Source organism: Pan troglodytes, chromosome X (assembly GCF_028858775.2).
Source record: "Pan troglodytes isolate AG18354 chromosome X, NHGRI_mPanTro3-v2.0_pri, whole genome shotgun sequence".
Taxonomy (NCBI): domain Eukaryota; kingdom Metazoa; phylum Chordata; class Mammalia; order Primates; family Hominidae; genus Pan; species Pan troglodytes.
Window position 1 is genome coordinate 25,031,574 of NC_072421.2, and position 288,358 is coordinate 25,319,931.

Here is a 288,358-nt window from a genome sequence, read left to right on the forward strand (position 1 = left end):
ATTGAGGGAATGGGACACTGAAGAGTTATGGGAAGGGAAACAGAAGAAAAGAGAACTCTTCAGGTACAGTAGGATGATACTGGTCAGATGGAGGCAGCGTGAAGGTAAGTGGTCTCTGGAGAAAGAAGTGCTAAAACAAAAGCAGACACTGCCCAGCTCAGAATTGTCTATAGAATGAGCCTGGATCTTTGAGACCCTAATTGGGCTTTGGTGTTTATGGAAGTGGATAGCATGCGTTTATAGAACATGATCAGTATACTCTGACTGTACTATTTGGGAAAGGGGTCCATAGTTCCATAAAATTGAATTAATAATAATCCTGGGCTCAGGATACATAGGTACATGCTTGGCCCTGTTTTTAAATGAATACATGCATACATAAATATGTGCAGCCATGATCCCAACACCCAGTCCAAGAGTTAGCGCATTTGATGAAGCTGTCTGACAATAACAAGTTTGGAGGAAGAGGATATGGATTAACAAAAGCTCTTATTTATCCGTGGAAGTAGGAGTTGGTTTAATCAGTTTGCATTCTCTTAATAGAGTTAGACAGTCTCATACCTTTTGATCTGAAACCATTCCACTTCTAGGTCTACAAACTTGTCCCCAAATAATGTTCACAGCAGCACTGTTTGCTGTTTATAGTAGCAAAAAATAGATAGATATATAGACAAGAAAGGAAGGAAGGAGGAAAGGAAAGAAGAAGGAGGAAAGAAAGGAAGGGAGGGAGGGAGGGAGGAAGGGAAAGGGGGAGGGGAGAGGAGGGGAAGAAGCAACCCAACGGAAAAAGAAACTAGAAACAACCTAAATGTCTCGATGGCTACAAATGTAACAGAAAATGAATCTTTGCAATCTAATACTTAGGGCAAAAGCTGGTTCCGGAAGTCTTCTTATAGCACAGTATTCTTCTTAGGAAATTTTAAACCACTGAAATGAAATCATATAAGCATACACACATATGTGTATGATAAAATTATTTTTCGTAAAAGCCAGAGAATGACCAAATTTAGGGCAGTGCCCTCAGCAGGCCAGAGGTGCTAGGGAATTGCTTTCCCTCCCCAGGAGCAACCCTCAGCCACTGACCAATGGGAATTGGTGTATGAATATCCCAGGTCCCTTGCCTCTCGGGTGAAATAAGTCTGAGATATGTGTCTATGCTGTCTCCATGAGATCCCAGTGGAATGAAGCTCAAGCTACCAATCATAACTTGCATGATTACATGCAAGCCTTGACTGGCTGGCTCCCCTACTCCCCTGGAGGTACTTTCTGGCATCATCTCTCAAATAAGCAACTTGCACATAGTCTGCTTTGGGGGAAAAAAACCAAACTAATCTTAGATCTCAGATCATAATGGTGATACTGTCAGCTTGACACACAGAACTTTATAAATATTAATGGAAGAGCCAGTTTAAAGCCTTTAACATAGATGCTCACCTAGGTTCTTTCACCGATAATTCAGTATTATATGTCATCCAGATGTTGGCTGGGGTCCCTCATGCCCTGAGGGACCGAGATGAAAGTGTCCCATCCTGCCCTCATTCATTCATCTGCCTTTCCCCCACCCTACCCTCAAATCAACAGTGTGTTCTCTTAGACACCTCTGCTACCTGGCTGTTTGTTTCACATAGCTTCTGGGCTCTTCTTAGAGCACCCTCCCCACTCTTTTTCCTCCAGTCTTTACTTCTCCCCTCTCCCTTCCAGGATCATGCCAGGCTCCAAATTCTTCTTTCCACAACTCCAATCCCAAACTTATATATCCAAATCCATCAAGATACTCTGTGAGAAAAAGAAATTATAGGACTAGGCTGGGCATGGTAGCTGATGCCTGTAATCCCAGCATTTTGGGAGGCCGAGGCAGGCAGGTTGCTTGAGCACAGGAGTTTGAGACCAGCCTGGGCAACATGTTGAAGCCCCATGTCTACAAAAAATACAAAAATTAGCCAGACATGGTGGCACACATCTGTAGTCTCAGCTACTTGGGAGGCTGAGGTGGGTAGATGGCTTGAGCTCGGGAGTTTGAGGCTGCAGCGAGCCATGGTTGCACCACTGCACTCCAGCCTGGGCGAAACAGCGAGACCCTATCTCAAAAAAAAAAAAAAAATTACAGGACTAGCTAGCAAAGTTTTCTTCCTGCTACATCTAAAACTATAGACAAATACAGGAATCTTTCTTTCTTGAATGGGAAAAGTCTAGATGTTCAACAGTACCCACTCAAAAACTCTAAGTTATGGTTATATAAAAAGGCTACATCACTCATCACCAGTCATGTGTTTGTTAACTTGGCCTCAAGGACTAAGGAAGTGTAGTTTTATTTTTTCAGTGAAGCTTATCTGTGTGAAGCAATTTCATTTTTCGAGAACACATCTCCTCCCATTCTTTTTTGTCATCACTTCCTCTGCTTGTATAGATCTTCAAATCATGGCCGAGAAAAAAGCCTTGGTGTTTTAGTCCATTTAGTGTTGCTATTAAGGAATACCTGAGGCTGGGTGATTTATGAAGAAAACAGGTTTATTTGGCTCTGCAGGCTGTACAAGAAGCATGGTGCCAGCATCTGCTCCTGGTGAGAGCCTCAGGCTGCTTCCACTTATGTCAGAAGGGGAAGGGGAGCCAGGGTATGCAGAAATCACATGGCGAGAGAGGAAGCAATAGAGAGGGGAGGGAGATGCCAGAGTCTTTTTCACAACGAGCTCTGGCAGGAATTAATAAAGTGAGAACTCACCCACCCTCCCACACCCCCGAACCAGGGAGGACATTAATCTAATCATGAGGGATCCACCCTGATATGGTTTGGCTCTATGTCCCCACCCAAATCTTATCTTGTAGCTCCCATAATTCCCATGTGTTGTGGGAGGGACCCGGTGGGAGATAATTGAATCATGAGGGTGGGTCTTTCCTGTGCTGTTCTCATGATAGTGAATAAGTCTCAAGAGATCTGATGGTTTTAAAAACGGGAGTTTCCCTGCACAGCTCTCTCTGCCTGCCACCAACCATGTAAGACGTGACTTGCTCCTCCTTGCCTTCTGCCATGATTGCGAGGCCACCCCAGCCATGTGGAACTGTAAGTCCATTAAACCCCTTTCTTTTGTAAATTTCCCAGTCTCAGGTATATCTTTATTAGCAGCATGAAAATGGACTAATACACACCCCTATAACCCAAACATGTCCCACCAGATCCCATCTCCAACACTGTGTATCAAATTTCAACATGAGATTTGGAGGGGACAAACATTCAAACTATAGCACTTGCCAACTGAATAACGCCCTGAACAAGAATCCAGTATTGAATTTATTGGCTCTACCACACTTCAGTGGCTGACCTTAGGCAGCTTACTTAACTTTTTAGGCCTCAGTTTTCTTCATCTGTAAATGATATGAGGATTAAAAGAGGTAACTGCACCTAACACAGCCCTGGCACAAAGAAGTCCAGAAGCTAATGCTAGTTACCTTTCCAAATAAACAGAAGTATAAAGGGCACTCTGCAATATACCTAGCACAGCACTGTCCAGTAGAAATCCAATATGAGCCACAAATGTGAGCCACTGAGGTAATTTTACATTTTCTAGAAGGCACACTTTTAAAAGGGTAAAAAGAAATCGATAAATAGATAAAATCAATTTTAACAATATGTTATATTTAATCAATATATCCAAAAGTTTATTGTATTAGTCCATTCTCACACTGCTGATAAAGACCCGAGACTGGGTAATTTATAAAGAAAAAGAAGTTTAATGGACTCACAGTTCCACATGGCTGGGGCAGCCTCACAATCATGGCAGAAGGTGAAAGGCACATCTTAAATGGCAGCAGACAAAGAGAAAAATGAGTCAAGTGAAAGGGGAAATCCCTTATAAAATCATCAGATCTCATGAGACTTATTTATTACCACAACAACAGTATGGGAGAAACCGCTTCCATGATTCAATTGTCTCCCATGGGGTCCCTCCCACAACATGTGGGAATTAAGGGAGCTACATTTTTTTTTTTTTTTTTTTTTGAGACGGAGTCTCACTCTGTCACCCAGGCTGGAGTGCGATGCCGTGATCTCGGCTCACTGCAATCTCTGCCTCTTAGGTTCAAGCGATTCTCCTGCCTCAGCCTCCTGAGTAGCTGGGATTACAGGCACGCACCACTACACCTGGCTAATTTTTTTTTGTATTTTTAATAGAGACAGGGTTTCATGTTGGTCAGGCTTGTCTCGAATTCCTGACCTCGTGATTCACCCGCCTTGGCCTCCCAAAGTACTGGGATTATAGGCGTGAGCCACTGCGCCCGGCTGGGAGCTACAATTTAAGATAAGATTTGGATGGGGACACAGCCAAACCATATCAGTTATCATTTCAACATGTAATCATTATAAAAATTAGTAATGTAGCCAGACACAATGGCTCATGCCTGTAATCCCAGCTACTTGGGAGGCTGATGCTGGAGAATAGCTTGAGTCCAGGAATTTGAGGCAGGCCTGGGTAACATAGCAAGACCCTCATCTCTAAAAAATTATTGATGAGATAGTTTACATCCTTTTTCATACCAAGTCTGAAATCTGGTGTGAATTTTATACATATGACATGTCTCAATTTGGACTAGCCACATTTCAACGCCATGTAGCTAGTGGTACTCTGTTGGGCAGAGCAATTCTAGCACTTCTCATGAGGATGAATCTCTACAGATTTGAAATCTGGCCTATTCTATTCTATGGCACACTTCAAATTGTGGGAAGCATTTGGCCCCAGTTCTGTTCCTTTAATATCACTAATACTATAGTCATTTTATGCATCAGATGATACAAGGTACAAATTATTCTTGAATAGGAATCCCTAAATTCCTTGTGAAGAATGGCTGTTTTTCTCTTTCTTTCTTTCTTTTTTTTTTTTTGAGACGGAGTCTTGCTCTGTTGCCCAGGCTGGAGTGCTGTGGCATGATCTCGGCTCACTGCAACCTCCACCTCCTGGGTTCAAGCGATTCTCCTGGCTCAGCCTCCCTAGTACCTGGGATTACAGGCACGCAACACCGCCTGGCTAGTTTTTGTATTTTTAGTAGAAATGAGGTTTCACCATGTTGGCCAGGCTGGCCTAGCTTCAAGTGATCCTCTCGCCTTGACCTCCCAAAGTGCTGGGATTACAGGCATGAGCCACCGCGCCTGGCCTGTTTTTCTTTTTCTCAAAACTTTAATACCTCCAGAAAAATGAGATCAAGTGGAGGGGCCAAGGTGAAAACAGCTGGGGCTGACAATAAGACCCTGGTGGCCTAGGGAAGAGGTCCTCCTGGTAGCTACACAACCCTCCCTGATGGAAATCACAGCAATTTGGAGGCTGGTGGTGGTTGTGATGGTTGGGGGTGGGAGTAAGGGCTGTACTTTGGCAAACAGCTTGGATGAAAGAAGGCTTTACTAAATGCTGATGGAAGAAATGCCAAGTTTTCTAGATAATAGGTGGCACCTCAGATGTCAGAGTCCTCTGCAAATAATGGTTCATGCTCTGTTAATTATGGGACTAAGTAAATATTAATAGAAACAGATAAGATCATGTTTTGGATAAAAACAGAAGAGCAGTGGATTCTGACAAGTACAACTAACCTTCATCTTTTGGGGTGAAGGAGAACTGAATAAAGTCATTCATGTTACCTATCCTTGGTTCAGATTTTTAGAACACATTGCCACCCAGGGATTCTAAGGATTTTCTCAATGTCAAATCAAACCATGATATCACTCAAGGCATTCATTAGTGGTGGTTGTTTTGTTGGCATTTTGCTGTATTTCCTTCTGTACCTTTCGATAAAAAAGGTTTAGGTGATCTCTTCCTAGCTAAGCTCAGTTTATTTATTTATTTATTTATTTATTTATTTATTTATTTAGAGACAGGATCTCACTCTGTCACCCAGACTGGGGTGCAGTGGCGTGATCTTGTCTCACTGTAGCCTCGATCTCCTGAGCTCAATCCATCCTCCTACCTCAGCTTCCCAAGTAGCTGGGACTATAGGTGTAAGTCGCCAGGCCTGGCTGATTTTTTTGTTTTTGTTTTTTGTAGGGATGGGGTTTTGTCACGTTGCCTAGGCTGGTCATGAACTCCTGGGCTCAAGTGATCCGCTCGCCTCCGCCTTCCAAAGTGCTGGGATTACAGGCATGAGCCACTGAGCCCTGCCTGAAGCTCAGATTTAATACATAATTTAGTATCTTCCTTTTTCCCTCTTATTATAATGTTTGTATTTTCCGTGTTCTCATACAGACTTCATACAAAGAACCTTTAAAGACAGTATAATGGTTCATTGTATGTGTGCCATGATTTATTTAACCATCCTCTGTTATTGTTTCCCTTCTGGGTATTATGGGATCTGATTTTGTTCATAACCCTTGGGCACAAGAAACATTATCTTTCTTTATTTTAAAAAATCAAATTAAATCTGGGTTTGCATTCCCACGTGCAGAGCTGGCAAGATGCCCAACAGCAGCCATTACTGGGGGGCTTGTCCCCATGTGTATATACAGGATACCTGAACTATGCTTGGCATGAAAGTTAGGATACTTTTTTAGTTTTTATTTTGAGATGGGGTCTTGCTCTGTCTCTTAGGCTGGAGTACAGTGGCGAGATCACAGCTCACTGCAGCCTCAACCTCTCCGGCTCAGATGATCCTCCCCACTCGGCCTCCTCAGTAGTAGGTGGGTGCCACCATGCCCAGCTAATTTTTGTATTTTTAGTAGAGATGGGGTTTTGCCATGTTGCCCAGGCTGGTCTCGAACTCCTGGGCTCAAGCGATCCACTTGCCTTGGCCTCCCAAAGTGTTGGGATTACAGGCGTGAGCCACTGCTCCCAGCCCTGTGATAGTTTTGACTCTAGTAATATCAATCTGCTTAAGGTGGCCTAAACCATAAAAATGTACTGGCCCATGTAACTGGAAGTTCAGAGAAGGTTTCAGGTTGGATTGATTTAGTGCCCTGACAACGTTATTGAAGACCCAGTTTCTTCCCATTTCTGCTCTGCTTTCTGCAAAGTCAGCTTCACTCTGGCCACAAAATGGTTGTCTACTGCACTCCAGGTACTACATGCTTCCTTGATTGCACCCAGAGATGGGAATGAGGTAGGAAGAGAGAAGAAGAAAAGTGAGAGGTTGAGAGAGATGCTTCTAGAAGCTTCCTGAGAATAGCAGCAAGTTTCTTTCACAGAAGCTCCCAGGAAATGTCTCCTCCTATATCATTGGCCTAAATTGGGTCAAGTATCTATCCTTGAACCAGGAGCCATGACCAGCAATCAGAATTAAGCTCATTAGTTTGTAGATTGACCCATATATATCATGACTACAGCTGAGGTGGGCTATTTTCTTCCCAAGGCACAAATGAACTGCCTGGGGGAGTGAACAAAAGTGGGAGTAGTTACCAATAGAAGAAGGAATGGATTTTATAGAGGTAACCAAAATATCTCCTATATTTTCCAACTTCTGTTTTCAGTCGTAGAAACCAAAGCACCCCATTGCACATAAGCAGCTAATGATATCGTCAAGGCATAGCAGCCCAAAACCCAGAGCCAAAGACTCCACTGTCTTTTAGGCTGGGGAAGATAAGTGACTCCTTTCTTCTGCACCTCCAAGAGCAGCAAAATCAAAACACAGATTTAATTTCTCAATAAATTATCCTGTCACATCATCCCTGTACTTAAAATCTTTTCTGGCCAGGCGTGGTGGCTCATGCCTGTAATCCCAGCGCTTTAGGAGGCCGAGGCGGATGGATCACCTGAGATCAGGAGTTCAAGACCAGCCTGGCCAACATGGTGAAAACCCATCTCTACTAAAAATACAAAAAAAAAAAGAAAAAGAAAAAAAGAAAAAAATTAGCCAGGCACAGTGGCATGCGCCTGTAATCCCAGCTATTTGGGAGGCTGAGGCAGGAGAATCGCTTGAACCTGGGAGGTGGAGGTTGCGGTGAACCGAGATCGCACCACTGCACTCCAGCCTGGGCGACAGAGCGAGACTCCGTCTCAAACAAACAAACAAACAAACAAACTAACAAACAAAAAATTCTTTTCTGACCTCTTTTGGAGGAATATAAAGGCTGAAACCCCTTAATTAGAAACAAAAGGACCAGGATAAACAGGGCTTCAAGAGGATTTGTGCCATCTAAAAGAGTTTGCTGAAAAAAGCCTACCCCATAAGTACATACAGCTATTATACATCCATAAGAATTAAAAATAAGAATTAAAAAATTCAAAAATCTAGAATCTAGACACGGGAGAAAAGAGCTACTCCTTCAAGTCATACACATATTTGATTAAAGATGTACATTTAGTAAAGCTTTATTAAGTAACCCTTGATCCACCAGTTCACTTATTTTCACCATCTCACTTCCCACTCTTAAAATCGAAAGGTGCCTGGCAAATTTTGGAATCAACCAAGACATCCTTCAGTAGGTGAATTAATAATAAACTGTGATAAAACCAACATGGTGAAATATTATTTAGCCCTAAAAAGAAATGAACTATCAAGCCATGAAAAGACACTGAGAAACTTTAAATGCATATGGTGATGTGAAAGAAGCCAGTCTGAAAAAGCCACATCCTGCAGGATTCCAACTATATGACATTCTGGAAAAGGCAAAATTAGAGACAGTGAAAAGATCAGTGGTTTCCAGGGGTCAGAAGAAAGGGAGGGTTGAATAGGCAGAACAGAGAGGAGTTTTAGGACAGCGAAACTATTCTGTTTGATACTATAGTGGTGGATACTTGTCATTATACATTTGTCCAAACCCACAAAATGTACAACAGTAAGAGTGAATCCTAATGTAAACTATGGACTTTGGATGATAATGATGTGTTAATATGGGTCCCTTGATTGTAATAAATGTACCAGTCTGGTAGGGGATGTTGATGGTGGAAGAGGATGTGTGTCTCAGGGGGATATGTGGGAATTCCCTGTGTTTTCCATTGAATTTTGCTGCGAACCTAAAAATTCTTTAAAAATAAAGTCTATTTTGTTTTAAAAAGGCAGGCTGGTATTATGAAAGAACATCGAATTGAGAGCCAGGAGACCTGGATTCAAACCCAGACTGCCATTTACAAGTTGTATAAACTTAAATTATTTTAACCTTTCTGTGTCTTAGCTCACTCACCTGTAAAATGAGGATAATATTCATCCATCATATTCACTGTGAAGAGACAACATAAGTGCTTTCACATAGCACACAATAGGTGCTCAAAAAAACATTAACTGAGAAGAGAGAAGGAGGAAGAAAATACAAGGAGAGCAGGATAATATACCCCTGTCAAATGGTGACAGAGGTATTTTGTAACAAGATCCACTAGTTAGAGAGATAGATCTTTTTTTCTCATCTATTCCACTCTACTTTGGATTTTGGCTGTATCATATTATGATTTAATAAAGTGTCCATTATTATTTAAATTACTCAGAAAACTACCTTTGCCTAGTTCTAGTGTTCTATAGCAGCTTTTAGAAGGAATGCGATTTGGGATAGGTTTGGTTGTTATTTTTGTTGATTTTTATGTATTTAATACATGTTTGTTGTGAACCTGAACAGTGACTGTTAGTTATGCTGGGCACTGGGGATGCAGCAGTGAGTACACCAGACTTGGTCCCAGCCCTGCCAAGGCTTAAGTCTAGTGTAGAAGACAGGCATTGATCAAACTATAACAAAGCGTTTGGAGAGTTACAGTGGGAAGTAGAGAGAATCGAGAAAACATATGGCAAGGAGAAGGAATTGACTTTATGGTCAGGGAAGGCCTCCCTTTATGTTTAAGTGATGATTACACTGAGATCTGAGGCATTAGCTGGAAGGAATAGAGAGTTAGGTTAGAGTGGGTTAGGGGAGGACAGTGATTTTCACACTGAGGTGCATCAGAATTACCCTCAGGTGGCCGGGCGCGGTGCCTCATGCCTGTAATCCTAGCATTTTGGGAGGTGGAGGTGGGCAGATTGCCCGAGCTCAGGAGTTCGAGACCAGCCTGGGCAACACGGCGAAACCCTGTGTCTACTAAAAATACAAAAAATTAGCTAGGCGTGGTGGTGCACACCTGTAATCCCAGCTACTCAGGAGGCTGAGGCACGAGAATTGCTTGAACCTGGGAGGCAGAGGTTGCAATGAGCTGAGATCATGCCACTGCACTCCAGCCTGGGTGACAGAGTGAGTCTGTCTCAAAAAAAAAAAAAAAAAAGAATTACCTGGAGGGCTTGCATATTAGTTAACTGTTGCTGTGTAACGAATTATCCAGAAACTTAGCAGCTGGAAACCACAAACACTTATTACAACAAACTGAGGATTTCTGGGGGTGAGGAGTCCAGGAGCTGCTTAGTTGAGTGGTTCTGACTCAGGGTCTCTCTCAAGGTTACAATGAGGTGTCTCTCAAGGTTACAATGAGGTGTCAATCAAGGTGTTGGCTAGAGCTTTGTCATCTCAAGGCTCCACAAGGGGAGTATCATAGGAGAGAGAGAGACAGAGACAGAAAGAGAGAGAGGTGGGGGGAGGGAGAGAGGTAGGGAGGCAGGGAGCATTAGTATAGTACATTTGCTATAATTCAGGAACCAATATTGATACATTATTATTAAACAAATTTGGGCCAAAGTCTATACTTTATTCAGAATTTCTTAGTTTTACCTAATATCCCTTTGTCCATTTGTTTTAGAATATTTTATTCCTTTTAGCTAGAATGATTGCCTATATTGACTTTATTTTTTAAATTCCTTTTTTTTTTTTTTTGAGACAGAGTCTCACTCTGTCGCCTAGGCTGGAGTGCAATAGCGCGATCTTGGCTCACTGCAACCTCCGCCTCCAGGGTTCAAGCGATTCTTCTGCCTCAGCCTCCCAAGTACCTGGGATTACAGGCACCCACCATCACGCCTGGCTAATTTTTTTATTTTTAGTACAGACAGGGTTTCACCATGTTGGCCAGGCTGGTCTTGAACTCCTGACCTCAGGTGATCCGCCTGCCTCAGCGTCCCAAAATGTTGGGATTACAGGCATGAGCCACCGCGCCCGGCCTATTTTTTAAATTTCTAGTTATATTTTTAAATGAGAAATAATAATTGTACATATTCATGAGGTTATACAGTGATCAGATCAGGGTAATTAGCATATTCATCATCTCAAACATTTACCATTTCCTTGTGTTGGGAACTTCAATATTCTCCTTCTAACTATTTGAAACTATATAATACATTGTTTTTAACTATAGTCACCCTACAGTGCTATAGAACACTAGAACTTATTCCTCTTGTATAGCTATAATTTTGTATCCTTTAACAAATCTCTCCCTATCCTAATATCCTTTAAAAATTTTTTAATTGACACATAATAATTGTACTTATTTATGGGGTATATAGTGACATTTTGATACATACAATGTAGAGTGGTCAAATCAGGATGATTAGCATATCCATCACCTCAAACATTTATCATTACTAATATCCTTTTTTTCTGTTCCAGAATCCCAACCAGGATAGTACATTATATTTAGTTGTAATATCTCCTTAGGCTCTTCTTGGCTAAGTGACAGTTTCTCAGGCTTTCCTTGTTTTGAATGCCCTTGATAGTTTTGAGGAGTACTGGTCAGGCATTTTGTAGGACCCCAGTCTCTGAAGTGAGATCTCATCACTTCTGGCCACACTCTTCTTTGTTAGAAGCATGAGCTAAGTCTAACCCACATTCAAGTGGAAAGGAATTAAGCTCCATCTCTTGAGGAATATCAAAGAATTTGTGGCCATATCTTTAAGACCTTTATTGCTTGCTAAAACGCAGATCTGCTTCAGTAGGGCTGCAGTGAGGCCCAAGAGTTTGCATTTCTTTTCTTTTTCTTTCTTTTTTCTTTTTTTAAGACGGAGTTTCGCTCTTGTTGCCCAGCCTGGAGTGCAATGGTGCAATCTCGGCTCACTGCAACCTCCACCTCCCAGGTTCAAGCAATTCTCCTGCCTCAGCCTCCCGAGTAGCTGGGATTACAGGCATGTGTCACTATGCCCTGCTAATTTTGTATTTTTAGTAGAGATGGGGTTTCTCCATTTTGGTCAGGCTGGTCTCCAACTCCCGACCTCAGGTGATCCACCCGCCTCAGCCTCCCAAAGTGCTGGGATTACAGGCAAGAGCTACCGCACCTGGCCTAATCTTTTTTTTTTTTTTGAGACAGAGTCTTGCTCTGTGGCCCAGGCTGGAGTGCAATGGCGCAATCTCAGCTCACTGCAACCCCCGCCTCCCAGGTTCAAGTGATTCTCCTGCCTCAGCCTCCCGAGTAGCTGGAATTACAGGTGTGCGCCACTACGCCCAGCTAATTTTTGTATTTTTAGTAGAGACGGGGTTTCACCATGTTAGCCAGGCTGGTCTCGATCTCCTGACCTCATGATCCACCCACCTCAGACTCCCAAAGTGCTGGGATTACACGCGTGAGCCACCGCGCCCGGCCTCTTTTTTTTTTTTTTTTTTTTTGAGACTGGGTCTCACTTTGTCACCCAGGCTGGTGTGCTGTGGTGCAGTCTTGGCTCACTGCAGCCTCCGCTTCCTGAGCTCAAGCTATCCGCCCATCTCAGCCCCCCAAGTAACTGGGACTATAGGAGCGCACCACCTTGCCCTGCTAATATTTTTGTATTTTTAGTAGAGACGGAGTTTTGCCATGTTGCCCAGGCTGGTCTCCAACTCCTGAGCTCAAGCAACCTGCCCGACTCTGCCTCCCAAAGTGCTAGGATTAGACGCCCCAGGATTTTGCATTTCTAACAAGTTCTCAGGTGATGCTGCTGCTGCAGGTCCAGGGATTTCACTTTTGAAAGCCACTGGGAGTGGGGTCTGCACTAGACCTTGGTGTGTACAAGGAGTTGAAAAAAGTTCATCAAGATCTATTTATCAACACACTGGTGTCACTTCTGGCCTCTGCAAGTTATCATGAAAGTATTAGGTAAAAATATATGCATTGCTGTACACAAGAGGTACAGTACCTTGTATTTATATTACATATGGTTTATTTCATTTGACTGTCACAAATGCCAGGGAGATAAATCAGGTATCTTAATCTGACATAAAAATAAGCGTGACGCAGACAGGCTAGGTGACCTTAGCCTTGTCTAAGCACATTTTACATTATATCGGGCTCTTTCATATTGTTCCCAACTTCTAGGACTTTGTCACCTTTTGGAAAAGCAGAAATAAAATTAGGCACATGAAAGTTTAAATAATCAAATCAACAGAATGGATTTTAAGTAGCATTTTGTGCAGTGGAAAAGGAAGAAGTGAAACAAGCGATTTGCAAGCTCAGAAAGATCAGCGCTTTGTTGCTTAGGCTGAGAAAATCTCCCTCTCCAGAAACATCCAGCTTCTTCCTGCTCACTGACAGCTGCCACCAATTATCGCTCCACTTCCAGGTAGCACCTGAAAGTCACTTTAGGAACCACAGGCCACTGGTCTTCTCTTTGTCTGCCCATGCACACTAACTGGATTACTTAGCTCTTCTGGTAAAGCTCCTGGTTAAATAAGTTGTTAGTATGTCTTTTTTAATGCTTTGATTTAATTTGAATGGAAAAGACATGGTAGTCTACATACTTCTACCAAGATGAAGATGACCAAGATGTTCTTGAAAATCCAAAAGTCTAGAAGACCACTGGATGTCTTTTTTTTTGAGAAGGAGTCTTGCTCTGTCGCCCAGGCTGGAGTGCAGTGGCACGATCTCGGCTCACTGCAAGCTCCGCCTCCCAGGTTCATGCCATTCTCCTGCCCCAGCCTCCTGAGTAGCTGGGGCTACAGGGGCCCGCCACCACGCCCGGCTAATTTTTCGTACTTTTAGTAGAGCTGGGGTTTCACCATGTTAGCCAGGATGGTCTCGATTTCCTGACCTCGTGATCCGCCCGCCTCGGCCTCCCAAAGTGCTGGGATTACAGGCGTGAGCCACCGCACCTGGCCGAGGTCTTTTACTGTGTATGTTACTTTTCTTTACATTCAGAGTAGAGATGCAACTATTTTATTAAGCAAAGAATTGGCTGCATAAACGTCCACTGATGGCACAAAAGCTAAATAGTTACCCACCAATAATCTCATTCAGTGAGAAAACTAGTCCAATCAGAGACCCAAGGAGTGGCTTCCAGTCACATTTGTACCTTTCCTTAAAGAACATTCTTCCTGTCCTTTTAATTACATATGTTTATGTTTACATATTGCCAAAAAAAAAAAAAGCCAAGGTTTGGTGGAAATGGCTAAAGCAAGCTGTACTTTATTCACTCATAATAGGAAATAACAATTTCATATACTGAGCCCTGAGTTCAAGTTCACTTTTTTTTTTTTAAGAGGGGGGTCTGGGTATGTTGCCTAGGCAGATCTTGAACTTTTGGGCTCACGTGATCCTCCCACCTCCGCCTGCAGGGTCGTTGGGACTATAGGTGCATGTCACCATGCCAGGCTCTCAAGTTCACTTGAGATAAAGAATACCCAACACTGTGTAAGCATAGACTCCTGTCCAAAAGTGGTGGTGAAGCGTGAAGGGGGCTGTCCTATGGTGGTGGTGTAGAGAAGGGGTATGAAAGAAAGTGCCAGTGACCTTACATTTGATCCTTTCCAATGGTAGTAGTGGGGTGTGGGGGTATGAAACAGAGTCAGTGACCTTGCAATTATCCTGTCCACTGGCATTGGGGAGGTAGGGGGTGTTATTGACCCTTGACCTCACAATGGATCCCGTCCAACGGTGGTGGTGGGGGGACATGAAATGCAATCAGTGACTTAATCTTGTGCGGGAAGGAGGGGAAAGGAACAACGAAAAAGAGAATCAGAGACCTAACAATCCAGTCCAAAGGTGTTCCAAAGGTGTTCTCTTGGGAGTCAGGCAGGGAGGTGGGGGTGGGGTTGGTCCACGAAACAGAGTCAGTCTAGTTAGGCTGTAAAATCTAAGTGTCAAGATGCAGCGAACTGCAAGTCCTCCTCCCGGAAAAGGCGCCTGCGGTTGAGAAGGGTCTTGAGCAGCGCGGAGGATCGGATTCCGGGCTCCTGGCCTCTTCCCGGTCCGCGGGCACCTCGGCTACCTTTCGGCAGCGGAGAACCCAGCCAGAGGCGGAGCTGAGAGCGGCTGCACTTGCTGGGCTGGGCTGAGTCCCACGAGCCAGGGAGGGGGTCTCTGGCGCCGCGCCCGGACAAAACACAAACGCCACAGAGGCAGCGGCGGCCAATCAGTGGAGGGCGCGCGCGGCCGCGTGCCCCTCGCGCTCCTCGCCTCCCCTCGCGCGCCGCGTACGTGCAGCAACCGACTCCGCCCAGCGAGGCGGAGCCTAGGGAAGCCGCGGGCGGCCCGCCGCGGTCCTGGAGCTGCTGCTGCTGCTGCGGCGGCTGCACCGGCGGCGCCGAGGCCGAGATCGAGGCCGGGGTGCGTGCTTCGCAAACGTGCCCTATCCGTGCGGCTTGGCTGCGCCAGCCCTTGCGGCCACCTGGGCGTCTAGGCGGGTCTGTGCGCCGCCCCGGCGAGGATGCGGCTGTTCCGGTGGCTGCTGAAGCAGCCGGTGCCCAAGCAGATCGAGCGCTACTCGCGCTTTTCGCCGTCGCCGCTCTCCATCAAACAATTCCTGGACTTCGGTGAGTACGGGGCCAAGGGTCCCCATGGGCCCGGGGCCGCCGCCATTCGGGCTGCCACCCCGGATCTCCGCAGCTTCGGGGTAAAGTCTGTGGGAACCGCAGGCGGGGCTAGGGGATATCCGGGGGGCTCTCCTGGGGCTCGGATTTCGGGGCGCGGAGGGGCAGGGCCTGGCCCCCTCGCACCCAGCCTGGGACTTACCCGGAGACACAGAAACGGCGTCTCATTGCAGGACCCTCATCGCAGGCGAGACTCCCCAAACCTGCCGTCGTTAGCTTCAAATCTGCTTGACACAAACCTCACAGCCCTTAAAACTTCAGAATGAGATGTGGGTGGCTTTTTAATGTTTTTATTTTTAGAATTTTTTTTTTTTTGGTTGGGTAAGAACTGTTTAGAAATACCTTGAGGTTGAATAAATTATGCAACGGCATTTTGTTCCTTTTCTGCTCTAAGGTGTTGCTGTGTGGCTGGAGTGGCAGGACTCGAACTGTTGTCTTCATCAGGTTATGTTAAATCAGTTAGAGGCCTGGCCTGCAGACGCCTTAGATGCTTGGGAAGAGCGGACGCCTGGGTTCCTAGCATCAGAGCAGGGTCTAATACAACTCTGGCTTTAGTGCCAGCACCTTTCGTTTCTCTTCTCCATTGGTGTCCCACCCACATTCTCCCTGTCCGGTGGGCTGGTGGGCGGCTTTCACGGATTGAGGTGGGACCAAAGAAGATTCGGGTTCCCAGCCTGCCTCAGGCCTAGCTGAGATGGGAATAGATTCCACCACCTTCTGTTAACTGAATCTTGTTTCCCCAGAAAACGAAGGAGCTGGTTGTGAAACACCTAAAAGTAAAACGCATGCATTGAGGTATCAGAATGGAACTCAGCATCCCTGGAGGAAAATCAAATCCAGTAGCAAAGATGTTCTAAGCTCTCCAGGGGAAATCGTAGGGTGTCTGTTCATTTAATGAATTTTATGTAAATGTCAAGGGTGTCAGTGATAGTGTCAGTTGGGCATAAAAACTAAAGCGCAGAGTAGGTAGAACATTTGAGGAAGACCTGATATGCAAAAAGTGATGTCCATACTTTTTTTTTTTAAAAAAAAGCTAGGATAGGAAGAGAGGAATAGGTTAAAGTTGAGACCAAATTAAAATTTTAGAAGCCAATTTGCCAGAGAATGATGATGAAAGTCAAAGTTCAATGACACGTTGATCTCTGCATCTTAAAACTTCACTCCCAAAAGCTATTGGTAGTTTTACTTACTATCTCGAGAATTGTAGAGGTTTGAGGCAGTTTCTGACTTTAGAGTTTAGAAAATGTTGCTATTGCTATAAATATAGGCAAGTTTTCCATCTTTATGGTTTAGGGAAGATTCTGAAGGTATCAGCCTTTCATTAGTGTAAACTGAAACAGGATAATTCACAATAAAAGGAACAAAGGGAATCCAGAAACTCCCAGTTCTTTCCACCCTCAAAGTTTAAGTGATAGCTCCAATAGCCAGCCAAAATTTTGGTTAGTTGATTTCCATAGCAGCTAGTGTCTACCCGTGTTAATAGGTATTTTGGTAAGGATGTTATGTGAGTAGGAAAACCACAGTGGAGGATAGTGTTATCATGGAAAACCTGTGAGGCCAGTATCTGGAAACAAATGTTCTAATTCTGGCTCTGCCACTAGCTCAGAATGTGGCCTTGACTAAGTGACCAAACCTCACTTGGGGTTCATTTTCTTCATTAATAAAATGAGTAGATTGTATCAGGCGATCTTTAAAAGCACAGCTCACCACTATACGATTGTGATTTCAAAGGAAGAGGCATGAACTTTCTAAAAGAAAACTACCAAATCTTTTGATAGATATTTCCTATAAAAGTCTTCTGACCTATTTTGGGAGGGGTGGAGGGATTTACTAAGGTCATGAGAGAAGCATAATAATTTAAGGTTTTCCTTATAAGGAAGCGCACAGAAGTGCTAGATATAGTTGTAGTGGAATTTGCTAGAAGTGACAAGGCTAGTTTGTAACACCCAGAGATGAATCAGGTGCTAATCAGCCTATCTTTAATGACAGGACAACTAAAAGACGGGAGTTGTTGCAAAAAGGCCATCTCTACTTCTACTTTTCTCTTAGTTCTGTCTCTTGATAGCAGTTCTATTTTGGCAATTGATGTGGGAGTTGGAGAATTCAGAATGGGTGTGGGATATTTTTAAGGTGAGGAGAGAGGAGGAGTGAAGAGGCTTCATGCCCCTGTATGATTAGAGAAAACTGCAGGAGAGGGCCAACTCAGACACTTAAAGCACCAGGTAGTGGGCAGTGGATAAGTGAATGAAGCCAACGAGTTGAGGACCGTGATAAATTCCTGGTATATAGCTAGCTCCAAAGGGGCAGCTGATTGGCACCAATTCCGTATATTTCAAGAGAACTTTGGCATAAACAAAATAGATGGATGGATCAAGTTGGCCCACAGGCTGCTAGTTTATGAACTTGATGCCTTTCTCCATGGGTACTTTACAAATGGGACGTACATTTTGACTAGAGTAACTAGACAGGGACCAGAGAAAGGAGATACACAGGATATACACAATTTGTTACAACCTTGGTAAATAGGCTTTCTTATGTGGATGTACTGCACATCAGTAAATAAGGAGATTATTTGCTATGTTCAAAAGTGGAGGCTAAAACTTGTTGTTACTTCAGAAGCTGTGCTTTTATTTTAAAGCAGGGGTTCCTGAGCCTCAGCACTCTTGCCATTTCAGGCCAGGTAATTTTGGTAGGAGCTGTCTTGTGCACTGTGGGAAGTTGAGCTACATCCCTGGCCTCTACCCACTAGATGCCATGAGCACCTCCCACTCCAAGTCGTGACAACCAAACATGTCTCCAGTCATTGCCAAATGTCCCCTGGGGGAGCAAAATGTCCCCTGGACTTCTGTTGAATCACTGCTTGGAAGTGTTTACTTGAGTGGTTTTCAGGCCAGGGCCTCATACTCAATTTTTGTTGTAAATGGTCTGGGGGTGCTGGGGGTGGAGAGCGGAGCACTGGTATTTTTAGGAGATCCCCCTGTCATTCTAAAGCATATCCAGGGTTAAGCACCATTAATCAGATGATCTTCTGTCTGATCTGCTGGCCCCCTTTCATCTATGTGCAGTATTTTTCTCTATGCTTTTTAAAATAATGAAAGTTTCTTGAACTCCATCTTGACTTGAAATATAGCCTGCCACACAGTTAGCAAATATAGCAAGAATAACAAGTGTTCTAAATGGATTTTTAATTTATTATGGCAATAGTACATTCCAAAGGGTGGCATTTTTTAAAATGAGATTTTTCTTTTGGGCCTAAGATTACAGTCACATGGTTCCAAATTCAGAGGGTTCAAAAGGACACAGAAAAGCCTGCTTCCCACTTGTGCCCACTGGCCTCCCCTTTTTTCGCACAAATGGCAGTTTATAGCTTTGTCTGTTCCTTGTTTTTTGAGCTTAATACCTTAGAGACAGACTTTTGTATATCTGTACCTGCAGAACTTTGTTTTTCTTTTTTATGGCTTCTGAGAATTTGGTTATATGAATGTACCAGAATTTATTAGCAACTTTCCCTATTGATGGCTACAATTAATAGGTTGTTTCTAGACTTTGCTATGGCAACCTGCCCTCCAGTGAATTATTATATGCATTGTCATTTCATGCATGTCCGCGTGTATCTGTAGGACAGATTCCTAAACGTGAGATTGCTACATCAGCAGGTATGTGCATTTGTAATTTTGACGAACATTGTCAAATTGCTTTCCATAAAGGTTGTTTGTTTTCCCCCTCGCTAGAAGTTTCTGAGAGTACCTATTTTCCTATGCCTTCACCACATTGTTGTCAAACTTTTGATAGGTAAAAAAAAAAAATGATATATCTAGATAGAATTTTTTTCTCCTTGAGTAAAGATGTCTTTATTTTAGTTTTTTATTGTGGAAATTAAAAAAAAAAAAAACTTAGCTGGGTGCCTGTAATTCCAGTGCTTTGAGAGGCCAAGACAGAGGATGGCTTGAGACCAGGAGTTTGAGGCCAGCCCTGGGCAACATAGTGAGATCCTGTCTCTAAAAAAAATAATAATAATAAATAAATAAGATTAGCCAGGAGTGGTGGTATCGCACACCTGGGGTCTTAGCTACTCAGGAGGCTGAGACAGGAGGATGGCTTGAGCCCAGATTGAAGCTGCAGTGAGCTGTGTTTCTGCCACTGCACTCCAGCCTGGGGGATGTACATGTATAGGTAAATACATATATAAATTTTATTGTGTATAATTAAGGTATACAACATGATGTTATGGGATACATATAGTTAAAAGGTTACTACAGTGAAATTAACATATCTATCATCTCACATAGTTACCCTTTTTTATTTTTGTGGCAAGGTCAGCTAAAATCTACTCATTTAGCATGAATCCCATATACAGTACAATTTTATTATCTATTATATATTCTTCATGTTGTGCATTAGATCTCTAGACCTTAAACATTTACAGAAGTAGAGAGAATAGAATGATGAACTCCTGGGTTTGTTTTATTGATATCCATTTGCTATTTGTCTGTAGATGTTGTATGTGTGGTCTGTTAGATTTTCTGATCAAAGTCATGCTTGTTTCAAAAAGATAAATTTTTGTTTTCAAAAAGATAAATTTTTTTCTTTTCCTATGCTAAGACTAATTTATCTTTTGAATTATCTGTTTTTTAAAGATTTGGTAGAACTTCATATGAAAGTGTTTAAGCCTGTATGTTTTGGGGAGTTTTGCTCTCTGATAGCTTTCTCTATTCTGTGTTATTGATCTCTGTAGATTTTCTGTCTCTTCTAGAGTCCATTTTGATATATTTTTCTTGAAAATTATCCTACTTGGCTAGGCGCGATGGCTCATGCCTGTAATCCCAGCACTTTGGGAGGCCAAGGCAGGTGGATCACATGGGGTCGGGAGTTTGAGACCAGCCTGGCCAACATGGTGAAACCTCGTCTCTACTAAAAATACAAAAATTAGCTGGGCATAGTGGTGGGTGCCTGTAATCCCAGCTACTGGGGAGGCTGAGGCAGGAGAATTGCTTGAACCCAGGAGGCGGAGGTTGCAGTGAGCCAAGATCATGCCCTTGTACTCCAGCCTGGGTGACAAGAGTGAAACGGCATCTCAAAAAAAAAAAAAAAAAAGAAAAGAAAAAAAGAAAATTATCCTACTCATTGAGGTTTTTAAGTCAGTTTGGATAGCTGAGATAGTTGTCACTGAACAGTCTTAATTTTCCCTGTGACATTTGTCCCCCCCCTTCTTCTTGAGTAGGTTAGTTGATGATTTATTGGGTTGGATTTATTAGTTTTATGACTTTTGTTATCTAGTTTATTGTCTGATTTGACTTTAATAATTCCTTCTGGTCTCAGGTTTATTTTGTTCTTTTAAAAATTAGGTGCTTTCTGTTCTCACTCATAAGTGGGAGTTGAACAATGAGAACACATGGACACGGGAAGGGGAACATCACACACCAGGGCCTGTCGGGAGGTTGGGGGGCTAGGGGAGAGATAGCATTAGGAGAAATACCTAATGTAGATGACAAGTTGATGGGTGCAGCAAACCACCATGGCACGTGTATACCTATGTAACAAACCTGCACGTTCTGCACATGTACCCCAGAACTTAAAGTATAATAAAAAAAATTAAATGCTTTCTTCTTTGTCTTGTTTATTTCAGTGTTTAAGGTTAGTTATTCCTCTGAGCACTGCTTTAGCAGCTGATGTGTGTATTTGGTCTTTTTTCTCTTAGCTCTTCTGTGTCTTCAGGTTTTTATTTTCCTATGAATGAAGAGTTGTTTGGAGGAGTTAAAAATTTCCAGTGAAGGTGCATTCTGCATTTTAATTTTATTTATGTCTAGTTTTGTTGCACTGTGATTACAGAATGTTGTCTGAATTATTCTCTAATTTATTGATGTTAACTTTGAAGCTCATTATATGGTTGTTTTCTGTGAATGTTCCTTGGGCAGCGAAAAGAAGGTTATACTCTCTTCTCAGGTTGCAGAGTGTGATATGTCAGCTCTGCAATATTATGTTATTTAGGTTTTGTGTAACTTTACTTTTTTTATCCACCTCATTTGTCATGGATCAAACACAAGAGAAGTTAAAGTCTCCTAATAATGATTCTCTTTCTCCATATAGCTCCTATTGTTTTTGCTTTATGACTATCAGTGTTATGTTTGATGCTTATTAACTCACGTCCTCATTGTGAGATATACCCGTTAGCATTAGAGTGCTGCCCTTTTACTAGTTGAAGGCTTTTTGGCCTGGATTCGTCCTTATTTGACATTGAGATCTAGTTCCCTATTTTCTTGTTTACATTTCCTGGGATAGCATTGCCATCCTTTTATTTTCAGTTTTTCTGAATTACTTCGCTCTAAATATGTCTCTAAATGTAGTGTAAAGTTGGGTTTTGCTTTGTGAATCAATCTTTTTCATGTGGTAAGTTTAACCTATTTATACTTACTGATATGATAGATCTGTCATCTGTAATGATAAGCATTTGTAATTTTCTGTTGCTTTCTGTTTTTAATACCTCAGTTTTCCTATGTTATATATTTGCTTTGTTTTGCCATATTTATTTTAATAAATAACTAGGCTTGAATTTTTGGTTCTAGTGGTTATCTTTATAGTTATTACTTTATTTCTATAGACCTTTGTCCCATATGGGTCACCACTTGTCAGCCACGAGACCTTTGAGCACTTGAAATGTGGCTAGTGTGGCCGAAAAACTGAATTGACTTAATTTAAATTTAAAATGGATACTTGATGCAGTTAATTTTTACATCTGTGTAGAATAACTTGGATATGGAATCCACTTTATCACCTGTAAATTTTAGGAAATCTCTTTATAGGTCAATTATTTCTGATAGAAATTTAGCCTCTGAATTGAGATGTGCTTTCAGTATAAAATACACACTGGATTTCAAAGACTTAATATAAAAATAGTAAAATATCAGTACATCTTATATTGATTGCATGTTGAAATGGTAATATTTTAGATATGTTGGGTTAAATGGAATAGTATCAAAAACTTTATTTCTTTTTTATGTTAATGTGGCTACTAGGAAATTTTAAATTATATATATGGCTTACATATTTCTTTCTTCTTTTTTTTTTTTTTTGTGAGACGGAGTTTTTGCTCATGTTGCCCAGGCTGGAGTGCAATGGTGCGATCTGGGCTCACCGCAACCTCCGCCTCCCAGGTTCAAGTGATTCTCCTGCCTCAGCCTCCCAAGTAGCTGGGATTACAGGCATGCGCCTACATGCCCAGCTAATTTTGTATTTTTAGTAGAGATGGGGTTTCTCCATGTTGGTCAGGCTGGTCTTGAACTCTCGACCTCAGGTGACCCGCCCACCTCAGCCTCCCAAAGTGCTAGGATTACAGGCATGAGCCACAGCCCCTGGCCTGGCTCACATATTTATATTGGACAGTGTGGCTTCAGATAATATATGTTAATTCCTTATTGGGAGCAATGAAAACATCACATTTTAATGTTCAGAATAAACATTTATTGGCTGGGTGCAGTGGCTCACGCCTGTAATCCCAGCACTTTGGGAGGCCGAGGTGGGTGGATCACGAGGTCAAGAGATTGAGACCATCCTGGCCAACATGGTGAAACCCCGTCTCTACTAAAAATACAAAAATTAGCCAGGCATGGTGGTGGGCGCCTATAGTCCCAGGTACTCGGGAGGCTGAGGCAGGAGAATTACTTGAACCTGGGAAGTGGAGGTTGCAGTGGGCCAAGATTGCACCACTGCACTCCAGCCTGGCTAGAGTGAGACTCCGTCTCAAAAAACAAAACAAACAAACAAAAAAACCCCAAAAAAACCAGCCACACATTTGTTGAATTTATTTATTTATTTATTTATTTATTTACTTATTTGAGACAGAGTCTCACTCTGTCACCTAGGTCAAAGTGCAACGGCTTGGTCTTGGCTCACTGCAACCTCTGCCTCCCGGGTTCAGGTGATTCTCCTGCCTCAGCCTCCCGAGTAGCTGGGATTACAGGTGTCTGCCACCACGCCTGGCTTATTTTTGTATTTTTAGTAGAGACGGGGTTTTGCCCTATTGCCCAGGCTGGTCTCGAACTCCTGACCTTAGGTGATCTACCCGCCTCTGCCTCCCAAAGTGCTGGGATTACAGGCATGAGTCACCGTGCCTGGCCTGAATTTATTTCCTTAAATATAACTTTCACATGTCTTGTTCCATATTTTTTTCTATAAACCTCTCTGGATTTTTGGATCAATGTATTGTTTTTGACTGGTAGTTAATGTTATGGTGGCTCCTTGTTATATTTGCACAAATTTGAGTTCTCTTTCCCTTAAGCAGTTGTGATAAATTAAAAATTCTCTTAATTATATAAGAAAAGGAGAACTTGGACTATTATGGCATAAAGATAGAACCTTCTGAATGTTGAATGAGTTGGTAGGAAATGATTCACATTTTCTTTTGGACTTGCTTTTCATCTTTCAGTCTCGCCCTGTCGGCTTCTGGTTCCCATATTAACCACTTTTCTCCCCTCCCTGCAGACTGACCTCCCATTTGTTTGATTTTCCAGTTACTTTTGCACAGCCACACTTGCATTAAAGAGATTTTGCTCCTGCCTCCTTTTCTTAGATTTTATCCTCAATTGTCTCTTTCCAAAGGGCAGGCGCTCACCTCTTTTTTGTAACCTCTTACAGCTTCCTCAGCTCAGCTTGCTCTGCACAGAGCAGGTGCTCCATAAATGGCAATTACTGATGGCATGCCTGACTCCATATCGAGGTTATTAAACATTATGCCACTTTCATTTAGTCAGTTATATAAGTTTATTTTATTTATTTATTTATTTTATTTATTTATTTATTTATTTATTTATTTATTTTGAGACGGAGTCTCACTCTGTCGCCCAGGCTAGAGTGCAGTGGCACCATCTCGGCTCACTGCAACCTCCGCCTCCCAGGTTCAAGCAGTTCTCGTGCCTCAGCCTCCCGAGTACCTGGGATTACAGGCATGCGCCACCACGCCCGGCTAATTTTTGTATTTTTAGCAGAGACGGGGTTTCACCGTCTTGGCCAGGCTGGTCTCGAACTCCTGACTTCAGGTGATCCACCCACCTCTGCCTCCCAAAGTGTTGGGATTACAGACGTGAGCCACTGTGCCCAGCCAAGTTTAAACTTCCATAGTGTCCCCATGTGTAAATATAGCATCTCTCAAAACCACCAGAAAGCAGATTGCTGATAGCCCTGCCGTCTTTTCACAAAACTAAATATTTTGATTTCTGTCATAATCACACCGGCTCTGTGAACCTCAGAGCCTTTAGCTCTTAGAAGGTAGTGGCCAGTTTCCGCATTCTTACTATTCTTAAAGTTTAAGGGCCCAGCCATCTTCTTTTCCTTTAGAACATATTTTAAGATACTTTGGAGATACTTTGGTTCCAAATGACTCCCTTTCACAAAGTCTTGGCTTTTTAAGTCATTTTGCTCCTTGAAGCCTGATCACCACTGGGGACAACAGTGATTGCGTTCTTGGGGAAAATGGAAAGGTTTTTAAAAAAATTATGTTAGGAAAAGGGAAAAACAATCTCGTTCTGCTTCCGAGTGTGTTTATTTTGTACCTTTACATATGTAAATGACAGATTTTTTTTTTTTTTTTCCTGTAAGCAGTAGTTTTTCTGCTACAAGGTGTCACCAAGAATTAGACCAACCTGTTTGGAGAAAGGGATCAACTATTCAGAATTAAAGGGGAAGAGAAAAATTTAGTTGAAGGTAAAGATATCTAACTTGGCTTATTGCATCTTGACCAGTTTTTAAATTTAAAGAAAGAATTGGTCCAGGCACTGTGGCTAATCCCAGCATTTTGAGAGGCTGAGGCAGGAGGATTGCTTGAGTCCAGGAGTTTGAGACCAGCTCGGGCAACACAGTGAGACCCCTGTCTCTACAAAAAAATTAAAAAATTATCCAGGCATAGTGGTGCACCCCTGTGGTCCCGGCTACATGGGAAGCTGAGATGGGAGGATCGCTTGAGCCTGGGAAGTTGAGGCTGCAGTGAGCTGGGATCGCGTCACTGCACTGCAGCCTGGACAATAGAGCAAGACCATGTCTCAATAAAAGAAGGAGGGAGGGAAGTAGAAAGGGAAGGAAAGAAGGGAGGAAAGGTAGGAGACGGAAGGAGGAAAGGAAGGAAAGAAGGGAGGAAGTGAGGGCTTTTTGGGCCTTTAAGATCTGATAAGGCTGCATTTTAACATGGCGTGGTTTATCTGGCTCTGGGGCAGCTCTCAGGCACCAAAGTCATAGCTTTGGCCTCACTGTCTTTGTAGCACTTATGTTTTGTGTGCTTTTGAAAGTGGAGACAGCTGCAGTTACTGATCTATTGATGGTTGGGTGGTTTCCTCCCATTAAGCTTTTGGAAAATTGATCAGACTGTTGGCAAGGTTTGGGAAACCTTGGTTTTGTTACTGGATGGAATCTGAAAATATCACTGCTTTTTCTTTTCCTGTATATGTATAGGCATTCCATTATTTTACTTCCATGGTAATCTGATTTTAGAGTTGGGCAAATCCTTTTATTTTAGGAATACCCTGGTCTAAGAATGTCAACCTATAGCCTGAGGGCTGGCCACCTGTTTTTTTTTTTCTAATTAATAGACTGTTTTTTAAAAAGAGTACAGTTCGTCCTCCATATCTGTGGGTTCCACATCCATGGATTCAATCAACTTCAGATAGAAAATATTCAGAAAAAAAATTCCACAAATTTCCAAAAAGCAAAATTTGAATTTGCCTCACCTTGAATACTATGTTGAATCCATGTAAATGAAATGATGTGTAGGCCTTGTAACTAGTCTAGAGATAATTTAAAGTATATGGAAGGATGTGCATAGGTCATATGCAAATACTCTAGGCCATTTTATGTAAGAGACTTGAGTATCCATGGATTTTGATATCCAAGGGTGTCCAGGAACCAATCCCCCACAGATACTGAGAGGCAGTTTTAGGTTTACGGCAAAATTGAGCGGAAGTACAGAGTGCCCACAGAACCCCTCCCCACCGCCAAACACAGTCTCTGCCGCCATCAGTATCCTGCACCAGTGTGGGACATTTGTTATAATTGATGAACCAGCATTGACCCATCATTATCACCTAAAGTCCATAGTTTACATTAGGGCTCATTCTTTGTGTTGCACACTGCGGGTTTTGACAACTCCTGTTTTTGTAAATAAAGTTTTACTGGAACACAGCCATGCTCATTCATCACATATTGTTTGTGGCTTTTGTCCATCCACAACAGCAGAAATTGAGTATTGACAGAGACTATATGGCCCACAAAGCCAAAAATGTTTACTATCTGGTCCTGTACAGAAAGTTTCTTGTTCCCTGTTCTAAGACAAATCAGTTCCCTCTTTAAAGAACTGAGCAGTGATTGGTCTTAATTTCCATTTAAGTGGTAAAGCTCTGTTTCTCCTGTATGCTAGTAACAATAAAGTTTGACTATCTGGAGTGTGACTTTTGGGGTAGTGAAGGCTTTTCCAGGTAATCGGGTGGTTTACCTATAGGATATCTGCCTCAGAGTGGAATTACCATATGAAGGCTGTTGACAGTTTATAGGTTTAATTTATCCAGGGCTGTCAGCAAAGTTTATCTGTATCAGTTTCTCCGTAGCCCTGCCAAAATGAGGTTTTATGATTTTAATCGCATCATAGGTAACATAGGAATGAAAAGTGCTTTTTCCTCTGCTTGGGTTTTTTGTCTGCTTTTTGTTCTGTGTAAAGTGCCATTGGCCATTTTGTAACCAGAATCTGAAGTTTTTATCATTTGCATAAATTCCTGTGTATATTTGGCATAGTAAGCTCTTGTGCTGTGTAAATATCGTTTCCTTTGGCAAAGTAATTATCAAAGTATAAAACTGAAGACATTTGGAAAGAATTGCTATATTACCTGTAATATGGGTAATTCATCTGTTTTTTTGTGATAGCCCTTCCTGCTTTTGCCCATATATTTACATGTGTTAACACTGTATGTTGGTTTCCTTTTTATCTAGTGCACAGTCTGAGTTTTCATATGCTCAGTGTTACCTATATCATTTACGGTGCTTTTATCATGGTCAGATTTGTCACCTATAGCAGAGTTTGTAAGTAGTTATTAAATCTCTCTGGAATCTATTGCCATTTTCTGATGAGCCTTTGTAGCTAACTCATTTTTACCCTGTTCTGCTGTCAAGTTGCCCAACAATTATTAAGACCTCAAGTTTTTCTCTTGAAACTTGGCTGTTTCTCTTTTATCTTGGCCGTTTCTCTTTGATCATATGCTAAGCTCTCAGAGTAGTTCGTATTTGTGGATTCTAGTCAACATGGCAACTTTTCTGATTTTAACTAAATATCACATTTTAACTTTGTAATTTATGTTGAAATTTGGTGAGGGCAGTTCCTTATTTATTACTTTACATTTTAAATAATTCTGCTTTTCTTGTGTACTAATTCTTCTTGATAAATTAGTCATTGTGCACCTTGAATAGCATATCATCAAAAGTGTGCTAAGGGAACTGTGGGTGGGTTACGTGGTGTTCTAGGGTTTACATCTTTGCCATGTACTTGGCATTGAAACTGGCATTGAGGCCGGGCATGGTGGCTCACGCCTGTAATCTCAGCACTTTGGGAGGCCAAGGTGGGTGAATCACTTGAGGTCAGGAGTTCGAGACCAGCCTGGCCAACATGGTGAAACCCCATATCTACTAAAAAAAAATACAATACAATACAAAAAATCAGCTGGGAGTGGTGGCTAATATCTGTAGTCCCAGCTACTCAGGAGGCTGAGGCAGGAGAATCGTTTGAACCTGGGAGGTGGAGGTTGCAGTGAGCCGAGATCGTGCCACTGCACTCCAGCCTGGGTGATAGAATGAGACTCTGTCACAAACAAACAAACAAAGGAAAAACTAGCACTGAAGTATCTTCAGTTAGCCTATTTCGCTTTTATGGCAGGAAGGCTAGTTTACGCTATACTTGCCTTCATGGGAGAGCTGGGTTTGATTGTGACCCATGGTGGATGTCCTTCATATCCCTCAAGGAGAACCCCGTTCCTGGTCATTGTCTCATCTTAACTCTGAGATTAAACCTTTTGCCATAATGAATGGCAGAAAAATTGTAGTAAACTATTACATTTGCACAGGTCAGCATTTATATTCCTTCTAATTGAATACTTAGGGTTCTAACTCAGTGGTATGTTATTTCCCTAAGGGTCACCTAAACAGTTGTGATTTTATTTTCATTCTTGGACTTGATCTATGATTCTCCTTAACCATTTGAGTTGTACCAGTGTTGCTTTCTCTCTTACCAGGGCATGGAGGTCAGTATATAATAGTCTCACTGTTGGGAAGAAATTATCATCTCTCTAACATTTTCCCACACCATGAAGTTAAATATTTTGCCATGTGTTGCTGGCCAGAAAACAGTAGGGCCTTTTGAAATTTGTAACTTACATATATTTTCCCACAATTGTTACATTTTCATAGACCAGAGAACACTCAGGCTTCTATCTGAACCTTTTCTTGGATCTGTCCTAGTAGGGTATAATGTTTCCTTAAGCTTGCTAGCAGATATTTCTTAATACCAGCCTGTGGATTTTGTATAACTTTGGTTAATTTCTCCTCCTGATTCTGCTGTTAAATAGAAAGCAAAGTGGTTATTGCTGTATTACTATTCCTGCATTGGTCATGTGATGTGCTCATGTGAGCACTTTATTTGTAATAGACTCTTCTGGGAGGAAGCTGCTTGTCTCAGGGAGTCTCCTGTTCTCTAGAAATTGCCCTTCATGGCCAGGGTACTGCTTCTTTTGTTAGAGCTCCTTACATATTCTCTACCGTGTTATCTCTGGCCTACATACTCCTATTCCTGTTTCTTTGACCTGAGCTTGACTTCAGTGAAGCTATTGGAGAAGGAAATTAAAATGGACTCTTGGCTGGGCACGGTGACTCACACCTATAATCCCAACACTTTGGGAGGCCGAGGCAGGCAGATCACCTGAGACCAGCAGTTTGAGACCAGTCTGGCAAACATGGTGAAACCCCATCTCTAATAAAATACAAAAAAAAATTAGCCAGGCGGTGGCACATGCCTGTAATCCCAGCAACTTAGGAGGCTGAGGCAGGAGAATCGCTTGAACCCGGGAGGCAGAGGTTGCAGTGAACCGAGGTCGCGCCACTGCACTCCAGCTTGGGCGATGGAGTGGGACTCCGTCTCAAAACAAACAAACAAACAAAAAAGGACTTTATATGGCACCTGAAAAAGATTCAATAGATTCGACTAGCACTTACTGAGTACTTACCAACTAAAACAGGATATCATCTAATTCTCACAACAGCCATGCCCATTTTACCAATTAGGAAACTGAAGTTCTGAGCGGGTAAGAAGATGACTCACACGTATAATAGGTAGTAGAGCCACATGTCTGCCCGCCTGATCGTCTTACCACCTCTTTATAGCAGAGAAAGTAGGTGAGGGATTGGGCGCAGTGTGTGAGCAAAACAAACTGGAGGAAAGGACCATCGAGTGCATTGTCACCGCCTCCCAAGCATTACCACATCCTGAAGCACAGCCGTTTCCTTCTCGAGTTTGTTTAGTTTTTATCTTCCCCATTTAAGATCATCTGAAAGTGAAAGGGAAAAAAAGAGCTGACACTGAAAAGTCTCTTACAGAGTACAAAGATGTTTGTGATCAGTTTCCCAAGAGGCTGAAATAAAACTCAAAGGTGAAAATAAAGACAACAGTACATGGGTAAATAAAAAATTGGGGATGCTTAATAGCCATTGTCTGGGCTTGAGGAGTTCTTTGATTTGTTTACCCTCATTGAATTTTCTATGATTAGATGCTAGTCCATGGTTCTCAGTCCTGGCTGCTCATGAGAATTGTCTGGGGAGCGCCTGAAATGAGTGACACCTGCTCCCTACATAAACCAATTAAATCAATTGCTGCGGGTAGGAGTCTAGGTGCTGGTGCTTTTGGGTTACCCAGGCGATTGTGTAATAATATTCTTCCAGAGTTAAAACCACAGTGTTAGAGCTGGTGAAATTTTTGCCCAAGAGCTATGAACCACTTTAGGGGATAGAGTCTGTGAGTGAGATGCCAAAGGTTAACACCGAAGTCATTCTGGAGTCCATCAGCATTAGTTGAAAGTTCTGGATTTGGAATGAAATGGAAACTAAGAAGCATTGGGAAATTGCCAAGGCATATTCATTGCCTTTGAGGAGCTCATAGATAAATGAGAAGCTGGGACAAATACATAAATTTACGTATGCTAGCCAGAAGGATGAATCATATAATTTTGTGGTATCTTTTTGCTGCTGTCCCTACCTCGCCCTTAAAGGTTTTTGAAATAAGGGTGGTTTCTGGGAACAGGTAAGGTGTTAACCCAATTGTCCTTTATCCAAAATGTTGTTGGAGGCTTTCTGGATGGAGATCACAAAGAGAAGAACAAAATGTAAATGTGCATACTCTTTTTCTTTTTCTTTTTTTTTTTTTTTGACAAAGTCTTGCTCTGTCGCCCAGGCTGGAGTGGAGTGGCGCGATCTCGGCTCACTGCAAGCTCCTCCTTCCGGGTTCACGCCATTCTCCTGCCTCAGCCTCCCCAGTAGCTGGGACTGCAGGCGCCCGCCACTGCACCTGGCTAATTTTTTGTATTTTTAGTAGAGACAGGGTTTCACCGTGGTCTCGATCTCCTGACCTCGTGATCTGCCCGCCTCGGTCTCCCAAAGTGCTGGGATTACAGGCGTGAGCCACCGCGCCTGGCCCCTTTTTCTTGACTTCCACTTTTTTTCCTTGGCTGTTTACTCCTAGCACTGCTCTCCAGAGTTTTCTTAGAATTTATATTAGTAGGCAAGGTTAGTGTATGATAAATAACTGTATAGAGAGACAAACAAAAATCTTATCCTCTTAGACTAATTCAGTGGGAACTTGAGCTTAGAGACTGATGTGGTTTGGCTCTGTGTCTCCACCCAAATCTCATGTTGAGTTATGGTCTTCAGTGTTGGTGGTGGGGCCTGGTGGGAGGTGATTGGATCATGGGGGCAGATTTCCCCCTTGCTGTTCTCATGATAGCGAGTGAGTTCTCATGAGATCTGGTTGTTTAAAAGTGTGTAGCACTTCTCCCTTCGCTTTCTCTCTCTCCTGCCACCATGTGAAGATGTGCTTGCTTCCCCTTCGCCTCTGCCATGATTGTAAGTTTCCTGAGGCCTCCCGAGCCATGTGGACTGTGAGTCAATTAAACCTCTTTCCTTCATAAATTACTCAGTCTCAGGTAGTTCTTTCTAGCCACATGAGAACAAACTAATACAGAGATCATCTGTAATCTTCCCAATTTTACACATGAGAAAGTAGAAGCCCCAAGTAAGGAAGAGACTATGCCAGTCATCAGCTAGTTTTTGGTATAACATCTTGGCCACCTCTTCCAAAGGGAACCAGAAATTATTCTTTTTATGAGGCCAAGGGAACTTACATTTGTGTGCCACTCTCTGCTAAACACAATAGTGGTTAGCTGTAATTCTCACAGCGTCCACATTAAGTGTTTCCATTTCTTGGATGAAGAGTCTAAAGCTTAGATAGTTTAAGTCTCTTACCTAAGCAAAGTTAGGGGCAAAGCCATGGTTAAAATTCAGGTAGAGTGAGGTTTGTTTGTTTGTTTGTTTGTTTATTTTTTGGAGACAGAGTGTTCCTCTGTCGTCCAGGCTGGAGTGCATGGTGTGATCTTGGCTCACTGCAACCTCCACCTCCAGGTTCAAGTGATTCTCCTGCCTTAGCCTCCCAAGTATCTGGGATAACAGGCACCCATCACCACGCCTGGCTAATTTTTTGTATTTTTAGTAGAAATGGGGTTTCACCATGTTGTCCAAGCTGGTCTCGAACTCCTGACCTCAAGTAATCTGCCCACCTTGGCCTCTCAAAGTGCTGGGATTACAAGCAAGATTGAGCTTTTAAACCTATGCTCTTTTCAGTTTAACATAGTATACCATTGTCCCCAGTGCAATTCTTTATAGCAAATATAGTCTCTATTAGCAATGCTGAGGTTTTGTCTAAATTTATTCTGTTACACAATCAGGAAATGGTATAATCTAATGCTTATCTAGTTTTATTATTTCAGAACTATCAGATTGATACCTACTCCACTTACTTACAATGAAATAATTCTGCTTCTGAAAACCACTATTTGTTAGTCTGCATTATCATCTCTGGGAATATGAGAAGCAGTATATACAGACTTGTACTCCAGTCTTAATTTCTGATGCCTACCAGCAGTGTGAGCCTGGGCAAATCACTTAATCCCACTACACTTCAGTGTCCTTATCTACAAAATAGAAATGCTAGTGGCTAATCATAGGATGGTTGCATTGATGAGATTGAGAACGTATGGCACAGTGCATAACACATGGTAGGTGCTTGGTAGATGTTGGTTATGAATTTACTATGAGAAGTTAGTGACACAGCATTTCCTGGATGAAGTCAGCTTTCTGCTAAGAATAAAAGCTGGGTAGGGAGCTCTTAACCTTGAATGTTAATTATCTTCAAGTTTATTGGCTGAAGGCCTCAGCTGTACAAAACTGATCATTTTCCAAGAAACATAGCACTTTCAGCTCTTTTGTGCTTTGAGAGTGACTTGCTTTGGATTCCCTTTGATCACTGTGATGGCTAACTAAATGATTTGCCTCAGTTAACCTCAAATATGAGTACAGTGTAACCATTAGCTATTCCTGCTTCCATGACAACAGGGCATCCTGTAACTCACCAATTTACCGTTAGGACTAGATTCTAAACTCCCTTCTGGAATTAGGTTGATATGGATGCATGGCGGCTTTGGCTGCATAGTGCTCGTTACTCACATGCTCTAGCTCGTCACAGCTTTATCTGTGACATCTGTTCTGAACACATCATGTCTCTTCCACTCTCTGGCCTGACACACCATATTGACTGTTACTGCCACTGTATTGTCTTCCTACCTGCCTTTTGGCTCTTCTCATGATTTTAAGGATTGAATACCCTTAAACAAATATATAGAATGAAGTTGGCCTGTAAGAGGGATTTACTGTTACCTGCAAATGTTATCTTGAACCCCTGAATTTTATTTGCTATCTTAAGTTTGTAACTAAACTTACTGGGTGTTTTAATTTTCAGTTGCGATCCGAGGTTTTTGTGTGTGTGTGTATGTGACACAGGCTCTCACTCTGTCACCTAGGCTGGAGTGCAGTGGCGCAATCTTGGCTCCCTGCAGCCTTGACCTCCTGGGCTCAAGCGATCCTTGCACCTCTCAGCCTCCGAGTACCTGGGACTACAGGTGCACACTGCCACATCCGGCTAATTTGTATATTTTTTGTAGAGATGGGGTTTCACCGTATGGCCCAGGCTGGTCTCGAACTCCTGAGCTCAAGTGATCCTCCCGCCCCGGCCTACCACTGGGATTACAGGTGTGAGCCACCGCACCCAGCCAGGAAATTTTTTGTTGTTGTTGAGGCAAAGTCTCACTGTGTCGCCCAGGCTGGAGTGCAGTGGCATGATCTCGGCTCACTGCAACCTCCACCTCCCAGGTTCAAGCGATTTTCATGCCTCAGCCTCCCAAGTAGCTGGGACTACAGGCACGTGCCACCATACCTGGCTAATTTGTTTGTATTTTTAGTAGAGATGGGGTTTCGCCGTGTTGCAGCCACCATGCCCAGCCAGGAAATATTTATTGAATACCTACAATGTACCAGGTATTGTACTAATGGACTCTTCAATCTTTGGAGGAATCATGATACAGGACATAGAACTCATAGAACTCAGTGACTGAGGCAGTGGCAGAGGGCATTGCCCAAGCACAGGGCACAACTTCTGGGCCCACAGAGAAATCCATTCACAGCTTGCTTTGGCTTTGTTATACAGAGCAGCAGTTTTCTCACTAGTCTGTGCAGATATATGTTTCAAAAGAGCAAACAAACAGGATTTCTAAAGAGAGAGGATCAAGGGACTACTACCTTAATTAAGAACTCTATCCCAATCACCTTCGTACCCCCTTTTCCTATCAGAAGAACAAAAATCATTACATGAAGGGTACCACGGGTGTCAGACCCCATTAGGAAGCTCTGCATATAGTGGCATATTTTGTATGAGATTTTTGTATTTTTTTAAAGAATAGAATAGTTCTAGTTATAGGAAGATTTTTATGAGTTACTTTGCCGTATTTGCTTTATTTTTCCCTCTCCATCCATCCCTATTCCTCTCTCTCTCTCTCTCTCTCTCACATACACATGCTTTATGCTTTTTTGCTGAACCATTTGAGAATAAATTGCAGACATCATGCCTCTTTACCCCTAGATACTTAAGTATGTATGTCCTCAGCTTAAGGGTATTCTCCTAATAACCATGATACAGTTATTACCCTTGGGGAATTTATCATTGATATAAAAATAAAATGGAACATCTAAATTTCCCTTAATGGGGCCAGGCGCTATGGCTCACACCTGTAATCCCAGCACTTTGAGAGGCTCAGGCTGGTGGATCACCTGAGATCAGCAGTTCGAGACCAGCCTGGCCAACATGGTGAAACCCTGTGTCTACTAAAAATACAAAAATTAGCCAGGCGCGGTGGTGCACATCTGTAATCCCAGCTACTCAGGAGGCTGAAATAGGAGAATCTCTTGAACCTGGGAGGCGGAGGTTGCAGTGAGCTGGGATAGTGCCTCTGCACTCCAGCCTGGGCGACAGAGCAAGACTCCATCTCAAAAAAGTAAAACAAAAAAATAAATAAATAAATTTCTTGTAATGGCTGCCAGTTCCTATATTGGACAGTTCTCAGGTCTAGAACACTCTCAGAAGGCACTGTAGCAGAGGAGGGTGCTGAGCATAGTGCAGCAGAGCCCGGGGTGGGGGGATAGGGGACTCCTACCTCAGCAACGCAGCAGACCAGTAGTGGGCAGGAGTGGCAGGAAGGCTGGCTGGGTGCCAACAGGAGAATGAACTAAAAGTCTGCAGACAGAAGGGCCACCCTCTGTTCTGACCTCTAGAACATTAACAGCAGGCAGTTATCCCTATCGGCAAGGTAAAGGACAAAAGGGGGTTCTTCTCTAAAGACACTGATGGAACTATTTCAGGAGAATCAGGGAAGCTGGTGTGGTATTAGCGCCCACTGAAAAGCCCCAGTGTAATCAGGAATTCAGGGAGCTCTCTCCGCCAAGAGCCCCACAGGGCTCCCAGTCTTTAGCCTGCTTCCTTCCCAAACCTGACTGAACAACCAAAGATCACCACACGTCTGAGGGAAGCCTACAGCGAGAAAGAGACTAACAAAGACAGAAAAATGGACATTAACCGCCGAAAGAGACAAAATCTGACTGGCCATAAAAGAGTGCTTTAAAATATAATTTAGCAATAAATCATCTACAACCCCCCATTAACATCCCAGAGAAGATCGCATTTTCCAAAGATGGCCATGAGGATACTTTTCTACAGTGTGACCTTGGCACCCCTCTGTCAGGAGCAGGAGTCGAAATTTCCTTCTGGAGTCTGGGCAGGCCCTGGCTACTTAGCCTAATTGATTGTGGCAGACTAGGCCAGCTGTGTGACTTCTGAGCCTGGGTCATAAAAGGCCATGCGGCTGCTGTCTTTTCACTGAAGTGGTGGAAGGATCCAACTAGCCCGAAGCTGCCGTGATGTGAGGGAGCCCAGGAAGAGGCCACCCCAAGCTGCTCAGATGGGCAGTCCTAGTTGTGCAGTTGTCTGTCCCAAGCATCAGACTTAGGAGTGAAGGGGCCCTCGGATGTTTCCAGACCCAAGATCTAGTCACCCTGCAGCCTTCGGGTTTTCCCAGCTAAAGCCCAGATAAGCCATCCCTTCTGCGTGCTGTCTAAATTCCTGACTCACAGCATCTGTGAGTATCATAATATGGACTTTGGACTGAAAGAAGTCATGTAATATCTAGATGTTTTGGGGCACTGAATTTGATAGGGAATAAAGTGTGCGTGAAATCCCCAGTATTTGGCTCTTTGTCTCTGAAGTTCTGACTCACTCTTTTTGTTTTTGTTTTTTTGAAATGGGGTGTCACTCTGTCACCTGGGCTGGAGTGCAGTGGCACAATCACAGCTCACTGCAGCCTCCACCTCCCGGCTCAAGCGATCCTCCTGCCTCAGTCTCCCAAGTAGCTGGAACTATAGTCACGCACCACCATGCCCAGCTGATTTTTTATTTTTTTGTGGAGACTGGGTCTCCCTATGTTGCCTGGGCTGGTCTTGAACTCTTGGACTCAAGCAGTCCTCTTGCCTCAGCCTCCCAAAGTGCTGGGATTACAGGCATAATTGGCTCACTGTTATTAATAACCAAAACATGGTCTGGCCTAGAGTGGAGGCAGCCCCAAGTTTGGCAGATTCCAAATCTGCAGCCTATTTTGATCCTTCTTAAATTCAGAAATAAATGTTCTTGAACAAAGGAAAACTCTTAAGCTCTTAAGGCAGTGAGAAACTGTTCATGAAACAAAACAAACATTTTAAAAGTAGAAACTAAGTTTTTAAAAAAGTGATTCTTTGAAGGACATTCACAATCATTTGATAGGTCTCCATTCACGTGTCAGATTGTTTCTTCTGAAGGACTATTCAATTAATCATTGTTTAACCCTAGTAAATCAAAAAATTAATGACTTATTCTAAAATTCAGTGTTTTCAACAGATTGAAATCTTATAACTACAACTAGAGAAAAGAAGTTGAAGAGCTCACCTGCACACATGGACATAAACATGGGGACAACAGACACTGTAAACTACTAGACGGGGGGGGAAGTGGGCGCGGGTTGAAAAACTACCTATTGGGTACCGTGCACACTGCCTAGGTGCAACATACACATGGAACAAACCTGCGCATGTACCCCCTGTATCTGAAATAAAAGTTGAAAAAATTTTTTAAAAAGCTTAAAATAATATGTTCTCAGTTATATTTTACCAATTTAAACATGGCTAATGGGAAAAGTACATTGCCAACTCAGACATTTAGTTGGTGATATTAATCGAAAGCATTTAGTTGATGATATTAATAAAAATTATCAGAATGAGCTGGATCATTCTATTGGGGTTTTTTGGTGCCTTGCGGGTAATTTTTCCATGTATTGCTCTTTATCTCATTATTGCCACTCCCAAACCACCCCCCAACCCCCACCAACTGCTAAAGCTGAACAATGGACAAAGAAAGCCTTCAAGTAATCCAGACAGAGGAGACTCTACATTTTAGGAGGCATGGTCTCTGTTGATTGAAGACAGTACAAAATATGTCCTCAGCCTCTGCTTTAATTAAAAGGTACTTACTATCAATCACTTGAACCTAGGAGGCAGAGGTGGCAGTGAGCCAAGATTGTGCCATTGCACTCCAGCCTGGGCAACAAGAGCAAAACTCCATCTCAAAAAAAAAAAAAAAAAGACACTTATTATCAGGTGACTTGATTAATTGAAGAAATAATTATTTTTTCTGCCGCCTGTAAATTAGTCAAAAAGAGGATTAAAACGAAGCCAGGGTTATCAGCCGCTATGGAAACCAGGTATAAAGAAATATGTCTGTGAGCTCCTGCTCTCAGGTGGCTAGCTAAACGCTCTTGGCTACCTCCTGGTCCCACAATAGGGAAGGCTCCCTGCATTACATTGAAAGTCATTTATATTTCTGTGTCTATTCACCCTAGGTCTTGGTGAATGTGAAGCTATATGGAACCTTTCTAGACAAAGCAAATCATACCTTTTGCAAATATAGTAATTGTCTCCAGCTTCCCAATAAAAGGACAAAGTATAAAAAACAAACAGAGGCCAGGCGCAGTGGCTCACGCCTGTAATCCTAGAACTTTGGGAAGCTGAGGCAGGCGGATCATCTGAGGTCAGGAGTTAAAGACCAACCTGGCCAACGTGGTGAAACCCCGTCTCTACTAAAAATACAAAAATTAGCCGGGTGTGGTGGTGCATGCCTGTAATCCCAGCTACTCAGGAGGCTGAGGCAGGAGAATCGCTTGAACTCAGGAGGTGGAGGTTGCCGCCACTTGGTGAGCCAAGATTGCGCCACTGCACTCCAGCCTGGGCAACAGAGAGAGACTGTGTCTCAAAAACAAACAAACAAACCAGAAACAAAAGAGAATGAAAGGATGTCAAACTTAGGAGAAAAACAGAAGAAATGCACATGAGTGTATTTGAGTCTAATGACCTGTTTGCATCCACTAAGTCAGAGTTTTCCAAGCCCCCTCACCTGCTCCCTTTGTCATCTTTGAACTGATACCAGGGAAAAACTTAATTGGTAAATTTGAATAAGATGAAGTATATTGAGAAATGCAGAATAAAAATAGAAAGTCAAAATTAAGGAATGTAGAGAAGCCAAGTAAGTAGGGAAAAAATGAAGTCAAATAATTGGAAAGCAGAACTGGAAAATACACAATATACCAGAAGACTTATCAAAACAGAACCCTCTGGCGAGGACATTCATTTAGAACCAAAATGTTTTTCTTGGTAAGTTTATTATTTAAAAAAAAATGATTGTTAGAACCTTTTCATTTAAACTGAGTATCCGGCATTAATACATAGGAAAGATACTTTCAATGTACGTGAAGAAAGCACAGAAAGATTATAAAAATCAGGCATTTCATACTTATTTTTAGGCTAACTAATTAACTAAAAAAGACTTATCCTCCTATTTAAGCTGATATATAATTAAGGTGTCTGAGTACAAAGAATTTGTCCCTAAACCTAATGTAGAATGTAAGAGACAAAACCTGAAATTTTCCAACTACTCTTTTTAAAAAATACGAACTTCTGGACTGAGTGTGGTGGCTCATGCCTGTCATCCCAGCACTTTGGGAGGCTGAGGCGGGCAGGTCACTTAAGGTCAGGAGTTGGAGACCAGCTAGTCCAACATGGTGAAACCTCATCTCTACTAAAAATACAAAAATTAGCTGGGCGTGGTGATGGGCACCTGTAATCCCAGCTACTCAGGAGGCTGAGGCAGGAGAATCGTTTGAACCCAGGAGGCGTAGGTTGCAGTGAGCCGAGATCACACCACTGCACTTCAGCCTGGGCAACAGAGCGGGACTCTGTCTCAAAAAAAAAAAGAAAAAAAGAAAAAAAAAATCAACAACAAAGAAAAAAACAAACTTCTGAAAGCATTATCTATTATTTGAAAAAATCATTGAGAAGCTACCATAGGCGAGGCACTATAATATGTGCTATGGGGGATAGAGAGACAGATAAAAGTTTCTTTCCACATGAGTTTTATAACAGGCTGATAATCCAAGGAAGCTTGAAGAAAATGCTTCCTGAAATTTGGTTCTCTTAGACCATGCCTAGTAGTTGAGTTTTAACTATTGCAGAATCATCAGATGAGCCCAGGGAATGGGTTCTCAGGGCTGACCAAGCAGTAACTGACAGTTCGATTGTGTATCCCATGGCCTCAGACTATTCTGTTTGAGCATCATCAGCGTCATTAGTGATTGCTATTTAATTAGCCCCTCTTCTAAGTTTTAAGAATATGTGACTGTTAAATATTGTGGTTTATTAAGTTTTTATTTATAGAGATGGGGGTCTTGCCACATTGCCCAGGCTGGTCTTGAACTCCTGGCCTCACATGATCTTCCCATCTCAGCCTCCCAAGTAGCTAGGATTACGGGCGTGAGCCACTGCCTCTGGTTTAAATGTTAAGCACATGTTAACCCTCACCAAATCTCTGTGAAGTGGATACTGCTCTTTTTTTATAGGTGGTTACAATGAAGTTTAGAAGTGTAAAGAAACTTACCCCTGCTCATGAAGCTTGTGAATGCTCTAGTCAAGATTCAAACCCCAATCGAACTTCAGCACCTGACCTTTGTCATCAACGCCCCGCAGGACCATAGGCTTTTCTCTGAATCCTGAACTCAAAAAACTCTGAAAATTGAATTTCTTTTTCATATATTTGCTGCCACAACTCATTTTGTAGCAAAACCAGACCTGAACTGACTCGATTCCATAGTCTTTATCCTACTTACTGGAAATGTTCACGTATTTCACTGCAGCTATGTTGTGGCTCTCTAATACTCTGTATTGTACAATGTATGGTATAGACTCCTTTTTACCTTCCTAAAATTGAAAAACCTTTAAATTCTGAAACCATCTAGATCTGCAACTTCTAGAGAAGAGATGAGAAGCTGACTATGGCCACCTCACACCTGCCAGCCAGCTCTCACTGCTCACAACATGCTCGTATCCTGTGACTCCTAACAGGCTGCCAACTTGGAAATTTAAACATGTATACTTTCATTACCCTCAAAAACTCATAATTGTGAAAAAATTATTAGTTCATACTGATACTCCCAGTTTCAGTTTAACACCAGAATTCTTCTACTTCTTCCCTATTCCAGAACTTCCTTTTTCCTCTTAAAGAAAAAAAAAACTGGCTAGACATGGTTGGTGGCTCACACCTGTAATCCCAACAGTTTGGGAGGCCGAGGTGGGCGGATCACCTGAGGTCAGGAGTTCAAGACCAGCCTGGCCAACATGGTGAAACCCTATCTCTTTGTAAAAATACAAAAATTAGCCGGGCATGGTGGTGGATGCCTTTAATCCCAGCTACTCCAGAGACTGAGGCAGGGAGAATTGCTTGAACTCGGGAGGTGGAGGTTGGGTGACAGAGCGAGACCCTGTCTCAAAAAAAAAAAAAGAAAAAAGAAAAAAAATTATCTGATACTTGTTAAAGATGGTAGGGAAGGCTTTATTCAAGAGGGACCACTACAGTGGGAGTTTTGCAATAGTGGGGAGAGATCAGGTTGAACTCCTAATGCAACAAGGACAAGTGGAAATTTATAGCCAAGGAGCAGGGTGTGGGTCAATGGGTGGAAAGTTACTAAGAGGAAAAATCCAGGTTGGAGGGGATTCTTGTTGAAGGCAGGCCAGGATGATAAGATATCGAGGGTAGGGGGATCAGACACCAAGGGTAGGGGATTTTCACTAAAATGACTTAGCAGGATTTTTGCTGAGACTGGACTAAGCAGGTCAAGATAGAACCCAAAGTCGAGGCCTAGTCAGAAAGAGGACTCAGAGCCAGGCACGGTGGCTCATGCCTGTAATCCCAGCACTTTGGGAGGCTGAGACGGGAGGATCGCTTGAGCCCAGGAGTTCGAGACCAGCCTGGGCAACATGGCGAAACCCCCTCTTTACTAAAAATACAAAAATTAGCCAGCTGTCCCACCTACCTGGGAGGCTGAGGTGGCAGGATCACTTGAGCCCAGGAGGTTGAGGCTGTAGTAAACTGTGATTGTACCACTGCACTGCAGCCTGGGTGACAGAGTGAGACCCTGTCTCCAAAAACAAGCAAACCCAGAAGAACCTGTTTCAAGTTTGGTCAAAGGAGAAAGTCTTTGTCATCCCACAGTGAGAACATCAATGTTTCTTTTGTGATTTAAAGATAATTTCCTTTCTGTTTAGCCAGGATGCAAAGTATTTTTCCTGGCATGTGAAAAGCTAGACTTTTATTTTAACTTAGATAATAGGGAATTCATTTTATAATGAGATTCACTGTGATAAATATCAGCAATTTTATTGCATTTAAAATTAAAATTATATTCATCCAGAACCTTTTAGGAATAATATACAGATGCTCCTTGACTTACAGTGGGGTTACATCCTGATGAATCCATCATAAGTCAAAAATATTGTAACTCAAAAATGCACTTGGCCAGGCACAGTGGCTCATGCCTGTAATGCCAGCACTTTGGGAGGCCAAGGTGGGTGGATCACTTGAGGTCAGGAGTTCGAGACCAGCCTGGCCAACATGATGAAACCCTATCTCTACTGAAAACACAAAAATTAGCCAAGCATTGTGACGGGCGCCTGTAATCCCAGCTACTCGGGAGGCTGAGGCATGAGAGCCGCTTGAACCTGGGGGGTGGAGGTTGCAGTAAGCGGAGATCATGCCACTGCACTCCAGCCTGGGTGACAGTGAGATTCTGTCTCAAAACAAAAAAAGCACTTAATAATTAGATAAACCCATCATAAAGTGAGAAGATTAAACAATCAAAAAATCATAAGTTGAACTGTTTTAAGTTGAGGACTGTCTCTATATTATTTGAAGCAAAATGACCAGAGCTGGCTGGGTGCGGTGGCTCACGCCTGTAATCCCAGCACTTTGGGAGGCCGAGGCGGGTGGATCACGAGTCAGGAGATGGAGACCATCCTGGCTAACACAGTGAAACCCCGTCTCTACTAAAAATACGAAAAATTAGCCAGGCGTGGTGGTGGGTGCCTGTAGTCCCAGCTACTTGGGAGGCCGAGGCAGGAGAATCACTTGAACCCAGGAGGCGGAGGTTGCAGTGAGTCGAGATCATGCCATTGCACTCCAGCCTGGGTGACAGAGCAACACTCCGTCAAAAAAAAAAAAAAAAATGACCAGAGTCATTTAAAATGTTAATTGCCTAAGGCCAAATGAATGTGTATAGAATAGATGTTGGAAGGTCATTGTGGGGGCATTACACCCCTTCTCCTCTTACTTGAAGTGGGTATTTGGGGATTGAGGTACTTATCACAGTGAAAGTATGAAGGAGAAAAGTGAATCATCATTTAGTTAAAAGATTTACCAAAGGCCTTCAATATACTCACTTAGGATGAGGGAAATGAGGGATGGATTATTTCAGACTTTCATCTTTTATTGTAACTTTTTTGAGAATGGAGAAGGGGGTCAGGGATGAGTGGGGAAGAAAGGTTCTGCAGATTACTTTCTAGATTAGGTTCTTTTTTTCAAATTTTATTTGGTAGGGAGAGCAAATGAATAAACCAGAATATGACTGGAAGTGTTAGAAAATTGGATTCACTTCTGAATCTCTGACTTGCTGCCTTCATGACGTACAGAAGAATAAGGAGAGTTTGGAAGAGAAAATTGTTAAATGGCTCTGCTCGTCTCTCTCTGGGCCTGGCCATGATGTTGCCCATTTCTGTGCAGCCTCCAGGGAATATGGAGCAGCAAAGAGGCCTAGGCAGGGCGAGGGAGATGGGATGGACCCCTCAATACCACGGAGACCGGAAGGACCAGTGTTTGTCCAACACTTGCTCCGTGTCAGCCTCCATGCACAGTATCACATTTAGTCCTTACACAAACTAGTTTTATCCCCATTTTACAGATTAAGGCAGCTGAGACTCAGAAGTGAAGAAGCTTACCAAAGGTTTCACAACCTGCAAATGGAGGAGTTGGGGCTGGAGAACATTTCTGTCTCCAAAGCTCATGCCTTTTCTATCAGGCCCTCCACTCCCAGCCACCATGGAGTTTCCAGCAGGGCTGGGGGTTGCAGGCCAGGCTGATGCTAGAACTCTTCCTGCCACATGACAGCAGGGGAAAGAGCTCAGGTTTCCTCTTTTAAGTGGCCAGGTATGTTTCCTCTCATGGCGTCTTGTTTATGTAAATTTTATGCACAGCTAACTCAGGGAAGCCTCCAGAAGGCACTGACCTCCTTCCTTATGGTCAACCCACATCTTACCCTCTCCGATGTGGCATGGTAGATCACTCTGCCTCTGAGTATACCCAAGAGATAGTTTCTCTGGCATGTTTCTCTGGCACATGCCAACCCTGTGTCTCAGTCAGAGCCCCTCCTCTGGAAGCACAGGGTCTCTGGGGTCTGTGGCTACTTCCCAGAGGGGCAGAGCTATGGTCCCTGAAGAAACACACTGGAGGAAAATCTTAGGAAACAGTTGGCACACACAGTAGGTAAATAATTGTGAGATGAATGGATCCGTTGCCTCCTGGAAAGCCCTATGAATGGGAGTGGATTTACACGTTCTGTTACCTTTGTACTTGGCAGTTTTCCCATGGTGTTTATTTGAAAACAAGTTCAGATTATATCCCAGGTCACTTTTGTATTGCCGCTGGTAACACTAGGAACGTTTTTGTCTTAAGAAAAAAAACTGCTTTCAAAGTTGCCTCTTGTAATGAATGTTCTTTTTCTCTGCTAATTAACTTATTTTCTTGAACTTGCTATTTCAAAGGATAAAAATTCAACTAGAGACTGCAGGATTATTTAATTTTCTCTTTCCAACCAGTAGTAACCGTGCTACCGTGGGAGCACTTTATTTCTCCATCTGTTAGACTATAAAATCATGGAACATTTTTCATGTCTTAATAGGGAGAGATAATGCATGTGAGAAAACTTCATATATGTTTCTACGAAAGGAACTTCCTGTGCGGCTGGCTAACACAATGAGAGAAGTTAATCTTCTGCCGGATAATTTACTTAACCGCCCTTCAGTGGGATTGGTTCAGAGTTGGTAAGTAAACAATGTGGCTTAAAATGGATCTTCCCACAATGCTGTGAACATTTGGCAGCGAGACCATTCTCTGTAAAAGTGCACATACTGCCCGTCTAGGAATGAGTCATTTGGGATAGCTGGGTTTTCCATGCAATTAAAAGTTGTTTTGTTTTGTTTTTTTTTTTTTCTTTTAGAGCTGTTCGTTTTAAAGTTGTTTTAATGAAAATGCTTGTAAGTTATACTAGACACTTTCCTGAGTTTTTCTTGTGTGTGGTGGGATTGCAGTTCTTCTGACAGGATATTTGCTGCTTTTATCAAGTCTTAACCTTACTCCTTTCGTTTTCCTTGTAAAGACATTCCTTGAAGTCAGTACTTCTTGTAGAACAAATTAAGTTATTTAAAGGGGAACCTCAGATTGGAAAAATATCAGTTCCCTGCTTTGCTTCATTTGCTCCATGAAAAGTAGGAAAAATTTTGACAGAGTGTAACATAAACTTAAATCAGTTATAGCTCTGATGCTTAAAGCATATGTCATTTAACTGAAGAAGTTGAATTTGTGACACAAAGTCCTGGGCCACCCGTGCTTCTGACTGAGTGGCTAGACATTGAGTTTCCATGCCCCTTTTCTCAGATTTGATAATTTGCTAGAACGGCTCACAGAACTCAGGAAGATACTTCACCTATGTTTATAGGTTTATTAGAAAGGGTACAATTCAGGAACAGCCACATGGGAGAGATGCATAGGGCAAGGTATGGGGGGCCACATGGAGCTTCCATGCCCACTCTGGGCACACCACCCTCCCAGTACCCCCATATGTTCACCAACCTGGAGACTCTCTGATGGTCGTTCAAGGGTTTTGATAGAGCTCAATCTCCAGCCCTCTCCCCTCCCCAGAGGTTGAGGGTAGAGCTGAAAGTTGCAGTCCTCGAATCACTTGGCCTTTCTGGTGACCAGCCCCATCCTGAGGCTATTTAGAGGTCCCGTCCTAAGTCACCACATTAGCATAAACTCAGGTGTGGTCAAAGGCGGCTCCTTATGGATAGCAGAAGACAATCCTATCATTCAGGTAGTTCCAAGGGTTTTGGGAGCTCTGTCCAGGAAGCAGGGACAAAGACCAAATGTACTTAAATGTGTTATATTATTCCGGCAAAATATAGGCTTGAACAAATTGCTATGTCAACTCTATTGTTTGGTTTTTGTCTTTTAACTGTTCCTTTTCCGTATCCATTCCAAACAAATGCATGCCATTTCTTCCTTCTTGTTTCTTAAACATTCTATTTTGAAATACTTTCCTACTTAACAGAAGGGTTGTAAAACTGGTAGAAAGAATTCCAGTATACCTTCACGTAGATTCACTAATTGTTAACATTGTTAACATTTGGCAACGTTCTACCATTGTCATTCATATTCTCTCTCTCTGTCTCACTCTCTGCATACACACACACACACACACACACACGTGCGCGCACACATATATATATCTATGTCTATATATGGTACACACACCCATATATGGTACACATACACGATGTCTACATCATGCCCCTTTGCCCTAAATACTTTAGCATGTATTTCATTGGAACAGGTCTCAGAAAACCACAATGTGATCATCAAATTTGGGAAATTTAACATTGATACAGTAGTGTCTTCTAATATGTAGAACTTGTTCTCACTTTACTACCAATTGTCCTGATACTACCCCCATCTTTTTTTTTTTTTTTTTTTTTTTTTTTTTTTGCAGTTTCTCCTCCTGATTTAGGAATCCACTTCAGGATCATGCTTTGTGTTTCACTGCCATTTTTTCCTTTTAAAAGCGAATCTTATGCATAATGGGCTGTGAACCCCACCACCATCCCCTTGGTCACAGTGTGTCCTCCTTGCTCTCTTGACTGTCAGGCTGGGAACCTCAAAATAATCTTTTTTTTTTTTTTTTTGAGACAGAGTCTCTCTCTGTTGCCGAGGCTGGAGTGCAGTGGCGGGATCTCAGCTCACTGCAAGCTCCGCTTCCTGGGTTCATGCCATTCTCCTGCCTCAGCCTCCCAAGTAGCTGGGACTACAGGCGCCCGCCACCATGCCCTGCTAATTTTTGTATTTTTAGTAAAGACGGGGTTTCACTGTGTTAGCCAGGTTGGTCTCGATCTCCTGACCTTTTGATCCCTCTGCCTCGGCCTCTCAAAGTGCTGGGATTACAGGTGTGAGCCACCGCACCCGGCCCAGAATAATCTTTGGCTCCCTGCTATTTATGACTTTCTCCAACTGTCCCCTTTGGAAAGGACAGGATGCCTACCTAGCTTGCTTGCATGTGGCAGGGCGGAGGGCATCACTGGGGCTGGCTGGCTTTGACCTCTTGGCGTTTTGACCCAATGATTTTAACAATATCTAATCCATAGCCTTATATGCCCAGAGACTTTTATTTATTTATTTTATTTATTTTTTTGAGATGGAGTCTTGCTCAGTCGCCCAGGCTGGAATGCAGTGGCACAACCTCGGCTCACTGCAACTTCTGCCTCCTGGGTTCAAGCGATTCTCCTGCCTCAGCCTCCCGAGTAGCTAGGACTACAGGCATGTGCCACCACGCCCAGCTAATTTTTTGTATTTTTAGTAGAGACGGGGTTTCGCTATGTTGGCCAGGCTGGTCTCGAACTCCTGGCCTCAAGTAATCCACTCGCCTCAGCCTCCCAAAGTGCTGGGATTACAGGCGTGAGCTAACACGCCCAGCCCCCAGAGACTTTTAAAAAGTATGTCCATCAATGAACATTCATTAGTGTCAAATGCATTGTCCAAAGTTCACATGAAGCTGATGAATCAAGTGGCATTCTCATTGGAGTATTTATATGTGTAACAGTCATTTTTAGTTACTAGAGTGTCCTCATCCTCTATCCAAAGGTGTAGATAATAGGATTAGTGGCAATTAAAGCTTAGAAATAATTAGAATAAAGGGATAATTCTTTCAGGACATGTTAAAACCCCAAATAGAGATCAAATATCTCTAATTGGAATATCTGAATCCCCACCAGATCCAACAGATCCTGGCTGGATATAGCTGCTGCACTAATGGGCCTCTCTGGATCTCATTTTTCTGTGTTCTCCAGATTTTAATGTTGGACAGACTGTTTCTTATACTGGCCCTGATTGAGATATGGAGCTATTCTTAATCCAGAAGCTGTTTCTGAGGGTTTAATTGGCCTTCTTTCTCCCCCATTAAGTACTGATGAAATTAACTCAGAAGGACCCTTCTTCACTTCTAGTTTCTAAGTTCTTGACAGGCACTTCAGTGTCACACATGTGTTTCTTAAAATGTATTAAGTACATTTTTGGTAATCAAACTATAGACTTGGTATATAAGTTAGGATATGTCTGTTTGTAAGTAGAGAAAATGCAACCGAACCTGGCTCATGTCACTAGAAGGTCCAGCCGTAGGGTGAGCTTTTGGTGTTGGTTTGATTCAGAGATTCATGAAGCTATCGAGGTCCTGCTTTCGATGGTGCTGGCTTCATTTTCAGACTGGATTCCCCCCTGGTGGCAGAAAAGCTGCAGCAGTTCCAGGCTTCCAATCCACACAGCACTGCACAAAAGCAGAGCAGGTTGATTTCTCTGCCAAAGTCCTCTAGCGAGTCTTTTCTGTCATTTTACTGGCCTGAATTGAGACAGTATGTCCATTCCTGAGCCATTCCCTGTGTTCAGGGGAATGCACACAGTGATAGGCTTAGACCTAAACTATTGGGCTAATGAATAATTAGTGACAAAAGAAATAGAATTGCCCAGAGAAAAATGGGACCACCCAGGATCTTTGGAGGCACTGGCTTCCCTGATGCACTTAAGCCACATGGGGGATGCGGATGGGATGGAGACCTGAGTGAAATTTTGGAGTGTTCTTAGGAAGAGGGAGAGGAGGGGTGGATGCTGGGCAGGCAACTAACATAGTAACTCTTCTTTTTCTTTTTTTTTTTCCTTTTAGGTATATGCAGAGTTTTCTTGAACTTTTAGAATATGAAAATAAGAGCCCTGAGGATCCACAGGTCTTGGATAAGTAAGTATGGTACCACTTAGCTGAAAGTAAAAATATCTAGGTAAGAAAGATTTTGGTAAATGTAATTCAAGTCATTAAGACTCAAGGAGTATGAATGTGGACAAAAGCGTTCATTTTCTTAATGAGTAGTGACTCAACATTGAGTTTTTTTTTAAATTCGAGCTAAGAATGTAACACAATACAAAAGTAATAATGACACTTTCAGTTTTGCTTTTATGATCTAATACTTAATACCTTTACCCAAGGTGAACTGGGCAGTCGCAGTAAATGTTCCATCTAGTGGTAGTTTTAAGAATGCAGTGGCCTTTTTATATACATGAATTTATCTACTCAATCCTTTACAATTAAAAAAAAATTTCAATAGGATATTACATTTGAGCTCAAAAACTGTAGTGGTTTTATTTTGGAGAGGCATAAAAGTATGTTTTTTTATATAGCAACCTGAATTCTATTGCTTCCTTTATGCACAGACTGGCAAATTATCATGCTGATGAGATATTTCTGTTTTTCATTTTTATTTATCCCAGGAACACTAACTCTAGCTGTGAGTATGTTTTCCCCTCCAAGAGAAATTAAATATCCCTTTCACATTAATTTCTTCCTGTTTCATGTATATGTAAGTGGATGCATATGGTAGGCCTGTTGTGCTGAGAAATTTCTAAGTATAAACTAGTCCACATAGTTATGAGACTGAACACCTGACTTAATAGATGTTCCATAAGAAGAACTAGGGAAACACCATGTTATACAAGCAACCTTAGGAGGTATTTAACCCAGTCCTCTCAATCCACAGATAAGGAAACTGAGTTCAGAGATGTGAAGTGACTTGCCCAAGATTGTGACCGTTCATAGCAAAGCTGGACCTATAAGTTATGTTTACGTCTGAGCCATGAGTAGCTAGTTCTAGTCTAGTTGTAAACTAAAATTCAAAGGAAAAACAAAAGCCCTCACCTATTTTATACTTTGTTGGGTGTTTTGTCTGATGGATCTGTGAAGTGTGGAAGGCAGGGAAGCATTGGGTTAGAGCCCCAGATGTAGCGTTTTCCTTGATATAAGCCACTGCTGTCATTTAAGCGATTATTAAATGAATTCAATCCAGGAGCTTTGTTTTCTCAAAAGTCATTAGCTGGTAACCGTTTGGCAGAAATCCTAAAACCTAGGGCTGACCACTGTAGCTCCAAATTTTAGAACAGATTTGTAGAAGTATAGTTGGTCCTTTGTACTGGCAGTTTCCACATCCTTGGATTCAACCAGCCACAGATCGAAAAGATATTCAGGAAAAAAAAAAGCAATAAAAAATAACAGTGCAACAATAAGAAATAATACAAAATTTTAAAATACAGTCTATCAACTGTTTACATAGCATTTACATTGTATCAGGTATTATAACTAGTCTAGAGATGATTTAAAGTATCCGAGAGGATGTGAGTAGGCTGTATGCACTATTTTAGATAAGGGACTTGAGCATCTGAGGATTTGGGTATCTGCGGGGATCCTGGAACCAGTCCCCTGCGGATACTGAGAGACGACTATACACGATGTTAAATTTCTGCTGTGTTTTTCCCGGAGTCCCGTCTCAGTTTCTGGAACAGGTTATCCGATGTGATTTATGGTCACGAGCCTGCTTTGCAAACTGTCAGTGCTGAATCCAGTGTGTGCTTGACCATCGCAATAATAGCTGAGCTCTCACTCCGTGAGTTTTGTAGCTTGCCTAGGTTCATGTGGTTAGTTACGATAGTTGGCATTTGAGAAGGCTGATGTTCTTGGTGAAGGAAGGAGTGAAAGGTGAGCGAGTATCATGGTAGCAGCCTTTTCTGTTTACCAAGAGGTTGTATGGGATCACCAGCAGGGAAATCATTTTAGTAAAGCAAAAGTAGCTTAGAGGACAAGCTTGTTGATCATTTATGATAGAGTTTAGAAGAGCCCGGAAGATTGGAGGAGAATTCTGAGCATTGAGCCATTGAGGTAAGTCTCCCCACTTCAGATAAGTTGAGGCACTTCTCTACTATAATGAATCGTTTCACTTTAGTAATATTTAACTTACAAATACATTGCAACGAGTATTACATAAAGGACAAATTGTCTATTATAAAATTTTTTGTGAATGACGATGGCCTAATTTCAGAGTTTTGCATCTTTATTGTCATTGTACATATGTATTTGTTAAAGAAATATTTCGTCAAATATTTCATCAAATATTTCAGAAAAATAAGACTATTGAGATAAGTAAAAAGAAAGTCACCCCAAATTTCTACTACCAGGGGACAACCACTACTACTATTTTCCTTTCTTCCATGCTTTTCCCTAGGCATGCATATATTTATATGCGTAAAATATTTTTACAAACATAACAAGTGTCAACATTATAGATCTACACCATTATTAATAGTTTCATAATATTCATGTTAATAGTCCATCTTCAGATAGTTCATGCAATTTGATCTTCTATCACTGGATTTTAGACTGGTTTGTAGTTTTCATGCTACTATAAACAATGCTTTAAAGAACAACTTTTAAATACATCTGTTGGCCGGGCATGGTGGCTGACGCCTGTAATCCCAGCACTTTGGGAGGCCAAGGCGGGCGGATCACCTGAGGCCAGGAGTTCGAGACCAGCCTGGGCAACATGGTGAAACCCTGTCTCTACTAAAAATATGAAAATTAGCCAGGCGTGGTGGTGGGCACCTGTAATCCCAGGTACTTGGGAGGCTGCAGGAGAATTGCCTAAACGCGGGAGGCAGAGGTTGCAGTGAGTCAAGATTGTGCCACTGCACTCTAGCCTGGGCAACAGAGCAAGACTCTGTCTCATAAATAAATAAACAAACAAACAAACAGCTGTTCACCTTGTCCAGTTATTTTCCTAGGATCAATTCCTCCAAGTGGAATTATTTTCTTTGGGCTTTTGCTGTATGTTGCTGATTGTCCTGAGAAGTGCCTCAGTTAAGCCCCAAACTCTAGCTGATGCTGATACGTGAAGAATAATAAGTATCACATTGTTTTGATTTGCTTTTCTTATTTGTAAGGGTGACGTTATTGGCATTTGTGCTTCTTCTTTGGTAAATTTTGCATAGATAGCAGATCCTTTGCCTAGTTTTCTGATGGGGTGCTAGTTTTTTCCTTTTTTTAAGTTTTTTGTTTTTTTTCTACTTCATTTATTAATGTGTGTCCCTATAGGATTGCTAAAATTCTACATAGTCATATCATTTGTTTCTTCACATTATTTGTTTCTACCTTTGATATTAAGCTTAGAACAGCCCTCCTTATCCCAAGATTATGTACTTATTCACCTGATTTTTCTGTTATCATTTCTGCGATTTCACCCTTTTACATTTTTAATCCAGTATTTGGTTTTAAGTCTTGAAATTAGGATGTGACTGAAATTGTTAGCCCGCTGTTCCAGTTAACTTGATTATTAGTTTGATTGTTTACCTACTGATTTGCAATGTCACTTTCTCAATATGCTCGATTTTTATATATACATACTCACTCATGGGCCTGGTCCTAAACTTTTTATTTAGTTCCATTGACTGACTTGTCTTATACCATTCTTAATGTATTTTCCCATATGCATATTTACAATAAGATGCCAGATACTTGAATAGTTTAATTTGCTGTGTTCTGTCTGCATTTCATCACTGTATTTTACTGCTGCGAGATATTTATTTCCAAATTTTACTCTTAAACTGTATGAGACACTTTAGGAGGCTGAGGCGGGCGGATCACGAGGTCAGGAGTTCAAGACCAGCCTGGCCAATATGGTGAAATCCCGTCTCTACTAAAAATACAAAAATTAGCCAGGCGTGGTGGCGTACACCTGTAGTCTCAGCTACTCGGGAGGCTGAGGCAGAAGAATTGCTTGAACCCGCGAGGTGGAGGTTGCAGTGAGCCGAGATCACACCACTGCACTCCAGCCTGGGTGACAGAGTGAGACTCCGTCAAAAAAACAAACAAACAAAACCCAAAAAACAGTGTGACATTATTTCTTTATTCATGGAAGCTATTGCTTTGAGATTGCTTTAATCAGTCCTTGGAGATTTTGTGGGGATTGTCCTCATGTTCTCAGAAGAAGTACTGATATGTTCTGCAATTCTTTATTCAACTTTTATAGAACCTGTGTTATATGCAATCACTTATCCAAAAAGTCAGTGGATTCCTAAAAGGGTATTTGAGCATTTTTTTTCTGTACTAGAACCTTTTACTTTTTGCACTTCTGAAAGAAGGGTTTCTGTAGAAATAAAGTTTCAAGCAAAAACTTGGCTCATACTTTAGTTTCTTGTGGGTGGTTCCTTGTTCTATGCAGTAAGAATAATGTCTCTACTTATAAAAATACCAGCAGACAACTAGTCTGGGGACAGAGCTGGGAAGTCTTTGCATCAGCCCATGAGATATTAAGACTGACCACGTTTTGTTTCCCTCTCACACAGCTTTCTACAAGTTCTGATTAAAGTCAGAAATAGACACAATGATGTGGTTCCTACAATGGCACAAGGAGTGATTGAATACAAGGAGAAGTTTGGGTTTGATCCTTTCATTAGCACTAACATCCAATATTTTCTGGATCGGTTTTATACCAACCGCATCTCTTTCCGCATGCTTATTAATCAGCACAGTAAGTTGGGGTTTGTTGGTCCAGTTTTGAAAAGGTAACCATAGTGATTTCTCCCAAATGTTTTCCTGTTGTTAATTTACTGACCTGCATTTTTGGTTGTAGAAATTTCATTTCTAGTTCAGTTTTTCCTAAGTGAATCCTAGCCATTACAAAGCTATTAATTTGTATTCTTGGTTAAAAGAAATGTTTGAAAGGCTTTTATGAGGCTCACATTAGAGACAGGACCACTGCCTACCTTTTAAGTCTCTGCTGATACAGTCCTGATGGGGATGAGGGACCGCCTTTAATGGCAGCCGGTCTTCATCTCTGAATACTTTTATGTATCTCAGATTGTATTATTTTCTTTATCCAGGATGTTATGTGTTTTCCTTTTTAGTTTTAAAAACATTGACACTGGGAATATTGAATTGGATGTTGGTGATAGGAGCCATCAGTTCTTTATTTCACAGTGATCAGTGAAGTCAGATTAAGCCAGACTGTCAGTCCATAATCCCGTATTGAGAGTTTTAGTCTGCTCTTGAGGGTACTAAGCAGATATGAAAAAAACAACTAAAATTCCCTCCACACAAAAAACTTTTTGGCTCATCTTCAGCACTGTCTCTTTGGCTGATTTTATAATCCTTGAGGAAAAGCATCCACATGTCTAGAGCATAATTCACCCTGTTTGCTGCATCACAAAGTGGACAAACCATCTTTATTTTACTAATTTGATTTATTTGGATAACTGAATGTTATAGAACTATTAAATGTGGCCTTATATTAAATGTATATCTTCAAAATGGAAATGTATGACAATTTACAGGAATAAAAGAGCCTAAATACTATTCAACTAAACTACTTAGATAACTCCAGTTGCTTTCTGATCTAAATACACATGTACACATATATACGTGCATGTTGTTAGATCATTAGTTAAGTATACACATATATACGTGCATGTTTTTAGATCATTAGTTAAGCCTACACACCTCTGTTTTTCTTCCCCTTAATCAGTTCGAACTTTATTAATTGGCCTAATGCCTGTATTTATCATTTTTCATAGTTTAAAATCTCCCCTATTTTATTTAGGCATCCTTCTTTTGTTAGTCGCAATTTTTGCTTGATTTAAAAATAAGAACACCTATAAATATTTGGATGCAGATTGCTTTTTTCTTTGGGGCTTCTTTTGGCTTTTATTCAGAAACAAAATTTTGCAAATCTTGTATATTGTGAAATTATCTGAGTGTATTTTTAAAAATACTTGAACAAGTATTGTTTGTGTACACAACATTGAAACATAATCTCCATGGGGGAGGCATCTGAAATGCTGCCAGCGAAGACACTTTGCAGGCTTGTCCAAATGGTATAGACCACATGTTCTAAATATTTAATGAAAGTTGGAGTATGTGTCTGGAGTAGTACTAAGAAGGTGGGTATACTTGACTAAGGATGAAAGTAAGTTTCTTCATCCGTGTCACATTGGGAGAGGAAGAACGGATTGGGCACCTGGCACGTGTCACTGCTTTAGAACCTGCTGACTGCAACTGACAGACCTTAAACCACATCCTCCTCCTTCATTGACCAATAAGAGTTGTTCACCCATCAATTGTGTGTATTCCATTGCTCTAAGTTGCTGTGGATGCTAAAATGATTTTTACAAATAAGAGATCCTTTCTAAACATAAGCCCCTATATTTCCCTGTGTGACCATCCCAGCCTGCTGTGTTTTAATCCCCTCCCTTTCCTTTTGTGTTCGTCTAGCACTTCTGTTTGGGGGTGACACTAATCCTGTTCATCCTAAACACATAGGAAGTATCGATCCCACCTGTAACGTGGCGGATGTGGTGAAAGGTAAGGAGACCGTTGTAATGGTATCGATCGTAGTTCAAATTGGATTGTGGTTTATTGGAGGCAGCTTGGCTATAGGGTTATTTTGCAGTGCAGTCTGCTGATTCATCAGGTCACTCTGGGCCCAAGCCACTGGATCCAAATGAAATGTTCTTTCTAGGCAGTTCAGGTAGGCAGTTCTTTCTAGGCAGTTCAGCATAATTGGTAAGGCTCAAAATGTGAGTTTCTACTTTATTGATTAGAGTTTCATTTGTAGTTCTGTCTCAAACAGTAAACATTTAAGTAAGATTCTGATTGCCACTGTTATCTGAAAATTTCAGAGAATCCAAATTCTTATCATAAAATTAGGTTGAATTCACGTGTCTATAAAATTTAAACATATTTCTGTTGTTCACATCTGGCTTTAGAATTTATGTGGCATGTAAGCTTCATGGGTTCATTGGACATTAAGCTAGACATTGTTCCAGTATCCTCCGGGAAGAACCAAGCCCTATATCCGTAAGTCCCTGGTACCCAGGCACTTTGAATTTGAACAGCAGTTTCCTCATTATTTATTCATTTAAGATCAATGCTATCTCCAAGAAACCTTCCTGGTTGTGAGCGATCCACCAGGTACCTCTTCAGTTTTCTTCAGTGTTACGGTTACTTTGTGCAACCTCAGATCCCCAAATTGTCCCTTTCTGCAGATTGTATCTCCTGTGTTGGCCTTTATCTCCCTTCTTTAAACGCTCACCTCCCAAGTTTCATGGCCGCAATTCTCTCTGATCTTCATCAAGGATCTTCATTGCTCTTCAGCAGCCATAGCAAAGGAAAACCTCTGCAATTTGTTTACCCTGGGCATTCCTAAACCCAGGGAGGAGGACCAGACCTGTTGGTTTTAGCTTAGCCTAGGATTGTCTGGCTGCCCTGGCCTCTGTTGAGTCACAACAGATTTACTCACATTATTTCAGTTGTAAGGTGAATCAGCCCAGCCTCAGCTCTAGGAATCCTATTGGTTGCTCTCTCACAAGATAACTTTGTGGTTGATCAGAACCTCCAAAGGCCTCCGGGGGCAAGGAGGAAAGGGTCAGTCTTATCATAGCTTACATGTTCATTAGGCCTTAGCTCAGTGCCTTTTATGAAACAGAAAACTTGGTTCAGACAGTTGATTACCCCTTTGAGAAAAAGGCACAATTTAGAAAGCAAAAGTGCATTGTGATATGTGGTATGTGTGCATTTTCTCTTGAACTGTAACCAATTTGAGGTCAGGGTTTGTGTCTTATATTTGTTTTATAACTTGCATAGAACCAACTGTAGTGCTTGTGTAGGTGATTAATAAATATTCCTTGGTTTGATACATTTTAAATCTTTTGAGAATATACTTTTAAAAACAGCTTTATTGAGATACAATCTCATATGATAAACTTCAACCATTTAAAATGCTCAATTCAGTGGTTTTTAGTGTATTCACAGAGTTGTGCAACCATCACCACAATCCAATTGTAGAATATTTTCTTTTTTTCTTTCTTTCTTTTTTTTTTTTTTTTTGAGACAGAGTCTCGCTCTGTCGCCCAGGCTGGAGTGCAGTGGTACGATCTCAGCTCACCGCAAGCTCTGTCCTTCAGGTTCAAGTGATTCTCCTGCCTCAGCCTCCTGAGTAGCTGGGACTACAGGCGCACGCCACCACGCCCGGCTAATTTTTGTATTTTTAGTAGAGACGAGGTTTCACCATGTTGGCCAGAATGGTCTCGAACTCCTGACCTTGTGATCCACCTGCCTTGGCCTCCCAAAGTGCTGGGATTACAGGCGTGAGCTACCACACCTGGCCTGTAGAACATTTTCATCACCCCAGAAAGAAACCCTGGACCTGTTAGCAGTCACTCCCTTCTACCCTTCTCTTTAGCCCTAGACAACCACTAATCTACTTTCTGACTCTGTATAGATTTTCCTATTATAGACATTTCATATAAACAAAACAATACAATATGTGGTCTTTGGTAACTGGCTTCTTTCACTCAGCATAACATTTTCAAGGGTCATTGATGTCATAGCATCTTTCAGTACTTTATTCCTTTTTATGGCTGAAAAATATTCCATTGTATGAATATAACACATTTTATTTTTCTCTTCATGTTAGTTGGGTGATCTCAGACTTGGTTAAGTAACCTCTTTGGGGCTCAGATTCTTCATCTGTAAAATGATGCTCTTGGTAATTCACCTATATTGTAGAGTTAAATGAGTTCATATTTGTAGAACCCCTAAAGCAATGCTAGTACACAGTAAAGGCTGTAGACAGGTTTACTAGCAGCAGACAGTCCTTGGGTGTCAGACATGTCATTTGGCTTTCCGTGTACGCCATTGATTATATAATAGGTTGGTGCCTTTATTTTGTTTCTGGCATAAATTATAAAATATTTTTTAAAGTCATTTCAGGCTTTTATAAGACAATTGGAAATTTGAACACTGGATATTTGACATTAAAAATATGTTAACTTTTTAGGTGTGATATTGGTATCTGGTCTTGTTTTTATAAAGGAGTGCTAGCTTTGAGAGAGATATTTAAAAATATTTACACATGATATGAAATGATGTGAGATTTGCTTCAAAATTATACACAGGGAGGGGAGTGAAAAGGACTGGGCATTTGTTGAAAATTCTTGAGGCTGTTGATGGGCACATGGGTTCATTATACTATGCTCTGTACTTGGGTATGTGTTTGGAATTCTTCACGGTAAATGTATTAGTCTGTTCTCATGTTGCTATAAAGAACTACCTGAAACTGGGTAATTTATGAAGAAAAGAGGTTTGATTGACTCACAGTTCTGCAGGCTGTACAGGAGGCATGGCTTGGGAGTCCTCAGGAAACTTACAATCATGGCAGAAGGGTGAAGGGGAAGTAAGCACGTCTTCACTTGATGGCAGGAGAGAGAGAGCGAAGGGGAACGTGCTATAGACTTTTAAACAACCAGATCTCGTGGGAACTCACTATCATGAGAACAGCAAGGGGAAAATCTGCCCCCATGATCCAATCACCTCCCACAAGGCCCCACTGCCAACACTCAGGATCACTATTCAACATGAGATTTGGGTGAGGGTGCAGAGCCAAACCATATCAATGAAGTTTTAAAAACACTTGTTTTCATCATCTTATTGTTTCTCCACAAGTAAAGTCTTTCACTAATTTTTAGGGAGCTTTTAACCAAGAACCAATACAACTAGATAAGTAGCAGGGAGTTTTATGAAACTGTTACCACTTCTATAGAACAGAGCGATTAAGTGGTGCTAAAGTGAGTCAGAGGTGTCAGAGCGTGAGGAGGAATCGACTGTGACTTGACTCTTAATGTGAACAGAATCGATCGTTTTATGGCACTTACTCTGTGTTACTCTTCTCTCATATTTAGTACATATTACCTGGCCTTGTCATTATTTGTACTTTCTTTTTTTTTTTGGAGATGGAGTCTCGCTCTGTTGTCCAGGCTGGAGTGCAATGGCGCGATCTCGGCTCACTGCAACCTCTGCCTCCTGGGTTCAAGCAATTCTCCTGCCTCAGCCTCCCAAATGGCTGGGATTACAGGCACCCACCATCATGCCCGGCTAATTTTTGTAGAGATGAGGCCATTTGACCAGATGTTGGCCATGCTGGTCTTGAACTCCTGACCTCAGGTGATCCACCCGCCTTGGCCTCCCAAAGTGCTGGGATTACAGGCATGAGCCACCATGCCCAGCCTATTTGTCTCTCTCTATCTAGGGTGTCAATTTCTAAAGGTCTGGAATTACATGCTTTTGCATCACTCCTCTTAGGGTCAGAAGTTTTGTACCAAAAAGTAGCTGAAGGTTATATGAAGAATAGTTCAATACATAATTGAAAGAAAAAACCCTGGAAGTTTATGCCAATGTCTACCTCATAGCTTCCTCTTTGCTTTGTCCCTTTTAGACACAATTTTGACCCTGAGCCACAGTCCCCTCCTTTTTCTTCCCTCTTCTTGTACTCACAGCTTTATCTTTAGTCTTTCTCCTGCGCTTATTAACTATATTATACCCATTATTGCACTGTGAACAAAGTTTACTGCTTCCTCTTACTTAATCATTCCTGCCACTCACTTAGCATAATTAAAGCTTGGAGTTCCTGGTGAAGCCCTATACAATAACAGTCACTTCTTGTGCCCTTTTGTGACTCAAAATCCCTCTTCCCCCAACACACACATACACATACACATGCACACACACACGCATGGACATGTACACACATACAAATCCCACCCCCACACTCATGGGGTAAGCAGGAAGGACTGGCATGCTCCCCATTCCCCACGCCTCTCTCAAACCATGGTTTTTTATCTCTCAACAGCATCCTCCCTTAAGGAAAAAAACAGTGGAGGTGGTTTCAGATTCCGAAAGTGTATAACCCTCTAAAGCAGCAGCCACATAATCAACTTTCTGACATCCTTCATTCCCTTCATAAATGATGCATACCAATACCCACAGCACACTAAATACTCTTGGCTTATGTGTATTTTCTGGAATGCTTTTGTAATTCTGCTTCCACCTGGTGAGGTGCATGCTTACTAAGGGTCACTTATTTGTACCCAAGCCCTTGGTGTAAGTTATACTGACTGTTGTGACTATATAATTTATTTAAATGTTATGTAAACTGAAGAAATATGCCTACAAAAAGGAGACTTATTTCTGTTAAAACCAAGTTGAATGCTTTGGAAGGACTCTTAAAAATGTTATGAAATTACTGTGAGTAAGAAAATGATTAGATTACAGGGCAGCGCGGAGTAAAAATCTTACCTGGAATTTATACCCAGGTTGCTTCACAAGTATCTTTAAGTTTATTGTACTTTAAAGAAATAGAAATTGGAATTCATAGATGTAAGTGATATTGTTCATCCAAGAAAGACGAACTGGAACCCCAAACTGATCCACATTCAAAGGAAAGGCCTTATATGAATATACTCACAGAGAAATAAATTGTATGTTCAAATGTGCATTTTAAGTTAATGTTTATGATAGTAATCACATTTTATGGTTTCCCACTTTACCCAACATTTTTGTTAATCATCCAACTCCTTTTCCCAGTTGGGATAGTTAAGAAGACTAATGCCATTTTCCCAAAATAATAAAAGTGCTCATCGAAGAAAGTTTAGAAAATATGGGAAAAGAGAGAAGAGAATAAAAGTTACCTGTTTTCATAATTTAGTGAGAACATTGTTTTATACATTTGAACTCATATCAGATTTATAGATAGGTGTGTAGCTGGAAATGTTGTGTCTAATCTTTGTCTCCGTGAAATCCATAGTATTTTTGTATTTCTCTATCTCCAGCACTAATGCCCATCACACACACCCTTCCTGGCTGAATTCGATACCCCATGGTAGAAGCCGCTATCCTGCTGTCTGCATCAGTATTGTTGGAGTTCTTCCTGTGTCTAATCTGTGATACTCATTATCTGTATATTCAAATGGTCTTTCCAGCCAAGTGTGCATAACCTTTATTCTGCAGTGGGGGATTGGCCTTACATCAGTTACTTTTTCTACCCTGGCAAATGGGCTAGGCAACCTAGAAGGAAACCTGCAGGCCTCTCTTTTCCTTGTAGACCAAAGCAGATGTCTCCAGTCGACTGTCTGCTTCATTTCCTATGGACCCTCCTCTTAATTTTTTGAGCATCAAATGCTTATGCAGAAGCTCTTTCTACCTCCAAGTAAGACTGAGAGAGAATAAAGAAGGCACAGAGCGCCAAAGGTTGAAAGGCCTGAAATTTCTTCTGTGTCTTCTAGCTAAAAGGCACTGGAGTCTCCATCCCCAAATGCCCCAGGAGCAACCATCAGAAGGTCTCAAGAGGCCCAGGCCTCACCAGCTCTTCTTACCAATCCCTGCCAAGTGTTGCCAAGGAAAGGAAGAAATGGATGTCAGCCTCTTTTGACTCTTAGTGAAGTCTTACTGTTGCCTTCCTCTTTTTAGAGTAGTTGGTATTTTCACCCTGGCTTTTTACCTTCTTCCACTATCCTCTGAGATTTCTTAGTTAATCTTCTAACTCAGAATCTCTATAGCTAATCTTTTATTTCCTTCCTTTTGTTTTAAGCAGTTGGATGTTACGAGAGTAAGGGCTCTAGGTTTTAATGACAGCCCTAATGATTTTCTTAGCTGTGAAGATCCTACATGGTTTAAGCATAGTCAGATGTCCAGCCCAAATGACCCTGTGTGGGCGTCTGTGTGTGAGCCTCTTTGTGTGCACACATGTGTGTTTTATAGGTTTAATAAGTGTTGGCTAGGTGCAGTGGCACACACCTGTAATCCCAACACTTTGGGAGGCCAAGGCGGGTGGATCACCTGAGGTCAGGAGTTCGAGACCAGCCTGGCCAACATGGTGAAACCCCATCTCTACTAAAAATACGAAAGTTAGATGGGCATGGTGGCAGGCACCTGTAATCCCAGCTACTCAGGAGGCTGAGGCAGGAGAATCGCTTGAACCCAGGAGACGGAGGTTGCAGTGAGCTGAGATTGCGCCATTACACTCCAGCCTGGGCAACAAGAGTGAAGCTCCATCTCAAAAAAAAAAAAACACAAACAACAACAACAAAACAAGTGTTAATCCCACTCCCATCCTTAGATCTCTTGAGACAGATTACAGAAAACTCCCATGTAGAAGAGTAGAGACAATATTTTTATTTTTGACTAGACAGTTGTATCAACATATAAAAGTGGGGTGCATCTTGCGTAGCATTAATTGAATGTGCAGAACACTGAAACATGCCTCCTTGCTGCTTATTTAGCACCTTAGTATCTACCTTTACACATCTACAAATTATAGACCCCAGGTAGTGAATGCTAGAATTAGTGTTGTAAAGCAGGTCCTATTATCCTTTGGGAGGTGCCTTCCACTGTGACCCTTTTCCCTCCTTTCTTTGTAAGAAGCTAGGAAATAAAATGGAAAATCCTGCTGTAAGATCATTTTGAAAGTATAAACTTAAATAATTTGTGTAAAAATCGATTCTCACAGCGATGCTAAGTTGCCTGTGTTGTTCCTACATGCTATTACTGCTTAATATAATAGCACACAAGTGGTATCCTCAGAGTGCGTGGCATTATTCTGGTTCAGAAATAATGTCTTGTGCTCTCACTTTGGGCTCTTCAGGTTACAAGTAACAGAGACCCACTCACGCTAGCTCAAGAAAGATTTATCAAAAGAACCTGGTAGGTCCCATGATAATCCAAGGACAGGAAGCACTTTATAGTTGGAGCTATAGAAATTGGAATTATCAGCCTGGCCAACATGGTGAAACCCCATCTCTGCTAAAAATGCAAAAATCAGCCAGGTGTGATGGCGTGTGCCTGTGATCCCAGCAACTCGGGAGGCTGAGACAGGAGAATCGCTTCAACATGGGAGGCAGAGGCTGCAGTGAGCTGAGATTGCACCACTGCACTCCAGCCTTGGTGACAGAGTGAGACTCCATCAGAAAAAAAAAAGAAATTGGAATTAGGAAACAGAAAACAAGGTTGTTTCCTGTGTGTCTTTGCAACTGGAGTTGCCAAGTCATGGCCTTTCCGCCTTTCTCTGTGCCTGCTCCTTTACCTGTTTTTGTCTGTATACTGGACGACTCAGTGGCAGCTTGTTGGGCACTCTAGTCCTTCACAGATCATGATAATTCTCAATGTACCATTTTGGCTTCTGCCCTGCCTGATCACCCCAACTGTCTTGATCCTAAATTCTCAAAAGATGCATTTAATTAACTCAGCTTATCTTTTTTTGCCCACGATCTTGATTCTGAATTCCCAAAAGATGAATTTAATTAACTCAGCTTATCTTTTTTTTTCTTTCCCCCTACGATCACAAGTTTTAGGATTCTGATCAATCTGGAGATTGGTTGCCCTTACATTGGATGTTCTGCTCCCACTCCCACTTGCCCAGTCTGCTGTGGTTTGGAGCGTGAGGTGTGGGGGCCTACTCCTTTAAAAAATCTCCATTGGATCCCACTTGGGATGGGTTTGGGGTAGGAAGGGTGATGATAGACATGCCTTATTAGAATTGCTTTGAGACTTGAAAGGGTTCCTAAAAGGCAGCATATCAATTCCAGAAGGTGGGGTGCGGGTCAGTGTTGTCTCTGTGGGTTCCACCATGGTGCACTGTGGCCAGGGCCAAAAAGTGCAGAAGGTGAATGTAGCCCATCAACCTTACCTTCATCTTCAGATACTTGCAAAATAGATCTCGGATTCAGGTATGGCTCTATGAGCAAGTGAATATGCTGATAGAGGGCCGTGTCATTGGTTTTGACGAGTCTGTGAACCTCATATCAGATGATGCAGAAGCGATTCATTGTGAAACAAAGCCAAGAAAACCCCTGGGCCAGATCGTGCTAAAGGAGATCATATTCTGCCACAAAATGTCTCTAACCAGAAATGATCAAGGAAGTGAGAAACTATTGAGAACTTGTTTTTTTAGGTGTCCTTTGTTGGGAGTATAGTTCTAAAATGCCTGTTCAGATTGTTTCCATTATCCGTATATATTATTACCAGATGACAGTAAATGCTGTGGGATTGTTTTTATTAAAAAATAAAAATAAAAACAATTAAAAACAGCCCATCAGCACTTTTCTAATGTTTTCTGGTCATTTACATTTACCTTTTTCTGATAGTGGCTTCTTAAACTTCAGCTTTATGATTTTCTGTATTCTATTAGACTCAAAGTTAGGGACCTTGGCACCTTCCTTTTAATTTTTTCAGCACTCACTCAAATTCATCCTAGTCCAGCCTCTCATATTTTTTGTCTCAAATGATTGCATGTATTCAAGATAGAGGCTAATATTTGATAGCAGAGTTCTGTGGTGAATTTTGAATAGGAAAATCTGATGAAACAACCTCCATTATCTATTCAATTTTCCTGTGTGCTATTTCTTAAAACGGATTCATGGCTAGTTTGGTTCTGTTGGGCTGATTGCTGTGTGAACCTTCACCCTGTTCTCAGCCTTTTAAAATTTTAGTCTAATGCATTTACAGTTTAGATATTTTAACCTGGGGAAGTATGTATGAGCCACACCTACAGTTTTGTTAATTACTTTATAATCAGTACCTTAAAACCCTTGAAAACAGATTCCTAAAATAAGTCATGTCACTTATATTCAGTGGCAATAATAATTCTCTAATATTTTCTTCTAAAGATTGTGGGTAAATATTGGCCCAAGTATGCACATAAAAGTAATTTGGCAGTTATCTTTTTTGAAATTTTGATTTCTAATTTAAAAAATAGAAAAGTTTGATTAGAAAGCTTATTGTAAGTAGAATTTGCATTTTACTCTAAATGTAAATTACAAGCCATGAGTTGAATTTTGGTTTTGATGGTGATTTTTTAAAGCTTTTTCATTTTTATGTTAAATTATTTTACTCAAACAGAAATGTCCTGTTTGAGTATATAAGTGCTGTTACCCCAGAACCTCATAATCATTCATATCCTGGGAGAGATGAGTGGCAGAATTAGTGTGACTCAGACTTGATTTTCCAGGGAAGTGGCCTAGCTTCTCTTCCGAATTACCTGCTAAGTTTTAAGAATGTGGACTCTCAGGCCTCAACATAGAGCTACTGCCTCGGAATTTCCAGGGGTTCCTTTCATAATCTGTACTCTTTCTTTTAAATTTGGTAACGAATCCCACATACAGCTAGATTGGGGAATGAGTCTAGGCCTCTAGTTCCCAGTCTCACCAAAAGGAACACCTCCCGTCAGTGTAATTTACTGCATGTTGAGAACTTAATCATGGGCCAGAGGATCGTTCCATTTAACAAATGCTCACTAAGTGTGTATTGTGTCCAAGGCATTGCAACATGCATTGTGTCCAATGAATTTACAAAGATGCATAGTATATATATAATACCATTAATGCCCTCAAAATACTTTTGGCTAGCTGGTATATGTGAGTCTACATTGTGATGACTTGAGTTCTTCAAGGATCATCATGCAATTCTTAATTATAGCGTTGATACACTGTAAGTTGTAGTGATGCTTTAAAAATTCTTATTCGCACGTGGTTTTAGGAGCTGTACTGGGTCTTTGTGTTTCGAGTTGGCTGCTTCTGTCTAGGCTTGGTCTTTCACATGTTAAATTTGTGTAGCACATTTTCTTAACAACGCTGTCATAATCATGCTACTGGGCAAGCGAATTCCATGAGGAATTAGCACATTTAGTGGGTTTAGGTTATTTTTGTTTTGTAGTGAATGGAAGAGCACTGTTTAAACATCTTTATTACATACCTGGAGGAGTTGTTTTGTGAAGATGTGTTGGCTTTGTGTATCGATAATGAATGATCGTTTTTAGGTTTCAGTGCTTGTGATCTTGGAAGTTTGTGTTCAGCTTTGTGCTTTCACGTCACTAGGTGGAGATGTAGCATTGTTTGGCGGCTTAGGCTAAGCAAGAGGAGTGAGTCTTGATTTCTCTTCTTTTGACAAAAGTACTTTACAGGTATTTGATAAGGTTTATTATAGCCTAGGAAAACACTTGTAAATTTAGTACAATTCAAAATTTTTAACTTTTTTTTCAGGATTGAAGTTCAATCCTACTTAAGTGTCTATTTTCATACTGATCAACTCTTTTAAACATTTTTTTTCTCCTCTTACTGCTGTTTCCTTTTTGCTGTCCCTCATTATTTCGCCTTGTCTGAGTTATTTTAATGTCTCTATCTTTGGTTCTTTATAGAGATTTAATTCTAAAAGTTTAGTAAAGGAATCAGAATTCTTACTCTGAGATCAAATAATAGATAATTAATTTGGTAGCAATATGAAGTCAATGAACTAAAATTTATAGTCTGAACATACCCTAATCTTATCTTTGTATTATTTTAGGTTAATAATGTCAATTTTTAACATTAACATTCTGTAGGGCTTACTTTTCCCCCTTTGCTTCCTTCCTTCTTTCTCTCACCTCTTGAATATTAAACAAGCACAGTATTTACTTTGCATGGTATTGATGTGGGGAATATAAAGGAAATAAGAGCCTGTCTTCAAAGAGCTGATAATCCTGTTGAGAACATTCCAAATGCGCCCACGAAGCAGCAGTTTTCTACTCCTAGGTATATACCCAAGATAAATGAAGGCATATGTTCACACAAACATTTGGACATGAAGGTTCATAGCAGCACTATTCATAATAGCCAAAAAGTGGAAACAACCCAGATGTCTACCAGCTGATGAACGGATAAAGAAAATATGGTATACTTGTACAATGGAATGTGATATAGCAATAAAAAGAAATGAGGTCCTGATACATGCTGTGATGTAGATGATGCTTGAAAACATGCTGGTGAAAGAAGCCAGTCACAGAAGACCGCATATTATTCCGTTTATGTAAAAAGTCCAGAATAGCAAATCTATAGAGATAAAGTAGATCCATGGTTGCCTAGGGCTGGGTGGAGGGGAGTAACTGCTAATGGGTTTGGAACTTCTTTTTGTAGTGATGAATATGTAAACTTGATTATAGTGATTAATGCACAGCTCTGACTATATACTAAAAACCACTGAGTTGTATGTACTTTTTTTTTTTGAGATGGAGTCTTGCTCTTTTGCCCAGGCTGGAGTGCAGTGGTGTGATCTCAGCTCACTGCAACCTCTGCCTCCTGGGTCCAAGCGATTCTCCTGCCTCAACCTCCCGAGTAGCTGGGACTACAGGCACCCGCCACCATGCCTGGCTAATTTTTGTATTTTTAGTAGAGAAGGGGTGTCACCATGTTGGCTAGGCTGGTCTTGAACTCCTGACCTCAAGTGATCCCCCTGCCTTGGCCTCCCAAAGTGCTGGGATTACAGGTGTGAGCCACTGTGCCCGGCTGTGTGTACACTTTACTTTCAATGAGTGAATTGTATGGCATAAGAATTATCTCCAATAAAAATTTTTAAAAAGTAAATTACCAAAAGGTTTAAAATTTATCAAACTAAGGTTGTTTTTTTTTTTGTTATTTTTGTTTTTGTTTTTTGAGATGGAGTCTCACTCTGTCCCCCAGGCTGGAGTGCAGTGGCACGATCTCGGCTCACTGCAACCTCCACCCCCTGGGTTCAAGCAATTCTCCTGCCTCAGCCTCCCAACTAGCTGGGATTACAGACGCTCACCACCATGCCTGGCTAATTTTTGTATTTTTAGTAGAGATGGAGTTTCACCATGTTGGCCTGGCTGGTCTTGAACTCCTGGCCTCAAGTGATCAGCCCACCTCGGCCTCCCAAAGTCCTGGGTTTACAGGCGTGAGCCACTGCACCCGGCTCAAGGACTGTTGACCATCTACACAGGCACTATACGAAGTTCTATGCAAGTTATGAAACAAGTGTTAAGACACAAACGCTGACTTCAGATTGTTTACAGTTCGAGAGAAAAGGCATATATGCAATGTCCAATGTCTTGTAATGCACCTTTGCTTTCTGAATCTGCTCCCCATCTTTGAATCTCCTGAATTCTGTCTTCGGCTGTTTCTGTAATGGCTCTTATCTTCTTACCATATGTCTTTTATTTTATCCTTTAAAAAGCGGACTGTTGCTCCTCAGACTTTGATAAATATCAGCCCCAGCCTGTTACCTTTAACTAACTCAAAGGACCTTTTAAAGTGATAGTGGCATCTCCAGTAACTTAAATTGTGTGACTCATGGAAATCTATTCATTCAGCAAATACTTACTGAGGTTTCACTTACAAATAACTCTGGCAAATCACAAGACTGTTGGCATTATTATTTTTAAGATCATGACAAATATTCTTTTGCTACAATTTAGTCAGGTTGCATGGTGCTTAGAACGTATAGTCTTGAGTTCCTAAATTTTCATGAAAAATATATTTTGGTAATAGTATAAGTTAAACAAGTACGTGTTTGGTATAGAGCTAGCTGAATTGCCAGTATTCTAGTATGTTGACATTGTTATGGTCATTAAAACTTTAAGAAAAGAAAGCCAGGCACGGTGGCTCATGCCTGTAATCCCAGCACTTTTGGGAGGCCAAAGAGGGTGGATCACCTGAGGTCAGGAGTTCGAGACCAGCCTGGCCAACATAATGAAACCTCATCTCTACTAAAAATACAAAAATTAGCCGGGCATGGTGGCACACACCTGTAATCCCAGCTCTTCGGGAGGCTGAGGCAGGAGAATCGCTTGAACCTGGGAGGCGGAGGTTGCAGTGAGCCGAGATGACACCACTGCACTCCAGCCTGGGTGACAGAGTGAGACTCTGTCTCAAAAAACAAACAAACGAACAAACAAACAAAAAATCCTTTAAGAAAAGAGAGATTGGCTGGGCATGGTGGCATATGCCTGTAAGGCCAGCTACTTGGAAGGCTGAGGCGGGAGGACTGCTTGAGCCCAGGAGTTCGAGGCTGCAATGAGCTATGATCACACCACTGTACTCTAGCCTAGGCGATAGAGTGAGACGCTGTCTTGGAAAAAATAGAAAAGAGAAATTTTGCTTTAGTCATGGTAATTCTATTAAAGCCACAAAAGGGTATTTTGTAAAAGGTTGTAGTTGATTAATTCTACATCCATCCGTTTAGACAGTTTATCTTATGTACCTATAGATATATACATGCACATGTGCGCACACACACACACACACACGCTTGTGCCTATGTTATTAGTACAGCAGCTAAACTTTTTCCTTTTCTTGCAGATGCATATGAAACAGCCAAGATGCTGTGTGAACAGTATTACCTGGTAGCTCCAGAGCTGGAAGTTGAAGAATTCAATGGTAAAAGAAAACTAATTTTAACCTTACATTCAAAAAAGCTGACTAAGAAGCTGTTTATACCTAAGCCATATTTCAGTGAGATCCAAAAATTATACTGATTTTTCATTTTCTTATATCTTTTTAAAACTTTCTATGCTTTTGGTCAACCAGATATATTATTATAAGGAGTTTTTGTACAGGAATGTGTAATGTGTTAGACCCCAGAATTCTTGGAACAGAAGTAATCAAGGTAGAGTATGTAGAAAGGTATAAATAGGCCCTTCTCAAAGTAACAAATGCAAGCAGTCGATCAACATATGGAAAAGTGTTTAACTTCACTAATCAAGGAGGTGCAAACAAAAACACAGACAAATGCCTTTTTTTTTTTTTTTTTTTTGAGAAGGAGTCTCGTTCTGTTGCCCGGGCTGGAGTACAGTGGTGTGATCCCAGCTCACTGCAGCCTCTGCCTTCCAGGTTCAAGTGATTCTCCTGTCTCAGCCTCCTGAGTAGCTGGGATTACAGGTGCCCCCCACCATGCCCAGCTAATTTTTGTATTTTTAGTAGAGACGAGGCTTCACCATGTTGGCCAGGCTGGTCTCGAACTCATGACCTCAGGTGATCCACCCGCCTCAGCCTCCCAAAGTGCTGGGATTACAGGCGTGAGCCACCGTGCCCAGCCAAAAATGCCATTTTTGTCTTTCAAAATGACAGTGATTAAAACATTTTAATGCTTTGAATTTGTGCCCATAAAAATACTTTCTCACCAGCACATACATTTCTTGTATAAGCTAAAAGTGGTATTCCCTTTCTAAAAAATGCCAGCAATGTTCTTTCTGTTTGGCCCAGTAAATAAGTTAATAATGGTCATATTCTTTGGTCCAGTAAATTAAACTTCAGAACACTTATTATAAGAAAATAGAGGCTGGACACAGTGGTTCACACCTGTAATCCCAATACTTTGGGAGGCCAAAGTGGGTGGATCTCTTGAGTCCAGGAGTTTAAGACCAACCCGAGTGACATGGCGAAACCCCATCTCTACAAAAAATACAAAAATTAGCCAGGCGTGGTGGCATTTGCTTGTATTCTCAGCTACTTGGGAGACTGAGGCAGGAGAATCACTTGAACCCGGGAGGCGGAGGTTGCAGTGAGCCGAGATGATGCGACTGCACTCCACCCTGGGCAATAGTTTGAAACCCCATCTCAAAAAACAAACAAAAATCTATGAAAATAGAGATGCACAGATTTATGTACAAGATTGATGATCACAGTAGTTTTCTTATAAAGTTAGAAAACAACCCAAATTTTCCATAATAGAGCATTGTTTAACTGAATTGTGGTACACCCATTAGATAGAATACTATGCAGCCCTTTGAAATAATGCTTTAAACGAATAACGTATGGGAAAAATTGAGATTTTTAAAAAAATACAGGCTACAAAAGTTTATAATAGTGGAGTTCATTGGAAAATATTTTGAAGGATTTATACTACCAAAATACAAATAGCAGCTCTCTGGGTAATGGGGTTACAGATGATTTTTATGTTCATCATATGATTGCATATTTATTTGCACATTCCTTTTTTTATTTGCAAATTATGGAAGAGACATGCTTATCACAAAAATACAGATACAGAAATGTGACTGAAAAGGGAAATCCCCCACAACTTTCTCAGTCCCATATAAAGCTTTGGTTTTTGCATAAAGCATGTATAGCTTTAACCCTATTTATAACGTGTTTTTCACTTCACCTTGAAGACCTTTGCAAGTATGAATCTCATTTAGAGATTATCCATAGTGTAGCTTACCATAATTTAACTGTTTTCCTATGGGTATACATTTAGGATTTCCTGTTTTCCTATATTCCATATAATGAGCTATGAAAGAGTGTGAGAGGTGGGGAGGGTGGAAAAATTTGTGAACGTATGAAAGTATTTCTGCAGGTTGGATTCCTAGATGTGGAATGACTGAGCAGGGTGTGAGCATTTACAATTAAAGATAAACCAGGCCAGGCATGGTGGCTCACACCTGTAATCCCAGCACTTTGGGAGGCTGAGGCAGGAGAATCTCTTGAGCCCAGGAGTTCGAGACCAGCCTGGGCAAGGTAGCAAAACCTTGTCTCTACACAAAATAGAAAAATTAGCTGGACATAGTGGCATGTGCCTGTAATCTCAGCTACTCAGGAGGCTGAAGTGGGAGGATCGCTTGAGCCCAGGAGGTAGAGGCTGCAGTGAGCCGAGATCACACGACTGCACTCCAGCCTGGGTGACAGAGCAAGACTCTGTCTCAAAAAAAAAAAAAAAAAAAAAAAAAAAGATAAACCAAATTCCTCCTCAGAAGTACACTAAAAATGTATTTCTCTTATAATGAGATAAAACTGTGAAAGGAGTTCAGGCTGCTGTTGAAGGACATGGCCCCTGCATTTGACTAGAAGGCATGGAGTCAAAGCTGCTTTCAAGGTCTCTTGGGTTCTCTGAGAAGAGTCATGTCCCCATTGAATAAATATACTACCAGGACCGAGTGGGCTTGTCTGGAGTGTTCCTGATGAGAACCATCTTAATATTCTTTCTCTCTCTTCCTATGGACTAGGCAGGAGCTGATCTCACATCTGCAGGTAGTAACAAATTGCTCTTTTGCGTGAGTGGCAGCCTCCCTCATTCTAAAGGCCAAAGCAGCAGGCCTGTTCTTGCTGATTCCCAAGTGCCAGCCATGTCAGCACATTCTGTCCCCGCTGAGGCTGTCATGCTGGGCAGCTCACCCACCAGGAGAGGAGCTTTCCGACTCTTTTTGGCATTGTCTCACGAATTACAGAAGCCCCCTTTTGATCATGTTTTGAAGCCCCTTGTCCTATCACTAAGATAAATGAATGCTGGTGTTTCTAGGTAGCTTCTAGCTTTATGTTGCTTTGGGTAGTGTAGTGATTATTTTTATGTATAAGTTCTTAATGCTAGAGCTCTCTGTGAGCATGATTAAGGAATGTGCTTTCGCCTTAACAAGTTCTATGTTGGAGATGCAGGTTGGAGGTTGATCCTGAACACCTTAAGTGGATGCTTTTTTATTCTGGAAGGAGAACTGTCTGGAAATAAAATTCCTTATATCTAATGGTATTTCTTAAATGCTGTTTCAACTAATGGCATTTGGAGCAATGACTGTACAAAATAGAGACTTCATTATTTCTGAAGTCTTGAGCATGACAAACCTAGGCCATTTTTAAATTGACTTTTAAAAATGTACCCTTAGATGGAAAATTCATATTCTACTTATAAGTCAGCAAACATCTATTAAGCATCTGCTACTTAACAGCCAGCCTCGAGACCCAGAACTAGGAAAGAGTCATGGACAAAAGCATTTGACATGGTTTTAAAAGGAAGGAAAGAAATCTAAACTGTAATGTTCCCAAAGAAAAGTGCAGGTAATTGAGCAAGCCTTTAGATGGCTCCTAGAGAATGTTGTTTAAACTGAAAAAATAAAAATAAAAAAACCCACTATATAAAAGGTGTTTGCCTTTTCTTGAGATTTGGGGTGAAAAGGTTGAATTCATAAGGCTGTTTATATAACTAATCATGCCATTTGGTACAAGATAAACTGAGCACCCAGCTTGTTCCTCGAGCCCCATTAAAATGACAATAAAGGAGCCAGGCGCAATGGCTCACGCCTGTAATCCCAGCACTTTGGGAGGCCGAGGTGGGCGGATCACTTGAGGTCAGGAGTTCGAGACCAGCCTGGCCAACATGGTGAAACCCTGTGTCTACTAAAAATACAAAAATTAGCTGGGCATGATGGCATGTTTCTTTAGTCCCAGCTACTAGGGAGGCTGAGGCAAGATAATTGCTTGAACCTGGGAGGCGGAGGTTGCAGTGAGCTGAAATTGCGCCACTGCACTCCAGCCTGGGCGACAGAGCAAGACTCCATCTCAAAAAAAAAAAGAGGGGAAAAAAAGAAATAAAAATAAAATGACGATAAAGGAATCCAAAGAAAAGCAGCAAAGGAAAGCAGAGGAGCTCATTAGTGGACCAGTGCCTTAGTCCATTTAGGCTGCTATAACAAAAATACCAGAGACCAAGTGGCTTCAGCAACCATTTCTCATGGTTCTGGAGGCTGGGACATCCAAGATCATGGTTCCTGGAGATTTGGTGTCTAGTGAGGACCCACCTTCTGATTCATAGCTGGCTTCTCACTGTTTCCTTCCATGGGGGAAGGAGCGAGGGAGCTCTCTGGAGTTTCTTTAAACGGGCATTAATCCCATCCATAAGGGCTCTGCCCTCATAACCTAATCACCTCTCACAGGCCCCATCTCCTAATACCATCACATCAAGGGTTACATTTCAACATAGGAATTTGGGGGAGACACACACAAACATTCCGTCCATAAGAGGCATGAATCCCAACTTTTGAAAGAGGGTCACTAGATGGAAGTGTGCTGATTGGTGGGACAGAGCAGAAGCAGCCACAGGGGAGGAGGCTGCAGCAGAGGTGGCAACCGGTTTGCCGAAGATTGTCCTGGAGGGACTCTGGGGGCAGGGCCAGGTGGTGCAGTGGACTGGAATGGGAAGGGAAGGCAGAGGGTAGGGTTAACTGAAAGCTGGTCTAAGAAAGAGCATGGAGGGATGACGGGAGGCAGCTGTACTCTGGCCGGGTTCAGCCTGCCAACAGGCAACTAAGTATTTTGTTCGAGAACAACCTAGGAAGAATTAGGGCTTTTCATGTGAGTGTTGTTACCCTACAGCAAAGCCCTGTTCGTTTAAGCATTTGGGGGCCTCTCTGCTCAGAGGCCCGTTTACTACCTGCTCATCCTCAAGCCAAGTTGAAAAGTCTTGACCAGTCCAGAGAGCTCTAAGTCAGGCTTCCCACTTAATGGAGAGCCCCAGGGGGATATGAACGCCAGCTCCCTCATACAGTGAATCCGGTTCTTCATTCTCAAACAAGAATATTGCAACCAAGATGTATCAGACCTTCAGCAAAAGCCAGCAGCAAGAACCAAACCTAACTGGCATTAAACTTATCAGCTCTACTGTTACTGCCAGAAACCCCCTTTTTGAAATTCTGAGAGAAAATCATTTCAAACCTAGAATTCTCTATCTAGCCAAACCTTTAATCAAATAGATCAGAGGTGTAAAGATTGACAGATGTGTCTCCCATGCATCCCTTTCTGAGGTAGGTTACCTGACTGCCTTGATGTTATGTATAATATGCATCTAAGAAAGGGGAAAACATTCTAGAACTTCAATCAAAAACAACTTTAGGATGATGGCTATGCAGCATGTTTGCAAAGCAATTGATTCTAATTTGAAAAATTTTGAAGAATGGACTGGATACCATGCAGTAGGTATGGAAGCTGGAAGTAGGTATGGAAGCTGGAAGTAGGTATGGAAACTGGAAGTAGGTATGGAAGCTTCCAGTAAGCTGGAAGATCTTAGCGAAATGGCATGGACCAACTATGAAGCAACCCAAAAAGGGTAGCATGATGTTTACCAGTTGGAGGAGTATAAAGAAACTCCATTTCATGTTAAGGCTGGGAACATTCTCCTCAAAGGGACACATGAATCATTGTCATTGCATTAATAGGGAAGAAAATGTCTAGATACACTGTTGTGGTTGTTCTACAGTGATCAATATTTACATAGTTATAATGTCACCAACACTTGATTTTCTACTTTCTTAAAAGAACCTATAGGCAATTTACAGCATCCCTAATTCGGGTTACAGAACAGAATGTAAATATTACCAACCCAAAGACTACAGCAGAAGTAGTAAAGAGTGGCTGCCTCTGGGTTCAGACTGAAGGATGAGATAGGAAAGGGGGAAGGACTTTTGTTTTTCTTCTTTTGTTAAATTTTTAAGCCGTTTACATATATTACTAAGTGATTTTAAAAACAACTGCTCAGGCCAGGCACGGTGGCTCACGCCTGCAATCCCAGCACTTTGGGAGGCCGAGGTGGGCAAACACCTGAGGTCGGGAGTTCGAGACCAGCCTGTCCAACATGGCAAAACCCCGTCTCTACTAAAAATACAAAAATTAGCCAGGAGTGGTGGCGCACACCTGTAATCCCAGACACTCAGGAGGCTGAGGCAGGAGAATCACTTGAACCCGGGAGGTGGAGGTTGCAGTGAGCCGAGATGGCACCACTGCACTCTAGCCTGGGCAACAGAGTGAGACTCTGTCTCAAAAAATAAATAAATAAAAATAAAAATAATTGCTCTTTGAAGAGTTCGGGATTTAGAATCAAAAGCTCTTTGTTCAGGTGTCTGGTTTCGGTGCCACTTCTGGGACCACGGGCAAGTCACACAGGCTTCCCAAAGCCTGTTTCCACACCTCTAAACACCACCACCCCTCTAGGAGCCAGGAAGTGTTGTCAGGAGGAGTCAATTGAATAATGTATGTGAAAGCTCTGTGTAGACTGCTAAGAATCAAGCAAATGTGAACTCTAATTTGTATTATTGTTAATTACTTTATTAGAGGAAGTAGCTGGTTGAAATTACAGCATTCTACCTGAGAGAGTTCATGTAGTTTCAATCTCTTAAGTGATTTTGGGTCATGAGGAGGAGGAAGGACTGTATTTTTGAGCATCTGCTCTGTACCGCACACTGTTCTTATTGCTTGACCTGGGTTTTGGTGTTTCTCAGATTGTCTTCAGACGACCCATGGTGCAAGGGGAAAAGATCATACGTCTCTAGGGGTTTATGTGCTAGCTGCTTGAGAAAAAGTTATGTGAACCTTACATTCTATGCTATAAGATGCCTTGTTTGTCATAATTTAACAAAATTGAACACTGCCATTTAGTCCAGTTCACCAGCCCTTTTTTTTCCTGTTGCTCCACATTCTCCCGTGGAATTCCCCCTGGGGTCAGTGGCAGAAGGTAGCCCCCAATTTGAAAAACACCAAGTGATATCTGACTGGCCTTCTGTAATACTCAGGATGTTATGGCATAGGTGATAATATTCCAATTCTGCTCAACAAAGTTTCAAAGAGATTGAGTGATTTATCTAAGGTCACATAGCTGGTAAGTGAAGGAACTGGGTGTCACCCCAGGTTTGTTTGATTCTAAAGCATATGCTTTTGCTCAGCCCTGCCTTTAGAGGTGGAAACTCAAATTAGCCTTTTATAGAGCTCTGTTTTACACACTTGGAAAATAGAATGCAAACGTCATTCTTGAATTTCTCCTATTTTGGGTCCTTATTGATTGATGGTTTTGTCTCTGTTTTCAGCCAAAGCTCCAGACAAACCTATTCAGGTGGTTTATGTGCCCTCACATCTGTTTCATATGCTATTTGAGTTGTTCAAGGTAAGTGGAATTTTAAAAACGTGGAAAGAAGTCTTCATTTTAAATTACTTTGATTCAGGGCATAATGGATTCATTAGATTAGCATAAGAAAAAGGTTTTGCATAACCATTTTAAAAATTCTATTTCTGATATCCTGTGGGTTTTATAATTTGTACACTGTGAGATGAGAAATTGCTGTGTACACTATAGTTTTTGTGAATATTAGTACATATTGATTTTGAAGCTTAATTGCACTTTAGTGATTTTATGTAAAATCCATACTGTTTTTTCTTTAGTTATGAGATTAGAGATGCTTTTTAGTTTCCAAACCTGGCAAAGGCTTTACTGGTGATAGCCAGATCAAAATAAAAACATGTTTATACATATTTATGCTTCTGAAAATTAACCACACTGGTACATTAGTGGTTGTTCCAGTCCTGAGAGATCCTGCAACTCTTTTATAAAATATTTGAATCAATTCAGAAGATCCAAGAGAGGCAGAGGAGAAAGATGTAGATGAGCTGGACCAAAAGAACCACCCCTCCTCCCCACCAAATTCTTTAGAGTCTGCAACTTAAGCTGTTGCTTTTGTTAATCAGTAGCTAATGACATTTACAGTAGCAGTATTACAGGCACAAGGCATTTGAGCTAAAATTTCATTTCTTCCAATGCGTGAAACACTAAATTGAACACCTGAAAAATCAGTTATGCTGATTTTCTTCCAAAAATTAGAATGTTACTGATGTAACGCTTTAAGGTTGAAATGGGCATTCAATTGTGAACTTTCTCTTCAGCAGCTGTGGCTTTTTCAGAATTTCTTTTTAACCAATATTTCTTCTACTTTTTTCAGCCAAATGATTAATTTTTGTGGGAAGCATGCATCCTTTCAGTTTTTCTGCCTTCTTTAGAGAAAAGGTGCTCTATAAATGCAGACTGATAAATAGGATTTAAAGTGCATAAATCAGCCTCTGCATAGCCTCATTACATGCGATAAAAACATTCCTCTGGGTTGAGTTGAATAATTTAAATACCGTAAAGCGAAAAAAAAAAAAAAAGAGGAAGAAGAAGAAGGAAAGAAAAATAAATATTTAGCATGTTGGATGAGGCTAAAACTAGGTGAAAAACAAAGTGTCAGGAAATTTTTCCTTGATTTGAGCACGTTTAGCTAAGCTCTTTAGAGGGAAAAATGCCATAAAAATCCAACTAATATTTGCCCCAAAAAAGGGTTGTTGGGTATAAATCATCTTGCGCTTCTTTCTCTTTAAAAATTGTGGTTTGTGATTCGGCAGTATGATTAATAAAAAGATCTTATTATTTTAGAACTCAATGAGAGCGACAGTTGAACTCTATGAAGACAGAAAAGAGGGCTACCCTGCTGTTAAAACCCTCGTTACTTTGGGTAAAGAAGACTTATCCATTAAGGTAACTGTTTTATGTGCATGTATACTTTAATTATCAGTTGTGATTTAATAGTATCTAGACATTGAAAAATCAGAGGGAAGGAAATTGACATTTATTGAGTGTCCTGTTTGTAAGTTCTATGCTAGATCCTTGGCTTAAGTTACCTTATTTAAACTTCATTAGAACCTTGTTATTCAGGGAGTTGAACAAGACCTCAACACCAAGTCTGTTGGATCCCACTGTACCATTTGGCCTCCTTTGTTTTACACTGTTCACAAAGGAACCGTATGTCACTGGGGGATTCAAAGTCCTTGTACATTGTGGAGTAATCTGCTATGTACTTTATTTAATGAACTCATTGCCTCCTACTAAGTATAGATCAACTTCTTTGTTTTGATTGTTAACATTTTGAACATTGCAGATCAGTGACCTAGGTGGTGGTGTCCCACTTCGAAAAATAGATCGTCTTTTTAACTACATGTATTCGACTGCTCCTAGACCCAGCCTGGAGCCTACCAGAGCTGCCCCTTTGGTAAGCATCTGAAAGTGCTCCTGAAGGAAAGATCATAAACACAGGAAGGGGCTCAGAGAGAGCTGCCTCTCTCCCCAGGTTGTCACATTAGTGTAGTTGATTTAGAAGGTTGCGTGTATTATGGTTTGGAGGAGGGAGAATTTTTTGCCTTGGCTACTTTCTTTGTGAATCCTTTGGACTTCAATTTCCTCTCTGATTTGTGTCTAAGAAACACTCCTAGCTGAGTGCCTCATTCCCATATACACAGAAAAAGTACCTCATTGTGGTAAGACTGCTACTATAGCACCATTTTCCACTTTGTGCTACCCTTGGAAGGGGTGGAAGTTGCCAGTGGGTGAGCAAAGGGACAGTACTGAATGCATAGCTGCCGCTTGGTCCTGCACACTCTGGCGTGCGTACCACAGAGGCGCGAATCACCTAGTGCCTTGGAATCTCCACTGTCAAATTTGTTTATATAATTAAAATGTTAAATTATGAAAACATTAAATTTTTATATTAAATAACATTAGCATGAAACATATAGGTGGTGTATGCATTTTCAGAGCCCTTTATGTCTCACTCTGGAAATAACCTTCAGCCCTGTTAAGGCAGTGAGAAAAGCCACTGGTTACCATGGTAGCATTTAGATCCTGGTAGGGCCACACTTGCTTCCCCTGCTGAGTGTTTCTAATTGACAAACAACAATTGAACCCTTTGTCATTAAACACAGCAACATATCTATCAGTCTGCAAAATGGTTCAGGGTATAAATTAAGTTTCATTTTAAAGTCGTACCTGACTGATAAGCACATAAGATTATATTTTATTTGTATGAATAAAATCAAACACTTTGCATCATTTATTTGAGACAGAGTTTGTTAACTCAGCATGTTGGAAACAGGAAATCATTTATATAGGAGTCGAGAAAATTCATGAAAGATCACATTTGAGAGGCGTTGCCTTGACTAGGCTCTGGCATGCACTTAAATACACATCAAAAGGAAAAAAGGCACCACAAACAAATCTAGCACCTTCCCCAGTTGTTTAAAAGAAATATAGATTGTCTCTTCCAGGTCTTAAAATAGCATCTTGAGGATAGCTGTTATGTCATAGGTTTTTTTTCTTATTGAAACTGAGGGCTTGTAAGAGACTTTTAACAGTTACGCATGCGCACTCCCATTGTATAGATGAGGAAATGAGGAAATGACCTTGTCCAAAGTCATTGAACTAATTAACTGCAGAGCTGGTGCTGGCCATGTCTGTGTTCTTTCCAGTGTACTACGTGGCCGAAGAAATGCTTCTGCTAGTGGCTCTCCCAGTTAGGAAACTGGCCTGTAATCCTAGCACTTTGGGAGGCCAAGGCCGGTGGATCACTTAAGGTCAGGAGTTCGAGACCAGCCTGGCCAACATGGTGAAACCCTGTCTCTACTAAAAATACACGAAAATAGTCGGGAGCAGTGGCGCATGCTTGTAATCCCAGCTATTCAGGAGGCTGAGGCACAAGAATGGCTTGAACCTGGGAGGTGGAGATTGCAGTGAGCCTATATCATGCCACTGCACTCCAGCCTGGGTGACAGAGCGAGACTCTGCCTCAAAAAAAAAAAAAAAAAAAAAAAAAAGAAAAGAAAAAGAAACTGTCCTCAGCTTTAAAGTGGGCACATGGATATGTACTACTAGAAAACATAATTTCCTCATTGAGCAACTTACACTTTTACACCTTTTACACCTCTGTGCCTTTACATGTGCATTTCTGTTTGAGAATATCCACCCAGCGAACTCCTGCTGATCCTTTGACACTCTGGGAAACCTTTCCTGAACCTCAGCAAATCCGAGGTCCAGACCCCTCCTCTGCATTCTTTGGGAGTCTGGGCTTACACTCACATCTGCATTGGCCTCGGAGTTCTCGGCTCTTCTGTGTTGGACATGAGGGCAGGCTCTGGGCCTTGCTTGAACATAGAAGGCAGATTTGCTCACATCTCTTCCTAGAGTGAGCTAGTTTCTTTGCTGTGGTTACCTGAGTCACTACTATAAATATCTCATCTTCACTACTGGCCGTATTCAGCAAGTCCCAAAGCCCTTAAATAATGGGGTACGTTCTTTTACCCCCTGCCCTTTCAGTTAAACCCTACCCTGAGGGAAGGTATCAAGGAGAGATGTTAGAAAATGGCAGAAATCTGTGTAACTTCATAAAATTGCTGCTCCTAGTAGCCATAGTACCAGCTTCAATTTATTTAGTTTTACTGTGTTAGGCACTGTGCCAAGATTTTATACTTGTTATATTATTTAATCCTTATAGCAGCTCTGAGGTCAGTTTTTTATCATATGTTCAGATGAAAACACGATCTCAAAGAGGTTGAGTAAACTGCTCAGAGTCGCACAGAAAGTGGATTTCAACTGGGTCTGTCTGAGTCTAAGGCCCATGTGACTCTGTGCACATGGTCCCCTGCCCTCCTTCCTTAACCTTGTTCATAGATTTAAGCAGAAGTGAGGAAGCTTGGTGTTACATCTCCTTCCCCACCCTGCCCCACTACCACCACAAATGGTATTACATTTAGTTTCGATTCTTACTGTTCTTGTCCATAGAACACCTGTTATTGACAGTCAGGATTCCTTGACATAGAGATATAGGAGGGTACTGAAAATTTTTTTAATCTCTAAAAATACCTGAACTACAATATACCAAAATATTCTCACATTCCCGGAACCTTAGTAGTTGCCTCTCAGAAAATTGTTTTCCTTTCCATGTTCTCATCTTGTTACTGGTAGATTTGTACTCAGCACTGCGCTATTGATTTTCACTTGCAAAAGCAAGGAAATCTGATCATGGGACTTTGAAATGATGTGGTTTAGTTTTGTCATCAGGTCACATTCCACTTGATTTGGAATGTGCTTTTGTGTGTGTGTGTGTGTGTGTGTGTGTGGAGATGGAGTCTTGCTCCGTCGCCCAGGCTGGAGTGCAGTGGCGCCATCTCAGCTCACTGCAACCTCCACCTCCTGGGTTCAGGCGATTCTCCTGCCTCAGCCTCCTGAGTAGCTGGGACTACAGTCTCCCACCACCTCGCCCAGCTAATTTTTGTAGTAGAGATGGGGTTTCGCCATGTTGGCCAGGCTGATCATGAATTCCTGACCTCAAGTGATCCACCTGCCTCAGCCTCCCAAAGTGCTGGGATTACAGGCGTGAGCCACTGTGCCCGGCCTTGGAATGTGCTTTTAAAAAAATGATAAAATTTTGCTTTAAAATGCTAAAAAAGCATTAGTCAAAAATTAGAATATTTCTATTATTATCCAAACATATAAGACATGTTTTTGCAGGGTGAAAATAAAGAGGTTGTTTGCCATAGAAGATGATATACATCATTGTAAAGGTTGAGTCAGTAATTTATTTGATTTAAATCTGAATCAAGAATTTATTTTAACCTTCTCTGAATGGTCATCATATAAAATGTGTTAGCATTTGTGCCTGTCTCACTGTATTAATTTTCTTTTCTCAATAGGCTGGATTTGGTTATGGTTTGCCAATTTCCCGTCTGTATGCTAGATATTTTCAAGGAGATCTGAAACTGTATTCCATGGAAGGAGTGGGTACTGATGCTGTCATTTATTTGAAGGTACTGCGTTTTATTTGTTAGTATGAGGCATCTTTGCTTTTTAAAGCTGTAAGTTCTAATCGCTGATTGAGAACAGCACTGTATCATCTCTTAGATTCATCTCAGATTTACTTCATTTTCCCATGAAAACCATGTTATGCCTCACACTTGATTCTATGCTCAGATAAAGCAAAATATGAAACGTGGAGGTATAGAAATTAAAATACTGATTTTGGCCGGGTGTGGTGGCACATGCCTGTAATCTCAGGACTTTGGGAGGCTGAGGTGGGTGGATCACCTGAGGTCAGGAGTTCGAGACCAGCCTGGCCAACATGGTGAAACCCCATGTCTACTAAAAGTACAAAAAATTAGCTGATGTGGTGGTGCACGCCTGTAGTCCCAGCTACTCAGGAGGCTGAGGCAGGAGAGTCATTTGAACCCGGGAGGCAGAGGTTGCAGTGAGCCAAGATGGTGCCACTGGACTCCAGCCTGGGCGACAGAATGAGACTCCGTCTCAAAAGAGAAAAAAAAAATTAAAATACTGATTTTTAAAACCGTAATTTTAAATTGTGACTTAAAAAACTACATGCCTATTGAAAGGTCTGATCTAAAAGAAGGCAGATTTTCATAAACTGAAGTATTTTGGTCTTTTGTTTTAAAAACTCACTGGCTTTCCCAAAGCTACAAGAATTCAGTAATCATAATATAGTTATGTAAAAGATTCATTTAATAACAAACTTCTCTGTAACACAGTTTTTCTTATTCATTGGTGATAATTGGGCTTTTATTTCTAAACTCTAGAATATTTGTAACTTTTTTTGAATAGGTAATATAGGCACATAATAAAAATTTAAAAGCTACAAAAAGAAAAATGAAGTCTCTCCTCCCACTGGCCCTAAACCGCCAGTTCTGTTCAGCGAAGATCACCACCGGTCTCAGCGTCTTATGGATCCTCCTAGAGTTGATTCTACATTTATAAATATGGGAAAAATAGAATTTTTCCCACATAAATGAAATTTCAGCACCTTCTTATTTTTTTTACTTTGCAATCTGTCTTAGAGATCTTTCCAGATCCATTTATGTAGAACTGGCTCATTCTTTTAAACAGTGGCATAACATGCCACTGTGGGTCAAGCATCCCTAACCCAAGAATCTGCAATCCAAAATGCTTGAAAATCTGGAACTTTTTGAGCGCCAACGTGATGCTTGCTCAAAGGTCAAGCTTAAAGGAAATGCTTATTGGAGCACCCCAGATTTCAGATTTTCAGATTAGGGATGCTTAACAGGTAAGCACAATGCAAATATTCCAACATCGGAAAAAATCAGAACTACTTCTGGTCCCAAGCATTTCTTTCTTTCTTTCCTTTTTTTTTGTTTCTTTCTTTTTCTTTTTTTTTTTTTTTTTTGAGATAGTCTCACTCTGTCACCCAGGCTGGAGTGCAGTACTGCCATCTCGGCTCACTGCAACCTCTGCCTCCTGGGTTCAAGCCATGCTCCTGCCTCAGCCTCCTGAGTAGCTGGGATTACAGGTGTGAGCCACCACACCCGGCTAATTTTTTGTATTTTTAGTAGAGACAGGGTTTCACCATGTTGGCCAGGCTGGTCTCGAACTCCTGACCTCAGGTGATCCACCTGCCTCAGCCTCCCAAAGTGCTGGGATTACAGGTGTGAGCCACTGTGCCCGGCCTGTTCCCAGGCATTTCAAAGGGATACTCAACCTATGTATGTGATACCAGAATTTAACCAGTTACTGGGAGTATTTATCTTAGATGCCCATGCATCTAAGTAATGCGATATTTAATATACTTGATGGTGTGTGTTTATAAACCTGGGATGCATGAGACTGTATCTCTTCCTGGGCCCTTTGTGAGACCAGTCACCAGGTATAGTCAAAACAGTTGAGCATCTCAAAGCAGTATGAGCTGAATTAAAATATGTTTTGTTCTGGTCATGTGTATTTCAGTTCTGATTTTGAATGAGCAAATGTTTTCATTCCTTTAAAAAAGCTTTAATGTTTTCCTGGCCAGTCTAAGTAAACTACTAAGGTGTAATTTTAATATCATTTTGAAAATATGTATTAAGGTTTCTGATGTTTTAAATAATAAAATTTGGGTTACTATTTCACTTGAGAAAAATGACACTGTCGACCTTTGGTGTATATTTTTGTTTCTCCAATAGGCTCTTTCAAGTGAGTCATTTGAGAGACTTCCAGTTTTTAATAAGTCTGCATGGCGCCATTACAAGACCACGCCTGAAGCCGATGATTGGAGCAATCCCAGCAGTGAACCCAGGGATGCTTCAAAATACAAAGCAAAACAGTAATATACCACCTTGATTTCCATTACAAAGTATCTGATTTGTCTGAATAAAGGTGTCCCACTCACTGTTCCAGGAATTCTTGCAGTGTAGAGGTATTCACAACAGCAAGCAGGGATTTGGCCTGCCATCAATTTTATTTAAAAAGCAATTAAGTTTGCAGTTTGTCATCATAAACGTTGTAGGTTGAAACTGAAAAATAAGTTAAAATGATCAATCAAGATAAAAGGTGATCGATCCATCCAATGGAATATTATTTGGCCTTAAAAAGGAAGGACATTCTGATATGTGCTACAACATGGGTGAATCTTGAAGTCATTATGCTAAGTGAAATAAACCAGACATAAAAGGACAAATACTATGATTCCACTTATGTGAAGTACCTAGAGTAGTCAAATGCAGAGACACAAAGTGGAAGGGAGGTTGCCAGGGGCTAGCGACGAAGATGGAATGGGGAGTCATTGTTTCATGGGTACAAAGTTTCAGGTGGAAAGATGAAAAACTTCTGGAGATGGATGGTGGTGATGCTTGCACAACAGCGTGAATGTACTCAATGCCACTGAGCTGTACATGTAGCAATGGTTAAGATGGTAAGTTCTGGGCTGGGTGTGATGGCTCACGCCTGTAATCCCAACACTTTGGGAGGCTGAGGCTGGATGATCTCTTGAAGCCAGGAGTTCAAGACCAGCCTAGGCAACATAGTGAGACCTCTGTCTCAGCAAAAAATTTAAAAAGGTAAAATTAGCCGTGTGTGGTGGTGTGTGTCTGTAGTCCTAGCTACTCAGGAAGCTGAGGCAGGAGGATTACTTGAGCCCAGGACTTCCAGGCTGTAGTGAGCTATGATTCGCACCACTGCACACCAGCCTGGGGGACAGAATAAGACCGTGTCTCAAATAAGAAAAAGGTGGTAAGTTCTATGTTATGTATAGCTTATCACAATAAAAAATGTAAACATTATAAAGGAAAAGTTATCAATCACAGAACAAGTTTCACTGTTTTATGGTAATAAGGAAAATAATCTGTAGTTTTCTTCTGACTATGTACCCTTAAGCTTCAACTCTACTAGCAACAGTGGGGTTCTGCTTCATTTAACTTAAAATAATCCTGTATTAACAAAAAAGCAGTATATGTGCATTATAAAAAATAAGAAAACAGTGGCTGGGCGCAGTGGCTCACGCCAGTAACCCCAGCACTTTGAGAGGCCGAGGTGGGTGGGTCACTTGAAGTCAGGAGTTGGAGACCAGCCAGGCCAATATGGTGAAACTCTGTATCTACTAAAAATACAAAAATTAGCCAGGTGTGGTGGCACACGCCTGTAATTCCAGCTACTTGAGAGGCTGAAGCAGGAGAATTGCTTGAACCCAGGAGACAGAGGTTGCAGTGAGCCAAGATAGTACCACTGCACTCCAACCTGGGCGATAGAGCTAGACTCCATCTCAAAAAAAAAAAAAAAAAAAAAGAAGAAGAAGAAGAAGAAGAAGAAAGAAAACATAAGTAAGCCAAAAAAGAAGGAGAAACCTCTGTGTTCCCAAAACCCAGAGATTGCCACTGCTATAGCTTCGTGTATATTCTTCCAGATATTTTGCCATTTGTGTATATATGTATTTTTTTTGCAAATGAGATTACACTATTCATACTATTTTACAACCTGCTTTTGTTTCATTTAACCATCCCATCTTTCCATGTCAATGATCATTCACTGCAACCTCTGCCTCCTGGCTTCAAGTGATTCTCATTCCTCAGCCACCTGAGTAGCTGGGATTACAGGCGTGGGCCACCATGCCTGGCTAATTTTTATATTTTTAGTAGAGACAGGGTTTTGCCATGTTGTCCATGCTGGTCAAAAAAAAAAGAAAGAAAGAAAAGAAGGAAGGAAAGGAAGGAAAAGAAGGAAAGGAAGAAAGGAAGGAAGGAAGGAAAGGGAAGGGGAAGGGGAAGGGAGGGGAGGGGAGGGAAGGGAAGGAAAGGAAAGGAAAGAGCTAATGGAGCATTTTTTGCTAGAATATCCATAAGCACTGTTGCAGAATTACACTATGAGACCCATGACATCTCATTGACCCACCATTAGTGATGTTATGATTGAGCATAGTTTAGGTGATGGCTGTCTGATCCCTCTGAGTTATAGTTATTTTTCCCTTTTTCACTAGAAAATAATCTGTGTGGTGTTATTTTGGCACTATGCAAATGTATACTTACCCATCAGCTGTTCACCTAATGGTTTTTACCCCAATTGATCATTTTGGCCTGTGTTAAAATTAACACAGTAATTTTATTTGGGTTTATAAAAGAATGTTTTTTTTTTAAATCATTCCTTTGTCAATTATTCTCCTATAAAGTAAAGCTCTTCCTCATCAAATAAGGCCATTTAGGTATTTTGAAGTACAGTTCCTCTGGTAACTGTTTAACTCCTTCCTTTTAAATTTAAAGGGACAATTAAATTCCCTTCAAGTTACCAATTTTCCAGGTAAGAAATATGTTAAAAGCCACCTTAAATGGTTAACAAATGAGTTTATGGCTTTGTCTTTTTTAGTGTTATAGTAGATTTTGTTACTTTGATATGTTTTAATTGGCACTTATTTTATTGAAGCATAACATATAGTAATAGTAAAGTGCACACATCTTAAGTTTACAGCTTTTTTTTTTACATCTATATTTCCTCTACCCACAAAGACTCCTTTCTAGTCAAACACTTCTCCCTCCCTCCTCCACCATATAATTGCTTTTCTAACTCTATCACCATAGGTTCTCTTCTTGAATTTACAAGGAACACATAGTCTATACCCTTTTTGTGTCTGGCTTTATGTGAGATTCATCCATGTTATTGCATGTAACAGTCATTTTCCTTTTTGATGCTTGATTTGACATACCTTTGGCCAATGAGAGCTATTTCCAGCTGGATCCTTAGTGTTCTATTGCCAAAACTCATTAATCTTTGAAAGCTTTTCTTGCCCAAGATGATATCCTAGATTCATCTTATACCTTCTGTGCCTGTGTCCTAGAATCAACTGTTTCCCTCAAGGAGTCTTGTTTCTTTTCTTTTCTTTTTTTTTTTTTTTTGAGACAGAGTCTCACTCTGTCACCCAGGTTGGAGTGCAGTGGTGCAATCTCAGCTCACTGCAGCTCTACCTCCTGGGTTCAAGCGATTCTCATGTCTCAGCCTCCCAAGTAGCTGGGACTACAGGCATGAGCCACCACGCCTGGCTATTTTTTTTTTTTTTTTGTATTTTTAGTAGAGTTGGGGTTTCGCCATGTTGGCCAGGCTGGTCTCGAACTCCTGACCTCAGGTGATCTGCCTGCCTCGGCCTCCCAAAGTGCTGGGATTACAGGCATAAGCCACTGCACCCAGCCCTGTTTCTTTTTAATCAGTATTAGAGATGCTAATCTGATAATTGGGGATGCTTGTTATACCTTTTTTAGGCCCTTTTCCTTGACAGACAGAGCTATAAAATATAGCTATATTTAAAATATATTTTAAATCATAAGTTCATATTGATATTTTATTCTATTTTAACATTGTAATGTTTCTCCCCAATATATTTTAATTGTATATATTTCTTATTATCCTGAAAAACTTGATTTTTAACATCTTTAACACAATGCAACAGAAAGATATTTGTACACAAATACAGTTTATATAGCTTTGCAGTATTGTACCATTTAGTAGCATTGGTCTTCTCTGACAAGTGTTATAAATGATATCCATATGGATGTTTATTTTTTTCTATGGAAGTGTCATGGTGGACTGCTACGCAATATTGCTGGACTGGCCACTCATCTCAAATGATGAAGTTTAGAGAAGTTTGGTTTGTGGAAACAAACATACTTACTCTCACCATTCCCAGCCAAGTTTAAGCTAAATCAGCTTGAAATACCTGGATCATATCAATTTCTGTTGATTCCATTTTCAGTCTGTATGTAAGTCAAATAGAATGTTGAGCATCGTTGTGACCAGTTGATTCAAACTGCTCAAACTATTGCTCTGATATGTGGAGTAATTTGAGTAGTGCAGAAGCCATCTTTAGAAAAAGGTTTGGTTGTAAAAAGGTGGCTTTAATTGAATATTATTTTAAAGGCAATTTTTAAACTAAGGTTTAAACTAAGGTTTAAATTTTAAACTGAAGGTTGTATGCTGATTAAGTATTAGTCTTAACTTCTAATATATTATTAGGTGAACAAATTTAAGCAGAAAGCAGTTCTTAAAATTTTTAAATGCTTAGCCTGACAGTTAAAATTGTTAAACTATACAAATAATCGGTAGAGATTTGGGGAAAGACTTTAGTAAGTATGGTAAATTCACTAGGTATTTATACATGAGAGGTTCTAAGAAAATTTATTTTCAAAACAGTTTCTAAGTGAGAGTTTTATTGAGATTAATTCATACAACATAAAATTCACCCTTTACAAATATATAATTCTGGCCAGGCACAGTAGCTCACGCCTGTAATCCCAGCACTTTGGGAGGCCATGGCGGGTGGATCACTTGAGGTCAGAAGTTCAAGACCAGCCTGGACAACATGGCAAAACCCCATCTCTATTAAAAATACAAAAATTAGCTGGGCAGTGGTGGCGGGTGCCTGTAATCCCAGCTACTTGGGAGGCTGAGGCACGAGACAAACCCAGGAGGCATAGGCAGCAGTGAGCCAAGATCACGCCACTGCACTCCAGCCTGGGCGACAGAGCGAGACTCCATCTCAATAATAAATAAATAAATAAAAGTATACAATTCCATATTTTTTAGTATATTCACAGAGTTGTGCAGCCCTTCCCACTATCTAACTTTAGCATATTTTCATCACCCCAAAAAGAAACCTCATAGTTTTTAGCAGTCACTCTATATTTCTAACCAGAGTTTTCACTGACAGTAAAGAACCGTTTTAAAGTATATATAAGTAATTAAATGGTCATTCTATTTCTGTAGTAATTGTAGAAAATAATTCTGAGATATGGCAAGGGTTTTTGAATTATCACTATAATGAAATACTCTAAGTCCTGGTCAAAACAGAGGAGGTTGTACTCACAAACTCACTATGGATATTCTCATTATTTTCTTTGTAGAGACAAGATCAAGACTAATAGAACTTTCTAGAGGACTGAATGCTGTGGTCCTCTCTGTGAAGAAAGATTGCCTTCTGCAAGTCAAACAGAGAGAACTGCTTTCTCCCACCTGCTCTGAGCGTGGCATCACAGTTATTCCTAGTGCTTAAATGTGTATTTTCTCTCTACCACCTGGACTTTCCCAAAGAGTTTTTCCTGTAGCTACTCCAGATCTTCCACTAAAGTAGTAACTTTTTAATGACATCTTGCTGTGGTGTGATTGATGCCTGTCACCGAAGAGCACAGAGCCTCCTTACAGCTCTTGTGCCCTCGTACTCTCCATCTTGTTATCATAGCGTCTGATGTCTTCAGTCCTTCCAGGATTCTGTGCGCCTTTCCCATTCCAGATACAGCAGATCGTACTGTTGCTCCTTGTGACCAAATACCATATTTGTCCCAAACCTCCACCTAGGGCCCTGGGACCCTGAAAGTGGAAGACATCAGCTGGCCATGCCCTGATGATTTAGTCCCAGAGCCCTCCGTCTCTCCCGTGCCTCCCTCCGCCACTCTATGATTTAGACTTTTGCCTTCTTCCATCTGATCGGATTCTCGTTGTGAGATGTGGTGACTTTCATGTTAGATCTTCTTCATTGATGCCTTGGTTTTATTTTAAAATTCATTTGTATATGTCTGTTGATTAAAGCATTCGAAATGTTATCTTAGAATTTTTCACCCAACTGCTTGGTTTCAAAGATCTTAAGTGAAAAACTGCCTCCTGGTCAATACCAAATTTGTACAGAGTGTGAAGTGGAGTTTTTATGCTTCTGTCAAACTTACATCCATCTAATACTGTACCTGTGTCATATTTTATTCATTTGTAGTCTTCTAAGGAATTGGAAGTTTCTGTATGATGCGCTTTACTAGTTGTAAAATAGACTATCAGAGGGAAAAGGCCTCTCTAGTTTATTTTTGAAAAATGCTCCAGGTCTTAATAATTTTCATTTTCATTCATATTAGTTTTAGAATTGTCAGCTCAGTCTGATTTTCACAATCCTTTTTGCTAAAAGTTGGAAGTGGGAATTAGCAGACGATTTGGGATAAGGAAAGAGGAATGATGTTATATTTACCCTTAGGAATAGAAGTGACCGAAGAATCCGGATTGAAACCAGCATCCCATATACAGCTCCACAGGATGTGCTTCTCTTCATGGTAATTTTCCATATATATCATCTACTTTGATTTCTGCCCTGTTTTAATGTCCATATAAATGTTTCAGTCCAATTTGTAAGTGTTGAGTCCACTGATGTAGAAGTTCTGACTTGTAAACCATTCATCCTGCTTTAGTCATATGATAGTACCAATGCAATTAGCTCCTCTCCCACCACCGTGGGGGATTTCTCCCTGAGATGAGGTGTGCTTTGACCAGCTGCATGTGGCTTGATTGCATTCCTGTTTCTCTTAGTTCCACTGGATCTTGTTTTCTTTTATTTCGTTATATTACCTGAGCTCAGGGTAGTTCCATTCATCTTTAGAAAGAGCTCATCTCTTCCATCCTTAGAAGGATCTCATCAGAGAACTCATATGTAATCAATCAGGTAAAAGAAATACTGATGTACTTCTGAGAGACTGGTGAGAGGTGGGTCATAGGAAGCCCATAGGTCTGAGGACCGAGTCAGTGTCTTGGGGATGGGGCTGTTCCATATGATTATTTTTGTGTGGCATAAAAGATGTAAAAAAAAAAAAAAAAAAGGTCCTTTACATGCAAAGACCCTAGCTTCCTTTTTTTTTTTTTTTTTTTTTTGAGACACAGTTTCACTCTGTCCCCTAGGCTGGAGTGCAGTGGCACCATCTCGGCTCACTGCAACCTCCGCCTCCCAGGTTCAAGCAATTCTTGTGCCTCAGCCTCCCGAATAGCTGGGATTATAGGCATGCACCACCACGCCCAGCTAGTTTTTGTATTTTTTTGTAGAGACGGGGTTTCACCATGTTGGCCAGGCTGGTCTCGAACTCCTGACCTCAAGTGACCTGCCCACCTCAGCCTCCCATAGTGCTGGGATTACAGGTTCGAGCCACTGCGCCCAGCCGACCCTAGCTTCCTTATAAACATGAGATAATATCTTCCTAGGCCTCAATTTCCAACGATACTCCTTTATGCTTTCAAGTGTGATACACTGTAGGAGAGAGGAGGCAGCAGTTTAGGGGGTGCTGCCTACTGCCTGACTCTGACAGCGTTTCTCTTGTTTGAGGAAGGCCCATCGATCACCACATCCTCACAAGCAGTACCATGTAAGGGGCCGAATATGGATAATATGGTGTAGAAAAATCTCATCACATTCTTCCCTTTACAAGTGTTTTTCAAAAGTAAAGATTGATTTCAGTGTCTTCATGACTTAATCGGTAGTTCTTTACTAGCACGCTTTTTGGCTTACTCACATCCATCTGACCCCAGTACAACCTTGCTTCTCCTGTCTTTGTTTTCTTCATTAAGAATTTATCTTTAACCCTAAAGCAACTGCAAGAAGAGTTTCAGGAACATCTGTGTTCTCCTGGCTTACTAGCCTCTTTACCCAAGTATTCATTTATCCTGTTTGTCAACTGTACATGATTCTTTTAATTTAGGCAGAGAATCTGGCTGTTTACTGGGTTTGCCTATAAGCAAATGGTCAGATTTCCCCCATATAGGTTGTAACACAAATAGACATGGACCCTTTTTCAGCTAAATTCTTTCCCATTCCTCTGTACTGCTCTTTCATTTACTCTATTTTATTTTAAGTGGGGACTGTGTCTATTTAAAATAGTGCCTGACACATAGTAGGTGCTTAATAAACAATGTTAATAAATAATATTAAAATAATGAATAATATTCATAGATAGTAGGTGAATCAAAGATAGAAAACTGTCAGACATTTTCCTTGGGTGGTAGGGCAACATCTTTCTAAGTTCTTAAACCATCCTTGTCTCTAAATTAAAAATATGGAAGTTCAAGTCAGGAGCTGTGAAAGTGCTGAATTTCCTTTTTATAGTGCTAAGAGATGACTTTAAAATGTAGAGAAATGCAAGGAAGTGGAGGGATAGATCCGCAGGAGCCATCTCTTCCTTTTTTTGTCTCTGAACATCTGATTTTGGCTCCTGAATACAGAATTCTTTCCATCCAAACAGTGTGACATAGTTTTACAGCCTTGTGTATAGATTCCAAAGACCTTCTGCATACAGCATGCCATTTGATCCTTACAATGCCATGAGCTGGACTATGCAGGTATATCGGTTTTTTGTATGAATCCCAAAGCAATTAAGGAGTTTGCCAAGGTAGCATGGTAAGTCAATGGAAGGGCCAAAGCGAGCAATTGGGTGCTTGGAACAGTACGCCAGGTGATTTGTATTATCTCTTTTGAGGAATTTCTTCAGTATACTATTCCTCAAAGGGTAAGCTCTAAACCCCAAATTATCTGTAGAGCAAGTTAATTCCGTTCAGGAGAGGGTTTCTTTTGTGTGTTTCCATTTTGGCATAGTTAGAGGAGATAATCAGATGGATTTGGCAGCTTTTACCAAAAATGACAGGCAACTTAAAGTGGATAGCTGTAGGTAATTACTAGAGTTATTTAGACTTAATTCTGTGTCTGAATGAATTCAGTGCTTACTGCCAGCCCTTTCATACAAAGACTCCACATTTGAGAGCTGATGTTTTTATCTTTTTTGCAGACTGGATTACAGCTTCGGTTGGGTTTTCTTGCATATTTACAAATGTATTCCTGTTGCTGTTACTTACGAACAATAACTTGGCTGGCTATCGGATTCTTGGATCACAGCCTTTTTCCTTGAATTCTCTGGAGACAGGATGTTATTGCTACTTTATGGTTGTCCATATCTGGTGGTGCTGACAGGTCTGAGTCCTGATGGATTTTTCTTCCCCTTTTGTAGATGACCTGATTGTTTGCCCTGGATACTTGAATTCTTTGTTTATCCTTGAAATTTAGTAACTTCGTTGGAGTATATCTCAGGATTGACTGTTGTCTGTTGCCTTTTTCTGGAATGCAGTGAGCATTAGATATGGTCATTTCAAGCCTCACTGCGTTTTGTATCAGTTTAGTCTGTTCTCTTCTTGAAAACTTCATTTTTATATTGGCTCTCTGTCATCTGTCCTTCACAGTTATCTTTCCTTAGATGGCACTCATCTCATCTTTCTTCATTCACGCTGTATGATTTTTTTCTCAAGTCTTATCCTCCATTTCACTGACTGAGTCAGTTTTCTGTACTGTTGATTCTAGGGCTTGTTCCTTGTAATGTGGCTTCCACTTCTGTTACAGTTTTATTTATTTTATTTTATTTTATTTTATTTTCTTCAAGATAGTGTCTCACTCTGTCACCCAGGCTGGAGTGCAGTGGTGTGATCTCTGCTCACTGCAACCTCCGCCTCCCGGGTTCAAGCAATTCTTCTGCCTCAGCCTCCTAAGTAGCTGGGACTACAGGCTTATGCCACCATGCCTGGCTAATTTTTGTATTTTAGTAGAGACAGGGTTTCACCATGTTGCCCAGGCTGGTCTCAAACTCCCGACCTCAAGTGATCCACCAGTCTCAGCCTCCCAAAGTTCTTGGATTATAGGTGTGAGCCACCGCGCCCAGCCTAGTTTCATTTTTTATCTCTTTCTTTCCTTAGCTCATTATGTTGTCCTCTTTGATTTCTTATTTCTTCCAGTGCTGAACAATTTTGTCTACAGTTTTAGTGGTTTATGAGCTCATTCTTTTTCTAGAGTGTATTTATCTATCCTTTGCATCTTTCATTCCTTTTCTTGTATTGTTTTGCTTTTATCTTGATGCACAAGTATCATGATGACCCCTTCTGCTTATTATTTATCTTTGCATGGTACCAGTTTTACCTGTCCAAGAAGAGTGTGGGTAAATCCTCCTTGACTCCTTCTCTTTTGAGCGAGGCATGTTTGAAGGATAACCTTAGCACTTGAACCCTAAGGCTAGCTCTTGATGGGTTGTAGTGGTGGAGGGTGTTTTTGGTTTTCATTCTGTTTGGATTTGGGGGAATAAGGAGTGACATGAAGCCTCCTTGGAACATGTTGTCTGTGAGTGCCTTCCATAGACACTGTTGAATCCTCTGCCCTGGGGGTGGCCGGGTCCCATTGGGAGACAGATCCTCTTTGCATTTCCCCATTCCCACTAGTCGTCATCCTAGCAGGAACATGGTGGGTTTGCACTTCTGCCCTCCTGGATTCCATGTAGCCCACATTTGTGAGATCGGCTCCAGAGTTGGTTTCTCTCCTCTGGTCCTGCTTCTCGCCGCTCTTCCTCTTTTGGATACCGGAGGGGATGAACACACATGGTTCATCTGAGATCTCAACCTCCTGTCCTCGTTTTTCTGGAAACATGCACGCGCAGAGTGTGCCCAGCTTCTCCCGACTGTTGCCAGTCCTGTTTTGCCAAGTTAACAAATGATCAGTAGAGTCTTGGGAATCTTCTCATTAACTGCCCAGCAGTTGTGGCTGCTGGAGACTCGGAGAAATGCCTGGCAAATGCAAGAACTCTTCTTCGATTCATCCCCAACTTGGTTGTATCTGTCAGACATTGCCCTGGAGTCCGTGGTATGGAGTTGTAGCTTTTACTAGTTTCATTATAGACAGCTTGTTGTTCAACTTTTGGATGTGTGGGTCAGAGGGCAGGAGCACTTATATAAACATGCATTTATTCTGCCATCTTTTCAGCAGTCCAGATGCTTAAACATTGACTTTGAAGCTAATGTCCTTCATAATCTACATTTGAGCAAACAGAAGGAAGCAATATTGCCAGCAAGAAAGGACGATTAACTTAATCAATACGGGATTTTTGTTTACTGTTCTGTGTGGGAAGATAACTTTTAAGTCAAGTTCCTGTCTCATTGATTAGAGATATCAGTACCTTCTGGTTTGAAAATAGAGGACATATGACATTTTAATGAACTTAAGTTATCAGCCATTGACAATTATTAGTTAGCTGATTAAATATGATAGAATACTCCAAACTAGCACATTACCAGAGTTACCAAGAGACGCCTAAGCTCTTCTTTATGAACAGGTTGTTGGTGGAGCTGTGCCACTGAGAGGGTTAACATCTCTGACACCTTAACTGTGCCACAGGTTTTCTTACCTGTCTTTTCAATCAACCCATTTTAAAATTTAGTTCATCAAGAAAGAGAAAGGTGTTAAGTCTTCATCAGGATTCCTTTTGGTTTCTCATGAATACATATTCACATGGTTTGGAGACCTGGAGCCCACCACCAAAGCACACTGAGTTAATGTTTTGAAAGTGCATTTGTAGGTAGATCCTGGGGCTGGGGTTTTATTTGGCCTGTTTGTAGAATTGAAGCCTCCTTGCCTCAGTGGTCAGCACATCCCACCAGACATCCGGCAGCAAGCTTTCGTCACCTTCAGAGCTCTAGCATAATGATCAAGGAGCACTAGTGTCAGCCTTGCTGTATGCACCAAGCTCCACCCTGGGCAGTGCCTTTCCCTAATGTCTGTCCTGGTGTGAAATGGAGACTTGAAGACCGGTACCCACATGTAAGAGAGGTTAACGAAGGGAGGGTGGCAGAGAGAGGAGTCATGTGAAGGAAAGCTACCTTTAGTCCTCCATCGCAATACTGTCCAGTGTCTCCAGTGTGCTAGAAACTGTGCTGAATGCTGGGCACATGGCAGGGGTCAAAGCAGACAGAAATCCCTGCCTCATGAACCCACTTTCTATTAGGGGAGACAGACTAGAAACACAAAAAGGACATTGAATAGTACGATTGAGAGATGAGTGCTATGGAGAAAAATCCAGCCAGAAAGGGAGATGCAGAAGATAGCACCAGATCTTCTCAATGTTGTTTTCATCATGGACAGGTGCGTTCCTTAGAAGATGAAGTGTTAGTGATTCCTGAGTTTTTCTCACCTTCACGTCGATTGATCTGAATTTGGAGAGTCTGTTTTCTGTGTCTGGCTCTGCACTCAACTTTGCAGGGAACCCTGTCGAGGTCCCCACACTGTGGCTTCAGGTAGACAGAGCAGACGGGAGCCCATTTTAGTTCATTGTCTTGCTGACCAATGGGGAACTGTGGTCAGGTGAGAGGAGGCAGCTTTTACAATCAGACTTCATTGAATAGTGTGGGCTGCTGTTTCCTTGTAACAAAACCCCATAATGATGGCAGTTTCCGGATGTGTCTTTTTAGGACTTCAGAACTTATTATTTGAATAGAAGTTTAAAGCATCTGGATGATGATGCTGTAGCTAAAACAGCTGCTTGTCAGAAGAGACCCTATTTAACACTTCTAAACTTGTTTCAGAGGTGGAGGAAAGGATAATCTGGGAAGGCCTCTCTCTCAAGTCCACAGGTTGGTATCAGCTGTGTTCATCCCCCAAAAGGAAAATAAAATGACAACAATATTTTGGTCACAGAATTCCTGAGAAACCTCTGTTTCTACCTTTATGTCTTTAAGATAGGGACATGAATTCCCCATGATCTGGGTGATAGGGTTAGGGTGGCCAGGACACTGTTACTTTGTGTGTGACACAGGTGGCTCCTCATGACAGTTCCTCCATGCCTTAGAACATGTCTGTCTGGTCATCCCTGGGGGTAGGGCTGAGTGACCCAGCAGTGGGAGATTTAACAACTGGAGAAGATGGGATGTGTTTAATCATCCCCAGAGGTAGGGCCAATTTGTCACCCTTTAAATAGACTTATTTGCATATAAACTAAAGCACCTTAGGGCATCATTACCGAAAGTGTCTAAGCAAATGTCTGATACAGTTACGTGCCTGCATTAAAAGAAAGCAGCCCCCTTATCTTGCCTTAATATCCTTACAGTGTTTTAATAAGTTCATAATGCATCCTGTATGTGCATTTTTTGGCATAAAACACCGAAAGGTGGAGAATTGACTTCAGTTCTCTCCATCCTTTCCCCTTAAGTGTTTGTGGCGCTGCAGGGGCAATGTGCCTCCCATTGGAAGTGGTGACTTCCTCTTTGATAGAGGTTTGCCTGTCTCTTGAAAATGAAAAGAAGCGGAGATTGATCTCTGGAGTCCCATGGTCCAGTTTGGACTATTGGGAATATTTTTTATGGGATGTTAAAAACAATATTAGAGACGTGAGATAGTAAATTTGTGGTAATACCGGATCCAGGAAGCTTACAGTGAAGAGTATGAACTTAACCTGAAAAGTATTTCTCTGTTCTATAAATCTCTCAGTGACATTTGGATTAATCAAGCATAATTAAATGTAGTTAGATTTTTGTCAGATTGTAGTTCAAAATAATATTCATCTATGGAGAGGGTAATATATTATGTAGAAATTTTATTAAGCACTTTAGTTAAGCAAACACTAAGGAGAACAAAATCAACCTCAGGAAGGTTAATTACTAAAAAAATCACAAAGTATAGTAGATTATGTAAATCATTTTAATTTTGAATACCGTGGCTTGAGCTTTAATTTACATAGAGATGTATTTTGGATTTGTTTTTCACATTATATTTTCTAGTACAGGATTGCAATTGCATTCTTGAAAAGTTCTACTCATTTTAGGATTCCATTAAGTTTGCTTAACTTTTTTCATGTTATAATTTCCAAAAGCAAAGAATTACAATTGTATTCTAGCTAATTATTTTAATGTTTCACTAACTTTGTGTATATTGTAAGACCATATTTTTATTTCTATACAAATGATGATTTTAAGAGAAGTATCAGGAGAGAGAATGTATATGAAAGCATCGCGTCCACGCCTGGCTTTGCAATAAGTGTTCATTTAAAAGAAAGACATTTACAAAGGTAAAACATAAGAGTTTAGACTATAGCGATAAATCTTTTTATTTTAGTAATTTCTTTAAAGGGAAAAGTAAAGAGATCAAAATGATTTTATATGTATTTTTTTTGTACTCAGAGAATTACATTTTCACTACCCCCGCCTGTCTCAGGGAATAGCCTTTGATAAGAATCCCATGGAAATCTCTGGAACTCTATTACAGTGTGTTCAGATTTGTTAGTTCATATGTAAATTTCAGAGCTAGAGCTTCAAAACTAGAGTATTGTAATCTCAGGAACATAAGATTATCCAAGAAGCCTGAACCTTGCTCTTTTCATGATAAATGACATCCAAATTTCCTTTGTCTAGGAGATAAGCATAGATCCCTTTTATCATGCTTCTCTGAGATTTTCACAGAAAAACCCTGCAATTTGATTTTGTTTGATAATTTTGCTTTTTGGCTTTTCAGTGAGGACTCTATTTTCCATTGGAACTGACTCCTTTGGGGATAATAAGCTTTCACTTAAAAGAACATTCCATTAGATAGTTCTAACTTCAATGAACCTAAAAGTGGCTTCTTAATTTGAATAATCTGGATAACTTTTGCAAATGGGTCAAAACAGCACAAGTATCAACAATCACGTATGTACTGAGTAATATTTGCCCTCCAGTTAGCAAAGTCAAGAAATGTCTAACTCTGGCACACAGCACTGGTTTTAACTACTCTTTAGTTCATCTTTGCCTTCCAAATTGGTTGAAAATGGCAAGCTTAGAATGGAATGCATATTAATAACAGAACCACTTAATGTTTTAAAATATTCATACCTTGAGATTCTTTTTGAGAGAAAAAAGAAATCTTAACATCCAATTCTAGTTGTTTTGGCTTTTCACATATGCTAGACATGAAAAAGGCAGTTACAAAAGTGAAATCCGATTGGAAGTCAGTGGTGTCCGCCATTGAGCCGTGCTAAATGTTGTGTCACAAAAGGAGTTTGTGAAAACAGGATGAGTAGAAAATGTTATACTGTTGTTTCTATCGTGGCACCGCTTTCTTATAAATTCCATTTGCTTTTTGTCATCTGAACTGTTACAACCATGGGAAACCTCAGTCCATATTTTTAAAAGCACTATATACTTACAGGAAAAACCGACTTATGCCTTCATTGAAAAAATGTTGAAGTTAATATCCCAAATGTTTAATGAGCATGTTTTAGAATATTTACAGCTAAAGTCTGTCACTTTAGGGATTTGACAAAACTTGAGACTGCCTGCCACTGAAGAGGGACCAGGCAGAATCTTCTCAGCCTTGTAACCAGCGTTAAAAAAATATAAGGGGCTTGATGAGATCCTAGATCTGCTCCTTTTCTCCTAGGTGCCTGGGTAACTCCTGGGGAAAGCATCATATTAAGTCCTTTGGTATCATGCTTTTCAAGCAAGGTGTGTGATTTTGACCAATGAATTGAGCTGATATGTGATTTTGACCAATGAATTATGCATCTATTTAAAAATTACCAAGTGTATCTTGACTCTTGAGTGGACAGTCAAGGCAAAGTTTACTTAGGAAATGTAAAGTATGGAGTGTTTTAAAAAATTCAAATTGAGTTTATTCACTGTTGGAGGAATTGAATTCTATTGCCTCCCTCATTTCCATTATGTTCATTGTTACAATTGTGCTGCTCTGTTCTCATTGTGATGCTTAGTTCTCGTGTAGAACTGAGTGCTACACTCTGATTAGAAACTGGAGTTGTGCTTGAGTCAGTCCTGGAAAACAGGACCCATTTTTAAGAAGAACAGAACATACCACTTTGGCATTCTGGCTGACCCTAATTTCTGCAGAGTTCCTTGGTGTTAAAATCATTTGAGGTCATAATTGCTGCTTATGGTTTATATACACACCATCTGCTGCTCTAAGTTCACATCCTCTCAAAAGTATGCAAGTGCTTGAAATTTAAATATTTCCCAGATCTAAAACAACTTGTGACTACCTAAGAAATGCTTGAACCAAATAAGAAACAGCACTGTGGAATAAAATATACCATTGTGAACATATCTGATGCTGCAATGAAATGTAAAGTTCCTTACTTTGCTGATTTTTCATCATAACTCCTTGACTCATAAAAGCGGTGTCTAAACTGGGAACAGCTGCTAATAGGGTAAAAGTGTTATACATGAAATAAAAGTTCATTACAATATTTGTACTCATAAGTCAAAATCTGACCTGGTTCGCTTTGTGCCTCTGTCAGCCTACTTACAGTGATAAATGTACACAGAAGTCCAGTGTTCCCAAGGAGCTTTGTTTATAGAAAGAAGCTTGGTCCCCTCAGTTCTACTGTTGTGTGGCCTGGTTGGTACATGCCGTCATGATGAAGGATGACTTTGGTTTGAGATAATTTGTCACTCCACATTCCATGGAGAAAAGTGTTTCATTTTGATGTTGGAAAAACATGACCAGAGAAGCGTGTGACTCAGATAATGTTCCCCGGAAGTTGCAGAGCAATCTGTGGTGTCTGTCATAGCCCAACTAGTCCTGGAGCACATGGACAATTCTGTACCCCAATAATCAGAACAATAAAATGATAGTTGTGATTCACTGTGCGTCACTGTGGTGTTTTGTGAGCCCTCGTCTATTTCTCATCACTCCCACCTATAAACTTCTCTCTCTTGGTTTCTGAAATTCAGTACATTAACGGCACCAAGCACCTTTGCAAATTGCTGGGAATAGACAAGGATGCTTGCTTAAAGTCTTATGATTGAGCGAAGGAAAATAGGTTATTTGGAGTCCCTAGCAGGGAACATGGAGCTCACCTTTTTTGGGGAGCATCCTATGGATGAAATATAGTAGCTGTATAATAGTAAACTGTTAGAGTTGGTATTTTTCAAAATATGGTCCATGGATAGAAGAAAGAGGGCCATACACTGTACTGTCTAAGTCAGGACACTTTTGAGAGTGAAAAAGAGCACTATTAACAATTGTTTCTGTAAACCGTGTAAGCAGGTGTACACTGGCACGGTCCTGGGCAAACTGAGATGGCCTGGCCATGGCCCACCCACACCAGAACGACCTGAAATGCTGGCTTATGCAGATTCCTGGGCCCTACCTCAGCTCTTCTACTGATTGATTCTCTAGGGGGTAGTGGGAGGCCCAGGAATCTATATTGACAAATGCTCCAGGGGAATTGTTTTAAAAACTAACATTGCAAACTGCTGCCACACGGCATCTTCAGAAGACAAACAACTTGAGTTTTTCAATGAAAGTGCTATTGGTTCCATGGTCTTTTATAATGAACTGGGCAGCACCGACACCAGAACCCAGTGCCTCCAAAGACATTTGGCTACAGTTAAGTGCTTCCTGAATAATTAACAGATGTAGTCCTCACGCTCTTTAGCAGTGTGTAATTCTTTTACTAAACATTTCGTGGTGAAGAGGTGCCTTTTCATTTTTTATTGGAGAGCCACATAACTGCTATCTTCCATGTTTAACGCTAAAAAACAAAAGTTCTCAAAAATTTGAGGCAAATGCCTTGGTTTTGAATGGTCCTTGGGGAGTGTTCATATCAGGAAATCACGTTTGTCTTTGTTCAGCTACCAATTATCTCTGTTAACTGTACCTTAGTTTCCTCATCTATAAAATTAGGGAGTTTCTGGGCAGAGTGGCTCATGCCTGTAATCCCAACATTTTGGGAGGTCAAGGCGAGAAGATCACTTGAGCCCAGGAGTTTGAGAACAGCCTGGGCAACATAGCGAAACCCCCATTTCTAGGAAAAAATACGAAAATTAGCCGGGTGTGGTGATGCACACCTGTAGGCCCAGCTACTCAGGAAGCTGAAGCGGGAGGATTGCTTGAGCCTGTGAGGTCGAGGCTACAGTGAGCCATGATCACGTCACTGCACTCCAGCCTGGGTGACAGAGTGAGACCCTGTCTCAAAAATGAATGAATGAATGAATGAATGAACAAAATTAGGGAATTGGACTACGTGGATTCCAGACTCCAGGTTTGATGTTTTGTGGCACTCTTTAAAAACCTAAAATGGGAAGCAATTACTAATCTACTTTCATGTTGTTTTTATATATCTATGTATATGGAATATAAAAGCAGTGACTCTTGAAATTGACAGTGGTTTTACTCAGAATTTTAGTATTATCCATCTGCATTTTACCAAAGGTCAGCTGCTGTGTTAAGACATCATTGATGACTTGGGAATCGTGTTTTCGTAGCAGCCACTCCTGCCCTGGTTTGAAATCCATAAAGTATGTGCAGTTTAGGCTCACAAAGAGACTATTTAACTCAAGACTGCACAGTTCCATGTAGCTGCCACAGAGCATCACACTTGAGTGTACATTTTTACTTTTTTGTCATTGATTTCAAAATCCTTTCCAAATGACTTAATAATGCTTGCTTACAAGTGATTATCTGCTGATATTTTCAGATATTTGCTTCATAATAACGTACTTACACTTTGATCACATGAATAAATCATAAGGCATCGTGTAGAAGGGGTTGCCTCTGGGAAGGGTTTCTGTAGACCACCATCCACCACTAGGACTCTCTGCAGTGCTGGAAATGTGCTACATCTGTGCTGTCCAATATGGCCACCACTAACCACCTCAACAGTTAAAATGTGGCTAGTGCAGCTGAGGAACTGAATTTTACATTTTATTTAATTTTCTGAATTTAAATAGCCACATGTGGCTAGTGGCAACCATATTGGACAGCCATTTCATCTGTTGAATTATTTAAAATTAGCGTCGAGCACCCGTTTTCACCAGTCACCAGGCTGGGTGCTTTACAGCAATTGTGTCATTTTTAAACGTTGGTGTTAAAATGAATCCTTTGTCAGTGAATCCTTTGTCCTCTGCCCACTGATGACACTTTCATCAACATAATCATCTCTCTCTCTCCTTGGTTAAAAAAGATAAAATGATATTTAGACCATTTCCTAGTGTGGCCACATGGCAGACCAGTTCTCGTCTTTGCTACACAAGCCATTGACCATCTACCTCTGAATCCATTTACTTTCGGGCTTATTTTGTTCCCTGAACTGACATATTACCATAGCCCAGAGAGTCTCAATCTGGCTCCACTTCAGATCCATTAGAGGGGTGCTGGGGAGTCTTTTTTTGAGTTCCCTGGGAGATTCCAACATGCAACAGGGTTGAAAACCACCGATAAAGTTCAAACTATAGACCAGTCATTGGGAAAAGCTAGAATGCTGGCTGCACAAAATCATGTCTCCCTGGCACAGAGCGGGCGTACGAGCTTTGCGACTTTCTTGATAATCTGCCTAACGGCAATTGGGAAATACTTAAAAAGGAGAAAAGGCTTGTCAGTTTGGATTTGGGCCAACTAAGCAGTCTTGCCGTTTCCTTCTCTGCAAGAAACTCCAAGTTAGGCTAATGCTACTCTTACATTCTCTGGCATTCTTGTCCAAACAGTATTTGCAAGTCCTCAAACAAAATAAACATGTTAATGATTTCAACAACAGTGATGGATGCAGAAGCTTCCAACAGTTCCTTAGTGACAGCTTAATATAATAGTGTAATTATTTCTAAAGTTAGAGATAATTATTGTCACCTTAGCACAATAATTGGAATGGAGCTTCCTATATGAAAACTGCTCTTCTCCTAGGGCTTCAACTGGTCATGAAATAACAGTTTATAAGGGCAAATAAATGCCCCATTATTCAGGTGAGGGAGGCCCGTCAGGCACTCTGCAATCAAAGAATGTAGGGGAGACTGAGAATGACCATCTCATCCATCAAGCAGCCCTGTCCAATTAGGATCATTTAAACTATTTCATGCAAGGCCCTCACAAAACAGAACCTTACTGCCATTCATGGGCCTAGCTAAGGGATATCATTGTCAGTCTCCTCTTTTCAGCATACTCAGAAAATAGTTTCAAATGAATAGAAAATCTTTTAAAAATCTGGTTTTATTATTTTCCCTCACTCTCAGAGTTGGTAATCTTTGTACTCAGGGACAGTTAGAGCACATCACCCCCAAAGAGATGAGTAAAATCATGTAAAATTAGTAAGTAAAATAATTGTAAGATTCTATTGGTAGAATCAGAAGTTTCAGTGGCCAGAAACATGGAGTTTTCCTTAAGAGCTCAGTAAAGTCAAAGATAGGGCCAGTCAGGAGACTGAGAGGCAGACTAGTAAACTGAAATTGAGGGCAAAGGGGCAGGGATTGTGTCCCCTCTAGTCTTTGTGTCCGCAGCACCTAGTGGCCCACTCAAATGTTTGTTGAGTACTTCGGATGGAAATGTATGCCAGACCTTAAGTTAAAATGTGGATCAAAGGCCACGACTTTCAAAGGAAAATAAGTTACTCTAGAAAGGAGCATGGAGTAGCTTGAAAGTGTGTTCTGGCTAAAAGTGATTCCTAGCTTAAACTGGCTGTGATCAGCATCCAAAGAACCAGAAAACAAAAACAAAAAGAAAAACAAAAAAACAGAGGGCAAATAGGCAGGAAACAGATTGTGCCTGACAGCCAGAATCTGTACTGCTGGGTTTGTTTCAGTGGGAACATGTCCAATGGTCAAAGACTTTGGTTAGTTACCATTTTCACTTCTTGTTATAGCCAAGTATGGATTGGAGGATATGTACAAGGAAATGGGGGGTGGGGTCCTTTAACTTCCTTCCCTATTGGCCATGGCTCCATGTTCATGAGTTGAGGTTTCAACACTTCCTCTCCTCATGGACCAGGGAGCATGTTCCTTTGGGTCAGATATCCCTGTTATATCTATTCCATGCTTCGTGTGTGTGTGTGTGTGTGTGTGTGTGTGTGTGTGTGTGTGTGCATATGTTTTAGACAGAATCTCGCTCTGTCAGGCTGCAGTACAGTGGCACGATCTCGGCTCACTGCAACCTCCACCTCCCAGGTTCAAGCGACTCTCCTGCCTCAGCCTCCCGAGTAGCTGGGACTACAGGCACATGCCACCACACCTGACTAATTTTTGTATTTTTAGTAGAGATGGGGTTTCCCCATGTTGGCCAGGCTGGTCTCGAACTCCTAACCTGATCTGCCCACCTCAGCCTCTCAAACTGCTGGGATTACAGCCGTGAGCCACCATGCCCGGCCCATGCTTGTCTTGTGGACATCAAAACTCAAACATTTTAGCAAGGTCATCACTGGTAGCTGTTAAATAGGAATGGTAAAAAGAAGAAATTATCTCTATCTGTATGAGAGTTACTGCTCTTCAACTCTGTCAGGACTTGGGAAAAGATTCAAGGATTTGTGACCACTGTCCTCAGTCACCTTGGGTTAGAGAAAATAATGGTTCCCCAAAAATGTCCATATCCTAATCCTCAGAACCTAGGAATACGTTGTATTACATATGAAGAAGGAATTAAAGTTGCTGATGACCTGAAAATAGGGAAATGCTCCTGGGGTTATCTGGATAGGCCCAATGTGATTACAAGGGCTCTTATAAGAGGAGGAGGCAGAAGAAGAGTCAGTGTCAGAGTGATGTGACATGAGAAAGACTGGACTGGCTACTGCTGGCTTTGAAGATGTTAGGGGGCCATGAGCCAAGAAATGCAGGTAACCTCTAGAAGCTGGAAAGGGCAAGAAAATAGATTCTCCCCTAGAGCCTCCAGACAGGAACAGCTGCCACCTGCCAACACCTTAATTTTAGCCCAGTAAGACTCATTTTGGACTTCTGACCTTCAGGACTGTAATTTAATAAATTTGTGTTGTCTTAAGCCTCTGTGTTTGTTGTAATTTGTTACAGCAGTAGGAAACGAATACACACCTCTTCCACTTCTTTCATCTATCATTAATCCCTGGGTACCAGATATAGAAACAAATAGAAAAAGAATCAGTGACTCAGTGGTGTTAAGGTGGGTCTGTGATCAGGCTGGTAAATGGCATTTTGTCAACATATTCCCAGTGGAACATGACTACCAAACAGATTAAAAAGACTGGTTATCTTCTCAAGCTATGTAATGGGTCATGTCCTGCTACGCACATGGCAGATGATGACAAGTTTTCTTTGGACTTGGACATTTTAGAGTGACAGGGATATTTGCAAGTATAGTCCGTTGAAAAGGTCCCTGTGGAAAGGGTAAAGTACTCCAACTCTTTCAAGTAGAGAATCATCAATTCTTTTTAAATCGAAGGTTACAGATCAAATATTTTACTTGTAGCTAATCCCTCCATCAGAACTCTTTATGAATAGAGTACAGGAAGCTTGTAGCTTAATTATTTCACCTCCACTCAAGAAAGATTATAAAGTTAAGGAGAATAGAAATTGTTTATAGGTGAAGCCGGGTGCGGTGGCTCACACCTGTAAATCCTAGCACTTTGGGAGGCCGAGACAGGCAGATCACTTGAGGTCAAAAGTTCGAGACTGGCCTGGCCAACATGATAAAACCCCATCTCTACTAAAGATACAAAAAAAAAAAAAAAAAATTAGCCAGGCCTGGTGGCGTGTGCCTGTAATTCCACCTACTCAGGAGGCTGAGGCAGGAGAATCGCTTGAACCCGGGAGGCGGAGGTTGCAGTGAGCCGAGATCCCACCACTGCACTCCAGCCTGGGTGACAGAGCGAGACTCTGTGTCAAAAAATAAAAAAAAATTGTTTCTAGGAACAGTACCTGTCAACCCTGCTCTGACCATTTCTCCAAGTTTCTCACATTTTGGTCAACTGCAGCTGATATTTAGTCAATATGGTGCCTTTTCTAGAATACACATTATAGTAGTGTCGAAGACTAACATAAGGCTTCTATCAGCTACAGATATTTGGGCTCTTAATGAGATCTTCAGATTTTACTCTTGATTGGTTTTTACTTGATGGTTTCTTAAAGAAGTTGATCACCAAGTATACTTTGATGCTTATGAACTGTCACACTCTGTCTCAAAAGCATCTCTATGGGAGTCCTTTTAATCTAATAGTTCCTGCTGAATACCTGGAGAAGTTGCCTAAACATTCAACTCCAGTTACCAATGAAGACTCCAAGGCAAGAGGACTGTGTGTGTGATATGTGTGGGAACACTTTTGATAGTGTACCTTTTCCCCCAGGAATTATGTTCATTAACAAAGGCTAATTCTCTTGGGGGCAAATATCAAGGTTCTTAAATATGGGTTTTAGTACACCTTGTAACTGATTGTTTTCCCCTTGAGAACATGTCTGAGGCATCATGGAAGTCAAGAAGAAACTTGTAACTGTTGCTTGAAATACAACCTGTCAAGAATGCATTTGATCTATGTGGTGAAACCAAATAGTATGATGTACGAATAATAGGTATTCCATTTTAAAATTCATTCCCTTGCTGACTGCCAGCCTGGCTTTATTTATTCTGGACCCGAGGCTAATGTCAGAACTGTGGTCATTTCAAAAAGCGCAACCTCTCTAGATGGAGTTAATGGAATCTCCTTAATTTGGCGAGTGGAGGGCACCAGCACAGTTCTCAGAATATTGACATCTGCCTTAGCTGTTGACATTTGGGATCCAGATTTAGTGCGTCCACCCCCATCTATCTGTGTCTAGCTGATCAAAGAAGCTTTTTTTCCCCAAAGATGAAAAAGTGGTTGAAATGGCCACTTCCCAAAGTTTAGGTACACTTGGGAAGCATTCCGTCAAGTGACAAGATAAGAAAAGTGGATGGAACTCTAGAGCCTTTTATCTTGATGCTAGAAGTGTGGAGGCTGAAGGCATGAAACCAGTCACCAATGCGGCTGTGGAGGCCCCAGGGGACTGGAAGACCACCTCTCCGGTAAGAGTTCAGTACTTTCTCATGGTCGTTCAGTGACAGCATCACAGCTGGTAGAAGCTTGGGGCAATGCAGGCTGCCTCATACATTCAGAGACCTTTACAGGCAAAGGAGACCTTAGAAATAATTTCCTTGAGGCCAAAGAAGTGAAAAGGTTAGGCCAAGGTCACAAAGTCAGTTAGTAGTGGAGCCTACAATGCAGGGTCCTGACTGGGTTCACCATGTGAGCTTCCCTCCACGTGGTGCTGTTCCTAACTAGCTTTCAAGTCAAATGTGGGGCCTTTGGCAACTCCAAGGCTTTGCCCTGCTCTGCACGGTGCACAGTCACATCCTTCTGAAGGGCTGGGGCCACAGCTGGGCAGAGCCAGCTGGTGGGCCAGGACAGCTGCTACAATGCCTGTATTTTTCCCCATTGAGCTAGAGTTCATAAATAGGAACACACAGCAGCACACTTTTAAGAAACATGACAATGACACACGAAAGTGCAATTCTGCATCCCTTTATTTATAAACGAGTTGAGAATGGTGTGGTCCATTTGAGAGCAAGAATGGGATAGGAGCAGGGGGGCAGGGGACGCGCAGAGTTGGGGGAGGCTGATTCCAGTAGTTCGTGTTATTCAGCACCAGAGCAAATGCTTGGGCATAAGGTCGTGCTTTAACCCAGACAGGTCTTGTCTTATATGTACAGCATAGTCTTAAGTATGTATGCTCTACTTATGGCTTTGTCCCTGGACACATCGCAGTGACACAACAGAGGAAAACTAGAAAGAAGTCTAGAGAGGAGAAGTTGCAAATGCCTCATGAGCTATTTCTTTTTTAAAAATCTGATGGCCAAGACTAGTGCTGAACGGATGCCTAAGAAACAGGCACATCTCTGCTAGAGACGGGCTCATCTGCTTCAGCTGAGCCAGTGACACCGTCTCGCATCTCTCCCTGGGGTATGACTAGATGCTAAAATAAGTACTGAAGACGGAGAGAAAATAAATCCGTGCTCTTCCTGTCCCTCCCTCAGGGGGTGAAATAACAGTATCTAGTAGCCTAAGAGCAAAACTGAAATCCCTAAGCTGTGTCTCTTCCACTCAGACCAGGTTAGAAGCCAGGCCAATGTCTCGTGTCCTGCTCCTCTTGAGCCTGGCATTTCTTTGCCTTGGTAAGGTCCTGACACACAGGAGCATGCTTGCCAGAAGCAAGTCGTTCAGTGTGACTTATGGCACAGCAATCCCACCCTTGTTTCTTAGCTGGTGGAGGGGTGACCAGTTCATTTTAGGGTCCCCATAAGCAGCTAATGTAGAAGTGCTGAAATGAAGCAACCAGAGAGGCAGGGACCCCATATCCTGCATGGGCATTTGCTAAGCTTGGTTGTGCGTAAAAGGAACCCTTCCCTCTTCACCTGTCGGGGGTGAGTTAACACTTGAAAGGGAGCGGAAAATCGGCTGGACGCCATGGCTCATGCTCATAATCCCAGCACTTTGGGAGGCTGAGGCGGGTGAATCACCTGTCAGGAATTTGAGACCAGCCTGGCCAACATGGTGAAACCCCGTCTCTACTAAACATACAAAAATTAGCTGGGTGTCGTGGCAGGCACCTGTAATCCCAGCTACTTGGGAGGCTGAGGCAGAAGAACCCCTTGAACCTGGGAGGTGGAGGCTGCAGTGAGCCGAGATTGTGCCATTGCACTCCAGCCTGAGCAACAAGAGCAAAACTCCGTCTCAAAAAAAAAAAGAAAGAAAGAAGAAAGAACAAAGAAGAACTAAAGAAAGAAGGAAGAGAAAGAAAACGAAGAAAGAAAGAAAAAGAGGAAAGAAAGAAAAAGAGAAAGAAAGAAGAAAGAAAAAGAGAGAGAAAGAAAGAGAAAGAAAGAAAGAAAGAAAAAGAAAGAAAGAAGAAAGAAAGAAAGAAAAGCGGAAAATCACTACCCTCCCGCTCCCCTACAACTTCAGTCCCACTTTCTCCCATCTTCATAAGCTGCCCCCTTCTGCAGTCCTAAGTTGCTATCCTCCAGCCCTCAGTCTGAAGCTTCCTTTCCTCACTAGGGCAAAAAGAATCTCTTTCCTTGCTTTGTGTCATTCCTGCTTACCCCTCCAAGCTTGGGGCATATTTCTCATTCCAGCCTTAACTCACTCTTGGCCATTACAGTTGACCAGCTGGCCCTAACAAAGTGCAACCCGGTCTCCGCCTGGGAGCAGGGAGGTGGTGTGGGGGTAGGGGCTGGGAGAGACTGAGAGATGGCCAAAAAGTATCAAAAGTTGGGTTGCAGAATCCTTCCCATTCCTTCTCAGTAGATTTGCAGCCTCAAGAGGGTGGAATGTGGGGGCTCACTGCAGGTTAGGAGGGTGAGATTTAGAACCCATTTATGTGTGGTTTGGGCTCATCCCTGGAATAGGCATTAGTTATTTCCCATAATTGGCAGCAATGGTGACATTATCTGATGAGTCACGTAAGTGGCACCTGTCAGTATGGCGTGTAAGGCCTGCAAATGTATAGTCAGCCTGATACACTATTTGCTCCAGAGTATAAGATTCAGGTAAAAGTGAATCTGTCTGCCCTGGGCCATGGAGTAGGGGCACAAAGGCCTTCCCAAGAGAGTCTCACCTATAAAGTGAGGTCCTGAAATGGTTTTATGAGAGCAGATTTTCTTTATCCTCCTTTCCTCCCTCCAGGAACTTCTTTCCTCCTTTTCTCTTCCCTTGTTCCCCCCACCTTCCCTTGCCTGGCTGGCCTCATACTTCACTGCTACAAGTGCCAACTAACTCAAATGGTAGGCAGACTTGCATGGTTTGACCTGAGTGCGTGATGGAAGACAGAGACCAAATGGAAGAATGAGGCCCTTGTCCCTCTCTGAAGAGCAATATTCTGGGTGGCCCTTGACTGCAAAAAGAAGTTTTCTTCTTCACATGCCATGTTCCTGCCAGCCCTCTGTCCCATATGAGTGCTTCCCAGAGTCCTGGAGAAGGAAAGTGCCAAGAACAAAGAGGTTCCAAGCCAGCTCAGCTTCATAGTTTTGCTTCCCAGCAGACAGCACTCATCTCCAAGTGGATAGGGAGGTAGTTCAACCCCAACACAAAGGGGAAAGACATGTCGCCTTCCTTCATTGGTTGTCCCCTTGTCACCTAGAAGGCTGGTTCCCAAGGCCTCTGAAAAGGGGTATTTCTATCACAAGAGATTCTGGGCTCTGCCTACAAGTTGCTGGTTTGGGCCTCTATTCAGTCAGACCCCAGCTCTGTGTCTGACTTTACTGGCATACCCATACAATAACCCAAAGAGTTTGGTTCTATGCCTTAACTCTCCCTGCTCATTTCGCACAGGTGACTAAGGAGCAGGACCTTTGGACAACTCAGCAGGAACACTTAGAGTCTTCATCCTACTTGGCAAACCTAGGGCCAGAGATAATGGTGATACTACCTAGACCATTCAGATGCTGAGATCATAACTGAGCCCACAGTTCTCTGTAAAAAGTCTTGAGTTCTCCTTCACCCAAAAATGTTATAGGAGGCCACGAGAACAAAATACTAATTTCCTGGTTGGGATAAAACGTTTCCACAGGAATCTGGAATAAGCTTGACAAAGTGCCCAAGTCACAAGAGAACAGATGTTTCTTGAGACCAAGGATTTCAGAGGAGTATTATGGTGGAGCGCAGGAGTGGGGTCTATTATAAAATGCCACCACTATATACTCATATTGCACATGGGATACACCCGGGGATGGCATATTGGAGCATATATAGAACAGATACGTGCAGGTAGCACCCCCTATTGGTATACTATGTTTGATACCTCAAACTGTTACTTGAGGTCTATGAAACTGTTAACTGGTCAGAAATGGGAAAAGCCGTTCCATAATAGCATCCTTTAAGGAGAAGCTTCAGGAGACATTTCTTGTCCGCTAAACCTGGAGGCAAAGCAAAGCAGCTCCTCTTTTTTATATATTAGGAAGTTTTTCTTTGTTGCAGTTCCCACAGATTAAGGTAATTTCTGCAAAACAATGAAGTCAAACCAGTGATGAGAAAGTACAACCAGGAGCACATCAGGCCTTACGTGGAGTTCTTGACAAAACTGTCCTTTGAATAAAAAGTTAAGGTTCACACTAGATGACCTTTTATAACAAGCCTAAAGCAAGGCTTTGTCTATGAGCCACATTCATGGAACTGGAAGGAGCTGATGCGTTCCAACATCAGGTCTCAGTGGCTGGACTGAGGAGGTTGGAATCTGTCTTTATCTCGACTATTTCAGAAGCACTTTGCCACCTCTATTGGAAACAATTTTATTCTGGCAGAGCTGGGGTGGTGGGAGGCAACGTGCAGGACCCTTATGGACGCAGAAGTAGCAGGTTGAGGGAACAGCCGCTTCCACAGGTGGTTTACTTGGTGGGGGTGGTGGAAGGACCAAAGCAGAAGTCACCCCATCAGTGCAAGTCTCTCTAGGGAACTCTGCATCCTTCCTTAGCAAGGTTAGAGTGACTGTAGATGACGCTAAGGTTTGTGTAGGTTGTCCAGCCGGAAGTCTCTGCACCTTGCCCAACCCTTGAGCTGTACGGAGAGTGAGAGAGAACTGGTCCCAAGACCTTCCCTTAGCAGAGTTCAGGGTCTCTCTGCTGAGCTGCAGCTCCTGTGACTATTACCCTTCAAACACCACCCAGGCAACCCTGTGACTCTCGCCCTCCTCCCCATCCTGCGTGGTGCGGCTCTTGCCTCCCAGCAGCCTCTACTTTTCATCCTCATCCCCCTCGCTCATGCTGCTGATAGAGGCTGAGGCTGCTTTGGGTGAGGAAGGGGGTGAGGTTTTGAGTGGAAGCCATGAGAAGGTGGGCGATGGGGAGCGGGAAGGGGACCGGCTCCGGGTTGGGCTGCTCACAGGGCTCTGCTTCGGGGATAAGGCCTGCAGCATCCGGCTGCTCCTCTCCTGGAACATCTGCTTCTAAAGATAAATTGGAGAGAAGGCATCTGTTAACTTTGCAATCTGAGGCAGCAGCAAAACAAAAAGGTAAGGCAGGCAGGAGAGCCACTACCCCAAAACTCCTGAGCCCACAAACCTACACTCGTACCACATCCCATGTTGTCCAAGACTATGTATAGTAAGGAACCGAGTGACATTCAGGGGTAGTGACAGAAGATTACAGTCACCACTGGTTCTTTTTTTCTCTCTTTTTTTTTTTGAGACAGAGTCTTGCTCTGTCACCCAAGCTGGAGTGCAGTGGCATGATCTTGGCTCACTGCAACCTCAGCCTCCCAGGTTCAAGCAATTCTCCTGCCTCAGCCTCCCAAGTAGCTGGGATTACAGGTGCCCGCCACCATGCCCGGCTAATTTTGTATTTTTAGTAGAAACGGGGTTTCACCATGTTGGTCAGGCTGGTCTTGAACTCCTGACCTCAGGTGATCCACCCACCTCAGCCTCCTAAAGTGCTGGGATTACAGGCGTGAGCCACCATGTCCGGCTACCACTGGTTCTTAACACTCTTTCCTTCTTCCCTTTTTTTCTTCCATCTACAAAATTTAACTGAGTGTCTCTGATTAGCCAGGCAAGTAGTCATGACCTACAGACTGGAGGGGTGGCAGAAAACAAAACCCCTGACCTCATACCCTCACAGATATGAGGAGGAATCACACAATAAACAAATATGGTATGTCAGATGGATCTGTGGTCTGTGAGAAAAAGAGGGCGAGAGGATAGCAAGTGGGGCTGGGAGCAGGGCAGCTGCGATTGCAAACAGGGTGCTCGGGGAAGGCCCCACTGAGAAAACGCTTCTTGAGTGAAGAACCTGGAAGAGATAAGGGGAGGGACCAGGTGAATGGAAATCAGAGGGCAGCGCACTCCAGACAGAGCACCCCAAGAAAGGAGCATGGAACGCACACCCAGGAAGCGCAGGCAGGGCACCGCAGCTGCCTTGAGGGCTGATGGGTGGGGAGGAGCTGAGGGAGGCAGTTGGGAAGAGGTTGCCAGAGAAGGCACAGAGGGCTGTGCCATGGAGGGCCTTGGCAGCCATTGTGAGAACTCTGCCTTTCAGTCTGAGGGGACACATGCAACAGGTCCCAGGAGAGGAGGAGGCCATCATGGCAGTATGGAGCGAGCTGGTGGGGAAGGGAGAGGGGGAGGCACTGTGGGAGATCAGGCCAGATACATATCAGGCGGCAGTTTCACGTACAGTCTCCTCTGAGAAGAGAAACCTCTGGAGAATTCTGAGCAAAGGATTAACAATCTGCTGCTTGTTTTCAAAAGACCATTCTGACTGCTATGTTGGGAACAGATGGCAGTGAGGCGGGGGCAGGAACAGGGAGCCCAGTTATGAGCCTGTTGCAATATGAATCCAAGGCCAGGCGCGGTGGCTTATGCCTGCAATCCCAGCACTTTTGAAGGCCAAGTCGGGCAGATCATTTGAGGTCAGGAGATTGAGACCATCCTGGCCAACATGGTGAAACCCTTTCTCTACTAAAATACAAAAAATTAGCTGGGCAGGGTGGTGGGCACCTGTAATCCCAGCTTCTGGGGAGGCTGACGCAGGAGAATCACTTGAACCCAGAAGGCGGAGGTTGCAGTGAGCCGAGATGGCGCCACTGTACTCCAGCCTGGGCAACAGAGTGAGACTCCGTCTCAAGAGAAAAAAAAAAAAAATCCAAGTTGGTGATGGAGCCTGGCCCGGCCCAGGATGATGGCAGTGTGGTGAAAAATGGCAGGATTCCTAGCATATTTTCCCCCATATTTTTACTGAGGTATAATAAACTCACCCTTTTTAGTGTACAGTTCTGTTAGGTTTTTGTTTTGTTTTGTTTTGCTTTTTGTTTTTTGGTTTTTTTTTTTGACAGAGTCTTGCTGGAGTGCAGTGGCGCAATCTCGGTTCACTGCAAGCTCCACCTCCCGGGTTCACGCCATTCTCCTGCCTCAGCCTCCCGAGTAGCTGGGACTACAGGCGCTTGCCACCCAGCCTGGCTAATTTTTTGTATTTTTAGTAGAGACGGGGTTTCACCGTGTTAGCCAGGCTGGTCTCGATCTCCTGACCTTGTGATCCGCCCACTTCGGCCTCCCAAAGTGCTGGGATTACAGGTGTAAGCCACCGCACCCAGCCAGTTCTGTGAGTTTTGACAATGCATACAGTTGAGTGACCACCACTGCAATCAAGGCATAGGAGGGTCCCATCAGGTCCCAAATTCGCTCATGACCCTTTGGAGTCTCCCCTCCCCCAGCCACTGGCAACAGATGTGTTTTCTGTCCCTACAGTTGTGCCTTTTCTAGAATGTCATCAAAATGGAATCCTACAGTATGTGGTCTGGCTATGTTTTCATGGCAGAGCCAACGGGACTCACTGACAGATGGGACATGGGGTGTGGGAGGAACGGGAATCAAGTGACTGCAGTCTCGGGTCCAAGAAATTGGAAAGCAGTGATGCCATTTCCCAGTTTGGGGAAGACTGTGGGGTGGGAGGAGGTTTTGGTGGTTAAGATCAGTTTACCAGTTTGGGACCTCATGTGATGGTTGCTGGGTGCTTTCAGAATTGAGCCCTTCCCTGACGCTCCCCACTGGACCCCCAGTGCTCCCAGCCTACTGTGCTTGCTGCCTGCTGCTCAGCCTCCCAGACGCTGCATACCACCAACTCCTGAGCATCCTGCCTGTGCTGCCTGGGGTCTTTCAATTGCTCACATTCGAGCCTTAGCCCCCAGCCACTCAGTTCAATCCTTTGATACAAAACTGGCCCTGAAAGCCAATTCTCCTATTTACCATCTTAGGCTTTGCTTGTCCTTTGGGTTATTCATTTTACAAACCGTTACAGAGATCTTCTGGGGACCAGGTGCTACACAGGAGGAAGGGGGGGAAGAAGAGGGTAGAAGAGGTGGTCATGTCTCAGCTGGGTCTTTGATAATGCCCAGGAAGGGGTGGAGATGGGGAGTGGGTCCATGGGGGCTAGTAGAGGATGGCCTTTCTAAGCAGAGCACGCTAAGTAAGGAGTACTAAGTCTAAATTGCTTAGTGTGGCCAGAACCCCAAATGCCCATGGGGTGGCAATGGTCTGGACCTAGAGCACCACAAGGAGACTGGATTTCCTACTCAAGAAACCCAGAAAGATTTTAATCAAGGGCAGAGTCTGATCAGATCTGTGTTTTAGAAATACCTTTGGGTGTCAGCATAAAAGCAAAGAAAGAAACCATAAAGGAAAACATTGACATTTGACTACACAAAATTTTAAAACTTCTGTACCTCAAAAAAAAAAAACACCATGAAATAAGATAAAAGGCAAAAAATAGTGGAATTTTTTGCAACGTTTACCTACAAATGATAGATCTCGGTATATAGACAGAGCTTATAAATCAAAAAGAAGAAAGTGAAAAGCTTAGTAGAAAAATGAGCATATGGCCTGTATAGACAAGTCACAAGAGAAATTTGTAAATGAGCTAGAAAAACTGTTCAGCATCACTAGTAGTCAAACAAATGCAAATGGCTGAAATAAGATACATTTTATATATCAGATTGCTAAAGTTTTAAAAATTTGTTACAGCTAGTGAGGGCTCAGGAAAAGGGCTACCTTCATGTTACTGCTGTTACTGCTGGTAAGAGGATAAAACAGCAATGCCTTTCCGATGGGGAATTTGGCAATAGATGCAAAAACTTCTATTTTCTGAGGAGATAATCAGAGATGTAAGTAAATCTTTATTGTGTATGATGGATATTCAATGCAATGTATAACACACAACACTGCAAATTCTCTAACTAGGTTAGAAAAACCTGTACAACTCCAAGATGATATAATAAGCAGATGAGGAGAATCAGGTTCTTAAATAATATTTCATCATGTGAGAAAACACTCATGAGCAACTGCAAAGCCAAAATGATTTTAGAACACTATGTTCTGCATGATCTCAAGTTTGTAGAAGGAATGTACATATACGGAGATGGGAAACAGATGGGAGTGATAACCCGAAATGCTAACAGAGAGACTGCTCTGGATGATGAGACTGCGAGTGATTTTCAGTCCCTTCTTTACTTTCTAATGGTTATATAATGAATATATATTACTTTTATCATAAAAAAGCATCACAGTAGGAAGAAAGAACTCATGTAACCCATGCAAGGAGATCAGGTGGAAGGGCAGGTGTTACAATAATGACATTGGTAAGGAACTATTAAGGCCACAGGCACATCACCAATAGCACTGCCTGCCCCCAACACTCATTTTTCCTTTCTAAGCTCTAGCCCGTTACTTTGTAGAGTCCCAAGTTTCCTCTAGCAGATATAATAACAGATGATGGCTGATTGCTCAGGTCTTTTCCAGATTTAAAATTCCACACGTCTGCTAATATACCAATTATTTACCTTCCATTAAGGCATTGATAATTCTGCCAAAAGATATCAAGCCCCCCTCAAAGTCAAACAGAAAAAAAAGGTGCAGTACAACAGTACTCCCTTAGATTAAACACATTTATGAGGCAAATTCAAATGCTATAAGGATTGGGTGGTCTATTATTAACAGCAACATTTAAAAACATTCTTGAACTTCTAGCAGGCACTTTAAAATATGTGTTTTTATTACTGTAATCTTTAAGTATATTTTCTGTGGCAGCCATTAGCCCTCCTGCTGTTAATGGATTGTCAGGATTTCCATTAGAAGTTCACTTTCTAAGAAATCTACGACTTGTCTACTATAGTTTGAATCAAGCTCATAGCTGAGAACATTCTGCCTGAGGGGATGAAAGAACTTGAATCTTTAATGATAAACAACGGTGTCGCACTTCATAAAATGCAATATCCATGCAAAATAACTCCCAGCCTCAATTTGCCAGCTCTCTGATCTGTTTCTGGTGCATTTTGAAGGGTGGTTCCCTTGCAAAGGAGCGGAATTCAATACAGTCAGGAGACAGTTTGTAATGAGCTTCCTGGGAAGAAAAGCACTTTAGAAATATAACAAATAAGGAAGAGTATGCATGGCATTTTCCAAGAGTAAAGGTATTTAAATTCAGTCTCTCACTGTATTAAGAGGTTTCCATTTATAATGTTTTCCCCCAAGAAAATAATCCCATTTATAGTCCTGTCCATACGAAAGTAGTTTTCTATTTCTCTCCTATGAAGTTTTTCCTTTTAAGAAGTACTTAACATCGGCCAGGTGCGGTGGCTCATGCCTGTTATTCCAGCACTTTAGGAGGCTGAGGCGGGCGGATCATGAGTTCAAGAGCTCGAGAGCAACCTGGCTAACATGGTGAAACCCTGTCTCTACTAAAAATACAAAAATTACCTGGGCATGGTGGCGGGTGTCTGTAATCCTAGCTACTCGGGAGGCTGAGGCAGGAGAATCGCTTGAACCCAGGAGGCAGAGGTTGCAGTGAGGCGAGATCACACCATTGCACTCCAGCCTGGGCAACAGAGCGAGACTCCATCTCAAAAAAACAAAAACAAACAAACAAAAACCAGAAGTACTTAACATCTAGTGGGGCAATAAATGTCTTGACAAATGCCTTTAAAGGTTTCAGTATTTCAGATATATTCTGGTTTATCTGCCGAAAAGAAATGAAAAAGTTCCTAGTACGATCTGGTTTGGTTTGGCCCTTGGGTAAGCAAGATGAAACTCAAGGAGAGAAAAGGGCCCATGCTTCAGTTCTGGCCAAATCAATAACAACTAACCCTTACACGGTGCCCGACACAGGTGCCAGGCACTGCTCTAAGGGCGTTGAAGTGTGAGCCAGGCTGGGTGTGGTGGCTCATGCCTATAATCCCAACACTTTGGGAGGCTGAAGTGGGAGGACCGCTTGAGTCCAGGAGTTCGAGATCAGCCTGGGCAACATAGTGTGAGACCCCCATTTCTACAAACAATTTTGAAAAACTTAGCTGGGCATGGTGGTATGCACCTGTAGTCCCAGGTACTCAGGTTGAGTGGGGAGAGGGCCTAGGTGGGAAGATCGCTTGAGCCTGGGAGTTCAAGGTTGCAGTGACCCATGATTGTGCCACTACACTCTAGCCTGGGCAACAAAGGAAGACCCTGTCTCAAAAAATATAGATTTTAAAAATGAAGTATGAACCAATGTAATCCTCGCAACAGCCCTATGTGGCAGCTATGCTTACTTTCCCCATTTACTGATGCTATGACTAAGTCCCAGAGAGGCAAATGAACTTGCCTTAAGTCACCTACCCAAAGAGTGACCTCCTGCTCATGACCACCTCTCTTGTAATTAGCCAGTTGCATAATAAGAAACTTTTCATGTTTATTCACATTTTACTTGTACCTTTGTTTAAGGATAAAAATTTTGGGCCGGGCGCAGTGGCTCATGCCTATAATCCCAGCACTATGGGAGGCCGAGGTGGGTGGATCACTTGAGGTCAGGTCAGGAGTTCGAGACCAGCCTGGCCAACATGGTAAAACCCCATCTCTACTAAAAATACAAAAATTAGTCGGGCATGGTGGCATATGCCTGTAGTCCCAGCTACTCAGGAGGCTGAAGCAGAAGAATCACTTGAACCCAGGAGGCAAAGTTGCAGTGAGCCGAGATTGCACCATTGCACTCCAGCCTGGGCGACAGAGCAAGACTCTGTCTTAAAAACAACAACAACAACAATCTTTTTTTAAAAAAAGATAAAATTTTTTAAACTGTCAAAGTCTCAGGTGGGAAATCTAATTCAGATCCACAAACTATATTTTGTAGCTCTTTTCTCAAAATCAAAAATCTTAAAAATTAGCAGTGCCTAAAATTAGGATGATTATTTAAAAAAAACAAACAAACAGAAAATAACAAGTGTTGGTGAGGATGTGGAGAAATTAGAACCCTGTGCATTGCTCGTGGAAATGTAAAACTGTGCGGCCACTATGGAAAACAGTAAGGCAGCTCCTCAAAAAAATTAAACATAGAATTACCATGTTGTCCAGCAATTCTATTTCTCAGTACATACCCAAAAGAATTGAAAGCAGAACTCAAACACCAATGTTCACATCAACCCAAACATCCATCAATGGAACAATGGATAAAAAAGATGTGACGTACACATAAAATGGAATATCATTCAGCCTTCAAAAGAAAGAAAATTCTGACACATGCTACAACATGGATGAACCCTGAAGACATCATGCTAAGTGAAATATGCCAGCCACAAAAGGACAAATGCTGTATGATTCCACTCATATGAGGTTCATAGAGTGGTCAAATTTATAGAGGCAGGAAGTAGAAGGCTGGCTGCCAGGGGCTGGGGGCAGAAGGGGATAGGGAGTTCTTGTTTAATGGTTACAGTTTCTGTTTGGGATGATGAAGAAGTTCTGGAGATGGATGGTGGTGATGGTTGCAGGACAATGTGAATGCAACCATTTAATCCCACTAAACTGTGCACTTAAAATGGTTAAAATGGGCCGGGCACAGTGGCTCATGCCTGTAATCCCAGCACTTCGGGAGGCTGAGGCAGGCAGATCACCTGAGGTCAGGAGTTCAAGACCAGCCTGGCCAACATGGCAAAACCCCACCTCTACTAAAAATATAAAAATTAGCTGGGCATGGTGGTGGCGCACGCCTGTAATTCCAGCTACTCGGGAGGCTGAGACAGGAGAATCGGTTGAACCTGGGAGGTGGAGGTTGCAGTGAGCTGAGATCACACCATTGCACTCCAGCCTGGGAGACAAGAGCAAGGCTCAGTCTCAGAAAAAAAAAAAAAAAAAAAGGTTAAAATGGTACATTTTATGTTTATGAATATATGAATATATTTGTCACAAATTTGTTTTTTGAGGCGGAGTTTCACTCTTGTTCCCCAGGCTGGAGTGCAGTGGTGCAATCTCGAGTCATTGCAACCTCCGCCTCCCGGGTTCAAGTGATTCTCCTGCCTCAGCCTCCCGAGTAGCTGGGATTACAGCCGTGTACCACCATGCCTGGCTAATTTTTATATTTTTAGTAAAGATGGGGTTTCACCACGTTGGCCAGGCTGGTCTTGAACTCTTGACCTCAGGTGATTCACCTGCTTCGGCCTCCCAAAGTACTGGGATTACAGGCGTGAACTACTGTGCCTGGCCACCAGCTGACGTCTTAACTGCAACTTCATGAAAGACCGAGTCAGAACCATCCAGCTGGGCTGCTTCCTGGTTCCTGACCCTCAGAGACTGTGAGATAATAAATGTTTGTCGTTTTAAGCCACCAAGTTTTGAGGTAATTTGTTACCACCAAAAGCTAACTAATAGGCATGGATACCACACTTTCTGTTTGCTGAGAAAGCCTAGAGACAGCAGTACAGTAGAGGGCTGAGAGTGCCTATCATAAATCTAGATGGCCTGGTCTCAAGCACAATTCTGGCAACTGGCATTGTCAAAGGCCTTAGAGGGATGTTGGTAGACCTCAGTTTCTCTACAGTGACACACCCCGACCAAAGGAAAATGAAGCAAAATGACTGCATCATGTGGACATTCCTATGGTGAAGGATACAGACATGACCAGGAGAAAGAGCCTAGCCCCAGGCTCCATCCTACCGCCTACCAACTCCTGTGAGACCACGGGAAAGTTTCATCGTATAATTTTGTAGGCCTTTGTCTATATCTATATATTTATCTATAAAATGTACCTTCCTGTGTGATTAAAATGGGTGGTGGGAGGCCAAGGTGGGTGGATCACTTGAGGTCAGGAGTTTGAGACCAGCCTGGCCAACATGGTGAAACCCCGTCTCTACTAAAAATACAAAAATTAGCTGGGCGTGGTAGCACATGCCTGTAGTCCTAGCTACTCGGGAGGCTGAGGCAGGAGAATCACTTGAGCCCGGGAGGCAGAGATTGCAGTGAACCGAGATCGCGCCATTGCATTCCACCTGGGGTGACAGAGTGAGTGAGACTCCATCTCAAAAATAAATAAATAAATAAACACAAATAAGTAAATAAAATGGGTAGAATAAATGTGCAAGGACATTGAAAAAAGAATTCAACCTGCCATACAACTTTTAGACAATATCATCATCATCACCTTCTTATTTACTATCATCATCATCATCACTACTTTCTACTCAGAGATAGCATGTAAGGGCTTCAATTTTATATTGGCATCCTTAATGTCAAATATGAGGTCACTTGGGGAGACTTAAGAGACTATGGCCAGGCACTGTAATCCCAGTGGCTCATGCCTGTAATCCCAGCACCTTGGTGGGCCAAGGCAAGAGGGTCTCTTGAGCCCAGGAGTTCGAGGTTACAGTGAGTCATGATCACACCACTTCACTCCAGTCTGGGCAACAGAGTAAGACTGTATCTCTACAAAAAATTTAAAAATTAGCTGGGCATGGTGGCACACACCTGTAGTCCCATCTATCTGGGAGGCTGAGGTGGGAGGATTGCTTGAGCCCAGAAATTTGAGGTTACAGTGAATCATGATCATGACACTGCACTCCAGCCTGGGCAACAGAGTGAGACCCTGCTTTAAAAAAGACTATACCACAAGGAGCAAATTCAAATATTCCCTGGGGCCAGATGGGCTGCATAAATGTGTGAGTCAGGTTAGGGAAGGGGAAAGGAGCAGCGGAGCAAGGTGTGACTATGGCAAACAAGAGCTCATGCCTTCCCTAAAATAAATTTTAAAACATTGTTAAGGGCAAAGCACACTACGTCTGCGTACTGAATTTGATCCACCAAACACCAAGTTGTAATGAAGTCCTGTACCTAGCACCATAAGCAATAAAAGGCTAAAGCTATCTATCTGCTTATCATCTATCTATCTGTCTACATACACACACACGCGCGCGCACACACACACACACACACACACATATATGGGGTGGGGGATTTAGGCCTTAGCATACAAATCCTTTGCAGATGCTGGAAGGTTCTGTGAATAGGTCTTCCTCATACATCCATTCATTCATACATTCATTTAACCCAGAAACATTTGTGGAATACCCACTATAAGTTACATACTATGCTGCATACCAATCTCATTGTACCAGAACTTGTATCTTAAATCCTTCTATTTTGTGCCTTTCCAAGTTTGGGTTGTTTGTAACAGTACTGTATTTGCCGGTAATACAGATCTTCTATTTTAAGAAATGAGTTCCAGTCCCAAATTCACAAATAAGGAATTATTATAATAATAGCATATTCATGAAAAGCAAATTACTTATCTTGGCGTTTAACATCCTTGTAACTATTCCTGTATTTTTAACGTCAACAGAAAAAAAGTAATGTCTTAGTCTGGCTGATATGGTAAATTAATGGTAATAACAGTTTTGACGCTAATAGCAAGTTTTAAAAAGAAAAACCTCCAGTCTCTAAACTGGGTTTCATTTCTTAAAAATCACCTTGGCTTGCTGTCATCAGACTCCCAAGAACAATTCCAGCTACTATTTCACCTTCACTGGGAGCCTGAAATGACTAAGGTCTATAAAGTTTTCATCAAATTGTATATATATACACACACACACACATATACACACATACACACACATATATATACACATATATACAAACACACACATATACACACACATACACACATATATACATACACACACACATATATTCACACACAGAAATACACACACACAGATATACACACATATACACACATATATACACACATACACGTACGTTTACACACATATACACACATGTTTACACACATGTACACATATATACACACACATATATACTCACACATATACACACACATACACACACACACACACACACACACACACACACACATATATATATATTTTTTTTGAGACAGAGTCTCTCTCTGTCACCCAGGCTGGAGTGTGGTGGCATGATCTGGCCTCACTGCAACCTCCGCCTCCTGGGCTCAAGCAATTCTCCTGCCTCAGCCTCCTGAGTAGCTGGGACTACAGATACGCGCCACCACACCTGGCTAATTTTTTTGTATTTTTAGTAGATACGGGGTTTCACCATGTTGGCCAGGCTAGCCTCAAACTCCTGACCTCAGGTAATCCATCCACTTCGGCCTCCCAAAGTGGGAAATTACATTTTTTCCCTGCCGTTACTCACTCCAAGTGGAGAAAACATCCACCCTCTTGAGTTACTATACCAGCTCTTATCAGCAGAGACAGGTTTCTGAATCCCTGTAAATGAATGAACACCTACATGGTTTCATTAAAAACCACTAGCTGTTTCTTCAGAGCCTGCAAATTAGTTGTGAAAATGATAACTATTAAAATACACACTAGATTAAATAGAAAATTTCATACCATATGTCATAGAGACGAGAGAACAGGGTCTGTACTTTGTCTGTTTTTATGTTCTTCTTTATGCATAGTGCCATGCATAGACAAAAACATTAAGAAATGTACCAGGAATTAACTTATCTGAGCTGAAATTTTTAACAGGCCTGGGGAAAATGAAAAGGAGCCCAGCCCTTGGCTCCTCCACTCTTGCCAGCTCTTTCTAGGAGTCTTTGAAGGCTCATGCAGTCCTTGTAAACCTTTCACCCCTCTCAGACTCAGCCGATAGGACATGGTTGGCCTATAACACCCACCTCTATAATCACTTAGAGGCTGCCAGGTGTTAAGCAAAGCCTCTCTCCCAACTTCCCAAACATTGTTCTTTTTCTATTACTAATTGAGTGTTTCACTTTTAGATAATCCTATAATGAATGAGCTCAAACAAGCAGAGGTAGCAGTGACAACCCGTCAATAAAATAATTAAGTCAAAGTGGATTTTGGTAGAGACTTCTCATATTATAATAGGAAATCCAGGCTACTTAAAATCAGAGAAATCAAATGGAATTTTTTCTTTTTGTTGTAGGAGGAAATTTCGTTTTTAGTATCTCTTTCATACAACCCTCGTCAACCCTTTAGCGTCTCTAAAGTAAACTTTTCGAATCTCTTTTACAGACCCCTCATCAACTCTCCTGACAATAGTGGTATTTACTTGGGAAGGGCATGCACAATAGAAATACCAATAAAGTACCAGTGGAGGTTTCCAGAATTTTCTTTTCCCTTTCCATAGTTATCATTCAAAGTTGTTCAGATTTTAGGCAAGGAGACCCTCTACATTTCCTCTCAGTTTTAAGATTCAGATCATGTCCTCAGTCCCCAAAGACTGTTGTGCCTTATCCCAACACTTGCATGTCATGAAAAACCAGGGGAAAATCAGGGCACGATGGGCACAGATGCAGGGCAAACTCCTACTTCTTCTCTCTCTGTCTTCCAACCAGTAAAAGAGGAGGGCTCCTCACAACAAAAACTGACTGACGGAGTACATTTCTTTGGATTCTCCTCCCCAAAACATAAATGCCAGTAGTTGATCCAAGATCCCATGATCCATGTCTTGTAACACAAGCTCCGTGCTGCCACTAGCCCACTTCATCTGTACTCCCAAAGTTTCATCATCCCCAACTGGGAGACTGAGATGAGCGACAGCATCAACCCCTGAAGTAAGAGACACTCAAGTGATCACCAGATGGCTTCCAAGCTCTGGATAAGAACTAGAAACTGAAACTAGACCTGGCTTTGTGTGCTACTGGGTGCCATATTGACGAGTAAAGCAGAAACTCAGTAAGGAAGTGACATGGACTTGAAGTCATTCAGGCTGATGCCTAAAGTAGAGGGCATGCAGTGGATCTGAGATAAGGGGCACCCTTGAGTGGCTCCATAAAAAGGAGGATAAACTGAAAACACTCATCATTGTGAGGTAAAGTGAAATAATTACATACCCATGCTCCATCAGGTCCAAACAGTTCTAGGAAGTTGCCAATGAATTCCCTTGACTTCTCTTCCCACTTTTGAATTAGATCATGGCTCTTTTCTTCCACTCTGTTCACAAATTCCTTTGATCTTTCCTCCACATTCTTGACTTTTTCCTTCATTTTGTCCACTTGGTTCTGGAAACGGTACCTCTTCTCCTGGTGAAATTTTACAGGAAAAAAAAAAAACAGATTTATCCAAGAGGACATGAGAGAGATCAATCATTCACATTAAAGGTCATATTTTATTCCAATTTGTATTTGTTCCTAACCTGAAGAGTCAAGATGTTGCCATTTCCCAAGGGCTAGGTTGATGGAAAGGCACATCTCTTGTAAGAAAAGTCATCTGCCATTAATCCATTTGGATATGTAAAGGGAACTACAAGTGGTTTTAGTATCTTCTTTCTTTTAAATGTCTTTGAGTTGGATTCACTTATATAAGAGGAGAATAAAAAACACACAGTTGTCTTTTGTTGTGCATAGATATTGGGCAAATAACCCCGTTCAATTCTGCTGGGACTTAGACAAAAGTATGAATTGTGCACACAATGACTATTCAGAAGCTGCCTGAGTTTGCTGTTTTACTGGGATATGGTTAAAACAATATTGCTTGAAATAAGTGGGCCATTGACTGGGCCTTAGAACCTATGTGTTATACTAAAATTTCCACTGTAATATTTTCCACTATGCTAATTTAACTGTATTGATTTCCTTGGTGGTGATGAAAGCTTTTGTGCTGATAGTTTCTCTAGACTCAGATTTTGTTCTTCTTATAGTCTTTCTGCAGCAATGTCTACTTATGTGCTTGGAAACCATCGTATGCTGGGCAAGTCACATGTCACCTCTAAACCTCAGTCTTCTCATCTGTAAATTGGGGATAATAATCATCCCTACCTTAGGGTTGCTGTGACAATGCATGCAAAGTGCTTGGCACAAAGGCCAGCATTTAGTAAATGCTCAGTGTGTGTTGGCTGTTTCATTAGTATTAAGTGGCAGAGGCATTTGTCTGTGTTACCTGATGAGAGCAGTATTAAAACCATGAAAATAACATGAGGCTCTTCCCCCATGAAATCATGATGTTTCTCCTAAAGGGGTAAGGCTTATCATTTTTCTTTACTATGTGGGACTAAAGTTCATTTTGTGTTTCAGAATTTTATTTTTTTGAAATGGAGTCTCGCTCTGTTGCCCAGGCTGGAGTGCAATGGCATGATCTCAGCTCACTGCAACCTCTGCCTCCCGGGTTCAAGTGATTCTCATGCCTCAGCCTCCTGAGTAGCTGGAATAACAGGCACACACCACCACATCCGGCTAATTTTTTGTATTTTTAGTAGGGACGGGGTTTCACCATGTTGGCCAGGCTGGTCTTGAACTCCTGACCTGAAGTGATCCACTCGCCTCGGCCTTCCAAAGTGCTGGGATTACATGCATGAGCCACTGTGCCTGGCCTGTGTTTCGGAAGTTTTTGAAACACCTGGAATATTGCAAAACTGGGTCAAGAGTCCTTGATCTCGACCTTCCAAACCTTCCTGCAGCCTCAGGGTGGGGCATGAGCTATGTGTGTTGCTACTGAGAGCTATATATATACATGTATGTGCTATGGGAGGTCACTCTGTCTTCCGTTACTTACTAGGTGACCTTAGGTGAGTTGTTCAACCTCTCTGGGCCTCTGTTTCCTCATCTCTATGTTGGACATAGTCATCCTACCCACCCTTGTAGGCTCATCATGAGGATTAAATGAGATGATCCAAGTAAAACACTTAGATGAGCATATGATGAGTTCTTGGCAAATGTTAGCTGTTGCCTTTATATCACTCTTTTCCACAGTTCATTCTGCACTGGAAATAGTTACTATATATGGCTCTCAGGGCAGCACAGAATAGCTGAATGAGCACTGGGCTGGGAGTCATGAGACTGGGAAGTTGCTGCTGCCTCTACCTCTCCCTGACCTGAAGGACCTTGGCCAGGCTCCCTTTCTGGGCTCAGCGTTCCTCATCTCTAAATTGAGGGACTTGGACTGGGTGACTGACTGGCATCAGGTCCCTGTCACCTCTGAGGTTCCGTGATTTGTCTACACGCCCATGCAACACATTAGATTTCATCTCTGAACTGCAGCCAGGTTTGTCGTCACAGGAAGGCAGCGAGTGCATCCGAACTGCCTGCACGGTTCCTTGAGCTAAGTGGCTTATCTAAACGCCGTTTAAAGAGAGTGAGCAATAACTTTTGAAAATGGCTTGACATGCTTGGATGGTTGACCGAATTCAATTTGAAAGAACAGACAGTTTAATTTATTGAAATAACCAGGGCTTTATTCTCTATCAGATACTAAATAATCACTTTGACTGAATTATGTTCAGCCACTTGTTCCGGTGCCACTCAAACCCGACATTTTCCGACATTTCCTGACATTTTGTTGCCCGGCTTATATGAAGTTACAGAGCCTAGACTCTCAACACTCCCTGCCTTGTGAGGACAACTCATGATCAACGATTCACAATTAATGAGCCCCTCCTATTTTGAAGGTACCAATGATCAATTGTGTGAGCTATTGGATAATTATAGCTGCATGTAATTTTAAGTATCTAGCTTTGAAGATGAATCATCCTTTGAAAATACAGCGTCTATTTTGGGGGGTTAGAATTCTGTATGTACAGAGGGTTCTTATTTTAATCAAAGATATCGGCACCTCACAGCCCAGGCAAATACAGTTGCTCAGAATCACTAACATCATCTCCAGCAACTGGGCTGCCCTCTTCGCTTTTTAACAGCTTGTTTTGCTTATTTTAAAGATTGTTTTTATTATTATTATTATATAAAAATGGCATCCTGAGGGAATCTAAGTCACTGTTAATGTTCTTTGTCTACTATAAAGACACATGCACATGTATGTTTGTTGCAGCACTATTCACAATAGCGAAGACTTGGAACCAACCCAAACGCCCATCAATGATAGACTGGATAAAGAAAATGTGGCACATATACACCATGGAATACTATGCATACATAAAAAAGGATGAGTTCATGTCCTTTGCAGGGACGTGGATGAAGCTGGAAACCATCATTCTCAGCAAACTAACACAGGAACAGAAAACCAAACACCGCGTGTTCTCACTCATAAGTGGGAGCTGAACAATGAGAACACATGGACATAGGGAGGGGAACATCACACACCAGGGCCTGTCAGGGGGTGGGGGGCTAGGGGAGGGATAGCATTAGGAGAAATACCTAATGTAGATGACGGGTTGATGGGTGCAGCAAACCACCATGGCACGTGTATACCTATGTAACAAACCTGCATGTTCTGCACATATATGCCAGAACTTAAATATTGTTTTAACAGTTGCTCTATTATTAAACTAACAGCAGTCCTGTGGGAACAATATGGTAGAACTACAAAAGGAAGCCAAAGACTTTAGGCTTTATTTAAGCAGCTGTAATTTCTTTGGACAATGAAAAATGGCCATTAAGGTTTCTAATGAGCATCTGTAAGGCCTTAATCAAATGAAAATTTTAAAACGTTAGAATAAAAAAGTTTCTCTGGGTTTAGCTTTCATTGCCTCTTCCCTCCTCCCTTTCCTTTCAGCAGAAGATAACTCTTGCCTTTTACAAGGGGCAGATCTCCCAGAAACCCTTCAATCAAGTCTAAAAACTCTAAAGAGAGAGTTTGGGGTAAGAGGAGGGAAGCAAGGAAGCACCTTTATAAAATGTGAAGCTCACTACCTGTGTTCTTTGGTTAATTTATGTTACCCCTGTAGATACTGGTTTTGTCATCTGTAAAATGGGGATAATAATACATCATGGGTTATTGTGTGGGTTAAATGAGAAAATAAATACAAAGCGTTAAGGACACTGCACAGGCATGGTGGCAAATGCCTGTAATCCCAGCTACTCAGGAGGCTGGGGCAGGAGGATCACTTGAGCCCAGGAGTTCAAGACCAGTCTGGACAACATAGTGAGACCCTGTCTCAAAAAAAAAAAAACAAGTTAAATCAAACTTAAAATATTATACATAGTGAGACCCCATCTCTACAAAAAAAAAAAAAAAGAGAGAGAGAGAGAGGGAGAACACTGCATAGCACTTAGTAAGTGCTCAATAAACAGCAGCACTGGTGGTGGTGGTGTGGCATGGTGGTCTTCAGAGGGTTTGAGGTGGCATGCTTACATTTATAAAGCTGACATTCAGTTCCTTGGCTGTATACCCTCTCTGGAGGTTACGTCGGGCATAAACATCATAGTCACGAACAATTCTGGTAATGATGTCCGATGTTGAGATGCCTTCTGTTCTCTGCGTTGGAACGAACATCCCTGTTCAAGTAGAAAAGAGCGGATAGAGGAAAAATTAAGATCACCTCAGTTGACCCATCTCCTTTAATGGTCCCCCTTTACAGGACAAAGTTGGAGCTCCTGGGTATGCCAATGAAGACTTTACGTCTGGCCCCAAGTGACTCTTCCAGCCTCAGTTCCGTGGAATTCCTCTCTACCTTAAATGCTACATGTTCATCATCCCAGACCTGTTTCCAGGACATACCATGTACTTGCCTGGCCCCTGCTGTTTATCCATGCTGAGCCTTTCCTTTCTGCCCTGGATACCCCCTCCCTGCTCATATTAACTGCCAAGCTCTTCCTCATCCTGCAAAGTCCAGCTTCAAGGTTATGCCTCTGGGAAGTCTTTTCTGACATCATCAGGCAGAATCCACAACATTCAGAACCTAACTTATCTTGCATTAACAAAAATATTGGGCCAGCCATGGTGGCTCATGCCTATAATCCCAGTACTTTCGAAGGCTGAGGCAGGCAGACCATTTGAGTCCAGGAGTTCGAGACCAGCCTGGGCAACATGGCAAAACCCTGTCTTTACAAAAAATACAAAAGTTAGCTGGGTGTGGTGGTGCACGCCTGTGGTCCCAGCTACTTCGGAGACTAAAGTGAGAGGATCACTTGAGTCCAAGATCAAGGCTGCTGTGAGCAGTGACTGCGCCACTGCACTCCAGCCTGACCTTGTCTCAAACAAACAAAAAAAATTAAATATTTGTCTCCATGTAGAAAATGAACATTTTGAAAGCACTGATAGTGCCTTAACTGTCTTTGCATCCCCAGCACCCACCTCAGCCCATGTGTCTAGCACATGGAAGGTGCTCAATAAATGCAAATTGAGTGAGAAAGTAAATGAAGACTAACAACTGAGTCAATGAATTAGATCACAGCAACTCTGCTTCATCTGCAAGGAAGTCTGCTCACATTATACTAAAGGAAAAGAAGAAAAAGTGTACTATTTGTGTCGTCTCTGATCTAAAGGCATGCCTGTAGGGATGGTTAGATGATTTATCTTCCTAAGAACAGTCTACTGTACATGGTACTTTCACCACTCAAAGGCCCTTTCATCTAGAATATGTGGGGCTGAGTAAAAATAAACAAGCACAGAGGATGCCAAGTTCTAATAGAAGTTCCTTAAAGTCTTCAAAGATAAATGTGGGTATATCAACAGATATAGAGCTATAAAGAGGTCACAAATATTAACAAAGGCAAGAATCAGGTTTATGCTTACACTTCTGTTGTGAACTGAAATGACATGTTGTTGGCAACTGAGATCTTTCTATCCCATATCATTACAGCAACTCAGTCAGAGGCATCAGGCATGGGACAGTATGATGGACAAAGCCTGGGGACAAGGGCACTGGGTTCTTGGTTTGTAGACGTGGGCAAGTCACTCAAACCCTCTGAAGGCAAGTTACTTAACTGTAGTCTCCTCAGCTGAGAAAAAGGTGATTGGACATGATGACTTGGGACTCATCTGTGCCATTTCTTTCTCTCTCACTTCCCACATCCAACCAAGTTCCCAATCTACTTCTTAAACGTTTCCCTAATTCACTCACTTTCCTCCATCCTAAACCAATTCAACACCATCTTGGTCAAAGATCACAGCAAGAACCTCAAAACCAGTCTCCAGCAATGTCATTTTTGTCTGCCTCAACCCAGAGAGCAAGTTCTACAGAGCATTCTTAATAAATGCAAGTCAGAGGTCTGCTCAAAACCCTCCACTGGCTTTCTGCTCTTCTCTGGATTCAGAGTCAAATCCTTAACTTGGCTGTGCAGTAGCTTGCATGTCTCTTCCCTGTGCTTCTCTCCAATTTTATCTCAGACCCTCTCCCTTTCACTCCCTAAACCAAGGTCCCCCTGCTATACAACTGCAGGGGGGGACTGCTGTTGTATTCTGTGGAGCTGTGCAGTAGGCTGACCCTGCCTCAGCCCAGCCATGCTGGGTTTCTTCAGTGTCCTGAAAGGGTTGGTTCCCCTCCCCTCACTCTGCCACAGACACAATCTTTACCTGGTTAATTCCTGGGCATCCACTGGGCTTCAGCTTTAGTGTCACTTCCTCAAGCAAATATCTCAACCCTCAGACTAGGTCTTCTGGTGTGTTGTTCCTTCCCATGGACCACTCCCCTTCCCTCCAAATACAGCAAGATCTTTATAAAATAACTTGTTCAACAACTGTCTTGTTGACTATAAGCTACACTAGGGAAGGGATCACGCCTTTCTCGTCCTCTTCTACATTCTCAGCACTGGGTGACAAACAGGCACCATAGGAATATTTCTTGAATGAATGACTAGATGAATACTGATCTCTAAGTGCCCTTCCAAACCCAGTTCTCTCTGAATGTTTCCATCTTGCAGCCCCAATGAGGGTGTCTCTTTGGAGCTTTCTTTTGATGTCATTTGCACATTTATAGTGTCAGTAGCAGAGTGGCACTGCTGATGTTGGAGACAAAACATCCAGTTTCTTATGTTCCATGGTCAGAGGACAGTTGGGGTTTGCCACTAGGCCAAACACTTCTTTTATCACTTTCTAGGAGGGAAGAATCCAACACAGAAAACCAAATGGAAGGCAGAAGATGTAACCATCTAAACACACGAACATAAATAGCACCCAAATTGACCCAGCTGTGCAGGAGGCTCTGGTGGGTGGGGGAACCCTCAGACGACATCCCCACCTTTGTGGGAACAGTGGGGAACATTCTGGTGAGAAATCCATCCCATCTTTCAGCAGGCAGATATTTTACCCACACCCCTCCTGCTGAAATAATAAGACGATTCTCTAGTGACTAATGGATTTTAGCAAGTCATGTAAGACATTGATGCCATGAGCTTACCCTTTCTTTGAAGCCAGAAGGTGAAGTCTCTGTGTTTGAGTAACTGAAAGTAGATTTGGCTTAGGGAGAGATTTGCTTTGGCTGGTTGGGAGGTAGGTCTCTGAAAGAAGCCAAGTCCTCTGTTGACATAATGAGATACCCGGCTTCCTTCAAATCCTAATTATTGCTCTGCTAAAAATATTCGGTAATGAGCATGATCAGAGAACCTTTTTTATCATGCTTTTCAGAATTGCGGCATTTGGTTATGGAGCTATTTTAAGAAGCAGCAAAGCACATGTTAATGAAGGAAACTTTCAACAGTAGTAGGCAATATTAGAATGGTGATGAGTAATGTGGACCTTACAGTCTATTTAATTTAAGCTCCATCTTTTCATCCAGCTTTGCTAGAGGATTTTGACACATAGTTCTGACAAGCAGAGCAGAGTGTTGTAAAGCTTAAGTCATGCCCTTGATATCCCTGGTTTCATTTAAAGAGACTTTTGACTTTCAAAATAAGCCATGATTTGAGTATGAAAGCCAAATATGGATGCTGAGGCCATTTCTGAGCATCTTTCTCCCATGATGAATTCTGGCCTTCTCTACCTGGGTCCCAAATAGATCATTACTGTGATTCTCCCTCCTGCTAAGGAATCAGCAGAGCAGATCTGATGGAGCACAAGGAAGGGTCCTTGCACATAGGAAAAGTTACATCGAGTCTTAGCCTGTGCTACTAGGGCAAGTAAAATGCTACCTGACTATTCAATTTGGAAAGGGCATTGTGGTGGATTAAAGATGGCCCAATTCCCTTCCCCTGGAATCTGGGCTGGCCTCAGTGACTTGCTTGTACCAAATGAATGTGGCAAAAGTAACTCTGTGTGACTTCCACGACTAAGTCAGAAGAAGCCTTGTGGCTTCTGTCAAGATTGCTTTCTCTCTAGATATTACCTTTCAGCTGCCATGCTGTGAGAAGCCCAAGCAACATGAAGAGGCCACCTGTATGCCCCAGTGGCAACTGCAACTGAGCGCCGTGATCATAGCCAGCATCCAAGGCCAGCCACGTAAGTGTACCACCTGGGAGCCCCAGCCCAGTCGAGCCTTCAGATGACCACAGCCCCCACCAACATCTGATTACAACTGTTTGAGAGACCCCAAGCAAGAACTACCCAGCCAAGCCTCTGCTAAAATCCTGCCCCACAAAATCATGAGTGAAATCAAGAGGCTCTTTTAAGTCACTAACTTTAGGAGTCACTTTCTTATGCAACAATAGGGATGCTGGATTGCTAGAGTTAGAAAAATGTTGGACTTGTTCCTACACCTAAACAACTGGAACTTGACATTTTATTCCCCAAATCAGGAAAGCAACATATTCTTAGCTCACTGACAGCCACTCACCCAGAAAGAAAACTGCCACCAAATGCTTATTCCTATACACTATAAGGTAGCCAAGGAACTACTGCCCCCAGGAAACACTGATTCAAGAAACCCTGGGGATAACTCAGCTGGATGAGAATGCCTGGTCCAGATTTTTGCTACTGTAAGTGAGGCCTATGGACCTACAGCATCTAACAACCTGAGAGCTCACTAGAAATGGGAATCTCTGGCCCCACCAGACCTACTGAATCTGAATCTGAATTTTCACAAGATTCCACAGATGATCTGAGGCATATCTAAGTTTCATAAGCACTGGTCTATAACAAATCCTTATGGCAATTTTAGGAAAGGAGCAGCTGGCTCATAGTTCAGATCTTACAATGACTTTAAAGGGTATTTATCAGGCCAGGCATGGTGGCTCATAGCTATAATCCCAGCACTTTGGGAGGCCGAGGTGGGAGGATCACTTGAGCCCAGGAGTTTGAGACCAGTCTGGGCAACATAGGGAAACTCTACAAAAAAGTTTAAAATTAGCTGGGCATGGTGGTGTGTGCCTGTAGTCCCAGCTACTTGAGAGGCTGAGGTGGGAGGATCGCCTGAGCCCAGGAGGTCGAGGTTGCAGTGAGCTATGATCATACTCTTTCACCCATACTCCAGCCTGGGTGAAAGAGTGAGAACTTGTCTCATAAATTAAGTAAGTAAAGTAAGTAAATAAATAAATATTAATCATGCCATGCTGTAACCCATCTTGATGTAACTGAGGCATCTGCCAGTTTCTTCTCCAGTTCCAGAGCAGACTTCCAAGTCTGAAGTGTATGAGGTTTCCTTCCTTGGAACTCCTCACAAACAAGATTGAGACTTGAGAATGCCAGGCCTCCCATTATCCAATGCTCTTGACTTCTCAGGAAGTCCTTCCTAAGAGGATGGTACAGTCCCCACCACCAGCCCTGCAGGGGATGGCATGGAGCTTCCCAGGCTGGCCCACAAGCAGTGTGAACCAACAAAAATGCCATCAGGGAGAATACATACATTTTATGTAACAATAATTTTTCAAACTAGTATCCAATGTTGTTTTCATTTCTAGGGATCATGTCTGTCCTGAGGCCCTGTTCCCATGGACACTGAGACCTCGATGACTTCAGGGGGAGGCAGATGAAGCTGAGAGTACAGGAGGCCGTGTTCAGCCTTCAACTTCTAAAACAGGCTCTTTTTAAGGCTCATTTAAAAAGAAGAGTTAAGAAAGGCAAGAATTCCACTAGGAAGAGCCAAGCTTTGAGGAGTATAAAAAGGGTATTATAAATCCCAGAAGTGTCTTTTGAACTATTAAGAACCAGAGGCTGAGTAGACTCAGGGTACAGAATGTTTGACTATAAGCCCTGGAGTGTATATTAACCCTGGGAAGGCATGAAATTAATTAAGGGGCAGTTTTCTGCTCTCCAGGAAGAAGAAAAGCACCTCTGGGAGTTGAGGGGAGGAGTGCAGAGAGGGATCGGGAGGCGGACAGCAGAAATGAGAGAACAGGAGTGCGGTCTGTCCCTTGCTCTGACTCAGGTTCAAATACCAGGGGCAGGGGCAGGGAAGACACCCCTTTAGAAAGCTCAGTGCAGGGCCACTGGCACCTTGTTTATGGCCAGGAATTTTGGAAAGAAATAGTTTTACAGAGGCCAACATGGCGGGCAGGTCAGACAGGGCCTGACATGGCTTACTGACATTGCCTGGTTTCCCTTGCCCTCTAGTAGATTATGGAGGACAGTTTTTAAGTTTCCTGGGGACTCTCTAGAGGAATATGGAAGGAAGCCAAGATTTAAGATCAGCATGACTGCTGGGCAGCACACCTATAGCACAGGGAAGGGAATCCTGCGGCAGATGCTGTGGCCAGGACAGGCCAAAGTGGGGAGGTGACAGTCTCAGGCCAAAGTGGGGAGATGACAGAGTCTCAGAGGCTGCCACAGGGGTCTGGTAAGTGGGGCTGATGGCTGAGCAGGTCTTGAGACCTCACAACTAAAGATCCCCATCCCATGCCAGGCCAGAGTGCTCCAGAAACTTAGATCACCTCAGGAGAAAAAGGCAAAAAGTTTACTCTACACAGTCTAAGTACAAACCTAGAAGAGTCTGAATGATTTCACATGTCAAGTGTATTTTTTTTTTCTGTCAGCTGTGGAAATGGGGTTTCCTAGTTAAGTTTAGTTATGGAAACCACTTATGGCCCCCCAGTTGCTCCTTCCCACACAAAAGACCTGATCACGGCACTCCCCTGCCTCAGAACAGGATTTGGTTCCATGTAACTTCATATGGAAGCAAGCCTCAACCAGCTTGTCCTGCCAGTCTCCATCTCTGCCTCCCACCTCCACACACCCTACACTACATTAACATGTTTATTTTCTCCAGATACGCTGTGCTTCATACAGTCCCACCTTCGAACATGCTGCCCTGGCCTGCTGTATTGTATATACTCTGCCACAGGCTGGTTATATTTTGGGTAATTATTTATGTCTGTCTCTGCTCTCTCTCAAGGGTGAGGTCTATGTCTTATTCATTTTCTCTCATACAATTCCTGGCTTATAGATGCACTCAGGGGATTCATATATTAAACAATGACAGCCAAAACCATTCAAGATGGAACGGGCTGCCTCACAAGGCAGGGAGTTCTCCATCACAGGGAATGTAAAAGCATCAGTTCTGCCAGGAGCTGGCAATGATGCCGAGAAGGAGATAGGAGCCTGGGTCAGTGACCCTTAGGAGCCCATCCTACCTCAAGAATCTGAAGGTCCATGAGTACCAAGAAAAGGCTGTAGTGGCAGCGGGCTGAGTGGGAAATGGTGGGAGCAAGCTGAGTGGAGTCTCATTGGTCCCCAGGAGTGGGGAAGATGGCTCTGATGGCACATGTCAACAATGGCTCTAGTATAAGCAGGGAGCACTAGACTTCTTGAAATCCCTATGCATATGGTAACTCACTATAGTATCTGCACCTGCCAGATTATGGTTTAATGTATGTAGGAAGGTATGCATGGGTGTACCTACAGTGCCTATAGATGAGATGCATGGTAGATAGTAAAATAGCAGAAAATAAGCCAAGCCATTAAAACATTTACCCATTTTTTTTTTTGCCTCCACATGTGGTACCTGATAATATTACTAACATGTGACAAGATGACACTAGAAATATGGCAGGACTAACTTTGGACAGAAGGAGTCCAGATTATTAACTAGCCAGTTATCTACCTTCTTCTGGAAGGAAATTTCTTGGGAGTATCCAATAATCTCATTGTGAAGACTTAATTATGAATGAGGAAAATGGCTGCCATTTAAGTAATGGGGTCCTGCACTTTTCATCTGATGAGCCCGGAAATTAAGCCTTAGACCTGAAGTTGAGCACTTTGGTGCTCAGGTTCATTCCTATATAAATACCTAAATGGTATCTGTGCCATAACTGAGCCTTAGCACATGCTAACAGTGGCTTGTAGAAGCCGCTTGGGGGACATCTAAAGTTGTAACTCCCTGTTTGTATACACTGCAGATGTCCCAGGGCAGATGTCTCTTATTACACCTGATTACTGTGATGTGGTTGACAGGTGAGCACAGGGGAATGCCTCACCTGCTTCCTTTATGTGCTTGTAAACATCATCAGAGCCAGCAGAGGAATACGGAATGTCATCATGAGCCACAAAGTCAATCTGTTGAAGAGAGAGAAGAGTGATGTCACCACTGGGATGGATGTGCATGTCTGCAGATTTGAAGGGGGGAATGGTGACTTCATAATGCCTTTTCAAAATAAGGCAGTTGTATGTTACATTTATAGTGGAGACCTGAATCCTTGGCTGAAATGTATTTCCAACTATTTTCATTTCTATGAGATAATGGGAACTAGAAGAATAAATGTTTTGGTTTCTCTCCTTTGCTGGTCCCTCTTTCTTGTCCTACCCCAGAGAGTAGGATTTCTTGGCCTTCTGCCCTTCTGCATCTAAAGTTTCTCCTTGAGAGAACTCATTAATTCTTTGAATTTTTATCATCCCTCCTATGATGAGGAACCCAAATCTTCATTTCCTGTCCCATTGATGGCAATGGGCACTCACACTTAGGTCACATTTTATACTGTGAAAAGGAATTTGTCTCTTTCCTCATTCGATCCTCATAACCACCTTGTGAGGTGGGCAGGCCACATGTTACTACTTCAGTTGGGACATAAGGTGCTGAAACTAGAAAATTTGTTAGATTTACCCAAGGCTTAAAGACTGGAGTGGGCCGCTGGGGCACCAGGCCAGGTTTAGTGGGCTGCCAGGGCACCAGGCCAGGTGGGTTTAATTCCCACTGCATCCCTCTCTTTTACCACATCTTGCTGTCACTTTAAATCATCCTGTCCTGAATTTAATTCATCTTCCTGAAAACGAGTGACCCCTTCCAATGGCACTTTTATTTTATTTATTTTGGGTCTTGGGGAGACCCAAACCTTGGAGTAAGCCTCTTTTCTCTACTTATTTCACTCACCCTAGGTTCTGCTGGGATGTGTGCGTGTGTGTGTTTGTGTGCACACATGCATATGTAGGTGTGTGCCCATCATTTTCTCTCCATTGCAACTACACCAAATCCAGGACCTGGTCACCCAGATTACTGACACCAACTTGTATCTGGCCTTCCTCACTGTAGGCCCCCTCCTCTCCAAGCCATCCTGCTGTCACATGGGGTATCCTCCTTAAACAGGTTTTTTTGTTTTTGTTTTTGTTTTTTTCTGGTCATCCTCATGCCTGCTCATCTTTATTCCTGTTTCCTGCAACATCAAGCAAACACTCCTTGCCTAGATTTTAAAGCCCTGTATAACAAGCCCTTTATAATGGGGTTTCACTCTACCTTGAGAGGTAATTTAGAGTAGCAGTAGTTAAATACTTGAGAGGTAGTTTAGAGATAGTTTAGAGTAGTATGATTCCCTGCCCCACTACTTGCTGGCTATATAACTCATAAGTTGGGGGAAAGATTCAATCAGGATTTCTCAAGCTCAGTACTAGTGACATTCGGGACTGGAGAATTCTTTGGTGTCGGGAGTTGTCCTGTGCATTGGCACATGCTTAGCTTTTACCCACTAGAAGCCGGTAGCACCCCTCTAGCTGTGACAACCCCAAATGTCTCAAGACATTGCCAAATGTTCCTCAGGGCAAACTCACCCCAGTTGAGAATCACTGGATTAAATGACATAATTATGTAAAAATGCTGAAAAACAATTAGTACGGAGTATATCCTCAATAAATGTTTATTATTATTATTATTATTATTAATTCTATTCTTAGTACTCAAACTTAGTTCCTTTTCCTCTCCAATGTATAATAACAACTTCTCAGGGTAGCTGTGAGATTGAATTCAATTCATATAATGACAAAGCCCTTAGCACAGTGCCGGGCACATGGTAAATACTCAATAAATTACAGCCATCATTATCATTATAAGTATCCCCCATAATGCCTAGCACATGTTGAATATACAATAGATGCTTAGTAAAAATGTGGTAGTGATTACTGGAAGTAAATCATATTGTAGTTTTTCCTTTTTCTTTTTATTCTCACTGGGAAATTGTCTCTTCAGCTATTACTCATGCACATTTATCAGTGTTCTCTATTCTCTTCTGCATCGTGGCTTTAAAAATAGAAAAGAAAATTCTTAGAACAGCTTAATCTTATTTTTTTTGTACTGCTTATAAAAGGAAAGAATAGCTCCTAATGTGGGGCTGGTAGGGAGATACAAAGCACATAATTTGATGCAGATCAAAAGAATCTCTCATGTTTCCAACTAATAAAAATCTTATGTCAGTAGGATTCTCAGGGTCACAAAATCATAGATATAAAGTTCTTTCTTTAAAGGCTGACCTGTGACTTTCTGGATAAGATGTGTGTTCATTTGTCCCATGAAAAAGAATGCCTGTGAATCGATAAGCAACAATAATGACGGTGGTGATGGTGGTGACAATGACATTTTTGGAGCTCTTGCTATGGGCCAGCCAGTGTTCTAACTGCTTAACTAAGATTACCTCTTAGATCTTCAAAACACGTCCACAAGGAAGATACCAACATCATCCCATTTTACAGTTGAGGTAAGCGAGTACAGTGTGGTTAGATATCTTGTTCAAGGTCCCACAACTAGGAAGAGATAGAGGCAGGATTTGGACCTGGGCGGTTTAGCTCCAGGGCCCATACTCAAAGAAGTGAGAGGATACCAGTCCTTGGGCTTGGGCGGAAGAAAGGTGCCACATCAAGCAGTTCCACATGACAGTTCCTGAAGTTACCTCTTTTAGAAATTAAGAGAGACTTTGGGCTTTCCGTAGTCTTGGCTGCAGAACCAGACTCCCTAATCTTGCTACTTAGAGAATGTGGGAGAATGAGAAGTACCTTGTGTTTTTCCAGAAACTCTGGCGTGAGTGTCCAGGGAGCATCTCTGATAACTTCGTCTACGTAGCGACAGTGTCTGAGAGCTTCGTATCTCTCGGCTTCATTCATCACAGTGAAACCTTTGAATTTGTGGGTGAGATCATCACTGCAAACTAAAACAGGCAAATGCATTAAATGCCATTACTCGGCCCAGGACCTGCTCACAGCCACCCTGGTTCAGACAAGGCTTCTTCAGCAGGACAAAAGAAGCACAGCCTCGCTAGGTGCTTGTCATAATTGTACTCAGTTTTTAAAGGGAACAAAGGATTTGGAGAGCAAAGTAAGCTAAAATCCACCGACAATTCAGAATTTCATTTTAATGCTAATTACATCTGCATTCTCCACTGTGGCTTCTATTAAAATTATTCTCTACACTACCTAATGTGACTTTCATATCTTTTTATTTTCCTATCCCACCCCTCAGTGAAAATTACCATTCAGAAATAAAATGACCAAATGAACAGACACAGGAGGGAGAGAAGGAGAGGAACCAAGAGGCCTGATTTACAGGAGGTTTGAATGGTTTGAACAATCAGTTCCAATTATTTTACTAGATTATTGTACCTTGTAAACCAAGTGTGAGACAGACAGACAGACACACACACAAATACATATACTTCTGTTCCCTGGATTGAGGGCCAGTCACTACACATCGGGTCACTCAATCAAGAGAAGAAAGTCATAAAATCAAAGGTTTGATCTAGTAGAGTTCATCCTTTCACATCTCTCTCTTTTTTTTTTTTTTTTTTTGAGACAGAGTCTCGCTCTGTCGCCCAGGCTGGAGTGCAGTGGCTCCATCTCAGCTCACTGCAAGCTTCGCCTCCCGGGTTCACACCATTCTCCTGCCTCAGCCTCCTGAGTAGCTGGGAGTACAGGCGCCTGCCACCACCCAGGCTAATTTTTTTGTACTTTTAGTAGAGATGGGTTTTCACCGTGTTAACCAGTATGGTCTCGATCTCCTGACCTTGTGATCCACCCACCTCAGGCTCCCAAAGTGCTGGGATTACAGGCGTGAGCCATCACACCCGGCCTCCACATCTCTTATATTTTCTAGATCTCAGGTTCCTGAACCCTCAAATGGGGATATCTTCCACTATCAGCCTTAGAAAAGATGTTTTGAGAACTTAGAAAAAAAGTGCTTTTAAACAAACTGAACAATAAATACTATTCACTATCCTATCTTTTGGTTGGCCAAGGCAGCTTTCCTAAGATCTCCTATGTGTCAGGAAGAAATATCATTGTGGGTACAGTCCCTGTTTACCAAGATCCCAGTGAGAGCCTTGTGGTGGCCAGTCAGAACTACCCTGACTGCTCTTTGCAATGAAATTTTTTTTTCTTTAAAATATTATGTACTTATAATAAATTCACTAATTTTTTTTTGCGACAGAGTCTTGTTCTGTCACCCAGGCTGGAGTTCAGTGGCGTGATCTTGGCTCACTGCAACCTCCACCTCCCAGGTTCAAGTGATTCTCCTGCCTCAGCCTCCCTAGCAGCTGGGATTACAGGTGCGTGCCATGACACCCAGCTAATTTTTGTATTTTAGTAGAGATGGGGTTTCACCATGTTGGCCAGGCTGGTCTCGAACTCCTGACTGCAAGTGATCCACCGGCCTCAGCCTCCCAAAGTGTTGGGATTACAGGCATGAGGCACTGTGCCCAGCCAATAAATTCACTAATGTTAAGTGTACAATATGTGTTTAATTTAAAAATTTTAATTGATGCATAATAATTAACATATTTATGGGGTAGAGGGTGATGTTTCCATGCATGTATACATTGTATAATAATCTAATCAGGATATTTAGCATATCCATCACCTCATACCTTTATCATTTCTTTGTGGTAAGAACATTCAAAATTCTGTCTTATAGCTATTTTGAAATATACAATATTGTTAACCATAGTCACCCTAATGTGCAATAGAACACCAGAACTTATTCCTCCTAACTGTAACTTGGTACTCGTTGATGAACTTCTCCCTGTCCCCCGTCACCTACCTTCCCCAGCCTCTGGTAACCACTGTTCTACTCTCTGTTTCCATGAGATCAGCTTCTTTAGATTCCATATATAAGTGGTACATAAACACAAAGAAATACTATTTAGCTATGAAAAAGAATGAAATCCTGTCATTTATGGCAACATGGATGGATCTGGAGGTTATTTTGTTAAGTGAAATAAGCCAGACACAGGAAGACAAATACTGCCTAATCTCACAAGATGTGTTTTAAAAACAAAAATATGATCATTGTCTTGGAACTGAATGATGGCCCACACCCAGAATCAAATCTGGCCACAGAGTAAGCACAGCCAACAGTCACACTCAGCATCCTTGGAAAACCTTCTTTTGTAGTCCCTTCACATAATCCACACCCAAGCCATCAGGAAAACTGCAGGCTCTGCCTTCAAAGCACACCCGGAAGCCATGTTTTTCTCAGCACCTCCACTGCTCCCATCCCCACCCCTTCATCATCTCTCCCAGGGATGACTGCAGTAGCCTCTTAACTGATCTCCTGATTCCAGCCTTGCCCACTCCCAACAACCTATTCTCATTGGCCAGAATGAGCCTGTTGAAGCTTGTCAGTCTGTGTCATTCCCAAATTCAGAACCCTTCCCGTCTCATTCAGAGTAAAACCAAAGTCCTCCAGTGGCTGACAAGACCTACGCCTCTGCCCACTCCTTGCCTCCCTGACCAGTCTCCTAGTGTCTCCCAGCTCCCCGGCCTTGCAGTTTCTTGAATGCTTCTTCTCAGGTCCGGGCCTTGCACTATTCTCCAAACCTGGAATAGTTGTGCTCCAAATACTCATAGAGCTCACCTCCTCCTCTCCCTCAAGTCTTTCCCCCTACCCTCTTCTTTTTTTGTTTGTGTTTTTTGGACAGAGTTTTGCTCTTGTTGCCCAGGCTGGAGTGCAATGGCACGATCTTGGCTCACTGCAACCTCTGCCTCCCGGGTTCAAGCGATTCTCCTGCCTCAGCCTCCCAAGTAGACCCACCCTCTTCTGAATTGTGATCCTCTGCTGCGTTACTTCTCTCCATGACACTTGTCTCATGTAGCTGTCTTATTTAGTTTTATTGTTGGTGTTCCCCTATAAATTCCCCGAGGGCAGGGACTTTTGTTTCATTTTCTGATGTACCATACCTGGCCCCTAGTAGGCTTTTAACAATATTTGTTGAATGAATTAACAAAGCCTGATACATATAGATACTCAAGAAATATTTATTATTATTTACAATAATAGATGTATATTTATCTACAGGTTCCTTCTTTTTCTTTTCTTTCTTTCTTTCTTTGTTTCTTTCTTTCTTTGGTTTCTTTATTTCTTTCGTTCTTTCTTTGGTTTCTTTCTTTCTTTCGTTCTTTCTTTCTCTCTCTCTGTCTTTCCTTCTTTCCCTTTCTTTCTTTCTCTTTCTCTTTCTTTCTTTTCTTTCTTTCTTTCTTTCTTTTCTTTTCTTTCTTTCTTCCTTTCTTTTTTTTTTTTTTGGACACAAAGTCTCCCTCTGTTGCCCAGGCTGGAGTGCAATGGTGCGATCTCAGCTCACTGCAACCTTCACCTTCTAGGTTCAAGCAATTCTCCTGCCTCAGCCTCCCAAGTAGCTGGGATTACAGGCACCTGCCACCACACCTGGCTAATTTTTGTATTTTTAATAGAGATGGGGTTTCGCCATGTTGGCCAGGCTGGTCTCGAAGTCCTGACTTCAAGTGATCCACCTGCCTCAGCCTCCCAAAGTGCTGGGATTACAGGCGTGAGCCACCGCGCCTGGCCTACAGGAACATTTCAACGACATACACGCAAAGGAGAGACTAATGAGCTTCTAGATGCATATATATATATGCCTCTATATCTCCTATACATACTTCCTGAGATGTTTTCTATTATAAAAGTTTATATTACCAAAACAACATCAACCATATGTCTGGCCTGAAAACTGATGAGTATCAGAATCACCCAAGGAGCTTGATAAACACATATAAAGAAACCCAGCTCACTCCCTGAGATTTTGATTCAGTGAGTCTGTAGTGGGGCCCAGATAGCTCTGTCTTTGACAAGCTTCAGAGATGATTCTGATGAAGACAACATTTGAAAACCCTGAAGCATATTATAAATAACTTGAGTCAAGAGCTCTGCCTGTCTTTAAATCACCCATTATGCCCAGAGGTGGGGGGGAAGGTGGGCAGGAGGGACAGGTAGTAGGGCCATAATAACTATGTATTGATTTATTGACTATATTAGTTTTTGACCCCATAAACAGGAATTCTTTATGGGCCATGCAATATGATTTCAAAAGTAATCTAAGACTTTTTGAATGTTCTTTTAGGACCTTATTAAAATACTACCCTGAGAATCATATTGAGCAGAAATGGATTTCAGATTCATCCATTTTCTATTTTAAACAGCACAAAACTAGGCCGTGCCACATCCTCCCCCTTTCTGAATCTGCACCTGAGCAATTTGGTATAACTTCTACATGACCGAGATAATGGCCTACTGATAGAGCACAAAGAAAACAAACATCCTGTTTATGCCAATACAGGGTCCTATTTTCCTATCCCAGGAGTGACCTCAAGAAGCAGCTGAACATGCTGACCAGTTATTGTCTAAACATTAATTACGCCCAAAGCAGCACTGTTGTTCTTGAGTCTTGGCAAATGCACTCTGACAACCAGATGGAGAGCTCTGGGCAGCGGTATTCCATGGATGAATTCATTGAGCTATCTGGGAACTCATGCTGCAACTAACCTATGCTGGCAGCTCACTGTGCTCCCACAGGAGAGAAAATACAACATAGGAATTGAGCTTGGGAGCCCAACAGACTCGGGTTCTAATCCCAGCTCTGCTATTACCGGAAAAGTTACTCAAACTCTCTGAGCCTCAGTTATCTGGTCTTTAAAACATGGTGAAGTTTTGAGAATTAAATTTGATCATCTTTATGAGCAGAGAGTAATGCTGAATAATGTTAGCCATTTACGAATAGTAGTAGGAAAATACGATCATTCATGGATCTATTCCTTCAGATTTTGTGTTCTGTCTTTTCCCTGCCCCCTACTCCAAGCAGGTATGAGGGCCCCGTGGTACAGACTCCTTCGTAGGTGCTGTGAGCTCAAGTTGCTAGTAGACAGCCTGCCTTCCTGGCTGCTGTTTTCCTGAAGCCAGAGCAACTTGAGGGGTATTCTGGAAAGAAGAAGACAATGAGAGAGGAGATCTCTCCAAATTGCAGGGAAAGGGCCAAATGTCTATGGATCCCACAAGCAGCAGATGCCAGTGGCAGGACCTCAAGAGAGATGAGAATGTGAGGCCCTAGGCATGGGAGTTCTACCTGGGAACAGACTGCAGGTGACTGAACTGTGATAGGTGCAATGAATCTGCTCCCTTCTAGTAATTATCTGGGCTCAGACAGTGAGGGCAGTGCAAAAATAGCCCTGGGTTGAAGACTGGAGGCCCCGCTCCTGTTTCTATAAACATTGTGGACACTTGTTTGACTCTGGGGAGGTAAAGAGAGCCCAGTAAAGTCTGAGACTAGGCCAGGCGCAGTGGCTCATGCCTGTAATCCCAGCACTTTGGGAGACCGAGGTGGGTGGATCATTTGAGGTCAGGAATTCGAGACCAGCCAGGCCAACATGGTGAAACCCCATCTCTACTAAAAACATAAAAATTAGCCGGGCGTTAGTGGTGCACGCCTGTAATTCCAGCTACTCAGGAGGCTGAGGCAGGAGAATCGCTTGAGCCTGGGAGGCGGAGTTTGCAGTGAGCCGAGATCACACCACTGCACTTCAGTCTGGGCGAGAGAGTGAGACCCTGTCTCAAAAAAAAAAAAAAAAAAAAAAAGACTGAGACTGAATTTCCTACCAGTCAGGCAAAAGGGACTCTTAAAGAATATTTAGTTCCAATTAAAATATAATAAAATAAACACAAGTTTGTGGAGTAATCTTTATGTCTTCTATAGTAGTAGTAGTATGTTTACTGTTGTTATTTTTATTGCCCTCCTGAGAAGCAGAGGTGGCTATTTGCTGACTCTTTAAAAATTTTTTTAGGGAAAAAAACACACTAGTATAAATTTTAATTCCTTGGCCTGTTTTTAAATGACACAAACTTGTAAATTAAAATGGAGGAAAAAAGAGCTTTACAAGTGGAGAGTCTCAATTCACTAAAATAATGCCAACAAGGTAAGCTTGCATAGAAGAATTTTCAAATTATTACTGGCTACATGCTTAAAAAATTAGAAGTGCAGGTATTCAGCCAGGTGCGGTGGCTCATGCCTGTAATCCCAGCACTTTGCAAGGCCGAGGCGGGCAGATCACTTGAGGTCAGGAGTTCGAGACCATCCTGGCCAACATGGTGAAACCCTGTCTCTACTTAAAATAGAAAAATTAACCAGGTGTGGTGGTGCATGCTTGTAATCTCAGTTACTGGGGAGGCTTAGGTGGGAGGATTACTTGAACCCAGGAGGTGGAGCTTGCAGTGAACCAAGATCATGGTACTGTATTCCAGCCTGGGCAACAGAGTGAGACTCCATCTCAAAAAAAAAAAAAAAAAAAAAGTGCTGGTGTTATAATCATAGGGCAAAACCATGACGATTGTGGTGTCTTTTACTGCCTAAGGTTGAGAAATAGACTATAGTACCTCCAGTTATCACAGTTTCTGGTCCTTTAATAAATGATTTCTGACAAATACCAAATATTTCTACCAAATACTTGTCCCCATACTTGCCCTGACCAAAGTGGTTTCATGAGGGAAGTCTTCGCTCCACCCAAGGGAACTCCTACAGCAAATCTACCTGCATATGGAAAGGGGACCCTAGTTAATATGGCAGGCCCATTTAACTCACTGTAAGCATTTTACATGTTGATCACACATACAGTAATCAAGATCCAGCCTTTCAACCAACAACACAGGACACCTATTCTTGAAGACCTCCCTAACTTTCCTCAGTATAGAATTGTCTGCCATTAAGTTGGTTGGTTTGTCATTCTCCAGAAAGATAGTCTAAGATAAAGGTCTCCTTAAACTAGGATACATATACCCTCATGGACACACAAAGACTTTTCCTTTTTCTTTTCTTTTTTTTTTTTTTTTGAGATGGAGTCTCGCTCTGTCACCCAGGCTGGAGTGCAGTGGCGTGATCTCGGCTCACTGCAACCTCCGCCTCCCGGGTTCAAGCAATTCTCCTGCCTCAGCCTCCCAAGTAGCTGGGATTACAGGCGTGTGCCACCACGCTTGGCTAATTTTTGTATTTTTAGTAGAGACGGGGTTTCACCATGTTGGTCAGGCTGGTCCCGAACTCCTCACCTCATGATCCGCCCACTCGGCCTCCCAAAGTGCTGGGATTACAGGCGTGAGCCACCACACCCAGCCACATAGACTTTTCAAAAGGTATCCATGAACAGGTAGTTTTAAACGAATCAATGTCCAGATTCAACTTCCAGTGGTACACTTTCCTAATATTAACTAGGTCAAGAAAGTCTCTGGGTCCAAAGCCATGCTTACTCCACTTTACAAAAGAAAGGCACCACCCAAACCTTAATATGTTGCATTGGAAGGGGTGGAGGGCGATTTAGCCTTCAGGGCAAACCAAATGGAAATCTCAGTTAGTGACCATTCAAAGCACCATGAACCTATGAAAGCTTCCTGTCTTTCCCTGTCTTACACACATTTCTGTTACAGGTGAAGCCTAGTGTTAGAAACTCAATATGGTAGAGTGGAGAATAATGCAAATTTTTGCCCAACAACTTTGCCTCTTCTCCCAACTATTGTCAAAAAACACATGGATCTTTAGGGATAAGGCCCAAGAACTCAAAGCAAAAGGAGCATTGGAAAGAAATAGTGAATTCTAAAAAAATGGCTTTTTCATGTAGTCAAGGGTAAGCATTTTTTCAGCTATTCTTAACACTCATATTGAATCCTAAAAATGGCTTTTCTCTTGTAGATAAGAGTAAGCATTTTTTTCCAGCTATTTACTTGAAAATCACTTCAATAAACCAAAGCTATATAGGCTGGTACTGCTGCTTCTTAGAAATGTGACTAGAATATTTTCTAGAATTATCAAATTTTTCAAGATACATTGGAATAGACACATGGGTAAAACATTTACATAATTTTTTACAGGCTTCATACGCATTACTTAAAAAGGAAGTTAAAAACCTGTGTTATCAACTTATATCATAAAATATTTATTCTATTTACAGGTCATCCTAATTCATCTCATTGTCTATAATGTTTATTTTCTACCTCTTTATAACAAAAAATAAAATTATTATCTGCCTCCAGACCAATTACTTTTTAATAATATATGCCCCCTTTCTATCTTTAAATACATAGGAAAAGTTTAGTCATGGTATCTACTAAAGATAACTATTTCTGTTTTTCATATTTATTTGATTATTCCCAAAAGGCAAACACTAGAATTTGATATACACACACACACACACACACACTCATACACACACGTGTGCCAATATTTAGAGAAGGAATAACATGCCTTTTAAAAATCATACTCTTCTTCCTATAAATATCACATAATTTTATGTATAAATTACATTGCATTACTACAAATTAAGTGCATTGATTTATTGTCTTGTCTTGTTTATAACTTATTATATTAGATCTACATCATTTTAATCGTGACTGATTCTATTTTACATAATCCATTCTATCATTTATTTTTGAATGGTTTTTATAAAGCTTCTTGAAATACATTAATACATTTGAACTGAAAATACATTAATACATTTGAATTGAAAAGACATTTTCTTGGTTTGTAGGTTTTTAGTAGGTTTGACAATGAGGACTGGTTTTGCCAATTTGGTTGGATGGTGTTTTCTGCAAAGTTAGTAATCTGAAACTGTAGCCCTGAGATTTTGTTTTTTAAAAAAGGTTGTAAGCAAATGATAAAAGCATTTTATCAAAAATTACTTGATTGGCAATGATGTAATTAAATTACTAATATTTCCATTTCCCAAACCCTTTCTGGCTATATCTAGTTGAATAAGTTGCTTTCAAGTAAAAGAATAAGGGATATAATTAAGAGTCGTTTAATAAGTCTTGATATAGCCTTTTGTTAGAATTCCCAGAAAGACAAAAAGCAAATGATTCTAATAGCTTGGCAACAAATCCTTTTGCAGGTCAGGTCATTTCTAATCCATTGCTTGCAACAAATTTGAAGGAGGATCTTAACAAATTGTCACCTGATAGGCCATTAAAATTACTTTTGATGGCAATAATAATAATAAATTATGTTGTTATTTTTGGTAAATAACTCAGAAGTTCAAAGAATTGAGTGGCATCACTGTAACAAACTGCTTCCATTCTATCTACACATTTGCATGAACAACATATTTCAGCACTTATAACTATGACAAGGAAAAAATAGGGATAAAATTGATGTTAAACCCTGCCTCATTCTAGCAGTCAGTTATATTCATCCATAAGTACATCTCCAGGTACATACTATTCATCTCATTAAGAGATACATTGCTGTCCAAATTTATGTCTATGTTAATAATTATTTATCAAAGTGTATATAATGTGGTGCTTTGGTTAGTTATGCTCTAATTTATATACATATTTTTGTTTCAGAGAAGTATGATACAGTGATCACTAAAAGATTTGCAAACATTAAAACACATCACATTAGGAAAAATTATGGGAGAGAAGCAGAATGAAAATATAAGTTTGAGGGAAAAAATGAAACTCATAAATATTTAAAAGTTAAAAAATAGCTTGTTATATGTTTTGTAAATTGTTGATGATATATTTCAAAGCATTATAGTATTTAGATGCCAATAGATGCATTAAAGTGATGGGGTAACAATTTTGTTTTTTATTTATGTATTTATTTATTTATTTGTTGGAGATGGAGTCTCGCTCTGTCACCCAGGCTGGAGTCCAGTGGCGCGATCTCAGCTCATGGCAAACTCCGCTTCCCGGGTTCAAGCGATTCTCCCGCCTCAGCCTCCCTAGTAGCTGGGACTACAGGTGCACGCCTGGCTAGTATTTTTGTATTTTTAGTAGAGATGGGGTTTCATCATGTTGGCCAGGCTGGTCTGGTCTTGAACTCTTGACCTCAAGTGATCCACCCACCTCGGCCTCCCAAAGTGCTGGGATTACAGGCGGGAGCCATTGCGCCTGGCCCATAATTTTGTTTTAAAATGTCAATATTGGATTTCTGGTTTCTAGTCTGGTAGGCAAGGAGCTTAAAAGTGGCCACTCGGTCCTGACAACAAGTAAAAACTGAACAAACTGACAAATCTACAGGTCTTCTTAGATCCATCAGAGAACTGAGGTCACAGGGCAAACCACGACTCCCAAAATTGGAGAGAGAAACAGGCAGATAGAGAGAATATTAGCTTACTAGAGCAGAAACCCACAAGCAGAGCTACCTCCCCAGGAACCAGTGCTGGGACAGGAAAATTTAAACTGACAAATCGCTGGCACCTCAGTGTGGACAAGTCTAAGAGTTCAAGAAGCCAGGGGACAAATACTTTTGTGGGTTTTACCTCCAGGAGCTCAAGTAGGGCCTCAGAGTGACAGAGCAAAACCCTGCCTCTTAAAAAATACATAAAAATAAAAGTTTATATGGAAAGGAAAAAGATCCAGAAAAACCAAATTGATATTGAAGGAGAAGAAAGTGTCAGAAAACTGACACTATCTGACTTCAAAACCTACTATAAAGCTATAGTAATCAAGACAGTGTGGTACTGGCAAAAAGAACAGACAAATACATCAATGGAACAGACAGAAAGCCCGGAAATGGACCCAGACAAATATACAGAGAGCCAGTCTTTGACAAAGGAGCAAAGGCAAGCAAACATAGACCTTTCAACAAATGGAACAAATGGACATTCACATGCAAAAAAAAAAAAAATTAATCTAGACATAACCTTACATCCTTCACAAAAATCAAATGTAAATGCCAAACTATATGTAAATGTAAAATGCCAAACTATAAAACTCTACAGAAGAAAACCCAGATGGGTTTCTTCTGGGTATGGTGGTGACTTTTTAGATACAACACCAAAGGCATGAACCGTGACAGAAACAATTGATAAGGTGGACTTCATTAAAATTAAAAACTTCTGTTCTGCAAGAGACAATGTTAGGAGAATGAGGAAACAAGGCATAGACTGGGGGCCGGGCACGGTGGCTCACGCCTGTAGTCCCAGCACTTTGGGAGGCCGAGGTTGGTGGATCACCTGAGGTCAGGAGTTCAAGAACAGCCTGGCCAACATGGTGAAACCCTGTCTCTACTAAAAATACAACAATTAGCCAGGTGTGGTGGCACATGCCTGTAATCCCAGGTACTCGGGAGGCTGAGGCACAAGAATTGCTTGAACCCAGGAGGCAGAGGTTGCAGTAAGCCAAGATCGTGCCACTGCACTGCAGCCCGGGCAACAGAGCGAAACTCTTTCTCGAAAAAAAAAAAAAAAAAGACATAGACTGGGAGAAAAATATTTGAAAATGATACAACTGATAAAGGACCGTTACCCAAAATATACGAAGAACTCTAAAACTCAACAATAAGAAAAAAAACAGCTGGATTTTAAAAAATGGGCTACAGACCTTAACAGGTACCTCTCCAAAGAAGATCTACAGATGGCCAGGAAGCACATGAAAAATGTTCAATATCATATGTCACTAGGAAATTGAAAATTAAAACAACCTACTATACACCTATTAGAATGGCAAAAGTCCAAAACATTGATACCACCAAATGCTGGCAAGGACATGACGCAATAGGAGCTCTTATTTATTGCTGGTGGGAATGCAAAATGGTACAGACACTTCGATCTGCAGTTGAATGCTCTACCTCTGAGCTATACCCACTCCTGGTACAGCCACTTTGGAAAACAGTTTGGCAGTTTCTTACAAAACTAGACATATTCCTACCATGCAGTCTAGCAATCACACTCCTTGGTATTTATCCAAATGAACTGAAAATGTATGTCCATACAAAAACCTCCACATGGATGCTTATAGCAACTTTATTCATATTTGCCAAAATGCGGAAGCCACTAAGATGTCCTTTGGCAGATGAATGGATAAACTGTGGTACATCCAGACAATGGAACATTATTCAGCGCCAAAAAGAAATGAGCTAGCAAGCCATGAAAAGACATTGAGGAGCATTAATTGAATATTATGAAGTAAAAGAAGCCAGTCTGAAAAAGCTACATGCTGTATAATTCTAATTATATGATGTTCTAGAAAAAGTAAAACTACACTAAAAAGAACAGTGGTTGTCAGGGGTTACAGGGAGGAAGAGATGAATAGGTAGAGCATAGAGGATTTTTAGGGCAGTAAAAATAGTATCTGTATGATACTATCATTGTGGATACCTGTCATTATACAATGTACATCTATGAGTTTGGACAATGTAAAATTTTATCCAAACCCATAGAAGGTATAACATTAAGAGTGAACCCTAATGTAAACTATGGACTTGAGGTGATAATGATGTGTCAATGTAGCCTAATGGATTGTAACAAATGCATCAGGCTGGGGCAGGATATTCATAGTAGGGGAAGTTGTGCCTGTGCGGGAAAGGAGTATACAAGGATTCGCTGTACTTTCCAGTCAATTTTTCTGTGAACCTAAAACTTCTCTAAAAAATAAAGTTTATTAATTTTTAAAAAGGTTAATACAATATTCCAGAATTTACATCTTTTATAACTACTTAAATTAAGAAGCAGATATCTAAATTTTATTTACTTATTTTATTTATTTATTTATTTATTTGAGATGGCGTCTCGCTCTGTCGCTCAGGCTGGGGTGCAGTGGTACAATCTCAGCTGCCTGAAACCTCCACCTCCCAGGTTCAAGTGACTCTAGTGCCTCAGCCTCCTGAGTAGCTGGGATTACAGGCACCTGCCACCATACCCAGCTAATTTTTGTATTTTTAGTAGAGATGGGGTTTCACCATGTTGGCCAGGCTGGTTTAGAACTCCTGACCTCATGTGATCTGCCTGCCTCGGCCTCAAAAAGTGCTGGGATTACAGGCGTGAGCCACTGCACCCGGCCTGATATATAAATTTTAGACATCTGCTTTAAACTGTATAAGAAGGTATACAGATTTTTCAAAATTCTTTTAGAGATTGTGGGGAACAAAATTTCAAGACTCCTAGTCTAAGACAGTGGTCCTCAACAAGGATTTCATCATTCTCTAGGAAGCATTTTGGAAATCTGTGGGCCATCTTTAATTGTCATAATGGTTGGAGGCAGCTACCGGCATTCAGTGGGCAGGGGCCAATGAAGCTAGTCATCTTGCAATGCATGTGGCAGCTCCGCATGAGAATTTTCCCACATCCCTGCAAGATTTTTGAAAGTCCCTGCATAATATTTAAAATTATTTGAGGTTGAGTGTGCTAGCTCATGCCTGTAATCCCAGCATTTTGGGACACCTAGGCCAGAGGATCACTTGAGCCCAAGAGTTTGAGACCAGCCTGGGCAACATAGTGAAATCCCATCTCTACAATAAACAAAAACAGAAAAATTAGCCAGGCATGGTGGCATGTGCCTATAGTCCCAGCTACTTGGGAGGCTAAGATGGGAGGATCACTTGAGCCCGGGAGTTTGAGGCTGCAGTGAGCTGTGATTGCTCCACTGCACTTCAGCCTGGGAGACAGAGCAAGACCCTATCTCCAAAAAAAAAAAAAATGATTAAATAAAAAACTTAGAAAAATAAAATTATTTGAGTCTAGAATCTGCCTTTGTTTTGCATACAATCACAAAGTATTTCTGCAACAGTTATGATAGACACAGAATTTTAGAGGAAGGCAATTACTATGTACATCAAAGGAAGATTGCACTTTGTTTTGTTTACAATTTTACCAAGAGGCATTCACCATTTGGGAAATCACACCCAGACAGCAATGCCACTCTTGGGATTTGAGCTCTTATACCACGCCCCCATAGCAGTCTGCCTATACACAGGAGGTTAGAGATTCCATTTAACAGACTTGGGATCAAATATTAAATTAATGGAGACATATGAAATACAGGATGTCACTGAATTTTTTTTTTTTTTGAGACAGAATCTCACTCTGTGGTCCAGACTGGAGTGCAGTGGCACGATCTCGGCTCACTGCAACCTCCGCCTCCCAGGTTCAAGCAATCCTCCTGCCTCAGCCTCCCAAGTAGCTGGGACTACAGGCGTGCAGCACCATGCCAGGCTAATTTTTTGTTGTATTTTTAGTAGAGACAGGGTTTCACCACATTGGCCAGGCTGGTCTCAAACTCCTGACCTCAGATGATTCACCCAACTCAGCCTCCCAAAGTGCTGGGATTACAGGTGTGAGCCACTGCGCCCAGCCAGGATGTCACTGAATTTTATTAGCAGAGTGGTTAGAAGATATTTCATAGTATTACAATTCGATTATTTTAAATGAGATGATAAGAATAAGAAATCTACAGAGAAAAGAACAGACTGAAATTATTTATTATTATTTGTGTTGCCCATGGTTGGTGTTTTTCTTGTTTGTTTTAGAGATGAAGTCTCACTGTGTTGTGCAGGCTGGAATGCAATAGCTATGCACAGGTACGATCATAGCTCACTATACCCTTGAACTCCTGGGTCCAGGTGATCCTCTTGCCTCAGTCTCCTGGGTAGCTGGCACTACAGGCATGCACCACCATGCCCAGCTTTCACTCTTACTCTGTCACTGTTCCCAGAAGTCTACGTACTATTTCTTTATAGCTTGATGCTGTATTGTTTTATTTTCTTCCTGTACTCCAGTCCTTGTCACTTACCAAAGGATACAGTCTCATGGTCATCCAAGTAGTTCAATATGCCCTTGACTTCCACAACCCATGTAATAGCCATTAAGGGAATATCTGAAATTCTGTGTAAACCTACTATAGAGGACATCGTTCTTTGGATTACTCAATGCCCCTTACACAGTGACCCTCTGAAACAGTTATCTCAGAACTCAGGCAGGAAAAACTAGTTCTTCCTGATGGTACAATTCAGCTTCTAGAGTTTGAGAGTGATAGAATGACTGTGTGGCCCCCTTTGCTATAGCTGCTAAAAAGTCCAGGATTTCTTATTGAAATTTTTCTCCTTCTCTTCTGCTTTATTTCTTGGCTCCAAACTTCTGCCCATATTAATTTCCCTGAGTACTGAATCATCTGTGCTTTTATGGAAAGCCTCCTTAAGATACACAAATCAAAAAACTAACATGTCACCATGTCTTCTCTGCTTGCCTCACACTGTCGTCTTGACTGGTGAGAATCCTGCACAAGGAAGACTGGATGTTCTGGCTTTTGAGTGCTTTTATTTCATTCAGGTCTCTGCACAAATGTCACCTCCTCAGAGAGGTCTTCCCTGATCTTTATACCTAAAACATCCCTCCTTCCTCCGCCCAGTCACTCTTTTCTCTTTTCCTATATTTCTTCATAGTACCACTACTACATATTTACTTGTTTAGTGGGCAATGACTGCCTCTCCCTCAGACTCCAAGTTCTCTGAGGACATAGACAGTCTGTTTTGTTCATGGCTGCATCCCCAGTGTACAGAAAAATGCCTGGCACATAGTAAGAGTTCAATAAAGAGTTGTTAGATGGAGGGGCCGGGAGCGGTGGCTCACGCCTGTAATCCTAACACTTTGGGAAGCTGAGGTGGGTGGATCACCTGAGGCCAGGAGTTCGAGACCTGGCCAACATGGTGAAATGCTGTCTCTACTAAAAATACAAAAAAGTAGCCGGGCATGGTGGCATGTGCCTGTAATCCAGCACTTTGGGAGGCTGAGGCGGGTGGATCATGAGGTCAGGAGTTGAAGACCAGCCTGACCAACATGGTGAAACCCCGTCTCTACTAAAAATACAAAAATTAGCCCGGCATGGTGGCACGCGCCTGTAATCCCAGCTACTTGGGAGGCTGAGGCAGGAGAATCACTTGAACCTGGGAGGCGGAGGTTGCAGTGAGCCGAGATCGTGCCATTGTGCTCCAGCCTGGGTGACAGAGCAAGGCTCCATCTCAAAAAAAAAAAAAAAAAAAGAAAGTTGTCAGATGAAGAAATCAGTGAGTCAGTGAAACCATTGTTGCCTAATGACCTAGAGAGCTGCTGATATTAACTGACTGCCTCCTCCAATTTACAAGAACGTACTGAAAGCTACACATTTCCTTTGATCTTACCTTGGATGTGATAACCCAGGGCCACAGCTAGTGTTCCTGTTAACTGTGACCCACACCTAACCACCTCCAAACTTAGGCCACCCAAATGACCAAAGCCCAAACACTGCAGAGGTCTCTCCAGGGCCCCAGTAGCCTAGGACCAGACTCCAGGTGGTAGTGCTCGCTCAAGGAATGGTTTTCAGGCTAAAGGGAAGTAAGCAAGGGTTGGGTTCTCTGCCTGTTTTGGGTTCCCTCTGCATGACTTGCCCAGTAACCATTGCCTTTCACCATTTCCTCCTTCTGGAAAGAACTCCATTCAATGGTCCTGTGGTCACCACCCTTGGCAAAATCTGCAGAAGAGTTCCTCTTAAATGTCCAACAAGTGGTTTTTGGCTGGGCACGGTGGCTCACGCCTGTAATGCCAGCACTTTGGGAGGCTGAGGTGGGTGGATCACCTGAGGTCAGGAGTTCAAGACCAGCCTGGACAACACGGCAAAACCCCATCTCTACTAAAAATACAAAAAAAATTAGCTGGGCGTGGTGGTACATGCCTGTAATCCCAGCTATGCAGGAGGCTGAGGCGGGAGAATCACTTGAACCCGGGAGGCAGAGGTTGCAGTGAGTCAAGATTGCACCACTGCACTCCAGTTGGGCGACAGAGTGAGATTCCGTCTCAAACAAACAAACAAACAAACAAAGTGGTTTTTAATTGCAGAAGGTAACAAAATTCTTTAAAAAACAGTTATGTAGTCTCTTACCAGTACTTTTTTCCCCCAGTAGAGGTGTAAGACTTGATGGTGCCTAGTTTATATGCCACAAAAACTGATTACTCTGAATGAATATGCTGCTTCCAGAAGCTGCACAAGTGAAATACAGGTCTTCCTAGTCAGGTACTATCCCTTTTAGCCAAAAAGAAATAGTTAGGCCTCCTGGAGGAGGAAAATTTCAGTCCACATCTAATGATCCTTCTCTTTCCATAGACTTAGCGAGTAAATTGGTCCCTTCGTTGTGAACCAAGATTACCTCGGTATATAAATCTCCATGTCTTTAACACACTGCTACAAATTCAACTAAGTGGGGCTGTTACAAGCCACTAGTGTTAGCACAACATTGTCTTAAGTGCTGCGGGTCACACAAAAGAAATAGATAATGACCTTGTTTGTTCTTCATCATCCTAACTCCCTTTAGTTCTTTGAGATTTGAAATCAGAATAATATTGCTTCTCTTATCCCTCTAGAAAATTTTAGGAACATAATTTGGATCAAGCCTTAAACACTAGGAGAAAGGCATTAATGGAAAACATGAAGCATTTACCCTTGGTGGTACTATCAGTCCATCTCTCTCTGAGGATCAGGGTTATACAATCCCATGATGTAACTTCCCCTATGGTTTTTCAAACATCATTTTAAATTTCAGGCAGTGAACAAGCGAGCCAGTATGGGCTGAATTGGAAGCATTAACAATGTGAGATTTTTACTGATGGAACTCTGAAAGGGGCTCTTTTCAGAAAGCATATAATAAAAGAGTTTTCTAGACAAAAAGAAAATGCACTTCTTACCTCCTACCAACAAGTAGCTGTTGGGAAACAGTGTTTTTGCTTGCATAAGGGCTCTTGCGTGACCTGAGTGGAAGAGGTCAAATATTCCATCGGCGTATACTCTGACAGGCCTGTCAGCTGTGGGAGAAAGAAAACACTGTTAACAGAACTGCAGAATGAGGAATCCCAGTTACCTTCTATCAGTCATAAGAAACTTTCTGGATAAGACACAATCTCTACATACCATCAGTTTCATATCAGTGCACGAAATTGATTTTAAAGGGGTTCTTCTGAAGACATCAAAGCGGAGCAAAAACATAACAAAATTAAGATCAAACCAGGGAACACACTATTTTAGCCAACAGAAGAGACAAACACAGAGCACTGAGGAGTTCTCTTGACCCAGAGTGGAGTCTAGGTGCCTGAGCCGGCAGAGTCAGCCCAGCTGGAACACGTAGGCAGGAGTAACTGAGGAGCTCAATGGAAAAGGCAAATGGCTTCATCCTTGGGTGTGGCAGTCCTGAATGAAGACCCCAAGTCCCTGTTCTCAAAGGCAACGATGTACTGGAATCTGTTCACATGGCTCACCTTACAACCTTTCTTCCCAACTCCAGGTCACGTTGGTAGCCTGAAGTCAGCCACGGTAGAGTGCTTCCACGACAGAAATTGGCAAATGCTACAAATCAGGGCTTATTTCCCGCTAGAGGACCAGCTGTTAAACCTTTACTAGCATACCACTGCAAGGCCACTCCCTAACCTCTTTGGTATAATAAGAGATTAGGGACATACGCCTCAAAGGGAGGAGAGTCAGGATGTAATGTTGCATGTAGAAGTGGTGCTCAGGGCTGAAGATGAACAACCAACACTATAGTCCTTCCTAGGGAGAAAGGTCAAAAGTGAAGAGGTCACACAGACAGTGGCATCTAGTGCTCTAAAAAGTGCTGTTCCAAGAGGAAGAGGGACACACTCCAGTACAGCACCTCCAGGAACCAGGAGACCAGGATAACACTATTGCTCAGCCAGGCCAAAGACCCATCCCCTTCAAGTCAGAGAGAGAAATTGGGTATAGACTTCCATCAATTTGGTAGACAAAGCAAGTCACAAAATTATTCTTTTTAACTGGTTGGAGGAAGGAATTTGCAGCTCTGTTATATCCCCATCATGATACTCTGGAAGATGCCTCCTACATTTATATAGAAAATTCTATGTATTTTGCCAACCTTGACACCTTTCTAGACTCTCAACAAAGGAACTAGAATGTGAAAATCCAAGAAGATTCAAAAATGGATGACAGGAGAAAGAAGTAGTTTCTCATATCAAAGTGCTCTCATTCTAAGCACCCTTGTCACCTCATCTCCACGGCTACAAACAACATAGAGACATTTTATTCTTGCAGTGAGAAGGAAAGAGACATATGTGGCCACAATAGTGTTTTTTGTTTTGTTTTCTTTTTTTTTTTTTCTTTTTGAGACAGAGTCTTGCTCTGTCGCCCAGGCTGGAGTGCAGTGGCGCAATCTCGGCTCACTGCAACCTCCACCTCCCGGGTTCAAGCAATTCTCCTGCCTCAGCCTCCCAAGTAGCTGGGATTACAGGCACTCAGCACCACATCCAGCTAATTTTTGTATTTTTAGTAGAGACAGGGTTTCACCATGGTGGCCAGGCTGGTCTTAAACTCCTGACCTTGTGATCTGCCCACCTCAGCCTCCCAAAGTGCTGGGATTACAGGCGTGAGCTAATAATGTTCTTTAAAAGGAAATACAAAGACCATCAGTTAAATATGGTGAACTGAACATACACGTTATCTCTACTTTCTCCCAGAAACACCACAACAATTACTAAGAGTTAAAAGTTACAGAGTTAAGAGTTAAAAGTTAAAGTTAAAAGTTAAGTTAAAAAGATATAATCCTCCCAAGGGCAGAGAAAACAAGAAAGGCAATGACAATGGATGAGAGATGTCAACAACATTATGGAAAGTTGACTGTCAAGTGTTGAGTGCCTACAGGGAATAAGAATCAGGGGTGAAGAAGGTGGAGAAAGGGACCGCTAGTTTTCTTTATAAGCTGGGAGTACTACTGACTTTTAAAAATAGTCGGGCGTGGTGGCTCAAGCCTGTAATCCACGCACTTTGGGAGGCTGAGGCAGGGGTGGATCACTTGAGGTCAGGAGCTCCAGACCAGCCTGGCCAACATGGTGAAACCCTGTTTCTACTAAAAATACAAAAATTAGCCAGATATGGTGGTAGGCGCCTGCAATACTAGCTACTCGGGAGGCTGAGGCAGTAGAATCACTTGAATTCAGGAGGCAGAGGCTGTAATGAGCTGATTGCGCCACTGCACTCCAGCCTGGGTGGCAGAGATAGACCGTGTCTCAAATTATATATATATATATATGCATGTATTACATTGATGTTATAAAAATAAATTAAAAAAAAAGAAATCAATGCCAACTTCTGTTAAATGATCTTTAAGACTTAGATTTAAAATTGTGATTATTTCTTGATGCAATGCAACCTCATTAATTTGGAACATAAAGAAATGTTACATTAATAGATTCAGATGATACAATGTTTCTAATAAATTAAATTTCTCTAATAAAAAAAGTTGAGAGACTTTATGTCAGATAGGGAATTGCAATTATTTCCAATTATACACAAATTTGAACAAACAGAATTGCCTTCGTAGGATTATACTGTATTCTAAATAAGGCACAGTAAATAGAAAATGCTTTGAAATAACAAACTGTCTAATGAGGGAGCCTTGCTTTCAATGTTCTTATTCAATGTGAATTCAATTGAGGAAAATTTGTTTTAAGATATAAACCCCAGGGGAAAGCAGATGGCAGTTTTGTAAAACTTTTTGTTATTGATTCAGAGGTGATCAAGAGAAATGAATTCAGGAAGCAGGGAGGAAAGAAAAGTAAAGAAAGAAGACGTAATTACTGAGAAAAAGGCCATTTAGTAAATCTGAAGAGTATTTACAAAGTTGATTTTGCAATAAGCTCACTTTTAAAAATTGTGGTGTGTCAGCAATTTCCAGACTGTGGGAAATTCTCCAGGACTCCCCTCCCTGCCAAAAAAGGACCCTGATCTTTCATCTCTTCAACAAATAAACTTCAAGGCAAAAAAGAGAGAGAGAGAAAGAAAAAGAGAAATGAAAGGGGGATCTGCAGATTGAAAGAGATTTAAAAAACATATCAACCTACTGTAAAGTATGGACATTACTGGGTTCAAACAAGCTATATATAAATGATGACATAAGATAATTAGAAATTGGAACACAATATTTGGTGATATCAAGGAATTATTGTTTTTTCAGGTAAGATCATGATACAGTGGTTATGTTTAATAAAACCAGAGTTCTTATTTTTCAGACATATACACAGAATTCTAGGAAGTCTGGGATTTTGTTTCAAATCATTCAAGAGGACAGAGTAGACAGAGGTGTGCATGGTGCAAGACTGGCCATGGGTTAGTGGTTGTTAGGTATGAGTGACAGGCACAGGAAGGTTCATTATATTGTTCTACTTCTGTGTGTGTTTGAAATACTCTATAATAAAGCTTTAAAAAAAAACAGAGTATGGCTTTTTAGTTCGTATGTTGATCTGTTTTAATCTTTTGTTTGAGATTTTTCTGGATATGCTTTTAGGCATCTGGGGACTCTCCAGAGCATCTATGTGAGATTCCAGAGCATCTATGTGAGATACCACTGACCTGTGAAGCTGGAGGTTTGGCAATGACCAGGAGCCAATTGAAAACAAAAAAAGATGTCAGAGTACAACTATTGCATGGCTATCGTGAAGAGACGTTAAGGTGGCTTCTAATGATCTCTGCCTCCTGGTGCCCATGCCTTTGTGTAATTCCCGCCCCTTGAAGTGCGTGTGGGACCTGTAACTTGCTTCTAATCAGTAGAATATGGGAAAGGTGGTAGACATTATTCCCATGATTATGTTACATTATAAGACTCCATCTTGGCCAGGCGTGGTGGCTCACACTTGTAATCCCAGCACTTTGGGAGGCCGAGGTGGGTGGATTACCTGAGGTCAGAAGTTTGAGACCAGCCTGGCCAACATGCTGAAACTCCGTATCTACTAAAAATACAAAAAATTAGCCTGGCGTGGTGGCGGACGCTTATAATCCCAGCTACTTGGGAGGCTGAGGCAGGAGAATCTCTTGAACCCGGGAGGCAGAGGTTGCAGTGAGCCGAGATCACACCACTGCATTCCAGCCTGGGCAACAAGAATAAAACTTTGTCAAAAAAAAACAAAAACAACAAACACAAAAAGAAACAAAAAGGGTCCATCTTGCTAGCAGACTTACTGTCTTTCTGCACTGGTGGCTTTGAAGAAGCAAGCTGCCATGTTGTGAAAGGGCCTATGGAGAGGGCCACATGGCAAGGACCTGCAGGTGGCCTCTAGGAGCTGAGGGTGGCCTCTGGCCGACAACTGGTAAGAAGCTCACCCCTTGATCTTACAGTCACAGGGAAATAAATTCTGCTAACAACCTGAGTGAGCTTGGAAGCAGATCTAACAACAGTTAACCTCCAGATGAGAACTGAGCCTGGGGTGACACCTTAAATGCAGCCTGTGAGACTCATGACGTTTGCTCTTCAAAAGACATTTTTACAAAAATGAAAAGGTGAGTCATAGACTGGGAGAAAATATTTGCAAAATATAGGACTTGTATCTAGAATGTATAAAGAACTCTCAAACCTCAGTAAGATGAACAACCCACCACCCAGTTAAGTAAAGCAAAAATATCGAACAGACATTTCACTAAAGAAAATAAATACAAGGATGGCAAATAAACACAAGAGAAGATCCTCAATAACATTAGTCATTAGGGAAATACAAACGAAAACCACAATGAGATAACACTTCATACACACTAGAATGGCTAAAAAATGTTTTTTAATTGACCATACCAAGTGATGGTGAGAATGCAGAGCAACTGGAATGCTCATAAACTGCAGATAGGAATTTAAAGTGGTACAATCGCTTTGGAAAGCAGTTTGGCAGTTGTTTAAAGAGTTAAACACACACCTGCCATACAGCCAAACAGGAGGTAATCACCAACCACGTTACATTTAAATTCACACTCCTGTGGGGTATGTTAGGCATTTTTTGGTATTTGCTTCAGATTCAAGCAACAATAAAATAGTGATTGATCATCTTTGATTATGGCTATTAACAAGGCTTGGATTGTGGCTATTTTAAGGCATTTAAACAGTACCTTAGAAATACACACAATTCACAAAACACATGTATTTCACTTAATCTTTGCATCAACCCTATGAGGGAGCCAGGTGAAAGTAGACTTATCATTTCATGGATGGGCAAATGGAGGCTCAGCGAAGTTAAGCATCTTACCCAATGTCATACAACCAATTTACGATGATGTTTGAGTGCAAATCAAACTCACCACTCTTTCTTCTACCTTGTTGGTACCTGCTAGAAAACTATATGCTAATATGAATTCTTGTCTTTAAACTATTATTAAACACCCAGTAATTATGGCAACTAGTACTGTTTTTTGTATAACTGATGTGCAAAAAAGGTGGCACAAGTTAAGCTTTTAAAATCTTATAGTTACATATTTATTTTATACAATTTACGTAGTTTTATATAAACTTTGTAGTTACCTTCTGCTTATCACTAGCCATTGATACTAGCTAATGATACTATTTTCTGTAAATGATAGTGATTGATGTTTGCTTTTTAAAATACATTAAAGTTTTAGAACAGTGAGTATATGTAAAGAAAAATTATTAAGTAAATTACATCACAGATGATACATGAATAAGGCAGATTCATTAAGGCGGCTCTTGAAAAATGTAGTCAGGGAAATTCTACACACTGTGGAAACAGATAATACAAACTTCCTTTTTGAAAAGGAAAGTAGAAAATCAGAACCGAGATTCCCTTTAAGAAAAGTCAGTTTAGGGCCGGGTACAGTGGCTCATGCCTGTAATCCCAGCACTTTGGGAAGCTAAGGTGGATAGATGGCTCGAGCCCAGGAATTTGAGACCAGCCTGGGCAGCATAGTGAAACCCCATCTCTACAAAAAATACAAAAAATAGCCAGGCATGGTGGCACATGCCTGTGGTCCAAGCTACTTGGGAGGCTGAATTGGGAGGATTGCTTGGGCCTGGGAGGTTAAGACTGCAGTGAGCTGTGATTGCAACACTGCACTCCAGCCTGGGTGACAGAGCAACAACCTGTCAAAAAAAAAAAAAAAAAAGAAAGAAAGAAAGAGAGAAAAGAAAGGCAGTTTTAATGAAAAGGAACCTATGAAACAATCTCCTGGACTTTTCCTTTATGTCAAGACAGGATTTATTCTCCATACATCAGAATACATACAACACTGTGTATGTGCACAGCTCCACAGCTGAACTAGCTAAGACCAAAGGTGCCAATTCTGATTGCTTTTTTGATTTATTCTGTTCTTTCTCTTGAAGTTTCATCACCCTTGTGACCTCACAAACAAGGTCAAAAAGCTAAGAGCTATGGGCAGAGTTTGTCATTACCTCTTCTAGAATTTGTACCCCAGCCCCTGTTTGGGCAGTTCTAAATTTGTAAAACACATTTTAGGCAATTATATTATGTCACAAAATATGGCTAGTGTAGGAGATGGTAAGAGTCCAGTTATAGCTATAATCTAGCCCAGGCACAGTGGCTCATGCCTGTAATCCCAATACTTAGGGAGGCTGAGATGGGCAGATCACTTGAGTCCAGGAGTTCAAGACCAGCCTGGCCAACATGGCGAAACCAGCTCCACTAAAAATGCAAAAGAAAAACAAACAAAAAACTATAATCTTGAAGAGCATTATCAAATACCAAATTCTGCTATGTTTTGTCTTTTTTGAGGGCACGCTCAAGACAGTGCCACAAACAGGTAAATTGCTTACTACCCTTGAAACCAAACCCTTCTTGAAACTCTTGAAACCAAACCCTTCTTGACCAAACCCTTCTTGAAACTCTTGAACAAACCCTTCAAAAAAGTAACGTTTTTCTTGTTTTCTTAAATGGTAATCAAACAGCAAGATTCTTAAAAATTCTCCGAGCTTTTCTGCTAACAGTACAATGCTCCAACAATTATGATATTGGATAATCTCCCTACCACTCCTTCTAACCACTGCCGACAGTTGCTCTTATGCTGTGGTTCTCAAAGTGTGGTCCCAGGACTAGTAGCAGCAGCAGCATCACCTGGGAACACGCCACCACGCCTGGCTAATTTTTGCATTTTTAGTAGAGATAGGGTTTCACCATGTTGGCCAGGCTGGTCTTGAACTCCTGACCTCAAGTGATCCACTCGCCTCGGCCTCCCAAAGTGCTGGGATTACAGGCATGAGCCACCGCCCTCGGCCTGATATTTGAAGTTCTAAATAAAGAAATTTCTAACACAAGTACCCTGGCTAGGTACTCATCAACATCACGGATTTTCTTAGATAATTTCCCAGGGTCATCACCTCAGGTTAGTGGGCAGAATTTCTCTTCTAAAGATCAGGAGTTCATCTTTGTTCCATCTCACTCCCCCTCTAACGACCTGTATTATTTCAAAATACACCACCATCTTATTACTGCTTAAACTGCTTGGCGGCAGGCAATGTACAGGTGCCCTATTTCACCCAGTTAGCTTGATACCAGCTCAAAATACCAGAACAAACTCTCTCTGCTTCTATTTCCAGAGGAAGAACTACTTCTCTTGTCCCACACTTTTTTTTTTTTGAGGTGAAGTTTCATTCTTGTCACCCAGGCTGGAGTGCAGCTGCTCGATCTCAGCTCACTGCAACCTCTGCCTCCCAGGTTCAAGAAATTCTCCTGCCTCAGCCTCCCAAGTAGCTGGGACTACAGACATGCACCACCACACCTGGCTAATTTTGTACTTTTAGTAGAAACAGGGTTTCATCATGTTGGCCAAGGTGGTCTCAAACTCCTGACTTCAGGTGACCCGCCTGCCTCCAAACTTTCATTCATTCACTCACAAAATATTTTTTGACCGCAGCGTATGCAACAAGTATTTCTCTAGATGCTGATGAAACAGCAGTGAGCATGGCATGGTCCTGCCACTACAGAAGATCACAGCTACTGTCTGAGCATGTTTTCACTTAGCTCCATGGCCTGCTGTGGACCATGATTCATAAGGCAGATTGTTGCAGTAGGCAAAGCAGGGGTTTGAGGCAAAATGGACTTGGGGTCAAATTCCAGCTCTACCCAGTCAACTAGGACACTTGACAAGTTACTTTTCAGTTCTGCAAGTCTCCTTTGTCTCCTCTTTAGAAAGGATACAATAATAGTCATCTCACATGGTCTTTGCAAAGAGTACAGAGCATCACATCGAGCAGATATATACAGATATATAGTAAGTTCTACTTCCCTTTCCTTTCCCTAGAAAGGTAGAGGCCCTTTCAGTTTGGGCCTGATGCTCACCCTTTAACTTTAGGTCAAGTCTGTTTTCTTCATAACCACCTGGACTTTTTTTTTTTTTTTTTTTTTAAAACAGAGTCTTGCGCTGTCGCCTAGGCTGGAGTGCAGTGGTGCGATCTCGGCTCACTGCAACCTCTGCCTCCTGGGTTCAAGCGTTTCTCCTGCCTCAGCCTCCTGAGTAGCTGGGATTACAGGCATGTGCCACCACGCCTGGCTAATTTTTTGTATTTTTAGTAGAGACAAGGTTTCACCATGTTGGCCAGGCTGGTCTCTAACTCCTGACCTCAGGTGATCTGCCCGCCTCAGCCTCCCAAAGTGCTGGGATTACAGGCATGAGCCACCATGCCCGGTCAGCCACCTGGACTTTTATTTGGCATCCCTTGGATATATTGCTGGGTTGGTATTTCTGTGTGTGGTCTCCAGACCACTAACTTTAGAATCACCCTGACTATCTGTTTAAAATGCAGATGCCTTGCCTGGGCCCCATCCCAGATTTGGGAAGAAGGGAATGAAACAGGAAATCTGCTTGTTTAACAAGCATACCAGGTGATTCTTTGTACACTAAAGCCTGGGAACAACAGCTTTGGCTGCTCTGTGCTACCTCCCCAACCTTGTTTTGCCTTTTTCAAAAGCAGCTCACACGAAAGCTTCCTAACTCTGCCTACTCTGCTCCTCACTTCACTCTATTGAAGGCTATTCTTATAGGAAGCACAGTGTCATGGTTGAGAGGTCAAGCTCTAAGACCAATAGGTTTGAGACCAAATCCCAACTTTACCACTTACCAATGGTTCTCCCAGTGTGATCCCTGGAGCAGTAGCATCACCTGGAAACTTGTTAGAGATGTAACTTCTTGGGCCCCACCCCAGTTGGACTGAATCAGAAACTCTAGGAGTGGAACCCAGCCATCTGGGTTTTAAGAAGCCCTCTAGTAGATTCTAATGCAGGCTCCAGTGTGAACCACTGCCACTTAGTAGTGAATGACCTTGTGCAGATTCACAGCTTCTCTAAACCTTCATTTCCTCATCTGTGAAATACTAAAACTACTAATCACACAGAGTTGTGATAGTGAAATGACATGATACATATAAAGATCTTAATACATAGTAAGTACTTAATAAGTATCCATTATTATTGTTAAGCAAACTGTTCTTCATTCCATGGATTCTCTTAAGTTTGGTTTGTTTGTTTTTTTGTTTTCTGTAATGGCAACTAGAAACCATAGAGTTATGCCATGTTATTTTATTTTATATTATTATTATTATTATTATTATTATTATTATTATTATTTTGAGACAGAGACTCACTCTGTCACCCAGGCTGGAGTGCAATGGTGTGATCTCGGCTCACTGCAACCTCCACCTTCTGGATTCAAGTGATTCTCTCACCTCAGCCTCCCGAGTAGCTGGGATTACAGGTGCCTGCCACCACGCCTGGCTAATTTTTGTATTTTTAGTAGAGATGGGATTTCACCATGTTGGCCAGGCTGGTCTGGAACTCCTGACCTCAAGTGATTTGCCCGCCTCAGCCTCCCAAAGTGCTGGGATTACAGGCATGAGCCACCACGCCCGGCCGAGTTATGCCATGTTAAATGGCTTAAAGTTTACCTGTTCAACTAGTCTTATTTTTCACCCCATCCCAATCAACTAAAACAACACTCACTCCTACACAGCTGTCTATTTCTGTCTTCACTATTCCTCTTCCACCTGTCTGCAATACCTTTGCATCTTCTGCCCACACAGTCCAAATCTTAGTTCTCCTAAAATGTCTGTTCTGCTCCCTCCCGGAAGTCTTGCATGATCACTCAGGCCAAATGAATCTGCCATTCTCTGAGAATCAATTATCATCTGTGTTGCAGGTTTTAACCCCTAAGCACCTGCACACATGCTACTAATGTTTTTTATTTCACATCTAGTTGTCTTGTCTCTTGAAAAACAGATGGTACCTTATAATTCTTTCCAAATCTCTTCCCTATCCATCCTCTGGCATAATGCTAAAGGAATGAATGAATGAACAAACTTCTATAGCGCAACCCACTCTTTTTAAGGCACACTAGAAACTTTTTGTAAAAAATGCATACTTTTAAGAATGGTAATAATTATAGTAGCTTAGGTTTGTATATGCCTTCATGGTTTTAAAAATGCTTTGGTACTTTCGATGAATCTAGTTATCACAGAAACCTTGTGAGGTAGGTATTGTTGTCCCTGTTTCAAGGAAACAGATTCAGATCTTTCTAGTGACTTGCCCAAGGCTGTAGAACTAACAAGTGACAAAGCTGGGGCTCAAACTCCCTGTATTCTGATGCATCTTTTTCTTGGCTCCTTTGGTTGGTCTGGTTTATCACTGTTAGTGTTTACCCTTCTTTACCCTTGCACTGTGTTATAATCTCTAAGTTCAACTCTCTGCTTGAAAGCAAGTGCTGCACAAATAATGATGGGCCTTTCTGATACTTTTTTTTTTTTGAGATGGAGTCTTGCTCTGTTGCCCAGGCTGGAGTGCAGTGGCGCAATCTCGGCTCACTGCAATCTCCACCTCCCGGGTTCAAGCAGTCCTCCCACCTCAGCCTCCCAAAGTAAGTAGCTGGTACTACAGGCGTGCACCACCACACCTGGCTAATTTTGTATTTTTAGTAGAGATGGGGTTTCACCATGTTGGCCAGGCTGGTCTCGAACTCCTGACCTCAAGGTGATCCACCCACCTCAGCTTCCCAAAGTGCTGGGATCACAGGCGTGAGCCACCACGCCCGGCCCCTTTCTGATACTTTAAAATGTCAAGACAGGGCCCATTTAAGACAAAGAAGTACAGCCTCACCTGGTGTTCCTAAGCGGGCCTGAGCAATGGTCAGTTTTTCATGGGGTGCTTGACACTGGCAGTTGGTTTCATCAGCAAATGGGGCAGGTGCAGTCAGGGTCTAGAAGGGAGAAAAAGAAAGGGAATACAGTCTGACAAACTTTCCTTTGGCACTAACTTCCTCTGAAGTTTTATTCCTGTTGGCTATACAGGTATGATTAAGAAGTCAAATATATCCACTGAGTCTCAGAGAAATACTGTACTGTTAGACATAAAAATAGGGCATCATCACTGAAACCTTTTGGTTTGTTTTTTACTGATGCTTCAGAAATAACAAAAGCTCTTCAGTGTCTATAGTATGCCAGGTACTAGACGAGATACTCTGCTGTTATCTCTTTTAGGCTTCGCAGCACCCCGTGATAAATAGATACTTCTATCCTTCTAGAGCATAGGATAATACTATCCCTATTTCACAAAAAGGAAACTGAGGCTCATTAGAGTTAAGAAATACGCCAAGTCATGCCCTTGGAAAATCACAATGCCCAGCTTCGAACATTTCACAACCGAGGGCAGTCTTCAAACATTTAGACTCACCCACACCCAGGAGACTCGGCTGGAAAGAGTGCCATACTCAGAAGCGTGGCACGCCATCTCCTATATTTCACACACACCAGCTTGGCCAATGACAAACTCTGATGTCTCTTTCAATGCAAAGGCCAAAGCTGTTATCTGTGCCTTGGGAAGGCTTAAAAGCACAGCAATTTGGGCAGGCTGCAGATGACTTCTCCTGTGGTAGCTTCAACAGCGACTAGCGGCTAGAGGCCCTGCCCCAGGCAGCTTGGGCTGGGGCTCTGGGGAACGCTGTGAGAAAGATGTAGTCACTTGGAAGCCTGCCCAGAAAGTGGCCCTGCATTTTTTAGTCAGCCTCTTAAAATGAAAACCTCACTCTCTCCAGACAAAGCAAGCGGTGTTTTTGTAAACAAGGCAAATGCAATCCAGAGTTGTCCATTTGTAGTCTTTGAACTGTGCCGTGATTGCAGTCACCACTACATCATCTTTGTGATTTTTAAAGCTAAAGTGGATTAGTCATGGTAAACATTATTCACAGTGCTGTATCAATTGTTTCTTAGAGATGGAGACAGGTTAAGATGTGTTCCTTAACCTGGGGACACTAGACTGAAGAATGATCCATACATTTGGACAGGGGCTATGACTCACTTCTGCCATTTATTTATCCATTCACTCACTCATTCAAATAAGTGGCAGGCACTATCTTGGAATCTGGGGATAGAAGTAGGGATAAGACCAATAATCCCTGCCCTTGGGGAGCCCCCATTCTCTGCACTGACGAGAACCGATCCCTCCCCTGTCCCCATCCCCTCTCCCCATTGCAGTCCCTTCCACCCTAGAAGCTCAATGTTGTCTGGAGGCCTCCCAGTTATCTGAGATTTTCTTAGCCCTCACCTTCTCCTTCAGGGCTCTGGAAGCAAACCAAGACTTGGGACAAGGATTCAGGAAACTTGGGTTCACTATTTGTTCTTTTTCAGATACATTATGGCGACCTCATAGGCTATGGTAGACCACAGTGGCATTTGTAATGTAGCAAAGGGGTGCAGTGACAAGAACAAAAACAATGTATCCACAAACCCCGGGTTCAGATCCCCTCTCCAGCACTTACTGGCCAGGTACTTTAATTTGGCTCTTCTGGTTGAAAGGAACTGACACTCACTAACAGACACTCACTAACATTAGCTCAAAGGATGGAGGATTTCTTTTAAGACTACCCTGGAACTGAAACTGTGGAAAAGCAGGAAAGGGGCAGAATGTGGCCCCAGAGAGAGTGCTCTGCACCAACTTGGCTGCTCTCTGCACATGATCCTTTCTGTCCCACCCCCACTGACTCCATTTCCTTCCACTGCATTAAAGCCGCTGCTTGCTTTCCACTGCCCCACAGCTTCAGCTCTAATAGGCCGGCCCATCATGGCCTCCTCAGCCTCTCTTCACAACACTCATTTAACAACTTTCCATTGTGCCTTTCAGCCCTAGCCTCCTACCAACTTATTGACTCTTTCCATGTTTCCCAATTCAAATTATCTAAGGGAGAATCTGATTGGCCAAGTTCATCTTTTCAAATCAGGCCTTAACCAGGATTGGCTGGCGTTCGGTCAGGCGCCCACCCTGGGGCCCAACAGATGTGGTGAGGAAAGTCATGAGTGACCCACCACTACCACTTCAGGAGGAGCTATACTTGAGGCAGTAAATATTTTTGACTTTGTGTGCTTAAAAGCAAGTTCCTTAACTTATTTGAACCTCAGTTTCATCTATAAAATGGGCTATTCATTTTGCAAGGCTGTTGTGAAAAGCAGAGATAATATGTGTAACATACCTGGTACTTAATAAACTGTAGCTATTATTACTGCTATTATTATTCACTATTATATATAATATGATATAATAATAGATAATATAGTTACCCATAGAAACAAGCAAATTGACTCATTTTTATTTTTTTTAATTTATTTATTTATTTTGAGATGGAGTCTCACTCTTTCTCCCAGGTTGGAGTGCAGTGGTGCGATCTCACATCACTGCCACATCCGTCTCCTGGGTTCAAGTAATTCTCCTGCCTCAGCCTCCCAAGTAGCTGGGACTACAGGTATGCACCACCACACCTGGCTGCAAATTGACTTATGAATGGACTTTTAGCACACAACCCAAATGGGTAAATGGATTGGCAAGTGGGATTAGCTTACATTAATGATTCATTACCTTTTAATATATGTGGGCAATGAACCTTTTTCACATGACCTAAAATAAATTACTATTTGGAGATCTTGTATGTGCTACTCACAAAGTTTATTAAAGAGGAGATAAGGTGTTGCCATTTTCCAAGAATGGTGTGTTCTTGAGGGTGTGAAATCTGGTAATTAAAACAGAGATAGGGAACGTTGTAAAGCAACAATAGTTACTCAAAGGGGAAGAAAAGGTTTATATGTACCGTGCATTTTGTTCTTAATTATTATGGCCTAGAAGTAGGAAAGAAGGAGAAACAAAGAGATGGAAGGCAGAGAGAATTCCTAAGTGTGTGAATGTGTTTGTGTTTGCATGTGTGCACAGGTGACTATCTTTAACAGCAGTTGATATGGAGAAGAGCTATTTCTTGTTATGTATAAAGCAATGTGCTCAGAATGGGGAGAATGCAAAAATAAATGAGCCACAGCCTTGCTGTCCAGAACATTGCTTTCTAAAGCACAGCAGGGTACTTCTTGAGTTGATCAAGCTCTGCATTCAGGAAGACTTTGGTTAAGGCCCAGCTACTACCAACCAGCCTGGTGACCTGAGACAATGTTTTTTCAGTCCAAACACCCCAGATTACAATTAAAAAAAAACTCCTTCTCTGAGCCAGAACAAATCATTTGCTTTATAAAAAATTCTATGCTCCTTAGGTTCTGTCTCTTCCATATACTAGAGGCAGATCAACTTCAGGACAATGTGAGTAAGATAGAGGCTTCTGGGAGGGGCAGGAACTGAACTAACTTCACCATTTGCCAAAGCTGAGATGCTTCCAGGGATCCTCTGGTGTAGACCCTACATAAAACTAAGGCCTGATAACATAAGGTAATAGCTAAATCTTTGAGTACCTACTTAGTGCCATGTATCCATCGATATACTAAGCACTTTAAATGTATTTGCTCATTTAATTTGTACAACACCTCTGTGAGGTAGATATTATCTTCACTGAACCAGTCTTCAAGGTGACACCAAGTGACAGCAAGAAGCAACAGCAGTGGTAGATCCCTCAAACTCAGTTACCTTTTTGGCTCCCTGTGAGCTGAGGAAACCCTCAGGATTTTTAGACTATAGGGATGGAAAAACCTCGAAAAGGGGATACATGATTTCCTGATAGAGAAGGGATAACTCAAACAATTAACTGAAGAAATAAAAGCGTGTAACCATATTTTTGGCCAGACTTAATGAAGTAGGTCAAATGACTTGCTTGTAGTTATTTGCAAGCCTCAGGTTAGACTTTAAATCAGCCAGATCACATTTTGTAGTGTTTATTAGCACATGATATATGTTTAATATGATGCTAGGGGTTTGGAGGATAGAGAAATGGAGGAGAGAGATAAGAAAGGCAGGAACAGAATTGGCTTTGCAGCAGCAATCTTCTAAAGTGAAGAATGACCGTTTTAGAATGGGAGAAGGTATTCGTTTGAAAGGGCATGTTCATGTTCATGTTCAGTTTTCAATAACGTCAGATTTGGGGAAAACCACTACTCTTTTGAGCATGAAAATCATAGAAACTAAGCTTCTGAACTTGTGAAGATCACAGAAGACAGACTATGCCCTTCTAGAGAGCCATATTCCAAATTTGGGGTTTGCTTGGCACATGAGATTTTTATATATATATATATAACTTTAAATTCTAGGGTACATGTGCACAACGTGTTTAGCAGAAGACAGCAAGGATCATAAAGGGTTAAGAAGCCCTGGCCCAGTGCCCTGGACCTCACATATGCAAGGGCCTTGCCAGACCACAGACTTGGAGCTAGGTTGCAATAAAACTTCTTTCTACCTAATTGAAGATTTCAAAATACTCAGTCATTACAAGGTGAATATGTTACCCATTTGTCACATAAGTTCTGGTTATATAAACTATGCCATAGAATCATACCAAAGCCACATTTCATCAGGCTTTTAAAGAAGACATTATATGTTGAGCATTTCATGTATAGAATCTCTTCAGTTGGACATTGTCAAATATTTACTTAAAACAAAAGCTATTAGGTACTGGACAATGGACAATGCAAATATTACTTAAGCGCAAAAAAAATGGTTGCTAGAACCTGCACTTATGCAATATACATCGCTGACTGACAACTGGACCAATCAGACAACAAGCTAATCAACCAATCAGAACTTAGCACAGTACTGCTGATGGTGATAGGCCAACCGCAGAGTTGCTTGTTTAAGCTAAGCTATACTTTTTTTTGTTTTTTTTTTTTGAGACAGAGTCTCGCTCTGTCGCCCAGGCTGGAGTGCAGTGGTGCAATCTGCTCACTGCAAGCTCCACCTCCCGGGTTAATGCCATTCTCCTGCCTCAGCCTCCCAAGTATCTGGGACTACAGGAGCCCGCCACCACACCCGGCTAATTTTTTGTATTTTTAGTAGAGACAGGGTTTCACTGTGTTAACCAGGATGGTCTTGATCTCCTGACCTCGTGATCCGCCCGCCTCAGCCTCCCAAAGTGCTGGGATTACAGGCATGAGCCACCGCACCCGGCCAAGCTAAGTTATTCTTAACTCCAGTGGGGCAATCCCGTCAGACAGGCCTGAGTTCAAATCCTACCTCCATTATTTAATATCCCTTTCCTATTTTTACATTTGATTTTTAGCAAATTGCTGGTTCTTAACCTCTCAAGCCTTAGTATCCTTGTTTATGAAAGGAGGATAAGCTGTTGTGAGGATTAACTAAAAGAATGTGTGGGTAATAAATATCTTCCCTTTTGCCTCTCCAGAATCCACTCTCTTTCTACCCTTCTCTATGCTTTTCCTCTACTCTTTTCTGTATGGCTTCCCCAATGGACTGCACCAATGGGATCTCTGCCTCCTGCTTCCAGTTGGTTGGGAAGCGTGCAAAACAGTGGAGGTCAGGACAAGAGTGAGCTCAGGGTATTTGTCTCCCTGGCTTCCTCTCTGCTAGGAAGCAGTGTGTTGGTTCTGTCCTTTTACCAAAATTCACAGCTTCTGTGAGGGGGTCCTCTTTATAGAGCTGTCTGTGTGAGGTTCTGGTAACCACACTCACCCCTTGCCCCTACCAGCCTGGGGGATGGCAATCCCCCATTGTTTCTAGGCCAAGGATACTATACTATTCCTTGAGGTTTCCTTAAACCCTGCCCATACCTTTGTAAGTATTACCTTTATTAAACTCTCTTTCAATTTCACCTTTAGAGTGAGCCATCTGTGTCTTGACAGAGCCTTGGTTAATACCGTGTCTATAACAGTTTGTCAGGCTCAAACATTAGCTAGAAAATGCTGATGAGGTATGTTAGAAGCATAGAAATCAATTGAAAAGTGAATTACCCAGAGTAACTAAAGTTATAACCATCTCAAGAATGTCTCTAGTAGAAAAGAATTTTACAAAGACAGAACATTTTAATCAGGATATGCAAAAAAAGATAAGAACAGGACTTCAGAAAGAATCTACTTCTTCCAGGTAGGCCTTTTGCTGTGAAACTCATCAGCTTTAGAACCACAAATTCAGAATTACAAAAAGACATCACAAAATCTAATCCAGCAGCCTCATACTGTTAGGTTTATATTTACTTGTTTCTGAACATATTTTTAAAACCTTATTTATTGTGGAGTCAGAATATTTTGTCTTTTGAAGATAGAGAGGACAGAAAAAAATAGATAATATAGGTAACCATGGGCCCAACACACACGAATCACTGGATTCTTAGACTGTGTCACTGATTATGTAGACTCTTAAATCAGGCAGCTGGTGCAAAGTCATCACCAATAAATGTCACTGGAGAGAAGAAAAAAGAGGCCCAGTATGTGGTTCAGCACCAAGAAATATCCATTTTTTTCATTTAGTTATGTATGGAATGTACATGTTATAAGTAACAGGCACCATTGAAAACAGCAAGACAGATACGTATGTACTGACAGGAAATTATATCTAAGACATTTTGTTGAATGCAAAAAGCAAGTCACAAAGCAATATGTATAATATGTATGTATACATGCTATCTAGTATGATGTCATTTATAGTAAAAAGAGAGAGAAGGGGGAAGAGAGAGAAAAAGAAGAAAAGAGAGAGGTAATTGTGTAGAAATAGTTTAGGGACGGGCGCGGTGGCTCATGCCTGTAATCCCAGCACTTTGGGAGGCCAAGGCAGGTGGATCGCCTGAGGTCAGGAGCTCAAGACCAGCCTGGCCAACATGGTGAAACCCTATTTCTACTAAAAATACAAAAATTAGCCGGGTCTGATGGCGCACACCTGTAATCCCAGCTACTTGGAAGGCTGAGGCAGGAGAATTGCTTGAACTTGGGAGGCGGAGGTTGCAGTGAGCTGAGATCATGCCACTGCACTCCAGCCTGGGTGACAAGAATGAAACTCTGTCTCAAAAAAACAGAAAAAAGAAAAGAAAAAGAAATAGTTTAGAACTGTGCTAATATGGTAGCCATTAGTCACATGGGGCTATTTAAATTCAAATTATAATTAATTAAAATTAAATAAAATTAAAAGTAGTTTGTCATTCACATTAGCCACATTTCAGGTGCTCAATAACCCATGTGACTACTGGGTACTATACTGGGCAATGCAGATATAGAACATTTCTATCATCACAGAAAGTTCTACTGGACAGCACTGGACTTGAATGATACACATTGAATTGTTAATTGGGGTTACCTCTTGGGAAGGAGATAATATTTTGAGAGAAGAGATGAAGAGATTTCATTGTTTATTCCATATATGTCTGTCATTTTGTTTTATTTTTAAAATGAGAATGCATTCATGCAATGTTCATAATGCAAAAATAAATTTAAAGAAATATCTCCTCTCCTTTAAATTCAGAGATGCAGAAAATTTAATCAAGGCTCAGGTCTCCCAAATGTGGCAGGGACAGGGGAGGTAGGTCTATATTAAGAAAAGAGGAGTATTTTGAAAAATAAAAACTATTATCCAGAAATTAACTGTTAAATGATATGATTTGCAGGTATATGGAATATTTAAAACTCATTTGAGCTTTAAAAAATTTTTAAATTACTTTCATGGTATCTACCCGTAATTCATTTTTCTAACATCAGACAAACACTTTTTGAGTCCTTGCTGTGTGCCAGGCACTGTTCTAGCTTCTGAGGATACAACAGGGAACAAAACAAAACAAAAAATTTTGCCCTCATAACACTTAAAAATAATAAACAAGCAACAAAAAAGAACATAAAACATGTAGTATTTTAGTTAAAGGGTGATTAAGTGTTATAGAAAAAAATAAGGCAAGGAAAGGGAATAAGGAGTGTTGGGGGTATCACTGTAAATAGGATAGTCAGAGAAGTTGATGTATGTGTAAATATATAAAGGATCAAGTGAGCCATGTGGAGAAAGAGCATTCCTGGCAGAGAAAACAGTAAGGGCAAAGGCCATGAGGCATGAACATGCCTGGCTTCTTCCAGGAATAACTAGAAGGCCAGTATGCTTGGAGGAAGCGAGCAAAAAAGAAAAGATGTAGCCAGAGGTGAGACCAGAAGAAAGGAGATGAGAGGCACCCAGTCGTGTGAGCTTTTTAGGACACTGTAAAGACTGGCTTTCACTCTAGGGAGATGGGAGCCATCAGAGCGTTTCGTTTTGTTTCGTTTTTGAGAGGGAATCTCACTCTGTTGCCCAGGGTGGAGTGCAGTGGCGTGATCTCGGCTCACTACAACCTCCGCCTCCTGGGTTCAAGAGATTCTCCTGCCTCAGCCTCCCAACTAGCTGGGACTACAGGCGTGTGCCACCACACCTGGCTAATTTTTGTATTTTAAGTAGAGACAGGGTTTCGCCATGCTGGTCTCGAACGTCTGATCTCAGGTGATCTACCTGCTTCAGCCTTCCAAAGTGCTGGGCATCAGAGCGTTTTGAACAAGGCATGATAATGATCTGACTTAGCTTTAACAAGACCATCTGGCTAATGTGTTGAGAATAAACTGTAAGAGGTCAAAGGTAGAAACAAGAAAACCACTGAGGTGTCTGGTGAAATAATCAGGCAAAAGAAGACAGAGGCAGGGGTCAGGGTGATCGCAGTGGAGGTGGTAAGAAGTGGTCAGATTCTGGATAGATTTTGGATCCATAAAACTTGAAACAGATTGGATGTAGGGTGTGAAAGAATGAGAGGAATCAGGATAATTCCAAAGCTACTGGCCTGAAGAACTGGAAGGATGGCATTGCCATTCCCTAGGAGGGGTAAAACACTGGAAGAGTAGGTCTAGGGGTGGGAGGGACAACAAGGATGGGGAAATTAACAATTCCATTCTCACAGATTTGGTTTGACACACCTATTAGATCTCCAAGTGGAGATGTCAGGTAGACAGTTGGATGTATAAGTCTGGTGTTTGGGAGAAAGGACTAAGCTAGAGATGCAGGTTTAGAAACTGAGAGAGTATGTGATATATAAAGCCACTAGACTAGATTCACTCATTCAGCTAAGGGCATGGATGCAGGTAGAAGAGAGGTCCAGGTCATCAGATGAGGAAACATTGTATATTTAAGCTCCGTCTCTCCCTGCTATTAGGGAAGCTCTAAGAAAGCAAGGACTTGGTCTGTCTACTCATTGCTATATCCCTATTCCCCAGGGCAGTACCTGGCATATAGAAGGTCCTTAAGAATATTTGCTGAATGGGGGAATTTAAAGTCACAGGAGTGAGAATGATAATTGATAAAGACAAATACAGACTTTAAACTCAATAATAAAATAAATATATTTGTCAATCTTTCATAGCTTTTTCTTATCATCATCATAATATATATTATAGAAAATTTGGGAAAGTTAAGAGAGGAAAATAAAAGTCACCAATAATTCTTTCTACTTCCCAGAGACAACCATAGTTAACTCCTTATATATTTCATTTTAGGCTTTCTGGTATGACATATATACATATTAACAAGTTTGGAATCTTGCTGGATAGACAGTTTTTTTCACTCAATATATCATGATTATCTTGTCACTTAAATAGTTTTCAACCTCACTAATTTTGATAGCTGTAAAACATTTCACTGAAAAAGAACCGTAATTTAAATACTTCTCTATCATTGAATATTAAATTATTTATACTTTACTAATATAAATAACATGCTAAACATAATTCTGAACCTCTGATTATTTCCTTATGACAGATGCCTAGAAACTGAATTACTTAGATCAGGGGTATGAACATTTTAAAGATAAATATTTGAAGAACATTTCAACATGTATTGGTAAATTGCCTCCTACAAAAGCTGTATCATTTATACTCACATTACAACGTATGAAAGCACCTATCTTGCTGCCATCTCACTGGCATTGAGTATTACCTTTGTCAATTTTATAGACCAAAAAATGGTAGCATGCTGTTTCAATTTGCATTATTTTGATTACAAAAAGATTGAATATTTTTCAAATGTTTATTGGCCATTTGTATTTTCTTCAGAGAATAATCTGTCCTTTGCCTATTTTTCTATTGTTGAGAATAAGTATCTTGAAGTTGGTTAAAACTAAAACAAGAGCACAGTTTAAAAATTATCTTAAATATCTTTTAAAAACACATTTTCCAGGCTGGGCTCAGTAGCTCACACTTGTAATCCCAGCTCGTTGGGAGGCAGAGGCAGGCAGATCGCCTGAGTTCAGGAGTTCGAGAGCAGCCTGGGCAACATGGCGAAACCCTCTCTCTATGAAAAATTAGCTAGGCATGGTGGTGTACGCCTGTAGTCCCAGCTACTCTGGAGGCTGAGGTGGGAGGATCACTTGGTCCCCGGAGGTCAAGCCTGCAGTAAGCTGTGATTGCATGCCACTGCACTCCAGCCTGGGTGAAAGAGTGAGACCCTGTCTCAAAAAAAAAAAAAAAAAAAAAAAAACACGTATTTTCCAACTTTATTTAGAGTTCCCACATAATAAGTTCATTTTTTAAACCAGTAAACCAGTGCCTGAATGCTCACATCTAGGTCAGCTTAGTACATACTGCCCTTTTGGTGATCAGAGATCAGAATTTTTATTATGCCCTGGAGATACAGGCTTCCTTAAAACACTGACCACTTATAAACCAAACTCCATCTCATGCGGCCATTTTCCAACCTCACAGCAGTGAGTGGATATCAAATAGCTAGAAGACTCATAGTACTATAAGTAAAGTCACATTTCATTGATTCTAAAATGTACATTTCTCCCCACATTTTAGCATCTCTGAGAGTAGGAGGGATCTTACAATAGATATTATCTTAAAATCAGTGTTGGCCATTTTTTCACATTGTAACACCATTGAAATGGAAGTGCAACTTACCATGAATAGCCTCTTAGACTCATTAAATGCATAGATGCTATTAACCATAGAAAACAATCTTTACCAAGATATAAAAATTCCACATTCTAAATAATTTTTTCTTAGATAATTGAATTTAAGTTTATAGTGAACATCAATAACAATGTTATATTATATTCATATTCCACCTCCTTCCCCAAAGAACTTGAGGTGATTTTAAAAATAAAATTTGAAAGTTTAAAATAATAGTTGCAAGATCTGGGGTGAGGAGGAGAAATATGTTTTTTGATGTTTTTTGTTTGTTTGTTTGTTTTGTTTTGAGACAGAGTCTCCCTCTGTCGCCCAGGCTGGAGTGCAGTGGCACGATCTCAGCTCACTGCAACCTCCATCCCCCGGGTTCACGCCATTCTCCTGCCTCAGCCTCCCGAGTAGCTGGGACCACAGGTGCCCACCACCACGCCCGGCTAATTTTTTGTATTTTTTGCTAGAGATGGGGTTTCACCGTGTCAGCCAGGATGGTCTCGATCTCCTGACCTCGTGATCCGCCCGCCTTGGCCTCCCAAAGTGCTGGGATTACAGGCGTGAGCCACCACGCCCAGTCAAAATATGTTTGTTTTCTAAAGGTCAGGGGTGAAATGAGCCCAAAGAAATGCATATCACAGTCCTCTATATTTCAAAAAGGTAAGACTACAAAAATGGCTTTAAGCTCCCAGCAGTCACAGCAAAGAGGAAAACAAAGTTAATGTTGTCCTTAAACACAAAGCAAAATAGCTATTGAGGAAAAAGCACAGCATTTTCCTGATGCTGAGTTCTGAGAGAAATTCCTCCCGTGGTGCCACCTTAAAGGGTATGATGGGTGATACTGTAGTAACATCGGTACTGACACACTCAACAACAGCCCCCTAGTACAGAAAGTCCTGTTTTTGTTTGTTTGCTTGTTTGTTTTTGAGACGGAGTCTTGCATTGTTGCCCAGGCTGGAGTGCAGTGGCGCGATCTCAGCTCACTGCAAGCTCTGCCTCCTGGGTTCACGCCATTCTCCTGCCTCAGCCTCCCGAGTAGCTGGGATTACAGGTGCCCGCCACCATGCCCGGCCAATTTTTTGTACTTTTAGTAGAGACGGGGTTTCACCATGTTGGCCAGGATGGTCTTGATCTCCTGACCTCGTGATCCGCCTGCCTCGGCCTCCCAAAGTGCTGGGATTACAGGCGTGAGCCACCGCGCCTAGCCAGAAAGTCCTGTTTTTTTATGTTTGTCTCCATAGTGCCTTCCACGTAAGGCAGAACCCCAGCACCAAAAAGCGGTTCAGAAAAGCATTTTCTTCAAGGGGCCAAACGAACGTGCACCCTGAAAATACAGTTTTTTTCTCCCTGATGGTTGGATCCAATGGTAAGATTTAGAATGCCTAAACCAATGTTTTCTAATGTGGGATGGGCAAGACAATCCATTAGACAGCAACACTTGTGTTTATACCTCAGATCCTTGAATAATGTCATTTTGTTCAATGACCTTTCATTATAACGTGGATGAGAAAAAAAAATATTTTGGTTCCAGGTCAGGGCTACTGTCCGTGAAGCATTTTCGCATTCTCCCCATATCTGTGTGGGTTTTCTCTGGGTACTCTGGTTTCCTCCCACATCCCAAAGATGTACACAGCAGGTTAATTAGTGTCTTTAAATTGTCCCAATGTGGGCTGGGCGCAGTGGCTCACGCCTGTAATTCCAGCACTTTGGGAGGCCAAGGCGGGCGGATCACCTGAGGTCAGGAGTTTGAGGCCAGCCTGGCCAACATGGTGAAACCCTGTCTCTACTAAAATACAAAAATTAGCTGGGCACGGTGGCGCATGCCTGTAATCCCAGCTACTCGGGAGGGGGAGGTTGCAGTGAGCCGGGATTGCACCACTGCACTCCAGCCTGGGTGACAGAGCAAGACTGTCTCAAAAAAAAAAAAAAATTGTCCCAGTGTTATGAATGTGTTGTGTGTGTGAGTGTGCCCTGCGATGGGATGGTGTCCTGTTCAGGTCTGGTTCCCACCAGGTGCCCTGAGGTGCCAGGATAGGTCCCAGTCACCCATTACCCTGAACTGGAATAAGCTGGTAAATAATTATCTTGTTTTTATTAGTCTTTCTTAAATGTATACATAGCTCACATGTATTTCAATGTTGAATGATACTAGCAGTGTTTTGGTCTTTATTTAGAAGTGTGGTGGTGTTGAAGTGGCTTCTTTCTCAGTATAGTTATTGATTTGTGGTGACATGCCTGAATCAGCCAAGTCTGTTCCTGCTCCAAAGAAGGGTGCCAAGAAGGTGGTGTGACCAAGAGCCAGAAGGATGGCAAGAATCACAAGCATAGCCACAAGGAAAGCTACTCTATCTACATTTACAAGGTACTGAAGCAGGTCCATCTCAACTCTGGCATCTCATCGAAGGCCATGGGCATCATGAACTCATTTGTCAATATCTTCAAGTGCATCATTCCTGATGCATTACAAGTACTCGACGATCACCTCCAGGGAGATCCATACAGCTTGTGCCTGCTGCCTAGGGAGATGGCCAATCACACTGTGTCTGACAACACCAAGGCCCTCACCAAGTACACCAGCTCCAAGTGAACAACTTCTACTTTCAAAAAGCAAAGGCTCTTTTCAGAGCCACTTAAGCCAGGTATAGAAAGACAAATACTGCATGTTCTCACTCATAAGTGGGAGCTAAACAAGTTGATCATATGGAGGTAGAGAGTGGAATGATAGATACCACTATCACTGAGATAGTGGCTGGGAAGTGTGTGTGGGTGAGCGGGGCTAGGGATGAAGAGAGGTTGGTTACTGGGTACAAACATACAGTTAGATAGAAGGAATAAATTCTAATGTTTGATAGCAGAGTAGGATGATTATAGTTAACAACAATGTATTATATATTTCAAAATAGCTTGAAAAGTGGCCGGGCATGGTGGCTCACGCCTGTAATCCCAGCACTTTGGGAGGCCAAGGTGGGTGGATCACCTGAGGTCAGGAGTTCGAGACCAGCCTGACCAACATGGTGAAACCGGGTCTCTACTAAAAATACAAAAATGAGCTGGGCGTGGTGGCACATGCCTGTAATCCCAGCTACTCAGGAGGCTGAGGCAAGAGAATCACTTGAACCTGGGAGGCGGAGGTTGCACTGAGCCAAGATCATACCACTGCACTCCAGCCTGGGCAACAGGGCAAGACTGTGTCTCAAAAAAAAAAAAAAAAAAAAAAAAAGCTAGAAAACAAGATTTGAAATGTTCTCAATACATAGAAATGATAAATACTCAAGGTGATGGACACCCTAAATACCCTGGCTTGATCATTACACATTCTATGCATGTAACAAAATTTCACATGTACCCCATTAAGTATATACAAATATAATGTAATCAGGCCGGGCGCGGTGGCTCACACCTGTAATCCCAGCACTTTGGGAGGCCGAGGAGGGCAGGCCACTTGAGGTCAGGAGTTCTACACCAGCCTGGCCAACATGGTGAACACCGTCTCTACTAAAAAATACAAAAATTAGCCGGGCGTCGTTACATGCGCCTGTAATCCCAGCTACTCCGGAGGCTGAGGTGAGAGAATCACTTGAACCTAGGAGATGGAGGTTGCAGTGAGCCGAGATCACACCATTGCACTCCAGCCTGGGCAACAGAGCGAGACTCCGTCTCAGTATATATATCAATAAAAAATTTTAAAAAGAAGTTTGGTGATGTTTTTGTGGCCAGAAATACGCCATACGAACTTAACTCTTGTTTACATAAATTAGCCTATGTTAAAACTGGTTTCATTCTACATCATTTTGCTTAAAGTTACAGTTCCCAAGAACCTCTTGATAATGTTATGTGAGGACTTACTGTATTTATTTTTCATGTCAAAAAATAAGAAAAAAAAGCTTTACAAAAACCAAGAAAAATATCTATTTTTGTTTGCTTGTTTTGAGACAGGATCTCACTCTGTCACCCAAGTTGAAGTGCGGTGGCACCATCACCACTCACTGCGCCCTCCAACTCCTAAGTACAAGCGATCCTCTTGCGTCGGCCTCCTAGGACTACAGGCACATACCACCATGCTCATCTAATTAAAAAAAAAAAAAATTTGTAGAGATAGTGTCTTACTATGTTGCCCAGGATGGTCTGGAACTCCTAGGCTCAAGTGATCTTTCCACCTCAGTGTCCCGAAGTGTTGGAATTACAGGCATGAGCCATGACGCCTGGCCTTCTAATTCTGATATATGGGTTTACACTGGTGCCCCATTTCTGTCCACATCAAATACATGAGGTATCCTAAAGGGAATGTGAAAGTTGGGTGGCCTGCATCGCCTGACATTTTTTCATTTGCTTTCAGCTTATTGCAATATACTGCAGTTCACCTGAGCCTAGATAAAGGTATTTGTGGATTATATTATCTAGTTTTAACTAAACCAATGCACATAAATCAGCAGGTGGCTTAAAACATTTCCTGCAGGTCGTGCGCGGTGGCTCACGCCTGTAATCCCAGCACTTTGAGAGGCTGAGGCAGGCGGATCATGAGGTCAGGAGTTCAAGACCAGCCTGTCCAACATGGTGAAACCCCGTCTCTACTAAAAATACAAAAATTAGCCAGGCATGATGGTGCATGCCTGTAGTCCCAGCTACTTGGGAGGCTGAGGCAAGAGAATCGCTTGTACCTGGGAGGCAGAGGTTGTACTGAGCCAAGATCACGCCACCGCACTCCAGGCTGGGGACAGAGTGAGACTCCATCTCAAAAACAAACAAACAACAACAACAACAACAAAAACATTTCCTGCAATGAAATAGGAAAGCAAAGATAATGCAAACACAAGTGAACAACAAGAAAATGGCAGAGCTGACCCTTCTACTCCCTGTATAAGTTCTGCAGCCACCACATTATCAGGTACCAACCACGACAACCCAATCTGATCTGACAAGAAGATAGCTGAATTGAAAATTATCTCACAGAAGACCATTAGAAATATCTGCTACCAATAACATTAAATATCACCTTGAGATATTAGCTAATGATGGTATGAAGTTATTGTAATTAACATATTTTAAAATGAAGCATCCAGAACATGAAGATAAACCTCTATGATTTTTCCATGTTTAATGTTTCAATGTTGTGAGTCATGTGATACTCAATCCAGCATGTCACAAAATACTATTACATGTAACGATAAATGTTTAGAAGCCTTTTTGGGTTTCCATAACTCAATAGAGAAAAAACAAAAGTCTCATACCATTGCAAAATCATCTATTCTTCATGCTACAGTAAAACTAGCTGCTCTAATGTGTAGAAAAAAAAACTGATGTCAAACTAAAATGCATTCCTTTGTCAGCAAATATATTTAGAAGACATATAGAAAACATTGTTGAAGATTGAAAGAAACAAGCATTAGAACAAATTATGCAGTGTGGGAGGTTTGCAATATACTTGGATAGAAGTACAGATATTTCTAACATGTCTCAGCTTGAGGTATTTGCTAGATTCTATTTCAATAATAAAACCTCTTTTTTTCTGAGTCACTAAAGGAAAGATGTTCCAAAGATGATATTTTCTGCAAAGTGGATGATTTCTTTAACAGAAACCATATTTTACAAGAAAACTGTGTAACTACCAGTAAGGTGATTGCTTTACTCTTGGACCTCTGATCTCCCACCTATTTGAGAAGTACTCTCTGTCTTCTTTTCCTGACTCTTTGTCTATTGGATCTCTAAATGTTGTCACTCAGGGTTCCATCCTGGAAGACTGTGGGGTAAAGTAGATTAATTTAACCAGATTTGCTGTAGCAATAGGCAGATAAAGGGAGGATTCTAAAAGCTTTAATTACAGCTCTTCTATTTTTCCCCTTCCCAAACCCTGATGCAAAGGCTCTGGGTCAGCTATTTTCTAGAATTCACCCTGTAGCAGGGTTATTCTGAGGTACTCTTGCTACCTAACCAATGCCATCCATTTCCTCAGCCCACAACCTGTCTGACTGTGAGGCCAGGCATAGTACACAATTGGGGGCCATGGATTTTAATTCACAGATTACCTGACTAGGGCTGGACTGGTCCTAGACATAAGGTGTTTCATTCAAGTGCTCACTAGACTCTCTTTGGGGCTGGATATACTGGCCCCTGGAAGGGCTGAGCACTTTGAAGCTCTGTTAGCAGCCAAGAGCTATAATTGTAAGTAGGATGTGATGCCATTCCTTAGAGTTTATTAGATCACCAGAATTATTTGGAAATGGGAAATACAATGTAGAGTGTTCCCTTTCTTCATTATTGTGAATAATAATATCTTTAAACTTTGTACTAAAGAATAATAGACATATAGAGAAGTACACATATCAGCCAGGCACAGTGGCTCATGCCTCTAATCCCAGCACTTTGGGAGGCCGAGGCAGGTGGATCACCTGAGGTCAGGAGTTCAAGACCAGGCTGGCCAACATGGTGAAACCTGGTCTCTACTAAAAATACAAAAATTAGCTGGGTGTGGTGGCACATGCCTGTAATCCCAGCTACTCAAGAGGCTGAGGCAGAAGAACCGCTTGTAACTGGGAGGCGGAGGTTGCAGTGAGCCAAGATTGCATGATTGCACTCCAGCCTGGGTGAGAGTGAGACTCTGTCTCAAAGAAAAGAAAAGTACACATATCCTAAGTGCAGCTCAATGGACTTTCACAAGCTAAGTACACACAGCCACACATCACGTAACCTAACACTTCCAGCGTCCATCCCATGCTCCTGCCACTACACCGATTTCTAACATGAAAGATGAGCTTTGCCTATTTTATTTTATATTTTATAGAAATGAAATCATGTGGTGCATATTATTTTGTATCTGGCTTCTTTCATTCAATGTTACATTTGTGAGATTCATCCATATTCCTGCAGGTGGTTGTAGATTCTTCAATCTCACTGCTACCCAGCATTAAATTGTGTGAGTGTACTACAATTTTTTTAATCCATTCTGCTTCTGCTGGGCATTTGGGTAGTTTCCAGTTTGGGGTTATTGTGAATAACACTGCTAAGAACATCCTAATACTAGTTTTTTTGGTGGCCATGTGTACAAATTTCTTAGGAATGCAACTGCTGGGTCAAAATATTTACATTGAATTTCTAGTTTTACTACAAAGAACACAGATATCTGCTTTATTTCTACTCCTGTTCCCAAACACAGCAGATATGACTGGGAGGGCTAAATAAAGCATCTCTAAAAGTGCATCTAGGCACATCTTGCTTCCGAATCACCTGGGAGCTTGAGCAGGCAATTCTCTGCTCACTGAAGTTTGAGAACTATGTGTCATGGAAATAGGGGCTTTAGAAGTCAGACAAACCTAATTTCAACTCCCAGCTTAATCAGTTAATATTTGATCTTTGGGGCCGGGCACAGTGGCTCACGCCTGTAATCCTAGCACTTTGGGAGGCCGAGGCGGGAGGGTCACTTGAGATCAGGACTTCAAGACCATCCTGGCCAACATGGTGAAACCCCATCTCTACTAAAAAAAAAAAAAAAATCTATCTATATCTATATATATCTATATATATATCTATATATATCTATATATAGATATATATATATCTATATATATCTATATATAGATATATATATATCTATATATATCTATATATATATCTATATCTATCTATCTATATATATATATATATATATAAAAATTAACTGAGCGTGGTGGCATGCACCTGTAATCCCAGCTACTGGGGAGGCTGAGGCAGAAGAATCACTTGAACCTGGGAGGCGGAGGTTGCAGTGAGCTGAGATCATGCCACTGCACCCAGCCTGGGTGACAGAGCAAGACTTCATCTCAAAAATATACATATAGATCTTTTTGGATCTTTGGGAAATTACTTGATTATTTATTTCCTTACTTATAACATGAGGAATAGTAATGCTTATTTCATGGGTCTGCATCCTGATTAAATGAGATAATACATATAGAGCATTCAACACAGTGCCCAATACAGTGTGCACTGTGAATGGTTGTTCAATTCCCCGACTTGCCCATGGAGAAAAAGGAGTGAGATCACTAGCCTTGCATCCCATATAGAACAATTACCTTATAACTAAACAATTTGGAGGTACAATAGAATTTATTATTATGTGACTGTGCCTACAGTCAATATTAGGCACACTAGAGATGAAACACAGAAGCCTGCATGTACCAGGAATGGGCTTTCAACATCATTTGGTTGGCAATAGGCTGTACACATCATTCATGATGTTTCTATTAACCTATTACCGTTGTTGTTATTTTTCTTAAATGACAGTTTAAATAACCCTCAGCATCCTGATGTCAGGTTCAGCATGCATGAATTACCGAGTAGAAAACAAAAACACCAAGTCAAAGATTTTGGCGGGAGGGAGGAGATTATATGAAAATGAATTCTGCTCAATAGGCTAGCCCCGTGTGGCCCTGCACACTATTACACAGGCGCACACTACCAGGGCTCACTGCTTTATTTTCTAATCACTGTGTTTTCAAGTCTGCCTTCAAGATTGTTGAGTGCTAAACTGTCTCTTTATCCCCAAGCAAGGTCAGCTTCCCAGCCTCCCATACAACCCAGTTCATGCTGGGATAAAGAGGAAGGTAGTAATGTTAAAACAATAATGCTATGGTCTGAGGCCAGCAACGGGTAATCAGATCCTAGCAAGGTAGAGGCTGTTACCTGGGAGATTATTGGAAGAAAATAGGCCCAGCTTGCAATGACTTAGTTTGTTTCTACCTTCCTTGCTTTTTTTTCCTTTTCATTCTTCCCCCTGGTGATCTGATGGGATAATTATTTTCCTGCATTTATTTCCCTAACGGTCACTGAGAAGCTTTGTGTGGGGCACCAGCTAAAGATGTAAGAGTTTTGGGACTACAGCCTGACCCATTGCTGGACTTTAACCCCAAGTAGCAAGCTTAGATGGACAACATTGATTAAGAAAGGCCTCTATAGTTCAAGCCCATACTGCCATGCCTCAAAGAAGGCCCAATGTTTCAAACTTCTGTAGTATGAAATAGATAAATTAGGAGGCTACTGTTCACATTAAGAAGAGATTCAACACAGGTTTCTCGAAACAATGAATAGAACATTCCATATATGATTTGGAATACATTCAACCTGTCTGAGAAAGCATCTGAAGAATAAAACAGAAGACAGCAGAAGTGGTTTGTACAACATCAATGTAAAACTTCAAAGTGCTTGTGAACATTTGTTATTCATATTTAGCCAGTGTGTCTTACCATAAGATCATGCAACCTGTTTTTACCCCAAATGGATAAAACCAACAGGGGGTGAGGAATGGGGTAGCCCAGACTTTTGATAGGAGCATGAGCTCAAACAGAACATACTGCAGTAGACCAAGTTCCAAGGCAATGAAAGCTAGAATCACACTCTAAGGATCTATCCAATCCATTGTTGGGGACAGAATGGAATCCAGAGAGGAAAGTGATTTGCTTAAGTGCACACAATAATTCAATGGCAAAACTGACACTGGAACAAGACTATGGACTCCAGCAAGTCCAGACCAAGCTTTAGCATATTTGTCTTGACAGCCCCCTGTCCTTTCACCGTGGGCTAGTTCAGCTCTCCCTGGCCAGATCTAGACTTGGCTTGATGGGCATTGGTGTGGAGTCCCAGAGGCCACAACGAAGCAGATCCATTTGCTCTCATCACTGCATCTCATCAGGAACCATCTCAGCCTTTCCACTTCTCCCTACCCACAGCCTGGAGGCCTCAGGAGAGGACATATCCTGGGGCTGGACTCAACTACCCAGGATATACCAGAATTATAGTTCCGTACTAGCCAGAAATAAGCCACCATGATTTTGCTTCCACCTTCACAGATGAAAAACAGGCTATCAGATAGAGAGGCCTTCAACTTTCAGTACCCTTCCTCTTATAACTTGTTCTTACCCAAACCATCCTTGCCAGCTTCCTCGCCACTACAGTGGGAGAGGTGTCTTTTTTTCTCCCTGAAGCCAATCCTTCCACTTGTGCACTGGAGCCCAACCTGTCCAGCCTAAGAGACATTCCCTTCATCAGTTGTCCCCATCACCATCGCCCTTTCCCTCTCCCACTGGCTCTTTCCCATTTATATTTAGGCACAAGTTGCTATCATCTTAAAAGAATGAGCCAACCAAAAGATCTGACATCTTGGATGGATGAAAGGAATGAGAAATAAAAGGAAAAAAAGATGAAGGGAGGGAAGATGAAAGGAACGAAAGAAGGAAGGGGAAAAGCTAGTCTCTAGTAACCCTAAGCCCTGATTTGTCCACCTCTGGGTACCGTACATTCTATCTGCTTCCTCTCTCAGTCAAGCTTCCACTTCCCTACCACCTATAGGCTCCTCAATCTACTGCCATCCAGCCTCCGCTCCCACCACTTCACTGAAACATCACCATTGACCTCTTCTTTCTAAATCCAAAGGAAACTTTTCCTCCTTAACTCATTTGATCTCTCTACTGCATTTGATTCTATTGGACATTCCCTCCATGAAACTTACCCTGCCCTTGGTCCCTTGATCTCCCAGTTATTTGAGAAATACTTCTCTGTCTTCTTTTCATGATCCTTCTTCTACTGGCCCTTTAAGTAGTCTTTCTTAGGGTTCCAACCTGGGAAGATTCTGGGATAAAGTAGATTAGCTTAACCAGATTTCATGTAGAGACAGATGAATAGAAGGAGGATTCTAATAGCTTTAATTACAGCTCCTCTATTTTCCCCCTCTAAGAACCTGATAGGATGGCTCAGGGTCAGTTACTTTCTAGAATTAGCCCTGTAGTGGGATTATCCTGAGGCACTCTTCCTAGGTAACCATCTCCATCCACTTCCTTCTCAGTCCAGAAACTATCTTAATTTCACTCTCATCCATTTCACTGCCTCAATTTCACTTCCATCTCCTCCATGCTATCTCCCAGATCTATATCTCCAGCTCAGAACTCTCTCCTGAGTTCCCCAACCAAACATGAACTAGACACCTCCAAGTGGAAGTCCCCATGGCACCTCAGACATAACTCTCACAAACTCTACTTCCCTGGCACACCCATCTCAGTGATGGCACTCACTAGTTGGAGCCAGAAAACAAACTGTGCCTTCCTTGATCTTTTTGTTTTTTTGAGATGGAGTCTCGCTCTGTCACTCAGGCTGGAGTGCAGTGGGATGATCTCGGCTCACTGCAACCTCCGCCTCCCGGGTTCAAGCGATTCTCCTGCCTCAGCCTCCCAAGTAGCTGGGATTACAGGAGCACACTACCATACCCGGCTAATTTTTGTATTTTTAGTAGAGATGGGTTTTCACCAGGTTGGCCAGGCTGGTCTTGAACTCCTGACCTCAAGTGGTCCACCTGCCTCACCTCCCAAAGTGCTGGGATCACAGGCATAAGCCACTGCGCCTGGCCCCTTGATCTTTCATTGAATCTGCCCCATGCTCAGACTTAGTTATCAAATCTTGGGGCATTTATCTCCTTAGTGTTTCCCATATCCATCTAGTTCTCTCCTTTCCCACTGTCCTTCTATAATTTCAAACTTATTAACTCTCATCTAGATTACTGCAACAGTCTCTTAACTGAAATAGAATAAGATAGGATAGCATAGAAAATATAAGAGTGCAAAACATGAAGTAAGGAAAAGTGATGTTTGGTTTTAGTTATGACTACATATATGTATACGTGAACTGTGCAACATGAAAAGTATTTATCACTGTAGGTCCTCAGAACTGATCCTAACAGGGCTGGACAAGTGTCTAAGCTCCCTGTAAAGCCACATGTAGTCACTGAGCACTTGAAATTAGCTAGTCCGAATTGAGATGTGTTGCAAGCACAATATACACATTGGATTTCAGACTTAGTATGAAGAAAATAATATAAGATCTCATTAATAATTTTTATATTGCATGCTGACATAATATTTTGGATACAAAATTAATTTCACCTTTTTTAACTTTTAAAACTGTGGCCACTTGAAAATTTTCAATTACACATGTGGCTCATGCTGTATTTCTACTGGGCAGAGCTGTTCTAGAGTTCTAGGCCAGTATGTGACCCACAATGGGGGCTTAAGATCCACTCAAAAATAGATTGATCCTTTCCATATCCCAAAATATGTATTGGGGTGAGCAAGTAAAACCTTTTCTTCAAATGCAGGGACTTTTCTTAACTTGGGGATTGGGTTAACAGAGTCCTCCCTGCTGGGAAGTACTTCCCCTCAATGGATAAAAAATAGCTTTTAAGAAAGTCTAATATGTTAAAGTCAAACTTACAAAAAAGCTCTCTTAAGGGATTTCAGCATCCTGGCATGCTTCCACAAACCAAACTACTACCTTCTATTAAACGGAAATGCCCCTTTAGGGGCAAGGGGTTTGGATTCACTTCTTTTATTTATCTCCACAGCACCTGGTGCATTGCTGTGTCTGGAAGTTGTTAACCACCTGGCTGACTGTGGATCCCATGGGTAAGGGGATGGTAGGGGTTGGTAAGGATTGGTAAGAGACTCAGTTTTCTCTCAGTTATCTTCCAAAACTCTGCATTGCTAAATACTTTAAATCTTCCTCACTGCCTGATTGAGGACATATACATGCACTCTTTTGATTTCTATATGCTAAATCATCAAAATAAAACACAGAAACTACCTATCATATTTGATTTAGGTTTATTTCTTCCATAAGGGTTTAGCATTAGGCAAATTGGGTTGGAGGGGTAGTGAGAGAACAAACCTAAAAGAATGGAAGAAACTAATTGATTGATTCCATGCTAAATACACCTGACTAGTATCAATTTGCAAGACATGGATGTTGCATTTGGATAGAGACCAGCAGGAAGATACCTAATAATAACCTTAGGCAGAATTCCAGTTGACCACAGTAAATACCCAAGGAAGCTCACATTTGTTTATTTTCGCCAATATTGCGCATTAAGAGTGTTTCACTTTTAAAATGTATGCTGTTCTGGGTGGCTAAGTAGATGGCAATATTAGCAAAGGAAGCCATTGATGTCTCTGGAAATCTGGTCATCTTTTTGAATACTAGCAGATGAGCATGCTACCTCCAAACTGACATAATGCACCTTCTGCAAGACAGCAGTCTCTTGGCACTGCTCCACTTTGAAGTAAAACCCGAAATGAACTCCTCCTGCTAATGTGGCATATTGAACCAACCCTTTTTTATTTCCAAGGCCTTCTCAGTTGATCCATAGTATATCCATCTTCATGGAAGTGACTATTGCAGTCTAGAATTACAATTCCTTCTGACAACAGAATGCACCCCTAGAAGAACTTGTCCAAGGTCATTAACCAAATTCTCAAGCAGACAACTTTCAGGGTGGCTGGGCCTTGTTAGAAAGGGCTTCTGGGACACCTGCTGAGCCCAGAGGATCTTTCTAGGCATAATCTGAGGGCTGGGAAGATATGAGGACACAGTCCTTGCTCAGAGGAGTCCTTGTATCTCAGGAGTTAGGTTTCCAAGAAGGGCTATTACATCATATCACCCAAGGCCACTCAGTTTCTCATCTTGACAGTCAAGCTGATGAGTCACCTTGCATCATGTTTAATCAGGAAAATAGTAAAGAACTGAAAACAAGTCAAGAATCAAGAGTAAACATTGTAACAATGTAAAGAGTTCTCAGAAGCATCTCAAATCAGAGCACCATGGTAAAATGGTAAGAGTAGTAAGATTACATTCCTAAAATATAGGCTCTATCATAAAACCTAGGTAATGCTTTTGTTATTTCTTTTCTAATTTCTTTATCAGAGTTACTGCATTCTATTTAATCGTCTCCTTTCTTACATTTTCCTCTAATGAAGAATAAGGCAGGTAGAGAAACTACAAGTTTTCCTGGCAGAAGAACTTCCCCTTGAAATATAATTCAATCATATCTGCAATATTATTATCAATTTGTTACTTACAGGGATCTAAAATATAGACTACTTTAAAGTCTATTTATTCACTCACGTATGCCAGCTCCCCACTTCATTTCAGCAACTAGGAGAAGGAGCCTGCCCTCTGAAGGAGAATCCAAGTGTGGAGCTTCAATCCTAAAAAGGCCCCCTGCAAATATTTCATACACTTTCCATAGTTAGTTAAGCAACTCAGTAGCCACACTCTGTTGATGGCTGTGGTGTCAGTGACCCACATACAATTTGGAGCTATATGCCTGGGTGCTGGGAGAAATGCAGAATTTATACAATTTGAAATATGAAGACACTAGCAAAGCTACAAGATCAACAGAAACTACTAAAAACCAGAGAAAGAAATGTTAATTTCATGTTTTCACTTGCTGCTCACTCTCTTCATCAACAAACTTTTTTATTAAGTAGTTAGCATGTGCCTTAGTTATTAAAGTAAGATCATTAGCAAAGGAAAGTTAGGCTATAAAGTATAAATCTAAATTTAGAATATAACCCTACAGTGATCAAAGTTAGCTAATAAGAGAGAAGGCAATTTGAAAATTTTAGTAGTGTTTTATAAATTGGTTGCAAGCCCCTGTTTAAACAGAGTCAAATTTCAGTAGCCCATGACAATGATGAACAATGTGGAAAATTTTGTATCATAAGTAAATCAAAGCAGGTGCTTCAACAGTTCAACTTATGTACATCTGTATCATACCTATGCATGTGCATGATACACATACACACACATACACACACACACACACACACACACACACACACGAAACCAGAACTACCAAAAAGATGGGAAGGGAATGTATCTCACTTATGAGTATGTTATAGAAGAAAGATCTTCCACTTTTCCGGTGTAGAGCTCTGGGTTCAAATCCCAGCTCTGCCCCCTTCAAAGCAGTGTGACCCTTGGGCAAGTCACTTACCCTCTCTGAACCTCAGTTTCCTTATTTCTACAATGGGTGGGAGGTGAGGGTGTAGAGCACATTGCCAGCTTTGCGTGGTTCTTGTGAGTTACCACCTGGAATAAGCTGTCACTAGTGAAAGTGGAAAGTAACTTGGCCAGGTGCAGTGGGTCACACCTGTAATCCCAATACTTTGGAGGCCAAGGTGGGCGGATCACCTGAGGGCAGGAGTTCGAGACCAGCCTGGCCAACATGGCAAAACCCCGTCTCTACCAAAAATACAAAAAAATATTAGCCAGGCATGGTGCTGCCCACCTGTAATCCCAGCTACTCAGGAGGCTGAGGCAGGAGAATCGCTTGAACCTGGGAGGTGGAGGTTGTGGTGAGCCAAGATCAGGCCACTGCCCTCTAGCCTGGAGGACATAGTGAGACTCCATCTTAAAAAAACAAGAAAGTAACTTGAACTTTCTTCTTTCCCTTAATTTTCTCTGCCCATCTCCCTCAGGCAGAAGCAATCAGGAAGCAGAATAGCTAAGAGGTAAAAATGGAAGGAAAAATAGTAGGCAAAAGAGACTGAAATGATGCACAAACTGGAGCTGGATGCCGCCTTTCTCTCCTCTGCCCTTTACCTCTGTCAGGAAGGTATGTGATGCAAATTTGAAGATTGTGGTTACTTTAAAAAATATATTTTTGGGTAAGCATGGGCACAAATATATATACATATGTGTGTATATATGTATATATGTGTGTATATACATATATATATATACACACATATATATATTGGTCCAGTGCTGTGGCACAAGCCTGTAATCCCAGCTACTTGGGAGGCTGAGGCAGGAGGATCACTTGAGTCCAGGAGTTCAAGTTTGAGGCCAGCCTGGAAAACAGAGTGAGTCTCTCTCTCTATTTATGTGTATATATGTATATGTGCATATGATAATCTTGTAATATGCTTTTAGTGGTCATTTTCCTTTATGCTAAACCATAAGTTGTTTAGTGACTCAAAGGAATCCCTTAGTAACAAACTTATTGGGATGGTTTGTATCTCATGAGAACATAGACACTGCACTGTGTATGTCATTCAGTAAGTGGCTAAAGTGCTAGGGCACAGTTACTATTAAACTGCCCTAAGAGAAAACATTTTTAAAAATAGAAGCATAGGGAAAAAAAGCCCACAGGGCTCTAATATAACTTCCTCTGTATTTGTGCTTTTTAGGAAGTTGTTCTAAGCCTCCTTTGAACCCTTATTAACTCTTATTAAGAAAAAACAGTTTTATGATGGGTTGGCCTTCTCATCGGCGAGCCCTAATTTTGCAGGTTCACAGAAAATGCTACATCACAAAATCCTTTTTTAAAAAACTCTTCCCAGGGTCAAACTCCACAGCCAATCAAAATATTCCACCTTTTAACTTGAGGGAAATCGCTAAAGGAAAGGATAGCTTTAACTAGTGTGTCTTTTGGATTGGGGGACTCAAAGAGAGGTCTCCCCAAGTTCCACAAGACTTCGGACCACAGAAAACCCACCACCCATGCGTGTTTTTGATTCCTTGAGGACACATGCTGAGGTGGTTGGGAACGAAGTTTCACATCTACCTAAAAGATCATGACCAGGGATAGAGAGACGACCAAATTTGGGAGAGCAGTTACGGTGCAGTTACGGAGGCGGAAGGACGCTCTCAGTACCCCGTTTCCACACTTTCATTCTTAAAGGCATGCAACCCCTTTCTAAATAAATGTAGCTCCCCAGGTTTCCACTACCTGAAGAGAAACCCTCACAGCACACTCTGGAAATGTTTTACAATTCGTTTTAAATGCGTATTATTTCTAACTAAATCATTGAGGGACTCCTATGTATTTATTTATTTATTTTGAACATTTTCAAACGGATGGGGAAGTTTTGCTTCCATGTTTCCATTTTTTCCCCCCAAATTGGCATTAGGCACCAAAATCAGTTGAGGAACGAAGCATTCCTTAGCTAGAATTTAAAACTTAACAAGGGACTCTTCCCGAGCTTGGTAAAGAGAATACCATTTTAAAATTGCACTGTAGGATTTTTTTTACCTTCAGACAAGAACACACCTAAAAGGAAAAAGGCCCTCCCCTCCTCCCGAAGCACAAAAACACAGCATATCCCAAGCAGCCCGTTTCCTACCCAGCCAATACAATAACGCTTTGTAAACTGAGAGCAGCGCCCGGTATAGAAGCTAAGTATAAACAGCTGAGAAGGATTAGGCGGTAGCGCTCTTCTCATTTACATGAAAATCCTCTAAGCATCGTTTTCCTCGCTGGCTGCGGGCGCATAAGGAACTCTTTTATGCCATAGCCACGCATACATTTCCATCCTTTGTCTTTACTTACCAGTCGAGGCTGTGGGCATGTGTGCTCTATTTCCTCCATGGTTTCTGAGGGAGGCTCATTGGAAAGGGATTTTGGGATACCTGTTTCTGACTCAGCATCAGTGGTAACTACTGGCATGGCCAGTGAATGCTCCCTCTAGCTCTACACCCTCAGAGAGTCTCCTCCCAGGCAGAGAATGTTTTCTTTGTCACGTATTTTTCTCCCCTCTACCCTCCACCCATCCCCCCGCTTCTGCTCCCCTTCTTTCTGTCTTCCCTAGGGGAAGTAAAGAGGTTACCCCCCGCCCCTTTCTCTCTCTCTCTCTCCCAGAAGCCAAGAGGCAAGGCCTCAGTTTATCACTATAACAACCAGACGACACTGAAGCGGCTGGTGCGGGATACAGTATCTCATTTGCATAGAGCGCGCTGGTTGGCTACTGTCATCATAGTACCACTCCGCCGGGAAGCGGCCGGGCCCCATTGGCTAGCCCTCCGTACCCACGGGCCCGAACTTGCTGCTTTTGTTTCTTCTGTTTAATTCAGTTGCAAAGGTCTCCGTCCTCTCTGGGCACGGGACCCGGGCTGCGCCACCCAGATAACGTAAAACCGCTTCCTGAGGGGCCTAGGACGCCTTGAGAAACAACATAGCAGACCTCCACTAATAAAGGACCATGTCCCTGGGATGAGCTAGTGCATGATGTGCTGTAGTCAGGATATTTGCCAAATAGGAGTCACCCTGAAGACAAAGCCACTTTTGAGCCCGAATTCATTGTGCTAATTGCCAGTGGACGGCCCCTCCGGGCATTCACTATGGGCACCTGAGTGTTCGACCCCTGGACTTCATGCAACGTGAACCCTGGCAGATCCCCCTCGTGGCCTGGTGTAGCCCTGGAGCCCTCCCCTGGGGCTGCCCTAGGGGGAACTTTGAAGGAGGTAGATTGTCTTTAACAGCCTGCCTCCTACTCCTGGCTGCCCTTTCGCAGTTGCTTCCTCTGTCAGCCACTCTTCCCCTTCCCCAGCTATTCAAAGTTTCCTCAAGAAGTCTTGCTGTTGTGTGCCTTTCAATACACTGTTCCATGCACTGCTCTATTTTCTCTTGCCTCCTACTTTACCAGTCGTGGGTCCCATTTCCGAAGTACCCTGCCCTCAGCCAAATGCTCATGGCAATCAGAGATGGAATGTTAACGATCAGGTGCTTTAATGTCTACATTATCTAGGGACATTCACATTTTAAGAGGAGCATTCTGAAGACACACATCCAGAGAACTTACCAAGGTATTCATTGTGAATTGTCACTTTTAATATTAATAAAAAATCATGATGATCGCTGGCATTTATTAAGCACAAGCACGGTGCTAAGTACTTTACCTAGTTCTTGTTTAATCTTTGTGAGAACCCAAAGAGGTAGATCCTATTGTTATCCTCATTTTACAGGTATTCACATTCACAAAATTCTAAAATAATGCAGCTGGGATTTGAAGGAATTTTTTTTTTTTGCGAAGGGCGAGGTGGTGGGGGCGGGCGCGTAGGGACCAGGGCTGCAGCAGGTGTAGTAAGAAAAGGATCTAGGCAGGAGTCCTCTTAGGACAAGTCCCTGGGCTTCTACATCTTTCATTTTTATCTACAGTAGTGGTTTTCATTCAAGTGTGGTCTGGGACCAGCAGCACCAACATCAGCATCACAAGGGAACTTGTTAGAAATGCGAATTATTGGCCCCCTGCCAGACCCCGGACCTGATTCAGTAAGTCTGGGGTGGGGTCAGAATTTGCTTTTCTAGAGAGTTTCTGGGTGTTGTTAATGCTGCAGGTCTGGGAACTATACTTTGAGAATCAGTAGCCCAAAGGATGGGATAAAAATACCGGGCTTGCCTCCATCACAGAAAGGAGATCAAATGAGATATCATGTCATTGCACTTTTTGAATTAGAACGTGCTATGCTAATATAAGGGGACATTATTTTTATTACTCCTCAATAAGCAAAGAGGGCTAGCCCTAAAAGAAGAAGAAAATGGATTCTGTAGCAGAGAATTACAGTTTGACAGTTTTAGATGCTGGCCCTTTAAATCAGAATAACATCACTTAAGAGTATTATGACCTATACAGGACAGAACTCCAGTGTTGTGAGAATTCCAGTGATGCTTCCTACCCTATTTGCCCTCCTGGAAGCACAAAACACTTCCAGCAGCAGGTTTAACTCTACCAGCTCATCACCTGGAAGAGCCAAGCCCTGTGTTACATTTAGGAGCCCTTTTCCTACGTGTACTGGGTAATGTGCAAATGACATGGTTATTCTAATCTCAATATATGTATTTTTGCCTTAGAGCAGTGGTTCTCAAAGTGTACTTCTCCAAGAAGTGCAGCAGCAGCCCTGGTCACTTGTCAGAAATTCTGGATCCCCACCCCAGACCTACTGAATCAGAAATTCTGGCTTCCCACTCCAGACCTACTGAATCAAAACCTCCTGGTTTGGGAGGCATTCTGACCCACGCTAAAGTTTACAAACCACTGCCTTAGAGTCACTGTTCACATTGGAAAGCACCTAAACCCCACTGTATTCTTGGCCACTGAGCCACCCCTTGGTTCCTAATTGGTCACCTAATTCTCTCTCCAGAATGAGAGGTTCACCTGTTCACCTGCTCATTTTAAAGAGTTCTGATGTCTAGCTGAGTCCTTGTGAACTCTTGTCCAAGAGCCTAGACCATTCCTTTAGACTCCCAATGTCTTCTGTCTCCCTTCCTCACCTTCTTCTCCTCCTAATCCTCCCCTGTCCCATCGAACCAAGATACTGCCTCTGCCTAGGATATCTTCATTGTGTTACCCACATCAAATCCTTAGCTTTCAGTGCTACTTTGTGCTAAGTCCGTCACACCTGACACTTACTCATCCCAAGTCCTTGAACTTTGAAATTTAGACTTCTGTCTAACTGCCCTGAGGGTCAGCTCTATAACTAATTCCATTCCCACTAATCCTGCTCCAGCCTAGTCCTGGCTTCTTCCTGCTCCTCTCCCCACAGTCCTGTGATTGAATCTCAGCATGTCTTGCAGTCTTAATGGCAGAAATAGGCTCTTTCAGGCACCACTCTGAGGGGAGTCCTTAACAGATCCACCCACTTTGGAGACCAGTCCTGGCAGCTGCTACAACCTGACTCAGAAACTTCTTGATAATACTTGAATGAGTTATTTTAACTTGGGGGCATTGTAATGCTATCAAGACAATTAGCTAAGAATGATCAGTTAATTCCACACTACAGAGCTAAATATTCCATAAGGGTTATGAAGGGGATGACTATGAAGAGATAGCAGGAGAGAGTTTATTGGGGTAATGGAATTATTATGTAGCTTTTTTTTTTTTGAGACAGGATCTTACTCTGTTGCCAGGCTGGAATGCAGTGGTGCAATCTCAGCTCACTGCAACCTCTGTCTCCCAGGCTCAAGCGATCCTCCCACCTGAGCCTCCCAAGTATCTGGGACCACAGGTGTATGCCACCACTCCTGTCTAATCTTTCTATATTTTTGGTAGAGACAGGGTTTCACTGTGTTGCCCAGGCTGGTCTGGAACTTCTGGCCTCAAGTGATTCACCTTCCTCGGCCTCTCAAAGTGCTAGGATTATAGGCGTGAGCCACTGTGGCCGTCCAAGAATCATTATGTATCTTGATTATGGTAATGATTTCAAAAAATCTATGCAGGTGTTAACTTCATTAGAAATTCCATAGAGGATATTTGTCAGTATATGCTAACAGCCTTTAGAATATTCATACCCTTTGACCTAGGGATTCCACTTGGTAATTTATCCCAAAAGAAATAGAGAAGCACACAAATAATTATGTACAAAGATGCTTAATGCAGAATTATTTGTAAAAGGCAAAAAAGATACAACTTACAGCAATAGTAGAAATGGTTCAAATAAAAATAAGTCCATATAATATAGTATTGTACACTCACTAAGAGTCATGTTTTTGAAGAAATTCTAATGTTATGGGCACGTGTTAGCATTATAGTGTTAGAAAAGCAGGCTGCAAAATGTGATTCCAAAAACATGAGCCCAATTATGTCATATGTACACGCACAGAAAAAAGCATTGGAAGGAAATATATCAAGATGCTATAAGTGAAATCTTTAAAATGTGGGGTTATGGAAGATTTTTGTTTTACTTTAAAACAAATTTTTCTGCCTTTAACAAATATTCAAGGCTGGGCGCGGTGGCTCACGCCTGTAATCCCAGCACTTTGGGAGGCTGAGGCGGGTGGATCACGAGGTCAAGAGATCGAGACCATCCTGGCCAAACAGTGAAACCCCGTCTCTTTTAAAAATATAAAAATTAGCTGGGCGTGTTGGCAGGAATCTGTAGTCCCAGCTACTCTGCAGGCTGAGGCAGGAGAATCGCTTGAACCTCGGAGGCGGAGGTTGCAGTGAGCCGAGATCACGCCATTGCACTCCAGCCTGGGCAACAGAGCGAGATGCCATCTCAAAAAAAAAAAAAAAAATATATATATATATATATATATATTCAAAAATGAGCATATATTATTCTTTTTTTTTTGAGACAGGGCCTCACTCTGTTGCCCAGACTGGAGTGCAGTCACGTGATCACAGCAGCCTCGACCTCCCAGGCTCAGGTGATCCTCCCACCTCAGCCTTCCGGGTAGCTGGGACTACAGGACACGCAACCACGCCTGGCTAATTTTTTGTAGAGACGGTGTTTCGCCATGTTGCCCAGGCTGGTCTTGAACTCCTGAGCTCAAGCGATCTGCCTGCCTCGGCCTCCCAAAGTGCTGAGATTACAAGCATGAGGCACCGCACCAACTCTATATTAGTCTTATAATTAGAAAAAAACAATGAACATTACTGTCCTCCCCAAAGTCATCAAGAGCTGGGTATTAGGGTTGGGGTGAGACAGACATGGTTAGCTCATGAGCAAATAGAAAGATGCACAGACCTCAGTGAGAGGAAACAAGAAAGCTGAAACCGAGGAACAAAGCTGGAGCAAAGTCCTAAAGTCCTATCTCCAGTTAGCAGAGGCAGAGGAAACATGTCGGAGGCAGGCTGTTCAGAAAAGTCCCAGAGAATGTTTAGGAACAGGGCTTCTGAGTCCCATGACCTCTACAAGAAGAGCATGCCTTCTGTGAGAACTTGTCAGATCAGTGCTATCCCTAACAAGGACTATCATGATTATTTCTACTGTTTATTGAGTACCTCTTATGTCTTTAGCACTATGGTATTAGGTTGGTGCAAAAGTAATTGCAGTTTTTACCATTAAAAGTAATGACAGGCCATGCGTGGTGGCTCACGCCTGTAATCCCAATATTTTGGGAGGCCAAGGCGGGCGGATCACCTGAGGTCAGGAGTTCAAGACCAGCCTAGCCAACATAGCGAATCCCCGTCCCTACTAAAAATACAAAAATTAGCCAAGCGTGTTGGTGGGCGCCTGTAATCCCATCTACTAAGGAGGCTGAGGCAGGAGAATCGCTTGAACCCAGGAGGTGGAGGTTGCAGTGAGCAGAAATCACACCATTGCACTCCAGCCTGGGCGACAAGAGCGAAACTCCGTCTCAAAAAAAAAAAAAGTAATGACAAAAAACCGCAATTATTTTTGCACCAACCTAATGCTTATCATAGCCTACCTATAGCCCCGACAACACCCAATCAGTTAGGTATAGTTGCCCCACTTTGCAGATGAGGAAGCTAAGCCATAGAGACCTTAACTTCAGCTTGGAACACACCTACAAATGACATCTACCTTCCTACAAGCAGTCCTCACATCAACGTCATTAAATTGTTGAAAACATTATTTTCGGCCAGGCACGGTGGCTCATGCCTGTAATCCCAGCACTTTGGGAGGCTGAGGCGGGCAGATCACTTGAGGTCAGGAGTTCAAGACCAGCCTGGCCAACATGATGAAACCCAGTCTCTATTAAAAACACAGAAAATTAGTTAGGCGTGGTGGCACATGCCTGTAATCCCAGCTACTCGGGAGGCTGAGGCAGTAGAATCGCTTGAACCCAGGAGGAGGAGGAGGTGTCAGTGAGCTGACATTGCACCACTGCACTCCAGCCTGAACGACAGAGGAGACTCCATCTTAAAACAAAACAAAACAGTATTTTCAAAGATCTGCAAAGAAGAACTACTAGGTTGGTGCAAAAGTAAATGCAGTTTTTGCCATTGAAAACAATGACAAAACCGCAATTACTTTTGCGCCAACCTAATAAAATACTCTCTTTGGAGCAGATGCTGTCTGAACCCTGCCGAAATCCCCTCAGGACTTACCATAATGACTATGATGTTACCATAGTCAACACCTGACCCACTGTCAACTGCCAGCACCTGCATCTCTCTGCCTGAGGGCTTTATCTGGCCATTGGAAAGCCCTGCCCTCCCAACACCACCATTAAGTCAGAACTAAAGGGCCAGAAAATTAACAGCCCATATCCCCAAGAGCTCTCAACCAATGATTGATAGAAGTCAGTGTATAAACACCCTAGTTTCCTCAGCCCTCAAGTGAAATAACTCTGAACTGCATGTTCTACCCTAACTCTCAGAGTCCCCCAGCGGGATTAAGTTCCACTTGCCACAGGGCACCCTTTATCAGTTGCCTTCCTTTCCTTGTTTCACTTACCCATGCTCCTGTATTTCCTGGAATCGGATCATCTCCCAAATAAACTACTTGAACTTGAATCTTTCTTGCAGAGCCGGCTTATGGGGCATCTCAGAAGGTCTCAAGGTACCATTAAGGTGCCCACCATAAAATTCTTTTTTTTTTTTTTTGAGACAAAGCTTCACTCTGTCACCCAGGCTGGAGTGTAGTGGTGTGATCATCTTGGCTCACTGCAACTTCTGCCTCCTGGTTTCAAGCGATTCTCCTGCTTCAGCCTCCCGAGTAGCTGGGATTGCAGGCACACACCACCACACCCAGCCAATTTTTTTGTATTTTTAGTAGACGCAGGTTTTCACCATGTTGGCCAGGCTGGTCTCAAACTCTTGACCTCAAATGATCTGCCCGCCTCAGCCTCCCAAAGTGCTGGGATTATAGGCATGAGCCACCATGCCCAGGCCTGACTCTACTATTCCTTCCACGTTTCTTTTCTTTCTTTCTTTCTTTTTTTTTTTTTTTTTGAGATGGAGTCTCACTCTGTTGCCCAGGCTGGAGTGCAGTGTGGTGCGATCTCGGCTCACTGCAACCTCTGCCTCCCAGGTTCAAGCAATTCTCCTGCCTCAGCCTCCCGAGTAGCTGGGATTACAGGCATGCGCCACCAAGCTCAGCTGATTTTTTTGTATTGTTAGGAGGTACGGGGTTTCACCATATTGGCCAGGCTGGTCTCGAACTCCTGACCTTGTGATCCGCCTGCCTCGGCCTCCCAAAGTGCTGGGATTACAGGCGTGAGCCACCGCGCCTGGCCCACGTTTCCTTTTTTATTCATTTTCTTCTCACTGCCCCAGATTTACCAAACAAGAAATTTATGGCCGGGTGGCGTGACTCACACCTGTAATCCTAGCACTTTGGGAGGCTGAGGCAGGTGGATAGCTGGAGCCCAGGAGTTCGAGACCAGACTGGGTAACATGGCAAAACCTGGTCTCTACTAAAAATACAAAAACATGAGCCAGGCATGGTAGCATGTACCTGTAGTTCCAGCTGCTCTGGGGGCTGAGGCAGGATTGCTTGAACCTGGTAGGCAGAGGTTGCAGTGAGCCGAGATTGCGCCAGTGCACTCCAACCTGGATGACAGAGTAAGACCCTGTCTCAAAAAAAAAAAAAAAGAAATGTATCATGAAGAAGGAAGGGAGGAAGGGAGATGGAAAACATGGGGTAAAGATGACAGAAGAATTTCAGATTTCCCAGAAAGCATTATTACCTCCTATGGAATTTTGCTACTTTTATGTCTCTGTTTTGAGCCACTTTCCCAGTTGTCCACATGTGGCTTAAGGTCTGGGCCTAATAGTACAGGAAAAGACTCTACCATACTAAGTAATGAAATCCATACATAAATCCTTTCCACCCATTCCAGGAAAATTATAGTAGTAAAAATATTTTTCAGTAGAAAGCGTTTCACCCCTCCCTTGGTGCTTTTACACATTGACTTATAATAACACTATGAGACTGACATGTTTTTATACTGAAAAATTTCAAATGAATGAACAAATTCAGAGCAGTTAAGTGATTTGACCATGGTCACATAGTAAGTGGTAGAAGTATCACTTGAATCCAGGTCTCTTGAATCAAAGTTCAACACTGTTTTCCACCAAACCACGCTGCCTCATTGTGTGATACACAGTAGTTAGATTTGCTTTATTAACAAGCCTGCTGAGCTAACTCATGCAGATCTCATCATCTAATATAACCCCTTAACCCCTTTTCTATTGAATTCATGTACATGAAGCACTCTTTACTTTTATTCATTCAGTTCATTTCATATTTGTGCAACCGTGGATTTGGACTCATTTTAAATCTTGAATTTACTAATGACAAGAAAAATAAACATAGTTGCGGCCGAGTGCAGTGGCTCACGCCTGTAGTCCCAACAATTTGGGAGGCCGAGGTGGGCGGATCACCTGAGGTCAGGAGTTCAAAGACGGCCTGGTCAACATGGTGAAATTCTGTCTCTACTAAAAATACAAAAATTAGCCAGGCGTGGTGGCGGACATCTATAATCCCAGCTACTCAGGAGGCTGAGGCAGGAGAATCACTTGAACCTGGAAGGCGGAGGGTTGCAGTGAGCCAAGATTGTGCTATTGCACTCCAGCCTGGGTGACAGAGTGAGACCCTGTGTCAAAAACAAAACAAAACACAGTTGCATTTCCAGGGACACCAGTGGGTCAAGAGCTCGGCTGATTCAGGTCTATGACCTATAAAGGCCATTAGGGGGAGGCCAAGGCAGGTGGATCACCTGAGGCCAGGAGTTCCAGACAAGCCTGGCCAACATGGCAAAACCCCGTCTCTACTAAAAATACAAAAAAAAAAAAAATTAGCCGACTGGTGGCAGGCGCCTGTAATCCCAGCTACTTGGGGCGCTGAGGCAGGAGAATTGCTTGAACCCGGGAGGCGGAGGCTGCAGTGAGCCAAGATCGCGTCATTGCACTCCAGCCTGGGCAACAAGAGCGAAACTCCATCTCAAAAAAAAAAAAAAAAAAAAAAGCCCATTAGGGGAAAAAAATAATGGTGAGACATGAAAATAGTCAGGGCTTCAAAATCTATTATTGCAGGGGGTCGCGGTGGGGGGGGGGTGGTAATCAAGAAGACAGAATGAAAGTGCTTTGTTTTATTATTAAAATTGATTTTCTTCTTTTTCTAACTTCTATAATAACCAAAAAAGAATTGACCTTCACTCATCAATGTGACCAAAATTTGAATGTAAGTGCAGTTTTAAGGAGCTAGGGAGAAACTGCGCAGACCCAACATGACAAACCTATTGCATACATGAAAATACAGCTAACAAAATGTCATTTTACATCTTACATTTAAAAGAAATATATATTTGCAATTGGTTGGGGAGATGAACAGTAAGGAGCTCCAATATTCTTTTTTTTCTTTTTTTCCTTTTTTTTTTTGAGACAGAGTCTTGCTCTGTTTCCCAGGCTGGAGTGCAGTGGCATGATCTCGGCTCACTGCAGCCTCTGCCTTCCGGTTCAAGCAGTTCTTCTGCCTCAGCCTCCCGAGTAGCTGGGATTACAGGCATGCGCCACCACACCCGGCTAATTTTTGTATTTTTAGTAGAGACGGGTCTCAAACTCCTGACCTCAAGTGATCCCCCAACCTCGGCCTCCCAAAACGCTGGGATTACAGGCGTGAGCCACTGCGCCAGGCCCAGCTCCAATATTCTTAGCACTCAACGGCACCAGTCATTGCACCTGTGTTTAAGAAGGTCTTAAAAGAGATATTTTTAAAATCAAAACAAGATGTATTATTTAAATGCTGATAAAATCAGTTGTATATATGATATATTTTGTTTTGCTCTAGCAAAACAAATATGACGGCAGGGTTTTTTGCATAAATTAAAGTTGCCCTTAGCTGGAATAAATCATTCTTATTGACATTAGCAGCTGTGTAGTCAGTAAAGAATGATTGTTGCTATTACTTGGTGGTATTTATAAACACTTTTATTTTCTAAGTGCTTTACAATCACTTATTGTCTAATTAATATCTAATCATCTGTTTACAAGTAATAATCACACATGTAGTGCAGTTTAATCAAAACTCCAAATACAGCCGCCATCATACTCAAGAGTGCCATGTAAATTTTGGTCCCTTCTTTATGGGGTTTGAGTCCAGACATGCAGCTGAAACAGATAATACATCAGAAAAAAAATGGATAAATATTCCTCACTTATATTTGAGCATAATTTGGATTCACAACTTTTGCATGCCAAATATATTATCTGAATGTCAGTGGATGAGTAAGACCATAGGTAATTTTCAACACTTAAGGGCTCATTTGCACACACATATAAAATTGTAATTTATTTAACCCACAAAATTGGATGATAGTTTATGATAAATGTACAAGGCCAGGCACTGACTTAACATTGAAACTCTTAGTCACAATCACTGTTTCAGTCATTTTAATGAAAAAGAGCAAATGTAGCAAAGGTGGCTCAGAGACCTTCAAGGTTAATAATCTAACCAGGTTCAAGTCTACACCAAGCTACGCCCAGTATGAACACCTGCCAGTCTTAATTAGCTAACATAAGTGGATGTACTGCTGTCTCCCTTCAGTCTCCCCAAGTGTTATTCTATAAGCAATTATAGGAACCAGAAAAGGATTTTTTTAAGCAGGTGAATGATGTGCATATTAATCCAGTTTTTCTCCTTCTAGGATGAATTTTCTTAAAGTAGAATTGCTGAGTCAGAGTATTTATGTTTTTAAAGCTTTTGATACATGTTTTTTTGACACTGTTATCAAATTATCCTCCAGCATGGGTGACCATATGTACACTTCTTTGCATACCCCTAAAGAGTGGTCTTTCTTGATTATTGGTGTACCATAACCAGATTTCCTCCTTGCTGTCCTACCAGGCAGTTTCCCAGTACTACAGCAAGTACTGCAGGGTCCTGAGGATTGTGCCGGGGGGCCTTCTGCATATGATACAAATGAGCTTGATTGACAAGTGAGTCATCAGGACCGTCTGACGCCAGGAGGGATACATTCATTCGCAAGTAAACTATTATTACAATCATCGGACTTTATACTAATAGATTTTGAATGACATGGTCTCCAAAGTGATTCTTTGTCTTGCAAAATCTGCACTCAGAGTCTTTGAATGCTCAAAGAGAGACTCCATTTAATCTTCTGTGCTTCTGTGTGTTTTCTACAGCTGCTGTAACAATGTACCAGAAATGTGATGGCTTAAAACAACACAAAGATATTATCTTAAAGTTCTGGACCAGGGTCAGAAGTCTGAAATGGGTCTCAGTGGGCTAAAATCAATGTACCTTCAGGACTGCATTTCTTCTGGAGGCTCTAGGGGAAATTGTTTCATTGCTTTTTTTTTTTTTTTTTTTTAGCTTCTAGAAGCTGCATGCATTCCTTGACTCCTGGCCTGCTTTCTTCTATCTTCAAAGACAGCAATTGCATCACTCCAGCCTCTGCTTCACTGGTCACATATTCTCTAAGTCTCCTGCCTTCCTCTCTCACTTCAAAAGACTCTTGTAATTACATTGAGTTCCTCTGGATAATCCAGGATAATCTCTCCCATCTCAAGACCTTTAACTTAATCACATCTATAAAGTCTCTTTTGCCATATAAGGTAACATATTCACAGGTTCTGGAAATTACAATGTAGACATCTTTGGGAGGCCCTTATTCTTCCTATCACATCTTCCTTAGCATGAGCTGGGCCTGGTATCTCATCTCCAGATATTATGGAAATATGGCTAACAGTCATTCAATTGCAGACAATTGCTAACATTGTCTACAATTTTAAGACTTAGTAATTTATGACATCCTTCTCTATCAGAAACAGTCATTATGTCTAGTTTGCAGATAAGAACTGGGGCTCAGAGACATTAAATAATTTGCTCAAGGTCACAGAACTGGTCAGTGGCAGAACTGAGTTTCACATTTAGGACTGTGGGACCTCAAAGCCCCCACTCAATGCATGATGCCTTGGTACCTCAACATTTTTAATGCTCTGCTCATTCTGCTCTTTTTGGATAGCCTTCACGTTGAAAGCTTTTCATTTAGTTTGTTTGACATTTAATAATACAACCTAGCTAGATAAAAGCTTTTATTAAGGCCCTATAAATATCATATTTGACTCATTCAGTAAGTGCCAGTGCAGGATGTCATCACAAAACACACATTGAAGATAATGTCTCCACATCCTCTAATAAATCTTCCTAAAAGTGGCATCAAATGGGTTCTTCCTCTGCAATACAAACAGAAGTGGCCTCACCAGGTTTTCTTCTCTGTGGGCAATGTGTAAATCTGTGAATAACAGGTGGTGCTGGTGAGAAATGATCTTTCCAAAAGCCCACGAGTATACAAATATCCTATTCTTGACAAAGAGTGTCTAACACTTTAGGGGTGTCTTAGTCTGTTTTATGCTGCTATAACAGACTACCACAGAGCGGGTAATTTATAATGAACAGAAATGTATTTGGCTCATAGTTGTGGAAGCCGGGAAGACCAAAAGCATGGTGCCAGCATCTGGTGAGGGACTTTGTGCTCCATCATCCCATGGCAGAAAGCAGAAGGGCAAGAGAAGGCAAGAGCAAGGAAGCAAGAGGGAGTTGAACTTGCTTTTATAACAAATCCACCCTTGTGGTAACTAAGCCTCTCCTGTGTTAATGACTTTAATCCACTCATGAGGTCAGAGCCCTCATGACCTAATCACCTATTATTAGACACTGTTGCATTGGGGATTAAGTTTCTAACACATAAACTTTGGGGGACACGTTCAAACCATAGCAGGAAGTCTAAGTTAATCTCTTAATAAAGACGCTTATCCACTTTGCTTTATTCTGGAAGGTTCTCAACCTTGGTTGTGCATTAGAATCACCTTAGGAGTTTTCAAAAACACTGAGGGCTGATTCCTGCTCCCTAAAGATTCTGATCTAATTGTCCTGGGGTTTAGCATCAGGGCTTTTAAAAGTTTAGAACAAAAAAAAAGTTCAGAACCACTGTGATGAAGGAGAGATGATGAGACACTTTATTCATACATGGATATTGACCCCAAAACTATTTGGCTCTCAAATAGAAAAAAAGGATCTCTATTTTGTTTGTATCAAGAGTGAGAAACCCTATTTGTGTATGTGTCCCAGGAAGCTGGCTATGTAAAAACTTTCAATATCTCCAAAAGCAATCATTTTAAACACCTAGTCTACTAAAATGCCAGATGAGAGGCCATGTCAAATGACACTAAGGAGGCCAGGTACGGTGGCTCACGCCTGTAATCCCAGCACTTTGGGAGGCTGAGGCGGGCAGATCACCTGAGGTCAGGAGTTCGAAACCAGCCTGGCCAACATGGTGAAACCTTGTCTCTACTAAAAATACAAAAATTACCTGGATGTGGTGGCATGCGCCTGTAATCCCAGCTACTTGGAAGGCTGAGGCAGGAGAATCGCTTGAACCCAGGAGGTGGAGGTTGCAGTGAGCCAAGATCTCACCATTGCACTCCAGCCTGGGCAACAGGGGCAAAACTCTGTCTCAGAAAAAAAAAAAAAAAGGAAAAAAAAGACACTAAGGGTGCCTGAGAGTAGCTATATGCGGTCAATGGTCTTTCACAGAAGCCCACCCTTGCTTTGAGAAGATATTCTCTTGAGTAAGCAAGTATGGTATAAGCACATCTTCAAAGAAAAATAATCCTTTATTTCTACAAAATGGTCTGGATAACAACCTCATTCCACCATTCAATTGCAGGAACTCAACAGGAGCAAAACCATTAGCAGTGAACCATGGCAGTCTCTAGCACATATGGTACTACCATTGCTCAAAACATTTTTGGAATAAGTCTTTGGTCATCATTTCAAAGTGTGAAGATAACAATACTCATATGAATATATAAGTTATATTATCCTTTTTTTAAAAAGATAGAAATCATCAAAAAGACTTAGGAGACTCCTGACAGCCAAAGATGAAAAGTTTAAGCATCAATAAGGATAAGAACTGCAACTGATGAAAACCTATCTAATGTTTTTCAATGCATGAGTTCATAATACTATCAAAAGTAACCCCTAAGCCTCATTTGTCTGCATTGAAGGTTGCTAGAGAAAAACACATTATTTTGAAAACTGGGAAATGATCAAGCCTTTATTTAACCTTTCCTATACAAACTGTCCCTCTAGGTCACCAAACAAGAGAAGTATCTTGTCTTAGAATGAGTAATGAAGAAGGTAAGATGGTAATGAATTATGTCCACTTTGTAACCCCTAAGGAAAGATTGGGCTTAGGCACTTAGCATCAACTGCTGCTAACATGACAGAAAGACAGGCAATACCAAACATTATGTACTCCTAATAGAAGTACATGTACTACCTATGAAATAGTCTGCCAAGTAAATAGAACCTGGCTTTGATCACACCTCTTGATCTGAGGCCAATTTACAGGAAATACAGAAGGGATAAAGGAGTATGTTAACACCACAGGGATGCAATCAGCAAAATCTAGATTGTGGAAAACTCTATAGAACAAACCTTGTTTCTTCAACCAAAAAATTGCAAGAAGCCTATGGATTAAATGAGATCTAAAAGACATATCAATCAATTGCAATATGTACACTGTATTATTTGAACCCTAATTCAAAACACTGTAAAAATGACAATATTTATAAAACAATTAGAAATTTGAACAATTTCTGGATGCTATGAAGGAATTATTGTTAATTTATTTAGGTATAATAATGATACTGTAGCTGCTTGAGGTCACTCACGCCTGTAATATCAGCACTTAAGGAGGCCAGGACCAGAGAATCTCTTGAGCCCAGGAGTTTGAGAACAGCCTGGGCAACATGGTGAGACTTCATCTCCACTAAAAATAAAAAAGCAAAACTAGCTGGGTGTGGTGGTGTGCGCCTGTGGTCCCAGCTACTTGGTAGGCTGAAATGGGAGGATTGTTTGAGCCCAAGAGGTTGAGACTGCAGTAAGCTGTGATTGCGCCACCGCACTCCAGCCTGGGCAACAGAGTGAGACTGTCTCAAAAACAAACAAACAAACAAACAAACAGGTATTGTGTTTATGTTTTCAAAACTATTTTAGAAATATATACTGAAATATTTGCAGATGAAATATGTTGTTTGGATGTGGGGAGTGGATAGAATCAGTGGTTCTCAACTGGGTACAATTTTGCTGCAAGGTACATTTAGCAATGTCTGGAGACAGTTTTTGTTGTCACATCTTGGGGCTGGGGGTGCTGTAGACATCTAGTGGGTGAAGGCCATAAATGCTGCTAAACATCCTACAATGCACAGGACAATCGTCCACTGTAAGATAATGGCTCTGCCCCGGCACCCTGATGACCTTGAATGTGTCCATAGAGGCAAAGGCTTGACGTGCAGCTCATCTGAGTGTTGGAGAATGCCTTGTGATCCTCCTGGAACAAGCTCTCCTGGAACAGGGAAGCCTGTGAAGAGTTGTTCCAGGGCTATTTGCCACTCACCTCCTTATCTCCCCTGAGCAACTGTCATGAAGCAGTTTCTAATAGTCTCTTTGTTTGGGTTGGGATATGGGTCTTCCTGCCCTGCCCCTCCCAGTACAAAGTTACAGAACAGAAAAACACTTAGTTGCAATCTACAGTGGGCTCCTCAGCAATGGGAGTCGAGGTTATCTGGCCCCTTTTGTTGTAGAGTCCTTCTTTTTGGTATGCGGGACAAGCACCGTACGAAGCTGGCACCACTGGCTACTGTTTCCTTTGCTATGTAAGTAATAAACTGTCTTAATCTAAAAGTGATTAGTTATACTTTTACCAGTCAAGTCATTCAGACCTTACCTTGTCTTGTGTGTGCTTGACACCCATGACAAACAATTTTCTAGCCCAAAATGTCTATTATGCTGAGGTTGAGAAGCTCTAGATGAAGCAAGATGGGTCATGAGTTGATTACTGTTGAAGTAGGTGGCAAGTACATGAACAGTACAAATGGTAATGTACTATTAATATCTTGTCTAATTTTGTGTATGGTTGAAGCTTTCCCTAATAAAAAAATTACTTTAAGAAGGATAAAAACTGGTCACCTTGCTTTTTTAGATGTATGACATTTTAAGTACATATACTGAGGCAATATGCACAAATGCACAAACTTTGCTGTCAGATTTCTAGCTCCACCAGTAAGTTACAAGCTCTGTGTTCTTGAGCGAGTACTTGACCTCTTTAAGCCTCAGTTTCTTCCACAATAAAATAAAACTACTTATGCCCCCTGGGGGTTTTGTGGGGATTAAATATAAGTCAAGTGTTTGGCTGAATGCCTTAAATAAATACCTTTATTAGACCATCTTCCTTTGTTCTTTTTGCCTGCTGCTTTTCAATACAGAAATGCAAAGAGCCCTTCTTGTTATCTGGACAAGTAATTTTGATCTAGTCGATTTCTTTCCAAATAATTCCCTGGAAAATGTAGATAGATGGCCCTGATCTGAAGCGTTTTGTTCTAAGTGTTTAAAACAGCAAACTGGCCAGGCGCAATGGCTCATGCCTGTAATCCCAGCACTTTGGGAGGCCGAGGCTGGGGGGGATGACTTGAGGTCAGGAGTTTGAGACCAGCCTGGCCAACATGGTGACACCCCCATCTGTACTAAAAACACAAAAACTAGCCACCGCGTGGTGGCGGGCACTTGTGATCCCAGCTACTTAGGAGGCTGAGACAGGAGAATCACTTGAACTCGGGAGGTGGAGGTTGCAGTGAGCCAAGATCACTCCACTGCACTCCAGCCTGGGTGACAGAGCGAGATTCCGTCTCAAAAACAAAACAAAACAAAACACACAGCAAACCCTGGAGGGCTCCAGGGGATGGGGAATGAGAAGGAATGTATATGGTGAATTCAGTAGTTCTCAGCTACTGAATGGGGGTGATCTTGTCCCACAAGAGACATTTAACAATGTCTGGAGACATTTTTGGTTGTCATGACTTGGGGAAGGGGAGTACTACTGGTATCTAGTGGTTAGAGACCAGGGATGCTATTAAACATCCTATGTCCTATGCACAGGACAGCCCCTACAACAAAGAATTATCTGGCCCAAAATATCAGTCATACCAAGGTTGAGAAACCCTGGGCTAATGTAACCAAAATTTCTTGATGAACCTTTCCTGGGTAATTAACTTTGCCTTTCTTTGTTCTTCTTACCTAACGCATACAGGTTATTAAAGACATGCTCAGGAGAAATTCGAAATGTGATTACTCTAGCTCTGTGGCCCTAATTTGTTATTCATTTCTTTATGAGAAAAAAAATCCAAGTAGTGTTCTGATTTTATTGCCTTCAAGTTTCACTTACCAAACTCAAAGCATGCACTGATTACCTTCTTAATTAATAGATTGTGAAAGCGGGGCATCACTTTATTAACTCGTGGAAAGGACGTACCATCTCCTGACAGCTCTGTAGTCTTTGTTTCCAACTATTATGCCAATGGGGGAGGATTGAGATGAAGGGGATTCAGACACTGCTCCACAAACAGATTATATTTCTCTTGTTAAAATAGCCCATCTTTGGCCAGGTGCAGTGGCTCACGCCTGTAATCCCAGCACTTTGGGAGGTTGAGGCAGACAAATCACTTGAGGTCAGGAGTTTGAGACCAGCCTGGCCAAGATGGTGAAACTCCATCTCCGCTAAACATACAAACATTACCTGGGCATGGTGGCACACGCCTGTGGTCCCAGCTACTCGGGAACCTGAGGCAGGACAATTGCTTGAACCTGGGAGGCAGAGGTTGCAGAGAGCCGAGATAGCACCACTGCACTCCAGCCTGGGTGACAGAGCAAGACTCTGTCTCAAAAAAAAAAATTAAAATTAAAAATTACTGTTGAATTAGGTGAGGGCAAGACAACTATAAAAGCTAGGGGACAACATTGAAAAACACCTAGGATTCCATATTCAAAGTGTTTTGAAGATATCTTAAGTTTTCACTCAATTTAGAATAAACTAAAAATGGAAATAATAGGCAATGCATATGTGTCTGCCTAATGAAAAAATACAACACAGAGCTCTAATCAGTGGCCCAATCAAAGGTTTGGCAAATTAATAATATATTTATTTTAAATTTAAATAAAATGTTTAATGTATGCGTTTATCACTTTTAAGTGAGTCCCCATTATACTCATTTTATTTTTCTTTTCTTTTCTTTTTTGAGACAGAGTCTCACTCTGTCACTCAGGCTGGAGTGCAGTGGTGTGATCTCGGCTCACTGCAACCTCTGCCTCCTGGGTTCAGTTGATTCTCTTGCCTCAGCCTCCTGAGTAGCTGAGATTACAGGCGCATGCCACCACGCCCAGCTAATTTTTGTATTTTTAGTAGAGACAGGGTTTCGCCATGTTGACCAGGCTGGTCTCGAACTCCTGACTGCAGGTGATCCACCTGCCTCGGCCTCCCAAACTGCTGGGATTACAGTCGTGAGCCACCGCGCCTGGCCCCATTTTATTTTTCAATTAACTGACCAACTGGTCCCCACTGTAGAGGGTAAGAAGACTTCTACTGTACTTCCTGGTGACTATAACTCTCTCCTACCTTGTATAATGGAGAAAGCCCTACAAAGCTTTTTTATTAATTCTCCATTTTTTTGTTTTGAATTCTTTGTGTGAGACTTAAGACAGTCCTTCATTTGCCACCCTAAGGTAAGATGTAATAACCACATGGAAAAAAATTTATGAGGCAGGTAGGTGCACAAGTCTTACGTATCTCTCTTCGAGGCTGCCCCAGCTCCTGCCTACCTCTGAGAAAGCTGAGGAGTTGTAGAAGGTTGAGTCTGCCATCTGTGGTATCTCTAGGTGGGTCTCGCCTTGCCTTCAGACATCAGAAACCTCTAACAACCCTAGGAGTCTGGCAGGGTTGAGGTGGAGAGCCTTGTAAACAGTGATCACAACATCTGTGTTGCTGGTGTTAATGATAATGTCAATCAATTTAGACGCTAGGGTCAAGTTGGAGTTGGTCCATCCAACATTGATCCATGTCTCACTCAAAATCTGGGTTGAAACCCACTCATTCTCCTGAACAGCCTAGAGATGACCTTAGATGAACAAACTCAGGAGTTTCTCTGGGCAAGGAGGATACAGAATAAACAGTGATTTAAATTCCTTTCACTCATTCTACAGACATTTACTAAGCATGTTGGAAGTCATGCATCCAAGATAAATGTGATCATCTCCACTCTCAAAGGATATATAGAACAAGAAGATATATGTAGGACAAACTCTTAAAAATTGATTTTTTGGTAAATATAATGGTACTATTAAAAATTATCATGTTAGTCTTTGCTTACAAAAGAAATTATCATTAAGTTATTCTATACTTTTATTTATGACTTACATCAATGGAGCTAAGAAAAACAGATTTGAAATAGGTATTATTTTTGTCTTTCTCCTGGGCCATATTTACCAATTTTTAAATTTTCTTTTCTCTTTCCGTATGTGTGTGAGAGAGTGTGTGTGTGTGTGTGTGTGTGTGAGAGCGAGCGAGAGAGAGAGAATTTGTAGTTCATGGAAAGACAAAGAAAACTTTAAAATGTTCTAATACCTGGGGCAGGACTGATATAAAAAATATATTTCACTTCTTGAGGCCTCATTGTGAGAATGGGGCAAAATTAATTTTATGCCAGTTGCACCATTTTCTTTACCCCATAGTATTTGAGAGCTGGCTCCAAGTCCTTGAGAATAAAGGGCAAAAATAAGATAAACTAATAAGACTTATTTTCTCTCACATTGTTCCCAGCACTGGGAAGACTGGGGAAGCCCCAGATTTCACAAGAGACACTCACAAGTCTAGCCTCTCACTCCACATCTGCTTGCATGGTAATTGGGCCGTTTCAGGGAGCCAAAGAGGAGTTAGGGAAGGCATGGTCACCAAAACTTGCCTTAGAGGACCACAGTGGGTAGGGATCTAGGGTCTGCCAGGGAGAGGTTAGTGTACTCTAGAGAGCCAGATTCACGTCGCTTCTTGGCCTTTTGGCTAAGATCAAGTGGAGAGCCAGATTCAGAATTAGCCTTTGCTCCACCTGTCAATGTTCAGAGTGAGAACTATCAGCAGAGCAGCCTATGGCAGTGATTATACATCCACTAGGTGAGTTAAGAGGACTCTTGAATCAGCCTACCCCTTAGTTTCTGAAGGAGACAAAACTGTGTTGGGTTAGCTTGAAGGCTGTACACATACATACCTGTAATATTAGGGCTCAGGTAGAGGAATTGCAGGGAGATAGATAAGAGGAAAGAAGGCCTACTGATGTTTGGAACAAAAGATAAAAATAAGGCTGGATGCAGTGGCTTACACCTGTAATCCCGACACTTTGGGAGGCCGAGGCGGGCAGTTCACTTGAGGTCAGGAGTTTGAGACCAGCCTTGCCAACATGGTGAAATCCCGTCTCTACTAAAAGTACAAAAATTAGCTGGGCATGGTGGTGGGTGCCTGTAATCCCAGCTACTCAGGAGGCTGAGGCAGGAGAATCGCTTGAACCCGGGAGATGGAGGTTGCAGTGAGCTGAGATCGCACCACTGCACTCCAGCCTGAGCAACATAGTGAGACTCCATCTCAAAAAAAAAGGTAAAAATATAATATCTCCTTTCCCTTTAAGTGGCTTTTTAAAAATGTTCAGATATCTAAACTTCATAAATTTGGAGAGTTTTAAGTTGTTCAATTCCTTCCAAATAAGGACTAAATATTTAATGTACATTTACATTGTTTCTATTAATTTTTCTTTCCTCACTATGGCTAAAAATTTTCCTTAAAGAAGACAAGGAAGGGACAAACCATATCCTTTGATGCTCACTGCTGAATTGAGGAATTGGGTTTTATTTTTGCTAAAAAGACATGGCATTAATGTTTGCTATATGTCATAGACCAGTCCCAGCAAGCTGTAAGAAACCACCTCTGCTAAGGATATTATGGAAATGCAAGTGCCATTCTTCTCTAATAACTCAACATTCTCTCTTCTCTCCTATTTATTACCTAGAACCAGCATGGGACCTGGAACATGTGCCCCACAGATCTGAGGACTGATGGAGCTAACTGATGACTGGTGTCTGGGAAGGCAGCATGTTTGCCACCCTGTTCTCACTTCTGAAGGAGCTGAAAGATTTAGTTTCCAAAGCCTCTGGCCAGATCACACTCCCCCTCCCCCCAAGTGAATGCCTGGGAATCATCTCTTTCTCACAGACAGGAAGCCGTTATCTCACCATGAAGACTTGGCAGCAAAGACTGGTAAAGAGGAAAGAACAAACTGGGAGTCAGTTTTCCATTTGATAAATGTATTCGCTGTAGAAAATCGGAGTCCACTTCCATAAATGGTCTCTTGAAAGAACTGTCTCTGTCAGTCAATCAGCAGATATTTATTGAACCCTTATTTCATACCAGGCACTGTGCAGAGCCCACAGGAGTACCTTTTCCAGGGAATCACAGAATATAGTGGAAGAAGTGAGGGCTTTGGAATTAGATCTTGATCCAGTCAAAATTTCAGTGTGAAAGTGTTTTATGCTACCATTTTACTTTAAGATCCAAAGGCAAGGAGGAAGGTAAACCTTCCTCCTTGCCTTTGGATATAAACCAAGTAGTATAAAATGATTTCACATAGAATTTCAAAATAGCAGAAGGGTTGGTAGAAATAACTAGGCTAACCACATTATTTCCTACAAGGGCACCTTAGGGGATCCCTGTTTTAATGAATAAATAAAAATGATGTGTAATTATCATATCAATTGCTTGCATCTAAGTGAGTGCTTCTGGAGTTATTTGATGGTGCTTAAAAATCTTTGGTCTCTGAAGTGCATTTAACCATCTTCTTAACTCTTATCTATATTATTAATTTGCAGATCAAAGTTAACTTTGTGCTATGCAAATGAGGGGGCTTCAAATGAATGAGATTTTACTGTAAAATTTAAAATCCATATTACTTGTAACAGAACTGCAACATATTTTGAGGACATGCCTCAGCATATCTAAAAGAGATATTATGGTTTAAAGCAGAATTTTCTGCAATGATGGAATATTCTATATCTGCGTTGTCCAAATAGAATAGTCACGAGCCACATATAACTACTGAGCACTTAAAATGTGGCTAGTGTCAGTGGCTCATGCCTGTAATCCCAGCACTTTGGGAGGCCAAGGTGGGCAGATCACGTGAGGTCAGGAGTTCGAGACCAGCCTGACCAACATGGCGAAACCCCGTCTCTACTAAAAGTACAAAAATTAGCTGGGCGTGGTGGTGGGTGCCTGTAATCCCAGCTACTCGGGAGGCTGAGGCAGGAGAATCATTTGAACCCAGGAGCCGAGATCGTGCCATTGCTCTCCAGCCTAGGTGACAGAGTGAGACTTCGTCTCAGAAAAAAAAAAAAAAAAGTGGCTAGTGTGACTGAGGAACTGAATTTTAAATTTTAATTAATTTTAAAGTAATTAAAATTCTAATTTAAACAGCTGTATGTGGTTAGCGGCTACCTTATTCAACAGTGTAGATTTAAAGAAAAAGTGAAATTGGATGCTGGGAACCCAAATTCCAGCTCTATCCTTGCTATCTTGGACAATTAACCTCTGTGAGCTTCAATTTTCTCACTTGAAAATGGGAATATAGGCTAGGGCTCAGTGGCGCATACCTGTAATCCCAGTGCGTTGGGAGGTTTAGGTGGAAGGATCGCTTGAGGCCAGGAGTTCAAGACCAGCCTGAGAAACACAGCAAAACCCCCATCTCTACAAAATATTTAAAAATTAGCCAGATGTGGCGGTGCATGCCTGCAGTCCTAGCTCCTTGGGGGGCTGAGGCAGGAGGATCACTTGAGCCTAATAGTTTGAGGTTACAGTCAGCTATGATTCCACCACTGCACTCGAGCCTGGGCAACAGAGTAAGACCTTGTCTCAAAAAGAAAGAAAGAAAGAAAGAAAGAAAGAAAGAAAGAAAGAAAGAAAGAAAGAAAGAAAGAAAGAAGAAAAGAAAAGAAAAAAGAAAGAAAGAAAGGAAGGAAGGAAGGAAGGAAGAAAATGGGAATATAAATAATATCTACATCACAGTATTTGGAGTAAGAGGAATTGAGGTAATGTCTGGGCATTCTCTTATTTCCAAATAAGTACCAACCAAGTACCAAAATTAAATATGTGGAAAATAAATACTCAACTCTCTTATTTAAAGGTAGTTTCCATTTCCTGAGAGCTATAAAAGATTATTAAGTTCATGATTATTTTCACCTTTCAGATTCAATATTTAGCAGCAATGCTTGTAACTATTGGCTGTTAAGTAACACCACCAGCAGTAACCAGAAATGGTCGTGTGTCAGCTTGGGTGGGGGTATCAATCTATGGTACACAAAGGGCTGGTAGTCAGAAAGTTTAATTTACAGAAGTTGAGCCTGCCTGTGTGAGAAAAGTACACTGAGAACCGAAAAGCATGAGAAAAATGTTAATAAAATCATTCTTTATTATTGTTACCATTAATAATGTAATCCATTTTAATTGCTCAAGGAGGTTAAATAAGCCTATTCAATTTATTAGAGAAATCAAGGCACAAATTAGCAGCATAGGCAAATGGTCAGGAGCTTGAGTCCTTTTGTTGAATACAATTACATAAAATAAGCCATGGAAAGTACTTAGCCCGGGACATGTCACCCTATAATGTCAACTATTATAATAATGATAAGTGATACATTTGGGAGACCATGAAATTAGAGGCCTTTGTCTATTTTCAATTTGCAAAAGGTATCAGAATACGGAGTGATATTTGCATAGATTTAATTCTACATGACTGGAACATAGAAGAATCATCTCAACTTTCCATATCTGCACCAGTCCAGAACAGAATCTAGTTGTTTTTTTTGGCAACAGAGTCTCACTCTGTTACCCAGTCTGGAGTGCAGTGGCATGATCTTGGCTCACTGTAACCTCCACCTCCTGGGTTCAAGCAATTCTCCTGCCTCAGCCTCCCAAGTAGCTGGGATTACAGGTGCCCACCACCATGCCTGGCTAATTTTTTTGTATTTTTAGTCGCGAGGGGGTTTCACCATGTTGGCCAGTCTGGTTTAGAACTCCTTACCTCAAGTGATTCGCCTGCCTAGGTCTCCCAAAGTGCTGAGATTACAGGTGTTTTGAAATGAGGCATGAATGAATGAATGAATGAATGAATCAATCAATCAATCAATGCCTCCTGATTCCCCCATTAACTCAATACAATCGGCTAGTAAAACTCATGAGTCTTCAATATACAGTACAAATTTCTCCAAATTTAAGATAACATGGAGGTGACTGGGGAAGGGACCAACTGGGCGAAATGATCAATCAGTCATGTAGCTCAAGTGTCTGCTGGATATGAACCTAGACTACTTTCTGAGTAATATGGTGCTTAAACCAGCCACCCATATCCATTCCAAGGGGCATGAGAAGGTTTTGAAGGGATGCTGGTACAGGAAAGACCAGGGCCTGTGTCCATTCTCAGGGTAGTGGAGTGAAACCAGCTTCACCGTTAAGCAGAGAAATTCCCTCTGCCTCGTTGTTGGGAAGCTGCCTCTGGCCCTCAATCTCTTCTTCACATCATCTGGGGTCCTTCTTAACACTTTGTCCCACTGCCTAAACTTTCTCCATCTAGAACTCATTCAGTTTAACAAGGTTCCCCTTGAAATACATTCTCCGGGCACCCTCTGCCCAAGAGAAAAGACCATATACAGTGGTCTCACTTAAGTGACAGTTGCATAACATTGAATTCAGAAATGGATTGTCTTCACTTGAGGTCAGGATTTCGAGACTAGCCTGGCCAACATGGTGAAACCTTGTCTCTATTAAAAGCACAGAAATTAGCTGGGCATGGTGGTGCACGCCTGTAGTCCCAGCTACTTGGGAGGCTGAGGCAGGAGAATCGCTTGAACCCGGGAGGCGGAGGTTGCAGTGAGCCGAGATCGTGCCATTGCACTCCAGCCTGGGCAGCAAGAGCGTAACTCCATCTCAGAATAAAAGGAATGGGTATTCTAATCAGGATTTTGTGACGTTTCTACTAGGAGAATTTCTCATTTCATAGGATAAAGAACATTTTGTTAAAACATTTCTGCAATACCCTCAGGCTCCCATAGCATATTGATCTGACCTTTTTTTTAGTAAGCAAATTTGTTCTTGTCATCTAAGTCTATCCAGGGAGCTGACATACTCTGCAAGGGGATAAAGAAATATTAGTCACAATTTGTTTTTCTTTGTCTTTTTTTAAATCAACTTAAGATGGAGAAGATAATGTTTCCATTTTTAGTGTGACTATTAATTAGCACAGATTCATTACACTTGCAGATACATAGGACTTTACTTTTTGAACTGACTTTGATATTCAATAAGGCAAAAATCAATAAGAAAGTATTCACATTACCTTGCGCCACAATTGCGGAGCGCGATTGTCCTCTTCCATGATGCACTCCTGATGGCCTACCATGCCTGCTCCTGATCTTTTTATCTTCTCTAGAGGCCTCTACCCTTTGGAGTTCTTTTGAGTCACAGGATGAAATTTTTGTTGCTCACTTGACCAAAAGTCAAGCAGGCTCTCTGTGCCCAGCGCTCAAAGATAAGCTCGGAGGAGCTCGGAGTGTCCCAGTTGTTGAATAAGGAGAGATTTGAGTTGCTAGGCACTCTTGCTTTACTTACCACAAGCCTCCTCTTGTCCCCTCTGGGCTGTTGTTCATTGACAATTGCTGTGCTCTGAACTAGCACTATGATGGCCTGTTGTGCGGGGACAGGCAGGTTGTGGTGAAAGCTGCAGTCGTGAAAAAGGCTATTGTTTAATCTACCCCGTCCCTCACTGAAGCTATGGCAACAAATTCCGTTGGTGAATTAACTATGTCATTGTGCACTGGCTCAACTGATTATGCTCCTGGAATGACAAACATTTTCTCTCTTTTTTTCAAGACAAACAGTGACCGAGACCTTGAAGTGTTAATATACAACTCAGCACTTTCTTTAAATAGGAGAATAAAGATGGAAAAAATAAATCTCTCAAACATACTTTAATTGATTCTAATAAACATTTTATCCCTTCCAAGGAGCTATTCTCAGCACCATTGATAATGAATTTGTGCATCTTAACTATGTGGAGTCTTCGGAATTTCTGTTAAGGTAATTTTCTCTCAGATAACTCTGTGTTAAAAGAACTCTTTAAATATGCATGTGCTTCAGCCTTTCTAAGAACAACATTCTTTTTAAATCTGGCTGCACCAAAGGGCTATGGAAACCTTGGCTGCAGACTGTTACCTCAGTTTAGAGGGAAGGCAGCTGGTCCACCTAAACTCACCTTTGCCAAGTAAAGATATCGTTTGTCCCATCCTAGCAGGAAAACTCTTAGAATGCTTTCTCCTCTATTTCAAGCTCCAGGACAGTAAAACGTGCTCTGATTGGTTGAAGGATGCTTTTCAGACTCCCTCACCCCTCCCCACCATTCATTCATCCTATACCTTCTGCATCTGGGTACCCTGCCAATTGCTGGGGGAGCTCTGCCGGTGGCCACACTGTTTCCTAGTGTGGTAGTGTGTAGTGTTCTGACTTGCTAAGTTGGAATCACATTTCCCAGGACTCCCTTCCCTGAAGGCTTTGGGTTAGAGTTGACCAAAAGAAGAATTTGCATAAGATATGGGAGGTGGAAGTGAAGTAGGAGCGGTTACTTTGCAACGGTTGTTGTGGTTAGGTATGGTAACAAACAGAGGTAGACGTGAAATGGGATCCCGCTTGTCCTCACTCTCCCTCACTCTGTGTCCAGATCTTCTTTGTGAGTGCTGATCCTGTTGACCAACAGGAGCCCCAGGGCCACCACTGGACACTTGGCTGCAGGCCCATAGAGGTAGGAACAGCTTCCCATAGGTCTCCCCAACCGGCTTCCCCTTCCACTTGCACAGCTGGATGTGCTGGGCTTCTCAGACTGATGGTGGGTGGCTCCTCCCATCTTCCAATTTCCTCCTGGACCTTCAATCCCCCATCCCTCTCACAATGGGGCCAGGACTAATTCCTATGATAAATCGCTTCCTCCACAGCTCATCGTGGTTCTGCTTCTGTGACTGAATTCAGATTAACAACACTTATTGTTTCCAAACAATACAAGCACTGTTAGGAGAGCATCCTCAGCATGGAGAGAGGTTAGAGGGCTGTAGGGAGAAAACTCCATGGAAGTTGGGTCGAAAAGTATCTGAGGACCCCAAGGAAATAGATGTTATATTTGTATCAGATCTCTCCCTACAGTTGCTGATAGCCCTCACCCTGCAAAGCCTTTCTTCAGATCCAAACAGTTAGCTCTTCTTTCTTCTTCCCTCTTGTGGCTTCCCCTCATCCTCATTCTGTTTGTTTGTTTGTTTGTTTGTTTGGAGATGAAGTTTCACTCTGTCACCCAGGCTGGAGTGCAATGTCATGATCTGGCTCACTGCAACCTCCACCTCCCAAGTTCAAGTGATTTTCCTGCCTCAGCCTCCTGAGTAGCTGGGATTACAGGCGTGCACCACAATGCCCAGCTAATTTTTGTATTTTTAGTAGAGATGGAGCTTCACCATGTTGGCCAGGCTGGTCTAGAACTACTGACCTCAGGTTATCCACCTGCCTCACCTCCCAAAGTGCTGGGATTACAGGCGTGAGCCACCGAGCCTGGCTGTCCTCATCCTCATCCTCATTCTTTTTTTTTTTTTTTTTTGAGGCAGAGTTTCGATCTCGTTGCCCAGGCTGGAGTGCAATGGTGCGATCTCGGCTCACCACAACCCTGCCTCCCAGGTTCAAGTGATTCTCCTGCCTCAGCCTCCCTAGTAGCTGAGATTACAGGCATGCGCCACCACACCCGGCTAATTTTGTGTTTTTAGTAGAAACAGGGTTTCACCATGTTGGTCAGGATGGTCTCAAACTCCCAAACTCAGATGATCCACCCTCCTTGGCCTCCCAAAGTGCTGGGATTACAGGCATGAGCCACCGCACCCAGCCCTCATCCTTATTCTTATCTTGCACAGATGATTCCCCAAAAGAGACTGGGATTGGCCATCAAAGGTAAGCCACACTGCAGAGGTAGGTTCCAAGTAGTGAACTAAAACAGAAAAAAAAAAAAAAAAAAAACATACCCAAGTCCTGGGCACATTATTTCCTCCAGATTTACTCACTGGATCCATTAAAATGATGTCCCAACTTGATGGAGCACGGACAGGTCAACTCAAATAGAAAGTTTCTCTGAAACTAACTGAAGCCTGGTTCAGCTGTCATGAAAAATCACCCACCTCTATTTGCACTTGTTTGCTCTTGTCAGTAATGGAAAAATCACTCTTGTGTCATTAAGGCCCAATGGTTTACAAGAGAGGCATATTTTGAAATTGCTTCTTGCTGTCATACCTTAGAATAACAGTACATTTGATTATATTTCCAAGCTTCTTGTTTCACATCCCAAAGAAGAATCACTACCAATCTACTCCCTCAGTTAATTCCTGCTTAGAGCAGGTAATTCTTTGTCATGAGCACAAGAAAGGTGAGTGGGTAGGTTTTGATTAATTATGACTGTAAAACAAAGATAATGAGGACAGAGTCACCAATACCACTACATAGGCTATTCTCATCACAGACCTAGTTGGGTCAGTAAATCAAGCCGTTTACCCTTGGATTATGGAGGTGTCTGTTATCCAAACACTTATTGGTGGCTTTCTAGGGTCTTCTCTACTTTTGAGAATCTCATGAACTAAAATGGTATCAGGGATTCGTATTGAAAGTTCTGTAGCACTGTGCAGTGACTATAGTTAAGAGAAGTTTACTGCATCTTTACAAATAGCTAGAAGAAAAACTTGCATGTTACCAACACAAAGAAATGATAAATGTTTAAGTGATGGATTTGCTAATTACCCAATTTAATTATTACACATTGCACACATGTATTAAAATATCCCACTGTACCACACAAATACGTACAATTATTATGTGTCAATTATAAATAATAATAATAAAAGATCATTTGCAGCAACATGGATGGAACTGGAGGTCGTTATCTTAAGTGAAACAAGCCAGGCAAAAAAAGACAAATGTTGTACATTCTCACCTATATGTGGGAGCTGAAAAGTTTGATCACACAGAAGTGGAGAGTGGAAAGACAGATAACAGAGACTGGAAAGGGTGAGTGGTGGGAGAGGGAGGATGAAGAGAAGTGGGTTAAAGGGCACAAACATAGGGTTAGATTGAAGGAGTAAATTCAATGTTTAATAACAGAGTGGGGTGACTATAGTCAACAAAAGTGTATTGTACTCAGGTGATGGACACACTAAATACCCTGACTTGACCAATATGCATTATATACATGTAACAAAATTTCACATGTACCCCATAAATTTCTACAAATAAAAAAATTAATAATTTTAAAAGGGAAAAAAGAAAAAAATTGTGTTTTACTCTCTTCTACCACAAGGGGTGCTCCAGAGCTCTGAGAATCGCCCAGGTCCGCATAGTTGGAAATGGGTTGGCAGCAGCAGGTCTCAGCTACCTTGTATGGCACTTTGTGTGAATTAAAAAAAAAAAAAAGGTACTCCTCTGAGCTGAAGCAGCCCTACGTGGTGAGACCTATGTAATCTCCCAGTCTGCAGGGAGCCTTTGCAGCCACTGATCCTCAGAGAAAACGGAGTTGTTGAGGAAGCAAACTGTGTTAGCCCCATCACAGGAGATACACACCTGAATTTGGAGGACAAGTATCTTCTCTGGCCAGGGGGTATTCTATGCCAGGAGGGATGGTCAACTAGGCCTCAGCTCCAGAGCTGGTGAACCGTCCTCCTTTTCCACTAATTCCCCAGCAGCATTTTGTTTGCCTTTCTAGTACCTCATCTGTCGGTAGGGGGTGCCCTGAATCATGGACTTGGGCCCCATTTTAAGGGTCCTGCTTTGGCTCTCCTCCTCTGAGGAGTCCATGGGCCAAGGAGACAGGGTGCACATATGGAGACCCCCATCCTCCTTCTAGAACACTCTGGAGTTCTCTGCCCAAATTCCTGAGCCTGCTTCCAGGGCCTGTTTGGCCTCTTCCTCATGGCCACCTTCTCAGGAGTAATCTCACTGCAGAGTTGCACATCTCTAGGCACAAGGGGTGGTCAAGCAAGGGATTGTAGCAGGAGGATGTGAGCAGAACCTGGATGTCTAGGCTGGTTCCACCCTGTGGTGGGGAACAGAGAAGGGGCTCTGCTCCCCACCACCTTTCCTGCAAAGAACTCCAAGCCACTTGACCTCCTAGGTCATTAACAAGATATGTTTGTCAAGTTAGGAAGATGGGATGTATGTGTGTGTGTGTGTGTGTGTGTGTGTGTATACACATATATGTACAGTCTGTTAGCAAGATTTCAAACTTTTAAATATTTAGACCTATGATACATGGGCCTCCATTTATACTCTTGCTCTGACCCCACAAATGTTAGAGGCAAACCCAGCTAGGGGTATTTGAAATCACTCTGGAAATGAATGACTTAGCATTTTCTGGTGATTTTAATTATACAGATAATTACAGGTAGATTGTCATTAAAAATCTGATGATCTCTGAATATATGAACAATATGATTTTCTGCATCAAAGTAGCTGAGGGCTAGATTCTGCACTAAGGTGAAATAATCTGCTCTACCCCTAGAGTACTTCTTGGTACAGAGTAGTTGCTTTAAAAATTATTGTCGGCCAGGCGTGGTGGCTCACACCTGTAATCCCAGCACTTTGGGAGGTCAAAATGGGCAGATCACCTGAGCTCAGGAGTTCAAGACCAGCCTGGCCAACATGGTGAAACCACATCTCTACTAAAAATACAAAAATTAGCCAGGCGTGGTGGCATGCACCTATAATCCCAGCTACTCAGGAGACTGAGGCAGGAGAATCACTTGAACCCAGGAGGCGGAGATTGCAGTGAGCCGAGATCATGCCACTGTACTCCAGCCTGGACAACAGAGCAAGACTCTGTCTCAAAAAAAAAGAATAAAATAAAAATAAAAATTATCGTTATGTGAATAAATGAATCCTGGAAGCATTTTGTAACTGCTTCTCATCATTTGCCATGTGTTTGCTGATTAACTGGGCTGCAGAAACTCCTCTTTGACTGATGACGTTATCCAAGGCTGCTTTGGGGATGTTAGCCCTGAGATGAAATAAAGGAACAGATGAGGAGATGGTAGGCTCCATGGGCCTGGAGGAAAGTGACTACTGATGACTCCCTACCTTTTTGCTTTTTTGGATTTCCTAAAATTAACTATCAACAGTTCTGAAGAAGGAATGCAAAGTATGGATTTTGCATTTCCAAAGTAGGGACTAGAATCATAGTCCATCCACGTGATGCCAAGACATACACAAGTTCAAAAGCAGAATGTAGGTATTTTTGCATATCACTGTTTCTGTTGGATTTATCAAACATCTACTGTGTGTCAAGCCTGAAGCCAGGTGAAAAATGAAGACAATTACGACAGTATCCACCTTCATGGAATTATAAATCAGTATATGAGTTCTATATTAGTCTGTTCTCACACTGCTGATAAAAACATACCTGAGACTGGGTAATTTGTAAAGAAAAAGAGGTTTAATGGACTCACGTGGAACGTGACTGGGGAGGCCTCACAATCATAGTGGAAGGAGAAAGGCACGTCTTACATGGCAGCAGACAAGAGAGTGAGAGCCAAGCGAAAAGGGAAACGCCTTATAAAACCATCAGATCTCATGAGACTTATTCACTACCATGAGAACTGTATGGGGGAAACAGCCCCCGTGATTCAATTACCTCCCACCAGGTCCCTCTCACAACACCTGGGAATTATAGGAGCTAAAATTCAAGATGAGATTTGGGTGGGAACACAGCCAAACCTTATCAAGTTCTGTTAAATTGAATATCTCCCTGACTTAAATGATCAATTTCATGCCCCAACTCCAAAGCATCACTCTCTTTTTCCCCTTACCCTGCTTTACTTTGTTTTAGAATACCAATTACAAAGGAATATTAATACATTATGTTTATTGGTTTATTGTCTGTCTCTCCCAACAGAATGTAAGGGCAGGGACTTTGCCTCACTGCTGATATCCCCAGTGCCTAGAACAGTGCTTGGCACATATTAAGTGCTCAATAAACATTTTGTGAATGAACAAATGATTTTGGCATTGAAATTGCCCTATTTTCTTCTTCTTCAACATGGCTTTGAGTGGATAGGAGAATAATGCAAAGAAAAACAATCTGATTTCACAACAAGAGATACTCCTGAAAGAACTATTGGCAGATAAATAATGCTAAAGATAGAGTTAGGATCTGGAGAACAACTAGTGTCAAAGAAAAATATATGCGTTGAAAAATTGTAGGGAACAACAACCTTCGGAATTTATTAGTTTTCTTTTTAGACACACAGTAGTTTTATTTGCAGTAACTTGGTGAAACAACCCAGTTCCAAGCAAATAAATGTCTTTAAAGTTTGTTGATCCATTAGGCCATTAACAAAACTTCTCTAAGTTGTTGGAGTGATAAGCCAAGCGACTCAGACATTGTTTTCTTTCCCCTACCTCACAACAATTATTTTAATGGATCACTGGCACTTTGCAGACATTTTTCTTACTAATAGAAAAACTCACTTTCTGCTTGGTGTGAAACTGAGTTAGAAGAAAACTGAGCATAATATATTTTGTAGTTGCTTTTACATCTTTCTCGTGACTTTTTGCCATTTGCCAGCAACTCTTGCATGATGCAAGATATCTGTGCTTGACCTGAGAGCCTAACCCATTGTATCTTCCCACCTTCCCCTTTCCTCTTCTCCATTCTCCCATCTACCAAGGCAAAAGAGAGTCTTTACCTTCAAATGTGAATCCTGAAGAAATTGTTGTGTTGGAGGGGCCGCAAGTTAAGGATTTCTAAGAACTTCACCTCCAGATGTTCATGACTGTGGACAATGCAACTGCATCAATTTGTGATTAGAAGAGAAACACACTTAGACATCCAGTGCCATCTATAAGAAACAGGCCCCCACCAGACACTAAATCTGCTGACATCTTGATCTCAAACTTCCTGGCCTCCCAAACTGTGAGCAATAAATTTCTGTTATTTATAAATTACCCAGTCTAAGGTACTTTGTTATAGCAGCCGGGACTGAGACATCCCTCAAATTCATCTACAGATTCAGTGTAATCCCAGTCAAAATTCCCGCAAGAGTTTTGGTAGAAATTGACTAGCTGATCATAAAAATTATATGAAAATGCAGACTTAAATTGGCCAAAATAATTTTGAAAAGAAGAACAGTGTTGGAGAACTCAGACTCCCTGATTTTAAGACTTCTATAAGGCTTCAGTAGTTTAAACAATGTGATATTGCCATGAGTATAGACACATAGGTAAATGGAAATAGGTAAATAGAAAATCCAGAAAATAGATCCACGTGTGTGGTAGATTGATTTGCAATAAAATGCCAAGGTACTTCCATGATAAAAACAATCGCCTTTTTAAAAAGTGCACCATTTATAGCAGCATTATTCATAAAAACCAAGAAGTAGAAACAACCCAAGTACCCATTGATGGATGAATGGATAAACAAAATGTGGTATATACATACGATGGAATATTATTTGGCCTTAAAAAGGAAAAGAAATTCTGACACATGCTGCAACATAGATGAACCTTGAGAATATTATGCTAAGTGAAATAAGCCAACAACAAAAATACAAACAGTTTGACTCCACTTATATGAAGTACCTGGAGTAGTAAAATTTACAGAGACAGAAAGTAGAGAGGTGATTGCCAGGGGCTAGAGAGAGTGGGGAATGGGGAGTTGTTGTTTAACTGGTATAGAGTTTTGTAAGATAAAAAGCGTTCTGGGCCGGGCGCTGTGGCTCACGCCCGTAATCCCAACACTTTGGGAGGCCGAGCCGGGTGGATCACGAGGTCAGGCGATCCAGACCATCCTGGTAACACGGTGAAACCCCGTCTCTACTAAAAAAACAAAAAAATTAGACAGGCATGGTGGTGGGCGCTTGTAGTCCCAGCTACTCGGGAGGCTGAGGCAGGAGAACGGCGTGAACCCGGGAGGCGGAGCTTGCAGGGAGCCGAGATCGCGCCACTGCACTCCAGCCTGGGCGACAGTGTGAGACTCCGTCTCAAAAAAAAAAGCGTTCTGGAAATTGGTCACACAACACTGTGAATGTACTTAATGCAATTGAATTGTGTCCTTAAAAATGGTTACAATGATAAATTTTATGCCATATGTATTTTACCACAATAAAAAATAAAAAAGATGCCAGAACAATTGGATATCTAGAAGCAAAAAAAAAAAAAAAAAAAAAGAACTGTATCTCACATTATATAGAAAAATGGAAATGAATCATAGACCTCAATGTAAAAGCCATAAAAAATCTAGAATAAAACAGGAGAGAATCTTTGGGTTAGGCAGAGATTTCTTAGATAGGACACAAAAACATGAACCACAAAAAATGGGTACATTGAATTACATCAAAAATAAAAACTTTTACTCTTCAAAGACACAGTTAAGAAAATAAAAAGCATAAGCCACAGACTGGGAGAAAATATTTGCAAAACACTTATTTTTACGGGATTTTTATTTCAGATGTATAAAAGTTCACAATTTAATAATTAAACAAGTTACTCAGTTTTTTAAAGGGGCAAAATATTTGAACAAAGACTTCATCAAAAAAGATATACAGCTTTCTGCCTTTTTCCAGCTTTTAAGATATTGAAGGGAGGACGTGATGGGTCTTCCAGTATGAAATTCTGGATTTCTCTGGGTCTTCTGTTAGGAGTGGAATCAACTGTGCTGACAACACAGGAGCTGAAGAATCTGTGTATTTTCTCGGTGAAGGGAATCAAGGGATGGCTGAACAGACTCTCCACTGCTGGTGTGGGTGATGTGGTGATGGCTACAGTTAAGAAAGGCAAACCACAGCTTGGAAAGAAGGTACACCCAGCAGTGATAATTTTTTGTGTGTGTGTGATGGAATTTCACTTTTGTTGCCCAGGCTGGAGTGCAATGGTGCGATCTCAGCTCACTTGCAACCTCCGCCTCCTGGGTTCAAGCGATTCTCCTGCTTCAGGCTCCTGAGTAGCTGAGATCACAGGTGCCCACCACCACGACCAGCTAACTTTTGTATTTTAGTAGAGACGGGGTTTCACCATATTGGTTAGGCTGGCCTTGAACTCCAGACCTCAGGTGATCCACCCACCTCAGCCTCCCAAAGTGCTGGGATTACAGGCGTGAGCCACTGCGCCTGGTCTAGCAGTGGTAATTTGACAATGAAAGTCTTACCAGATAAAAGATGAAATGCTTCTTTATTTTGAAGATAATGTGGAAGTTATAGGAAATAATAAAGGTAAGATAAAAATTTCTGCCATCACAGGACAGATTGCGAAGGAGGGTGCAGATTTGTGCCCCAGTATTAGATACAGCTCCGGTAGCATTGCATGACTCTCAAGTGTATTTGTCAAAAAAAAATTAAAAATTATTTGCTCCCTCCCCTCCAATAAAAGAAGAAGAAGAAGAAGATATACAAGAGATGGTCAAGAGATTTCTGGTTCCAGCTCACACATGTAAAGAGTTTGGAAGTTGTCACTACCATCCTTATATCAAGAAAAAGATGGACAAACTGAATGAAAATTAATGACTTTTCTTAGACTCATAAGATAACTGAGATAACAGGGCAAACTGCCATCCCCAAATCTAGAGAGACAGGCATATACAGAGAATCACAGTCCAGATCTGCCTACCTGGAGCAGAAGCTGCTGGGGCCATAAACTGGTACGGACACTTAGATGGTAACTTTGATTAATAGCTGGAGGCTGAATGTGGATTAGCATGAGAGTAAGAGACTCCTAGAGGCTGGTATCATGGGAGGGACCGCACATTTTGGTGGGCTTAAGCCCACCAGATTCTCACTGTGAGGATCTGAGGAAGATCTTCGTATTAGTCTGTCCTCACGCTGCTGATAAAGACATAACTGAGACTGAGTAATTTATAAAAGAAGGCGGTTTAATTGACTCATAGTTTCACATGGCTGGGTAGGCCTCACAATCATGGCAGAAGGTGACAGAGGAGCAAAGTCACATCTTACGTGGTGGCAGGCAAGAGAGAATGAGAACCAAGCAAAAGGGGTTTCCCCTTATAAAACCATCAGATCTTGTGAGACTTATTCACTACCATGAGAACAGTATAGGGGAAATCACCCCCATGATTCAATTCTCTCCCACCAGGTCCCTCTCACAACACGTTGGAATGATGGGAGCTACAATTTAAGATGAGATTTGGTGGGGACACAGCCAAATGGTATCAATCTTCTAGGGGGACCTGCCAGGAAAAGAGGAAGAGTAGCCAATTGGGAAACATTCCCAGAATCTTCTCCATCACAAAAGTCCACTCTCCAGCCAGGCGTGGTGGCTCACACCTGTAATCCCAGCACTTTGGGAGGCTGAGGCAGGTGGATCACCTAAGGTCAGGAGTTTGAGAACAATCTGGCCAACATGGTGAAACCTCATCTCTACTAAGAATACAAAAAATTAGCCAGGCATAGTGGTGGGTGCCTGTAATTTCAGCTACACAGGAGACTGAGGCAGGAGAATCGCTTGAACCCAGGAGGCAGAGGTTGCAGTGAGCTGAGATGGTGCCACTGCACTCCAGCCTGGGCAATAAGGGTGAAACTCTGTCTCAAAAAAAAAAAAAAGTCTAGTCTCCAGGGGGAAAGACCGTCAGACTGTCAGAGGGCAAGACTTCGTCAAAAGGAGATACTGAAACATTATTCTATTTGAGGGAAGGGAATTTCAGCCCTCTCCAGTCTTCCTGTCTCACCTAAGGAAAAATGAAAATAACCATAGTCAACAGGGTGCAACATCTTGAGAAAATGCATTGGAAGTGCTGCAGTCAGGGAAAGGAGCAGGAGGATACTATCAAAAGGTGTAATATATGCATAATTGGAATACCAGTAGAAGAAAGAGAAAATAGGGCAGAAAAAAATATTCGAAGTAATGATATGGCCATGAACTTCCCAAATAATATATCATTAAGATGATAGACACAAAACCACAGATCCAGGCAGCTCAGAGAACACCAAGCAGGATATATACCAAAACCAAACCAAAACAAAAAACAGGGATATCATATTCCAACTGTAGAAAATCAAGACAAAGTGAAAATCTTGAAGGAAGTTGGAGGATGAAGAAAAACTTTACTTATAGAAGAATGAGGATAAGAATTCTAGTAGACTTCTCATCAGAAACTAGGCGAGCAAGAGGACAGTGGAGTGAAATCTGTAAAGTGTTGAAAGAAAAAAACCTGCCAACCTAGAATTCTATATCCAGGGAAATTATCCTTCCAAAGAGAAAGAGGAAGATGTGTTTAAAAGCAATTTGTGGAATTTAAGAACTATAACAGATTCTTGTTTAATTGTTTAAAATAAAAGCAAGAAGAGAATTGAAAATCTGAAAGCAATTCTTGGCAATGATCAGAAATATTCTTGACTTCACTTATTCTGATTTTGATGACGTATAAAGCCCAGAGAACAAAGAATGTTGTGTGGAAAAATATGTAGACCGATCTTTGTTTTAATTCCCATTATTGTGGATATGTAATAAATCTTTTTCTGTTTTTCAAGTTTAATTGTGTGTAATTTGTTGTTTTCATTTTTATCATCTTTTGTGGAATTTTGAAATATCAATACAAAAAACGTTATGCCATCTATGAAAGCTTTTCATTGTTTCTAATGCTATTTAGATCCTGTCCATCTATTTAATATCAAAAGACTGAATCCTGTTTAACGACTGCTAAATTTTTCAGTGTTTTAGATAATTACCATTTTTGAGTGATTAATCTCCTGTAGGAAATGAAATACTGTTTACAGTACAGTCACTCTTTTCTTTTAAAATGCTGATTTGAAATAACTTCTCATTATATGTATGGTCTTAAAAAATAAAGCGGCCAAAGCACAAAAAAATAGTGAAAGAGGAATAAAGACTTTTCTCAGGCAAACAAAAACTGAGAGAATTCATTGCCAGCAGGCTTCTGCAAATGTTTAAAGAAGTTCTTTAGGTAGAAGGAAAATGATATAAATCAGAAATTAGGATCTACATAAAGAAAAGGAGCACGTCAGAGAAGAGATAAATGAAGGTAAAATAAAATCTTCTATTTTTCTTATTCTTAATTGACCTAAAAGATAACTGTTTAAAGCAAAATAGTAAAAATGTATTGGCTGATTATAGCATATGGCATATGGATAAGTGAAATGAATGACAGTAACGTCACAAGGGATGGGAGGGAGGAATTGGGAATAGTCAGTTAAAAGGTACCTGCACTATGGTGCTAATTTAGAAGTGGACTCAGATTATTTTTTAAATGTATATTGTAAACCACAGGGCAACTAAAAAGAGGCATATATAATATGCTAAGAGATGAGATAAAATGGAGTCATATAAACTGCTCCATTAAAACCAGAGAAGTGGAAAAAGAGAGGTAAAAAGAAATAGAACAGGGCTGGGCATGGTGTCTTATGCCTGTAATCCCAGCACTTTGGGAGGCCGAGGCTGGTGGATCACCTGAGGTCAGGAGTTCGAGACCAGCCTGGCCAACATGGTGAAACCCTGCCTCTACTAAAAATACAAAATTAGCCGGGCATGGTGAGACAAACTTGTAATCCCAGCCACTTGGGAGGCTGAGGCAGGGGAATCGCTTGAACCCGGGAGGCAAAGGTGGCAGTGAGCCAAGATCGCACCATTGCACTCCAGCCTGGGCAACAAGAGTGAAACTCCATGAAAAAGAAAGAAAAGAAATGAAAAGAAACAAAAGGAAGGAGAGAGAATAACCTCAGTGAAGCAAAAGCAGTTACAAATGACCAATAAGCACATGCCAGGGATAGTGGCTCATGCCTATAATCCCAGTCTTTTGGGAGGCTGAGGTGGGAGGATCACTTTAGGCCAGGAGTTCAAGACTAGCCTGGGCAACATAGCAAGACCTCGTCTCCATAAAAAATTTAAAAATTAGCCAGGCATAGTGGCACATTCCTGTAGTCCCAGCTACTTGGGAGGCTGTGGTCAAAGAATTGGTTGAATCCAGGAGTTTGAGGCTGCAGTGAGTTATGATTGTACCGCTACACTCCAGCTTGGGCAATAGAGTAACCAAGAGGCAGACTCTGTCTCTTAAAAAAATTAAATAAATAAATAAATAAATAAAGCAGGCAATTGTAAAACAAACTCTCAATGTGCTTGAACTACTAATAACTAATTGAGCAAACTTGTCTTAGTGGTAGGAATTATTCAATAAGTAGTTAGGGACTAAGGGAAATGAAATATAAGTTGTCTTTACTATTGAAGGAACGAGGAGGGCAATATGATGAAGCAACAATTGATGACTGCTTGAACTAAAATAACTTTCTGGCCAGGTGCAGTGGCTCATGCCTGTAATCCCAACAGTTTCAGTATTAAACTCCTTGAGGCCAGGAGTTTGAGACCAGCCTGGGCAACAAAAGTGAGGCCCCATCTCTGTGAAAAATTTAAAAATTAGCCAGGCATGGTGGCACACACCTGTGGTTCTAGTCAATCAGGACGCTGAGGTGGGAGGATCACTTGAGCCCAGGAAGTCGAGGCTGTAGTGCGCTATGATTGCATCACTGCAGTCCAGTATGGGTGATGGAGTGAGCGTTGTCTCCAAAACAACAAAAATTGATTCCCTAAATCCAAACCACAGAGATGCTGTCAGACTGTGATTTCTATTGATGATAGATGCTTAATGACAGGGGTGGGATCTTTTGTATTATTATTATTTTTATTATTTTTGAGATGGAGTCTTGCTGTGTCGCCCAGGCTGGAGTACAGTGGTGCGATCTCGGCTCACTGCAACCTCCACCTCCTGGGTTCAAGCAATTTTCCTGCCTCAGCCTCCCCAGTAGCTGGGGTATGTGCCACCACGCTCAGCTAATTTTTGTATTTTTAGTAGAGACAGGGTTTCACCAGGTTGGCCAGGCTAGTCTCAAACTCCTGACTTCAGGTTATCCACCGGCCTCGGCTTCTCAAATTGCTGGGATTACAGGTGTGAGCTGCCACGCACAGCCCAGAGATGTATTTTTGAAGGTCAATCCTCATAAGGAGGTCCCCTGGGTAGGGAAGGTGTGTCTGTGAGATTGGGGTCTGGGAGTGCCAAGTGCTGGCTTGTTCTAGGGAAAGCTTCTTTGGGTTACCCTCCTCGGTCCCAGGGTCCAAGGTCCTGTCTTCAGTGTTGTGGGTATTGACTGGATTTCCTTAGGACACCCAGAGATGGTCTCTTGAGTTTCAGGAGAGTTGCGTGTCTTCTCTTATTACCCAGAATCTTTGTGGGATGCTGAGAGCATATGCAGGCCCTCTCACTGCTGGCCTCTTTTCAGCTAGCAGACAATCCTCTCTCCACAGCTACATATAAACAACACTACCTCATTGGGCTCAGAATCTTTGGATGGCCACAAAGCCGATCTTCATACCCACAGACAATCAGGCTCAAAGGCCAGATTCATGCTAACAAACGCACATGGATATTGAAACCAGAGTGCTACTTTACTGCTTTGCCATGAGAAATACACCTGGCAGATGTGCCAGAATATAATCCAGTTGGCTGGTTTTCCCCCAGTTTAGGGGAAAAAAAATCTAGTTTACCAGAAGCAAGATTGCTTGACGAGTAGAAAATCATTGCAAGGGAAGTTGTTTTTGCTCACTGTCTTATCCCTAGGGCCTTGAATAGTGCCAGAAAATAGTAGGCACTCAATAAACATTTGTTAAATGAATGATTTTCGTCAACGTTTTCATGTGGTCTTAACTGTTACTGCTATTGAGAGAAGACACTCATTTAGGTCAGGCGTGGTGGCTCACGCCTGTAATCCCAGCACTTTGGGAGGCTGAGGCGGGTGGATCATCTGAGGTCAGGAGTTCGAGACCAGCCTCGCCACCATGGTGAAACCCCATCTCTACTAAAAATACAAAAAAAATTAGCCAGGCATGGTGGTGCACGCCTGTAATCCCAGCTACTTGGGAGGCTAAGACAGGAGAATTGCTTGAACCTGGGAGGCAGAGGCTGCAGTGAGCCGAGATCGCACCACTGCACTCCAGCCTGGGCAACAGAGCAAGACTCTGTCTCAAAAAAAAAAAAAAAAAAAAAAAGATGCAATACTCATTCATCAGAGACAGACAATGGAAAAAAAAAGTCCTGCTTTGGAGTTAGACAAATAAGAGGCTTGATCTCCATCTGCTACTTACTTTTTGAGTTTCCATTTCTTCATAAATAAAGTATAATTTATAGAATTAGGTCTACTGAATACAATAGAAAAAATAAAAAACGGTGGCTTTAAATATGACAGATGTTTACTTTTCTCTCATGTAGAAGTCTGGGGGTAGACAGCTCAGGGATGGTATGGTGACTTAATGGATGTTAGGGACCCAGGCTCTTATTCTGTTCCACCATCTCACTGTGGGGACTTTCATTTCCACAGTTATCTCGTGATACAAGACGGCTGCTGGAGCTTAAACCATCACATCTGTGTTGCAGGAAGAAAGAGAAAAGAGAAAAAGCAGAAAGGCAAAAAAGAGTCCCCTTTCAGATCTACCAGAATACTTTTTTTTTTTTTTTTAACTTTTAGGTTCAGGTACATGTGCAGATTTGTTATATGGGTAAGTAGCATGTCACGGGGGCTTGGTGTACAGATTATTTCATCATCCAGGTAATAAGCATAGTACTTCATAGGTAGTTTTTGATCCTCACCCTCTACCACACCCCACCCTCAGTTGGTCCCAGTAACTGTTGTTCCCTTCTTTGTGTCCATTTGTACTCAATGTTTACCTCCCACTTATAAGTGAGAACATGTGGTATTTGGTTTTCTGTTCCTATGTTAGTTCGCTTAGGATAATGGCTTCCAACTCCATCCATGTTGCTGCGGACGTGATCTCATTCTTTTTTTTTTTTTTTTTTTTTTGAGACAGAGTCGTGCTCTGTCGCCCAGGCTGGAGTGCAGTGGTGCGATCTCGGCTCACTGCAACCTCCGCCTCCTTGGTTGAAGTGACTCTCCTGGTTCAGCCTCCTGAGTAGCTAGGATTATAGGTGCCCGCCACCACGCCTGGCTAATTTTTGTATTTTTAGTAGAGATGGGGTTTTGCCATGTTGGCCAGGCTGATCTCGAACTCCTGACCTCAGGTGATCTGCCCACCCAGAGTGGCCTCCCAAAGTGTTTGGAATACAGGCGTGAGCCACTGCACCTGGTTTCTTTTTTATGGCTGTAAATTAGTTCCACCATTGTGGAAGAGAGTGTGGTGATTCACATAAAAGTAGAAGTCTAAGAATCAAACCCTAAGTCTGACTCTACCTGAGTCTTTAATCCTTCCAATATAATATTAAAGTGGACAAATTATAAACAAAAAGAGTCTATAATTCTATCATCCTGGCAAAATATACTCCATTTTGCATATGGCTTTCAGGTAAATAACTGTTTGATATATCGTTGCAAATAAGTGTGGGTATGTATCACTTTGCCCTCTGTGGTTTTCACTTTCTGAAATATCATAAACATTTTTCATATTTTGAGTCTTTCTAATCATTTTATCTTTTTGATGTCACAACATTAAACCTTTGTTATGATGTGGACTTTTAGGTCCCAACTTTTTGCTAATGGAAAACAGCAGCCATTAACGTCTTTTCATTTTTTGTTTCTATTATTTCTTATTAAACTTTTACCTGTGGAAATAAAGGGTTGAAAGATACAAGTATGTTTACGGTACTTGTCACATATTGCAATATTATTTTCCAAAAGATTGTGCCAACTTACACTGCCACCTGTAATAAATGAGTTGTGCCTCAACACTGTAAGCTTACCAGCAATGGATAACATTTATATATAGAGAAATATACAGATAAAAAGGGGGAAAATGGTGGAACATAGTATCTCAGTCTCAGTTTGCTTTACTTTGTTTATAAGTTAAAAAAAAAAAAACCTTTAAACTTGCAAAACTGGTCCTGGACAGGAGAGAGGAAGTTTAAGACAAATTATGATTTTTTTGCATGATTAGATAACAGAGGTAGGTTTACAGTAAAGCTGCTGAAACTTAATCTCCAGGGCCTCTCATTTGCATATTGGCCACTTGCAAGGCTCTGGGAGATGTTCTAGCAATGGTTTTATGTTTTTGTAAACATTTGCAAAAGTAAGATATTTCATTTTATTTATTTGTTTATTTTAAGATAGTATTTGTCATATTTATTTGCTCCATTTATTCTAAAACAACCCTGGCTCCCTCCTTCATTCCCATCTAATCTACCCCAATCCTTTTTATTAATATTATTACTTAATTAATTGTTTATGTGAATGAGTTCTTTAGTGGTGATTTCTGAGATTTTGTTGCACCTATCACCTGAGCAGTGTACACTGTACCCAATGTGTAGTCTTTTATCCCTCACCTCCTTCTCACCTTTCCCAGAGTCCCCATTGTATCATTCGTATGCCTTCGGATACTTGCAGCTTAGTTCCCACTTACGAGTAACACACAATGTTTGGCTTTCCATTCCTGAGTTACTTCACTTAGAATAATGGTCTCCAATTCCATCCAGGTTGCTGCGAATGTCTTTATTTCATTCCTTTTTACTGCTGAGTAGTATTCCATGGTGTGTGTGTGTGTGTGTGTGTGTGTGATATACACACACACACATATGTATATATACACATATCTTACTTTTTTTAACCTACTTGTTGATTAATGGGCATTTGGGCTGGTTCCATATATTTGCAATTATAAATTGTGCTGCTATAAACATGCACGTGCAAGTATCTATCATGTATAATGACTTCTTTTCCTCTGGGTAGATACCCAGGAGTGGGATTGCTGGATCAAATGGTAGATCTACAAAAGTAAGATATTTTAGCTGCAATCAGATATGACTACTTTCCACTTGGTGGTTTGCTGGTAAACCTTAAAAAAATAAAAAGCTCTGATTTGTACCACTTGCCAATTTCCAGGGTGTAAATATTCCCACCATGACTGATTTCAAGCTACCAACAGTTTAACATGGAGATTACAAAATACTGGAATATTTAACAATCAGCTCTTGAGAACCTCCAACTGTCCCTCTGATACACTTCGCTTCTTGCATAGTAGCAGTGAAATAGGCATAGGCATTTTGGGATTCCACTATGGGGAAATGGAGTTGATATTGCATTTAGTTTGGGCTTATTTCTTCTATTTATGTGGGTCGAAGGCACTTAACCCACATATATACTTAAGCCATATATACTTAAGTTATTGATAGACTTTTTTTTTTTTTTGAGACAGAGTCTCGCTCTGTCACCCAGGCTGGAGTGCAGTGGCACAATCTCGGCTCACTGCAACCTCTGCCTCCCGGGTTCAAGCTATTCTTCTGCCTCAGCCTCCCAAGTAGCTGGGACTACAGGCGCCTGTCACCACACCCGGCTAATTTTTGTATTTTTGGTAGAGATGGGGTTTCATCATATTGGTCAGGTTGGTCTTGAACTCCTGACCTCATGATCTGTCAGCTTCGGCCTGCCAAAGTGCTGGGATTACTGGCGTGAGCCACAGCGCCGGGCTGTTATTCATAGACTTCTTGGTGTAGGAATAGCTTCCAGGAATATTTCTACCCCAGTGTGATGACTTACCAGGAGTTTTGAACTGAAAGTGTAGGGCCAGAAGACATAACATGGTATGAAAGTGTCTGGCCTGGCATGGTGGCTCACACCTGTAATCCCAGCACTTTGGGAGGCTGAGGTGAGTGGATCACCTGAGGTCAGGAGTTCGAGACCAGCCTGGACAACATGGTGAAACCCCGTCTCTACTAAAAATACAAAAATTAGCCAGGTGTGGTGGCGGGCGCCTGTAATCCCAGCTACTCGGGAGGCTGAGGCAGGAGAGTCGCTTGAACCTGGGAGGTGGAGGTTGCAGTGAGCCGAGATGGTGCCACTGCATTCCAGCCTGGATGACAGAGCGAGACTCCATCTCAAAAAGAGAAAGTGTCCTACAGGTCTTTTCCCACAAAGTATGTGGGTCATTGTCTCAGTCTGTTCAGGCTGCTATAACAAAATACCACAAACTGGGTGGCTAATAAACAACAGGAATTTATTTTTCACAGTGCTGTAGGCTGGGAATTCCAAGATCAAGGTGCCGGCAGATTCAGTGTTTGGGGAAGGCCCACTTTTTGGTCCATAGATGGTGCCTTATTGCTCTGTTCTCACATGGAAGAAGGGGCAAGGCAGCTCTCTGGAGCCTCTTTTCCGAGGGCACTAATCCTATTCATGAGGGAGCGTTCCTGCTGATGACCTAATCACCTCCCAGAGGCCCTACCTCCTAACACCACCACACTGGTGATTAGGTTTCAACGCATACATTTTATGTGGAGAGAAACATTCAGACCATAGCAGTAGTGAAAGAGAAAAGAGGTTTGAAATGCCTAGAGTTATAACCGGGCATGTGGAAAGTGATCAGCTGTGAAATTGTTAAGGTAAGGATTTGGTTCTTATTAATGACTAGCCAACGTGGTTCTCTCCTGGTTGGAAAAAGCTTGATAATAAAACTATAAAACTTCCATCAGTTTTCAAAAGGGAAGTGTAGGAATAAATCTGTCGTAGTACTTTAAATAGGAAGTTATGTCTAAGTGTAAATTACTACATGTTATGTGTCACAACATATGGATCACATAACATGATATTAAATGATTATGAAGCTGAAAGACATTTTCTAAACAATCAGAAATTAAGAAACAAGTATTGATCAACCATGCTAGAAGACAGACTGAATTATCTTTATTTCCTCTTTGGAGAAAATATTAAAAATTGTTGTCACATGAAGAAGGGATCAATAAGCATGTGGGCAATAATGTAGGAAAAAATACAAATGTGTGGCAGGCATTATTTAATAAAAATGTTATACCTTTTTGGAAAGAGATAACATGAGATGTACACATTACAGCCATTGTATCATACACAAAAATTGAATACCCTTTTTGTTTTTCATAACATTGAAATTTTGGAGTTCACGTCAGGTGTTTTGTAGATTGTCCCACATTTTGAATACATCTGATTGTTTCTTCATGGTTAGATTCAGGTTAGACATTTTTTGCAAGAAGACCATATAGGCGAAGTTGTTCCTTTTTCATACGCATTACATCAGGAGGCATATGAGATCAGATGGCCATTTATTGGTAATGCTACTTCTGGTTATTTGGTTAAGATGGAGCATATATCTTTAAGTTGTTAATCACACAGCCACTGTATCCAGACTGCTGAGAAGCAAACTATCAGGCAAAATTCAGGGCGCGCAGCAGGAGGCAGTCGCTTTCCCGGCTCTGGGGAAAACGATCCAACCACGCCCACTCTCCTGCCCGCCCGCGCCTCCTTTCCGGGAAAATGGGCTCTGAGAACCAGAGCGCCCTTTCTCCCACGCGCCCAAATCTTTTCCCATCAGCATGCGTGCGCTTGCGCAGTCTCCAGGCGGCTCCTCTCCAGCGCCCGACCGCTTCTTTCTCCTGCTCTCCTCCGGCTTCCCCTCAGCTCTAGCTTTTCCCTAAGGGGTCATCACAGGGCGCCAAACGCGCGTCCGCGGGAAGGCCGGGGGCGGAGCGCGGCGCGGCGCGGCACGTCAGTGGCCTTCCGGCCGGAAGTCCGCAGCCTCCCGAGCCGCTGATTGGCTTTCAGGCTGGCGCCTGTCTCGGCCCCCGCGCCAGTTTTGGGCTGGTTGGCGCGGAATCGGGAGATTCGGGACCATGGCGTCTGTGCACGGCGACGACTGTGAGATAGGGGCGAGTGGTGAGGGACAATTCCGCGCGCGGGGCTCCGGGTTGGGACAGTGGCATGATTGCCGGTGGTGGGGGTTCTGAGGGAGGCGCACACCCAGGTTTGTTTGGGCGCAGACCTTGGTCGTCCCCGGCGGGGGCCCTTCTGGCGTCGGACCGGGCTTCCTTTAGGCGCGGTTTGCTCTTGGCGGACCAGAGCCTGGAGGGATTTTTGTTTGGGAGGCTGTCTCACCTCTGCCACTGAGAGTCTCCACAGTCGATTGCGTTTCTATTTCTTTTGGTGAGTTGCACCCACGTGCTGGGTATAACTTTATTGAGACTGGCCCCGTGGGGCCGAAAGTATTTCACTGCGATCTCCCTAAGTATCCACTTGAGGGCCTGAACAGAACAGATCTGTGTCCCTTTTTGTAGGAACTTCCAGGAAAATTTTATACATTGTAACTAAGCAGGAAAGAAAGCTCTAAGTGCTGTCATCGGGGAATAACGCGTTTTGTATTTTTAGGTAATGGGTTTCTACTTTATGCATTAACAATTTTTCTTTCAGATTCTTTGGAAAGTTCTTCAAGTGCTGCGTAGAAATCCTGTTCACAATCTAGTCATTCCTGGTGAAGTTTCAAAAAAAAATGGCATCAATTTAGGGCATTTCGGATCCCCTGTATATCACTCCGTTTGTCAGAGGTGTCTTTTATTTCCAAAAATAGAATACAAAAATGCAAATAGATTTGTCTGATTTTTTAAGTGTTCAACTAAAGCGTGACTTCAGTTAACTTCTAACTTAAAATCAGATGCTTCACTTTGTTAGCTCAAGCGTCACCTCTCCTGTCATTCAGATACATCACCATTAATGAGAACTCGCTTCCTAATCAGCTTCCTTTGCATTCACCTAGTTGTGAGTCACAGATTTCAATTTGTTCTAGCCGTTGGTTTTTTAAGACTATTTTGGAGAGTCGACCTGCCTGGATTACAGATAGGATGTAGGGTGTAAGTATGTGAACGAACAGTCTTTGCAGGCCTCTATCAGTGATTTGCCTCTAAGCCCTTTCTTCATCCTAAAAACTACGTCATCTATGAACATCAGGAAATCACTTTGGAGGATACTGTGCAATCTTGAGACTCCTCTTAGGTCATGGTGTTCATTAAGTAGTTGCTGGGGACTTGTGACTGGAATTTTTCCTTTAGAGCAGACTGAAGGATTGTTACCTGAAAGACTGCTGTAAGCTAGTGTCTGTCTGCTTTTGGGGAGGATAGAGATACTCCAGATGGTAATTTTGAAACAAATATTTAAACCTTTGTAGCTGGATTTTTTTCATGCTTATTCTTTTTTTGCTAACTTACCTACGTGAAGCATTGGAGACATACTCCAAAAAACAAAATGTAGGCTTTTTTTTTTTCTTCAGTATTAGCAGGCAGGGCACCTTGATAATGGCAGTGAAAAGTTGAAAGGTCTGTAACTAGCTGTTACTATATATGAAAAAAGATCAGGGAATTTTTATTTATTTATTTATTTTTGAGACAAAGCTTCCCTCTTGTTGCCCAGGCTGGAGTGCAGTGACGTGATCTCAGCCGGCTGCAACCTCTGCCTCCTGGGTTCAAGCAGTTCTGCCTCAGCCTCCCGAGTTGCTGGGATTACAGGTGCCCACCACCACACCGGCTAATTTTTTGTATTTTCAGTAGAGACGGGGTTTCACTATGTTGGCCAGGCTGGTCTTGAACTCCTGATGTCAGGTGATCCACCTGCCTCTTCCTCCCAAAGTGATGAGATTACAGGCATGAGCCACTGCGCCCGGCCAGGGAAAGTTTAATGATCAAAAAAGCAGGTACAGTGGTTCATTCATTGGTTCATTCAGCAAATATTTATTATATACCTACTAGGTATAAGCCTTCTGCCAGGCTCTGGCATTATGATGGTGGGTAGGCTGGACATGGTTTGTCTTCATGAAGTACAGATGGTAAACATCTAATCATATGCAGAAAACGGCTTTGCTTTATTTTTGCCTTCTAAAGCTAGACCTTGGTACTCTTAGGTATGGTGTGTGTGGGGTATGTGGATGTGTGTTTGACTTCACACGCGGAAGCGTTACATGAGCCGCTCCTATATTGCTAAGTGCAAAGTAAGATAGGCATCTTCATGTAATCCTTAACAGATTTTGAAGCAGACATGATTATCCCCATTTCACAGATGTGGACCCTGAGGCTCTGCATCAGTCAGAGCCCCTATCTGTAAGCTGCAGGAACCAACTCTACCAGATTGGTTAGAATTTGTTAGAAGAATATTGTGTTCACAGAAACTCCAGGAGGACTAGTAAGCCAGTCTGGGAGCTGTTTAGCCAGGAACAGTGAGTGAAATTGTGCCACAAAAATGGGCCAGTGAGGAGGTCATTGCCAACCACGAGCAAGTACTTGATGCTATAGCTCATACCTTAGGACATTGCTGACATTGTTGCCGGTTTTGTAATCCTTCTGCAGCTGTTGCTACTTGTAGAATCTTTTAAAACCCATGCCCCCTTCCTTGTGACACTAGCTTCTGATTTAATGTCTGAGCAGGTGTTCCTAATCGGTAGCGCCTATTTTATATGCCCATGCTCTAGGCTGCAAGGGTGTCTGGGAAAGAGCATCAACCTTTTCAGCTTCTGTAATGGGACATAGACTCTGCGTCTCATCAAGACTTATAAGGGATGGGGGCCGGATTTCACAAACAGTTTCAGATGCTAGGCTGCTTTGAACAACAAGACACCTGTCTGCTGCTTAACTGGTTAACCGGTGTTCTCATGTCACCCAGTAAATGGCAGAGCTGGAATGTGCTGCTTCTCCCTAACCTGGTTCTCCTACTCACTCTACACTCCGTTGTCGAATTTACCTTGCACACTGAGTTCTCTCAGTTTCTGAATACACTATGCATTTTCATCCCTTTGTAATTTGGCTCATGCCTCTTCTTTTGCTTGTGCCACTTTTTACCTTGTTCTCTGTGAAATTTGACTCCTTTTTCTAGGCCTGTATTGGAAACCTCTCCTGTGAAGCCTTCCTTGATTTTCCAGGCAAAATTAACAGCTCTCTCCTCTGTACATTTCCTCAGTACTGAGTTCTTACCTTTTCTATGGCACCATGTTTATACTGTGATGGTAATTTCAGGTACTTTGCTTTACTTGACTGGGGGCCTCTTTTGGACAGGCAGCTCTGTCTTATTTGTGATTGTACCCTAAACCCTGTGTAGTGGAACATTGTTGCCTGTGTAGTGGGACGTTGCCTGTGTAGTGGAACGTTGTTGCCTGTGTAGTGGAACATTGTTGCCTATGGAGTAAGTGCATTTGAAGACCTACAGATGTCAGGCGTCAAGGGAGTCTTGAGGGGAATGCACTGAGGCCAGCTTTTCACTTTCAGGGGTCATGTTCAGTAATCTTCAAAGCCTTTTCATGTAGGCCTGTTCACGATTTTTGAAATCATTTGAGTGACATCCAAGTTTTTGTGGCTGTCATCATTAAGTACCTTTATTCCTTAATTTTTACTTAATGTCTTTCTGAAAATGGATTTAAAAGTCAAATGTGAAAGTCAAACAATAGAGTGTGATATTATAAAGAGAGATTCCATTTCTAGAAAGCTAGAAAAAAATAAGATCTCTAATTATGCCTTACCTTTAGGCTATAGTTTCCAGCAGTTTATTGCCAGCATTTGGTACATGTTCTTTAAATTGTATCTTCTATTTCAGTCAAACACTTAGTCAAGCAGCTTAATGTTGTTATGAACATTCTAGTGGGGTTGGAGTTTTAGGCTGCCTCTTATCCATACTTCTCCTTTTCTTTGCCTGCTCCTTTTTATAAATTAATTAGCACCAAACACAGTAAAATACTAGATTTCACAGACATAGATGGCAATCATGCTGAGCCTAAACTCGTAGTTGACAGGCAGCACTGTTATGCTTGACTTAGTTTTTCATCAGTGGGTATGTGAAAGTCTTTAATTCTGTGGATGAAATTTTTTTTTTTTTTTGAGATAGAGTCTCGCTCTGTCACCCAGGCTGGAGTGCAGTGGTGCAATCTCGGCTCACTGCAACCTCCATCTCCTGGGTTTAAGGGTTTCTCCTGCCTCAGCCTCCTAAGCAGTTGGGATTACAGGTGCCTGCCATCACACCCAGCTAATTTTTGTATTTTTAGTAGAGTTGGGGTTTCACCATGTTGGTCAGGCTGGTCTCAAACTCCTGACCTCAGGTGATCCACCGGCCTCAGCCTCCCAAAGTGCTGGGATTACAGGCGTGAGCCACTGCACCCGCTTGAATTTTTTTCAGTGTGTGTGTGGAATGGTCAGTTTATAATGATCGGAGCATGAATAATTCAAAAGTTGAATGAATAAACGCTGAAGTCCTCTGATATTTCAGTAATTTTTGACAAACCATTTAAGTCCCTGTAGTTGTTTTAGTAATGTCCTGTGTCATAACCAACTGAGGCCTTGAAATAAGTGATATACCAATAATCCCCTCAGAGCCATCTTTGTTAAATTTCTCCAGCCCTCAATCTGTTCCTTCTTTGAATTTCCGGGTGCTTTGTCTGAATCTCTTTTAAGGCATTTATTACCTCTAAATATTGTTTAGAGCCAGTTGCTACTTGTCTCCCATGTTAGATAGTAAGTTCTGTGAGTACAGAGACCATGTCTTTTTTATCTTTTTTTTTTGTTGTTGTTGTTTGTTTTTGTTTTTTGTTTTTTGAGATGGAGTTTCTCTCTTTTTGCCCAGGCTGGAGTGCAATGGTGCGATCTCAGCTCGCTGCAGCCTCCGCCTCCTGGGTTCAAGTGTTTCTCCTGCCTCAGCCTCCCAAGTAGCTGGGGTTACAGGCATGCACCATCATGCCTGGCTAATTTTGTATTTTTAGTAGAGATGGGGTTTCACCATGTTGGCCAGGCTGGTCTCGAACTCCTGACCTCGGGTGATCTGCCTGCCTCAGCCTCCCAAAGTGCTGGGATTACAGGTGTGAGCCACCACGCCCAGCCTGTCTTTGTGTCTCATAGTGCCTAGTACTTTGCAAAGAGTAGATGCTCCTTGAAGCCTTTTAGATATTGATTGACAGAATGCAAAATGAATAGTGCTTTTATAACCCACTGGATTACTTCTGGCTGGTCATTTCTAATGGAAAGGTGATAAATTAGCTAACAGCTGATCTCCCTTGTTTAGTGTCTCCGCAGGATATCAGTTGAATTGGGAATTTTCCTCTTTTTAGAGAAAAAAATAACAGTGACTTTAATTGTTTTAACAGGATCTTGGAGGAACTTTCTGGCGAGTCATGTATATTTGGATATGTATGTTTGGCCATGAGCTTTGTGAATTATTTACATTATAAACATTATCTACTTGTATATTACTAAAATTGTATGTTATTCTTGGCTAGAAACTTTTCCTTTATGTTTGAGGGAAGATGGCTGACAATTTTGTAACATCTCTTGTAAATTTTTTTTCTTTTTTCAGCTCTGTCAGATTCAGGGAGTTTTGTATCTTCTCGAGCCCGGCGAGAAAAAAAATCAAAGAAGGGGCGCCAAGAAGCCCTAGAAAGACTGAAAAAGGCTAAAGCTGGTGAGAAGTATAAATATGAAGTAAGTAACCATTTTTCTTCTTTATTCTTCCTGTGCATCATCTAATTCATAGCCTGCAGGTAGCCTTATGTCACCTTTGCCCCAGATTAGAAATACTCATATATTTTAAACTTTTTGTAATGGGAATTTATTAGTATTGGACAAGCATGGGTATGAGGTAGATTTACAGATCATGGAGAATGTTCGACCCTTAAAGTTCCTATAAGGTATTTTACAGATGATTTTAAAATTCCAAAATGAAAGTACATAGTCATATCTATATTTTTCCTTATTGAGCATGCTGTATCTATGGTAAGTCCCATGGGTTTGTTGGGGTCATTTAGAGATGCTTTTACTTACTCTTAAGGTATTGAGCAGTCTAAGTGCTACTTCTTGGAGAGAACTGTTCTTCCTAATCTCATTTGCAAGGGTAGTGGCAGTGGAGACTTGGACCTTAACTTCTGCCGTGTTCTGCTTGTAAGATTGAATGTGATGCTCTTTTGGTTTTCCTCTACCCACTGTTTATGGCCTGCAGGTCAAAAACAGAGTGGCCACCATCTGCATAAATATTGTCTAGCATCACCTTCAGGGCTTCCTGAGTATCTTAATTGCCTTATGGCCAGAAAGTGATTAACCAATACTAGAAAATAACAACCATAACTGATAGACTTTTTGAACTAACATATTATTCTAAGTGTGTTTACCAATGTGTTTATTCATTTAATCTTTTCAGTAACCAAATGAAATTAGATACTATGATTAATAACATTTTGCAGGTGAGATATCGGAGGCACAGAAAGTTTAGTGAGGTTACAATGGCAGATCCTTTTTTGAACCCAGGCAGTCTGGCTTCAGAATATTTCTGTTTAACCAGTTAACCAAATAAAAGAATATTTGCCATTTGTCACCATTTGTTCAAGTTAAGTGAGGCAACCAGATCATAAAAGGTTGCTAAAAGGATTTCAGTAAAACAGGAATAAAGCATTTTTTTTGTTTTTGAGATGGAGTCTCTCTCTGTTGCCCAGGCTGGAGTGCAATGGCACGATCTTGGTTCACTGCAGCTTCCACCTCCCAGGTTCAAGCGATTCTCCTGCTTCAGCTTCCCGAGTAGCTGGGATTACAGGCGCCCACCACCACGCCTGGCTAATTTTTGTATTTTTAGTAGAGACGGGCTTTCACCATGTTGGTCAGGCTGGTCTTGAACTCTTGATTTCAAATGGTCCACCCACCTCGGCCTCCCAAAGTGCTGGGATTACAGGCGTGAACCACCACACTGAGCCCAGGACTAAAACATTTTTAATGTAGGTACTTGTATAAAGGAGTTCCATGGGGCATTTCAGATGTTGGCACAATGTGGCTGATTTCCCTTTAACACTGTGATGTTAATTGTATGGCTCTAAGAGTTCATGCTGAGCAGTAGTAATGTTGTTTTTAAAGATTGAGTTGAAATGACTTTTTACTCAAAATGATTTTTAAAAATAGTTTTCTGGTATCTCCTTGATAATATAGTGAATCACTTAAGTAAGAGACAAAGTCTGTCTTCAACCAACAAAAATAATAACGCCAGTTCCCCTCCCACCCCCAAAAAAGAAAGTTGGTCAGTATAGTAATATTAATTGGACTATTTTGCATCTCTTTTGTTAAAAACTTAATTTGGTAAGGCAGGTTGTTTCTGTTACCAGATGGTTAAAGACCAAATCAGTATTTGCCAGTGATTCCTGTAGAGTAGGCTAAAAAGGAGGTGAAAACTAAAATCCCGTAATTATTATAAGCCTTATAGGTGTGGCAGAAATCCAGTCAGCTCTGGCCATTGGATTCCAAAAGCTCTGTCCAAGTTTTTTCCTAGGGTATTAACTCTTCAGATGGAGTTGTTTCTCCCGTACTCCATTTGAGAAAGGTAGAACTCTTTTTTTTTTTTTTTTGAGGTGGAGTTTTGCTCTTGTTGCTCAGGCTGGAGTGCGATGGCATGATCTTGGCTCACTGCAACCTCAGCTTCCCAGGTTCAAGCGATTGTCCTGCTTCAGCCTCCCCAGTAGCTGGGATTACAGGTGTCTGCCACCACGCCTGGCTAATTTTTATAATTTTAGTAGAGACGGGGTTTCACCATGTCGGTCAGGCTGGCCTGGAACTCCTGACTTCAGGTGATCCACCTGCCTTCGCCTCCCAAAGTGCTGGGATTACAGGCGTGAGCCACCACACCCGGCTGAGGTAGAACTCTTGAGAGAATGGGAGAATTTTTTTTTTTTTTTAATCTCGCTCTCTCTCCCAGGCTGGAGTGCAGTGGTGTGTTCTTGGCTCACTGCAGCCTCCACCTCCTAGGTTCAAGCGATTCTCCTGCTTCAGCCTCCTGAGTAGCTGGGATTACAGGCGCCCCCCACCATGCCCAGCTAATTTTTGTATTTTTAGTAGAGATGGGGTTTCACCACGTTGGCCAGGCTGGTCTTGAACTCCTCACCTCAAGTAATCTGCTCACCTTGGCCTCCCAAAGTGCTGGGATTACAGGCGTGAGCCACTGCACCTGGCCGAGAATCAGGTACTTTTTTTTTTTTTGAGACGGAGACTCGGTCTGTTACCCAGGCTGGAGTGCAGTGCATGATCTCGGCTCACTGCATCACTGCAACCTCCACCTCCCGGGTTCAAGTGATTCTCCTGCCTCAGCCTCCTGAGTAGCTGGGACTGCAGGCATATGCCACCACGCCTGGCTAATTTTTGTATTTTTAGTAGAGATGGGGTTTTACTATGTTGGCCAGGCTGGCCTCAAACTCCTGACCTCAGGTGATCCACCCACCTGGGCCTCCCAAAGTGCTGGGATTACAGGCGTGAGCCACTGTGCCCAGCATTTGTTAATTTTTAATAAGTATCTATGAGATTTTGCAAACCAGCCCACCAGAGTCTCATCTGGAAAGTCACTGGCCTTTCCCCATGGGCAGCTGCAGCAGTGGTGTGTATCTTTCATTTGTTGCTTTAGCTGTGCGGAGGTTGTCTGCTTTACTCATACCAGTAGCTCATAGTGTTCTGACCCTCTTGCAGTCAGGCAGCCAATGTGATTGGAGGACCTGCCACTCTCTGGACTTGCCTTTCAAATAGCTCAGCGTTTAAGTCCTTGTGTGGTTTCAAGACCTGAGGATGGTGGAGTTTCAGTGGTAATACAAACAGGGTCACTCAAAAACTATTTCTGGTTTGCCTGTAGAATATGCAATATGTTTGTTTTGCTAATTTTTGGAAGGGGATGGATGAGGGAGATTTTCCTTCTGAATTGTATTTGGTTGATTGAACAGGCATGAAAATTATCGTCTATTTGCAGAGCGTACATCAGCTAGTGGAGAGGGAAGTGGCATGCCTTACAGGTTTGCTAAGTGTAGGAGAAACCAGTCTAGAAATTACAAGTGAATAATTCCCCAAAGCAGCTAATGAAGAATTGGCTATAATTCAGTTTGTTTTTTATGAAATAGATGAGTAATTGATGGTATGACAAGTGTATTATGCTAATGGAATCATTTAATATCTTATGTTAACACCCACCTAAAAGGAATACTAAGTTAATTGATGTCTATTTAAGGAAAACCCTGTAGTGGTGTTGAATGTCAGAACTCATGATTTGGTTGCAGCTACTCCTTCAGTCTGCCATTCCAGTTTCAATTTGACAATTTTTTCATCAGAATTATTTAACACTTTGACTCCTCTATTTGAAGCTTTTTTCCTGAAACTTGTATAATGGTAGGTCGAGGACTTCACAGGTGTTTATGAAGAAGTTGATGAAGAACAGTATTCGAAGCTGGTTCAGGCACGCCAGGATGATGACTGGATTGTGGATGATGGTAGGTGGGGCGGAGGTGGGGGCGGGGATGTTGCTTCCTAGGCACTGTGTTAGTTGCTTCTTGTAGATTCTCACTCATGTGGTGGAGTTGCTGCTTTGCCTGGGCAAATGTAAGGCACTGTTAGGATCTTACCTTTGGTTTGGATTTTCCTTTAATTATTTGAGGATGAGGAAGCAGAATAGCAGGACATTTATTTGGGGATATTTTGGAGAATCTAGGCACATACCTCAGGATGTAGTATAAATCCTCCAGGTAATGGCTGTGTAAGAATTGGGAGGAGCCCCTTGTCTGTGGGGCCAATGCACAGCGCTTGGAATTAAGGAATGCAGGTTCGGGATCCATCATTCCTACTTTCCAATTCTATGACCTTGGACAAGTCACTTAATCTCTCTGCGCCTTAGAGTCTTCATCTGTAATATGGGGATAAGAAAACTACCTTCTCTCAGAGTTGTGAGGTGTATATGAGGTTCTAGGTATGAAAATTAACTTGGTCAGTAGAAAGCACCATACAAAGGCTGGTCCTAATGTCCTGTGCCCCTTCTGAAAGCTCATTGGTTCTCACTTGTAGGGTCTGACTTCATGGCCATGTGAATGCTGACCACAGGGAGCATGTAGATTGTGCCTGTGACTATTTATGTTTCTACTTGTGTAGTTGGATTCAGCTATATTGCCACTTTTCCCTTGTAGACTGGGATATCTCTCTGGGCTTGTGGTAATCTTGATTCTTTTACTTTTTATTCTTCTGGTAGAGTAAAACTGCTATAAAGCATCCTATTGTGGCAGACTTTGATCCTTTGGGCCAAATCGTTTCCTGAGGTCACCTGGCTAGGTATAATATATATCATTTGGTTTTGACTCCACACCTGCTGTGTGGATGCTGTGCATTGTCTGACACCTGTGTGAACAGAATTCTGCTGCACTTAAAAATAGCACAGGCCAGGAAAACATCTGAGCAGGTATAAAAGGTTTTTTTGGTCATGGCTAAAATATTATTGGCCACTTTTAGAAATTTGATCCCAGTATTAAATTTTGTCCCTGCAGATGGTATTGGCTATGTGGAAGATGGCCGAGAGATTTTTGATGATGACCTTGAAGATGATGCCCTTGATGCTGATGAGAAAGGTACCTACCTTTTGTTTTCCAGGGTGTTGTTTTGAGATTTAAAGAATTCTCTAAAATTAGAGATGACTTGATACTCTGATAGTTTACCTTTGAGAGAAGGACCTAACTACCATTGTTTTTAGGTATGGAATATGTTCTAAGATGAAGAGAAGTATGGTTTTGTGGAAAATTAAACATAAAAAGCAGAAACAACATCAGGAAATGAAGTTTCATGTCTCTGTTATTCAAGTAGTGTGGTCTTTACTTATTTTGAAGTTTTCAATCCCGTGGTCATTTAAAACTTGCTGATTTTGAGGGCTGCAACAGTAATTGATCTTTTTTAATTCCTACTGAAGTTATATACTTAGAATTTTAGCTCTTTGCTAATTGTATAGCACAATAACAAGGTTTAGAACTAGAGTAATCAGCTTGCTTTGTCTAATTGAAATTTAAAATAATATGGTGAATGTGTCAGATTGTCTTAGCTGTACAATCATTGGCAATTTTTTTTGAGTAAACAATCCTGATTTAGTTCCTGTAAAATGAGAATGGAAAATTCTCTTCAGTATTTTTTTTTTGTTTAGTTTGTTAATTAGTCTTCTACTACTGAGTGGTAGATTGGGGTCAGCAAACTATGGCCCTCTCACAACCAGTTTTTGACAAAAAGTTTTATTGAGATACAGTTCACATACCATACAATTCACATATTTAAAGTATACAATTCAGTGGCTTTTAATATAGTCACAGAGTTGTGCAGCCATCACCACAATCAATTTTAGAACATTTTTGTTACCCCAAATGGAAATCTTGCCTGTTTTTGTGTGGCTCTCGAGCTAAGAATAGTTTTTACGTTTTTAAGCGGTATTTTAAAAATAAAAAATGCAAAGAATATGTAACAAAAGAATATGTGACCAAAAGCCTAACATCTGTGCTGTCTTGCCCTTTACTGTCTGGATCCTCATTTGCAGAATAATATTTTGCACCATTAGTTTTCTCTCTCCTTCCAACCACATACACAGAGACTTTTTGCTCAGTGAACTTTTAGAACTTCAGCAGTGACCTCCTAAGAATAAGGATACCTGACTACTTAACCACAATAACATTATCATGATATTATCTAATATATTGTCTGTATTAAAAGTTTCCCAATTAGCCCAATAGTATCTTTTAAAGCTATTTTAAATGCAGACTCCATTTTTGTTTTCATGTCTCTTTAGTCTTTTTTAGTGTAGAACAGCAACACCTCCCCCACTCCCCTGCCCCTGGCCTCTTTTTGTCTTTCATGACATTGATTTTTAAAGGGACCAGGCTGTTTGTTTTGTTGAATGTCCCACAATCTGAGTTTTGCCCAACTACTTTGTTGTGCTTAGATTTGGGTTAAATATTTTGGCAACAATAAATAAATAGTTATAAATAAATGCTTTGTCAAGACCTACAATATAAAGTTCTGTCCTTCCCATATCAGGGGCATATGACGTCACTTGTACCATTATTGTTGATACTAAGTTTGATCTTTTGGTTAAGATGATATTTGTCAGATTTCTTCCTTGTAAAGCTACTTTCCTCCCTTTTGTAATTAATGCAAAATAGGGGGTGATAATTTGAGACCATGTGTATATCCCATTTCCCCATGAATTTTTACCCAGTGCTTTTAGCATCTATTGTTGATCCTTTCTCTTCTTTTAAAAATTAATGCTTCAGACTCATGTATTTCTAAAAGATTTATTGTTCTAATTCAGTAGCCATTATTATCATTTTTCCTTTTTATGTTCAAATTATCTCAGATTTGGCTGGTGAGAGCCCCTTTAAGCCACCTCCTGTGTTCTTTTGACATGGCTCCATCAGTCTTTGAGGATATTTTTGCTTTCTGGGCCAAGAGGATAAGATGTTCCAGGTTTAGCTTGCATTCTTCCTGCCCTGGACCTGGAACCAACCATTTCTCCCAAGAATCCTGGTTCCTTTTAGTGGGGAATGGTATCCAGGTATGGGAGATGGATGTACTCATTGCTATTGGGGTGTAACGGCTTCTAGGCCCTTTCAGTGAACAGAACAAGGAAATTATATATGTCATGAGTTCATACAGATATATTTGATTGGTTGAAATCCAACATCACTGGGTTCTTTATCTTCCCAATTCTATATTTGTATCTGCCTTCACCCTCAATGAAAACCCTTGTCTTCTAAAATACACACAAAATGTCAGAATCACTAAATCAATATCTGTACTAACAACCTTTCTAAGTAAAATTTATGATTTCTCTACAGTTTTATTTGTTCTTGTTATATATCCTAAGGGTCTATAGTCAGAGTATTGTGTTCAGAAGCTATATAAAGTAATTTTTTGTGTGTTTTGTATTGATTTACTATGTAGGTTCATTTTTTGTTTGTATTCAAATTTCAGTTTTAAAACCTTTTAATTTTACTTCTGAATATTGTAAAACATATGATTTAAAAATGAAAATCAGTAACTTTTTTATTAGTTTCTGGTTTATTACAAAAAATAAGCATATGTATTTTTTTCTGTGTGTGATGTTATTTATTTATTCATTCATTTATTAGTTAAATTAGAATATGTGAACCATCTTCCTGGTTCTGCCAACCTGTATAATGTGGAAATTTTCTACACTGGTACCATTTGGTAGCAATGTGGCCAATTGTGTATTTCTAGTTTGTGTGAGTCCATGAAGAAGAGAATGAGCTCATGTGCCACTTTCATCTCCCTGAACTGAGGAGGCCTATGTTAGAGTTATGGTTCTATTGTTAATTGGCGGTGTCATCTTGAACTAATCCCATTACCTATCTGGACTTGAGTTTTTGTCAGCTGTAAATTAGGAAGTTGGAATGGACAGTGAGCTTCTCAAAGAAAGGACTCATGTCCTGGTAATCTCAGTGCTAATCACAGTAGTGGACTCAAAGTAAATATGTAGTTTTGTTGAATAAAGGAGCCATCTCTGTGTTTCCATAGTCATCATATTATCTCTTCCGAGTAATAAGTTACTGAAGAGAATGATTTGATCCGGAAGAGAGCTAGTCTTAGAAATTTTTATTTCGTGCTTTGCCACCACCATTCACCCACAAGTCCCCACTGTTTTAGTGTCCATTACTAGGAGCCCAGTAAGGTCACAAGATCCTAGGAAGGAAAATGGACTTCTGCAATGTACTTTAAAGGCTTATAAGAAATTACTAAGTTTTGCTTAGAAGTAAAAAGTCAACTCTTTATGGTGTGGCTCTAATTCCTGGGATGTTGTTTTCAAACAGAGAAAAATGGCCGGGTGCGGTGGCTCACGCCTGTAATCCCAGCACTTTGGGAGGCCGAGGTGGGCAGATCACCTGAAGCCAGGAGTTCAAGACCAGCCTGGCCAATATGGTGAAACCCCATCTCTACTAAAAATAGAAAAATTAGTCGGGCGTGGTGGTGGGCATCTGTAAACCCAGCTACTTGGGAGGCTGAGAATCTCTTGATCTCTTAAACCCGGGAGGCAGAGGTTGCAGTGAGCCAAGATCGTGCCACTGCACTCCAGCCTGGGTGACAGGAATAAACAAAACAAAACCATAGAGAAAAATATCAACCAAGTCCCAGTGAAGAAAAATTAGCAGGTAAATGCAATAAAACAAAACAGAAACACTAAACTGTGGAAGAATTCCACCTCAAATGTTTACTTGTATTCAAATTTTTATCCTTCTGTCTAAATCCTGCCGACCTACAGTGGTGAGATTAAAGCCCTCTCATGAAGCCTTCCTTGCTATTCAAACCTCTGTTGACCTCCTCTGTTCATACACTATCAAGACCTGAATTTTATGTACTAAACATTTTGACTATTAATTACATTCTGTTTTCAGAGTGCTCCAGATGATACAGATCTCCTGTCTCACATTTTTCACAAATGTCCTACAATCCTTTTCACAATCTTAGGCTCATGAAAATACTTTTTTTTTTTTTTACTGTGGTAAAATATGCATAACATAAAATTTACCACGAGTGACATTTAGTATATTCACAATGTTTGCAACCATCACCATCATCTTGTTCCAGAACATTTTCATCATCCAAAATGGAAGCCCCGTACCCATTAGCAGTCACTCCCCAATCTCTCTTCCCCCAGAGCCTGACAACCATCAGTCAGCTTTCTATCTTTATGGATTTGTGTATTCTGGACAGTTTACATTTCATATAAATGAATCATGCAGTATTTTATCTTTTGTGTTTGGCTTTGACTTAGCAGAAGATTTTCAAGTATCATGTTTTCAAGTAGCATGTATCAGTACTTCATTCCTTTTTACTGCTGAATAATATTCTGTGTGGATGTACTACGTTTTGTTTATTCATTAGTTGATGGACATTTGGATTGTTTCTACCTTTTGGCTATTGTATGTAGTGCTACTATGAACATTTGTGTACAAGTTTTTGTTTGAATGCCTGCTTTCAATTTTTTAGGGTACTAACCTAGGAGTGAAATTGTGTATATGTTGTGGTTTTTTTTTTTTTTTTTTTTTTTGAGACAGAGTCTCTCTCTGTCACCCAGGCTGGAGTACAGTGGTGCCATCTTGGCTCACTGCAACCTCTGCCTCCCGGGTTCAAGTGATTCTCCTGCCTCAGCCTCCCAAGTAGCTGGGATTACAGGCACGCGCCACCATACCTGGCTAATTTTTGTATTTTAGTAGAGACTGGGTTTCACCATGTTGGTCAGGCTGGTTTCGAACTCCTGACCTCGTGATCTGCCCACCTCGGTCTCCCAAAGTGCTGGGATTACAGGTGTGAGCCACCACGCTGGCATGTATATGTATTTTTATTTCCTTTTCTTTCTTTTTTCTGAGACAGATTCTTGCTCTGTCGTCCAGGATGGAGTGCAGTGGTGCGATTTGGGCTCACTGCAACCTCCGCCTCCTGGGCTCAAGCTATCCTCCCACCTCAGCGTCCCGAGTAGCCAGGACTACAGGCACATCCTGCCACGCTCGGCTAATTTTTTGTGTTTTTAGTAGAGACAGAGTTTCGCCATGTTGCCCAGGCTGGTCTCAAACTCCTGGGCTCAAGCAGTCCGCCCGTTTTGCCCTGGGAAAGTGTTGGGATTACAGGCATGAGCCACGGTGCCCGGCCCCTTTTCTTTCTTAAACAAAAGATAATGTTATAGAGGTTTTGTACTTTGCTTTTTTCTTGTAGCAAGATGTCTTGAAAATTACCCCATATTAGAACATAGAGAGCTTGTTTTTAATTATTTATTTCTATGTAGCTGCATAGTATTCCATGATAGGAATTGCACAATGTTTATTCAAATGGTTTCCTTGGAAGGACATTTAGATTATTTTGAGTAATTTGCTATTATAATGCCACATCCAATAACTCTGTGCATATGGCGTTTTCCTCAGAGAAAATTCCCAGAAGTGGGATTGCTGGCTCAAAGAGTAGCTACGCATAAATTTTTTTTTTTTGAGATGGAGTTTTGCTCGTTGCCTAAGCTGGAGTACAATGGCGCGATCTCGGCTCATTGCAACCTCTGCCTCCTGAGTTCAAGTGATTCTTCTGCCTCAGCCTCCTGAGTAGCTGGGATTACAGGTGCCTGCCACCACACCCAGCTAATTTTTGTATTTTTAGTAGAGACGGGGTTTCACCATGTTGGCCAGGCTGGTCTCGAGCTCCTGTCCTGAGATGATCCACCCGCCTTGGCCTCCCAAAGTGCTGGGATTACAGGCGTGAGCCACCACGCCCAGCCCACTACACATAAAATTTTATTAGCTATTGCCTATTCTTTATAGGAGCTGTCCCATTTTACACTCTCATGAACAATGTATGAATGTCTGTTTCTCTACAGCCTTACTAACAGTGTTTTCAAGCTTTTGAATTTTTGCCACTCTGATATGTGAGAAGTGGCATTTCAGTGTGGTTTTCATTTGCATTTTTTTTTGTTTGTTTGTTTTTGAGACTGAGTCTCACTTTGTCACCCAGGCAGGAGTGCAGTGGTGCGGTCTCAGGTCATTGCAACTTCCGCCTCCTGGTTTCAAGCGATTCTCCTGCCTCAGCCTCCCAAGTAGTTGGGACTACAGGTGTGTGCCACCATGCCCGGCTAATTATTGTATTTTTAGTAGAGATGGGGTTTCACTATGTTGGCCAGGCTGGTCTCGAACTCCTGACCTCGTATTCCGCCCGCCTCGTGGCCTCCCAAAGTGTTGGGATTACAGACGTGAGCCACCATGCCCAGCCTCATATGCATTTCTTTTATATATGAAATTGATCATCTTTTCATAAAACGTAACTATTTATATATGTTTGTGTTTACTGCCTGCTTTCCTTTTGGGCTTTTTATCTTTTAAGTTTTTAAAAGTTCTTTGTCAGGGAAATTGGTCCTTTATCTGTGATACATATTGCACAAATTTTTTATTCATTTTTCTTTTAACTTGGTTTTCTTTTTTCTTGGTTTTTCTTTTTACACCAATTCTGGTGTAATTGAATTTATCATTTTTTTTTCTTGCAAGTGGATTCTGAGTCATAGAAAGATTTTCACTGGACCCAAATTGCAAAGGAATTGCTTTTTAAAAGGTTTTTGTAAGGTTTCATTTTTAAAAATTTTGATTTGTGATCCATTTGTTGTTTATACTGGTTTACTTCTTTACAAATGGCTAGCCAACACTACTTAATAAAGTCCATCTTTTCCTTAGTGATATGGGATGCCACCTTCATTATATATTAAATTTCCATAAGTAATTGGGTCTTATTCTGGACTTTATGTTCTGTTTCATTTGGTCTATTTGTATGCCACTACCACATTCTAATTTTTTTTATTTTTTTATTTTGAGACAGAGTCTTGCTCTGTTGCCCAGGCTGGAGCGCTGGAGTGCAATGGCATGATCTCGGCTCACTGCAACCTCTGCCTCCCGGGTTCAAGCGATTCTCCTGCCCCAGCCTCCTGAGTAGCTGGGATTACAGGCATGCGCCACCATGCCTGGCTAATTTTTGTATTTTTAGTAGAGACAGGGTTTCAGCATGTTGGTCAGGCTGGTCTCGAACTCCTGACCTCGTGATCTGCCTGCCTCGGCCTCCCAAAGTGCTGGGATTACAGGCGTGAGCCACCGCGCCTGGCCTACCACATTCTTTCAATTATTCATTGTTGGCTTTTTTTTGAGATCAGGACTATTCTGGGATGAATCAGAAAGCGAGAGTAAAATTGACGGTATTAGAAAAGTTTGTAGGTGATTTACACATGGCCGTAAGAGAAAACATATGGCAAAAGTTTTGTTTTTTTTTTTTTTTTTTTTGAGACAGAGTCTTGCTCTGTTGCCAGGCTGGAGTGCAGTGGCGCGATCCCAGCTCACTGCAATCTCGCCTCCGGGGTTCAAGCGATTTCCCTGCCTCAGCCTCTCGAGTAGCTGGGATTACAGGCATGTGGCAACCACGCCTGGCTAATTTTTTGTATTTTAGTAGAGATGGGGTTTCACCATGTTGGCCAGGATGGTATCGATTTCCTGATCTCGTGATCCACCCGCCTCGGTCTTTTAAAGTTTTGGGATTACAGGCGTGAGCCACCGCACCCGGCCGGCAAAAGTTGTTCTTTAATGAGCAGATGTCTCTGTGCTGTTTAGTGTTGATAATGACATACTGTGTATCTGGTTGCTGTTTCTCATAAAATGGAAATTAGGATGCCACCATATCATAATTGGTAATCCCGTTTCTTCACAGTTAAATTTTCCTATCAGATTCAGTATACAGCTAAAGAGATGATCTCATGAAGGCTACTAGGCTAATTTCTTGGTTCAAGATTAGCTTTATCTTTTTATTTCTGTGGGGAAAACAAACCCAAATTCTCACTTTTTTAAAAAGCTTTTTATTCACATTAACAATAGCAGTTAAGCAGTCACACTTATGCTGATACTTAACTGGTATTTCATTAGTTTCTATAAAAACATTTGGCCCATGTTTTCTTGAATTAAACTCATTTAAAATATTTTTTCCTACATACCTTGTATAGAATCTCATAGTTTTGTTTTGTTTTGTTTTTTGAGATGGAGTCTCGCTCTGTCGCCCAGGCTGGAGTGCAGTGGCGTGATCTTGGCTCACTGCAAGCTCCACCTTCTGGGTTCACACCATTCTCCTGCCTCAGCCTCTGGAGTAGCTGGGACTGCAGGCGCCCACCACCATGCCCGACTAATTTTTTGTATTTTAGTAGGGACAGGGTTTCACTGTGTTAGCCAGGATGGTCTCGATCTCCTGATCTCGTGATCCTCCCGCCTTGGCCTCCCAAAGTGCTGGGAATACAGGCATGATGTATTTTTAATTCTTAACATTTTTCTTCCCAATAGAGATCAAGTGACTAGGCTTTTAGTTTTCCATTTTGATTTTTGCTGATGCATGTTTCTAAATAATTCATATTCCAATAGGAAAAGATGGTAAAGCACGCAACAAAGACAAGAGGAATGTAAAGAAGCTCGCAGTGACAAAACCGAACAACATTAAGTCAATGTTCATTGCTTGTGCTGGAAAGAAAACTGCAGATGTGAGTTTCATGGTTTCCTTATTTTTTGTATTTTCCTTTGTGAGGTGAATTTAATATTTGATTATACAGATAACAGGTGCTCTGTATATATTTGAGTAACATTTTTCCAATTTCACTCACTAAGTTGGATGTGGATTTCTAAGTGAATTAAGGCACCTCAGTGGTTGGAACTTGCGAAATGGAAAAGAGAATTGAACAGAAAAGCTGAATTGAGAGTGTGTTTAATTTTAGTGAGTAGCAGGAAGATCATGGATTAAGGGCGAAAGTAGAGGATGGGAGCTATAGATGTAGGAATGCTATATACACAGGTGGTTGTTAAAATCTGTGAATGTAGATGAGCACTCAGAGAGTGAGGTATGAAGAGGCAAGGACTAACTGGCTAGGTCTTTCCTTTCATATACATGTGTGTAGTTTTGGTGAGACATTTTAAGTGCAAGGCTTTCTCATGTTACCTTTCTTTATCATTTCCAGAAAGCTGTAGACTTGTCCAAGGATGATCTGCTAGGTGACATTCTACAGGATCTTAACACTGAGGTAAATGAATCTCCAGGAGTTGTAAAATATGCAGAGGACATAGACTGAAGAAACATTCTAGTAATTATACAAAACAGACTATTGCCAGAATTTTTTTTCTTTTTTTTTTGAAACAGTAGCTTGCACTGTTGCCCAGGCTGGTGTGCAGTGGTGCGATCTTGGCTCGTTGCAACCTCTGATTCCCAGGTTCCTCTTCCCTGATTCCTGCCTCAGCCTCCCGAGTAGCTAGGAATACAGGCACCTGCCACCATGCCCGGCTAATATTTTGTATTTTTACTAGAGACTAGGTTTCACTATGTTGGCCAGGCTGGTCTCGAACTCCTTACCTCGTGATCCGCCTGTCTTGGCCTCCCAAAGTGCTGGGATTACAGGCGTGAGCCACTGTGCCCGGCCTGTTGACAGAATTTTTTAAAATGTAAGGACGCCAACAAAAAACCCCCCACCAAAAAACAAAGAAACCCCCTTCAGATTGGTTTTATCCCACCATTTTAGGTATTTCCAGCTGTTAGAGCTGTGTGATTATGTAGATAGGGATGTGTGGGTGTGTGTTTGAAGTAGTAAGAATATACCCAGGAGTCAGTTCTGTGAGTGCTCACTGCTTGTGTTCAGTTGCTGTGGTGTATGTTCCCTAAATAGATTGAAGCCTGTCAATCTGAACCATCAGGTATAAGAGCCTTGTCTTGAATTCTGAGTGGGAATGAAGGAAGAGTGAGTGAACTATCCCTGATAGAACTCAAACAGGATTAGCTGCATTGTGAATTTGAGATTTGGCCATTTCCCATAAAGACTACGCTCTCATTTAGAAGTGTACTTCTTTTAAAGTGACCATTGATTAAAATGACTTAACAACAACACCATGTAGTTTTATCTTGACAATTTTTAAATGTAATATTCTCAAAGGGTCAGTGAAAGTATGTTAAATTTTAAGAAGAAAAAATTTGGGAGGGGGTAGATTTAATATCTATTTTAGTTTTCTTGTGATTTCTATAGTATTGTTGCTATAGTAACCACAGTACATGACATCGATGGGAGGGGGGAGGGGGAAAGGGAAAGAAAAGAAAGCTTTGCTTATTGGGCTTCAATGAGTGAAGAAGTATACTTTTTCTGTCTGTGGTAAACCAAGCATGGCAGTGAATATGTCTTACCTTTCCTTTTAGACACCTCAAATAACTCCACCACCTGTAATGATACTGAAGAAGAAAAGATCCATTGGAGCTTCACCGAATCCTTTCTCTGTGCACACCGCCACGGTAAAGTGTGTAGAGATACCTTCAATCTTGATTTATAGTATTGCTTTAAACTTATTTTGTTGCTTTTCTGTATGAGGGAAATACCTTTACATTTGTTTTTGATTTTTGTTTTAAATTAGGACTCCCGTTCAATTTATAGTTTCATGTATTTCAAAAATAGCATGTGCCTGCCTTTTTCATAGTAAATTTGCAGTAACTAGTGTGTGTTTATTATAGGTATTACAACTGTGGTAAATGCAATAATTTTCCTCCCAGAAGCAAGTATTTTTTTGTAAACCTAGGTAACAGTAAAATAATTGAAGCTGTTACATTAATAATACATAAAATCTTTTTATAAAAGGGAACTGTCATTATCTTTGGTCAGGGTAGGACAGTTGCATATTTTTAGTATGTAGGTCTAACTGACTAAATATTTAAAAACGTTTACAGGCAGTTCCTTCAGGAAAAATTGCTTCCCCTGTCTCCAGAAAGGAGCCTCCATTAACTCCTGTTCCTCTTAAACGTGCTGAATTTGCTGGTAAGTGTGATGTCAGGCAGAATTGCAAGAGTGTTGAGTGGTTTCTGTCAAAAATGGAGGCCCTGTGATGGAGGAGGTAGAGGAGATTTTGAAGGTGTTGTGATGGCAAGTTTAAATGTGAAGATTTGAATTCATAAAAATTTCAGTAAAAGTTAAAAACACCCAATTTGGAGATTAAAGAGAAATGCAAACATAGTATAGAAAAGGGACAGGCTGCTATTTTAGTGTTGGATAAGCCTTTGTGCGCCTTTGTGTGCCTTTGTGTGCCTTTGTGTCATCGCACTAACACATGACAAGAATGTGTGATGATGCCTACAGGCGATGATGTACAGGTCGAGAGTACAGAAGAAGAGCAGGAGTCAGGGGCAATGGAGTTTGAAGATGGTGACTTTGATGAGCCCATGGAAGTTGAAGAGGTGGACCTGGAGCCTATGGCTGCCAAGGCTTGGGACCAAGAGAGTGAGCCAGCAGAGGAAGTGAAACAAGAGGCGGATTCTGGGAAAGGGACCATGTCCTACTTGTAAGAGCATTTTATGACTTTTCTATTGTGGCAAATAGGACCACAATTTTTCTGTTGGATTTTGAAAGGTTTTTGAAAATGTGATTTCTGCAGAGGAAGTTTTCTCCCGGATGTCTCTTGTTGGGACATTGATCAAGAAGGTGATAGCAGTTTCTCAGTGCAAGAAGTTCAAGTGGATTCCAGTCACCTCCCATTGGTAAAAGGGGCAGATGAGGAACAAGTATTCCACTTTTATTGGTTGGATGCTTATGAGGATCAGTACAACCAACCAGGTAATCATATATAAGGTAACTATATGCCTTTAACTCAGAGTAGGACTTTTCCCTTAAATATTTTATTTTTTGTTTCTTTTTGTGTGTTTTGTCTTTTTATTTAATCAGTTTATTTCTGTTTTTTTTTCTTTATCCTTAAATACTTGAGTGACTGTAATTAGCTCAGGTCAGGCCCTGCCCTCACTTAACATGTATTGTAAGAGAGCGACACTCATTCATTGTAAAGTGAATGCGCCACCCTGATGGAGAGGAGCTATGGTGCGAATAATCCTTAAAGATGCTTATTCCAAAAATCAGTTACATATGGTTTTGGAATGTGTGTTTGTAGTTCACTATTGATGTGTCTGAAGTTACAGGAATGCACTTTAATTTAAAGGGAATCAGTCATTAATTTGTCTGTTTCTTCAGCAAATTTGAATGCCTATTGTGTGCTAGGCACTGAGATGGGTTGAATAAGCTGGACAAATTCGTGCACTATAATGGAGCTTATGTTCTAGGAGGGTGGCAGTGGGTGGGGGCACATTAGCAGTAAATGAGATAAATTGATAAATGATGTAAAGAAAATTAGTTGGGCGATGGCCAGGGGAGGCCTGTCTGAGGAAATGACCACTGGGCTGAGATTTGAGGTATTTGCAGAGCTGATGAAAGGGCATTTCAGCTTAACGAGCCAAGTACTAGCAAAGGCCTAGAGAGAGGAAGGAGGAGGCCTGTGTGGTTGTAGCGTAGTAATCAAGTGACAAGATTGGTATAAAATGAAGCTGGAGATAAAGACAAAGGCCAGATAATGTAGGACTTTGAAAGCCTCGTTAAGGAGTTTGAATCTTCTAAGAGCAATGGGGTGGCATTGGAGGGTTTTAAGTACAGGGGGTGGTGGTCACGTAATTGGGTTTACATTTTAACAGGAACAGTGGTTTGTGTAGAGAATAAGCACTGTGGTGCATGTGTGCGTGTGCACACACACATGTGGAGGGATGGGCTGGTGTGGGGTAATGGGGAAGTGTGGAAGCCCTGGAGATCAGTCAATCCAGGGCAGGGCTGCTAGTTACTTGGACCTTGGTGGCTGGAGAGGAGAGAAGTAAAGGCATTTGACATGTCTTTTGACACAAACTTGTTAATGGATTGGATGGGGGAGGTGACAGAAAGGAGGAATCAAGGATGATTTCTAGGTCATCTTAATGAGCTAATACTGTGAATTCTTGACTCACAAAAAGCCCGGAGGCTGTTCAGTATTCTTTTGTGCCTCTTTGAGCCCGTCTTCATTGTGGGACTGTGCATTGCAAGATCTGTCAGATTAATGTTAAATACAGTATGCACTCTTAAACAGAGTTGTCTTTATTTAGATCCTTTTTGGATCTGTGGTACATGCAAATAGTGTATTTTTCAAAGCGGTTTCCTGGAGGCTGTATCTAGTGAAAAGAGAGGGAGTACCTAGATGTCAGCAAAGCAAGCGTGTGAGTAAATTGAAGGCCACATTTACCTTAAAGATAACCAGGCATTGACTTTAACTGGAAAAATGTTAATGATCTCTGGCAGGGGTGGGGACGGTCAGAAGCATTAATATGCTTCAGCTTATCAAATATATATAAACTCTTGAGCCACTTGAGTAGCACACTGCCATGTGTTAGTTTCTTAGGAAAAGATATAATCAATTTTAGAAATGATATCTTAATTTACTTTAGCTAGGACAAAATGATTTCATTATACCCCCTCACCTCTTTGACTATTTTGTTACTCTGCTGGAAATCTGGCAAGTATGATTACATGAGGCTAAGCAGATGATTTCCCATCCATTGCTGAAACCCAGGGCTGCCCCATTGTACAACCTCAGGGAATACCATTTTCACGTGGCTTTCCCGGAGCACAGCAGTGTGACTGGTGCTCCCTGGAGCTGGGCAGCACACTGGCCTGGCTATCCCAGTATTACTCCCTGTGCTTTGCTGCATCTGCTCAATGCTGCATTTCATTCCCTATCTTGGTTAATGGTCCCACCAAAACCAGAAACCTGGGAGCCATCCTTGATTCCCTCCTTTTCCTCACTTTCCTTTCCAAGTCTGGTTAGTTTTCTCTGCCGAAAGTGGACAACTTACCTTCTCTTTTTCCTCATATCTACCACCCTGATCCCTTCTTGCCCACTGAAACAATTGCACCAGCCTCCTAATTGATCTCTTAGCTATCGTCTTCCACATCACTGCTAGAGGGACTGATCAGAAGGGCAATTCTGACCATGTCAGTCGTCATTAAAAAAAAAAAATCCTCAGTGGCTACTGCCTACAACATAAAGTCCAAACTGCTTAGCAAGGCTTCTGATGGCTGCTGTCTATGAATTTTGTTCCCTAGAAATAATTCTCTGTATGTACTTTTCTGCTCTTTATACCTGTGTTCCTTTACTCCTTGTTTTTTGTCTGATTGGAATGTGCTCATCTGACTCATTCCTCCTCAGCCCAGATGTTATCTCCTGGGAGTGTACCTAAACCTCCAGACGGGTCTAGGAGCCCTTTCTCCTTGTGACTACATCATAGCCTTTCCCACTGTAGCGTTTGTCCTATTATTTTGAAATGAACTGAGTCTGTGTTTTTCTTTGCCACAAAGCCTGTAAGCTCCTGGAGGGCTGGGATCTTTTATTTCCAGTATCCAGCAGCAATGCCTTGCACATAGTAGGTGTTTAATAAATAGTTGTTGAAATAAACTGCACAGTGACTGACAGTCCTGTAGATGCAGGTGAAAAATTTCAGAGACTAGTGTTGCATTTGCTACTATTCCTGAGTTTGCATCTTAATGCCTTGTAGCTTTGTGGGGTATGAGAATGCGTAACACAAAAGCAAATGGTTCCCCACTCCCCCACAACCCCACAAAGTAAATACATCCATAAAGCTTCATATTGCCAGCGTCAGTTGCCAAGGATTAGAACCTTAAGAAGCAACAACCTTCTTTCTTTCTTATTTGAAAATGAGTTGGTTATTTCTACATTTCGTTTACTGGTTGATACTCTTAGTGAACAGAGCATTGTTTTGCAGGGTAAGGATCTAGAACTGCATTGTCCACTGTGGTAGCCACCAGCCACTTGTAGCTCTTTACATTTAAATTAATTAAAATGCAATACAAATTAAAATTTATTTTCTCAGTCACTAGCCACATTTCAGGTGTTCAATAGCAACTGTGGCTAGTAGCTACCATATTGGATGGCTCAGAAACAACAATTCCATCATCACAGAAATTTATTTCAACTAGTGCTGGTCTGTAGTGACAAGTGTTGGAAGATTGAAGCATTGAAGCACAGTTATATTTGCAAAGCAACCAGTTTATGATATATGATGGTGTTGAATTCCTGGTACTGACCATAGTCATGGATAGGCTTTTTCAACCAATATTGGAAAATATTTTGCAATTGAAAGAGATACTAATTTGTTATTGATCTGTCATCCAAATGCTAAGGCAGAATGAAATTTCTGGTGCTGGAGAAGGCCTCAGAGATCATCTAGTCTAGTTATGCACTTAAGAAACTGAGGCTCTGAAAGATATAATAGCTCTTTAGTGGTAGAAGCTTGGGCTTCTCACCCTCAGTCCACTCTGCTGTTCTGGTTCCGTGGTACTTCTCAAGTTGTGTTCTCTCCTATGGCACATCTTCTCTGTTATTGATGCCAACGGGTTAAATAAGATAGCTTAAAAAAACTCCTTTAATCTCAGAGTGTTGAACACTTTCATTGTGATAGCAGGTAATGATCACTGAGCTTTGGTGAAATCAATGCTGCTAATAAAAATGAAGTACTCCAAAAGACCCTGTTATTGTTTCTCACTTTCTAACAGATTCTAAGTAAGTCAGTTGTTGCTGAATGCTCCATAATTATGAAAAGAATCTTACTCTTTGCATATGGGAAGATATCCTGTCTTCATTATGACTTTTTCAAGGTTGAATAATCCTGACTGCACCTGGTTTCAGCTAGTAACTTTGGGGGGAATGTGATCTTTGTTTACCATGATCTTTTTTGTGTCAAATGAGGCATAAACAGTGTCAAATGTGTTGCATGAAGTGTGATATTAGTTTGACAGTAAAATGAGCTTATTTGAATCTTTGAATCCAATATTAGGGTCTTTATTTTTCTTTGCATAGCATTTTGTTTTTCCATCTTTAACTGTTGTGAGGATGACTTTTAATTTTCTGAGTTACTGTGATTTTTTTTCTTTCTTAATCTTCCCATAGTCCTTCCTTCCCTCTCCCTCCCCATCCACCCTCCGTTACCCCCTCAAGCTGAAAGTCTCACAACTCTTGTAAGAATTTTAATCATCTGCAGAAATGAAAATTCTTAGATCGTCTTATTTCTACCAGGATGTGTGAAAAAAGGAGTCACTGATGAGTAGTCTTTGAAACTGGGTTAATTGACCTTGTGAACAGTAGCCTTTGCATGTACCAGAATTTTCTTAGTGTCTCAGATAAGTGGCTGTGTTGAGTGGCTTTGTTGATTACTGCTGTCTAATTATTCATGGAGCCCAGGATTTTGCACAGTGACCATCTCCTGGGTTGACTAACAAATGTTTGCAGTCTGTTCTTCGTGGCCAATTTTCATAAACAATGATTTGATGTCTAAAAAGGTGTGGTTTTACTTTATGGTATTCATTACTTAAATTACTGAAATAGAATAGAAAGGAACATTATAAACACTACCTAGTTAGATGTCCTAAGTAGCTGTGAGGTAGAAAAGGTGAAATAGAAGATAATAGTAGTCCCTATTGTGAGGTATTTATTATTATATGGAATAAGAAATAAGAAGTAAATTATGTTTTTTGTAAACACAGTTTTACATATAGAAAAACACTGATGCACTAGTTATCCTGATACATGAATATTGGTTTTTATAGGTAAATACAAGCGCTAAAAAATTAGAATTATATTCTCAGATCTGTAATCTCACAAGAGGCTTAATTATGAGATTTGTTGGAAAATACTTTCCTTATGTTTGTTTCTCTTTTTTTTTTCTTGAGACAGGGTTTTGCTGTGTTGACCAGGCTGGTCTCAAACTCCTGAGCTCAAGCGATCTGCCCACCTCGGCCTTCCGAAGTGCTGGGATCACAGGCATGAGCCACTGTGCTCGGCCTGTTTTGTTTCTCTTAATCTGCATAATCCTGGTTGTGGGGAAAGTGTTTATGCAAGTTAGAGAATCATTCTGTCCCCTGTCCTCCCAGTGGTCATACACTGTATCATTGTGTTAGTGTAGTATGGCATCAGTACTGAGTAAAGAACTGGTCTTGGGGAGTGGGAAATGGATATATTTGCTGTCAAAATGAGTTATCATGAAGGTATAAATGTGTGGACACATTCAGTGAGCATCTATATTGTTCCTTTAATTAGGTGAAATTGAAATGTTTCTTTTCTCGTGATTTTCACTTATTCTTTCAGGTGTGGTATTTCTGTTTGGGAAAGTTTGGATTGAATCAGCCGAGACCCATGTGAGCTGTTGTGTCATGGTGAAAAATATCGAGCGAACACTTTACTTCCTTCCCCGTGAAATGGTAAACATTAGTGATTAGCTTTTAGTTCTCAGTCGTTGTATCTGCCACACATTCTGTGTTTTGCAGCCAGCTCTCTCTCTTTCAATAGGGCTACAAATTCTCTACAATCCTGATGCTTCTTTCTTGCTGCTTGCCTGGTGACCACTGATTGTCAGCAATTCTATTAGAGGTTGGGAAAAGTAGAAAAAATAAAGTAGAACTCAGTTTTTCAACTAGTTAGAGTATAAAAGTTTCTGAGATTTAGTATATAATGCTTTCTTTCTCTCACTCCTCATTTCCATAATAATCAGGGTTGGAACTATAAGTCTCTAAAATGTGACATGGCATTTGGCCCAGTTTTCATGGTTTTGCTGCATAGGCAGCAGTGATATTCCCTCCATTGCCATTTATTAACAAGTTCAATTCTATTTGCTTCTTTTTTTTTCTTTATTGAGACGGAGCCTAGCCCTGTTGCCCAGGCTGGAGTGCAATGGCACAATCTCGGCTCACTGCAACCTCCGCCTTCTGGGTTCAAACAGTTTTCCTGCCTCAGCCTCCCGAGTAGCTGGGATTACAGGCGCCCGCCACCACACTGAGCTAATTTTTGTATTTTTAGTAGATACAGGGTTTCACCATGTTGGTCAGGCTGGTCTCAAACTCCTGACCTTGTGATCTGCCCGCCTTGGCCTCCCAAAGTGCTGGGATTACAGGCATGAGCCACTGCGCTCAGTCTGCTTCTCCTTTTTTATTGGGACTTAACATCCCCATTTCCCTCTCAGCCCCTCCCTATGTCAGTTGAACTGTGGAGTCTCTTGGTCAGGATTTACAACACTTATTCTTCCATTTTGTAGACTTGATCATCTTTATCGCTGATTTGTTTTTTATGATGCCATTGGGAGGAATTGGGCATTTGGTTTAGTACATTTTTTGGGTCTGTTTGTATCTTTGAACTTATCTGTAAGACTGCTATTAAATGTTTAAATGGGTGAGGATGAAAATTGATATAGACTTGGATTTTTGGTGGTTGAGAAGATCATTTATGTACAGATACTTTTTTTTCCCCTCTGTCCCCTTCTCTGGGATAACAGAAAATTGATCTAAATACGGGGAAAGAAACAGGAACTCCAATTTCAATGAAGGATGTTTATGAGGAATTTGATGAGAAAATAGCAACAAAATATAAAATTATGAAGTTCAAGTCTAAGGTTTGTATTTGGCGATGATTTTTTTCCAGCTCTGTTTGTTGTTTATTTTCTGATTTAGCAAATAGTTATTGCATATTTTCTTTGTGTAAAATGCCTTCTGTGCAGCTATAATTTATTGAATGGAAATTTCATAGGTATGAATGTAAAAACAGTATATTAGATTTGCAAAAATATTTTTTCTTTCTCTTTAAACTGCTTATAAAATAATGTTTATTAATTTGAATAGAAAGACAATCCATAGCAAATTAATTGCCTCTGGTGCTTGCAACATGTCTTGTGCTCTCATTCCCAAGTGCAGAAGAAACTGCTCTGATCTCGTTTATATTAGTTGTTGCCAAGATGTTTTGGTTAGAAAGTTAAGTAAGGTTTTATTTTTAAAAATCAGGGACTATGATACAGTCTGATAGAATGAAAATCTCTGGTTCATGTGCTAGTTATGATAAATTGTCTTGATTTTAGTGAGATATTGATGCCTTTGGCCATAATCGTGGGGGCTATAGCCTGCTCAAAATACTGGCTATTAATAATGATCGCAGGAAGGATTGAGTTACTGAAGATAAGGCTAACAGTATTAACTATTTGAGTTTTGAATTGCCGCTGATGGGTCGAGTCTTTATAATTCTAGAAGCAATTGTGATATACTGGTGAAGAGCTTAGGTGCTGAGGCCGGACTGCTTGTGGTTTAAGTCCTAGCCCTATTACTTACTAGCATGTAACTTGGACAAGTGCTGAATGACTACTTTTTTTTTTTTTTTTGAGATGGAGTCTTGCTCTGTTGCCCAGGTTGGAGTGCAGTGGTGCGATCTTGGCTCACTGCAACCTCCACCTCCTGGGTTTAAGCAATTCTCCTGCCTCAGCCTCCTGAGTAGCTGGGATTACAGGCACCCGCCACAATGCCCAGCTAATTTTTTTTGTATTTTTAGTAGAGCTGGAGTTTCACCATGTTGGCCAGGCTGGTCTTGAACTCCAGACCTCAAGTGATCCGCCCGCCTCGGCCTCCCAAAGTGCTCAGATAACAGGCGTGAGCCACCGTGCCCAGCCGAATGACTTCTTTATGCCTGTTTCTTCATCTGAGAAATAGGGCCCTATTTCAAGAGTTGCCAGAAGGGTTAAATCCATTAATTCATATTAGATGATGAGAGCAGTCCTTGCCAGATAGCCAACACTCAGTAAATATAAGCTATAATTATAATGCTAATTATTAATCTAGCAAGATGGAGTTGCTTAATATCAAATAGTAGCAAATCATTTAATGCATTAACATTGTAAAAAATTTTAAATTTTTATTGCCCCTCTTGCATGCAAATATTTCTGAGTTCTGTAGTGTCCAAGATGAGTCCTTTTAGCATTTTGACACTGGTTGTTTTAGTTCCAATTGAAAGAGGAAAGGGTACCTTTTTGGCTTCATTTACCTTTGTGTTCCATAAGGATTCTTGATGATTAAATACAAGAGCATGTATTGTAATACTGGTTAGTTTGTGAAGTTTTTGTCTTAAGGATTTTTTAAAATATCTACTTACCCAGCCAGTGGAAAAGAACTATGCTTTTGAGATACCTGATGTTCCAGAAAAATCTGAGTACTTGGAAGTTAAATACTCGGTAAGTCAAACAAAGAAAATTACTGGGTTTTGCTTGAGAATGACATTTTTCTGTTTTTGAACTTTCAACTGACTTTCAGTTACGAGTATTGGCAGGGCTTCTCAAGCCCACAGTTCATTGAGGTGGATTTATAGTAATGAATAATTGAAATGGATAAAATTAATTTAAGTATATAGACTACAGGTTACACTGCCTTTCTCTGCTTTTGAGTATGCATCTTTAAATAAATAAGTTGAAACAGCACGACTGTTTGTCAAGTGGAATGAATGCCACATGATGGAGTTGGACATCATTAGTCTGTTGAAGTGTCCCTTATGAGCAGTGGAAAGGTGAGAGAGGAGTGTCAGTAGCATTGCTATAGTGCTACTCTTGCTCCTGTGACAGGCAAGGTCATTGCTATGGGATGTTAATTAACTGGACCTTAACCTCTTTTTACCTCTGTTCTAGTGTTTTGTTCCCACAACGTTGGAAAAGGAAAACTTTTAAGAACTATTTCTGACAGTGGTGATGAAAAGTATTTTCAATGAGTTCCACTCTGTTGCTTTCATTCTTCTAATGGAGTGGTACTTACTTGGCTATTCTTTATCAGTAAAGCATGTACAGCTCTGGACAGAAATTCTCTTTTGGGGGAGCTTCTTGGCCTATTTTTCTTCTAATGGGTGTCATCAAGATGCATTATTTTGTCATTGTGAATTGGTTTTGTTTCCTACTGTGAATTGTTTTGGATTTCATTTGTGGCAAATTACATTTCGTATATATCAAAGGGGTTTTCTTCTGTGCTTCATAGAGAGGCTTTTGTTTATTTCAAATATAGACTTTGGAAAATGCGAAGTAATAGTTTTAAACAAAAAGATTCTTTTTTTTTTCCTTTTTCAGGCTGAAATGCCACAGCTTCCTCAAGATTTGAAAGGAGAAACTTTTTCTCATGTATTTGGGACCAACACATCTAGCCTGGAACTGTTCTTGATGAACAGAAAGATCAAAGGACCTTGTTGGCTTGAAGTAAAAAGTCCACGTAAGGAAAAATATATGCTCAGAATGCTGAATAGATTGCTGATAGATGTGGTTTTTAAAAGGGAAGTTAGGAAATTGATCTATTTATTTTAATGTGTCTACTTCCTTTTCTGTTTGTTTCTTCAGTTTTCGTTGAGTGAGTATAGGGAGTACATTTGGAATCACCTTATCTCGGTAATGCCTGGCGGTTTAGTCTGAGGGAGGCCTTAGTTTGGGGTGCATCCCTCATTATGCTGTTATTCATATGTACTTCTGACCTGGCTGATGTGGCCCAGCTGTTGTGCATAGTGAACTGCTGACCTTTGAAGGAGAGGAGAATCACTATTCAATATGGATAGTGCATGTTTTTCCTGTTACCTGATGTTTTTCAGTAATTGCTTCTGTGATAGTCTGCTTTGTCTTAAAAATGTTTCATGATTCCTCCAAGGCAGTGTTTCAGTTTTTTTAAAACCTATTTTGGGTCCTGGATTCTTTGGAGAATCTGATGAAAGCTATAGACCTCTTTCCCAGGAAAATGAACATATGTACACACACGTGAGGATTTGCATACAACCCAATAATGTGGCTTATTTTTAGTTAGATGTTACAATATGTCATTCTTATTAGAAGGCAGGGTTGAAGAATATGCCAGTTAATGACAGATGTCTTAATTATAGTAGTTTTTCTTTTTCAGTAAATAGCTATTGATCTGTTGTATCTATTCTCTTTCAGAGCTCTTGAATCAGCCAGTCAGTTGGTGTAAAGTTGAGGCAATGGCTTTGAAACCAGACCTGGTGAATGTAATTAAGGATGTCAGTCCACCACCGCTTGTCGTGATGGCTTTCAGCATGAAGACAATGCAGAATGCAAAGAACCATCAAAATGAGGTTTAAAAAATAGGACAGATTTTGTACCCATGCCTTAGATGTGATACTTGCCTGAACTTGCACAGCTTTGCTTTAAGAGAAAGTTGTTCTTTTTGGAGGGGAAAGAATACTAATTCACTACTAAACTCTTATAGAGAATGAATTGAATTTGTCTAGTGTTGGAGTTTTTTCTTAAAGACTTAAATTGCTGAACTTATTTTTATTTTTGTCTATTAAATTTTTTACTTAGGAGAACTTCAAATGGACACAGACAGAATAATAAAATGAACTCCCCGTACCAATCACTCATATTCAGCAGTTAGCAAGATTTTGTTACACTTGTTTATTTCCCTCCTTTTTTTCTTCTTGAAGTATTTTAAAGCTAGTCTCAGACATTGTGTCATTTTCCCTGTGAACCTTGGTATGCTTCTCTCAAAATGTGGTATTTCTTATATAATACCATTAGCACACCTAATAACATTAACAGTGACTCCTTGGTATAATCTAAAATACCCAGTCCATACTTACATGACTCTGTCTCTCAAGATGCCTTTTAAAACTCAGTTTGTTTGAATCAGGATTCACACAAGATTTGCAGATGGTATTTAATCTATGTGCCTCTTGAATCTCTTTTAAACAGGAAGAACTCACTCCTACTCTCCAGTTTTTTTAATGACATTGAATAATGAAAGAATCATTGTTGGTTGTCTTGTAGAATATCCCGTTTTCTCTATTTATTTGCTTTGTTGTGGTGTCATTGGACTTTTCCTCTATACCAGGGGTTGGCAGGCAATCAGTTGTCTGTGAGCCAAATCCAGCCTGCTACCTATTTGTGCAAGTCAAATTTCACTGGAAGACAGCATGTTTACAGCTGCTTTTGCACTATGACAGCAGAATTGAGTAGTAACGGTGACCATATTTAGGCCTGCAAAGCCTAAAATATTTACTGTCTGGCTCTTGAAAGAAAAAGTGTGCTGACCCTGCCTTATCCTTCATATTTCCGCATACTATAAGTGAGCTCTAAAGGATCAAATTAGATTCAGGTTCAACTTTTTTAGCCAAAATGCTTTATAGGTGATGCAGTGTACTTCATATTGCATCATATCAGAAGACACAATGTCTGGTTAAGCTGCTATTAGTTGACAAAGGCTGGGATCAGTGGAAAAAAATAACCTGCTATTAGTGAGTCTGTGTCTGATTAGCGGTTGAATGATAACTATTGTAATTCTCCATCAGTTTTTCATCTAAGGTTTTTTAACTTTGACACTACAGGTATTTTGGGCCGGATAATTCTTTTGTGGGGTACTGTCCTGGGCATTGTAGGATGTTTAACAGCATCCCTGGTCTTTACTTTCTGGATACCAGTAGCATCCGTCCCCTCTAGTTGTGACAACCAAAAAATGCCTACAAACACATCATCAGATGTCCCAGGGTCAGGGGATGTGTATGTGTGTATAAAATTACCCCCAGTTGAGAACCACTGAGCTAATGGCTTCATTTATTAGTCATTTTTGCCGGAATTAGTTAATTTCATTAGAAGTTGTAAAATGGTGATTTTTTAAAAATTCTGTCCATGGTTTTTAAATTTTTCTATAAAATTAAATTTTTTTCTTTAGCCAGTATTATTTGGTTATGCCATAATGGTTTACACAGGAAAGACAGGATAAATGCTTACTTCCTTCTCTTTAATTGCCAGTTGTCCTAGTAGGAAGTTGGGACCTATATTACATGCAGTCGTGACTGTTGCTTTATTTATTTATTTATTTTTGTTGTTATGTTTTAACTTCCTAAGTCCTTTTGACATTGATAGGGGTCTTTTTTAACAGCATTTTGTCAGTATTTTCAGTATTTTCTGATTTTTTTTTTAGTATGTGTTTTGATCTCTTTTTTTTTCTTTTTTTTGAGACAGAGTCTTGCTCTGTTGCCCAGGCTGGAGTGCAGTGACATAGTCTCAGCTTTCTGTGGCCTCTGCCTCCCAGGTTCCAGTGATTGTCCTGCCTCAGCCTCCCGAGTAACTGGGATTACAGGTGCGGGCCACTACACCTGGTTAATTTTTAGCAGAGGCGGGGTTTCACCATGTTGCCCAGGCTGGTCTTGAACCCCTGACCTCAAGTGATCTGCCCACCCCAGCCTCCCAAAGTGCTGGAATTACAGGCGTGAGCCACTGCACCCGGCGTGATCTTTTAATAATAGTTAATACTGTAGATGGCCATAGTTCATAGTTAAGTGTTTGGGAGAAGTTTAATGAGTGGTTAGTTAAAATTTTAAGAAAGTATCCACCTCTAGTGTCCAGAATGAGGTTTCCACATTCCATTTTCTTTTCTTTTTTTTTCTTTTTTTGAGATGGAGTCTTGCTCTGTTGCCTGGACTGGAGTGGAGTACAGTGATGCGATCTCCGCTCACTGCAACCTCTGTCTCCCGGGTTCAAGTGATTCTCCTGCCTCAGCCTCCTGAGTAACTGGAATTACAGGTGTGCGTCACCACATGCCCAGCTAACTTTTATATTTTTAGTAGAGACGGATTTTCACCATGTTGGCCAGGCTAGTCCCAAACTCCTGACCTTAAGTGATCCGCCTACCTTGGCCTCCCAAAGTGCTGGGATTACAGGCGTGAGCTACCATGCCCAACCCCATTTTCTAATAAAAGGAAATTGGGCGCTCTGGAGTAATGGCAGATTCAGGGAAGGAAATGTCCAGGATAAGTCTGGAACATCTTATTATACCAGAAAGCAACGACAGTATTAAAATCTACTGAAGATATGTCAAGGACTCAGGAATCAACTTGAAGAGTCTTCTACTGAACAAAGATGGGACAATCTGAGGGTAAGAATAAGTTGAACAGATTGCAACACATCAGATCCATGAGTTCATAATGATATTGTCTGCAATGACACCACATCGATCACTTCTGAAGGAAGCTGGGGAACCAACTCATTATTTTGAAAACTGATAAAGGGATTGAATGAAGGTTTTTGACTTTTCTGAACACATGCTATACCTCAGGCAACCAAATAATTGATGAGGGGAAGTTTCTCTTCATAGACGGTTTCCAGCTAATAAATGAAAGATAAATGGAATAGTACCACTTTGTAATTGCCGGTGAAATAATGGATCTAGGAAGTGATCACCAGTGGGTACTTATATCTCTAAGGTAGAGATGAGCAGACATTATGTGCCTGTGCCTTTGGATAGAAGTAATCAGCGCCTCTAAAGTATTCTTGCCCCAGAATTGAACCTGATTTTGATCAAGCTTTTAGACCTAACTATGAATTTATAGACAGTATGGAGACAGAAAAACAAGTTAAGTGACACTGTTGGGACACAAGTAGTGGAATCCATACTATGGGGCACTCTCTAGGACAAACAGCCTAGTTTCTTTAGCAAGTAAATTATAGGGGAATGACAGATGGGATAGGGTTGTACCTGTAGTTTTACATATCAGCCATTACAAAGTATGGTCCTTGTGTGGTAAATAAAATTGAGATAATTGGAAAATATGAAAATTTAAATTCTGCCTGGATAATTAATGATTTTAAGAAATTACTATTCATGTAATTGTATTAGGTGAGATAATTGTATTGTGATTATATTTTTCAAACTTCTTATCTTTCAGAGTGGTGGTGGTTGTCAGCTGGGTGAGATTTTGCCTCTAAGGGGACATTTAACAATGTCTGGAGACATTTTTGGTTATCACAACTCAGGGGGTCTGGGAATGGTAATACTGGCAACTAGTAGGGAGATGCTGGGGATGCTGCTAACATCATACAGAGCACAGGACAGCCCCCACAACAAAGAATTATTTGGCCCAAGGTGTTAATAGCTCCATGATTGAGAAACCCAGTTTTAGAGATTGATGCTGAAATCTTCCCAGATGAAATGATGGGTTTGGGTTTTGCTTCAAAATAATCTAGAGAGAGGAAGGAAGTAGGTAGGGTTATAGATGAGTTGATAATTGAAACTGGATGATGGCTATACAGGAGTTAATTTTATTTTGTCTATTTTTAATGTGTTTACATATTTTTATAATAAAAAGTTTAAAGTATTTATTATTTTTCGAGACAGAGTCTCACTCTGTCACCCATACTGGAGCGCAGTGGCGCGATCTCAGTTCACTACAACCCCTGCCTCTTGGGTTCAAGTGATTCTCCTGCCTCAGTCTCCCGAGTAGCTGGGATTACAGGTGCACGCCACCATGCCCAGCTAAGTACTGTATTTTTAGTAGAGACGGGGTTTTACCATGTTGGCCAGGCTCGTCTCGAACTCCTGACCTCAAGTGGTCCACCCGCCTCAGCCTCTCAGAGTGCTGGAATTACAGGCATGAGCCACCACGCCTGGCCAAAGTTTTCATATGTGTTTAAATGTGTATCTTTAAATATTCTTGGAGATTTTGGTGAGAATGCAGAATGTATAGTAGCGGTCTGGTAAGTGGGTTTTTTCCTCCTTTCTTTGCAGATTATTGCTATGGCAGCTTTGGTCCATCACAGTTTTGCATTGGATAAAGCAGCCCCAAAGCCTCCCTTTCAGTCACACTTCTGTGGTATGTATTTTTTTTTAAGCTGGCTTACTAACAGCTTGATTTGAATTTCCTTATTTTTTCTCCAGCTATTGGATCAGTAACTTGTTTTTCAAAAATTGTTTTCAAGAATAGTGCATATTGTTAAAGAGGGTTTTGTTTTTTTTTTTTGCCATGGAAACTAAGTTTTATTGGGTTGGTTGCCTCCTATTCAGCTGGTTCATTTTTTTTTTTCTAGGAGCAGAAGTCTGGAGTCTATTTGACATCTTTTTTTTGTTTCAATGGTTGCTCTACTGAGGTTGAGTAGTTTTTTCCTGGGTCAAAATTAGACTAACTATTTTCTGATGTCATTCTAATAGCCTATCATAGAAGCTTGATCAAAGTTTTCTGTGTGATGAGGCAAGATGCCAAGGAATAAATATTTACCTATTTGGGAGGAGTTATAGTAAGTAATAAGAATTGGAGTTGGGTTGTGCTATGCATAAAATTCAATGGATGAAACAATTCCACCAAGTTCTGCATGTGTGTTTTATGAGTCAGTCTCCAAGGAGGATTCTGATATATTCCATGTTGAGAGCTTGGCCAGTTACCTAAGCATTTTGCTGTTTTTTAAAAAAGGGAATAATACCATTGACCTATTATATTTCCTGGGATCTTTTTCAGCCCAGAAGCAGAGATTAACTTGGCCAGCCTCTCGTCTGGTTTTCTTGGGTGTTAGGAAAGTAGGACTAAAACATGCAGAGAAGGGAGTATGAGATATGATTGTTGTGAAGTTTTCCCCCTTAAGTGGGTGGAACACATGGAACAAAATGGTGATGAGAATAGCCTGGAAAATATGTAGAAGAGAGCAATCATGAGCTGATTTCAACACGCATTTATTCACTTCCTCTATGTACGTCACTATGTGAACAGCTGTTGTGTATGGTAAGGAACTTACAGTGTGTAATAGGGGAAGCTTTGGTCAATTTTACCTTTTGAGAAGGCTGAACTGAGTTTCTCCGCTGTATGTTGCTTGGGGCACTGGTGGTGGTGGGATTTCCTTTGAGGAAGACTGCTAAAATCTTCCATTCTGACTTCAGTGGATAGATAGCAAATGTTTCATCAAAGCAGTTTTAACAACTGCAGGGACTTAGGGTTCTGTGCTTGACTATTCTTTTGAGGTCATCAACATGACCGGTGGAAGTATTTGATGACCCTCCTAATTCTTTAGGGTTGGGGGGAATATATTTAAGACAGTTTCATTTGGAAACATGTACTATATGATTACCTGAAATTAGACTAAGATGGGTGTTGGAATCTTTATTTTTTTTCCTTTTTACAGTTGTGTCTAAACCAAAGGACTGTATTTTTCCATATGCTTTCAAAGAAGTCATTGAGAAAAAGGTAAAGTGCTCATTATATGAAGCACCTGTTTGTTTGGAGTGAGAAAGAAAAGGGGGGTGGTATGGACTAGTAGAAAAAAGGTGTTTTATATTTTATTAGATTCATTCCTGCCAGATTGGACTATGACATCGACCCATTAAAATGTATTAGACATACACCTAGAAGCATTATTTAACAACGTTTAAATGTTTTACTACCTGAAAATAATGGGATTCTGTACTGTATTGGTGGTTGGATAGGCTCAAACCCCCCTCCAATAGCTTAATTAGAAGCTTCTCTAAAATGCATGATCATATGATTCCTGTTTTGGGAAGGTGTTGGGTAGAGTCCCTCCCCAGCTTGAGGGAAGCCAAATGAAGTTGGGAATACTGTGGATGTTAAAGAGCCATGTATTGACAAAGTTGACATGGGGTTGGCCAAAATGGATCAGTGATCTCTAAATTCCAGCGTGCTCCATGAAGAAGTTTTCATGGGTCCTTAATAAAATGGGGAGGAGTGGGAAGTAGTATAATGTAGTGAATTTTTCACAAAGGTAAATGTATTCAATTAAAAGAATTTTCTTTTATGGATTGTATGTTGTTTCTTTTACGAAGTGATGATATTGATACGTTTTTAGGTTTGTTTTGTTTTTTAATGTCTTCATCTGACAAAAGTAAGCAACCTTGTCAGGTTCTACTTATTTTATTTAATTGGCTTGAGAAGTCCAGTAGTTGGGAGGTACTGTTAGATTAGGCTATTATTTGTGAAGTGCCGTGAATTACCTAACCAGGTAAAATGACCTAGGAAAATTCCATTAGCGTCAAACCGACTTTTTTTTTGAGACGGAGTCCCGCTTTGTTGCCCAGGCTGGAGTGCATTGGCGTGATATTGGCTCACTGCAGCCTCCACTCCCTAGTTCAAGGGATTCTCGTGCCTCAGCCTCCTGAGTATCTGGGATTACAGGCTCGTGGCACCACGCCCAGCTAATTTTTGTATTTTTAGTAGAGACAGGGTTTCACCATATTGACCAGGATGGTCTCAAGCTCCTGACCTCAAGTGATTCACCCGCCTCAGCCTCCCAAAGTGCTGGAATTACAGGTGTGAGCCACTGTGCCCAGCCAAACTGACATTTTTTAACTGACCTAGTTGTAGAAAACATATAACCATCAACTTCCATTTTTAGAGATTTTTAATGAGTGGATCTTTTGAATACCTGATTTATATTCAGTAATCCAAATAGAAGCCTTTTGTGTGAAGATAGGTTTTGTTTATACTTAAAACACTTATAATTCTTTTTATTTTCATTTTTATTTTTTGAGACGGAGTTTTGCTCTTGTTGCCTAGGCTGGAGTGCAATGGCACAATCTCCTCTCACTACAACCTCCGCCTCCCGGTTTCAAGCGATTCTCCTGCCTCAGCCTCCCAAGTAGCTGGGATTACAGGCACGTGCCACCATGCCCGGCTAATTTTGTATTTTTAGTAGAGGCAGGGTTTCACCATGTTGGTCAGGCTGGTCTCGAACTCCTGACCTTAGGTGATCCACCCGTCTCGGCCTCCCAAAGTGCTGGGATTACAGGTGTGAGCCACTGTGCCCAGCCACTTATAATTCTTAAATATGTTTGTTTTTAGTCTAGTTTCTTATTTATCAGTTCTCATCTTACCATTTGGGATTATTTTATACAATCCTTGGGATTTCTTTGCCCAGTAAATACATAAACAGTGAAGTCTACCAGGGATTATATAGGAAAGTAATGTTTTTTGATAGGTACTCTGATTCATATGCTCTAAATGTGTCCAGATGCACAAGCATGTCCCTGTGGAGGGACATTTCTATATTTTATGTTGCTCAGCACTTAAAATTTTGCTTTATTCACATGCTTATTACTAGAATGAGCTCCTCAGAGACTTTGAAATTATTACTATGAAACCTACAATCAGGAATTTCATTGCTACATTTAGTTTTGAAATGGATGGTTTCTTTTAACCCTAAGAAATCTTACCATAGTTGAACAAGAAGCCAAGATACAGTACTTGCGGACAATAAAGAGTCGTCAGTGACTGGTGTGTTTTTATCTAACAGAATGTGAAGGTTGAGGTTGCCGCAACAGAAAGAACACTGCTAGGTTTTTTCCTTGCAAAAGTTCACAAAATTGATCCTGATATCATTGTGGTGAGTAGATGTTTGATCATGTTGTGGGGAAGCTCTTCATTTCTTAGTTCTTTTCAGTGTGACTTTATTGGTGCTTTTGAGCAGCAAATAATCTTTTCAGAGTAAAATGATCCTGTGGACTGGTGGGAATTGCTGCTAATAGGAGAAAAAAATAGCAAGCCCACTGCAAGATAGTTTTTTTTTTCTCTAGTATAAAAGCAACCTATGACTTAGTGTTGAAGTTAAGGATTGTCTGGCTATTTATGCTTAGAGACCAGCACATAAGTAAGTAAACATGAACAAATGGAGTTATCGCCAAAATATTGACTTAGTAGTTGTATAGTGGTCACAGGAGTTTATTAATTCCCTTGGTTTGGTGCAAATCGCAAAACTAAGTATTTTAATTTTATGAGTTCAGTGGATCTCTATGACATATTCCTTTGAAAACTCAGGGCTTGGAATTGATTTTTCTCTTGACGATCCAGTATGTCCCCACTAGATAGCTTGAGTTAATAATTCATTGAGCTATTTTTTGCCCCAATTCCTGAGAGTCATAAGGCAACATTTTGTTTTATATATCCTCTGGCCTTTCTAGTTTGTAGAATATGGAATTCCTTCATTTGTCTTTTTTCTAGGTTAATGGATCAATCATATTGTTTTTGTTTTTTCAGAGGAATGTAGGCTATAAATGCCTATATTTCGGATGTGATATGGGTAATTTGGGTACATTAAAGTCTTGCAAAAGTGTTTGCCGTATTCTTCCCTACATTCATTTTTACTCTTGGATACCTTATCTGGCAACTGTATAGCTAGCATCCTGAGTTCCTGTGGATAGGAAGCGATATCTCTGCACCCACTTCCCTTATGATATTTCAAGACCTATCTTTAAAGTTCCAAAAAGATTCTGTCCACAGTGTTGGACTGTGACATTCTGTCTCAGCACCAGGCCCTCAGTCAGCCTCCAATAACAACAGTTTCTTGGACCCCAAGGAGATGCCATGAAGCCTGGGAAACCTGGCCTGGCTTCAGGTGTTAGAGCCAAGTCTATGCGTGAGAAATCTAGATGTAAGATGGAATTCTGACATGAATATGGGTCCCTGATTCTAGGTATTATAATTTGTAAGTGAGACTTCCTCAAGGCCTTTGGGTCTTCTAATTTAATAAGCAAAACTGCTATAAATATCTAGTGGTAAAATACGTATAAAATTAACTATGTTGACCATTTTATAGTATACAGTTCAATGGTATTAACTACACTCATAATGTTATACAACCATCACCACGATCCATCTCTGTAACTCTTTTCATTTTGTAAAACTGAAACGCTGTACTCATTAACTTCCCATTCCCCGGCCCCTGGCAACCACCATTCTGCTTTTTGTTTCTATGATTTTGACTACTCTAAGTAGTGGTATATATTTTTAATTAAGTTTAATAACAAGTATATTTATTGATGTGAATTATTTTAAACTTCATCTAATTTTTGATAAACATAGGAAAGTGAATCATGTTCACGTGTTGGAAATTACGGAAATGAAAAATCTAGTTGCATTTTTGAGATAATTTCTACTCTATATAGTTTTGTTTCTTTGTTTTTAACAAGTTTCTTATTTGAACTATTTAGTGGTATTATATATTTATCTTGTTGCATATCAATTATGGGTCTAAATCAGTAGTGTTTGAACTCAATTTTTAAAAAGAAGCTAAATGCAGTTCCTGAGTTTTCGAAGAAGTCTTACATAAACTGTCATACAACACCAGGCAGGTTCTGTGTTTTTAAGGAAGCAAAATGGAATTATTTGAATTTAGCTTTTACCGATCATATGAAAAGTATGGGACATTAAATTTGCATTTTCCTCCGAGACCGTAAGGCATGAGCTGCAAATTAAAAGACATCATATGAGCCTTGCATCAATTAGGATGAAATAAAGTTTATTCCAGCAATCTGCTTAGCAGCCTTGTTAATGTCAAGGCTAATGAGTGCTGCTGATGAATAAATTCCTGAAGAAGAAAGGACCCCCAATCGGAGGTAAGTGCATGATGTCTTCAATTAGAGACTAGAAAAAGAAAGGGCAAAGAAATTCTGTGCGTATGAAGATAAATCCTCTAATTTGCATTTGTTATAACATTATCAGCTGCCTTCTTTTTCTGACTAGGGTCATAATATTTATGGGTTTGAACTGGAAGTACTACTGCAGAGAATTAATGTGTGCAAAGCTCCTCACTGGTCCAAGATAGGTCGACTGAAGCGATCCAACATGCCAAAGCTTGGGGTAATAATAATTTTCAAAATCTTATTTATCTATTTATTTTAATTTGGGATAGCTACCAAGGAACACACTATACTTTTTAAAACAGGAATTGGTTATCTTGTTATGGGAACTTCAGTACATTTTAACTTTGGCACTAAACATCTTTTCCTTTGAATTCAGCATTTTATTTGTAAAAGCCTCTGGTAGTTTTTAAAATCATCGGTTAGAATCTAGGGATAGTGAACAAAGACAGCCCATACATGTTACCTTCACTTTGTCATTCCTGAAGTGATAGCCCTTAGGGCAAGGTTGCATGGTTCAGAAATCGTTGAGTGCTATCATTTAGGAAGAAAATGGGAAGAATGAATGGAAGGGAGTTGATGTTGGTTGTATAAGAACGCAATATTGCTTGCTGATATCTTGTAATAAAAAAAAAGGAAAAAAGAAGGCAATAAACTAAGTGCTTTCTGTGTTAGTTACCTCTCATGACAACTCCAGTTTTATTTTATAGACAGTCTCATAGGGGTAACGTAACTTGTTCTGGATCATGTAAGTAGTAAGGGGAAGAACTGAGATTTGAACCCAGGCCTGGGTGACTCTTAAAGCCAATGTGTACTTTTCATTCTGCCTGCTTGCTTCATGTATGGAGGTTTTGGCAGTTTTTGTATGAAGCACCTTCTTCCTAAACCTGATACTGCTCAGTGCTTGAAATCTTATTTTACTTAAAGCTTATAAATAAAATGGACATGTTGCCTCATCAGATAAGTTAGGAATCTGTACCTTTTTCGTAATGTTCTCTAGAGGATTCTGCCACTACAGATCAAACTTGGGGCCACTGCTCTTGCTTCTTTTCTTATTCATATCTTTAAGGTGGTAGAGTTGTTATTAGCACTTCATCTGAACACTTGCTTAGCTTTTTACCCCCTTCAAGATTTTCTTTATGTGGCATCTTCTCAGTGAGGTATACCCCATTACCCTATTTAAGATGGCAGTCCCCCCGTATTCCTTGTACCCCTCACCCTGCTGTTTTCCCATTTTCCATCTACTTGTTACCTCCTAAAACTATATAATTTCTTGTTTATGATGTCTGTTTTTTATTATACATTTCAAATGAGGCCAGGAATCCTTTCTGTTTTGATCACTGCTGTATCCTGAGTGCCTAGAATAATGTCAGATACATAGTAAATGTTCAAAAATATTTGATTGATGTATGGAAGAATGAGAGTTTTATCATAATTTTGGGCCAGCTTCAAAATAGGTTAGAAAGAAATGTTCTCAGTGTCTGCTCTTTCATGAAATTTGCTTTTTGTTCCCATCTCGTAGGGCCGGAGTGGATTTGGTGAAAGAAATGCTACCTGTGGTCGAATGATCTGTGATGTGGAAATTTCAGCAAAGGAATTGATTCGTTGTAAAAGCTACCATCTGTCTGAACTTGTTCAGCAGATTCTAAAAACTGAAAGGGTTGTAATCCCAATGGAAAATATACAAAATATGTACAGGTATGATCCTAGATTCTTCAGAATTCATCTGTCTTGAAATTAACAACAGCAGGACACTACTAGTACTATCCTTAGTCTGGAGGGACATGAGCCAGTGGTGTTGTAGAGGGGAAATTGTCTCCACTACTTTCATAATTTGAACTAGTTTACCTCTTGAATTATTGTAATTGATCAGTTTATCTCCGTCTCCCTCACCTGTGTTAACACTATCTTGATGTTTCCTAACAGTAGTTTGGATTTAGATTTCTACTCTTAATTCATTTATTCAGGAATTAGGGTAGATATTTTAGAAATATAAAAACTGAGCAATCATTAAGTTAGAGGTATTGCTTGCTTATTTCTTCCTCCTACTCCTCTGGCCATCTCTCATTCATTCCTGCTAGTTCTTCCTGAGTTCTTTCTTGGACTTCTCTTTTCTGACTGTGTTCCTTCTCTAGGTGATCTCATTGAGTCTCAGGAATTTAAATACCATGGGATGGCTATGCTTCCCACCTGTGTATCTTCAGGTTAGACCTCCCTAGATTCCAGACTCAGTGTATCTGTTTTACCTATTTTACTTGATATCTAATGTGAACTCCCAGCTTGTTCAAAATTGAGCTCTGATCTTCTATCCTAGGTTCTTCCTATAGTCTTTCCTTACTAAATTAATAGGTGTATTTTTTCCATTATCACTGGAAACTTCCAGAGTCT

At 41.5% G+C, this 288,358-nt stretch overlaps 3 protein-coding genes and 2 pseudogenes across 16 annotated transcripts in view; 4 read left to right on the top strand and 1 right to left on the bottom strand.

The window, feature by feature from the left end:
* Window positions 1-14,839: 14,839 nt before the first annotated feature.
* On the top strand, window positions 14,840-100,303 carry PDK3 (pyruvate dehydrogenase kinase 3). 2 transcript variants are annotated; one of them, XM_003317396.7, is made up of 12 exons: window positions 14,840-15,523; window positions 44,608-44,749; window positions 48,691-48,762; window positions 53,187-53,371; window positions 55,111-55,200; window positions 68,796-68,873; window positions 76,055-76,131; window positions 77,431-77,532; window positions 77,933-78,043; window positions 81,516-81,629; window positions 83,787-83,926; window positions 88,980-100,303. In XM_003317396.7, the coding sequence occupies exons 1-12, from the start codon at window positions 15,418-15,420 to the stop codon at window positions 89,008-89,010; spliced, it is 1,248 nt and encodes a 415-aa protein (XP_003317444.4). In that variant the 5' UTR covers window positions 14,840-15,417; the 3' UTR covers window positions 89,011-100,303. The 2 variants fall into 2 exon arrangements, 1 of the variants encoding a protein (XP_003317444.4); XR_008542053.2 differs by having other exon boundaries at window positions 15,118-15,523; window positions 83,787-84,514; window positions 88,980-89,675.
* LOC134809292 (small nuclear ribonucleoprotein E-like) lies at window positions 63,172-63,678 on the top strand (annotated as a pseudogene).
* Window positions 100,304-107,908: 7,605 nt separating the features above from the next.
* Window positions 107,909-222,653, bottom strand: PCYT1B (phosphate cytidylyltransferase 1B, choline). 4 transcript variants are annotated; one of them, XM_016943245.2, is made up of 9 exons: window positions 196,938-197,297; window positions 168,813-168,912; window positions 157,605-157,721; window positions 139,908-140,059; window positions 137,132-137,210; window positions 129,201-129,343; window positions 125,012-125,200; window positions 112,276-112,338; window positions 107,909-111,950 (listed from the first exon to the last, which is right to left on the bottom strand). In XM_016943245.2, the coding sequence occupies exons 1-9, from the start codon at window positions 197,052-197,054 to the stop codon at window positions 111,894-111,896; spliced, it is 1,017 nt and encodes a 338-aa protein (XP_016798734.1). In that variant the 5' UTR covers window positions 197,055-197,297; the 3' UTR covers window positions 107,909-111,893. The 4 variants fall into 4 exon arrangements, with proteins under 4 accessions (XP_016798734.1, XP_520980.3, XP_016798733.1 ...); XM_520980.7 differs by lacking the exon at window positions 196,938-197,297 and adding an exon at window positions 222,355-222,653 and having other exon boundaries at window positions 107,909-112,338; XM_016943244.3 differs by having other exon boundaries at window positions 107,909-112,338; window positions 196,938-197,268.
* Window positions 222,654-228,584: 5,931 nt separating this feature from the next.
* On the top strand, window positions 228,585-232,380 carry LOC107970943 (large ribosomal subunit protein uL14-like; annotated as a pseudogene).
* An 11,054-nt stretch (window positions 232,381-243,434) lies between these two features.
* Window positions 243,435-288,358, top strand: part of POLA1 (DNA polymerase alpha 1, catalytic subunit) — a 301,623-nt gene continuing 256,699 nt past the window's right edge. For 2 of the 10 annotated variants that reach the window (XM_016943107.4, XM_054676577.2), the window contains exons 1-20: window positions 243,435-243,712; window positions 249,149-249,273; window positions 252,974-253,070; window positions 254,112-254,192; window positions 262,539-262,654; window positions 263,126-263,188; window positions 264,346-264,438; window positions 264,868-264,955; window positions 265,274-265,475; window positions 265,569-265,747; window positions 271,140-271,252; window positions 272,320-272,436; window positions 273,961-274,035; window positions 274,912-275,050; window positions 275,761-275,915; window positions 280,346-280,430; window positions 281,728-281,789; window positions 283,849-283,938; window positions 286,074-286,190; window positions 287,493-287,668. In XM_016943107.4, the coding sequence (XP_016798596.1) occupies window positions 243,670-243,712; window positions 249,149-249,273; window positions 252,974-253,070; window positions 254,112-254,192; window positions 262,539-262,654; window positions 263,126-263,188; window positions 264,346-264,438; window positions 264,868-264,955; window positions 265,274-265,475; window positions 265,569-265,747; window positions 271,140-271,252; window positions 272,320-272,436; window positions 273,961-274,035; window positions 274,912-275,050; window positions 275,761-275,915; window positions 280,346-280,430; window positions 281,728-281,789; window positions 283,849-283,938; window positions 286,074-286,190; window positions 287,493-287,668 (2,216 nt within the window). In that variant the 5' untranslated portion in view covers window positions 243,435-243,669. Of the gene's footprint in view, window positions 243,713-243,846; window positions 243,980-249,148; window positions 249,274-252,944; window positions 253,071-254,111; window positions 254,193-262,538; window positions 262,655-263,125; window positions 263,189-264,345; window positions 264,439-264,867; window positions 264,956-265,273; window positions 265,476-265,568; window positions 265,748-271,139; window positions 271,253-272,319; window positions 272,437-273,960; window positions 274,036-274,911; window positions 275,051-275,760; window positions 275,916-280,345; window positions 280,431-281,727; window positions 281,790-283,848; window positions 283,939-286,073; window positions 286,191-287,492; window positions 287,669-288,358 lie in introns of those variants that run through there. The other 8 variants (XM_016943108.3, XM_063803911.1, XM_063803909.1 and 5 more) reach the window with 8 other exon arrangements.

Bases quoted from the DNA above. Each gene is read 5' to 3' on its own strand.
- PDK3 (XM_003317396.7), top strand. From the start codon at position 15,418: ATGCGGCTGTTCCGGTGGCTGCTGAAGCAGCCGGTGCCCAAGCAGATC. The intron at 15,524-44,607 runs GTGAGTACGGGG...ATGTCTTAATAG, and splicing joins CAAACAATTCCTGGACTTCG to GGAGAGATAATGCATGTGAG. The intron at 48,763-53,186 runs GTAAGTATGGTA...CCTCTCACACAG, and splicing joins GATCCACAGGTCTTGGATAA to CTTTCTACAAGTTCTGATTA.
- PCYT1B (XM_016943244.3), bottom strand. From the start codon at position 197,054: ATGCCAGTAGTTACCACTGATGCTGAGTCAGAAACAGGTATCCCAAAA. The intron at 140,060-157,604 runs GTAAGAAGTGCA...TGCCTGTTTTAG, and splicing joins CAGCTACTTGTTGGTAGGAG to TTTGCAGTGATGATCTCACC. The intron at 112,339-125,011 runs GTATGTAATTAT...ATTTATCTTTAG, and splicing joins TTGGACCTGATGGAGCATGG to AAGCAGATGTTCCAGGAGAG.